The sequence below is a fragment of the Helicoverpa zea genome, chromosome 18 (assembly GCF_022581195.2).
Source record: "Helicoverpa zea isolate HzStark_Cry1AcR chromosome 18, ilHelZeax1.1, whole genome shotgun sequence".
NCBI lineage: Eukaryota > Metazoa > Arthropoda > Insecta > Lepidoptera > Noctuidae > Helicoverpa > Helicoverpa zea.
The window spans coordinates 985620-1273977 of NC_061469.1; the positions used below are offsets into that span (position 1 = coordinate 985620).

Below are 288358 nucleotides of genomic sequence, written 5' to 3' on the forward strand. Positions count from 1 at the left end.
GGGGCTAACCGACCGTGTGTGAAAAGGTGTACCAGCATTGTCCCGATGTAGGTACATAATTGATTTTTCAAGATCTTGCTACATGTAACACAAAACTGTTTCAATTTAAACTTCTACAACAACCAAGATTACAACAGCCACCAATCTACAGAATGTACCTACATACATACTTACATTGTAGGTGTACATAGAGCGAACTCAGTACAACATGTAGTGTTTGAGTGCAAAATCAGATCATGTAATAGACAACGATTTTACACTTAGGTAAGTACGTTTACAGTTCATGAAATTCGCGTTCAGTTCGCTTTCGTCACCTACATTTCATAATTTGGTTATGTTCAGTAAATAATTTTCTATTTGAACACTACTAATGGGAATTTCCTAGAAATTGAAACGTGCTATGTAGATCTTTCGAATTATAATGTAGGCAAGCGTACTGAGCAAAATTATGGTATTGTTGGTTCAAACTTTTTGATTTTGAGTGTAATTGGTGGCTAGAAGCATTGCATACGAAAAGCATTTGAAACGGCATACAGTTGGTCTTATGGTCGCAAAGTGCTACTGTAGTAAACGGTGTCGTAAGGTCGAATCCTGTGTCCACTCAAATGCTTATTTGTTATTAATTTTGTAATACTGAATCCTTTCCTTTTTCCTTAATTTTTCACAACTCAAGGAACATTGAATAAGTGCCGCTAATAGGATTGGAGTATTTTTAAACATTTGATTATAATAACTTGACGGGGTTGAAGAATCTTGTTCTTATATAATACAAGAATATTAATATTATCTGTGTGGGTGGCCAGACGACTTCATAGATTATATTAAAAGAGGGAAAATAAATTAAAGAAGCCTCTTCAATTAAATTCAGCCTTTCATATTGTTTCTACAGACTTATTCGCCAGATTAATTGATAAATAGAACTTCCTAAAATGTTAAAAAGTCGGTGGCGAAATAAACTTAGCTATATCTAAAAGTGTACCCACATAGACACATTTTTTTTTAACGACGTCAAAAATGATCAAATGACTCCCGCTGTGGGTTAGCAGCGGTGAGGGAGTGTCAGACTCTTACTGACTAAAAACCGTGGTGTTCCGTCATAGGCCTTTTATGTACCAGGGCCGCGGTATCTCTTTCGAACAACCCGCAGCCCCGGCAGGCCTTGGCCCTGCTGGGCCCCGCTGGGGTTGCTGACATCTCTTTGAGGAGCGCGCCGTCGACACGGGTCTGTCGTCTAAGTAGACAGAGGGACGATGAGCCACCCGAACTCACCGCCCACAGACCCACGCCTACGGTGGCCGAGAGTCATCTCGCGACACCCGGCGCCCATGGTATCTATCTGGTCCAGCGCGGCGGCCGGGATGAGAGGTGCGAACTCTCTGGCGTTCCGCCTCCTCCTTCTCGAGCATGACCGCTTCGCAGAAGGAGGCGACGGTATCCCCTTCCCTCTCGCCCCGGACCATGGCCTGAACCAGGGCTGGACGCGAGAGGTCGCCGCCGCCCATAGCCTCGACGAGGACCCGGCGGTGCCCTTCCCATGCGGGGCACACCTGGACTGTGTGGTCCACCGTGTCCTCGGGGCTGTCCGCACAATGGTGACACCCGGGCGCCTCCTCACGACCGATTCGGTGCAGGTACCTACCAAAACAACCGTGTCCGGTGAGGACCTACGTCATGCGGTACGTGAGGGCGCCATGACTCCTCCCGAGCCACTCCTCAAAGAGGGGACTTACCGCCACGATGGTGGCGTGCCCTGCACTGGGTTGCGACAGTCGCTCCCTCCAGGCCACCGTGAGATCGCGCCGGAGCTCTGCCCGCTGCGCGACAACTTGCCGCGGCAGCGGGGTTTCCCCCCGGCGCTGAGCCTCCTCGCGCCAGTCGTACAGGCGCAAGAAGACCCTCGCCTCCAGATCCCACGGTGGCAGTCCGGCTAGTAGGCCAGCTGCTTCGCGGGAGATCGTGCGGTACCCCCGGATTAGCCTAATGGCTATCACCCTTTGGGGCACGTTCAGGTAGTGTACAGCCCGCGGCCGTACCGAACGTGCACATACCGGGGCCCCGTAAAAGGCCATGGACCGCATGACCCCCGCGTAGAGTTTACGGCAGGGGGACCCACATAGACACTGACTTCTAGACCGATGCACCTAAAAGTATTTTTTTTTCGCTTTAGATTGTTTTTAGAAGTCGTTTTTTATTTTGCAAAAAGTGTTTTTCATTTGTAAAAATGTGATGCTGGGATCTATGCTATGATTGGTTATCCGTGGGTCACCATTATAACATGACATATGATATCCTTGGGCACGAAGTAAATTGCTTGTAGTAGGTACAATAGAGCCTTTCAAGAATGAGAAAGGCGATATGGTGTCTTACACTTTAGATGAGTAGAGGTACATATAGACGTATTATTTCTCGAAAGCAGGTGAGCCATACCAAGGTATTGTGGAAATGTAGATGCATCATTTTTGTATGACTCGGCCACTCGGCCACTATTGAGCGCACCTGAGCTTACGCGTAAGTACAAAAACAATGTGCAATGTACACACTACTACGTACTGCATGTATGTTCATTTATACTCATAATATGGTATGGTATATGCTATCGTGAAATTAAATAAGTGTCTCATTTGACTAGCACCAAAATAAATCGTAAAAAAATCAAACAACAAAAAACATATTTGTCCTTTTTTTTATTAATATTATTTACAAATCTAATCACATCCTTTTGTTCATCTAAATTATACAATTAGTATGATAGAAGTGCTAAATAAAACTATCAATCACATGAGCAAAGTCACACTATGTCCAACATTTTTATATGTAGGGAATTAGGCCATAGTTTTCATGAAGAAATATCTGTCTGTACGTATGTCTTTACTTAGCTTAATAAAAAATTAACAATCTTTTTTTTCTGTAAGTAATGCAGTTTTTCGACAAAATAAAGACTGCGTTCTACTTATGCTACCACAAAAATAAATTGCTTTTGAAATTCGATTTTTTTTTCAAGGCGACAAATGGAATGGTCATCAATGAGATCATTTAATGAAAAATATTTTTAAAACGTACATAGTGTGATTTCCAAAAGTTCGTAAAATATTATTTTTTCAATATAAATTAGGTCATGCTCTACGTTTTATTAAAATACTTAGAAGTTTACAGTAAACGGAAACTTGTAATAATTTTCTTTCAATACGTTATTACAAAATAATCTTAACTGATATGGCAGAGCCAGTCCGAAAACTTTCTTTATAAGACTTGGAGATTTTTTTACAATTTATAAAAACATCCTAATTATTGTTTATTACAAAGATAGTTTCAGAATCACTTGTCAAAACTACTTTATTGTACACTACTGAGAAAAGTCTTTTTTTATCATCGATACATTTTTTTTACAATTTTGGGTACCTAACTAACCGGTCTGAAGTCCAAAAATGTAAAATATTTTTCATATTGTCCGGTTGCTTCGACTTTTCTCTTCACCTGTACAAATGACTACTGAACGTTAGTGTACACGTATATTTACACTAGATACAATTTACAGGTCAAACAGGTAACTAAACTATCACTAATTACTTCATATAACACTCGAAGGCACATCTTTGTTTATAGAATGACCTAATTTTATTCTGTCTTTGTTTGAAGCTGAAGTGATCTAGGACTTCTTCATGATGGCAATTTCTTTTCGCGTTCAAACAGTCTTTAGTCGATATATACAAACATTTATTTGCTTTTTAGATGTCTTTATACACAATTTTTGCTATTATTTTTACTGCTGAGCGCGTAAAAGAAATACCGTCATTATCACCAGCCAACGATAGTGTAAATCATTTCTATATTAACATGATTATAATCCACTTCGTTGGCAAGTATAAATATTTACATGAAATGACAAGAAGGTATGAGGTCTTCTCTTTTTGGTTAAAATCACAACAAGTACGATACTGAAAATATAATTACTTTTTTTATTTTATTTATTTATATTTTATTATCTACAGTCCGCTCCGCCACGTCAACTATTGAATCGTTCAGTAACACTACTGTTCAATGTACACGGTTTTGAATCACTCGCTCACTTTTTAGAACACCAAACATTTGATTTGTAACGGTTGTTTTAATACTGGCGCAGTATAATTTTGAATTTGGAATTTTATAACGAACCACTACAAAGGAAACTTACAAATCTAATGGTCCGAAATATCGTGTCGAAGTGATGAATTGGGATTCCTGTTGAATTTCTCCAGGCCCATTAAATATAATTATAAGAGTTTGGTCTCTTTAGATTCTTTGAAGTATAATTTAGTGTTTTGGCGCGTCATGTTTGTATGCCGTGACAGCAATGTTATCTTTCCTTGTGCATTGCGCTTCTTCTTTTCTCTCTTACATGTGCCTTGAGGGGCCTTGTTATTTATAATCAATCACGGCTTTCTTTTCATCCCTGTACAGGCTATCTTCATCTAGACCTTAAGATGTTTCAGGTCAGCCAAATCTTTTATGATCATCATAATATTTATTTCCACTAATTTCTGGGGAATCCTCACACAATTTAGAGGAAGTATTCACTTCGACACCCTGAAAACTTATCACTATTTAAAATTTTGATTTTTCGAGGGGGGGGGGGGGAAGAACATTTTTTTAACCAGTATTCACTACTAGAAGTCCATTTTTAACGAGTATTTGGTTGCAACTCGTGTGTGTTCAGTAGCGCGGCGCGACGCGGTGTCGGGGCGAGCGGCGCGGGGGCGCGGGCTATGGCTTGAGGCGCTTGAAGCCCGCGCCGTCCTGACCCAGCTTCAGCTCCTCGTATAGAGTCGGGTCTACCTGTGGGGGGAACAAGAGGTTTAGAGATTGTAGAGAAGCTAGAGTAGGTACACTAGTGACCTGTTTGCTTCGATAGGCTTTACGAAGCCTACAAGAAGTCAAGATAAACCGATGATGATATTTCAGATATTTTTGATTTTAGATTAAGATCAAGAGGACCTTGTGGCTAGATAACAGCCATGTGTGATCGATTGACACCCGGGTCAATCGATCACCCGGGTCGGTCCGTAAATGCACGACTATCTTATCATGACGAGTTCTTCCGTGTTTCGGAAGGTACGTTAAATATGCGGGTCATTTAATGGCAGGCGCTTTGGGTTGTTAGAAGACAGAGTCTTACAATTGTAACAATAGAGTTGTCTGTATAACTGGGTTAAGAAGGTTAGACAGGCAGTCGCTCCATATAGCCTTAGGTTAAACTGGAAGCTGACCCTGGAAGCCGACAAAAGACTAAAGGAGCTGATGTTAGATTCCCTTACCTCCCGAGCTGTAGGGACGGTGGTGCCAGGGTTGGTGAGCGTCTCCTGCCTCCAGGCGGCGGAGTTGGACACGCCGTTGGGGATGGGCGCGACACCATTCGTGCCGTTTGAGCCGTTGGCGCTGCCGTTTAGTATTGTACCCTGATGGTGGAAAATATTCACAATTTATTGAAGTAGTTATTCGCAAATCAGAAACTGAAAAATCACTTTATGTATGACGATTCCTCTCGAGCAAGGTTGGTGATTAACGCTCATTCTTTCTCTATATGAGAAGAGGCCTGTGCCCAGCAGTTGGACTATAAAAGGCTGATGATGATATGTATGGTTAATTGGAATAATGTAGCGACTTACGTTGACGGCAGTATCAGGATTTGGTTCCCTGAGGTAGCTCGGGTTTTCAAATGCTACACCTCCTTGTGCTTTAAGTCTAAGGTTCTGCAAGAAAAAAAAATTGTGTGGTGAGTAGAAAATAATGGCAAACCGACTTGGTGCAATCCGATCTGGGTCTAAAGTAGGACAACATTTAGTAGAAGAGTCCCAACAAACAAAAACGTCATATAAGTCTTAACTTATACGACATAAAGTTGGATAGCAGTCTTATAATGATAGTGAGATGACTACTAGGTCCTGTAGACGTCTTTAATTTAACTTATTAGTAGTGCGACGAATATGTCATAATAAGCTGGTCTTAGCAACGTTGATAAGACCAAACTAAACGACGTTATATTACAGTCTTAGCTAAAACGTTTTTACGACAACGCAATAGTCATACTAACGTTATAGTATATTAAACGTTTTGAACTGACCAAATTAGGTCTTTGAAAACCTTTATATGACATCTATGTAATGTAGCAGTTGTATAAACGTTTTCACAGTGACGTTTATATAACGATCACTATCCTGTTTTACAGGATACTCTTAAATCGGATTTGGAGACTCTTAAATGACTTGGTTGTTTATTTCATACTCAAATATAACATATATATTACATGATGTCCGTTTAATGTCATGCCCTGACTTTAATCAAACTTGTAGCACAGATTATATAATAGTTACTACGTAACAGATAAATCACTCCATACAAAAAAGTGCATACCTACTGTTATAAGCACCTACAAGTTCCCCGACTACCTACAAATTCATAGCTGCGTTAGAAAATGAACCTTAAAAGCTCCAGCGCTCGATTGTTATTTCAATGCGATAGCGCACAGTTCAGTGACCGCGACCGTGCCGACAGCGAGCGTAGGGTTGCCTCTTACAATTAAATAGGGAAGCAAAGTTCCGCTTATTTGTAACTGACTTCCCAAATCAATGGAGGTGCCCAACTACTTTTCGAGCACAGAGCACGCAAGTATCCTATACTTACCTATTACCCCTGGCACAACACCGCTGACCGCTGATACATACCTACTTAGGTACCCAAAATTGGTTTCTGCGCAGCGATATATGCAATGTTCCAAGCCACCATTTAGTTGGACTACACCTACTTATACTCGAAATGTTTTTAGCTACAAAACTCGGTAATCATTGCATGTATAACTAAGTGTAAGGTATAAGTATCTAAAGTAAGTCGCTTATTTTTAAAATGACAAAGAAGATAAGTATTTTTACTTTAAAAAATAGAAACCTATGTATATTCATACATAGGTATAAAATATTTCTAAATGCCCATACATATATAATAGGAAACCTTTATATTTTACGTTTTTACACAAATCAAAATAGTTCTTCAGTTTATTAGATAATTTTAAAAACCAAATAAAAAATTAACAATAACTGACCTGTCTACATCTATAGGTAAATGAAAAAACGTAAGCTTTATATTTTTTCTTTTACTTGATCTGCAACCAAGCACAGCACATAACTGGCCAGAGGTCGTCATGTTCACAAATAAAAATAATAAACATAAAACGCGCGCGTCGCGAGCGGCTGTTGAAAGCCCTGTGCCGCGTGGGGCTACCGGTAACCCAGCGAGCGGTAGGCATTTATCGCGCGCAAGTACGTCGAGTGACAGAGGCCTGCTTGTAGTCGCATTTAAGTCAGTTTTTGACTTTAAAACGGCTAGGCCGCTCTATTTACGGAATATTTGATTAAGTTTACTACGAAAAATGGAAGCAAAAAAATGTAGAGTAGACTTAAACGTAGTGGAACTTTCAAAAGGAAAGTAAATCGAGATTTCCTTAATGGATCCTTGGATAACTAGCTGTCATGGCGTATTGCATGGTCTTGAAATAACCTTAATACGACTTTATGTCTTTAAAACGTCGTAAAGAGATAATTGTGTGACAAAAGCAACAATGTCCTACATTTTTAGAAATAAAAATATTTTTATTAATAAAAATATAATCATTAAAACACAAAATTGCGAGGGGGCATGAAAATCTGAAATAAATACATATAGGTATAGTATCATAAAACTTTAATACCAAGTCAAACTAAACGCCATGAGAGACAGATACATTTATTAGCGAGATATATAAATATAAGTTAAATAACACTCATCACCTTTTATTTCCTTGTATTTTTTATTACAAAACCACAAACACCGCGTCACTATCAAGAAAAATGAATAAGTTTTACAGGTGTTGTTCCTTGACTCAAATAAAACGTTTTAATCATTCAAAAACGCCCTTATGACGACAATACAACAAACTAGCCGTTGTAAAGTTATGATGCGTACGTTCATACGACTTTTGAATGACTTAACGAAGTCAGCTTGTGACTTTTGTATGTCCGTTATACGACAATGTTGGTCATATAACTGGGGCCATTTTCGCGTTTAGTAAACGTTATTATAACGTAAGTGCGACTTAGGTATTACGATCGATGGAATTAAGATAACGTTTATTAAACTTTTAAACGACGTTAAATTGTTAGTTGGGGTGTCACCAACATAATTTTAACTGCTGTAAGTGTAGATACTGCACAGTAGATAACATTTCATGCCATAAACCAAGCAAAGGACATGTCCAGGCCCCTCTTCTCCACTGGGCACTATGGGCAAGTGCCCAGGGCCCCGCGATCGAATGGGGCCCCCTAGTTCCTGCCACCCCGGTCCGCCCCGGGTGCCACATCTCGGGGGGTGCCATCTTGGTCGGCACATATCTGCACGACCAGGATGGCGCGGGCAGAAGGGACAAGTCACTAAGGGTGTCATTCTAATCTGCGAAGCCTAGGTTGACCACCAATTTAAAAAAAACCTACAACAGTGCATGTGTGAGACATCGAGGCAGTCACCCCACTCAGTCCGACTGTCACCCTTCTCTTTGTATTTTTGCTTTTATCTGATTACTTTTAATGAATTCCTCAAAGTTAGAAAAAAAATGTCTCTTCTTCATTTCAATTTGTTCTGCGCTTATTTTTTGAGTCCTCAATCTAGCAAAAAGTTAAAGCACTGAAGTAGCAAAAACAATTGACGCTCGCTTAAAATTTTCGCCGCTTCTTTTAATTTGTGCTTAATTCTGAGGTAAATTAGAGAGTCCTCAAAATAACAATTAAAAAAAATTCACTTTACAGTGGATATTTCTAAGCTATTTAGGCGCTATTTGTAAGCGGAGGTGGAGAACTTTTGCGTCCCAAATGTTAAAAAATGTTGACCTCGCTACGCTCGCGCTTCTTCACTTTCTGGTCGCTTTTTTTTTTTAACTTGTTTGAGTACTTTTGTGTTCCAAAACTCAACAATTTCGCGCTCGCTGCGCTCGCGCCCTACACTTTACGGTGATTTTCTTTAATTTCTTTAGACATCTTTTTGCGTCCCAAATATCAAAAATTACGCGCTCGCTGCGCTCGCGCCTTCTTCACTTTACAGTGCTTTTTTCAAACTTGTTTGGGTACTTTTGTGTTAAAACTCTAAAAAATTTCGTTCGCTGCGCTCGCGCTTTACACTTTAGCAGTGGTTTTCTCTGAATTCTTTACATCAATACTTACTCAATAAGTACCTAGCCCGCCCCGGGTGCTACCCGACGCTACGCCGCCACTAGCGGAGAACCCTCCTTCTCCAAATTGAAACGAATAAAAAATGAATTAAGAAGTACAATGCTTCAAGAGAGATTAACTAGTTTGTCGCTGATGTCCATAGAATGTGATATTCTCAATACCTACCATAGATTTTGAAGAAGTGATTAACGATTTTGCTCATCTTGAATCTTGAAGGGTACCTTTGCAATCAACATAGAGTTAGTCTAAGGATTTTATGCAAAGCGAGTTACTTTTGTAGATTATTTTTTATGTATCCTATTTTTTAATAGTAACTAAATAAAAATAAATTTAGAACCTTGTTTGTCTATTTTCTTTATATATTATGACTAAATAGTGTTTTCTCAAGGTCATAGGGGCCCCATGATCCTAATGTGCCCAGGGCCTCAAATAGTTTAAAGACGGCCCTGGACATGTCTATGAAAACGTTCCTCTGTATGACAAGTACTCTTTGGCCTGCAGTATCACATTTAAGAGACCCCTAAAATTTTCCACCATTCCACAAAGTACTTACCTTCCTATATCTATAATAAAAGCCAGCAGCCAGCAGTATAGCGGCGACCAGCACGCAAGCCACTGCGACGCCGACGGCCGACGCGGCGCTGCTGCCGCTGACGGGCGCGGCGGCGGCGCCGGACTCCTGGCCGGCTGTCGTGAACATTATCGGCTGGCTGAGGGATGAGGTACCTGTGGGACGATGGTGGGTTTAGTAGACTGTTTGAGAATGGTGGATATGGTGATGATGATGGTGAAAAATTAGGCGATGATACTGAATGAATAACTATAAACTTCACGTTTATATTGATACCATAGTCTAATTGGTGTGCCATCTAAACGACACAATTATGTACCTATGGAAGTCAGTTAGTTATAGAAGATTTTCTGCTAAAAGTGTTCTTTTGAAGTGAGCTTATATGTATACTGCTGTTCCCATTTAAGATTAATGAAAAGTCATCTAAAATGGTCGTTTTGTTAGCTTTAAGTTAATGATGCTTTTATTGCTCTTAAAATTACCAATTATTATAAAATTACCATTAAAAAGACCAATCCACTGATTAAAATAAAATGGTTTTTCACGTTTCAGTAACACAATCTACTCACCAACATCATTAGCGGCCTTCACAACGCACTCGTATCTGACATCGTCCTGCAAGCCAGTGAGGACCACGCTGGTCTCGCTGGTGTCCAGCTTCTCCGGCACCTTGGCGCCGTATGCTCGCCAGAATACGCGGTACAGGTATACTGTTTGTGGGTTCTTGACAGGCGCTTCCCAGCTGTTGGGGTTAAAGTTGTGGTTGGAATTAATGCTGGGTTTGGTATGCTGGTTAATGTCATATGATAGAAACGTGACTGTCTCGGTGACCTCTTTCAGTCTTAGTCATAAAAAAATGTCTATTGGACGATAAGAGTCCTGCCTGTGCGTTGTTGCTGGGGAGTTTGTTGAGCCACTTCTTCCCACCAAAAACACATAGGAAGTGGTGAAGGGTGGGCGTTTTGTGGGCTGTCTTTTGTAAATTCCTGACATTCAAAAAGTGCTGTTTTGCAGCTAAGTTTGAATTAGACTTTGTTTTTGCCTTTTCTACCCGCGTGTTATGCGCAGAAACTATAGGTATTAGGGGCCGGCGGAGGTGATCTCAGACATTAGTTGTGAGACGCCATTAAGTTAGGCTCCGATTATATTATATACCTGAGCAGCACAGAGTTGGGCGTAGGCGCTCGGTGCGCAGTAAGGCGGCGCGGCGGGCCGGGCAGGCGCGCGCCGGCGTCGCGGAAGCACGCCAGCGCGCGCCGCGCGTGCTGCAGCGCGCACGTGCGCGACACCGCGCCGCCGCGGCACAGCTCCAGGCAGTTGCGGGGCACGCCCCATGAGGCGCAGCAGCTGCGGTGATCTGCGAGAGAAAGCTCTAGTTAAGGCTTGAGACCAAAACATGTAAGAACCTAAGTTATTGCTACAAATTGAACTCCTTTTCTTTTCTTTTTTCTATGAGAAATCATCAAATGACTCCTCCTACCGTGGTGAGAGAGTGTCAGACTCTTACTGACTAAAACCCATCACGTTCCTTCGTAGGCCTTTTATGTACCAGGGCCGCGGTAACTCTTTCGAACATTCGCGCAGCCCCGGCAAGCATTGCCATCAAAACATATGGAATATACATTACGCAACTGAATAATGGGACCACCTCGGAAATATACGCTATCAAACAAAAAAAGAATCATCAAAATCGATTAATAAATGGCTGAGTAATAAATAAAAAAAAAACGGTTGAATTGAGAACCTCCGCTTTTTGGGAAGTCGGTTAAAAAAATAGACCAGCACAAATAAAAAAAAGTGTAAGGTTGATCTTACCGGAGCCATCGGCAGCACACTTCATGAGCTTCTCGAAGTCATTCATGCACTCAGGACGGTCCATGATGTTGTCCATGTCTAAGTGGAAGCTGCACGCGTCGATGCACGATGATGACACGTTCATCTATACGAATAACAAAGGAAACATGTTTTCATAAATATAGATATTTTTTGAAGATGGACGAATCAAAATCAAGAATGATTCATAAAATATTCAACATCAAAATGAAAATCAGGGTCCCATTAACTTCTGACATCTTAAATCAGCTTACAAAAACTCACTGGAAAGTTACAGCTCCCATTGTTTCCAGCCTTTGACCCCAAATATTGTCAAACAATACCCCTTGAATAAACAACTGGCAAATAAGCCGAACTTCGTTACCGAAGTCCCAAAGACATCAAATAATCGGCAGCCTTCCGAAATTAATGTTTTCCAAGAACGCGGTGCGGTTAGAGTCTCCCATAGTTTATATTTAGATGGCAAGACAGCAGACGGGTGGTTTTGGTTGAAATGGACCCTCTAATTTAAGACTTGACACGTCACAGTATTTGCTTTGGGTGTTCAAATTAGAAATTGTCTTCAAAGTTGTTTTTGTGGCGTTTGATTCGAGTCGGACGGGCTTTTGTTTGTTGGTTTTGTGATAGCGTGGGTGAGGAGAGTTATATTAAGACTTAGTTTTCAGGACTAAAATTGCTAAAGAAACAGAAAATAGTTACAAAAATATAAACAGTTTTCTTCTGAGAACAAAAAATAATGAACCAAACCTGAATTAAAGCTTTGGCTGTCTAAATGAATCTTCTGATCAGAATTAGATAGTTTGAGCTATAAAGCCTCAATCTTTACTTAATATTATAAACGCAAAGTAACTTAATTTCCATCTGTCGCGGAATCGTGTGAATCGATAAAAATTAAAGGTAAAATCTAGAACATGAGAAAGGACATAGGTTTCTTATCCGGGTGTGGAAAGTAGTTCCCTCATAGAAAGCTTAATTATAAAAAGGGCCAACTAAATAGGTACATCAAATATTGGGTCAACTTACCTGTGTACAGCACTCCGTAACATTATGATGAGGAGTGGAAGGTCGTAGCCTGACGGACACGGGCCGCAGAGTCTTGCCGAAAGCGTTCTCGGCGTGACAGAAGTAGTCCCCTTCGTCGGCTTCAGCTATCTTCTTTATTATCAGACGCATTGTGTATTTTGTTTGTTCCTGGGAGAGAGAAAAAATATTTTAGGTTAATTTTTGTTTTAAGCCTCTAGACATCTCGACTTTGACTCAACTCCATTTTGTGGATTTGAAACTATAGCTCGTTTAACCAGATAATAAGAAAACAATGGAATCGTGATGTATAAACATGATGAACAAAACGTGGAAAGACTATTCTATATTTGTAGGCTTAGTTTTAATCATGATTTTTGAATGATCATTAATATAAGATTGCGGATAATGTCCCATAAATGTATGACAAAAAGGGCTCTAGCTTAGTTGTCTTGCGAGAAATTATATTGCTAAAAGTATTGCTATAAACACATCCTGCCAAAAGCAAACATTTCTATACCAAAAAGACAGCTTCCAGCAAATAACTGAAGTACAAAATATCTCGCATTCTGTCCAAACCACAAACCACTTCGAGAATCGTGTACATAGAGTGGAAACTTTAAATGCAAGAAGTTTCGTCACAGAGCCGTATGTTAGATCATTTTATGGAGCGCACAGAAACCTTATTGGAAACTTGGTGACATAAACTGGTAACAAGGATCCGTATGGCTTTCGTATGCACCTTATCGCAGATTTTGTGGATCAAGTTTGGGAAAGTTGCAAATTCTCGGGTGGGCGTCGGTTGCATCAAAATTCAGGGATTTTATATTTTTGTGCATATCGTGGAAAATATAATCAATGAAGTATATAAATACGAAAAGCATCAAATATTAAATTGTTAAACCAACTTTCCGAAAAGGAAGGAAAAGGAAAAAAAACTTTTGAAATGGCTCGAGAAGTCGGTGGCACAATCTGCAATTTTATTAAGTTTTTTGCATTACAGCAGCATTTTCCCTCCGTTTCATATTTAATCATTGTAATGGCACAAATCACAATTCCGATTGAACAATGGATACCTTATCTAGAGCCTGTCAAGATAGTCTACAACTTTAATAAGATGACGAGAGCAAATTGTTCACAAAGGCTTAGAGACCCAACTATGGTAGATAATATTACAGGCTAGGTATCTTGAGGTAAAATCAGTTGTAGTTTCGGGCCCTGGGTCTGGTCGTGACAATTGACAGCGATGTTCGCGTTTTAGGGTCCAATTTAATGGTTCCGGTTACGTTATTAGGGAATTATAGCTATTGTGGATTGAACGAGATTCAAATTGAGATAACACTTCAAAGAGTTGAGTTTTTATTCGAAGTACCTTCCTACGGTTCTAATTGCTCAATAGAAGAACCATATGCATGCAGAACTATATCTTGCGATTTAATGTTATGCGGTAATGTTTAACGAAGATCAAGAATTACTAAGTTACAATAAATTAAATCGTGTACCCTGTGTAATTTACAAATACCTAGCTATATGTTTCTTATTTCTTCTCGCGCAAACGGCTCAACGGATTTTGTCGAACCTTGGAATGAACAGAATAACATAAAGGCCGTTTTTTATCCGGTTGCGGGAAGTAGGTCCTACAAGTAGCGAGTGAAACCACTGGCGAAAACTACTTAGTAAAAGCTACTTACCTCAGGATCAGCCAACAACTGTATAGTGTAGTTAGGGCCGTCAATAACAGCGGTTCTCCCGTTGGGGTCTCTCCAGAAGGCGATGGTGGGTTTGGGGAGCGCTTCGACCCTGCACTCGAGGATCACGGCGTCTCCTGCTGCTGCCATTGTGATGCCTGAGGCTTGGATTGTGGGTACGTCTAAGGAGAGAAGGGAACATAGATGTGCTTAAAGTTATGTAAGTGTTCCTTTGTAGTTTACTCCGGAATTTTTGCAGCAAGATTTAGAACATTGTCAATGTTGCTTTGAAATACATACTTTGCTTTGAAATCAATTTTGGATCATTCCTTTCCAAAATTGGGACTGCTTTGTCTTTAAAATATGTAAAGTTATATTTTTCCATTTCGCAATAAGTACACAATATATTTAATTCTATGTAATGTACATAACTTAGCTTTTATCGTAACATCGTAACTTTCAGGTGCTGTAAAGCCTGAAACCAATGGTAGCAACCTATTAAAAACTTACGTGAAATATTGATCTTCCTGGAAGCCTGCATGGGGGTTCCGTAGCCGTTGTCAGCGTAGCAAGAGATCTGGTCCATGTCGCGCGTCACGTTGTGTATCACTGTTACCATGTGGCGAGTTACTTCTTGACGGACGAGACGGCCTGGGAGAGGCAAAAGAAAATAGTGATTAATAAGAGATAATGCCAGATAGAAGGGTTCAAATAATATAAGGGGATAAGGGGTGGGGAGGGAGGAGGATGATGATGACGTTGGTGACGTCGTTATTCTTATTTTCACGAAGTTGTGATATAAAGCCCAATTTTATAAATGGTGTTTTAATTCAGATTTTTAACTAGATAAGTCGTTGAAATTGTACTTTTGTTTCCTTAAAGTAATTTTGGTAGCTGAAATAGAGCCTAAAAACTTTTATTGAATATAACTGAAATAGGTTTACTTCTTGTTTTTTCTAAATTCTTACCAAGTATCTATCTACCAACCATCTATCTATTTCTTTCCAAATACTAAATCTACAGAAAACAAACAAATAATCAGCTTTATTAAAACTTGTGACAAGAACAATTGTTTTAGAAATCAATAATCTATGGTTTAGACGAAGCCAATCAACATAAAGCGACGTTGTATTGGAAAACGATTGCTTCCAGTCCCAGAGGCAGACCCAGTTGTATAGCAGAAAACGTGCAGAAGTATTGCAACATGAAAGATGCAATTTAACTGCTTCTATATCGCATTTTGAAACAATAGAAAATCAATTGTGTTACGCGTGTATCTGCACTCTGACATACAATGCGTAAAACGAGCGAATGAGTTATATTAGTCGAGTAAAATTTACTGTTGCGTCGAGGTAATTATAACTTTCCAATTTGAAAAAAACTGTTGGATACCAATTTTATCTAGGAAGGCAATTTTCAATTAGAGTGTTTTATATAGTTCTAACGGCAAGCCAGTGAAAATTACAATTTTTTTTTATTTTACTTATTAAAAGGTACATTTTATATTATATAATCTAACAATTGATCGACCCTTGTGGCTTTTAGTTGGTCACGAGCTTTTCCTACATCAATTTTGTCAAATGTGTAACTTCTGCGCATTCCTGTCGTATGGCCTGATATTACTCAAGTCTCATAGTATCCTTATTACTGGTCTGGCTAGCGTCTTTTATTTTCTGTTCATACAATATTCAATTAAGGTTCAAAAGTTAAATACAGATTAGTTATATTAAAGCTCCAATTTAAGAATTTTCTTTCTAGTGTTTACTTAAGTTTAAAACTGTATGTTTTTAGTGAACGAAGCTTTTCTTTTCGTTTTTCATATCTAAACATTAATGTTAAGAATATGGCGCCCACGTGGGACCAAGATAGTGTAACAATATAAAAAAAATCTTTTAGTAGTTAGGTGATAGTGGTAGGAGGTAAATGTATACCCAAAAGATTCAAATAGTTGTGTGTGGTACGTAAATAAACCTACCTGTGTGGGTCGTAAATGCAGGGTATGAAAAATGCCCTGAAATGGCACCCACGTGGGACTCGGTTGACGTGAGTGAGTGTAAAATGCACCACCTACGCTTAGAAATGTTGTAGGCGTGAAATATTTTAGCACCGAAGTGGGTTAGAGTCAATAGTAAACTATTTGTAAAATATCATTCACGTGGAAGGAATGTTATTTCACACGACCCTTTTTAGAAATATTTTTCTATTTTTAAGTTTCAGAGTTAGTTGAAGTCCAATATTTAATTTTAAAAGAAACTTAATAATGAGAGTTAAATATAGTCAGATTTGAAATAGCACCCAACCGGGACTCACAGCGAAGTTTTGCTAATCTTTAACAAAATATGATTTCTAAACAAAAAGAAAACACTGAAAATACTCACTGCTATTAGTACCAGAATTTAAAAAGTTAGTATTTAAACTTACCAGAAATATACAGCGATATAGTAGGCGTGGGTGTTCCCATAGCGATGCAAAGGATTGTCATACTGGACCCTTCTACCACCAAGTTCACGGGGTTCACTGATGGTGGCTGAGGACAAAAAACATAGTTATAGACAATTATTTATGAGTTTGTGACTCAGTCAACATAGCACAGCTCAATCTATCGAAGTCAAAGTCAAAAACGTTTATTGAAACTAGGCTAGTTTTTAGCACTTTTTCACGTCAAATTTACAAAAGGAGGACCCCCAAAACTGACTGCAGAATTAACTGACGGCCGATAGTTATTTTGAATTTGAATCCAATCATGACCCGGCCGGATACTTCATCATTGTAATTAGCACACAACCATTCATCTTCATACTGATTTATCAGTTCGTCAAACTATCGGCCGACTAAAAGTTTGCAGCATACGTCGGGGCACTTAATAATGTCGGGGTACTTTTTCACATACGGTCGGTTAGCCCCATGGTAAGTTATGAATTAACTTGTGTTATGGGTGCTAACACAACTGATGAACTACATAAAGCTACATATATACATATTTATAACACCCAGACCACGGACAACAAGCATGCTCATCGACCAAACCGGAATCGAACCCGGGACCTCAGGTTCGGCGTAGGTTCTACAACTCTAGATTAGATAGAACCTGACCAAATGACAGTTCAGAAAAGGCTAAGCAGCTATTATGACCATTTCAGAAAACGTAAACACATTAACTAAAGTGTTTGAAATATTCATAATGAAAGACCCTTTAAAGACAGACAAACTTTGAAGTGGACCCGTCTTCGTTTCGCATTGAATTGTACACATTTTAATTGGGTTCGGGTTAATTAAAGTTGCAGATAGTTTTATGAGTTCCACCATTAATTTGTTTTGAAAATAAGGTCTTAGACCCGGCGCTCATTGACGGTACGTATTTATGTGAAGAGTAAACATGAAACTTTTTGATGACAATTTAGTTTTCATCGGTTTATGTTTTTGTAATAATAACCGTTAATATCGGGTGTTATATGAACATCTTGGGCAGTCGGTAATCAAAAACCGAGAGTCTGACCACCAGTCTTATTTAGGGATATCTATCGGGTTGCTCGTGTAACTAGTTTGAGGAGATCAGATAGGCAGACCCTCCATGTAAAACACTGGTTCTCAGTTGCATCTGGTTAAACTGGAAGCCAAACCCAACGTAATTGGGAAAAGGCTAGACAAATGATGAACCGTTAACATTGATATTTCAATTTTATTGCCATACTTTTAAGTTAGTTTTTCACAAGTCTAAAAATACAGTACCGTCAATCAACACCAGGCCTTATTGCCAACGAGTTTATTCACTCTACTGTATAAATGTATAAACGCAATTCTACATTGCATTTCTGTTTGTCTTTGAGAGTTTTATTTTCATACATTTTCTTATAACACTTCAAAAGGGACAATTTGCATTTAAAATAATCTCCAACGGAGTTGGAGCAAGCCTGTAATGGCAAAAGATATTGAATTCAATAGCACCTCTGTATATTTATTTTATTTTTGAGAATATTTTTAAGTGGCGAATGTTTATGCAGATGGTTATTTTTAGAAGGTTTTGTTTCTAGGAATTTATATGTAAACTTAGTTATTTATTCAAATAGCTAGTTTTGTGATCTGATCAGTTTTTATAAGATAGGTAGTCTGTTTTGTGGTAGTTGGCGACATTTAGTTTTTTTCATTATTTTTTTTAATCAATTTAATTCAATTACTGTTAAGTGTGATGGAATTTCTATTGTATTTTAATTTTAAGTTGTATTTGGTAAATATCGACATTAAAAAGATATTTTTTTAACTAATTTTTTTTGAACCGATGAATTGATAATAAAGTCTTCCTAAAAATGCCCAAGAAAAAACCAAATAAATACACAACAATTATTACTTAACAATTACATATTAATTTTTATATTTTTTCTACATACCTCAACATAAGCCGGGTAAGCCGGATCAGTCCAGGCCAACAGCGTCTCCGAAGGCTGCGAGTCCCCGGCAGCCGCATGAGCCTTCACCCAGATGACGTACTGTGTGTTAGGAGACAACTTCTCCAGGGTATGTCCTGGGACTGTCGTGGTGATGTTTGTCACGTTCGTCTGGCTGAGTTGGGCTGGTGATTTGAAGAATAACCTGGAAGAATGAAGGTTCGTTAGGATATTTATAGGGAGAAAAGTTATTCAATTATGTAGGGGATAACTTTGAAATCTCGTCACTTGACTGATTAGTGCTTCGTTGGGGTAAAACAAAGACTAGGGAAAACGGCAGTAACTCGTCGGAAAATTAAGTATTTTAGAATGTTCGTACGAGCTACCACGACCTTGGTACATGAACGACTCCAGAAGAAACATGATGTGTTTTAAGTCAGTCCGTTTGACATCTACGCTGCACCCAACAAAAAATAAATATTATAAGAAAGCTTTTACAACAAAAAAGAAATATTTCCTGCAAGCTTGCAAGGCTTTTCAAAACCATTATAGTTCATAAACTGCATTTAGTGCGACAATTCTGAACTTACTATTTACTTTTATTCAGTAAAACTCTCATAATGGTCCCCTTGTGGTACAAGCCAGGACAACAATTAAAAAAATTCACAGTTTCATTAAAAAAGTTTGCTTGTAGTTCTCGCACAATTTCTGGTTAAAATTTCACGGTAGTTGTAACCAAACGGGTTACGGAATAGTTTGGGGATCGGGAAATAGCCTCGAGGTTATTTTTGTGAACGCTCGAGTAATATTTTGATTTGAAAGGTGGCTATTATTGGGGAACTGACCGTTTGTTTCGGTATTTTGTTTATTTTGTTCTGTGATATGTATTTAAAAATAGTAAATTATTCAATGCACAAATACGGTCTTTATTACCCGGGTATGAAAAAAGAGTAATTTGTAGTTTATAGACCCCGCACATTAATTTTTAGTCGGTCGATATTTAGATCGGGCTCAAGAATTACTATGGAGATGAATGGGAATGCGTACATTACAACAATTAGGGACCACACCAGACTGACTAAATAGTTTGATTGGATTCACAATAACCTATTACAATACAGATAGTAAACTGTCGGCACTGTGCGGAGACTTAGAGTAAATCGATTTTAGGCCAATGTTTGGCAAAAAGTATGGTTTTCTTCGAAGGAAAAAAACATGTACAAATTATCCCACATTAATCCAGAGCAGCGGAAAGACAACCAAAGCGATACTATCACCAAATTGCTACGCGACCAAACAGAAATTATTTCTAAATTATCTACAGACATAGGAGAAATAAAAACTCAAAATTCACAAATACATTCATCTAACGTGGAATTACGTAAATCCAACGAGGAGATAGTGAAATCGATGGTGTTTATAAATAAACAATTTGAAGACCTTAAAAAAGAGGTCGAAGACCTTAGGAAGGAGAGGCAAGAACAAAAGCAATACATAGAACAGTTAGAAAGCAAAGTACTTGATCTCCAGTATAAATCTAGATCATCTGGTATCGAAATCCGAAATATCCCACTATTAAGCAAGGAATCCAGTGCCAGTCTCCTAAATACAGTATGCAGTATTGGTGAAACTGTTGGAATAGATATATCGGAAACTGAGGTGCGGGATATATACCGCATTCCCGGGAAACCCTCTGCCCATGACACCATACGCCCCATCATAGCGGAATTTTCTTCAGTTCAGAAAAAGGAAGTCTTTGTATCTGCTGTTCGGTCGTTTAACAAGAATAAAAATAAAGATGAGAAATTAAACACCTCGATCATCGGTATTCCAGGAGAGAGTCAACCAGTATACGTCGCGGAACAACTTCCTCCAAACACCAAGAAGCTCTTCTACATGGCTAGAAATTTTGCCAAAAATAATGCATACAAATATTGCTGGATCTCTAATGGCAACATCTTCCTGCGTAAACTGGAAGGTGACAAACAAATACTAATTCGTACAGAAAAATGTTTAAATGATGTCAAGAATTTACAGATCTGACTATTAGATTTAGTTATTACTACTGTTACGTTAACCCTAAAATATAATATTACCATTTTAATTAACTCACACACACATACTCTTGCAGACATCAAATTCGCTCCAGAGCTTGCCAAAAACAACACACATATTGACAAAAGCCACCCATACTTAATTATTCAACAGGTATTGTTATCACTTATACAACAAATAATCACTAGTCTTCTCCGTTTCTCTCACTTCGTCCGCGCAACCCTCTTATTCTACTCACATAATCTAGCCATATATAGGAATATACATTACATTTAAATGGCTGCAATAAACAATATAAATACAGAACTGGACTCGCTTAACGTAGGCAACTCACATACCTGTAGTCCTGAAGACTGTTTGACATATATAAACAACTTAGATAGTAATGTAAAGCTCTTACACTTAAATATACGCAGCATAAATAAAAATTTTGATCAGCTACAAGCACTGTTACAACTCACTGAAATGTACTTTGATGTCATAATCCTTACTGAATGTTGGCTCAGCAAGGTTACAAATGTCCCTGTGCTACAGGGATTTCAATCTTATTCCACCAAAGTAAACTCAAACCAAAATGACGGGATCGTAATCTACATAAAACTAGGTCTTCAAGCGACTGTGTGGGAACCTAACTTCTTAGGGGGTAACTGTCTTGTTTGTCAAATAGACAAGCAACAATTTACATTTATAGGGATATACCGCTCCCCATCGTATTCTTCGAAGGAGTATTTCGATAAGTTTCTAGACAGTTTAAATAGCGTCTACTCCAATATCTCACCGTGTCGAAACATCGCCTTAGTTGGGGATATGAACATAGACATAAGACTTTGTAATAGAAATGATCGGAGTCTCAATTACCTTGTGCTTAATACCTCACACGGACTGCTTCCATCTCATCTCTTCCCGACTCGGCTTGAAAACTGTTTAGATCATGCGTTCGTAAAAACAAACCTACCCGTTATTACTCTGGTCCTAGATTCGCATATTACGGACCACAAACCTGTCCTTGTCACTATTAATAATGCAAATCCTAAGCGTAAATCCGGCTTCCTGTCTTCGACCATAGATTACGATGCTGTCAAATTGCAGATTGATAACACTGATTTTTCAATCATACACAAAATAGTTGACCCAAATACAGCGCTGAATACTTTTATATCAATGGTAACGTCTGCTATTACCGTACACACAAAAACTACTCAAATCCCTCGGAAATTAAGAACTATCAAGCCCTGGATAACACCAGGACTTCTGAAGTGCATCAAAAATCGTGACAGATTACACAGTCGCTCAAAAAAAGACCCGCACAATATTATACTTAAGACTACATACACGCGGTATCGTAATTTCTGTAATTCTCTACTTCGGAAACTAAAAATTGCTTACGAAAAAAATGAACTCGAAAAAGCCAGAAACAACCCAAAAGCCCTTTGGAACACTATAAAAAATATTACTAACACAAATAAAGCCATAACAAGCCCTGTTGAACTCCTGAAAATTCACGAAAGCCCCAAATCTTCAATAAATGAGGTGTGCAAATTCTTTACTAATGTAGGAAAAACATTAGCGAATAATATTTTATCACAAAGTCACATAGTGTCTCCTAGCCAGGCACGTACGCATATTGACCATTCCAAATCTTTTTCCCCCATTAACTCGCTTGCACTACTTGAGGTAGACGAGTCTGAAGTCGAATCGCTTATAGTGCAACTGCGCAACGACTGTGCAATCGGCTGGGATGGTATACCTCCCAAGGTGCTAAAACAATGCCGACAGACACTTACACGACCGTTAACTTACATATTTAACGGCTGTCTACGAAACGGTATTTTTCCAGCTGCACTGAAGAAGGCTATCCTTCATCCAATCCACAAAGGTGGGAGCAGAAGCTGTGTCAATAACTATAGACCAATCTCGGTTCTAACCGCACTCTCCAAGGTCTTGGAAAGGATCCTAAGTAGTCGTCTTAAGAAATTCCTGGACAGACATCACATCATATCGGATAATCAGTACGGTTTCCGTACTGGTGTATCAACTGAAGACGCAGTGCTCGATATGACACAGCTGGTCGCCAGGAACCTTGACAATAATATCAAAAGCCTGGGGATCTTTCTCGATCTTTCTAAGGCATTCGACACAGTTTCTGTTCCCTTACTTCTTGCCAAAATGGAACTACTAGGAATTAGAGGAATCGCTCTTCAGATCTTCAAAGACTATCTGAATGAGCGTACCCAAAGAACCAAAATTGACAGGTACCTAAGTGACGAAGAATCCGTATCTTACGGAGTACCCCAGGGAAGCATCTTGGGTCCCATTCTTTTTCAGATTTATGTTAACGACCTTTGTCATATGTCGCTTCCTAATTCCAAGATTTTCGCATATGCTGATGACACGGCGATTATCGTAAGTGGTTCGACTTGGGATGATATTAAAACCAGTGCAGAATCAGCCCTGTCAATGGTGATAAAATGGCTCAAATCAAATCTGCTAACCTTAAATTTTGACAAAACTGCCTACATCCCCTTCCATATCCGCCAAAACTCGGCTCCTCACAAGACCTTCTCCATTACAGCACACACTTGCTTTTCTTTAACTTCCCCCTGCTCCTGTCCATCCCTGACAAGAGCTGATAATATCAAGTATCTTGGGGTGCAAATTGACACGGGTCTACGGTGGGATAAACAAATTAACGCCCTAACAAACCGAATTTTGAGACTGATACACGTATTTAAATCGCTTAGGGAGTCGGCAGATACAGACACCCTTAAAATGGTCTTTTATGCTCTCTGCCAATCAGTAATTGGCTATTGTATTACTGTTTGGGGAGGCGCATCTAAAACCAGTCTGATTAGAGTTGAAAGGGCTCAAAGAGCTATCCTAAAGGTGATGTTACGGAGGCCTTTTCGATATGAAACTACACAACTCTATGCAGACTGTCAAATTCTAACAGTCCGACAACTGTTTGTTCTCCGGACTATTCTCAGAAGACACACAAGTATTTTACCGTCAAATACTAAGACTCGTACCACTATTATATCAGGCGCTCGACATAAAACTTCGTTTGCTAGACACCACTATTACACATTAAGTACACACATCTACAAAAAAGCAAATAAATATCTTAATATTATCGACCTGAACAAACATAACGTAAAAGCTAAGCTTACTGAATGGCTTCTTCTACAAGATTATTCCCAAACGGAGGCACTGCTCACATATATTAACTAACAATATCTTATTAGTAATCACACATACATAACTAACAACCCAAACACACCCACCCACACACCCTCACACACTCTCTCTCACACACACACACACACACATAACACTCACACACAACACGCACAGACACATAAGGAGCTCTATTTTGTTTTATTTAATTTTTTTTATTTTTATTTTTTTTTTTTTTTATGTACTCATCTCTTTTTGTTATATCAAAAAAAAAAAAAAAAAAACTCAATTTAATTACATACATTCTGCTGTTTTTCGCTATACAATAAGACGATTAGCTACAATTGTCAACCAATATCAGTTACGCTGTATAAATCTGAATTTGTATAAATGTTCCGCTGAAAACTGCCTCCTAAGATACAGGTGACCCTAGTTTAGGAGGCAGGGTTCTTATATTTTGGTACACAGATTTTCTTCTGATGTTTTGCATAATAAGTGTACTATGTCTCTGCTTAACTCTACAATGATTCTTATTTAGCTAAGGCCGAATCTGTAAACTTTTGAATAAATAAAATTTATTATTTATTATTATCTTGTATGTCTCTGACCGACCACGGGACTACAGAGTCCCGGATTTTTGAAAGGCGAACGTGGGGCCGAAGCCAACACGCTGAAGCCCTTTTGAGACAACTTTAATGAAATGGCGACACAAAACCGACGATTATCCCTGTATACACTATAGAAATGTACCCAAGGACAATCCCCGGTTCTGTGCTAAACTATTGCTAACTATGGATGAAAACTACTTGGGCTATTGTGATGGGATGCTAATGGACTAGGAATGGGGAAACTACGGGAACTATGGCACCTGCCGATGACAATGTATTAAATACATGTTAAAATGGCAGGTGGAGACTCGCCAACTCACTTACTGGGCCCCCGGGAATCAGTCACTGAAAAGCAACAAGAGGGCAACAGGGACATGAGCGGCTGAGAAGGGTGAGGATACCTCGGCGGACTTTAAACGCAGATCACGCGCTCCCTGTGGGTCCAGCATCACCGGCCCACTCGCCACTTACCACGAGGCACCTACCCTCCGAGCAGGACTAACCTTGCTCTAGCGACTCCACTCTGACCGGCCGATGAAGGCAAGCCAAGAGGCGGGAGACCTATCCCCCGTCATGCTTCACTCCGGCAGGCCGGAGGTGGGGGACAGTATACTCTCCCTGGAGCACTCGGATATATAGCCCCGCGGGGTCGCTACTCCCCGTCATCCGCCTCAGATGCCCTGCGGGGCTTATTATTATTATTATTATCTAGAATCGATTCAATCGCCGATTCTGAAAAGTACTTTTAGGTGCACTGACCATATCGCGCCGTATTGAGTAAAATGCCTTTTGACCTATTTTATATTCTTTTATACTGTTACGCAACAGTTGTTCATTGGAAAAAGGGATATTTCCCGGAAAGGTTTTACTAAGGGATATTCTGGGGAATCGATGTTTAAAATCTGGTAAACATTTTTGTGCAATGGATGTGTTGAAACGGACTATGGCACACTACCTAAGTACATAAGGACACATACATATGTAAGTTATTTGTTTTATACAGGGTGTGTCGTTCACAATCACATTAAATCCTATCGCATATATACTTTATGATATTCTATGGCGAATTGTAAAAAAATAACCTGATCCATTCAGTGATTTAACCACAGGAGTCATTTTTCGTTTTTATAATTTACAACATCATGTGTAAAGCAGAGATAAAGTTAGGAGTATCAGTGTTTTGATCAGTTGTCAGCTGTCAGTTTTCAAGGGAGAATTTCAGTTGTTTGTAATGATTGACTTTTATATGGTGTTCTAAATTTCGCACATTTTTATTCTATTTACTTTGTTTGAAAAATTATTTTCTTTTATTTTTACGTATTTTTCTTTTTTCTTTGTGTTAATCGATATATATTAACCAGTATATTAACGTATTTCATTTAATGTGATTATGAACGACACACCCGATATAACTTTGACATGCTTACAGTGTTTAGACTTTTTATCATTCCACTGCAGGGCACAGGTTTCTTCTCATACAGAGAAGGAATAAGCGGTAATCACCACGCTTGCGCAAGTTAGATTGGTGACTAGAGACTGATTTGAGAATTTAAAGACCAAGTTTCCTATAGATGTTTTCCTTCGCCATTACTCTGTCATTGGTGTCATGATACCTATATTTACGGCTGTTCTCAATATTCTATCTAGGTATTTGTTTAAATTATTTTTTACAGTAAGCAAGTCAAGAAATGGATAGAATATTGGGAAAGGTCATTGGAAATGACCTGGAATGAAACCCTTACGAGTGTACAATTGAGAGGTCAGTACTTTAACTTCTACCCTACTTGCAGTACATAGGTATGTAGTAATAAATAACTTACGTGTACGTAATCTTCTCGTCGGGCTGCGAGAACTGAGGAGGCTGCCATGTGAGGGTCAGCCATGTTGCCGAGTGAGAAGAGACGGACAGCGAGTGTGGCGGTGACGGTATTCCTGCTACTTCTTTCTCTTCTGTTGAGGAGAAGACGATTATTTAGATAATAATTATAATCCTGATTTTACAAGACAAATATGCGAAAAACTTTAAACAATGTTTAAGTCTCCTGTATTATGTTTTAGCGTATCGATTTTAGATAGCATCACTGCGGTAAAATAATGGTAAGTATCGTAATCATGGAGATCAAAGGGGGAGGCCTATGTTCAGCAGTGGACGTCCTATGGCTGAGATGATGATGATGATGATGATGATCGTAATCATAACTTATTCTTATAGACGTTTTCGCATCATTATCAAATTACTCTAGCATTCGTTGCCTAAGGCGGAGGTCCAGTCTCCAACAAAGCAGAGTGGAGAAGTTTTTGATCAAGCAATAGATTTTTTCCACTCAGAGGTAACAAGAAGAAACGAGCAGCGAAATTTTCAACTTCTCTATTCCTCTCTTGTGGAGTGTGTCCCAAAAGCACTATTAGACAACCATAACCGTCAGAGGCAACAAGAGCACCACAGATCATCTGCATAAAACCATCATTAAAATGACACCCAGTATATCCTCACCAGTATCAGAGACGTTGAACAGTAGCATGCTGGAAGGCAGAGACTCGCCGAAGCTGTTCGCAGCCACCACGAACACGTGGTACGTACTGTTCACTTCTAGATTCTCTAAGTGCGTCATTGTGTCTGTGGTGTTGATTTTCTGTTGGAAGAATTTAAGAAAATTAATAAATACCTATGGTAAGGTCAACTGATGGAATTGTTTGGGTTGGTGATCATATTACTACGATTTTCTGCGTGTTACGGAAGGCACGTTTGAAAGCATTCAAGCATCTTTGGCAGTCGTTTTGGACAATCAGAAGGCAGAAAGTCTGACAACTCATCTCAAAAAGGATATCGGGGTTGCCCAGGTAACTGGTTTAAGGTGGTTAGATACCCAGTTTGGGAAATGTCTGGGCTTGATTCGTTTCAGTAATAAAGTTCTCTAATTCAAAAGTGTATGATAATGTAATACAAGCTGTTGATTTGCATCCGTGCCATATTCAAGGACGTAATTATGCTAATGATTCTCGACCCAAATCAACAAAAAAATTGGTACCTATGTATTTTTTTTAAATTTTTTTTTTCGTAATTCCGTCAATGACATCTAGCCGTATTTAAACTTGGCGTGTGTGTTACTGGCCTTAAAACCGTGCTGTGCCTTCACACAAACGCAAACACAAAGCATACGCAACGATCATTCATAATTTTCATTCATAAAATTGGATTACTTGTGAAATACTACGACATAACAATGACAAAAAAGCAGTGCACATTAGCTATTTCCCGTCTACTGTAATTCCAATCGATAATTTACGTATTTTATGACCTCCTGGAATATGGCACAAACGCAAATCAACACCTTGTATAATAAGATATATAATAATTTATTGGTATATTATATGTATATATGTATGTATTTATTTATATAATTGTTATTGTGTGTATTAGCATTAATATTGATGTACTAGCTGACCCGGCGAACTTCGTACCTTCGTATTATAGGAGGCATATTTAGTAAATCACAAACACACGACACAATACTTTTTTATTTTTTTTCCTTATTTGCTCACCGTTTAGACCTACCCTGGACTACGACAAACATTTTAAAACCAAAATCAGCTCAATCGGCCCACTCGTTCTCGAGTTTTAATCAGACTAACGAACAACAATTTATTTTTATTTATGTAGATTTAATTAGTATTTAGTGTTTCATTCATTATTAAGTTTTCGTCTTATTGGCTAATATGCACCTACCATGTTTTTCTCTGCATCACCCTAAGGTTGACTGGAAAGAATGCCTATGGCATTAAGTCCGCCTATGTAATATTTTTGTTGCATAAAGTTTAAATAAATAAATAAATACATAGTATCAGGACAATCTCTCAATCGATTTTTATACATAAAGTCTGGCTGATAAACTATGCGCTCGGTGACCGACATTTGATTGGTTCAACTAGAAATAAGGATCCAACAAAGGCTTACTTAATTAAATATCCAATCGCAATCTACAGATTACTCCTAACTCCTACCTTCTCGGTAGGTTCCTATTGCATAGTTTGCTAGCGCAAGAAATCCATTGTACTAGTACACAGGGTGTATTCGAATGCATACCGAGTTCTATTTAAATGGGTAATGCTTAGTGGCTCAGAACAGTTTAATGGGAAAATGTTAGGAACTATAACTTACACTACGAAAATGGGTCTATTTTATAGAGGGTAGTGTTTGTAGTTAGTGTGTATTGTTGGAAATCAATAAATGTATTAACGGCAGGATTACTTAAAAAAACTTTGGGACATAAATCCTTAATTGACAGCACTCTGAGTATAGCATTTACAGATATGTACAAAATTCAAGATTTGATAGGGTTTTAACACTGGCGGATTATCTGCTCGATTTTTCCAAGCAACAACGCTGGGCTCGTTCCGCAAGTAATTGACAGCAGCCTAAAAATGACGTAAAAACTTGTGACAGATTTTTGCCGCTCAGATTGTGTCACACTCAGTTTTGCGACGTTCAGAAAAACCGATAGGAAAGTATGATAGTGTGAAAGCGCTGTAACTCTGTAGCTCTTATTAGCCAACCTATAGGTTTTTAAATATAAAAACAAACTCACATTGTAAGTACTCTGCATAGTATTATAGCTGTAGGGCTGCGAGTTATTATCTATCTTCTGCCAGTGGACGACATACGAGGTGACGTTAGCGCCATCTTGCGGCGGCGCCCAGTCCAGGAACACTTTAGTTGTGGACACTACTGCGTGCAGCTCTCGGGGTGGACCGGGGAGGAGACCGGTTCCTAGGGAGAGAGGAATAGGTAAATACTATTGTAGGTACTATTAATTTGAATTGTAAAATTGAAAATTAAACATGGATTATATTAAGAAACTTCACCTGCATCCCGATGGAACAACTTCCCAATCTAGTCAAGAAGTATGTCTTTCCTCAGACCGAATCATTTAAAGTCCTGAAGAAGTACTGGCGTTAAAGAACGGCAGACATGATAGTAACTTTCACATTAAACTAAATAAGCATAATCCAATCAAATCAAAATAGTTGATGACTCCTCCCGCTGTGGCAGCGTGAGGGAGTGTCAGATTTTTACTGACTAAAACACACCCTGTTCCTTCTTTCTTTTTGTACCAGAGCCGTTTTAACTTTCTCGAACAATTCCGCAGCGCCAACAGGCCTTGGCCCTGGTGGGTCTCGCTGGCCCCTTAAAGACCGAGCTTGTAAGTAAATAAGTATAGCGTACCCTCCTCGAAGCACTGCACGATGTTGCCGATGTAGGGCACGCAGGAGTTGAGCGCTTGTGGCGCCGCCAGCAGCACTGCTCGTGGTTACGTACCCTCCTCGAAGCACTGCACGATGTTGCCGATGTAGGGCACGCAGGAGTTGAGCGCTTGTGGCGCCGCCAGCAGCACTGCTCGTGGTTACGTACCCTCCTCGAAGCACTGCACGATGTTGCCGATGTAGGGCACGCAGGAGTTGAGCGCTTGTGGCGCCGCCAGCAGCACTGCTCGTGGTTACGTACCCTCCTCGAAGCACTGCACGATGTTGCCGATGTAGGGCACGCAGGAGTTGAGCGCTTGTGGCGCCGCCAGCAGCACTGCTCGTGGTTACGTACCCTCCTCGAAGCACTGCACGATGTTGCCGATGTAGGGCACGCAGGAGTTGAGCGCTTGTGGCGCCGCCAGCAGCACTGCTCGTGGTTACGTACCCTCCTCGAAGCACTGCACGATGTTGCCGATGTAGGGCACGCAGGAGTTGAGCGCTTGTGGCGCCGCCAGCAGCACTGCTCGTGGTTACGTACCCTCCTCGAAGCACTGCACGATGTTGCCGATGTAGGGCACGCAGGAGTTGAGCGCTTGTGGCGCCGCCAGCAGCACTGCTCGTGGTTACGTACCCTCCTCGAAGCACTGCACGATGTTGCCGATGTAGGGCACGCAGGAGTTGAGCGCTTGTGGCGCCGCCAGCAGCACTGCTCGTGGTTACGTACCCTCCTCGAAGCACTGCACGATGTTGCCGATGTAGGGCACGCAGGAGTTGAGCGCTTGTGGCGCCGCCAGCAGCACTGCTCGTGGTTACGTACCCTCCTCGAAGCACTGCACGATGTTGCCGATGTAGGGCACGCAGGAGTTGAGCGCTTGTGGCGCCGCCAGCAGCACTGCTCGTGGTTACGTACCCTCCTCGAAGCACTGCACGATGTTGCCGATGTAGGGCACGCAGGAGTTGAGCGCTTGTGGCGCCGCCAGCAGCACTGCTCGTGGTTACGTACCCTCCTCGAAGCACTGCACGATGTTGCCGATGTAGGGCACGCAGGAGTTGAGCGCTTGTGGCGCGGCGCCCGCGCACACGCCGCCGCACGCGCCCGGCACGCCGCGACGCCAGCAACACTGCTCGTGGTTACGGCCTACAGACACATACGGTGATATTACAACAAGTTTACGCAGGTTTAAACTCATAGAAGAAGCAGCTGGGCAGATTTTGATAAAGCAAGTCCAACCACCGCTGGAACACCAGCTTTCATAAGTGCTACAATGCTAGAGACAAACTCACAGACACACACATAGCGGTCAAACATATGAGACCCGTCTTTGTACGTCAGGGGTACAAAATAGGGTAAATTGCTGCTTATTTCTAAAGAAATGTATTTCAATACTCATTATACATACAACGTCACAAAGTTTTACCACTTCGTAATCGGAGTTACAAGTATAGCAGTGCAGATATATCAGGCCTTACCTCCAGCACCACAACGCAGTAACTTATGGAAGTCCTGAGCACACAGCGGCGCCAACATCCTCAGGTCTGACATCTTGGCATCATATGAACACAAAGGCATGCACACTCCTGCCAGCTGCACACGCTCGCAGCAAGCCGTCACGTTGTAGGCGTTCGATGCTTCTTCTTCTTCTTCTATTACCTGGGGTAGAAGAGGTCTAAGTTGTAGAGAAGAAGGCAAAATGGGATGTAAAGTTTCAAAATGCGAGAAGAGGACCCACTAGTGACATATTAAGTAGCTGGAAGCTGCTGAAGTTCATAATGCTGATTTACTAGCAAGCTCTTGAATCCCGATGATAATTTGTCTGTCGTGAGAGACGTATTAATTTCTGATGCTATATTGAAAGACATGTTAAGATTTTTACTGTAAAGATAGCTAGAGAAACAAGCAAGTAATTTTGTTATGGTCCTATTAAATATTGTAGGTACATATTTTGGATGCACTCACTTGACTCTGTGTCCTGAAGATAAGTCTGGGTGAGGCGTCACCAACTCCATGTTCGTTGACTGCTTCTAAGAAAATTTCATAGTCCATGTTGGACTCCAAGTCTTCTAAGATGTAAGGAGAATGCACCTGCAAGGAATGGGAAAAGTTAGACTATCATTTTTAGGGACGAGGGACTCCTGGTGAGAGAATTGCTATAAATATCAAGGTAATTTTAAGGTAAGCCATTATGGTCCTCTATTTTATTATTTCAGTTCTAGGACCAAGGTTTCAGTGAGGCTGATTTTGACAGGTTCTCCATAACAGAATTTTAAAATATTTGTGATCAAACCGAGGATACTTCCTTTTGCCTCTATTTTTCTTTAATTTTGACATATTCAATACATTTCGAAGTGTATATTGGAATTCAAAACAAAATCGCAAACATGACATACCTTCTCAAGAATCCTGTACTCATCTCCGGTCTGCAGACTCTTGTAATGCAAGTTATAATACTGGACAGTATCAGCCAGTACTGTGGGAGGAGACCAGTGGACTACTGCATAGTCTGTATCGATGTTCGTGAGGTACAGCCGGGAGGGAGCTCCTGGAAGGACCCCGTAGCCGCGAAGGAGACAGTTGGTGTAGGAGTTCATGTAGCGGAGGCACCTGGTGGAGAAATGGTGGGTTAGAAAGGGGGTTTCTGAGTCTGAAATTGTAATATTTTGATCGCGGAATGCACTTGAATTTAGACCGTTTGCACACTAGTACATTTTTCACAACAATAAGCTATTGATATACTACCGACACAAACGATCATATTTACAATCGGCTGATTGATTTTTTCCCCGGAATGTATCGCGCGTAGAAAAACCGTGCAAACCCGAGTAAACAATAACACCCAAGCAGCCTTTGATTCCAATTTCGAAGATAATTATTATGAAACAAGATTGATTCCTGGATATTTCCGTCTGCATTGCTCTTTTAGAACCACACGAAATCTATTTGAGTTAAAATGAATTCAATCTCAAACACATTGTGTCAGAACCCCGTGGTAAAAATAAATAAATGGTTGTATAAAATTCACTGAAACGAACGGTGTCTCCCAAGAATCCTTGTGGACTGTTTCTCGTATAATTTGAGGGTACTTTAATGACTTCGCAAGATATTTTAAGAATACTTTTAAACAATACTCTCGGAGTTGATTTTAAGTCATTGTATTTACGTACAGGTGTGGGTAGTATAGGCTTTTCGCGTTTGTGATTGGATTTATTTTATTTTAGGACAGACTGATGCTATATTGAATAAATTCTTAATAAAAGGGTACTACTTACCTTAACCGGTAAAAAAGTATTCGTATTTATTATATTAGTAAGGATTAGTAGGTTTTTTGATAAAGGATGAGAAGGTATTTATAATAATTGAAGATAACCTACAAGTGAAAGTTTCATCAATTTTATGATCTAAACTTTTGTACAGAATTTCAGCAGATTCATATCTATGAAATCGCATTAGTTAGGGATTGTTCACACCAAACGTATTGTCCGCCGCTGACTGTGAGTATACTCACTGTCTGCCCCAGTGTGAACGTCGACTCAATCTGCAGTACGCGTACTCACCAAGCCGACAATAGGCTATAGCGTACGATGCGCTACATGTGTGAACAAAAGAATAGGCTCTTGTAGGTTCACACTAGATGCGTACGCTGAGCGGCTGACTATTCTACACATAAAAGGGCTCAGTATTTGAAGTTGCACTTAGTATTTTATAAACGATAAAACTAGCGTAATTTATTTTTTCAAATCAGACGTTTTACTGATATTTCAATTAAATGATGCGCATTCAGATAGTTGCCATTTGCGAAGCTCTAGAGGAAGACGAAAATAATAAAAAGAAGAGATTGTGGGTACATCCCTTAAATTTGAAGAGATGTTTTCTTGGTCAATTTCATACTTTATATTTCAAATATAGACTTTATCCAAATAAGTTCAAGAAATATTTTCGTATGACAGTAAAACATTCGATGAGTTACTATCTTTATATAATACGTTTAAGTTTATATAAAAATCGGTAAAAAAACTTTTAAGTTAAACGGTTTTATCTTATGCGCACTGAAAACTAGAAAATAAATTAAAAAAAAACTGTTACTTACCTTAAACCTACGTAGGTGGTCCCGGTCATATTAGACTAAAATAAAAACGTGGGGCCTATTACCTAACTATTGCTGTAATACTTTCTTCTAGCTAGAGGTGTAATAGGTGTGGATTGCATCGACGTACTATCATCGAAACTGGAGATTTTGACAATCAATAATCAGCCGTAGCGGCTTCACCAGCGAACGCCGAGCTCACGATCTACCAAAGTATAAAGATATGCTTTGCCATAGGTAGGATTTCAGAGGGCCCCACGTTTTTATTTTAGTCTAATATGACCGGGACCACCTACGTAGGTTTAAGGTAAGTAACAGTTTTTTTTTAATTTATTTTCTAGTTTTCAGTGCGCATAAGATAAAACCGTTTAACTTAAAAGTTTTTTTACCGATTTTTTATTTTCTAGTTTTTAGTATTTAATGAAAATACCGAATATTCCTCATTCTATATATGGGTCAGCAGATGTGAGGGAGTGCCAAACTCTTACTGACTAAAAAACCCTTGTTTCGTCGTAGGCCTTTTATATACCAAGACCACGGTAACTCTTTCGAACAATCCCCCAGCCCAGGCAGGCCTTGGCGCTGTTGGGCCCCGCTGGGGTTGCTGACAGTATTCTACTTGACTAGCCCTTTTATTTGATACCCATATTGAGGGGGTTGTGGAAAAAATCCGCCATTTTGTACCGGCGGCCATCTTGGATTTACAATGTTATTAATATTACTATATTGTATTGTCATCGGAATTCAAGGTGTGTACCAAATTTCAGATCAATCTGACAACAAGAAGATACTTAAATTTGAATTATTAAATTTGACCCAAGAAAAAATAAATAAAACAAACAGGGTGAGCTAAATAAAACCGTTTAATAAAAAGGGACACTAATTATCGACGTGCTGTACCGAGGCGCGGCGGTGCGTACGCGGCGGAGCGGCGCTATTCGGCAACTGCGTCCGCGTAGCCAATCCGCGTCCGCCGTGCATAGTCGCGTAGTAAAATAATCGGCCACTGAGAGTCAGCTACAACAGACGACGTAACAGCGTATAGTCGGTTCGGTGTGAACGACAATTTCAATATATATGGAAAAGCAATAAACTGCGTAACGCGCGCTCACAGTCAGCGGCCGACAATACGTTTGGTCTGAACGATGCCTTAAGGTCTTAGAAATCAATGGAATACCAGCTTTGAAGTATATATGTACGTTCCTACATATCTCAAAGTTAGCGGGAAACTGGGATACGGGCAGAATACTTGCAAATAAACTTAAGTCAGATAGCCAAGTTCTAGATTCGGAAACTTTCCTAACTTAGCATAGATATTTAGTTCAAAAATCATATTTAAAAGTTGTGAAGTTAAACTTGAAAGAATGTTCTGAAATAAAACTGAATATAGCACAGTTAAAATGTTTAGAAGTTAAACAAAATGAATGTGTAGGAGTTTGCGAAATAACATCTTTGTTGAAAAATAACGCAGGTCTTAACTGATGTTTTTGAAGTAGTTAGAGTTTTAGAGAATTTTCTTACATATTTTCTTCTTGAATTTTTGTTTTCTTTTCGTTTCGTTGATAAATTAAGTTTGAAGGTTAATCTCGCTTATTTGCATAGAAAACACATTGAAAATACGAATTCATGAATGGGGAATATAGACTATAGTAAACATGAGAATATGAGAAGGGATATAAGGAAGTATTGTAGAGGTAATACATAAGAGAAATGGGGAGTTCACAAGGGAATACATGCGGTACATATCATATAGATAAGAGATGGTATATAAAAGAGAACACAAAGAAATCTGTAAGGGAGTATAGGAGGGAATTAAATAGAACAGGAGAAGTCATAGAATTAAGTAGTACAGTAGTGCAGATAAAAAATTTGGACCGCCTAAAGAGAAAAATATAACGCAACAATAAACTCACTTGAAATGATTGAAGTCAAGCGTCGTAATATTGCCGCTGCACAACGGCAAACACGACTCCGGGAGCCCCTTGGACCTGCAGCACGGAGTATGGTCCATGCCGTTGGCGAGGCAGCCGAAGGTCACGCCGGCCCAGGGCGCGCAGATCATCAGATCTGTCACCTGCAGCTGAGGGTTAAACACGGCTCCAGTGGGTGATCGTGCGTTAGTCACAAATGATGTGGCAGGGTTGGTTAGTGGTGATGATGAAGTTATGTGGTATGGTGGTCTTTAAGTAATAGCTTTTGAGTGATGAATTTTCATGTTTTTTCGATGAGATTTTTTGGTAGTCATACATGTCTTCGTAGGTCTAGAAAGATTAGAAACTACTGTTGAAGTTTAGATACTATTTTTAGATTGGATGAATTCCGTTTTTTTCTAAAATTTATTGTATTCAAGGTTGGGTGAATGATATCAGGTTAATCTAGACTTTTATCGCATGGCTTTAGTGAAGGTACTAATTTGTGATGATGTATGCAGATGCCAGAATGTTTTTTTGCTGTGTCAATTTATTGATTTTAAGAAACTCATTCTTTCATGTGCTGTTCATGGTTTCACAGCTATCCACAAAAAATGCGAACCCTTATTTGACTTCAACAATGATTCAATGACAATGAACTCACTACCAACACACAGATATCCAATGTGTCCACTTACTGCAATCTCGAAGGTCTTGGTGGGATCACAGAGCTTATCAACACAACCATAGTGGTTGACCCCGGCGGAGACACAGCAACCGCGAACGTCGGGCAGTTTGGGCGCCGCTGCTACTTCTGTTGACTTCATCTTCCCAGGAGTCAGGGTGAGGGACCTAGGGTTGATAGAGGATGGTGGTGAATCTGAGCTTCGAGTACCTACAGTTGGTGTGAGATTTTGGCCGTGTAAGACATCTAAATATATCTAAATTTATAAAGGCTTTTTTAGAATGGATATTTGTGTGACACTATGGAGATCAATCGGGGAACAGCAGTGTACGTTCTACGATTGAGATGATGATAAACAAAAACCTGCCCCATTCGTTTTTATAGTTTATCTTCGTTGATTGTGGAAAAATTGAGAAACAACATTTTGACTATACAAAAAAAAAATACAATTAAAAAAAAATACTGCAGCACTTACCTGATTGCATAACTCGGCAAACTTGACCCGTGAATATTATACGAAGTAACTGTGATCTCATACATGGTAAAAGGCAGCAAATCGTTCAGAACAAAGTAAGTCTTATTCGGAGGCACTTTGTAAGTCATAGGCAGAATACTCTTCATAGTTCCATTGTTTTTAATGGAACTCTCTGAGGGATCGATGAGGTGGGCATCGAATGAGCGCAGTGTGGTCACGTTGACCACATACTCTATAACCGAGTCGGTGTTTTCTACTGGTGGACTCCATGATACGTTTAGTTGCTTCTCGTTTAGTGGTTCCACTTCCACGTCTTCTGGGGGACTTGGGAGGAGTTCTGTAAAGGAAGTTATAGGTAAGAATATTGGGCTAGCTACTGTTAATATTATCAAGCTTACAACGAAGAATTGGTAAGAAGAGAAAATATGACACATGCCGTCATGACTTTAGCACAAGAGCAGTGCCTGCAGTAAAGTTTGATGACACGTTAGGTACATTCGAAATGATGTATTCTATTGCACACCTTGCATACAAAAGATCATTGGCTAGCTAGCGTCAATGTTGTCAAAGAATCATCCCATTCGATCATATGCCAGAATAAAGCACGTCATTTCTCAAAAACACACAAAATGAACGTTTTCAAGACTCAAGAAAGTAGAAATAACATAGAAACTCACCGATCCCCTCCACAATACAAGCCAGCGTCTTCTCCATATAAGAAGCGCAGGAGTAGTGGGTCTTGATATTATCCGTGACCGGCGTGAACTCTCCCCGGCAGACATCCTGGCATATGTCGGGCACTCGCTCCTGCACGCAGCAGGGGACGTGATTACGCCCGTCTGCCATGCATCTGGTGGTGGAAGATTAGGGTTTGAGGCTTCAAGATTAGACATAGCTTTTGAGCTATCTATATTTGTTTGGGTAGATTTTGGTCCAATTGTGGTAACTTCTTCTTCTTCTTTCTCCTGCCCTGTTCCCAAATTTTACTTGGGGTCGGCGCAATATGTAATTTTCTTCCATTTTCCCCTGTCACTCGTCATACTGACACTCACTCCCTTCCTATTCATATCATCTTTCAGGCAATCCATCCATCTTTTCTTAGGTCTTCCTCTTCCTCTCCATCCATCTACATTCATACTTAGCACACACTTTGTTGCATGCATATCATCCCTCCTCATTACATGCCCATACCACGACAATCTTCTACTTCTCATCTTTTCTGTAACTGGCGCTACTTTCAGACTTCCTCTAATGTAGTCATTCCTCACTTTATCCATTCTTGTAACACCACACATCCATCTCAGCATTCTCATTTCTGCTACATGCACTCTCTTCTCATCCCTCTTTTTCAATGCCCAACACTCCGATTGTGGTACCTAGTCGATAGTAATATCATGGAGAGGAAACCTTATTCTATAGTTGTACTTGTAGACTGATGGTTCCGAAACTTAGGGATTAGAAAAATTATTTCACTCTTCGGAAGCTACACTATACATAGTCATAGTCTATATTTTATCTAGATACGGGAAGTAATTTCCACGACACGTAGGTGAAACCGCGGCAAACAGCTAGTGCTTTATACATGGTGTATTTTGAGGGGCATCCTGTGTACATTTATTTAATGAAAAAACACATTAACCTTTCCCTAACTGATTGATCTACGTTTGATTGAAAAGGTTTTAATTTAGAGAAGATCACAGGAACATGGAAGTATATACATGAATGACCTTTAATTACCGAATTCAAATTATATGTTCAGTTAATTGCATATAATGAGTCGATAATCGAATCGATCTTACTTTATTTGCGTTTGTTATATAAATGCAAACATACCTTATAAAACCTTATACTAAACTTCAGTTTCTTAAACTAAATGTAGTATTTTTTGAACTGTGCTCGACTATTTATAAGCTCCTCTCGTAAGTGACAACGGCAATTTGTCAAGAACCCACTTGTTAATAGATTGCCTTTAAAACTAAAGTACCTACAGACTGCAGACTAAACAGTTGGCCGAAATTAGACATTTTTTTTAAATCTTCATTCCAATCAAAGTATTCAGTCTTCGATCTAATACCGGCAAAATACGTGATCTCTGTAATGTGCGTACTACCATTCATCTTCATACCGATTTATGGGCCCAAACTATCGGTCGACTAAAAGTTTGCAGTGTGTGGGTAAAGGCCAGCTCACACGACGCAGATACGATCTAATTTAGCAATATATTATATAAAGTGATTGATTACTGACGCGAAGGCCGGCCCGCCATTGTACTTAGACAATACTTAACTGGCTTTTAGAGTATCTAGAGCTAATATTTTTAAAAGTTATTTTCTGTTAAAAGATTCTGGTTTTTGGGGTAAGTGAATTTTGTTCTTGACGTTAATGTAATTTAGTTTACATTAGTTGTTTTTTTTCGTTAATACAAATTATTGACTTTTTCAATCTGTATTAAATCTTCTTTGATTAATTATACTTATCCACGTCTGGTTTTTAATAAAATGTTAAAGGTTTGAGACGAGCGTGAAGTTTGTAAAGTTTTGTAAATACCTGTTATAACAAACTTTGATTAAACGCCTACTCTTAGTATATGCCTTTGGTCTTATTCTTAGGAAACCTGGAGTAAAATTGAACTTATAATAGACTGAAGTTATCAATCCACTCGAAGACAGCACGTACCAAAACAAAATAGCTGAACAATACAGATAAAGCAAAAATAATATTATTCAAATGAATATGAATTTTAAATAATGGTTTGTAGACATACATACTTTTCATTGGCAAGATCGACTGTCATATTACCGATGTAAAATATACCTAAAGAGCCACATTTAAAGTCCATATTTGAATGACACCATTTTAGCCGTGTTGGATGCTATGACCAAATCTCCAAAGTAAACTTCACTCACTTGACAATAGCAGGGAAGTCAGGCTGGCAAGTCTCCGGGTCCTGGCCTGTACCCTCCAGTATGGTCTGTATGCTGCAGAAGCCGAGGCAGGTCTTCGTCACATTGGCAGCGATGCAGCAGTCCGTATAGTTGTGGGAGAGTGCGAGGGATGAGAGTGTAGGAATGTTTGCTGAGTAGCTGTCCGTTACGTTCTGATTTTCTGGTGGTGTTAGGCCTCGGGAGATAACTGCCGACAAAAAAGGAAAGAGTGTTTAAAAGTATACTAGAATAACTTGAGGTGATAATCTGAGAAAAGTGACAGTAGAAATAAGATACGACAAACTGAGAATCAAGTGAAACAGGAAAAAAAATCGTCCAAAGGTGGAAAAATACTAAATTGACATTATATAAATATTAAATTGGTATGTCGTTCAAAGATGAGTAGGTAAATAGTAATAAATATAGGTAGTCGGTTCATTATAATTATGATGATAAAAAACTAAAAGCTGGAAGAACAAATGCGAAACTTGACACACAATTACAAACACCTTTTTTTTTTATTTTTTTTCTTTTTTTTAGCGACGTAAAATCATCAAATGACCCCTCCCGCTGTGGGTTAGCAGCAGTGAGGGAGTGTCAGACTCTTACTGACTAAAATCGTCGTGTTCCGTCATAGGCCTTTTATGTACCAGGGCCGCGGTATCTCTTTCGAACAACCCGCAGCCCCGGCAGGCCTTGGCCCTGCTGGGCCCCGCTGGGGTTGCTGACATCTCTTTGAGGAGCGCGTGGAACAACGCGCGCCGTCGACACGGGTCTGTCGTCTAGAAAGACAGAGGGACGATGAGCCACCCGAACTCACCGCCCACAGACCCACGCCTACGGTGGCCGGGAGTCATCTCGCGACACCCGGCGCCCATGGTGTCTACCTGGTCCAGCGCGGCGGCCGGGATGAGAGGTGCGAACTCTCTGGCGTTCCGCCTCCTCCTTCTCGAGCATGACCGCTTCGCAGAAGGAGGCGACGGCATCCCATTCCCTCTCGCCCCGGACCATGGCCTGAACCAGGGCCGGACGCGAGAGGTCGCCGCCGCCCAAAGCCTCGACGAGGACCCGGCGGTGCCCCTCCCATGCGGGGCACACCTGGACTGTGTGGTCCACCGTGTCCTCGAGGCTGTCCGCACAATGGTGACACCCGGGCGCCTCCTCACGACCGATGCGGTGCAGGTACCTCCCGAAACAACCGTGTCCGGTGAGGACCTGCGTCATGCGGTACGTGAGGGCGCCGTGACTCCTCCCGAGCCACTCCTCAAAGAGGGGACTTACCGCCACGATGGTGGCGTGCCCTGCACTGGGTTGCGACAGTCGCTCCCTCCAGGCCACCATGAGATCGCGCCGGAGCTCCGTCCGCTGCGCGACAACTTGCCGCGGCAACGGGGTTTCTCCCCGGCGCTGAGCCTCCTCGCGCCAGTCGTACAGGCGCAAGAAGACCCTCGCCTCCAGATCCCACGGTGGCAGTCCAGCAAGTAGGCCAGCTGCTTCGCGGGAAATCGTGCGGTACCCCCGGATTAGCCTAATGGCTATCACCCTTTGGGGCACGTTCAGGTAGTGTACAGCCCGCGGCCGTACCGAACGTGCCCATACCGGGGCCCCGTAAAGGGCCATGGACCGCATGACCCCCGCGTAGAGTCTGCGGCAGGGGCGTTTGGGCCGCCCAGGTTGGGCAGGAGCCGCTTGAATGCAGCACCTGCCTTCTCCAGTTTGGGGCCCAAACGTCGGAAATGCTCGACGAAGTTCCACCGGCCGTCGAGGACGAGTCCCAGGTATTTCATCGCCCTCTCGACGCCGATGGTAACCCCCCCACCGTGACCTGGGAGCCTGAAGGTGGCGCGTTCCGAAGCCCATGAAAGCACATGGCCTCGGATTTGTGCAAGGCCACCTCCAGGCCCAGCAGCTGGATCCTCTCGATGACTGTCGCAACCCCGCGCGTCATTCTGTCGGCCGCCTCCTGGTGCGACCTCCCTTGTGCCAGAACCAGCGTGTCGTCAGCGTAGCAGACCACGCTGACGCCGCTAGGGAGGTCGGCGCGCAGCACCCAGTCGTAGCCGATGTTCCACAAGAGCGGCCCCAGTACCGACCCCTGCGGAACACCGCACGACATCTCTCGCCGGTTCCATTCCCCGTTGTGACCAGGGTAAATGATGGACCTATCCGACAGATAGGCCTCGACCACGCGACGAAGGTAGGTCGGCACCCGGTGATACCGGAGTGCCTCCCTGATGCAACTCCAGGGAAGGGTGTTGAAGGCGTTGGCGATGTCAAGAGACATCGCCAAGACGACCCCCCCCCGGGACACAGCATCCCCCGTCGTGAGAGCTCTCACGCGCATGATGGCGTCCACCGTTGAGCGCCCCTTGCGGAAACCGAACTGGTGGTCCGCAAGGTCCGGCCCTATCCCCCCAAGGTGCGCGACGAGGCGGTGTGCGACAACTCGCTCAAAGAGCTTGCCCACCTCGTCGAGCAACACGATAGGCCGGTATGCGGACGGAGAGTCCGCAGGGCGCCCCGGCTTCCGTATGAGGACCAGTTTCCCTGTCTTCCAACGAAGTGGGAACTGGCCCCTCTCCAAGCATGCGCTGAGAAGCCCCCTAAGTCGAGGCCCGAGAGCCTCAAGGGCCAGGACCCAGGCCTTGCCAGGCAGGCCATCAGGCCCTGGGGCGGTGTTTTTGGCTTTCAGCCTAGCCACCGCCACTCTCAGGTCCAGTCCCCAGTCACCTCGGGGACATCGTCGTCGTCGGAAGTGTGGTCCGTACTTGACACCGCGGGTTGCAGAGCCATGGGCGGGGGAGAATGTTCCCCGCGCGAAGGGAACAGAGCGCTCACCACCTCCTCCACCAGCTGAGGCCGGAGACTCTGGGTCAGCGGGGGGGCCCATGGGCGGAGCTTGCCCCGCACCATTTTGTACGGGCGCCCCCACGGGTTGTACGGGCGCCCCCACGGGTAAACACCTGGTATTAAACTTAGTGCACGTTTCTTGTGCTTTATCTAGAATACTTTCAGCCATGCGAAGCTTATCAGTTTAAATCACCTATTTACGGTACAAACCTGTAAGCTTATGGAAGCTCCTGACAGGCGGTTCTGTGTTCAGCTCACACATGTACAGGCCAGCATCTGAAGCCTTCACTGACTTGATGACCAGCGCCCATACGTCGCCTCCTTTCGCGATACCTGGGCCCGGCAGAGGCTCGTCGGCTGTGGAAAAGGTTCTTATTAGTATTGGTGATTGTGATGAAGGATCAAGTTTTATGTAGGAGCTGTGAAGATAGTCGAAATGATACGAATTACGTGATCTTTGATGAGGATTAGAGAAAGCTTTGTGAAAAACAAAACATCAATAACAGATGGTATTGTAGATTTTGAAAGACTTCAATTGATGAGAATTCTTGGAAAAGCCCTTGGTTAGAGTTTTCAGACAACTTAAATAATTATAATTGAAATCTTTCCAAATTATCCTCATTTTCAGTATTATCTGTTTAAATCATTAACATTCAAGCTGCACCTCTCATAACAAACAAAAGCATACCAAAACACTAGGTACACTCAAAATTTTAATTAGGTTAATAGTGTTTCATAATGAGTATTCTGTTCCTGAACCTTATTCATTTTATGCTGAAGAGCACTGAAAGTAAACTCCGTATATCTTGCTGAAGCCATTATAATTGCAAATTCAGCGCTTCGTAACACGTAAATAATGTATTTGGTGCAAGGTCAGAAAGAGCCTGCTTATTACACGGTGTTTTTTTTAACTAGGAAAGTATGATGTTTTTGAAGTTAAATGTTTAAAATGATGAGAGTTTTGGTCATCATTTGCCTAATGTTTTCACAACCATGTTGGGGTCGGCTTCCAGTCTCAATGGATGCAGCTGAGTACCAGTGTTTTACAAGGAGTGACTAATATTACAAAGCTGAAGAGTTTGTTTGTGTGTACGCTTGAACGAGCAAATGGTATCTACTTTTGAAACACTGTCTCGGTGTCAAATAGTCCACTCATTGATGAAGGCATAATGTTACCTAAGTACTTTTTATTCGAGTGCGCAAAGTTCCAAAGGACGCGGGTGAAACCGTTGGAGCTCGCTAATTAATATATAAGCGTATTGACTGTAGCATATACATACGATTTCAATAATCAAACATCAACACAGAACAAATATGTGTTTCGGATGGCACGTTAAACTGTAGGTCCCGGCTGTCATTGAACATCCTTGGCAGTCGTTACGGGTAGTCAAAAGCCAGTAAGTCTGACACCAGTCTAACCAAGGGGTATCGGGTTGCCCGGGTAACTGGGTTGAGGAGGTCAGATAGGCAGTCGCTTCTTGTAAAGCACTGGTACTCAGCTGAATCCGGTTAGACTGGAAGCCGACTCCAACATAGTTTGGGAAAAGGCTCGGAGGATGGATGAACACAGAACAAATATCAAAATTGTTTTATTTATTTACATTACGATGCAGGGCATAAAAAACCAGTGAACTTTAGGTATCCATTTTAATAGAAAGCTTGAATTTGCGAAAACGTATTTTTTTTCTGTATTCCAAAATATACGAGTATCGTGATAAATGTTGTATATCCCTAGGGCATGCGTTTCCAATTCAAAAATATATTTCACTATCAAGTTATGTACCTATCAATATAAAAAAAACACACACACAAATAATCTGGAATCGCCAACTTCGACCAATCGTGGTAATTAACGCTCATTACTTCTCTGTATGAGAAGAGGCCTGTGCTTCACACTCGGCCAATTAAATGTCTAACTATTATTACTATTGAAAAAGCAGTACTCACTATCATCATGTAGAACATCGACCCTATCATCTCTGGTAACCCTGACGCCTCCAGCAGTCAGGAGCTGAAGATCCTTCGCCCGCCTCCAAAGGACCGGTCGTCCTTTAGCTCCTAAAACCACGCAGGTGAGCAGAGCGTCTTCCCCACTCCTGACTGCTACTCCACCAACTGCTGGTGTCCTCATGAAGGCTTTGGGTTCCTCAGTCTCTTCTTGGGAGCTGCCTGTTGATGTGCTCGCGCTCTCCACTGATTCTCCTCTTACTAGTTCTGGGGACAAAGATATGGATTGTGGTTAGATCCTTGCTAATGCAATAAATGGGAAAGTTACTCTGTATGTCTGGTACGTCCAACTACTGAGCCGACTGAAATGTTTGGAACATAGGCTAGAACCTGAGAAACGACATAGGCTACTTTTGAACGCGTCGTGGAAAGCTTTTCACCCAGGACTTGGGTGAAACCGCAAAGAACAGCTCGTAGTATACACGTAAGCATATTTAGAAATTTCCCTTAAGGGACGGTACGGATTAGGACCATACAATATGAGTTTGAACCAGTCCTAACTTACACTCACATGTAAACATTCACATTCAAAACAACTAAAAGCCCCATTCACTTTCATGTGGCTAATAACTAATAGCAAAAAGACCCATATAAAATCCAACCCATTACCTTAAAATGTTTGAAGCATTGAAACAAACTAAATGGTCATAAAAGAGGGTGAAATGCGTTAAAACAAACCACTTGAAACATCCCTAAGTACCGAACTACACTGTCATACTGGCGAAGCCCTTTGAGGGATTTAAAAGGCAATTCGGAGGTTGAGCTCGAACTTCGATAAAAAGGTCATCTATACTCCCGGTTGGGCTGTGCGAATATAAATGCCGAAAAGAGACGTTTGTGGTTGGGTGTCAGTGAGAGAGGGTATGGTTATTAGGATAATTAAAGATGTTTTGAATATCATTTTGGTATTGAAAGATATGATTTCTGTAGTGTATGGTGATTATTATTACTTTGTAAGAGCAAAATTATGTTCGTACATATTTTATACTTCCTTTACGAGCTATATTACAAACAACTGCTGAATTATATAACTATTTATATTTCGTATAACGTCAATAGGGTTTTATAATAATACGTCCCATTTACAACAGTTTATATTTATTTAAACAAGCGTAATTTATTTTATTATATTTGAAATAACAACCGATTGTCCAGCCTCATAATATTTTAAAATAAATACCTATTATTCATTTTGCCTTATCGAATACCTATATTATTTGTAAGTTTAAACTTATTGACGATAGTAACAATAGCCTCACTTTATTAGTCCTAAGTTTCTTTTTTGTTGTAAATATAGATTTAGTTTACTTAGAAATAATCTTCAGTTTATGTAAATAACGAAAATAAATATTTCTCCATTTAAAGATTAATTCATCGTCTTCTCGCTTTCACTGTAACCGCACCAACCTTCTCATTTAGATTCATCGCGGATGGGTCACGTCCGACCGGCCTCGGATAAAGAAATCAACGCAAATTGGCCGTACACGGTCCAATTTACCACATATTTTGGGAAAACGAAACAATCTCTATGGTAACCACGTGGAGTGAAGAGTATAAGGTGAGCAGGTGGATGAGAGCTGAATAATTTCATCTTTTTTGGGTCCGAAGTGGTGGATTATGATGATAAGGTTAAGAATGGATTATGGTGTATGAAGGTGTGTGGCGAATATTGGTATTGGAGTATGTTGGTCGATAATGTTTGGATTGAATTAGTTTTATATGAATTTTGAGAAGGAATGTTGTTTTTAAGCTACCTTGTTTCATAAATTAAAATTATGTTTGTACACTTCAAGATTCGAAGCTACTGAACTGATTCGAAAACTTTTTTCAGTTTTGGGTAGTTCTGTTTCTCCGAGTGACAAAGGCTATCGAGGTACGAGAAGAAGTTGGAATAAAAGTAAGTATTCAATTATTGTGCATTACAATGCTTCCATCTCAGATAATATATCTCTCATCTCAGAGAATAATCACGCTGAGTCATTTAAAATTATATCTTTCTCAAACACCTCCTCATGTTAGATATACTCGATACTCGTAATATTAACTTGTATAAAAAATGCTAAACTATGCAGCGTTGAGTACTATAATAGTTAGCGCTAATGAAAATAGTAGCTCAAACTTCAGGAAGCTCCATTCTTTCCGTCCATTTGCATAAATTACAAACTGCAGTACAACTGGTTTGAAATGCGGGGATTTTTAATTCTCCTGCACTTACATCGATCGCGACTGAAAGTGTTTGGCGATGCGTACGACTGTTAATGGAAGGTAGTTTTATGAACAGAGGCTTTTATGACACAGAAAAATAGGCATTATATGTAAAATTCATAAAAAATATACGTATAAATGAAATCTTCGTATGCTATTTGATTTTTTTTGTTTCAATTAGACATAATCCTTACCGCATTTATAATATTAGCAGATGGAAGAAGAGAAACAAAATGGTATAAGATTCAGTGAGCAGCCTATGATAATACACGCTAGGACGGCAGACAACCATTATATGATATTGTTAGTTCAAAAACCACTGCACAATTTTGCTTACATGACCACTAATTAGCGAATGAATTACCAAAATGTGTACTTCAAAACACACAACCATTCTTTTAACGCAATTTCAACTCTCACCTCTCCCAATAAGGTTAGTTTTCCATCGTGCACCACTTCTAAAGAACTGCGTACTTTACCTGTACCTAGTTATATGCAACCAGTGATTAAACAATAGACAATCGTTATTTAATACATACTTTTGTCTATTTGCACACTTATTACCAAAATCTATAGACTGAAAAACACAGCCCTTTCAACACAATTTCAACCTTGACCCCTTACAATAAAGTTAGTTTTCCATCGTGCACGATTTCTAATTGTGTAGTTTACCTGTAGGTACGTAGTTATATGTAACCAGTGATTATGTGTACTACGCTAAGAAATTGCACGTACAATGCAGGCAAAGTGGAGTGCAGTACAATGACGTCATGGCAAGCACTCGACGAGGTAAGGTGAATGATGTGTGGGAGGGATGGGACTGTTTTTACTGTATGTGCGTTGCAAAGATTTCAGCCTGGTTACTGTTCTAGCATGTTTATTTTTTGTGAGTATTATTGAATTCCGCGTTTTTGTAGGACTTTTATTAATGCAGCAACTTCTGTTTAGTCAAGCTGGTTTCTAAGATTTATATTTTCATGATTCTAGACATCTATGGGGTTGGGGTATGGTAAATGGTCAGCGCCTAGTCAAAATAAAAAGTTTTTATTCCAGGTAGGGCTTTCCGGGCTTTTATGAAAAGTCACACTTTGCACTTTCAAATATTTCATAAGTTACATAAGCTTGATTTAGTAAAAGTACACATGAAAAGAAACCATTTATTACCTTACATATTTATCAACACGTAATAACTCCAACAATGTACATGAGTCCTTAATTTGTACCTGCAATGTACTCACTTTGCGTTGTCCTTATATGATGTTACAGTGGCACTCGAGATCCTTCCAGCGATGGCGTCGGCCCTTCCTTTGCAAGTTTTAACTTTTGTTACAAAGTACTGCTCTGTATTTTTAATGAGTTTTGTGTTTTACTGAGAGGAATCTTTAAAGTGTGCTTGCTAATATTATAAAGGCGAAAGTTAGTCTGTTTGTCTTACTCGGCAAAACTACTGAAAAGATTTAAATATAAGGTATTTGGATTTGAAAGTATCCTTGTTAATATAATATAGGCGAAAGTAACTGCTGGTTTTCATTCTAAAACTACACATGATAGGCGGTCTAGTAGGAAGCCTGAGAAAAGACATGGCCTTAATTTTTACCCAGTTGCTGAAAGTGGTTGTCCTGGGACTTGTGAGAAAAACAGTAGGGGACATTTAATTTTCATTAAATTGGTGTATTTTTATATTGTTTCTTTTGATGACTGATTTTTAACGTAACACTAATATTTTGATAAGTCAAAGGTTTAGAAGCCTCCTCAATAAATCAGGAAAAAATATTTCAATAGCAAACACAAAACTAGAACGTACTGAAATTCATGACCCAAGACCCCTCAAAGTTACCAAATAAAAATTGACTTTATAACTATTGACTTAAAGTTTAATATTGTTTGACACAAGTTTCGTTCCTTGTAAATATTTATATGAGGTTTTTTCGGTACATACGAGGGTTGGATTCCAGTTTAATGGAATCTGAAGGGTTGGATTTGAACCTGAAATTCATGAATAGTAATGGCGGCTCGCTACAGTATGGCTGAGAATTACTTTAGTTGATATAATGTATGGGGGGATGTTTCTATAATTTGTTCCTCGATGATGTTATTCAATGTTAGATATTTTTTTGTTACGTGGTTGCATGAAAGATGGAAATGGTTTTCGAGTTTCTTCTTGTTTAACTTTTACGAGGTTGGTATGATTGTGATTATAGTTATAAATAGGACAAAAATTGAAAACCCGAGCTGATCTAAGAAATAGACAGCACATTCCAAATCTTTTTAATGGATTTTTTAAGATTCAGTTAAGCCCCTCATCTTTGCTCCATCTATTTTGTTTCTAGCAGCTTTATTATATACATTTTTTCTATGAATTCGATTCACGACATATCCTTTAGTAACCGATAAAAAAACAAAGCAGTCAGTAAATTAAGAAAAAGGTGATCGTTTTATGCGACATAAAGTTGTATACGACACATAAAAGTGCAATAAAAAACCATGAAATACATGGAAGTTATGTAGGTACCAAAAAGTCCTACTTTGTATCCGTAGCACGTAACCTTAGATAATACAACTAACTGGAGACGCCATTGCCTTACCTTGCTTTTGGCCAGGAGTACAAAACCGCATATCTTTGAGCAATGCGATCAAAAAATTGTGTTTGATAGCGCTTTACTAGATGAGATATTCATATAGTAAGGTTGTAGATATTTAAATACCCTTGAATTTGTCTTTTGCAATCAGTTACTTATGGTTGGCATTCCTTGGGGGAGGCTTACGTTCAGCAGTAATAATGATTTGACGATTCAGTGACTGACTACAATAACAACATACCACATTTTAAGTCAGCACCCGATTAGTGATGTAAAATGAAAAAAAAAAAACAATTTGATTTTTCACTTTATTGAAAAAAAAACATGAGAAAAAACTTTGCATCGTTGTTTTTTTTCTAAATTTGTTTTTTTTTCTAGCCTACGTTTTAGTTCAATTTTCAAAATTTCCCTTTCGTTGAGTCATCAATGAATGTTGCCAATATTTTTATGAAATTTTGGTACTGTTTTATCAGAAAAGTACCGTAGATTCAAGAATAAACCTAGGACTCTATTATGTAATCTTAAGTATTGTATTAATCTTTAACAGTAAATGCCCTAACAATTTTAGAGTTATTATACTCTTGAAAAAAAAAGGCCCAGAAAAAAAACAGTTTTTTATCAGGTTTTTTTTCAAGGTTTTTTTTCACATTAGAAAAAAACTGTTTTTTTGCAACACTACACCCGATTCCCGCGACTGGCAGACTTTTTCGCTCCGGGTTTTGTGCTTATGGCGAATCCGGTTGGTGAAATGCTCCGAGCATGTAAACATCAAGTTATGTTTTTGTTTACGTCAATTGCCGACAGTTTTGTGCTTTTTATTTTGACATAACATAAACAATGTTTTGTGTGTTTTGCCGAAAGAGTTGAAAGCACATTTTCACAGTTATGTTGCAATTTTGTATAGAATGCGGGCCGCAGATTTGTATCTGCTACTGCTATAGACGGAACAGTAAATAAGTGTAGAGATTTAATAACACTCGAACCTGTTTTTGATAAATTACAAACTACCTAAATTTACAATTTGCATCAGAACATACTTAAAGTCACACATTCTCTATATTCTAAACGTGAAACTGTAGTCTTTCACGCTGCTATTTTGCCCTGGGTGCAAGAAGTTGATCCATCGGGCCGCAGGTAAAACTGTAGGTAACTAGTAATTTTATAAAAGTCTAATCTGGCTGAACAAGTCCTTTCACTTAATTTGTTTTAATTAGAAAATAGCAACCAAGTAGACTAGACTTTAATAACTATTAATTTAAGCTGGCATTCGAAATCGCATTTACATTATTTGTAATACAAGTAAATAATAGTTATAATATCTCAACTTCAGACTGTCTGTAAACAACGATTGTTTTTGTTTAGACTGGCTTCAGATATAGGCTATGATACAAATGTATGTTTGTCTAGAACAACGTAATAAATTGGAGGAATTTATATTAGTGAAACAAATATTAATCTCTACACATAAGACATAACTACTCTAAATCTTTGGCTAACTCTATGACTAATTACAAATGAACCACTTAGTAAATCAACTTTAAACTGATATTATCATCTGACTAGCCTTTCTGATATAAGTTGGGAATTCGCCGGCATCCTTACCTAACCGACTGAACCAATTATCAGTGTTTTACAGGGAGCGACTGTCTTTAAGAGGACGAATTGGAATTTTTGGCGCCAAGGATGTCAATTTTTCTCAGTAAATACAAAACGGATCAAAATACAACTTGGTTACCTGAAAGTTCATGATATAAGCCTTATTTTGTTAGTTGTAGAAACATGATTAGGTAACTTTTATAACAGAGAAAAATATATCAAACATACCTCTTTTTAAAAAGAGATTCACATATTATGGGCAAACGGGACCGATTTAAGCCTCTTAACTTTTTTGGTAGTTGAGTATATACATACTCTTTAAAATTGTAGTAGGAATTTTTATTAAATTATCATTTCTAAATATTAAAATTACAAAACCATTTTGTCGCTTACGACTTTTAGTTATAAGCTAGCGCGCGTATTGTTATCCTCGCCCCGCTCAGACGCTCCGACCCCTTTTGGCGCCTTAGATGCGCGTGCCGGTTATGGAATTATTGTTGACCAATTCCTCGCCTTAAGACTTCATCCTATGAGGACAACCTGGTAACATTATTAGTTAGACTTTAAATCTACTTCAAACTGTATCAACATAAAAACCACTTCGAATCTACTTTAGAATGTACTTCATAAAACAGTTAACAAAACAAGCTAACCCCAAACTACGTTATAAATCAAAATTCCAGTTAAAACCAGCACAAATCCAGCTCACTCCGGCACAAATAGCTGCATACTTTTCCGAATACATCGTGCACAATTCAGGCTTAATCCCGAAATAGCCAGAATATTCTGACGAAGCTTCAGGGGACAAAAAACTCGCCACAACATGATATCGTTATAAGCCGCATCAAAACAAATTAGTACAGGAGCTAAAGAACCAAAGTATTTCCCTTTTTCGATATCACAAGGCTCGGAGTAAGGAAAGAAAGGATATGTCCTAATGTAGGTAGGTCAGCTACCGTCTTCTAGGTCAAGTATGTAAAAAAATAATCAGTGAACCACCGAGTTCCGAGTGAACCAACGAGGTGTCGGGTTCTTTGGGACACTTGTCAACGATTTTTGGTGTTACAAAAACGGACGGGTTCCAAAGAAGGTGTAAAAAGGTGGAGATAGTAATGTTCCTCGTACCCCGCTCATCCGCATTTTGGCTGGCTACTTTCTTAGGAGAATTTCCGTTATGGCATCTCCGCTAGTCATTTTGTTCTCCATGGTAAGTTCTTCCAAGTTGAGGTACGAAGAGATTTCACAAATATTCGCGTTCGCTCTGTGATAATGAATTTGTGGCACTCTCAAGCTCCTCGCCTAGTCTCAAGAGCTCCGCTAACATGAAATCGCGTGTGCTCTAGGATATATTCGCTAGGAGACAGATCGTAAATTAAGGCCCGTTTGTTTAAACGGGGTTCAGCAATATTAATAGTGGGAGAGATTGGAGTCACACAGAAAATCTTGCTCGGAATTGAAAGCACGAATTCATGATCTGATATAAAAGTAAACTGGTTTAAGACTGGAAATAGGAGACGATGATGCTCTTATAGCCAAGATATTTTAGCTGAAGATAACCTGGCACATTGTGAATTATACCAGGACTCTTGTCGGGCGTACGCAAATATGCTTTAGCGATACACGAAGGTACACGAAGGCACAGGGTTTTGTCCAGCACACCCCTAAACCAACCCCAAGTGGAGGATAGTCTATAAGGATTCCATCCTGAACTAAAAAATCACAACCTAAAATTACCATGTACTAGTCACAATCATCATAAACCAATATGTAAATAATATATTGCACCCCAAATGACCTCAGTCAAATCACGTGATCAACATCTATCAATATTTTTACCCAAAACTCTGAACAAGCAAATCGTTTTTCAATGTAACACCGTCATGTACCTCTCCCCATACGTATATACGTACATACGTACACACGTATATATACGCAAAGAGCAGGTTAGAGAGGTTTCCGTGATGTATGTAGATCGGCTGACTTTACGTGGCTCAGTTAATCAATGTTTACGTGCTACTTGAACCGGCTTCGGTTAATACGTGTTCTGATACTTTCCAAATTTGGGAGGTTCGAGGATTGGTTGAGAGGAATTTTGGATAATGGAAGCTGTACTAAGTTATGAAGGTGAAGTTTGTTTGTTTGAACGCGGTAATTTTGAGAACCATTTTTAGGATATAGGCTACTTTTATGAAGGTGCAAAGTAGACTGTATATTTTTGACGTGAATACAGGTATTGATAGTTGTCTTTTTTTAATGAATAAATATTTTGATACGATAAATTAAGCTACAGTCTCATCAGCTCTAGCACTCTCTTGTTATTACAGATACCCACACTATTTACATAACAAATTAACTAACTCTATCCTACCTACCCTATAGATCTACCTGACAAACAGCGTATCTTCAAAAATAGTCCTACATAAAAATAAAAATCATCTGAACAAATACTTTTATAAAACGGACTCAAGCTCCCGGGCTATGAGTGACATAACGTCTTCACGTGCCGCCGAGTTAAATAATGTTTAGTTACGTGAAGCATCAGCGTTTTTTATTGCGCGTTGATTACTATTCTAGTTCAGTCTTTGTTTGGACTGAACATCTTGTGTGTGAAAAGCTTTGAATTTGTGGGGGTTTGTTACATGTGGGTAGGCTTTTGGCAATTATTTTGAAGAAAAATAAATTAAAAAAGTTTATACAAGACAGGCAATTTCACCTGCAAGATCAACAACAGTTTACTTTAAAATGGTGCGAAAAAATCATAGTAAACAGTTGTATTATAAACTAACGTTTATATTGTCGGTGAACCTGACCCTTAGGTGGGTTGAACCATTTCAAACAAATCGTTGGTTTAATAGCTTGTTATGGGTAAGTTATCGTTATAGTTAAATGTCGTAATCTTCACTCACTCTTAGTTTTCGAAGATGTAAGTAGAGTTAATATTTTAAGATTCAACTAAAGATGCTGCTGTCTTAGTTTTCGGCCTTAAATAATTCTAATTCGAAAGCTTCTGAGGAATTCCCCAAGCAGAATTATCTTATGATTACTTGCCACGTGAATAGAAAGGTCTTCCTGGTAATCAACATTTCCACTGATCTGCTTACCAAAACGTTTGTCATTCTGAGAAAAATATTCTACGCCAAAATGTCACGGTTCCACGTGCATACGTGCATACCAAAGGACTACTTCCTACACTCGAGTTAAAAAGTGGCCTATCTCCTTACCTATTTCCACATAAATCGGTTAAGCAGCTTTGGTGTGAAAGAGCAACAGACAGAGTTACTTTCTCATTTATACTAAGCAAGGACGGTTCCTTTTACACACAATTTTGATCATACCTTAACATTACGTAAAACTATAGCTATCGGCACGAATCTTGAGCTCTGACCTACAACTGCGCAGAAGTGATTTATTAGCAAAGAACCAATCCCGAGTGACGGCTATGACGCGATGCACTGCGGGCCAATCACCGCTTTAGCCCGCCCCCGCGCCTCACTTCATACCACAAAAGGGACCCAATAAATTATTTTTGCGCAGGTGAAGGTCAGAGCTCAAGATTCGTGCCGATAACTATACCCTCAAATGAACCATCCCCAATACCTTCAAGTTCAACCCCTTGCAATAATCACAAGTCATTAAGCTTGTAATTTACCCTCGAGATAAAGGTCCGTATCCATAAAATTGTAAACCCTTACCTGCAAGTGAAGATGTGGAGATAATCTAGAGGATCGTAAATCTTCCACGAGTGGAGCGCATTCCACACTTATTAACTTCCAGGACTTGTGTATGTGTGTGTGACTGAATTTGTGAGTTTATGTGTGTCTGTGTGTATGAGAAGAGGGAGTGCGTGTGTGGGTAATGTAGATAGAAGGAGTCAGGAGAATTTTTAGGATAGCTTGTTCGTTTAAAATAAGGTTCTACGTTGTGAATTCTTGAAAGAGATAATTCTGTTTAATTTTACAGTGTTTCTTGTATGGTCTTGTAATTATGTTTATTTGGAACGAAAGATGTAGTTAGGTTTGATTGCACGTAGACCATTGAAAAATATAGCAATTATGACCTCTGTCACTACACGATAAATTCAAAAATTACTGAACAGATCTTCATATTCAGTTTTCCCCAATAGTAGAGAACTCGCGCAAAGTCGGGGCATTTTGCTAGAGTTAATAATACACACCAGTAAACTAGGAAAATATATAGAGGTCGTATTTATCGCTGTTAAACGCCACACATAGTCTGTTTGTGTTCGTTATTTATACTTTCCAATTACATCGAGATTAATTGATTGTTATTTTTCCCTCAAATTGTTTACTGTCATGGTGGATAATTCACTTTGAGTTGCTCTCCCGAATTGTATTTTTTTGAACTGTTTTTATTACTTTGTTCACACGTTAATAGATTTACAGCCGATTACTCAACTGAGTGATAATATTTTCTGTGTAAACTTGCTCTTTAATATTATTGTTCTTATTTTTTTATCTATTTTGTTTTTAAAATTGGTACTTAGTTTGTGAGATAAGAGTTTGACATGAGATTTTAGAGTACAGCGTAATTTTTTAGGGAGTTAATTCCGTCACCTGTCTGCTAATTTTCATTTAAATCGGTTCCGTAGTTTTGGAGTGAAGGAAAACCCAGTATAATATATTATTTCAGACGTTACGGGTAGTCAGAAGCCAGTAAATCTGATTGAGGAGATCAGTTAGGCAGTCGCTCCTTGGTAACACTGGTACTCAGCTGCATCAGGTAAGACTGGAAGCCAACCTCAACATAGTTGGGAAAAGGCTAAGCAGATGGTGATAAATGATAAAACACTAGTTTCTCAATGAGAAATTAATTAGTATTCATTAATTAACGTGTGTCTTTTACTAAAGGAACATCTACCTATTAGTAACTGCAGTCTACATAGCGACGCCGCATGTAAATTATGGACTAAGCCCCGGTTTCATTACACGCTTTAATAAAACTCCCGTGGCCATGTTTGAGCGGGAGAATTTTCAAATGTTTGCACTGGCAACACCGGTCACGTACAATTTTTAGGTCTGGCCACTTTGCAATGCACTGTTTAGGATGTTGGTACTTTTGATTTTAGAATCATTATTACATATTTTATGTTACGTGTAAGGAGGTTCAGGAGTTGCGCTAGAAATGGAAGGAGTGCACCGACAAGAGCTGGGCTCTTTTAAATTAATGATGATGATTACATATTATACGGATACTATGTAGTCTTAAATAGAAAGTTATTATTTGTACACATTTATTAAGTGTATATAGAACAGTTTTTGTTTGTCTTAATGTGGTTGTCTGTTTTTACGTGCAGTATTTCTTAATTTCTATCTGTCTTTCGCAGCTGAACTTGTCATAATATAATTGAAAATAAATTACTTGCTTATGTATTTTATTATGTCTTAAGAGACATTGTTATGAAATATTTTATATAGAGGTAAATACGTGAAAGTAAAATTAATAAAACGTAATTAGTTTGGGTATTTTATTCTATAACGAAATGCCAAACATTTACACATTAATTACGAATAGGATTAAAAACAAATTTATTTTCATTTGAAATGAGCTTTCAGTAGAATCCCTGAGGGCATCGTCGAATTAATACAATTTTATGCAAATGAGTTATGATATTTGCAAGTTTCATGTAGGTACTAATCATAATTAGCTTTCGCCCACGGTTTAACCAGCGCCCCGATGTACTAATACTGCTCCGTGCACTCGGATAAAGTAGTGTATAAAACCTCTACCTAACAGTGAAAGAATTTTTCCAATCGGTTGAGTCTTTCCTGAGATAAGTACCTTCAAACAAACCAAATTGATTTGCGGAATAACTATTAATCTTGAATAATCAGAGATGTATTGTTCACGAAGAAGTTCCGAAGAAAATGTGTCGTATGGAGAAGACTGTGACTTATGGAGAATAATGTGACTTATGGAGAAGAATAAAAGGAACTACGAAGAGTAGCTCATATCGTACGGCTTTGATATTAGTGAGTGTTCGTGTCTGCGATAAGAAATGAAAGATTTTGACGGCGACGGCTTCCTGTGTTTTCCTTGTTTGTCTACACACGGGGAGAAAGATTGGCGAATATTGAAATAAAATGGGGAGTAAAAAAACTTAACAGAAGTTTATTTTTAAGATCAGTGTTTTCTTTTAATTTAATTAAAAGTAATATATACGTGGATTAAATAGTAAAAAATAAGTATGTGATACTGGAGGATTTTTTTTATTGCCAATGGGCTCGGGATTTTTTAATTATTTCACCTGATTGTAAGCGACGATGTGGTCGTACATGGAGCTCGCTGGTCTAGAAGTGGTAATTTGCACTCATAATGTACCTACTTTTTATAATAGAATCGATAAGATTTATCAAGTTTTCACAAAAAACCTCAACTCTTTCCGAAAATTATTTATTTATTTAACTTTATGCAATCAAACAATTACAAAAGCGGACTTAATGCCATGGGCATTCTCTCCAGTCAACCTTAAGGTGATGCAGAGATAACATGGTAGGTGCATTACTTACCTAGAAAGAATCATCATGCGCTAAAAAAAAAATATCATGCGGTTTTACTCCAAAACCAAAAAAAAGAAACAAAAAAGCGAAAAAAAATGCCATAACCACCATAAACAAAATGTTCACGTAACAAAGATTACAGCAATATTCCGCTACATTGAATTCCCAAGTGAAATGTACTAGACGTGATGTGATTTTATTATTAAGTGGCTTAACTTCGACGTGTGCGCGCGGCCTAAGTTGTTGAGTTGTCTTTAATAGCTGTTTATACGTACCCTTAGATAAGGAAATACTTAAACTAGCTTCTTGTCTATTTGTGACGTCACAAATAGACAAGAATTGTTGGGAATATTTTAGATTTGTGATAGTAAGATTAGAAGAAGATACGGAAAGCGGACCCCGTCACAAGACGGGATAAACGCTAAGAAGAAGAAGTAAGATTACCCTTTCTTGTTAGGTTAGGTTAGGTTATCATAATGATTTCTTCCGTGTTTCGGAAGGCACGATAGACTGTAGGTCTTTGACAGTTGTTACAGGTATCAGAAGCTAGTAAGTTTGACAACCAGTCTTACCTAGGGGTACCTATATAACTAACTAGATTGAGGAGGTCAGATAGGCAGTCGCTCCTTTTAAAACACTGGTACCTACTCAGCTGCATCCGGTTAGACTGGAAGCCCACGCCAACATATGTAGTTGGAAAAAGGCTGGACAGATGACGATGGGTTAGCAGTCAGGTTTAACATTATTGTGCACATTCCTTTGCTCGTTTGGTGGAAGCTAAACCCTGGTTAATGTGAAATTATGTTAATTTGAAATATAATTGCCTTCATAACAGCGTCAATTCTATGTGCAGTTGTTAAAATTTAATGTTTAATTCAGCAATGTGGGTAGTGGCTAGCACACCAGATTAAACATTTACCTGTAACACGCTGGATTATCCATACAAATTATATTTTTGTTCACGAATGAACGAAAAGCTGAGTATTAAATATCATCCATTCGATATTATATTAATTTAATATAAACTTCATTCATTAAATATTCATTTGAATGCTGTTGAGATATTTAATTTCAATTTGACAATTCGGGTAACTAATGCGCATATTTGAGTGGTTTGTAATTTATTCGAATTACGAAATCATGCAAATATAATTATTTTAATTGGCGCTTAACTTGTTTTGATAAATTAACTGTTGTAAACTTGCATAGTTAATGACTAACAAAATGGGAATGATGATTAAATTTTACTAGTGTTATCATATGTTATTATTTATTTCTGTTTTATATGCGTTATAGATTCTTGTTATTTAGTGTTTGGACATATGTGTTTTATATCAGGCACTTTATATATATATTTTTTTTACTTTCAATAGGCTTGCATTTGACCTCTGATCTCACCTGGATGGTAAGCGACAATTTGGTCGAAAATTAAGCACGCTTACCTTCAAGGCAATATAAAAAAAGTAAACTCACGAGTACAATTAAAACAAAAATCTAATATTAAAAAAAAACTCTAAAAAGACCCTTCTGAAGTTCAAGTTTAGCTACCCATTCTTTCGCGCAGTGTGTCACAACTGCACGGTAGATCCATTAAGTATATTTGCCGACATCCCCGAACTGAAAGAGGTCAGATATCGGCACATTGGAATGACGTATTGTGGCTAGATTTCATTTGCCGAATACCTTCTGAGAGCGTTTTGTCTTTTTCGTACTGTACACTGATGATTCTTAACGAGAACTTGAACAGTTATAGTTTTATTTAAGTGGTTTTATACTTTTGAGTAAAAGCATCGTCGATAAAGGAAAATATGTCTATCTATACGATTCGACTGCCAAAGTTGGTCAGTAACAGCCGGGACCTACAGTTTAACGTGCCATCCGAAACACAGTCATTGGTGTCCAAGATATACTCAAAAAGTACATATAAACTTAGAAAAGTTGCATTGGTACTTGCCTGACCTGGGATCGAACCCAAACCCTCATACTCGAGAGGTTGGTTCTTTACCCACTAGGCCACCACGATTCCAGATTTTTTATTTAACTGAAAGGTTTTAATTTTACGTAAAAAAACAGATAAGTAGTTTTGACACCCCAGCCAAACATCCAAAATGAACAATTTAATCAACATTAATAATTAAACGTGCAAAGTAAACTAAACGATGGATACATTCCTAACTTCCCTCATACCTCATAATTTATGCAACGTACATACATACCTTCATACCTACATACTTATATATATCCCTAACGTTTGCCGTATTGACTTACAAAAGGGTTGTTTAACTAAGCACCCGCTTACTAACGTAAGTAAAAGTTAAGCACACGTGTTTACATGAAAAATACAAACATTATAAAACTGGGTCAGGTCATAAAAGACTGGAAAATCAATAATGTGTTAACACCTGTGAAAGTGTCGGTCATGCATTTTTTGGTTATCTGATACAGTTTTAAAAGAAATAATGCATTGGTTTCTTGAATTGTTAATAATGTCCTTTTTCGTTTTGTTTATTCGTAAATTTTCGTTGCGTGTTACGAGGGCACTACTTCCAGCACCTGAAAATGTATGTCTTACTAAGAGTAGTATAGAATCGCTTTTCAATTATATTCAGGGAAAGAAAAACATTGGCGTGAAAGCGCAACAGACAGACAGAACTACCGTATAATATTATGGGTTTTATGAATTTTGATGGAAATTGGCAGTAACATAGTTCATATATCAGAATTACACATAGGCTACTTTTTACCCGAGAAAAGAAGCTAGAAATTCCTTCAGTGAAACCTATGGCAGAAGTAACAGTATCACATAAATGTGACTTCGTACACACACAATATTAACACAGAACTCTAATCTTCACACACCATAGGGTAACAGCACCAATAAGCGATCAAAAGAGATTAATTAAAACAAACACTGGCATTGTGGTGAGTGCACCAATTCGCGTCCCACTGATTGAGTTGGGCGTATGAATGGTGAAGATGATTAAATACCTACTACCCTTACTGTAATGGATTTTTTGTGATTTTTTTCCTGTTAATGCTGGTGGATTAACGGTCTACTGTTAAGTTTAACGAGATTTCTAAACGTTATTGTTGTATTTAGGTTACAAGGTTACCTTATTTTACTAGATACTTTTGTAGAACAATTTAATAAGACTTCAAAAAGTAAGGTAAGTAAAAAATTACTTACAGGCGCATTACAAAGTCAGGCTCTTACTTTACTAAAGTTTTGTTTGTATTTTTCTACGCTGTAACTATTAAATGGCAATAAGGGTTCTTTTCTAATAAATCTAAGACAGTAAAAATGCCCTGTACACCTTTTATACGAGCTTTATACAGCTTACGAACCACTTCAAGCAAAAACTTTTGTACGTACAATCAAGCTTTAATTACGCCGATCTTTAACTAAACTATCTAAACAAGCGGTCTAGCCACAATTCCAGCATAATAAACTAGTTTAGCGCTAAAACCTTTATCTGGTGACAAGCACGCTGGCGCCCTCTAGCGTAGGGACAAATTGTTTGTACTAGGCTAGGGGTGGCGAACCTATTTAGATGAGCAAGCTTCGCTCTGATCGCTTTTGAAAAGTTTATAAGGAGTATAGACGGAAACAGCACCTTACTCAGACACCTTAATCAAAATTGGTCTTAAAAATATTGTACATTCCCTAATCCATGCTTATGTAAAATGATTTGTTAAAATCTTTAAATTTTAGTTATTATTGAGTTTTGCGGTAATCAAATTGTTTTTTTGCTGCTTTAGATTTAAAGGTACACTGCTAATAAAGTTGTGTGGATATCTAGACATAATTACTAGACATTCAAGATGATATTGTAACTCCTTTTCAATACTGTATCGTAGGTACCTAAATACTTTTAATTTGTGTCAAAGGTTCACCATCCCTGCACTAGTCTATTATAGTTCGGCCATTCAGAGAATGCGTTCCTGACACGTCGCGATTGAACTGACGACGTAACTTTGCAATGGCGTTGCAGTTACGATAAAAATATTTTTGCTGGTTGTTTACCGTTTTAACAATTGAGGAGCATTAAAACAACATTATTATATCAATAATCAATGAATGTAGTTACGTCGTCAGTTCAATCGCGACGTGTCAGGAACGCATTCACTGAATGGCCGAACTATAGTATAAGTTTTGTCTAGTCAGCGTTACTAACTAGTAACTACATGTAACTAGAAAATATCTAGTAGGATTCACATTCTAGACGAGTGTCAATATTGTTTTGGTTTCATTTTAATTGGTTAAAGGCAATTGATGTTAGTTGATTAACTGCGGGTTTCTATAACATATCTACATGTGGTTTTACGATCAGAGATTGAAACACATTTCATCATCATCATCATCATCATCAGCCTATCGCAGTCCACTGCTGGACATAGGCCTCTCCAAGTGCACGCCACTGAGATCGATTTTCAGATACCTCTATGAGAAGCTGAAACACATTTACACCTACTATAATATTATACAGAGGAAAACTTTGTTTGTTGGTTTATACAGGATAAACTCAAAAAATATTGGACCGATTTTAAAAATTCTTTCGCCATTAGAAAGCTACATTATCTGCGAGTTCATAGGCTATATTTTATTCCGATACGGGCAGTAGTTCTCACGGGACAGGGGTAAAACGAAAACGGCTAGTAATTTAAATAGAGCTAATTTCAAAATACAATCTCTTTGTCTCGATTGTGAAACAACCGAAAGTGGTTAAGGATTGTCTGTGTGACAATTAGTATGAGGTAAGCCAAGAGTGTTTGAATATTCAATTGTTTCATAGGTTCTGCGAATTTGTGAGATGTCGGTTGTCTTAGAAGCAGTTAATTGATGAAATAGATACTTAGAAATTACAATAAACTTTATTAGTATTACCTATTATTTTTTAATTATGAGATTCAATGACATGATTATTTCAAATACCCATTATAAATCAAAAGCTTTAAAATCTAATATTATGAAACAGCTAATTAGAACAACATGATTAAGCAATCATTTATCGAATCCTTTTCAATACAGATAGTGGTTTTGCTCCTCTTTGAGATAATCAATGACACTGTGGTCACTATAAAACACGACTTCAATGCCATTCAATTAAATTCAATTCAATGATACCATGCAGTAATAAATCCGCTTCAAAATCTATTAACACTTAACAGGGAAGGGTACCGAAATAAGAATAGCTGAAAAATTAATGGATTTTCTGACGAGAGAGCTTTTTAATTTTCGTTTGATGCGAGTTTCTGTACACGGATTATATTTACTGCGGTTTTATCAACGTTTTTCGGGTAGTTTTTTGGCTTATGTAGCCGTGTATGGTTTTATTTCGGGTTTTGTTTAATGGTATGTGTACTTTTAATGGTTTTTAAATATGTAGGCTAAAGATAGATGTAACCTATTTGTTCCATGTTTAGGTTATACAATTGTGTATTTATATCCTTAAATAATTAAGGGTACAGAAATAGTTACCAACCGTGTAGAATAGTATATTTTTGATATAATGACATTTGTGAAGTCAATGTCGAATCAGCTGTGGACTAATTGTATTAACTTTTATATTGGTAATATTTATATGGACATTGATTACAAAAATAAATCAATCAATGACATGTCCTATCAACAACGTGATGAATTCCCAAAGTCTTTGATTCCAGTTATTTATTCTGGTAAGTATACACCAGTAAATCATATAATATTGCTTGGTAGCTACGTTGGCAAGCCACCAAAAGTAAGGTTTCCTACAACACGATTTATATACTCAGCAGAGGGTGAAATCGGGTAGATTAGACCACGAGCGACCGATATTTCATATTAGTTTACCTGGGTTTGAAGGAAATATCTGGGGATTTTGTAAAGTTTTGTTAGTATTTTTCGTGGTTTATATTTCTGACTCTGATAGCCTGATAGTAAATTTTGATACTCATATTTTAACGATAATGTTCATGGCGTATATTCTGTACTATGTCATCGAAAGTCTTACATAAAAAAACTCTTAAAATAAAATTAAGTCCATAACCCCAACAGGAAGCAAAACAACGATCAGCTCAGTTTACCAATAGATTTGATGAGACCAGCATATTCATTATTCAAACCTCATTATTATGCAAAAAACTATTACCACTCCAAAAAATTCAACCAAAAAAAGAACAGTTTATCCAAAGTGTGTATGAATAACATCGATATTTGAATCGAAAGTTATTTCTGGTAGCCGATATTCCGTTTAATAATGCATCGCTCGGTAGCCCCTTCCGAATCACTTCACACGTATGAAATGAAAATGCCGATATATCGATACTCGTATCTGTTATGATATTGCCATCATAACAGAAAATCGTTTCGATTCTCGAACTAATTCCGCGACAGGCGTTTGTTTCAATCGAGTTGGGTGAATCGATTTGAGTTGCTCGTTTGATTTTGGTAATGGTTGAGAGGAATTACGGTGGTACAAAGCAAGATTGATAGATTATGAAGATACACAATACCTCTATTACTTCACTAATACAATTTAATTATGGATACTGGATATTACCGAATCCAACTATAGTTATTATTTTGTAATAAAGGTAAAATAAGTAAAGGTTTTGTATAGCTGAAAGTTACAATGTAACATACCTTCAGTGGTTTCTGCGATAGTGGCGGCGAAAAGCGCAAAAAGCGCCACCCACCACGTCACCCGTCTCATCTAAAAAAAAACAAAATATTTTTATAAGAATACACAAAACAAACACAAACGGGATGGAATGAAATCAAGAACTCTGGAGATCCGTTGTACAAATAATGAATATGAATTATAACAATCTATTCAAAGAAACACATTATTTTGATCCAAGATCTATAAAACCCATGATAAACAAGACGATATCATAACAATATCGAATTCACGTACAATATCAATAAGCTTTTAAGGCTTATATTTCTGTTTAAACAACGCAATCTCTCCATTTCTCCCCCTGGGATACAGAAACATGGAATAAAAAGGCCAAAGAAGAACAAAGAACTCAAGTAAATATGCCTGTTCAAATGTCTTCGTAAAATTTAAATTGTAATAATATAGAGTTTCACTGTTCCCCAGCTTACCCCTCAATTAGTCCTGTTTACAAAGGTGGATTACCGTTATTCAATGTTTGACTACAGAAAGGTTCGTTTTATTTGTTTTACGTCTATTGTACACGAACTTCAATATTAGTAGTCCTAAAAACCCAATTCGCAGAAATACTACTAACGCAAACAAAATCAATCACAACGCTCGTACGTGTATTTGTTCGCCATATTTCATATTACTACAATACTTCAGTAGCAAATGATCCGATAAATCTTACTCACATAGCATTGGGCTTCCAAAGAATTTTCGAAGAAACGTAATAAGCCAATAACTCCGCAACCCTTTTGATAGTATCAAGGGGAAATTTTCTTTGGGCCACAAACTCGCTTTTCAAGTTCTCGACTCACAATTTTCTACAAGCATTTTATTCGAGCATTCGCAGAGAGCGCTACGAGACCGCTACGAGAGCGTAATTGCTACGAAGCTACGGGCTACGCCATGATTGCGCGTCGGACCGCGCTAGCGGTAAACCGACAGTTTTATATTAATTGACTTCTTTGTTTTATTTCACGGGAACACTAACTTTTGACTGTCGTTGGTTAAATTTTGATGACACGTTTCAATCTGCGGTTTTACTGACGCAATTAAAAAGTTTTCAGTGGAACGGACGATTGGTAAGTACTAGCCATTAGTGGGTAAGTATGAACATTAAAATTTGCAGTTGTAATGATATGAACGGGGGAACGAAGATTCATATTAATTAGAGACGTTCAGTAAGTGTTCGCGATGGTAATTAGTACGCCTGAAGAACTCGGTGTCCTCAGTTGAAAGTCGTGTCAAAGTTGTGTTTAATTTGCGTTTAAAAACTCAACTTTTGCAGGGAACCGTCGCAGTTTTGTTTTTGTGAGTTTTATTAATCATGATTAATTATAAATTATTGCGGGTGAGTTTGTGAGGTTGGTTTTGGGGGGATGATCAATGAGCATAATTTATTTCTAAATAAAGTAATTACCCCATTTGAAATGACTTATATACCAGGCTTATTTACATGCCAATATAACCACTATACAATACTGCATGGCGTGCAAGGTGCGTGCACAGCTGGCCACATGGTACTTGCGTTTCAGCCATTACAGGACGGTACGGTTTTATGAGCAACCACCCGGTGTGCTGTGTTGGTATACACTGGGTTGGTTTGTATCTCAGTTAATACTTTTTATCGACGCGAAAGTTTCATGCAAAAACCGAATGTATTTTCATGAAACTTGGCTGTAATATATCTTATAATAGGTATATAAGAAGAATATATTGGCTACCTTTCTTCCGAGTTCTGGAAGTAATTCCTTCGGGAAGCGTGTAAAACCGGTAGGAGAAGCAACCAAAATTGAAGAGAGAATATAAATGGTAAGATCAATTTATATTTTTGACGTTCATAAGTACTTGTAAAGGCCTAAATGGAATAAATGATTTGACTTTGACTGTTTGCTAAATCGAGTGGACCGGGGAGAAACATTACTGTATGTCACAGTGCCAGTGAATTTCGCCTTTACAGCTACAAACCGTTAACTTCCCGGTTGCGTTTAGTCGTCAAAACATTCCCCGTTGTGTTCCCCACGCAGGGTATAAGCGGCCTGATTACAGCCTCTCCTGTTTATACGTGAATAATTAACGCTGTACTGTACCCGTGGATCGTATCAAACGTGTGTACTTGTACGGAAGCTGGTTAAGCAAGGAATGATTTCGTTTTGTTGATGGATATATTACTTTGATCTTTCTATGAGGCTTGTGACAAAAAGCTAACAAAATTGAGGAAAGTAAATAAGTGCATAGTTACTTTTTAAGGCAACTTGGTATTGGAGGTGGACACTTTTTTACTGTTTTTTTTTATTATATAAGTATTAGGCAGCATATCATTTTGAGATTGGGGCAGGAGGATAATGATTCAGTGTTAGATAGCCCATTGATCGAAAAATGTTTACAGGTAACTTTTATCCGAGTGCACCGACTAGTTACCATGAAGTGCGGGTGAAACCGCTGGTGTAAGCTATTTCATACTAAAGTTATATCATTAGGCTAGCATTAGGGTCGAGTCTGATAATGTTAGTGACATTGTCAACGAGGATTTTCTTGCTAATAGACTCAAGTCCGACTTTGAGGCTTGTGGAAGCCATACGTTCGCTACTTATTATCGGGAACATTACATGACATAATAAAGTAAAATTTTATCACAAGTATGTTTACGTTTGTTAAATTCATGTCTGAACAATATTGGGTGACTAGTTTAATCCAGTGTTTCGATGTACGTGAGTCAGCTTAAAGCTACTTAAATTGGAGTATACACACGGTCACCTCTAAAAACACTATTCATGTTCTATTCTAAACAATTTGAAAAAAATAAACTTAAAATATTTTGAAACTTTTGTAAACTAATTTTTGAAGACCCTCTCAGCTCAATTTTCTTTATCAGAAAATAACCTATTATATTTTTTTCTATTTCTTTTGCCAAACACGTTAATTCACTCATGCATATTCAATGACAATCTTTCCATACCTTTTTGGTGAAACATACAGTAGTTATCTATATGTCTATGAGGCTTGTGGCTAAGGTACAATTACAGCATATACCAAAACAATAGAACAGAATACCCAATCTAGTCATACGATTACTAACATCAAATAATTTACCTACTGAAATTACCTCCTCGAATTCAGGCGTACAATTCAGTCTAGCCAGTAATAGATCCCGCACACTAGAAACTAAACAGTCGGCTGACATTTTACCCAATGCATCATCTCCCGAGCATTTTCCCAACTATGTTGCGGTCGGCTTCCAGTCTAACCGGGTGCAGCTGAGTACCAGTGTTTTACAAGGAGCTACTGTCTAACTGACCTCCTCAACCCAGATGCCCGGGCAGTCCAATACCCTGGGTTGGTAAGACTGGTTGTCAGACTTACTGGCTTCTAACGACAAGAGGACCCGATTGGCATTTTTTTAAAACAAAATGTTGATTCCAGTTAAATACCTGATCTTTGTAATGTGTGTACTAAACTACCATTCATCTTCATACTGATTTATGTGCCTAAATCTAAACAAACTATCAGCCGACTTAAAGTTTGCAGTGTGTGGGTATTCTAGTAGCGAGGGTTCAATGCAACGACGACCGTAGCCTATAAAGTCTATTTACTATGTCCTGGTGTATTGTGTTGTCTCTGGCTAGGGGAATACCCGTGACACTAGTGCACTGATTTCATTGGTTACGTTTAATCAGCTGGACGGCACGTTTGTTGTACATATGTGGGTGTGCATAGAAGTGTGTGTGCAAGTGAACGACACGTTTGAGGTATGTGTGTGTTTGTGAGTATGAGTGTGTGTGCAAGTCAGTACTTGGCCCTGTTACGAGTAATTGAGAGGAGCATTTTAGATTCAAAGTTTTAGATACTAATGCTATTCTTAACAGTACATAGTAACCATTCAGTAATCCTGTGAAAGCAGTAAAAAGCTCGTGATATGATAAGACTAACTTCTGCCGGTGATTTCACCTGCAACCTGTAGAAACTACTCAGTACACTCGGTAAAAAAACAAAAGAAAAGCCTTTGCTCATAGTCTTTCTCCATATATGGGCTATATAACAATAAAAGAATATTTTTAATCGAACCAGTAATGGTTTCTAAGATTAGAGTGTTCGAACAAAATCTTCAGCTTGATAATATTAATTAGTAGTAGATTATATTAGGCAAAGTTAATTAATGAGCGCTGAACCAATTTATCACTTGTGACGTATTTTTTGTGGCAACGTAGCTAGCTTGTCTTATCTTCTTGAATTAATTTCCAAAAAAGTAATTTGACATTAATTAGGGTAATGTAGTATTATGATAGTAGATATTTAAAAAGATCAGCACTTTTTTCAAATCAAGTTTAAAAAAGTCTCAAAAAAACGTGGGCACTATTTTCTGCAAACTATACCCATCTATCGTGGTATTCACAAAAAGGACAAAGTATAATTTTGACGTGAAAAACTTCCTTTCAATAAATGTCTCTGTCTTTGTTGTAAGTATACAAGGGTAGTATACATATAAGGGAGTATATAAGGGAGTATACAAGGGTAGTACATAAGGGAGTATACAAGGGTAGTACATAAGGGAGTATACAAGGGTAGTACATAAGGGAGTATACAAGGGTAGTACATAAGGGAGTATACAAGGGTAGTACATAAGGGAGTATACAAGGGTAGTACATAAGGAAGTATACAAGGGTAGTACATAAGGGAGTATACAAGGGTAGTACATAAGGGAGTATACAAGGGTAGTACATAAGGGAGTATACAAGGGTAGTACATAAGGAAGTATACAAGGGTAGTACATAAGGGAGTATACAAGGGTAGTACATAAGGAATTTTACAAGGGTAATACATATGGAAGTACATAAGGAAGTATACGAGGGTAGTACATAAGGAAGTATACGAGGGTAGTACATAAGGAAGTATACAAGGGTAGTACATAAGGGAGTATACAAGGGTAGTACATAAGGGAGTATACAAGGGTAGTACATAAGGAAGTATACAAGGGTAGTACATAAGGGAGTATACAAGGGTAGTACATAAGGAAGTATACAAGGGAAGTACATAAGGAAGTATACGAGGGTAGTACATAAGGAAGTATACGAGGGTAGTACATAAGGAAGTATACGAGGGTAGTACATAAGGAAGTATGCAAGGGTAGTACATAAGGAAGTATACAGGGGTAGTACATAAGGGAGTATACAGGGGTAGTACATAAGGGAGTATACAGGGGTAGTACATAAGGGAGTATACAAGGGTAGTACATAAGGCACTATACAGGGTAGTACATAAGGAAGTATACGAGGGTGATTAGGTTTTACACACCCGATATATTAGGCCAAGTCTGGTAGAAGCACTAGTTTAAACAGGCCTTTGTCACAGTACTGGGTAAATTGAATCGCCAATATCAGTGGCAATTTCAGCCGTATTGCTAATTAACTAAAGTTGTGTTCCAATTGTTATCGAATTAGTATCTACGCCGCCATTGTGTTCGTACATACTGAGTACAGTTGTGGGAATAGATGATCGTTCAATTTATTTACCTTCATATTGTAAAGTTTGTCCAGTCTAACCAAGGGGTATTGGGTTGCCCGGGTAACTGGGTTGAGGAGGTCAGATAGGGCAGTCGCTCCTTGTAAAGCAGTGGTACTCAGCTACATCCGGTTAGACTGGAAGCCGACCCCAACATAGTTGGGAAAAAGGCTCGAAGGATGATGATGATGATATTGTAGAGTTTGTATGTACATATTATATGGATGTTTTTTGAGACTCTTTCACACGGAAACTACTGAATGGATTTTGATGAAACTTGGCAGTAATTGGTAGTTTTAGAAAATACTTATGTAGTGTACATACATTTTATTGTACCAAAGCCTGGTAATGCTTTTCTTTATTTCTATGAAATTAATAAATAAGCTACATTCGTTGTATTTCTCCATATAAAGAAGTACTGAAAAATAATCTGTATACTACTGATGTAATAAAATAAAGCCTACATTATGAAAATAAACTTCATTGGAATATCAAAAGGAAAACAGAAAGAGAAAATAAAAGCTTGTAAATAGTAGTTTTATTTAATCCTAAAGCTCATTTTCTGTTTTTGCGGTTAGCCGACGCAGCCGAGTATCTCGACTCGCAAATGTGTATAAACCTTTATGCTTGTTACTTTTTTAATTAATCGGCATGACGACAGTAACCTACTTATGAATGAAATAATTAATGAGAACAAAATTGAATTTCATAACTCTTCACGTAATTAACACTAATATAATAAAGAAGAATCATTTTTGTTTGTTTGTAAAGGCTCCGAGACTATTGAATCGATTCTTTTATTGAAAAGCTACACTCTTCTGTATTCTATCCCGGTACGGGCAGAAGTTCCCAGATAGTAGAAACCACGAGAAAACGGCTAGCGAAAAAAATTAATAATGCTAAAAATGAATCCCTATATTCCTTGGTGACGGCATCACGCATGTACGGCTGAACCGAGAAAATTAGAGAGGAAGTAGCTTAGAACCTGGACAAGGACATAGTTGGTTACCATCCAGCTACGGGAACCAGTTATCTCGGCATGCGAGTGAAACCGAGGGAGATCGGCTAGGTATAATATTAATCAACTTTTGAGGTTTTACTTCGAGAATCCGCAAAACCATACTATCGCTTTACATGTAGGTACAACGAAAACGCATTTCGGATTACGAAATACCGATAATAGTTGGAAATCGGTTTCGGAATTAATTTTGGATGCTGGTTTGTCTCTCAATTATATTTCGAGTTAATTAAATTCATTGCAGATATTTAAAACATTATTAATTCGTAAATGATTGATGCGAGTCAAAAGTTTAATTACGCTAGAATAATTTGTTTATTTAAGATTACATTAATTTTTGTTTTGGATACATTTTTAGCCGAACATCTTTGGCAGTCGTTACGGGTAGTCACAAGTCAGTAAGTCTGACAACCAGTCTTACCAAGGGGTATTGAGTTGCTCGGGTTGAAAACGTCAGATAGGCAGTCACTCCTTGTGGCACACTGGTACTTAGCTGCATCCGGTTAGACTAGAAGCCGACCCCAACATAGTTGGGAAAAGGCTTGGCATATGATGATGTGTTATGTACCTACCTATTTATACCCATTTTGTTATTTTTCCCGTTTAATAGCGACTAGTTAATCGATGGTAATGCAGTTGCTTGCATAATTCATGTGCATAAAGAAACAATGGTAAAACCCCATGGTAAACTGACAGCATTTACATGCATGTCTGATGTGCCGTTGAATCACTTGGTGTTAAATTATAATGTTTTTTGTTTTACTGACAGTAAAATTTTACTTGAGAGGCTGACGAATTCTGTAGGGAAATTTTTGGTGATATGCTGCCAAAGAATGCTTTGATTTTTTGCTCACTTATCGGGTCTAAATGCTCTTTATGAAAAACGGAGCCATGTGCGAGTCGGACTCGATCACGAAGGGTTCCGTACCATAATTTATAAAATGTGCAAAAAAATCACGTTTGTTGTATGGGAGCTCCCCAAAATTTTGTTATTTTATTCTAGTTTTCAGTATTTGTTGTTATAGCGGCAACAGAAATATCATCTGTGAAAATTTCAACTCTCTAACTATCGCGGTTCATGAGATACAGCCTGGTGACAGACGGACAGACGGACGGACGGACAGAGGAGCGAAAACAATAGGGTCCTTTGGGTACGGAACCCTAAAAACGATTTATAAACAGCCTAAAATGAACCCCTATTTTATTCAAAATAATAACAAACAAACAAAACAACATCTGAATAAGGCCAGGAGGAGGACGATGAACGAACAATAACCTAGTCAATAACCAAATAAAATTATCAATCAGTGCATATCTCTTTATCAATCAGTATTATTCGGTGCGTTCATAACAAAAGACGCAATGTAATCGAAACGGCGGCCATCTTGGCTTATTTACCGGTACTGATTGAGTTTACGTTACATATCCGATAGCTTTACCGGTTTCAATCATAAACGATATTTATTGATGACGGTTTTTTGTGTAAAATATGGCTTATTGAATGTTTACTTACCTACACTACATGTATAAAGTTTGATGTTGTGTTATATTTTTATATGGATAGGCTTTTTTTTTAAATTGTGTGTGTGTGTGTGTTTTCTTGACATTTAAATCTGTGTAGCACGTAGAAAAGTAAAATTTACTGATGATTAAAACAAATATGATAAAACTATTTGATGGAACACAAACATTAAAAAATGCAGATTTTTAATAACTTGCTTTCCGAAAGCAAAGAATGATAAATTAAGTATGTTCACTATATCGGGTGTGTCGTTCATAATCACATTAAATGAAATGCGTTAATATACTGGTTAATATATGTCGATTAACACAAAGATAAAAGAAAAATACGTAAAAATAAAAAAATGTTTTTTTAAAACAAAGTAAATGGAATAAAAATGTGCAAAAATTAGAACACCATATAAAAGTCAGTCATTACAAACAACTGATTCTCCCTTGAAAACTGACAGCTGTCAACTGATCAAAACATACGATACTCCTAACTTTATCTCTGCTTTACACATGATGTTGTAAATTATAAAAACGAAAAATGACTCCTGTGGTTAAACCACTGAATGGATTAGGTTATTTTTTTATAATTCGCCATAGAATATCATAAAGTATATGCGATATGATTTAATGTGATTGTGAAGGACACACCCGATATATCAGCTTGATCACATAAATAAACCACTGGGATTAATCTCACCAAGGAGTTAATAACACAGCTTGTAATTTAACTAAAAGGCTCATTAATGTACCACTTCAATATAAATGAAACTAATTTATTTAGGAACGCACTTGTAGATACCAATCCCAAATAGTTTGTAATCCAATCACTGAAATATGCTGCAAATCATTTGCTATCCCAAATCCAATTCAGCTTAGTGTGATCTCTATTTTGAACCGTGTTCAGTGGTAACAGAGTTCAAGATCAATCGGTGAGTAGAGGCCAACAAAAAGTTCTGTATTACGTATTCCGAGGGCGTTGGGTTGAAGCTTAGAGCGTTTAACACACGGGACACGTTATTGAAATGCGTTTTCTTCTTTTTGCCAAAGGTGTATAAAACCGCCACTCATACATGTACGTATGTATAAGTGTGTCAAATTTATACTTGTGTTTAGTTGAAAAACGAAATAATTCTGATGCAATGTAATTCCACCTGTTTAGTTTTTTTTATATTCTTTATTAATTTTGGCAGCTTATCTGAGATTCTTCTGCACTTTTGACTGTCATTAATCTTTTCGTTGTACAATACAGATATTGAAATAAAACTAAGTTAAACTTGAAAACTACGTTCTTATTTATTTAATTTACATCATGTTTAACAATTTTTTGGTGCACGTTCGGGATGATGTGATCAAAAATGCATGAGTAAGCAATCACTGCCATGCCTAAATTGGCACAATTTTTTCATAGGTGTTTATGTCGGTTCCGGTTGATTAAATGATCTAAGGGTTGAACTAACGAAGAGGTGTGTAGAAGGTACTTGGATGACACGGAATCGGTCCCTACCCGATAAGTACGGTTTTAGGGAGTAAGTCTAATTCCGTTTTGTGATACCGATGAGAGTTTCGATAGGGAATTGATATGATTTTCTAAAATTCTGTTGATAAAGGTTTTTTGAATATTATTATTGATAAAAAAAAACATGTTGTGTTAACCATCATCATCTGCCAAGAATTTTCCCAACTATGTTGGGGTCGGCTTCCAGTCTAACTGGATGCAGCTGAGTACCAGTGTTTTACAAGGAGCCATTGCCTATCTGACCTCCTCAACCCAGTTACCCGAGCAACGAGCAACCCAATACCCCTTGGTAAGACTGGTTGTCAGACTTTCTGGCATCTTACTACCCGCAACGACTGTCAAGGATGTTCAAATGACAGCCGGCACCTACAGTTTATCGTATTTTCCGAAACGCAGTGTATAAGATTTTTCCTTGCATGATAGTTCATTTTAAAATTGGATATTTTATATCTGGTATCTGGTCTGAGGTATACAATCTGTAACACAGCTTTCTCAATAAATCAATTAATTAACCTGAACGACCCCTATAAATAATAATTTATTGGAGACTCTAATCTGGTAATCCAATCCCAAATTAAACAACTTATTTATGAAATATTGTTAATATTTTATCCCAAATCGGCTTTCATAATTAGTACTATCAATTTCTGTAATTAACGAATATTTTCAAAGTATTTCAAATCTAATTAGAAATAAAGAGGTTGATATTTACGAAGAATAAGATAAAACATTAATATTCTATTATTTATATAGCTCTTTTTAATTTTTTTGACATTGACTGATTCTGTTAGTCTATCACGCTTTTACAGTTAGTTATCATATTTTAGTCAATTATATAGTTTACTAGCCGTTTTCCCGCGGTTTCACCCGCGTCCTGTGGTAACTACTACTATGTTACTCGTGGATAATGTAGCTTTCGAACGGTGAAAGAATTTTGAAAAATGGTCCAGTAGTTTTTGAGCCTATTCATTACAACCAAACACACAAAGTTTTCCTCTTTATAATATTAGTATTGATAAACTGATCTTCTTACCCTCAAAGACTTTCCATGGACTTTCTTGGTGATTTTTCTCTATGAAAACTACTTTTTGACACCGTGCAAGAAGCTTTTTTTATTTACACGCAATCCTTTGACTTTACCCTACTACTTTGACAATTGCAATATTTCTAAAGATATTTTTGGGTACTAAAAATACGCAAATGACCATTTTACCTACCATCATAAGTAGGTAAAAGGACGAAGGTATTTTAGAAAATAAATGATGGCCTTCAAGGCTGACAGTATAACTAAATAAATATATTTCTATCACGATAGCATAAATAATTCAAGCCTTGTCCGCCATGAAATATGGTGGCCACGATTTCAGGGGGTGAATAAATAGAAATTGGTTTCACAGCTCATATTATTTCTGTACTTTTTCCTTTTTTACCGACTTCATAAAAAGAAGAGGTTCTCAATTCGGAAGTTTTTATTTTTCCAGTCCTTAGTTACTACATTACTTCGTTACTTCGTTATTACTTACGTGTACATAGGTAAAGTAAGTTATAAAGCTGCAGAGTTTGTTAGAACGCGCTCATCTCAGGAACTACTAGTCCAATTTGAAAGATTCTTTTAGAGTTAGAGTGCCCATTTATAAAGGCAGGTATACATATAATTTCTATTTGGATGCATGGAGTAGTTCCTACAGGATGCAAGTGAAACCGTTGGCGGAAGATATAGGTTCTTATAGTACCTAATCTCTATCTTGTTCCACTAGAAAAAGCTGCTTCCAAACCTTAACCATGCACTTAATTAATCAATTAATCTGATATTAACTAACATTATTGATAGTCTTACCTTTGGTTTGGGGTACGGAACCCTTTGGATTCTTATCAGCTAGCTTGCTGGTCGCATACGAAATCTGTAACAAGCATATAAAATACATTCAATTTTAATATGTTTAAAAATGGCTAATTAATAGTATCTTATAGCTTCCACCAGCGCTTTCACCCGATTCCAGTGAGAACCACTTTTCGCATCTGGATAATGAGTAGCTTAGACCTTCCTCGATAAATGGGCTATCTATAGATAGCTCTTGACAGATATTTCCAAGTTCAAATGAAGTAATAACTTAAATAACCTCTCTTCAGCTTTATAATATTCAGTAATATATCAGAATAATATAGCTAATATAGGTACTATCTATTTATAAGTAAACATCCAACATTGGTCAATTTCCTCCTAAAAACAACAAGAATTTCCATCACGTTTTTCACGTTGCAACTTCGAAAGTAAAAGCTGAAAAAAGCCAAAACTTCCTCGTACAAGTCCGTGAGCGATCGCCCGTCAAATATTTAGCCTTTGGGAGTACCCTGTCACCGGCCACCGGGCAACTTTGAGCTCACAGCGGAATACCAAACTAACTCCGAAAGTCCGACTTAAAGTATTGATGTAACCTGTTTGGGTCAACGGAGTGCGTTTCCGCACGAAACACAAACTGTCATGTTGCTGTCAGTAATATTTGACAGTGGTGTCTTCCCGCGCATTTTAGGGGCTTCCGGAACTATTTACAAGCATTGATAAAATGTTCGTTGAGTTTTTACACAGGTTGAAATAAATAACTTATTTTGCCCTAAGCATTTTTTAGATTTTATCAATCGTTGTACTATGAAAATGTAACTAATGTACCTATTAGTAAAACACAACATTCAAAATAAAGTAACGAAGAGATGGAAATTATTAGAAATCTAATCAAAATAATTTGACAGTGAAATGTAATTTTGCTCAGTAACACAATCTTCAGTAAAAAGACTTGTTACGGAATTATTTTGAACTTGTTTTAATGTAAAGTAAGAAAATATTCCGACGAATTGAGAACCTTTTTGTGAAGTCGGTTAAAATGATTTTTTTCAAGTTTTTTTACATGACAAATCGGGAACTGTTGAATATTCACTGAAATATTATTTTATTATCTAAATCTGTTTATTATGCGGTGGAGCGTTATAAACAGATAATGTTAAAATTCGGGAATTTCTGTTAAATGGAGTATGGTTTTGGGGTTGTAAATGCTATTTTTGGCTCAATATCTTATTATAACAATCTATTTATCTCAAACAGTGAAATAAAACAATAATATTAAAAACACTTAAAATAGCAACTTAAATTCTGACAAAGGGACCTTAACCTTAAAAATGACTCCAAAGAAACCATAACTTGTCAAAGCCATTTTCTTTTCCCGCCATTTTCCGTGTACCATAAACGGCGCGATCCGTTCCAAGCACAATATTTAACACGATATTGTGCCCCGGTTGCCTATACCGCCTGTTTACACATCCCTGGAGCAGTTCCGACTTGTTAGTGGACGTACTGTGGTTTCAATACGGTTTATTTCACGCTTTTTTATGTATTGAACATTCTTATAAATGTTTTATGTAATTTCTAGAAAAAATTAAGCGCGGAAAAATTGACAGGTAATTTTTTCATCTGTGGTTAGGTCATAGACAATTTGTTAAGATAGTGAACCTCTTTTTATGTTTTAATGAAATTGAATAGGTGAGGTTTTATGTTCTTCATAAAGTTTCTCCATAAACCCTTAATATTTTCGCTTTTCTGGCTTTCATAAGATATTTTTCTTAGGCTAAACCCTGTAATGCGGTTTTCGCTAGCAGTTTATGAGGTAAGTTTAATAAATAGTGACGGTGTTAACTTGCGACTACTTTGCATACCCCTTGAGTGCCGTGCTTGTTTCTAAATGTAAATCAGCCTCGAGATAACAGTTTTCTTGTGAAGTAAGTTATTTCGAAAATTGAGCATTTGTAAAGCTATTTTAGTGTCTTGGATAAATATTATACATTCTTAAAATTAGGGAAGAATTTAAGAGAATTATGAAATGATATTTTGAGGCTTATTAATTGTTTCCTATCTAAAAATATATTTTGATTTTTAAAGACTCTAACTCTTTTTCTTTTTACTGGATTTTTAAAGGTTAAGTGCGAGTATCAAGATAAAAGACCATAAACAACAGCCCATATTTTTTGTCTCCACCTAACTGAGGCATAAAATTAGCAACATAATACTTGGCAAAGTTCGACGAAGGCCGACATCACCGTCTAACTTTGCGTCACTAAGTTGAGCCCTTGTCTGAGAACTTAGTCTGCAAACTTAAAATATTTCATTTCTTGCCTTTTCGCGCCGACAATGACGGTCATAGTCATTTCTAAAAAAAAAAATCTTAGACTGGCGTTGAGAGCCGCGAAATTGAATTTGGAACACTTTGGTAAGTATTTCTTTCGCATATTCAATGTGAAAAACGAATGCTTACTTATGAATCTTGATTCAAGCAGACACATTTGATAAAATTCTCGATTCAAATCTAGTTACAGAACGAGAATGACAGCAATGTTCTACAGGATTTAAATTCATGTTCCAAATTTAAATTCAGGTGCGAGTGGGAGTTTGAAGCCATTCAAAAAAGGAACTCATGGCAACATGATTTCGAAACATTCGTGTTTCGTAAGTTAAAATAAAAGGGAATTTTGTAAGTATAGAATATTGTATTTAAATAAAACTTAGTGTTTCCACAAAAATATGAGGTTCTTTTAAAAATAATTTCGTTGTATAATGGCTTAAGAATGCTTCTCAACTTTGTTGTTTCTCTAAACCTTTTACGACTTTACTTTCAGCTTCTTTTTGTACAATTTCACACAACATACGCTCCCAAGTTGACAATAAGTTTCAATAAAATCCTTTACTTTGCGGAGTGGCGACAAATCGCAGATACATAAAACATACTTAGGTAAATGTATGTATATGTCAATAACTTGAAATATATGTTATTGGAGGCTTTCACGCGCCATCAATTTTCACGATACCGTAGAGGTTACGTAGAGGTACGGGGAGGTAGCTGTGACCTGCGGTTTTGTTCGTTCGTGACTGAAAATCGCAACATTTAAAAACTTTTTTAATACTACATGTGCTTATTTACTTCAAGTCGGCTTTACATGATGTTAAATAACGAATTTGCTTTAGTCGGCTTTTACTTCATTTGATGTTAAACAACTTATAAGTATACAGTTTTTTATATAATTGTGATCACACATAACTTCAGCAGTCAGTTTCTCGTCAAATATCTTTGCATTTCTGAAGTCAGCAATTTAAACACATGTCCAATAGTGATTTTAGAGTAATTTTAGCTAAAGTGAAGTTAATTTTAGTGCAGTAGGGAAAGTAATCATACTTGAACTATACTTTGATAAGTAAATATTTTTCAATACAGTAATACTAACTTTAGAAAATACTGGTCGCCATCTTGGATTTATACATGTTCGTGTACATTTACCGTAACTGGTAGATTCAAGTGGTTATGAATTATTTCGCGCTCTATTTCACTTGATTTCGTAATGGCTTGCCGTTCATAATACCAAAACATGTGTGCTAGCGTTTGTTGTGCCAATGAAGAGTTTTTTCTTGAAAATAAAATCATGCTATCGCCAGCAGTTTTGCTGAAATAATGGAAATAGTAAAATATTAAAATTAAATACGATTTGCTAATCATGTTTGTAGATAATATATATTAATCGGCGGATTGGCAGACGAACACGCGTTTTAATGCTAGTAAACTAGTATTTAATACGCAGTACACGTTGAAAGATTCACTAAACTACGCGTGAAAAATAATCTAAACTGAACATTCTATTTTGAAATTAACCCAAACTAAAATCTATCGACAACAAAACAAGGCTAACACTCATACACAACCACAATATTTATACCACTTAAAAAACAGCATAGGTAGAAACTTTTTTAAACGCAATTTTAACCCTATAAACATTCAATTGAGGGCAGCGAGAAAATGTAACAATTTGGTTCGAAGGCAAGTCCCGGGGGTCGAAGTGACCGCGTAGAAAGGGTTAGATACGGTGCCGATTTATTTCTATTACCATGTGACCGCGGTCTCAAGCGGGTCTCGAGCATGATTATTTTATCCCAACATATGGTTTTTGCCGGCCATTCGTTAAAAGGCGCTGATCCTACGCTTATTGGTAAGCTGGTATTCGTTTTAATGTTGATCCTTGTTTTCGGAAACTGTTAAGAAGGTTATATTTTGCGCAGATTTTCTGTTATGGATGACGTCACAAAATGACAGGGTAGCTTTTTATCAGTAATGCCACTAAACAGGTATAGTTGGTAATTGTTTTTTCCTATGTTTGGAAAAATAATTTATTTGAGTGTTTCTGAAGGGTTGGTCCCATTTTTTTTGCTTTTGCGTATCTCAAGGATCTTAACAATATTTAGATACACTTTTATCTTACTCATATTTACTAATGACATAAAGGCTTTACGTAAGACTTTATTACAAGAAGGGAAAAAATTAAAGACCATATTTGCTCCTAACTTCGACAAAGTCATACCCAGACCACGGTCTTTCTACATAAAAACCTTTTCCTGCACCAAAGACAACAATAGCGTATCCCACCAGTGTATTACATTCTTAACCTTTCCCATAGAATAACTTGCGGGTCAAGATGTACCGATTGGGTTTTTCCCGGATTAAATTTCAGGCACTTGGCTCGTGGAAGGGTTGACGCGGGGAGGATATATAGTGCGGCGCTGACAATAATTGCTCTGTCGCATGTCTGGCCGCGCCTTTAATAAAGAAGAGGATTTTATTCGAATTCGGATTTCGAATTTGAATAGAATTCTTGGGATTGCGGAAATGTATTTAAGTTAAATGTATTCTAGAAGGTTTTTTTGTTTTTATTCTGAATGTATTGTTTTTATGTATTACTCTAAATACATGTGTGTTAATTAGAATAAGTTAACTAACATAGATCTTAAGTATTACTATTTGTTTTACTAAAAAAATAAGTCTGAAATAAAGAAGTTGAATTCAAAAGATTGCATTTTAAATATTTTTTATTTAATTCGAGGATGATATTAAAAATTCTCAGTTTTCGCTATATGAATCTCTTTTAATCATATTTTTTTAACATGAAATACCTAGCTCTCACACCCAGTTACGGTAGAAACATTAAAATTATGCTTTTTCACAGTTATAACAATAGAAACACGAAAACACACGAGATCTAGCTTCCAAATCCCTATTCCAATTAATCCCAGATTTATCTATCTATTCCGCCATTTTACACTGCAGATTAATTTGAAAAAGCGCGGCAAATGTAAACAATAAATCGCTCTAAACCGTTGCTATGGTAACGACAAATATTGTAATTGAATTTTTGGGACTGTAGTAGTGTGCGCCACGGATTCGCCCGTGAGTCGTCGATCCGTGACTTTTTTCTTTATTTTAAGGATCATTTTTAATCCTTAATAGATTTTTATTATACCTTAACTGAAAGGGGCGCTGAAACAGATTTTTTTTAAAGGGTCGATCTGGCGATCGGAATGTTGTATCATTATTATTTTACTAGTTTCCGCCCGCGGTTTCGCCCGTGTTTCGAGATAACTACTTCCCGTAGCCGGATGGTGATACAAATCCTATGTTCTGCTTCAGGGTCTAAGCTACCTCCCCTCTAATTTTCAACTTAATGACGCGCGTGACGGCGTGATCAAGGAATATAGGGATTGATTTTTATATCGGGTGTGTCGTTCATAATCACATTAAATGAAATGCGTTAATATACTGGTTAATATATGTCGATTAACACAAAGATAAAAGAAAAATACGTAAAAATAAAAAAAATATATTTTTTTCAAACAAAGTAAATGGAATAAAAATGTGCAAAAATTAGAACACCATATAAAAGTCAGTCATTACAAACAACTGAAATTCTCCCTTGAAAACTGACAGCTGTCAACTGATCAAAACATACGATACTCCTAACTTTATCTCTGCTTTACACATGATGTTGTAAATTATAAAAACGAAAAATGACTCCTGTGGTTAAACCACTGAATGGATTGGGTTATTTTTTTTACAATTCGCCATAGAATATCATAAAGTATATGCGATATGATTTAATGTGATTGTGAACGACACACCCGATATATAATATATGTATGCACCTATACATGTATAGATTATGTGCTGACATTTAAGTAAAAAAAGCATTGCAACGAACAAACAAACAAGCTCTTCAGCTTTATGTATCTATAAGAATACCTAACAAGATACATACATATATGAAAGCTTGTTGAAATCGCATCCAAAATCTGTGTGTTTACTTTATTTGTAGTTGAAGTAAGCCCGTGACAAGGGTGTTGTCAGTTACACTCGAACTCAGTGTTGCCTGCTCAATCGATAAACCCCACGTTTCATGTTATGCACGTAATAATTTCGTTTTTAGCCGTGTTGCCTACAATTTTAATGAAGTTTTAAATTAATTTTAAATGTGCGGCTCTCTGTACGGTCGGTTTTACGGTTGCATTATATAGTGAAGGTAAGTAAATAAATGCTAGAATGAGGTGTTTTATGACCACTTTGAAAATAGGTCAATACTGTACATTTTTTTTAATTTTGTCACCAGTAGTAGGACAGTACCTATGTCCTACTACTGGTGATAAAATTATACACCAAATGTGAAGTAGGAAAGTATTATTTACATTAGAAAATATTTAGATGTCATTGTTAAAGATAATTTGGACATTAATGGTGAAGGAAAACATCTAGTGGAAACCTGGACTATTAAGTCTGAAATACCAACCCGCCTTGGGCAAGCGTGGTGATTAACGCTCAATACTTCTCCGTGTGAGAGGAAGCCTGTGCTCAGCAGTGGGATGCTAAAAAGGCTGATGATGATGAAACTTTTAAAATTAAAGCTCTATGAAGCGGTTCCACCCGTGAGCCATGAGTATGGCTAAAATCCTCACATATATATATACGACTGCTATTTTCCTGTTTACGTACCCGTCAAAACAGCACAAAAGCTGAAATTATAGTCCGAGCACCAAAGTGAGCCGTTAAAAGCTTTCAAAATAAACTGTCCTCAATGCAACATTGTACAATTGTCACTAGCATAAACTCTAAAAGCTAAACGTAAAGAAACGCGAACATAATAATATTTAACGGGTCCATTTTTCGCAACGTTGCGTCAATACGAAAATACTTGGACTATCGAACCGACTGCAGCTGCTATGAGCACAAATCTCAATCCCTCACAAATGAACATAGAGTATTTAGTTAATCCAAGCTTAAACCGATGAAAATGTATGGTTATTCCTTTCCCTTCCTTGTTGTAACTTTGACAAGTATTTATCAATAAGAGTGTATGTGAAAAAGTCTGCCAAAACAAATACCTAGTGATAATTCACTCTTATGCATTCTCGATCACATCCATTATTTTACAAAAAAAATGCCTTAACTACGCTGTTTTATCCCTAGCAAAAAAAAAAACAGCAACGGCGTATCCTGTTGGTTAAATTCTAGCGTGAGTACCAAAATAGAATATTGAACTGTTCTAGTGTTATGGCAGTTATAAAATTCTCAATTTGAAAGTATTCAAATGGAACTGTACGACACGGCTGCACGATGGCTGCATGCTATTTGACCGGGAAACTATAATAATGTTTTTTTTTCTTTGTTTTTAAAATTGGAATCGAATCATTATTGTGTTATTGAGCTTCATTTGAACAAGCTGTAATATTCAGTAATTTAATTAATCATCATCAGCCTTTTTATCGTCCCACAGCTGCTCACAGGCCTCCTCTCAAGCAACGAAAGGGCGTTAATCACCACTGTTGTTCAATGCCGGTTTCATACAGGTTTTCTCGAGATGTTTTTCGAAGAACATGAAAACACATTATACAGTTAAAATATAGAAACTCTACTTAACTAAGGTCTTAAGTTCGTATTTATTTTCATAACGAGTAGTGTGTCTATCTTTAGCCACATCTTAGCGAGCGACGAGTCTGTGGTCAAACGCAAACCCACATGGATAATTATGCTCTAGACTGCTCCATTTTGTAAAACAACGCCAATTAGTTTTATTTACAGTCGATTAAAATTATTTAAAGCTTTGACTGAGCAACTTTATGATAAAACTTTAACAACAAAAATCTCATCCATTATACAATTTAGCTGCATATCTAAGTGAGTCGGAATACCAGGCAACACTTTTTAATTTCGACGTTGCCAGCATCAAAAATAAAGCTCACCATTCGAGCTAGTGTGATTAAGTTTTTCCATTCTGCAACTCTTCTTTGATGAGTTATTTTCAGTGGCAACACGACGCGAATGGAATTTCAAATTTAAAAGTTTCCTTGTCATCGCCGAGCCGCGTTCGCTGAAAATCAGGAACTGATGCAATTTTAAGAGCAGTCCCGTTTTACTGAAATACATCTACCGTCCTAGTTTTCGCGCTCTTTTTGGTGTTCCATATTTGCCGTTGAATTAGTACCACCATGATTCTTTTTCACCAACGAGGTGCAACGTGAATTAGTTTTAATTTTAAAAGAAAACAATAGCGACTGGCCGTTTGCCAAGCCCTCGGGAATTCATAAAACTGAAATTTCGCGAACAATTTGCAATGTCAATTGTTATATGGTTAGTTGAGGGTTTAAATATGAATTTTAAATTGTGGTTACGAATTTTGGAGTCTAAAATGTTTCGTTCAAAACTGTGTTTTTCATTCCCCTTACTTCCTTTATAGCCTAGCGAGCTACTTTTTCAAAATCCTCGGTATTACACTACAATACTTAATTCCTTGTTTACACTCTGGATAATAATATCAAAGAAACGAATAAAACCTATTTGTTCCAAAAACACTTTAGGTAATATAAAAGCTTTAAACCTAACACCAAAAATGCAGAACTTACGTCTATCGGAACGCTGCACTCCAAATTTGAAATTCCGAATGGAACACCGAATCATGTCCGATAGAAAAGAGAAAAAAAAACGGGCGATGGAAAAAAAAACATCGCCATTGAAACGGAAAACAAAAGGATTGGAGGAATCCTTGCCGTAAATGGTCGTATCTATAAAAAGGTGCCAACAATGGCCGCCGACTGAAAAGAGATTTCAGAAATCACAGCTATCGCGGAAATCACAAAGATTTTCTACGCAAATCGTCTATAGTTTTATTTTTCACACGTATATAATAATATTCGGTTATCTCTAGCTTGTTTTTCATTCTAACGTGTTATTGTTACAGCGGCCATTTGCATTTTTGTCGTTTCCTTAGTTTTGCGCGGGAATGTTGTTTTCGGTTCCAGATTTCCGCAACTGGATTTAACATTTCTGCTGTTTGCTATGACTATCATAAAAGTTTATATATAGTTTCATATGACGCTTGTCATGAAAACTATTTGAATTATAGAAATCTCATTCGCGTACAGTTAAACGAGAAAGTTTTTATCAAAGAGTTTAGTTGTCTTTAAATCCAAGACAAACATGTTTGGTTTGATTCAAAATATTCGTTCCATACTTGAACTTTATTTCTTTCATTTTATTTTCCTAGTACGGTTTTCATTTATGAACTAAATTGTTTTTCATAAAAATGTTATTAGAAGTCAGTAGTTATTCTATAAATAACAAAAAAGGCTATTATTTTCCATTTAAATACCACAGTTAAAACAACTCAGTTTTTATTTATGTTTTTATTTTATGTAAATACTTATGTATACATTTGTTTATTGAATAAAAGTTTACAGACTTACATTATTGTTTTTGAAACTTATCTACCATGTAGGTAATACATAAGTAAGAAGGTAAGTATCCTCATCATAAATGATAACGACTGCTTTCCTTAGGTCTTTGGAATCCATTATGTCTGAAAGCTGATGGCAATTATATGAAATTAAGGACAGTTATCGCTTTTTGCCGGAACCATTTCCTGAAAGTGCTGTGGAGGGTTCCAAGGTGATCAACATGTGTTTTTATTTTAATCGACTGCGATAGGCTAAGGTGGGTAAAAACCCACCGTACTCAACTGCATCCTGACTAGAAGACGACCCCTACAAAGATGAAGTGATGGCAAATAGGAAGTGGTGAAGGGCGGGCGTTTTGGGGGCTGTCTTTTGTTTTTGACGTTCGAAAAGTGCTGATTAACTATTAGCCTAATTTGAATAAACGTGTTTGAGTTTGAGTTGAGTTTGATGGGAAAAAGCTCGGTAGTTGATGATGAAGTATAACAACATTGTAATGTTAATATTTGTCAAAAGCACACCTCTCACGTCTTGTCGGATAGTCGGATATTACTCAACCAAAGCCATACGTTTGACACAGTACGTTTGCACAGTGGGCCCGCGCGTGCGCTCCCAAGCGAGCAGTTGTGAAAACTGCGCAAGGTCAGCGTTGCAGCAATGTTGACATGTGTCAGGTTGTTATTGTATTTAGTAACAATGTTTAATGGGATCTTTGTCATGTGAGAAATGAGAGAAGAATTGAAGATGGTGTGCTAAAGTTAGCTTCGTAAAACGTAAATCAATTTTAGTCTTAGACAGAACAGAATAACAAAATCTAGCGCAAATGACATAGATAAGAACAGCTTGGTAAAAAGAGAAGATAGATTTGGGAAAATCCCATGGCAACCTGATTGCTGTTTTTATCATCTTAATACTTATGAATTTGTCAGCAAAAACTGAATGGTTTAAAAGAATAGTTAGCTAGGTTTTCGCGTGTCCCCAAGGAAAAACGCATAAAGGTGGCTTACAATTTTGTCAGGCTCTAGCTAGACTATTTTTGTACATAATTAGATTTTGGAGTAGGTATTAGCGCAACAGGTAAGACAGACTCATTTTCCCATTTATAATATTAGTAAGGATCAACAGTAAGAAGGAAAAAAAATAACAATGAAGTCAAGAAAATGTGTAATCGGAAACCACGTAAGGCGATTATCACACTGCCCCGCATGATGCAGCGTAGTGCGTGGATGCGTTTTTTTCCGTTGCTTGTAAATATCTCCGTTTGTATGGAAAACACGCATAGTCCAACACACTGAAAATGCATCCACGCGCGTTCATGCGGATCACGCACATACATGCGGAGAAACACTCTCCCCGCGCGTAGGTGCGGGGCGAGACGCAAGGTATGGCACACTGAATCCCGCAATGCCGCGCGTGATTTGAATGGGCGTGACGTGTATATTTGAAAATGGAACTCGCTGTGCGTGAATTTACAAAACGCACCTACGCGCGTGAGTGCGTGAAAAACCCGCACGATGATGCAGATCTGCACTCCCGCAGGAACGCGCGTAGGTGCGTCGACACGCAAGATGCAGCGTGATGCGGGGCAGTGTGAAGATCACCTAAACGAAAAACAAAACAATAAAAAGGCACTCCAAAATTATATTTATTTTGTCAAAGTATCTACAAAAATATACACAAACTCGCAAGAATTTTCTTTGATCGTTCAACAAAGCACCTAATTAGCCTCTTCATTGATTTTAATTAGTTCCTCTGTTCTGTGTTTTCAAATAAACAATAATGTGTTTCGGCCTTGTACAAATTGTTGACAAAAAGACGGACAAATTGTTCTGTCCATGTATAGTTGTCCTTGCTTCGTAAATGGGAGACTGACGGTGCGCGTCATCGCAGGGTTGCATACTAAGTTATAATAATGCCACTCATAAAATGATGACAATAGTGCATAGTTACCTATGTAGGTATAATTCTAATGCTGCGCAAAACATGACATATAGAGAGCCTACAACCCACATGAATAGCTGCCTATCGTCTTCCCAACTATGTTGAGGTCGGCTTCAAATCAGACTTCCAGATATTTTGATAAAATTGAGCTAGGGAAAAGGTGATGGAAATCCGGCCTTTACGGACACCTTACAGAAAACAAGTGCAGGGAAAATATTCTTTGTTTGTCTAGTTTTTACAGCAGGTGGTCTAATGAGGAGTATCATTTGCTTCTTATTCAGATGCGATAAGTCACTACCTACATCTCGGACATTAAAAACATCAACTCGACAGCCCTATTCCATGCGCACGCGCTCCGTCCCTACCACTATGTATGCAAGTCACAAGTATCAAGGCTAACCACGCTAAGTACTTAGTTATCTAAGAATTAATTGGTTAATTGTTATTTTACCGTCGCGACGGCTATGTGAGGAAAACCTTTAATGTTACTGTTTGATCATGACCTTATTTTAATGAGGCCTGATGATTATGATCATCTTCATTTGATTTTAAATCAATGTTTAATTAATAAATAATATGAAATATACCTGCGTGTCCAATATTTATGTTGAAAGCCAACTTTAGTACCTAACTTTTGAGTATTGAATCGGCACTCAAATTTAGAGAAAGCTCAAACACTTTTATTGTCTTTGCCACATCATAGTAGGTAAATTGCTGGGACAAAAATACTTTTAAGTACCTAAATCTTAAACTAAAGTGACGTGTGAGTAATGCGCTTATTTTTGATAGGAAATCATCAAATGAAGAGGGTCATTTGTGCCACCCACTGTGAGTGCAGTGTGAAGGAGAGTCTTACTGACTAAAACCCACCATGTTCCCACAAAAGCAATATATATAGATAAAAAAAAAGTTCATCTATCTACCCAAGTTTAAAATGCATTTAATTAAACTCAGACCGCAGACTCCAAACTTTTAGTCGGCCGATAGTTTGATCAGTCTCTCAATCAGTATATCCCTGAGAGGTATGGTAGTTCACACATCACAACGATCAGGTATCGACTAAGTAATTACTTTGATGGGATTCACGATGAGCAATAATTTAATCTGCATATCTATCGGGGTTCTGAGTTTCTGAAGGGTTCCTACTAATATTATGAAAGGGAAAGTTTGAATGTATGTATGGATGTTCCTTCTTCAAGCATAAACTGCTTAGTGGATTTTGAAAAAACTTGTTAATAATATATCTTATATGTCAGATTAACATATGTACTACTTTAGTACTAGTTCCTACTTTAGTTTCACGTAGTTTCCTCGAGAGACAGGTAAAACCCCCTGCCTGGGGGCCGCGGGATTGTTCGAAAGAGTTTCCGCGCTCTGGTATATAGGGATTTAGAAGGAACATTGTGGGTTTTAGTCAGTAAGAGTCTGACACTCCCTCACGCTGTACCAACAGCGGGAGAGGTCATTTGATGATTACCCATTAAAAAAAAGACTGAAACCGCTGGCAGAATGGCTAGTTCATGGTATCCCAGTATCCTTACTTCATGATGAAATATACCCATTAAAACGTGTAAAGAATATATGGACACTACAATTGGCAAGTTTAATAGTTCCCTAACACCTTATATACCTGACATTGCTCTTTGTAACATCATCCAAGGTTTATACAATGTTACCTAAGAACTTAATGTGTTAATTATATATTGTTATAGAAGATTATATGGCGGGAAGGTCAAGGAGGTTAGATGCAGGAAAATAGAGCTACGATTGATTTGTTTTATTGGGCCTTCGTTAAAAATTGTGAAGAAGGTTTATATATCGGGTGTGTCGTACCTAATCACTTTAATCCTATTTAACATATAGGTACTTTATGATATTCTATGGCGAATTGTAACAAAAAATAACCTAATCCATTCAGTGGTTTAACCACAGGAGTCATTCTTCGTTTTCATGATTTACAACATTATGTGTAAAGAAGAGATAAAGTTATGAGTAGCGAATGTTTGACCGTTTGACAGCAGTTTTCAAGGGAGAATTTCCGTTATTTGTAATGACTGACTCTTATATGGTATTCTAATTCTCGCACATTTTTTTTCTCCTTAATTTGTTTGAAAAAATCAAGAGACTACCCGCTCACAGAAAACTTTTAGTCTTCCGAGAGCTTGTTTGGGCTAGTGTAAATTAACTTCAAAGGTTTCACTATAACAAAATTCAATTAGTTTTCGATATATTTAATAGGTTTACGAAACGTCTAGCATTCTATCATTAGAATTAAGCAGCTACTTTCCACATTGGGATAAAAAAAAAACCTTTAAGATATCCTATAGCCCCAACGATAAATAAGCTTTCTTACACTAAAATGGTTTTTGAAATAAGAGCAATTCCTAAGATTAGTGCCTTCAAACAAACAAACAAACTCTCTTGCTTTATAAATATTGAGTAAGAATTATAATTGAAACTGCTAATTTAACATCAATTTCAATAATGAATGAGGCATAAAACTCAAAAAAATGCCAACGTCCATGGGAGCTTTATTGACAACTAATCATATTAATAATTCATTTAATTTAATTATCCTACTAGTTTCTTGCATGGAGAGAATCTTAATTGACCGTAATTACAGTTATTAATTTTAATTTTATTCTTCAGAAGTTGTTTCACAATTTTCTTATACCCTTTGACATATATTGTTCTTTTTTAATTATTGTTGAGAGTTTATCGTGTGATTTCAGACATTGTTGGTATTTCTAGTGTGTACAGGATCTTAAATATTTTTTTTTTGCTTCTAATGCTAGATGCTTTGCTAGTCAGTGTTCGGCCAGTCATTTGAGGTGTTTATAAAAAAAGAATACGAAACTGGGTTTCAATCCGTCAATCAATTTCACATACCAAAATATATTTCTATGGTATAAGTAATACCTAATTACAACTGCATAGAAATAAATTCTATGCATAGTAAAAATAAACTTCTTTATTTATTAGTGCGTATCAAACCCATACCCTAAATATAGCGTGACACAAAGACATCTAATTAACGAAGCCGGTAGTAATTAAAGCACTCTTTTGCAACGGAAAATTCGTTTAAATCATCACATTAGTACGAAAACATGAAAACCGGAACTTTGATAAAAAATACAACAAACACACTGCGGTAAAATTGGGGATTCCCAAAGGAATGGAGTAATTTACTAAAAGTAATTAAATTTACATTATAAAACTGCAGTCAATGTCAATCTTTGTATTGAACAAAGATGGCCGATTTGCACGAGTCAATGGCGATGTTACGACGCAATATTTTTATTGTTTATTTATTTATTATGGTTTCCCATAGCTCGTGCACCGTTTAACTTAAGTAACGTGATAGATTTATCACAAAAGTTATCTAAAGAAGTCTCTGTGTAAGCAATAACCATAATATTTAATTACAATGCGGGAGTAGACAACCAGTCAAAATCAATACTGTAATTATTGTACTATCAAAAACCATTCGACGATTTTTTAATGAAAATGCGCACAATGGCGTTACAGATTTTTCACATGAAACTCCTTTGCATTATCAATAAAAAATTTAAACTTTTGTAACTGTAACTATGTATGTAAGAAAATCTTGGAATCTTAATTTGACCCACTTCCCGGTCTTCGATTAAGATAAAATTTTGCACACGCTCCGAGTTCTGATGACATTACACAACAAGCGTGCTGTTTAGTTTTTTAAACATTTTTTAAAATTAAAACTACAAAATGAGAGCGTCATTATTTTAATGAAAATGATATAGGATTTATTTTTATACTAAACCAACTACCCAATTCACTCTAAAACTGCTTCAAAAACAGAAGAACCAACTAGCTACACACAGCAAATACGTACCAACCTAACAGTTTTTCCTATTTACCAACACAAGAGTAATTGTCCAATTAGAGTTAATTTCATTTGTTTTGTGACAACGAAGTTCGAACGTTGCGGTCACGTGGCGGACATGCGCAGTTGTCACGAAACATTTTTCATAATGTTGAATCTGTTATTATGAACTTAGTAAATAGTACTATCGTTAAGTATCATTTTTATCTGAATAAGTAACTGGTTTTGAAGGGGTAAGTAAATAGTGCTATAGTTTAGTGTCATTTTTATGTTATTTTCTTGTGATTTTAGCTGGGATTGTAATAAGACATAAATACATTTCTTACAACGTTATTTAGTCTAGTTCACTTGTGTGGGAAACGAATCCGCGGTCACGGGACTTGTAGTGATCTCTACATTTAGTGATAGGATAATTGATAGGAAGTCAAAGGTGATAGAAAATGTCGAGATGTAGGGGAAAAGGTATTGTCAATGAAAACGACCGATTCCGCCGAGTGGCTAATTTGCACTGTTTTATTAATTATAGTGTCGAAACATGATACGATGACTCGTACATCTTGCCCATTTAAAAGAAACAAACAAATAATAAAAAATAGGACATAATAACAATAAAGTTAAGGTTAAACATTAATAGTAGGCACTTTGAATCGTTGCGTAGTTATAGGAGAAGTTGATGTCCCTCGATCGATGCTGAACGTGCTGACTGCGTGAGGAATGGTTTCTTCTTCAATAGTCGGCGCAGGGAGGCCTTGTTTACGACGTCTCCAATAGTAAACAGCGCAACATGTAATAATCAGAATTGATGCTAGTAGGATGTAGGTAGCAGCATAGTGATGAATGTCATGAGCATTGATTTGTTCGGAAGATTTTTCCTTTAGCTGATCAATGTCCTTTTGCAACTGATTGTATATCAACTGGTGATCTTCGACAGGGATGGATGAGTCTATATAACTACTGTTGATGATGGTATTCAGTATAGATGTCTTCGGAACTTCCACAATGTCCATTTGCTGATGCATCTTGCTCAGGAATTGGTTGTGTGAACGAATAGTGAAGGTTTCGCCTTTAATCACGCAACCTTGACCTAGCGTTATAATTCCAGTTCCCTTTAAACTATGCACAGCTGTTCCCGTAGCACAGAATATGCGCACCATGCATTTGTCGCAACATGAGTACAACCAGCTGTTTTGCGGGTGTAACTTGATCCACTTGTCGGCTGTGCACGGCGCTACGAGTGATAAGCATGGTGATTCATTTGTAGTGACATCATTTACAATTAGTTTTATGTTGCAGATTGAACTCTTTATTTTCAAGTCATATAGTGGTTCATCCAAGGAGCAGAGAATAGTATCCCTTTGGGTAGAAATGCAAGTTTGTAAATGATGATCCGCCAAAAGGAAAGCAGTGTCTTTCTTGAGGTCGAATGCTATGTATTGATAAGGAGATATGACATAGCGCATCCTTCCTCGCTCCCTTACGGGCACAGTGATAATCTTGTTTAACTCGTATACTTCATTGCTTATGAGAGGAACTCTGACTTCGATGATAAGGTAGTTCTCAATGACTCTCGCGAATACCTTTAGAAGTTTGTATAGCTGTCTTATATCGTTTATGTCGGTCGGTAATGCGAGGTCTCCATGCAATTGTCCAGATATAATGTTAACTTGATGTTCTAGTTGTTCAGGCGAAAACAAGTGTATGTCTATGTAACCATGACTTATATCCGTGACTGTGTTAAGCAACACATCTTGCATACGTCGCAGGTTTGTCAGGATAATGCTTGCAGCTAAAGACGAGGAAATGAGGTAGTTGCTATTTTGATTGTCTAGTCGCACTTGACCAACTTCCCAGGTGACATTTTTAAGTGTGTCCTTAATAAAGCTAACTTGTTTGTTCATTATTTCTTCATTCCGTTTGATGATGTTGTATTCAGATTCAATCACAAGTGTCTGATTTTTTATCAGGGTTTGAAGGTGATTTTCATTGTGAGTGATCGCTTCTATGTCCCTTCTGTATTGATCAGCAAATCTTTCGTCAAGAACTCCAAATAATGAACTTGCCAAGTAGCCAACGCCATTCAAAAGGCCTCTTCGTACTCGTTTGTTTTTATAACGCAGTAAGTTGTTGTAGTGTTCGATTTCGTTGATCTCATGTTGCAGTTGCGTCACGGCACTATCGTGAGGTGTATTTACGTAGCACAATGACTTCACATGAGTGACGTACTGTTTTATCGCCGAGAGCCCTTGCCAATAAGATGTCATGTTGTAATATATGACTAACTTCCACTCGTCCTTGATGTGTCGTAAATCTGATATTTTATCAAAATATAAATTCTGGCTTTCATCGATGGCGGTGATTTTAAAGAGGTTTATATCCTGTTGCATACTTGGTGATAATATTGACATGAATGCAACAAGTGTTAGGAATATAAAGTTACTCATAGATGTCTTCTTGCTGCCGCCAACACGTCGATGCTGTCCTTGGTTCTGGTTCCCCTTTGGTATATGTTCTTGATCACGTTGTGAGTCGTTGTGGACAGGCAGCTTAACAAGTTTAGTGATAGGGCGCTTTATGACGTTGTGTTGTGTTTTCACACTTACGACTCGCACAAAGCCGTCTTTCCCGGGGTGAACTTCAATGATACGTCCAATAGCCCACTTCCCAGGTGGCATGTTGTCTTCTTTAATAACGACAATGTCATCGACCTTCATATTCTCACTAGGCTGTCTCCATTTTGATCTGGATTGTAGGTGTTGGAGGTACGTATTTGACCACTTTCTCCAAAACTGCTTGTTCATAGTCTGCACAAGGTGCCATCGAGCTGATAAGTTAATGTTATCAGGATCGGTTTGTGGCCTTATTAGCAGTGAGTCACCCACCAGAAAATGTCCAGGTGTGAGAACTTCGTCATCAGGATCTTCAGACAGCGGGCACAATGGTCGGGAGTTCATGCACGCCTCGATTTGATGTAACAATGTAATGAACTCCTCATATGTCAGTTTTTGGTGTCCCAGGACCCGCTTCAGGTGGAACTTCATGCTCTTTACGGCGCTTTCCCATAACCCGCCAGCGCTGGGCCAGGAAGGCGCATTGAAGTGCCAGGTGACGCCGAGCTCATTGATGCTTTTGATGAATGACGTGTCAATAGTGTCAAGGATTGCTTTGTATTCTTGTCTCAGTGTCTTGTCAGCTCCAACAAAGTTGGTACCGTTGTCCGAGTAAACATGCCGAGGAGTGCCACGGCGAGCGGCCATCCGTCGGAATGCCGCCAGGAACGCAGGTGTACTCAAGTCAGACACCAGCTCAAGATGCACTGCCTTTGTCGCAAGGCAAACGAATACAGCTATGTACCCTTTCGTCGTTTTAACCCCCCGTCCCTTGTTAGCCTTGACCTCTACATGTCCAGTGAAGTCCACTCCTGTATTTGTGAACGGTCGTGAAGGGTTGACTCTCGGTCGGGGTAGGTCCGCCATGATTTGCTTGCTGGTTTCTTGACTGAAGCGTCTACACTTGATGCACTGTCGGATGATTTTCTTTACAACGCGAATACCCCCAATAATCCAGAAATTTTGTCGGATAAATGATAATGTCAATCGGGGTCCGCCGTGTAATGTCGTGATATGTGCTTGGTTTATGATAAGTTCTGTCAGCCGGGTTTTACCCGGTATGATCACAGGATGTTTTGCAGAATGAGCGATGGATGATTGTTCTAGTCTCCCGCCAATCCTCAAGAGGCCAGTTTGGTCTAAGTAAGGATTGAGGCCTGAGATCTTGCTCGAGCTTCGAACGCGACCTTCTTTCTTCAAATGATAAATGTCGTCTGCAAATTCCAGGGATTGAATAGTTTTGATAATAATGTTTTGCCCAGTTTTTAACTCGATTGTTGTCAGAGTGTCAGCATTTTGTGTCGAAGTGCAATTCCGAAGTCGTGCGATGAAACGTGATATCCAGCCCACGATGCGATTTACTCGTGTCAATGAACTATTGTTTTGTAATAATTTAATAATGATATTTTCACTGTGGTGTAAGGCTGCGTTCACATTCGTTGATTTCTTGACTTCGATCAACGGGGTTTCAATTTTGATAGAGGGTGTGTCTTGACAAGAAGTCGGTGAATTAAGCCACAGCGGGCCTGCCCACCACAACTTGTGCTCTTGTAGCGATGTTGCCGATAGACCGCGCGTTGCACAGTCCGCGGCATTGTCTTCTGATCTCACGTGATGCCACTGAGATGGCGGGATGACTTCGGTGATTTGTCTTACTCGATTAGCTACAAATGCTTTCCACCTATTGACGTCTCCATTTAGCCAACCCAGCACCACCATTGAGTCTGTCCATGCATTGACCGTGGATACGGATATAATTTCTGAAATTTTTTTCAACAGTTGTGATAAAAGTAAGGCACCCAATAATTCCAATCTCGGAAGCGATATTTGTTTATTATGTGGGGCCAACTTAGTTTTTGCCATGACTAAGCGCGTTGTGTACTCGCCTTTACTGTCACATGTTGTAATGTACACGGCACATGCGTAGGCCTTTTCTGAGGCGTCGCAAAACCCGTGCAATTGATAAGTTTGTTTGTCACCCAGGTATCTGTCAATCTGAAATCTTTCTATGGTTTTCAGATCTTCTCTCAGGGAATGCCATCCTGTATGTATGTCGGTGGGTAGTTCGTCGTCCCACTGTAAGTTTGATAGCCATGTTTGTTGAAAAATAATTTTTGCCTTAATTGTTAGAGGTGATAACCAGCCTAAAGGATCGTAGATCTTTGATATGTCGGACAGAAGTTGTCTCTTAGTGTACTTCTGGTTGTCATTTGTCTTATGGTCAATTTTGTTATGAAAACTGAATGTGTCAGTTGATGGGTTCCACCTGAGTCCCAAGGTTTTACGGGATTCTACATCACGGAACTCGAGAGGAGAGCTGGTTTGATTGGACGGCAAATCGTTAATAATGTCAGGGCTATTACTCGACCATTTACGTAAGTTCATGCCGGCTCCTTGCAGAACTTTGATTAATTGTCGTTGTAGCTCTTTAACCTGGATTTTGTCGTCATTTCCGGCCAGGAGATCATCCATATAAAATGATGATTGTAGCGCAGCAGCGGCAAGAGGATACTCTTCGGAATGATCCAGAGCTATTTGGCGCAATGTCCTCATCGCAAGGAATGGCGCGGCCTTTGTGCCATACGTGACGGTATTTAGGCGATATTCACTTAGGGGTTCATCGGGAATCGACCTCCAGACGATAGTTTGTAGTGCCCTGTCTTGTTCTCTGATAATGATCTGCCTAAACATTTTCTCAACGTCTGACGTGATGACATATTTATGAGTTCTCCACAACAGAACAAGTCCCTGAAGGTCCTGCTGCAGGTTAGGACCACATTCCATTAGGTCGTTAAGGCTGTATCCAGTTGAAGTCTTGCTTGAGGCGTTAAAAACAGTTCTAAACTTCGTACTTGTAGAGTTCATATTCAAAACGCCGTGATGAGGTAAATAACACGTAGGCATTGACGTCACGTGGCTGCGCGACTCGCTCACGTTACTCATGTGGCCTAGTTGCAAATATTCGTCCATGAAATTGCGGTATGCAGTTGATAAGGTGTCATTTTTAGACATTCTTTTTTCTAACTGTTTAAACTGCATGATAGCTCTTGACCTTGACGTTCCAAGGAGATTTTCGAATCCCTGCTTCATAGGAAGGGCTACTTGATATCTTCCAGAGTCTAAACGTTGAGTGGTCGTTTGATAGAAATCTTCACAATATTGATCTTGTTCAGACAAGTTTGATGTGTTGTCTTGTATGCCCTCGACCTCCCAAAACTTAGATAAATCGTCCACTTCATTGATGACCACGTGACAGTTAAACGTTCTAACGTTGCCGGACAGTATCCATCCTAACCTTGTCTGTTGAGCGATGGGAGCCTGCAGTGGCCCCTTGATAAGTCCAGACATGATAATGTCGGAATAGACACTCGCATCCAGTAGTAGATCGATCGGTTTAGATACGTTATAGTGTGGGTCGGCGAGGTTGATGTTTTGTAAATGTGGCCATGATTGTTTGCAGAATGTGTTGTTTGGCAAGGGATTGATGACTCTTGATATGACGAGGGCTTGTGTCGTGAAGCTGTAGTCTTCATATATAGATTGACACTCGATAAAGACGATGCCTTTGCCACTTTTGGTGGTCGTGCCAATCCCCGAGACTGATGCATTAATATGTCGGCGCTGTAGTCCTAATGTCTGAGCTGCATTCTCTGAGATTAGAGATATTTGAGAGCCTTGATCCAAAAGTGCTCTAAGTGTCATAAAGTTGCCGTCAGCGGCCCTTACTCTCAGTGATACGGTTGTCAATAATATCTCTTCGTCATCCGCAGCAACGTGGTTAACACTAGGTGGCTTGTTGCTATGCGGTTTTGGTTGTCGATTGTCATTCGAGGTACTCGTAGAGGGCGAGGAAATAATTGCATTTTGTTGTGACCTAGATTGCAAAATGTCGTCGTGTATTATAGAATTATGATATTCATGGCAATATTTACATCGTTTCGTCGAATTACACGGCTTGCCATTATGCTTATACAAGCAATTTTGACATATGTCATTCTTAGCAATTGACGTCAGGCGTGTTTCCGGGCTCATGTTAAGGAACCGTTTACACTGGTACAAGTCGTGTTTGTCTTCACATAATGCGCACTTTGGTGTGAATGTAACCCCAGCTTGATGAGGCTTGAATGATGGTCTTTTTTGAAAACCAGGCTTGAATGTTGGTTTAGATGAAAACGAAGGCTTTGGTTCGGTGTCTTTCTTTGTCAAGGGTTCGAGCGCAGTAAACTTGCTTTCAATGAATTTCATGAGTTCTTCAAATGACGGAAGCTCGCGAGGAGACTTGCGAGATTGCTTATAATCGGAATAGGTCTCTGGATCTAACTTCTTGCAAATTAAATGCACAATCAGAGGATCCCATGATGTCGTATCGACCCCAAGATTATGGATCGCATGTATACTCTCCATAGTAGTGTCATACAGGCGTTTTAATTCGAATGAAGACTGTCGGTGCACAGAAGGTTGTGATAGGAATATTTCGACCTGATTTGTGAATAGGATTTGGGTGTTGTTATAGCGATGCATGAGAAGATCTCTTGCCGTCTCGTAGTTTTCCGCAGATATGGTAAGATGTTGGATGAGGCGCTCCGCCTCGCCGCGTAGTTTACCCTTTAAATATTGCATTTTCTGTGCATTGCTGATGCCATTATTGCTATGTATGGTCTCGTTAAAGAGATCGATAAATGTTGGCCACTGCCTATAATTCCCAGAAAATACCGGGATGTCGATCTTGGGTGTCGATTGTTGGAGATGTGAAGTTGAACTCAATTTGCGATTTAACTGTCGTTTAATTTTGTTGTACATATTTTCATATGTCATAAACTCGTCTTCGTAGTCGCGATCACTGCCTTCTAAGATGTTGTCGATGCGCATATGTAATTCGTCGATTATACGCCAACGATGCTGAAGGTCCTTTAGTAGGTCTTCAATTTCCCATTTTTCCTCGATGTTATTGATGTCTGGACGCTTTATAACACGAGATAAAGCTCTAAAATATGTCCTTTGTTGTGAAAGAAGTTCTTCTACGGGGCCGCCTGGGTTGGTGCCACGGTCTTCACGGGTAAAATTCTTGTCGAATGCTTTGCTAGAACCGGCACCGGTGGCAGCAAAAGGCGGTAATAACGGAGGGTAACTCGCGATCATTTTACGCTGTTTCTCGTAGAAGTCTTTAGTTTGTTGGAATATGTTATTGACGAAATACTCAGAATCGTCTTCCTGAGCCAATAGTTGTCTATGGTTCTGTTCAAACTCACCCCAAAATTGATCTAGGGCGGTAGTGCGTTTGTCGAGGTATTCCTTGGTTTTGCGGTTCGCGCTGTCCTTCGCGAAATTCAGCCCAACTCGATTGATGTCCTGAATCAACTCGTTTTGCCGCTGAAGAAGATGCTCCATGTCGAATGATAAATGTCAGGAATACTTTGAAGTACCGTGTCTGCTATCCTTATGCAGTATGTGCGCCCTTGTCTCAATTCAACCGGTGATTCTCGCTTGTGAGAGGCCAGTCAAACCGATTCGCTACTACACTTGGACAACGAAACACTGCAACCACACTTGAATGTCACTTTTCCGAAGGATTTGTCGATGTCGATGATAATGTCCAAAGTTGATAATGTCAAGTAACGCGACGCCTATTACACGAACAGGGTACGAGGGAATGATAAGCCGGGAAATCCGGCTCGAAGGACCATTAAATGTAGTGATCTCTACATTTAGTGATAGGATAATTGATAGGAAGTCAAAGGTGATAGAAAATGTCGAGATGTAGGGGAAAAGGTATTGTCAATGAAAACGACCGATTCCGCCGAGTGGCTAATTTGCACTGTTTTATTAATTATAGTGTCGAAACATGATACGATGACTCGTACAGGACTATCTGGTCTATAAAAAAATATATGATCTACCTGTATCGTTAACCATAATCTGGTATCTAACTAACTTCATCATTTAGTTTGTCTACATTATAAATATCTGGCGATGCATAGTTACAATGCTTATTGTGTTCCGGTCCTAATTACATTTTCGAGTTTGAAGGTCAGATTTTCATCATATTGGAGTCAGAATAGTGACCACAATAGTTTTGAAGGATTAGTTAGGTACTGTAAATAGATTTGTAATGTGTGGGCTTTTTAAACATACCTAAAATTATTAAGGTTTCTTAGGTGCTTAAACCACAAATAGAAAAAGGCTGTGTGGGCTTAATCCCCGAATGGAAAATTACCCAGACCACGTTGCTTATAGACAGAACATTTTATCCTCTACAAAGCTATTATTAAATAGATCCTTATTATTTGTTTTTTTTTTTTTTTAAATAACAAAACACTAAACGTTCTATAACCTCTGTAAACCAGTTTGAGACGGGATCTTAAAGGTCGCATTTTTTGTATTTATTATTGTAAGCAAATAGACTATTTTATATGGGTACATTGAACTTGAAATAGTTTTTTGAATGATCAACGAACTTTTAATGTAAAACGTGTTTTAGTTTTGTTGTAAAATAGAATTAGTTTGAGATAACTCTTTGGTAGATAACTCTAAGCTTTCTCGTTCTTTTTATTTTATAGGTACTAGTTGTTTCCCAGCGGTTTCACCCGTAACCCCTGGGATCTATTTCACCAATAAAATCAGCGGACTAAAACTGATATAACTATCCAAATCGGACCAGTAGTTCCTGAGAGTAGGCACATTGAAGAAAACAAACATACTCATACTCAGCTTAATAATCATATAAACATAGTTATAAATAATTTTTAGTCTTTTAACGTAAATACAGGTACCTAATATCATTTCTAATATTAAGCTATATTGTGTCCCGAAATGAATCAATTATATTATGACAACTGAGAATTTCCCAAGAGTAGAATTCGCTTAGTTAAGATTAAAGACATACTTAGGTACCTGAATAAAATAAAAATGAGTTTTAGATTTATTATAAAACTACAATCAAATAACTTTATTTATTTTAATCGAATTATTAATGTACACACTTTACATATATACAAACTTAAGCTACTTATCTTTATACAAAACTAAAAATAAAATACTATATACAAAATGCATATAAACATAAAACATAATATAAAAGAGCATCGATCAGGCGTCGAAGTATTCCTCCGCATCACTGTCCTCCGGAAACGTGCCCAGAAGACTGGCTGCATTGCCACGTTGAATGGCAATGCTAATTCTTTGTCCAAAGAATAAGCCAGCCCTCTGGTCACGCGAAGCGTCGACAAGCCTTTTCGCGATGTCCTTGTAAAGTAACCGCGAACTCGGGCCCCACGGTCCGAGCGTTTCGACCCCAAACGGCTCAAAACTATAATTTCCAATAAGGTTATTATATTTGCGCCGCTTGGTGGTCTCTGCAGAAGCTGCAGCCGCACCAGCACAGACTGCCGTGCTAGGAAGATGTGATGGCGCCAGGGTGTCGACGCATGTTGCGTCCCACACCAAGGGCCTACCCATCTTCCATGGCAACAACGTCATACCATCTGGCCTCTTTCCATCGTCACGTACCAGTCCATTAGGCTCTAAAACAGCTGGTACGCCGGCGGTGGAAAGAGCACGACGGATAATGTCGTTAATGCTGGCATGCCGTGCAATACGACCAGCACTTCTGCAGCACGACAGACCATGGTGCCCGAGGCTGTCGACAGCCTCACCGCAATGGCAGCGATGCGGAGCAACACAGGGAGCGCCTAATCGAAGGCATGTAGCTATCCGGAAGGTGTTGTCATCCAGCATAGTGCCTATGCTGGTTGACGGAATAACCTGCAACCATAGTCCGGATTCCCATACTCCCACAGCCAGCAGGCGAGCACGCTCGGCAGCACCATTACACGTATTAAGAAGATCATTCCGTGTGATGCTGCAGAGCGGCCCATCCCACTGTCTCTGAGAGGAGGGGTCACTGGGCATAACCGTATTTGGGCAAGTCATTTTCCAAGCATTCAACGCATCGGCCAAACACGGCACCCCAAAGTCCACCAGTGAGGAAGATAGAATTTTCCTAGTGAGACTTGCGGTGCTGTGGACCGAGGAGAGGAATGCCGGTAAACTAAGACTGGAAATTTTGCGGACGCCGAGGCCTCCCAAGCGAATAGGCAGTGAGGCCTGTTGCCAGGCTCGGTCGTCCAGGGCCACATTTAATATTAGAGAAAGGGTGTTTCTGATAATTTTGTCAACTTTATCTAATAGGTTCGGATGTTTCCACAAATGAGAAGAGCGAAGGATATAAGTAAATTTTGGTCCGAAACAACAATATCGAATAAGGGTATATGCCGAATGTACATTAATTTTAAGATACTTCATGTTTTAGATTATCCTTTTAATACCAGTGAAAGTTTTTTACAAGTCATTCTCCACTTTTGAAATACATGCGTACAGGTTATTTTACCGGAAAACATAACTTTACTGGGAAATTAATTACTTTTTGATGCATTTTAATTATTTCTGTTAAAAGAGGCTGCAAAATACCTTCCAGGAATTTATTAAACGTTGATTTTTCCTAGAAAACTACCTCCTCTTTCGCTTATAATTATAATTTTGGTGAAATTATAACAACCATTTTATGGAAGTTTTTCGTAATTCTACGAATAAATGAAATTGAACTGAAAGCCAGAGATTATTTTCCTAGCTACCTTAAAACTTCGGTTCAGAAGCTACAAAATAAAGCATGGAAGTACTCCAAAAATGTTTAACAAAAAAAAATCTTTTTAAAACACTCGCAATTCCGTAACGTTTTAATTAAAGAAACAATACGAGATACGGAAGGCATGAAAAAACTCATTAAACTGTTTTTACTGTTCAACGTAATTTCGACTCTATTGTGCACAGATTAAAGCTTATTTTTCTAGTTAATTGATGGGAATTGTAATAATTTGCTTCCGTATAAGTCGTTCGATAGAATGATGTGCATCTGTTAAGGTCAAAAATTTAATGTACCTATTGAAATAAATTGGTAATTAAAAAAATACTTGTGAGAAACGGATGTTAAAATCGATTGTAAATACTAACATTATTATAGTAATTAAGTATCGTTATTTCTTTGATTCAAGGTGTTTCTTTGAGATTAATAGGGATTTTTGTTTATTTGTGTTGAAAGATCACGTCAATCATCATCGAACTATTATTTTTGCTTGTTTGTAAAACCTATACTAATATGATAAAGATATTTTTTTGTTTGTTTGTACCCTAAAGGCTCTGAAACTACTGAAACGATTTGACAAATTCTTTCACTGTTGGAAAGTTACACTTTTCCCGAATAACATAGGCTATGTTTTATCCCGATACGGGCAGTAGTTTCCACGGGACGCGGGTGAAACCGGGGGAAAACAGCGAATTATTTAATAAACGTGTTGTAAACATTACATTGTAATCGATCCTTGGTACCTGAATAATCGATAAACCTTTATAATTTAAACATTATTCAATAATAACTAGTTCCATTGATCAGTATGCAAACGAATGTATTGATGCACAATGTCCTAACTGCGTGGACTCGAGGCCATAAAACATACCTATTACTAGTTCTAATTACGTAATTAAGCCGTGATTACACAACACGAGGATCCATTTACTAAACAATATAAACGTTGATTAACGAGCCAATTAACTGTCCGTGACATATCGATGTGTACGAGGTTTTATACACGGCCGTAAAGCAACCATCTTTACGTACTTCGTTTAATATTTTCGTGACTTTAAAAAACGCACCGTGTTCTAGCGTATGGACTGTACCTTCAAAATAAGGGAACATTAATAACACTTTTATGTAATAAGAAATAGGGTTCAATTTCCTGTAACGATAAACGAATTTCCATTATGCAGTGACCGCTACTTCATTGAATGATGTTATCAACCTTATTGCGTTGACTTAAGGTTTATTTTAGCTTACTCAGAAATTGCTTCAGAAATCAGATAGGTGAGTTTCCGATGTACGCTCGTTTATAACCATTATCTCATGAATGTTATGACTTTTGATACCGATGACGTCATGAACGCATTCAATCTATTTTCGCTTGATAGAGGACTGACAGGGGTTGAAAAATTATTATTTTCTCACCTATCTTGGTAAGTTAGGAAGATAAGGCAGTTAAGGTAACTGTTATAGATGACTGTTCGTTTTCTTTATTGTTTAAAGGGTTCTTAGGGGTCCGTAGCCAAAGGTTATTTGGTTTACATTTTATAGAATACAATGATCTCGACGAACCTCCTCCTTTTTGGGAAGTTATCTGTCTAATGTTTAGTTTCATCCATAATTAAAGGTTATTCATTTATTTACGATAACTTTTACGGCTATTTTTGTTATTTTTTCATAACCAAGTGACTGAGGTTTTCCAAACAAAAGTGCGTCGGCGAAGGTATAAATATCACTAAGTACTTCAAACTGTTTTAATGCTCCCCTTGTTGACAAAAATCTTATGACTCCCACTTCACCTTCAGTTTGGGGAAGCGAGAAACGGCACCCACAATTCCGCAGTCAATACACAAAATATCGTATACCCGAAAATCTACTATAGTGTGAGTACATATATTACTTAGGTAAATCCTTTTTTAATTTATTTCATTATCACAGATATCTACACATTTCCAAAAAAGTACAATAAAGAAGATATGGGATTGTTGGAAATACCGTCACTCTGGTACTTAAGAAGAAACATGGTGGGTTTTAGTCAGTAAGAGTCTGAAACTTAATAACACTGCATCCACAGCGGGAGGATTGCTTTAATGATTTCCCAACAAAAAGGGGTATGCAATGATTTCTCACATCCAAAACAAAAAGACACAATTATTTACATGATTATTAAATTAACCAGTGGAAACTCATCAATTATCACATATATTAAATCTAAATAATATCCTAATTACAGTCTTATCCTACAGATTACACCGATCACGATTTGCTATACCAGACCCTTATTAAATTACCTGAACACAGCAATATTAATATCCCTTTATATAACGATGACTTTGCAAATGGCTGCCGTGAAGGTCAAAGTTGGCTTTTAAGCTAATTATTAGTATTACGACGGTTAATTAACGGCTATTTGCCGTTTTGGCTGTAATTAACTGTTTGTTTTGTATGTTATGTTTTGGATTTGTGTTTTAATTGATCAGTAACTTACTAGATGTAGATATATGTTTCAGAGGGCATAATAAACTGTAGGTCGCGGCTGTCATTGAATATCTTTGGCAGTTGTCACGGGTAGGCAGAAGCCAGTAAGTCTGACAACTAGTCTTACCCAGGAGTAATAGGTTGCCCGAGTAACTGGGTTGAGAAGATCAGATAGGCAGAAGTTGCTCCTGGTGAAACTCTGGTACTCAGCAGCATCCGGAAAGACTGAAAGCCGACTCCAAAATAGTTGGGAAACGGCTAGGCAGATGATGATGTAGATATGTAGATAAGAGCTATGCCATCCAAATTAATGTTTTTTTATTGACAATTGTGCCATAATGTATAAGAATAACAGAGAGATACCTATGTTTTCCAGTTCTCTTTTAAATCAAAAGTATTATCTTTGAAGAGATTAATCTGTCAAGATTTTCTTTCTGTCTACTTCAAAAAATATAAAAAAATGCAATTAAAACTTATTATCACATAGAAAAATAGGCCCTCAAACACACAAAAACATTACTTTACTCAAAATAAACTATTCAAACCACCTACAAATCCAGTTTATCAAAAATAGATGACACCGTACGTACTTGAGGTCAAAATAAATGACAGCAAGGTCAATGACATCTCAGAGGTTATGTCATATACGACCTTATGAGATACATCAGCTTGTTATAGTTATAAAATAAGAAAAGAGTATATAACTGCATTCATGTTCGTACAATATGAAAGCAATTTATTAGAACAATTTTTATTGGTGGGATGTGTTGAATATTATTTGGGTTTTTTGGAGGATACTTTAGAATGATTTTAAAGCTTGCTTGGATATTTGGTTGGTTAATGGTTGGTTAATAAATGGTTTTGTAATCTATACTAATATAATTAAGAGGAAATATTCTTTTGTTTGTTTGTTTGAACCCCTTAAGGCTCCGAAACTACTGAATAGATTTCAAAAATTATTTAACTGTTGTAAAGCTTACGGTCTTCTCGTGTAACATAGGCTACATTTTATCCCGGTACAGGCAGTATTTCTAGCGGAACGTTTTTTCAGTTTAAACCGTGTGTATAAACGTATGTGCGCAATTATCTCACTTTTGGCTGAATCGATTTTGATGCGCTTTTTAACATAGTATTAATTAGTATTGGAGGTGCTTAGGAGATGGTTTTATATATATTTTAAACTGACTCACACTCTCTACAATCTAGCACTAAACTACTAATACCTATAACTTAAACACAACATTAACACGAATACCTAATTTCATACATACATACTCAGCTATTTACATGCAGATTGTTCGTAAGTTTATCGGTGTGAAGGTTAGCCGCTCGTCTTCAAACACCGGTCGACCCTCATCCGTAGTCCGCATCTCATTAAATCGGTTAAATATGGGTAAAGATGCGTTCATAAGAAATTATATATATCTTTGGAAAAAGAAGTTATAAAAATAGTAAGAAACAGTGTGATAGAACGTGGTTTAAAGTAAGATTTAGGAGCAATTTTGTAAATATTTACGAAAGAAACTGCTACACATTAAGTTAAAAATATATATAAGACCCTCGCAACTGGTGACCCCTGTAAGCGATTAAAAAATCCGGATAAAAACTCAAAGCCTTCCTCAATAAATGGCCTATCTAACACTGCCTCTAAATCGCACCGGTAGTTCCTAAGATTGATCAAGCAATCAAACAAGCAAACCGTTCAGCTCTATCATGAATAGTATGAATTACGTTATATTAATTTATCAAATTTAAAGAAAAAAAAGTGGAGTCAAACAATCACCCGACTGGTACACAGTGCACCTAAACGCATCAGTAAGTAGGTTCACTAGAAATATAACTCATGATGGGCACTGCGCAGTCGCACGCATGAACTATTGAATAGCATATCATTTGAAATGTCATTGTCTCGCTCAGAATGTCATGACTATTATAATACTTATCGCTAACTACGGTGTTCTATAACTAGGTGTCATTCTTACTTATCTAGTCAAGACACACATACCAACCTGCTAGTATAAACGAAAGGGTTTTTCATCAATTTATTGTAAATACCGTAGTTGAAATATTGTTGTCCTCATCTCGTATGACCACGTAAAAATTCCACCAGACTACGTGGGAAACTAGGCGGTGGAACTTCCATGGCCGGTCTAGATCTAGAGGTTGCCCCTGAACCAGATGGAGGAATGTCTTGGTGTCTTGGTGAAGGGTATGAAGCAGTGCCAGGGTCCTGAAAACGACGTTGAAGATAGAGTGAAGAAGAAAAGTTAGGAAAGCTGACCCCAACACACTGTAAGATACATAGCAGGAAGGACAGAGAGTTGGGGTGTGGGTAACGATATGATCAAAAATACATGAGTGTTATGTTGTTGCCTTGTCCTCACATAAATAGGCAGACTTTTCTACATAGAGATTTGTGCTCTAAACGGTACCAGTTGGTTCAATTCTCTTAGCCATTATTTCCCAATGCAATACGCTACGTTACACTTAAGATGTAGGTACAAAATAATATGGTAATTTTAAAGGAAATTGTAATTGTTTGACCATAACAGCATCTGTCATTACCAATGACTGATGGATTAATTACTCGTCACATTCGATTGATTAAGGTATAGATGAGCTAGAATTTACCTTAACTTTTGTACTGGAATTGAGGAAAAGACCTAATAGGTAACGTCGTATGTTTTCATTGACGTTAGGTACAGATTTTTTGTACTTTTATGATGGCTCAACGGATGTACAAGATATTTGATATTGAGATAGATTAGAGCGAGTTTTTCTTTAGTTACATGAATTAAATTCCTTTCTGCTTGAAGGTTGGATTTTTTGAAGTCTGCTTCATATAATATTTGAAGTTTGAAAACCCCTGTTTTTCAGCCTATTTTGATTATATGCTTTTGGATTGATTGGTTGTAAGAAGCGTGGTGCGAGAAAACCCAACCCTTTTTTTTCAAATTTTGACAAAATATTGGGTTGATGGGGTTTCAAACCAGAACCTTAGCGTACTTTTAACCGCTATACTGACTAGGAAAAAACGTGAACTATTTTATTTGGTTCCTAGTGGTTAAACCTCTGGTATGTTATCGTTAAGTTAAATTGTTTTGAACGACAGTAATTAGACCGAAAACATTATCGATATGTAATTTTGTTATTAATTCTTGCATTCGTTCTGGTTATGCTACGGATTTAAATATATTTTTACTTGAAAATATTTATAATGTCACGCTTATAAAGATTATTTTTATATTTTATTTTTCTTGAATGTGCGAATAGAAAATATTTGTACAGGAGAATTTTTAATCCAAATTATAACTATGAAAGTAATTTAATGATTTTTTCCTAGCAGCCGTTAAGATTGGAACGAACTATTACACCGCATTCCGTAGTATAGACTGAATTCTTTGTGCAATTGACACCTGACAATTTTCAAGGGAAATATCGTTTTTTATGGACTGATGACCAAAAATTGGACAGACTGTAGGTACATTCATATTGTACTTATACAAATCCAAAAATGGAACATCAAAAAAGGACCAAGGTGTTACCAGTCGAAATAAACACGTAAAATTTTCTTCACCAACAATGCGTGGCCTCCACAAATTATGTCATAAGCTTGACATATTGTCAATGTCGGCTTTAAGGCCTCACATTGTCTAATAACTTGGCTGTATATAAACACTGTTTATTTATATACGAAGTATTTATTGTAAATACAAGGTTTATGTTTATTTCAATAAAATATCTTGTCTTGTTTTGGTAAGGAATGTGGCTTGTGAATCTTTTGTTAAGTTCTCAGTGTTGTGAGTGTAAAATAATGTGTTGATGTTGTTTATGGTATTTGTGTAAGACCGTAGAAAAAAGAATAGCAGATGCCATTTTATTGAATACAACCTTTTTATCATTCCGTTTATAATTCACTACCTACCGCCAACGGTTTCAACTGCGTAGCGTAGGAAGTACTTTAAAAATTCGAATAAAATAGCCTTCTTCGTTAAATGGGCTATCATCTAACACTGAGAGATTTTTGAAACCATATGTTGAAATCTTCAGCATTATAATAATATTAATAAAGATCTTGGATGTTACTTCTTCAATGGAATCCCGATAGAATCCTTTCTAAAAGTCTTTATTTTAATTCCTTACTACCTATTTATTAAACAAATTAATTACAATTAATTGGACCAATTAACCACACTAAAGACAATACACATATTGACATAACAACCGCGACCTAAGTAAATCGCGGTCCGTCAACCATAGAGGTTGTTTATTGTCTCTGGCCACTAATCCATGTGCCGACCGCGACGACCGCAGCTTAACCTCATGAATCAGACTTGTCAGTAAGCCCTTCTCACGTGGATAATCGCCTCTGGTTTGATTAGTGGGTTTATGGAATATTAGGCTTGTTTAACCAGAAGGTACTTTGGTATGGTATGGTACTTTTGAATAGAGGCTGACGATTGACTAATAAAAAGTAACACCAGAACGACACTTAAATGTTGTCATAGAAAAATGACAACTTGATACTATTCTTGTTTTTTTTTTTTTAATTGCCTATCTTTTCTGGAGCCACACTGCTTTAGTCAGATTCTATAAGTAGGTACTCATTTTTCATCTCCTTGATCAAGTCTTTTGCCTTCCAATATCTTTTGTATTCCAAGCTATCAGAGGAATTTGAGAAAATCTTGAAATAGGGGTTTGTTTGCAGCTCACTATATAAGAAGGAGATGTTCGCCTGTTCTTTTGATATTCATATACCTATTCCTTTATGTAAACTTCATTCTTTGCACATTCTTTGTAACATAGTGTTACCATACCATAATCAAATAGATAATTCAAATTAACGCGGATACTAATTAATTCAACGCCTATTCCTTCCCACCTGCAATCTATCAACTAAGAAACAAATTAACATAAATATTTTAAATACTCACAGTCTTAACTTAGTTGATTCACAGCCAATCTGTAATGAAAACAAAACGTGTATTAATATTCATATATACTGTATATAGTAGATATATAAGTAAGTTGTTGCATAAGGTTGTATTCATGCTAATGTCATCGTTTATGGTAATGCTTGGAACTACACCGTGGAACGGAAAACTGCAGTCTTAGGGTATGTACAGGCGGGTCTTATAACCATTCGAGAAGAAACTTTTGAAAACGTAGCATTAAAAACAGACTAAACATTAAGAAGTACCCGCTTTAGTAATAGCTTTAGTCCACTGATTTTTTCGGGACGGTGGTTTAAACGTGGTACAAAAGCTGGTACTTTTTTTAAACCACGTTTTATAAAAAGGTGGTAAGACCTCCCTACAAACTTTTAGTCGGCCAATAGTTAGTTAGGGCGCATAAATTAATATGAAGATGAACTGTAGTCACATTACAAAGATCAAGTATTTAGCCTGTATCAGAGCGACTGAAAACTTTGATTGAAAGAAAAATCTTTAATAAAGTACAACCATCGAGTTGACTGTCAGGCGACTGTTTGGTCGGCAATGGGTATGCTAACTACATAAATATGTTTTCATTATTTCACTTAGGTTTTGCACTTTTATAAGTAAATGCCTTCATCATTTAGTGTGTCAATGTGCAAACACCCTTACACCATGCACACGTGTCAATCATTTCCTAGCCTTTGTTTCAGTAAATACTGTTTTTATATTGCGCCTCTTGATCACAAAGAGCATCATAATATAACCGCCTATTACGTCAAAACAAGTGACAATCGTTTTGTAATCATAGAATTTCTTCATGGGATAGAATACAAGTGGGGACTACTGAGATTGTTTGTATATATGTACTCGTGTTATCCTATTGGGTCCCTATTGTGCTATGATAATTACTTATGTCATACGTTCTATCACTTTACATAAATGTTTATTTTTCTTTAAAAAAATACTGATAACCATCTAGGCAAATGAACAAAAATAATGTCAGTTTCAGATCTTATCTGCCTAGCTCTTTTCCAAACTAAATTGTAGCCGGCTTCCAGTCTAACCATATACAGTTGAGCACCAGTATTTTACACGAAGCGAACCCTTGATCGATCCTTGCTAGTGATTAGAATCAAATCCAACATACGCGATAAGTTTTTTATCTTCCCACCATAAAATTCAATAACTCCCATAAATAACAACAAGAAAATAAAAGAAACAGTTATATATAAATAACTTGAGAAGGTCCACTTTTATCTTCACTAGATACAAATAAAACGAAAAGACATAAAAATAAATACAATAAATAATGTATATAAGCTCGTTAGGGCGCCGTTTCACCCCAAATTGCTAGGAACAACACGTAATACTTTATTGACGTCATAAAATATACTTTGACAGTTTTATGTACTGACAGTGAAACCTGACTTTTTTATTTAGGGATATAAATCTAGGATTTCAGATTATTGTTGTTTTTATAGAGATACAGATCTCTTGTAATTTGGCATTTATATAGCTGCATACATTTTTACGTTTCTTCATCATCATTATATGCTCCTGCCTTATCCCAATTTTATATGGTGTCGGCGCAACATGTTTTCTTCTTCCATACTCTTCTATCTGCCGTCATCTCACAATTAACATTCCCTCTAGCCTTGTCGACTCTACACACAATCCGTCCATAGTTTCTTTGGTCCCCTTCTACTACATCCATCCACATTAATGCTCTTTACATTTTGACGTTTATTTTGCTGAAATAATCAACCAAGCAATGATTCTTATTTAAGTGACAACATAAAAAAAATGGCTATTAATGCGCATTGTTAAGACAACTATCTATTTAAATTATTGTTTTCCTATTTTCCTTATTCCACTGCCACATGATTGAATTTCTATTATATTCAAAAGAACGTAATTGAAAAACAATATATCAAAATAATTTATTGTTAAATATGCATTGTATAAGACAGTTTAATGGAGTTAGACAATACTGAAGACATTTACTTGTCTCCGAAACAAAAAGAACTTTCTTAATTTACACTACCAATACAATAAAATTAGTAATTAGTTTCACTTGCACAATAGTACCAGTTAATTAATTATCCATAATACATAAACAATAAACTAATATACACACAGAAACCTTTATATGACACGTGTATACAATATATGTCGTAATAACTAATCAAATTCACACGTCTAGCAAATAATATTAATATTATATTGTAGAACATGATTGTAACATTATTGTATATATAGAAAATACAAAAGCACGTTTATCAGTTAGTGGATGAATTAATTAAGATTGAAACGCCTGTAGTGACAAGACGTGTACCCGAATTACTGACACAAACACTGTTGTAATGTTTAATGGAATACTAAACAGGGTTGTTGTGTCTCGAAGGAGTAGCAAGAAATTTATAAGTTATAGAAAAACTAAAAATAAGCTGTAGGCAGGTCTATTCTATGCTAAAAAAATATCTACGCCATTGAATCAGTCCAGCATCATAGTCCAGCAGATAAGCATGTTGAAGTGGCTGTGAACCGGGCCGAATGGTCCTCAAGTAGAGGCCACAGTCTGATACTTCCAGCGTAGGATGGCCACCGAGGTAGTCAGACGATCTGACAAAGGCGACTTGCAACCATATTAATCGGATTCAGAAATCAAAGGGAAGCTTATGGTCAGCAGTTTACCTAACGTATCTAAATAATATCTCGTCAAGTAACTATGCTAATTTGAAGTTACCATTCAAATTGTGAAAACAAAACACTTCTGCGAATACACAAGGCATCAACTAGCTAACTTCAGAGCACCGAACTTACATTCCGACAATCGCACATTCCTCAACCAAGATGATCCTAGCTCCAAAAGGCTAGCATCCAAAGTACACAAACCACCTGTATAAGGCATTAGCGACCTCCAGCCCTTGCATGGCTATGAGTAATTTTCTAACAACTTATTACGCGGTACCCGCTGCGAAGCTTATAACAAAGAACCTCACTATAAAATATTGCTACACTCTGTTTTTGGTATAAGTTATAAGCGATTTTATGGCATTTAGAACACATTGAAACATTCACAAATGACTCACACCTTTAAAACTACCTACCTGTGTATTTATTAGACTTCCAAAAATGAAGTCAGTCTTTGAGATGGGAAACCAGCAGATAATTTGGACCCACAGCGAGAGAGAATGTCAGACTTTTACTAACTAAAATACATAGTTGTTCTTTCTGGAGCCCTTTATGTACCAGTCCCGCGGTAGCTCTTTCAAAAAATCTTGCAGCCCGGGCAGGCTTTGGCCCTGTAACCCTTGAATTTGTAATTTTAATAAAAATTAACTAAACCAATTATTTTTCATATATTCAAGCTAAAACTATCAACATCAGTATTTGAGGCCCAAAAACTTTCATCTCCCCAAAACACTCAATCAACCCACTACCTCTTCCATTTGGACCAAGCCCTCAAGAATGGCAGAACACAGCCGCGGCATCTCCGCTGGCTTGGCATTGGCCTGGCATTGACTACCGCTGGCAACGTGCCAACCGATTGGCAATGCCATAATTGCTTTGTACGCCAGTTAACGTCGATACTGTGTTTATGACAGAAAAATCGTCGCCAATTATTGGTTTGTTAACGTGAGTGGGTTTTAGTAACGATGTGTTGTTTTCCGCTTCAAGTGTTTTGAAGGAGTTTGTTTTGATAATATACCTATGTGCACAGTATGAGGACTTTTTTTTAACGACGTAAAAAATCATCAAATGACCCCTCCCGCTGTGGGTTAGCAACGGTGAGGGAGTGTCAGACTCTTACTGACTAAAAACCGTCAACGAACAATCCCGCAGCCCCGGAAGACAGTATGAGGTCATAGGTTCAGTTTCCATGCAGGGCTCTTATTGGTTTGTGTACAGATCACAGCTAGCACTCTGGACTTATACGTAACCTCTACGGTATCGTGAAAATTGATGGCGCGTGAAAGCCTCCAATAACATATATTTCAAGTTATTGACATCTACATACATATAACATAATAAGTATGTTGTATGTATCTGCGATTTGTCGCCACTCCGCAAAGTAAAGGATTTTATTGAAACTTATTGTCAACTTGGGAGCGTATGTTACATGAATTTTGCAAAAAGAAGCTGAAAGAATGGCCAAAAAAGTTTAGTAAGAGAAACAACAGAGTTGAAAAGCTTACATCTATAGAATCTTAACTAATATAATAAAGAAGAAATAGTGTTTGTGTTCGAAAGCCTTCGAAAATGCTGAACCGATTTAAAAAATTATTTCACAGTTGTAAAGCTACACTCTTTCCTCCGAGTAACAAGCGATATTTTGTCCAGGTACGGGCAGTAATAACACACGGTATGCAATTGAAAACTATGGAAAATGCCTAGTCTTTTATATTCAAAAATATACTAGCAAGAAATAGTCAATATCATGATCATGCAATTATTGAAGAAGGATTTGTCACAATTAATTCGTAATTTAAAAGTATTTCACTCAAAAAGCAAAGACAATACTCATTCAGCCAGTCCTGTCACTACTTAAACATACCAACGTTCGACATTCAAACCACTTTCCCGCCAAATGGTCTTAACGATCATTCTAGATAGCTGTCATTAAGTACAGGTGCCAACGATTAAATTAGACGCTCCTAAACTTAGATTGTCTTTTAAACCGAGAGTAAAAATAGTTTTAAACTGGAATTAACGAGGGTTGGAAGTTTAGGGTGAAATGTGAATCAGGGGTTGCTATTTTAGGGGAATTTAATTACATAGTTCCTTTGTTTTACGGATTCTTTATTTCTTTAAAGGTTCCGTTCAGAAGTTATATGATGAAAAAAATGAACTGACAACTTAACTATTTGTATGTCGGAGCGCTGATATACGCAAACCAATTGATTTTCTGTTGTTCTATAAATCAGCGACGTACAAGCAGTGAAACTGTTAACATTACTTTGATTGACTAAAAAACATTTATTATAATGAATATTTATTATGTTTGCATATTTATTCCCCTTCGATTGAACCTTCTTACTATAAACTTATTCTTGATCTAATTACCTACTTCTAAAAATAACCCAAAAACCAACCAGTTACGTATCCTTTTATTCTCAAGCAATGGTAACGTGATTTTGTTCAGCAATTACCCATTGTCTGTAATCCAAGTCTTCAGGTGGATTAATACCCGGTTCTCAGATTACCCGGTGACGAAGGTTTGACGGCGCGACGGCTCGAAACGGCCCCCGGATAAAAACGGTTAAAACAAATTCGATGTTACACTAAACGCGGTGATTGCTATGACAAGTTTGTGATTTATGTCTGGTTTGGTTTGCTGCTTAATTATTATTATAGATATTTTAAAGTAATTGTGGATTGATTGATGATTATGGAAATAGTGTAAAAAAGAGTTGTAAGGAAGATTTTGTATGTTTTGTGTATGTACCCTTAAAGATCCGAAACTACAGAAGCGATTTAAAAAAAATACTTCTCTGTTGGAAAACTATACTCTTCCTGAGTAACATAGGCTACATATTGTCCCGGTACGGGCAGTATTTCCCCCGGGACGCGAGTGAAACCGCGGGAAATCGGCTAGTGTGCAATAAAAGTTAGGTACAACCATATGTAAAACCAAAAATAAGCATAACCTACAGATAATCACTTTTAATTTATAAAAAAATAAACATCCTTATACCGCATCACGTTTTTGTATCTCAAATAAGTAGGTATTCTCTCTTCCGACATAACTGACTTCCCGAACACGACCGTACAGCATAGTGCACATTGCACAACGGTGCATTGGTATTCACGATGAGCCATGAACGTTGGCAGAGATGCCAGGAACAGCTTGCTGATCTGTTCCGGCAGATGAACTGCGGTTAAGAGCATTTTGAGAGCGAAGGTCGTGGGTTTGTTTCTCTAGATATGCAAGTCATTGTGCGTGTGTTTGTGCTTGAAATCCTCTTAAAAATATGTCTATTAAATTATTTTAAAAATGAATCAGTTATAAAGGATTTATTTATTTAAAAGATTGATAGATTTTGAGTATTCTTTGGTTCATGTATATACCTACAGCTGAATTAGATGCGACACGAAAATTAACATCAAGCTGCATGTACTTATGTTTAAGTTGGTTTGCACAGTCATAATTGAATGATTCGATGGCTACTAAGCCATTAAATAGGTAATCTTAAAATAAAGGTTTTTTAACAATACTACCTAACGATCACGCTTAATTGTAGGAATTTTCTAAAGATACCAAAAATCGTTTTCTCACCTGTACAGTATGCCTATGTTCCTTTCGATAACCTTTATTTATTTCGTAGGTATTTCAAAGTTATTGTTGCCTCGTGTCTTAGTAAGTAGGCACTTAATGTCGTTCGTGTTACAGTAAATTTAACTTAGAAGTGCTAAATAATTCAGCCGCCACTTCTCCTAACTACGCCGGTCGATAAGTTGAACCATTATTTAGACTAGGAATATTTTGTGAGAAAATACAGTACCTATATAAAAAAAATCTTGATAAAGAAACCTATATAAATTGATACACCCGTGCATCGGTGAGTACGTAAATGACGGTCCTGCGCCTGATCTCTCTCCGGTCATGTTGGATTGCCGTCCCATCGGGCTAAGAGAGAGAAGGAATAGAGAGTGCACCTGTGTCTGCGCATATGCTTGTGCACTATAATATGCCCTGCGTAGTTGACTGATTTCCGAGGCCGCCGTGCTGATCGGCCTAGAAGTGCGTAAGTAAGCCTACAGTCCCCACATTATGTTTAACATTCGAGGAAATAGGTCATGAGATATAAAGGTACAACACACTTCGACAACATAACATTGAGTGTCAAAAGCCAAAACATCTCACATGATTTGGGATCATTCTCACAGCAGATCTTATCATTGTTTACATAACAAAGATTTTATTTCCCGATATGATCGGTCCACCTGTGCTGTCGAATGTAAACTAAGATGGTGCGAGCAATAACATTGGTTTGTTTTAACTAAACATATTTTTAAAAACTATGTAGGTCATAAGAGAAAGAGGTGACCAAATGACCAAACCAAAACACATCCCATCTGTTGTGTGAAAGATGAGATGGCTGGAACGAATGTATCTTGTGAGATGACAGGCAGAGAAGTATAGAAGAAGAAAATATGCTGCACCGGCCCCATATAAAATTGGATAGAGGCAGGAGGAGGATGATGATAATTCCGCCTATACATTGCATGTAGGTGAAATTCGTTCCACAAATACGGAATATAAAATAAAATTGCTGATGTCTACAATAACTATAAAAAAATTGGAAACGGAACCTCACTAATAGGTAATTAAAAATCTTCAAAAACTCAACAAAAAACATCCTATAATTACTTGAACCATCAATTTTTTTATCGATTACAACCAACCGATTCGGTTACGAGAAGAAACAATCGTTACTATCGATTAATCGCTAACCTTGACATTAAGTGGTCATACGTACCGACCGGAAGTGGTCATCACTGGAACAATGGCCGACAAACCGGATGTCGGTCATCTAGTGGCTATGGTACTAATGACATGCTCAATTTCAGCTCTATGCATAGATAGATATTTTTTTCTGATATTTACTAATAATGTAGATCGTTTGTCCATTTTCGGAAAATGTGACCAATTTTTCAGTCACGTTTTTGTGATTAAATAGACGTTTGGGTAAACTATAATATTGCTAGGTCATTATTATGCTGTTATCTATAATTTTAACTTCATCTGGATACATCACTCAGATACCTAGGCACCATTTATTCCTGTGAAAAGTCTCATCAGCTTTTTAGATCAAAACGCCGAAAACACTCGATTTAATTTTTTATGAAAACAGACCCATACCCGAACATAGAAAGTATTATTTTAACAATGAATTTTCAAAAAAATACAGGCAACATTTTGAAAACAAACAGTAATACTTTCATTAAGTTAAAGTTAAATATAAAGTGTCAGTCAGTCAGCGTTGGACATTAAGCTCACGTGCGCCTAAGTTTTATCTCCACGTAAAGTGTGCACCTGTTGTGCCAACTTCACGACACACTTAAGTGGAATGAGGAGTAACTTAATGAGACTGAGTGGAGATAATTTTTAATAAACTTATCTTATAAAGCTGTATACTTTTGTATTATCAATGGCCTTTGCTTTTTCATATAGATGATATAGATAGATCCATACTAATATTATAAAGCTGAAGAGTTTGTTTGTTGGCTTGAACGCGCTAATCTCAGGAACTACTGGTCAGATTTGAAAAAATGTACCAAAGGACTCTTTGAGTGTTGATTATATGTACATTTTATTCGTTTAGAAAGGTTTTTAATAATAGTTTAAGGTTGTTCATTGTATGCTGAATAGTTCCTGCGAGTGGTTAAATCCATTGATGAAAGCTAGAGTCTATCTGTTTGTAAACTGAAAAACTGAACAGATTTACACGCAGTTTTCAAAATTAGCTAGAGTGATTTATGGGGAAGGTTTTACTTCCTATTTTTACTTATAACCGAGCGAAGCTCAGCTACTGAGTCGCTTATACCGAATAAAGTTTAGTTGTTGCCCTAATTAAAATTACACGGCGCAGTAGGTCTAGTTTCAAACGCGTAGGAATGGAGCGATTTTTTAAAAGCCTGCAAACAGGTCAAGGCTATCGGCTGCCAATGTCACAGCATTGTTAAAAAAATGCTAAAAAACCGAATTGATTATTTTCATGAATTTCACAGCCATTTTCGTGTACAGTAATCATGGTTATTCAATATTATCGAAATATATTTTGTAGTTTTCAAGGCGTTTTTAAGTTGTTTTTTTTACAAACTTCTACTGTTTTTAACTTTGTGTATTGTAAAAGTCTATAAGAGATATATGCAAGCAAGTATATACCTATACCTACAATAGCACAAAAGAAGTTTCACCAAAATGCCCAGCAGTACAATCACCACTGGTCCACGAATAAACACAAAAAAGCATTAAACCCTCTATCCCACTGGGTACATCGTGTAACAACCAATAAAAGTAGCCGCCATAAGGCTATAAACACCGATACCAGTGTGGCAACACAATAAAATTATTTTCTCCCACCCTCCCCCGTTTTACGATAGCCACCCGGAAATTGGGAGGAACTCTGTCGTCATAACCTGGCAACACTAGTTTTATTATCTGTGCACCGTTTTATGGTCGATTTGCGAAGTCTGTGGCCGATTGTCGATGTTTATTTATGAAATACGTGTAAGATATTAAGTAGCTGGGAAAACCCCAGTACTTACTATGAATCTTCTGTACTGATAAAGAATTATAGGTAAGAGGCGATTTTATGTCAGAAATATTGTAAATATATAAGATAATAACTAAAGGAATTCGTGTTCACGAAAAGTTTCTAGCTGTGTACTTTTCCTACTAGTTATAGATTTTTAGGTCAAAAAAATCACCCTCATCGTAATCTGCTATCGATTTTTTGGCTTCGATTAAAAACGGGGATATTACCCTTAAGATCACTACTGCCATTCATAGTATCATTTCGAACACGAAACTTCTATTAAAAAGCTAATCTACGTCATTTAAACTTAAAACCAATTCAACACCTAAGATTCAGTCTAAAGCTGAAAACTAAATTTAACGCTCGCTTCATTTCAGAATAGGCAAAGTATTATAAGCCTTTAATATATGAAAACGTTAGGCTATTTCAAGCCTCAGTGATACTCAGTGGTACTTCGAAGATATAGTCGATTGAGATAATCGTTAGTTTTCATATGAAGTTAATTCTAGGTTAGTATGGTAGCGTAATTTTCATGGCTCACTATAGTTCGGCCATTCAGAGAATGCGTTCCTGACACGTCGCGATTGAACTGACGACGTAACTTTGCAATGGCGTTGCAGTTACGATAAAAATATTTTTGCTGGTTGTTTACCGTTTTAACAATTGAGGAGCATTAAAACAACATTATTATATCAATAATCAATGAATGTTATAATTCAGTCAGTTCAATCGCGACGTGTCAGGAACGCATTCTCTGAATGGCCGAACTATAGTTGATATTAAATAGTTCGGTTATATCTACCTAACCTTAATTTTCAGGAATGCAGGGGAAATACAATAGACATAAAAGACTTTTTCATAGTTCACCCATGTCTCGCGAGAACCACTTTTCGCAACGGGGTAAAAACCTCTACCATTTTCAGGCTGTGGACTATCTGTGTGTTAAACAGTTATATCAGTTAAGTAGTGTGGCGTTAAGGTGCGACAGACATATAGAGTTACTCGCAATTATGTATAATATTAGAACTTAAATACACATATAGCTTGCGTCATACAGTACAGACTTCACTAATCTAGATAAAACTACAATACCTTCAGATTTTAGGCTACTTTCATCACAAATTCCGCCATAACTAGTTCACCCCGTTTTCCCTAAAACTATAACATATAGAAAGAACTTCTTAAGTTCTAGAATAAGACCCAGTTCAACAAACCTCTTCACACACTATGTACTCCTGGTACAAAGTACACTCGTGGCCATAAATAAAGGATCACTGATAAAGATGCCAATTTAGCGGCCAAACGTGAGGGATAACCGATTGTTTCCTGTGCATCACGAGGACCAATCAGCGGCTCCGGATGACAACTGGTAGACTTTGATGATTTTGAACTCTTGTCTTCGTAATAATAATATAACTAGGAGGAAAAAGTTTGAAAAAAAACAGCACATAGTACGAAAATTCTGTGAATTGAGAACTTCCTCCTTTTTGTGAAGTATGTGAACAAGTACAAGGAAAACAAATATTTAATATTCTTTCTTTTCACATAAAGGAAAAAGTGACATTAATATGGTTACCATTAATGGATGGCAAGCTTAGAAAATAATTAGATTTCCTATAAACGATACAGATCTTTAAGTCAGTATAAAATAAATAGACTGTCCCACTGCTGAAAAATGGAAATGAATAAATTATACCGAATCTTTTTTTTACGAAAAAAGAAATTTTCCCTTGAAATTGACAGCAGTTGATAGCTGTCAATTTAAATAGCATTTTTGGACTGACAGACTAAATTATTAAGTGAACCAAAAAACGGACAGACCATATATTGGTTTCGCATGTATGTTGTTAGTTTTGTACTTATTACGCCAAAAAGCCCCTAATTTTCAAGTTTTATGATAATAAATCAGTTTCAATACAATTTTTCAGTTATAAATTAGAAACCCCTATATGTTTTTTTCTAGCATTATTTTTACTACCTTTATTTCCTCATAATATTCACAATAACAAACACAGCAGCAATTAAACTAGTAATTTGTTCAGTGTAATATTGTGTTAACAGAAACTTGCTAATGGAAATCAATGTACCGGGACTCGTCCAACTTAGGGATAAGAACAAACTTGCTTGACTTATTATGTCATATCATATTTGTGACATTTTGTCGTAATATAGTCTATTTTTTTTTCAAACTAAAATAAAAAATGTTTATTTACTTGTTATAGTTAGTAATAATGTTAAGGTACAGCTTAAAGGCCTCTTTCAGGCGTTGCTTTGAGTGCTTATAACATACCTATTACTATTTATAATATGTTATTCTTTACATAGATATACTTATTACATATTTAATTTACACTTACTCATGCGCACGTTACATTTATTCCTTGTAGCATACTGGTACTCAGCTACATCCGATTAGATTGGAAGCCGACCCCAACATAGTTGGGAAAAAGGGCTCGGAGGATGATTACTCATTCGCCAGTAGTAGTAGTCTGAGTTAATATATTATTTTTTCACATATTACAGTTGCATTATTATTTTTCAAACGATTTCAAAAAAGGAAACTCTTATTTTCAGTTTGATTTCAACTATCCCTACATAGTTTACTGCCATAAGTCTGTAAACACGCTATTACACTTAAGTGCCGTCAAGCGGGAACATTTGGCAACGACTCGGTCAACAGCTGCGCGCGATGTCGCGACTGCCCGGCGGTGATAGGGTTAAGCTGTGTCTTGACAACCTGTCTACTGCGGTTATACTGGCACGCATTCAATTGTACCACGTTGGGTCAAGCATTTACGGGTAAACGATTTATTTTTTATTTTTCAGTTAAGTACTTACTCAATGTTAAGTTTTCAGTGTAAAGAATACTAAGAATACTAGCTTTAAGGCAATAAAGGGCTTCTTATCTATCGTAATATAATCGCTAATCCAGATACAATTTTGGCTTCTGTCATACAGAAAATGAAATGATTCAGACTGTGTATGCGTGTATTGGTCAAATCTGATCTATACTAGTTCATACTAATATTATAAAACTGAAGAGTTTGTTGGTTTGTTAGCTTGCTTACTTGAACGCGCTAATCTCAGGAACTACTGGTTGAATTGAATTTTACATTAATTTGATCTTTCAGTGTTAGATAGCCCATTTATCAACGAAGGCTATGGGCTACTTTTTATAATAGTTCATGCAGAGGTTGCCACAGGATGCGGGTAAAACCGCTGGTAGAAGCAAGTCTTACCATAAAAATAGCTGAACTAACAACGACTTAATAATTATTTTTTCCTCCACATCTGACCCTCGTCTTGATTACACTCGCATTGAGTAACTGACACCCAGAGCAAAGATACATTCGTATCAACTTGAAATCGATTCTCGGTTTCTCTTTCATTCGATACAAGATCGATCATTTCTAATATCTAGAGGGCATTGAAAAGAGACCTTTTGTCTATGGTCGGGAATTATTTTGGTACAAAAGTCTTGTGCGATTAATATAGATCAGTATTTTTTTTATATTGGGTTATCATTCAAGTGTTTATTTGGTATTTATAAGCATTAATATTGCATCCATCAACATTTCACGCTTATTATTTTTTATTAATAATACCTTGGCTCAAGGCTTATAAAGCAAATAGTTTTCTTTGTATTTATGAATGTATTTTATAAATAATATCACTCAAAAATAGTTTAAAATAATTGCTACATGTACCTCGTAAAAATCCGGCTACTAAAAAATACTGATTAGATAGCTTGATTTTATTTTATATATCTATAAAAATTTGCCATTAGCCCCAACAACTAATATCAATTCCCATCTCTAACAACAGTTAGATAGAATGTTGGGAAGGGCCATAAGGGCCATAACATGTTTCTATGGGATGCAAGTGAAACTGGAAGAAGCTAGTTGATATTAGTTGCAACTCAATTCAATTTGGTTCATTAATTCATTATTAAAACCATATATTTAATTCCCAAACCTCTTGCAATATATTCAAGCATACAGACACACGCATTTATCCCCAATATCCATTAACTGGAGTTTACAGCATCCGCGTTATTTGCTAAAACGTTGTGTTAAATGTAACGGTTATTTTCGCAAGCGTTATTTCGCACATACGTTATTTAATAAAACGGTATTGGTACGAATTGAGGGTTATTGAGAAGCGTACTTTCTGTTATATTGACAAAGAAAGGGTTATATGTATCTTGGGAGTTATTTTTTGGTTTAAAATTATGGCTTAACCATTTACCATAGTTCTTATTCATACCCCTACTCTTCTATAAACACACCAGTCGTTTTCACGCGGTTTCACACGCGTCCCGTGGGAACTTCTTCCCGTACCCGGGCCTCTTCTCAATAAAGTACCTACACTTATTATCTGCCAAACCTGTCTCTAACCATGTTGTGGTCGGCCTCAGTCTAACCGGATGTAGCTTAGTACCAGTGCTTCACAAGGAGCGACTGCCCTATCTGACCTCCTCAAGACTGATGGTCAGATAGTTTGTCTATCTTCAAAATACAACAAACGCCCTTCTTTTACAATCAGTCTTGAAGTCAGAAACCTCCCTCAATACCTATAGGTATATAACACAATAATATGTGTACATACATCAGCCCACAACACCGAAGTCGGAAATTGGAGAAGTGTGTACGTTCACCGGCAGGAAATAGAAGCTATTTCTTGTTATCTCATGTTGTACTTCTTGCTAGAAAACTTTGTCATGTCACTATTATAGTGGTATTTTTGTGATCGAATGTATGTGTGTATGTCAACTTGAGTTAGGTACGACTACAACACATGATAAGTAAATAAAGTATTGTACATTGTACAATTCCATCTAGTTATTGTGGAAGTGACAAGGGAGATTTTTTTTTTCATAACAATATGTTGTACCCCACAGGTGAAAAAAATACAATTGTAAATTTTCTGTTTCAATTTTTGTTTGTGGGGACACAGTTTTTTTGTTTGTTTATTTGTAAAAAACTACTACTTTTTTTAGCAACTAGGTATTTCGATTTGAAAAATTCTTTCAGTATTGTATTGTTACACTATCCCTGGGTGACATAGTATAGAGGTAGGTACCCGGCTGAAGCACAAAAATAAATCACGACTAGGCATATACCTTTTCCTTCCAAAAAGACGAGTAGCAAATATTCTGCACAGACATGATCAAAACAGCAATAGAAATATAAAATGAAATCGTTTCGTGATTCACAAATAGAGCAAGAAATCATAATGGCTGCCTCTGATGGAATGTTTCTTTAAAACGATTGGATAACTGGGAGCCGCACGAAGGTTATTGTGTAACTTATTTATTGTAGGTAGTTACTGCTATTGTTTTTTGGTAGTTTCACTTGTATTTTGTATGGGAATAAAATTAGACAAGAAAAAAGCCAACAATTATTTCGGTGTTATGCGATTATCACACTGCCCCGCATGATGCAGCGTAGTGCGTGGATGCGTTTTTTTCGTTGTATGGAAATATCTCCGTTTGTATGGAAAACACGCATAGTCCAACACACTGAAAATGCATCCACGCGCGTTCATGCGGATCACGCACATACATGCGGAGAAACACGCACCCCCGCGCGTAGGTGCGGGGCGAGACGCAAGGTATGACACACTGAATCCCGCAATGCCGCGCGTGATTTTGAATGGGCGTGACGTGTATATTTGAAAATGGAACTCGCTGTGCGTGAATTTACGAAACGCACCTACGCGCGTGAGTGCGTGAAAAACCCGCACGATGATGCAGATCTGCACTCCCGCAGGAACGCGCGTAGGTGCGTCGACACGCAAGATGCAGCGTGATGCGGGGCAGTGTGAAGAGCACCTTAGATAGCCCATTTATCGAGGAAGGGTACTTCTTAACTGGGTTCGTGCAGAGGTTCCCACAGGATGCGGGTGAAACCGCTAGCAGAAATTAGTACCTAATAAAAGATTTACACAGCTTTTATCTCAAGAATTCTTCAAATAGGTTCAGCAGTTCTTGAGATTAGCACGAACAAACAAGCTCTTCTTAGCTTTGTAATATTAGTACCTACAGATATGGTTTTATGTAGTCCAAATTGAACAATTAAAAATAAATTTATATATACAACTTAAAACTAATACATTGCATCAAAAAATTGCTCCTCATCGCTGTCACTGGGTAATGTACCCAGAAGGCTGGCAGCATTGCCACGTTGGATGGCAATGCTCAACCTCTGTGCGAAATAAAAGCCAGCCCTTGGGTCACGAGAAGTGTCAACAAGGGCATTTTAATTGAGCAATATTAGCGATCGCATCACTCATTAGTTTCCTTCATTCACTAATTACCGCTTAATAGCTGTGTCGTGTGTAATGGCAGGTTTTTTTTTCGTCAATTTCCTGGCTACTAATTAATTCATCAGCTGTTTCTGTTGATTATCATTTGATTAGCTATGGAAATCAATGCGTGTAAAAAACGACATTGCCTAAATAGTTTAGAAGGAGTATCAATAAACTTCATGCCGTACCCGGATAAAACAAAGCCCATGTCCAGCGCAGATAGTGTAGCTTCCTAACGGCTAAAGAATGATTCAGGTCAGTTTAGTAAATCCAGAGCCTACTCGTGACAAACAAACAAATCATTCTTCTTTATACTTTAGTATAGATTACACTGGTCAACATTTTTTTTTTTTTGGTGCAAATGTGAAATATACAATTTCTTGTAGAATATTTGATACGTAATCGATATCCAGAACATAAAGTTGCACTAGCACGTCGGGATTTAGAGATATACCCCTCTTAAAGTACAAAGAACGCGTTTTTTTATGAAAGATGAATTTTTTTGGGGACAGTAGAATTTTCTAGTAATTTCTAACTAAAACATTATAAAGTACTACTTTCCCCGAATTAACCCCATTGTAATTTATATTTTTGCGAGTTTTCTTTCTCAATATATACCATTTTATGTCTAAAGTGGAGTTTTTTCATACTAACAGGCCAAATAAAATGTAGGGAAGATCTCACTATCGTAGCTGTATACATATTTCAGAAAAGTTTAAACTCTTAGCGTTCGAAATAAAAAAGCATTTCAATCGGGAAGAGTAGTACTGTATAATGGTATAGACAGAAACTAAAAAACAATTTTGCTGTCCTTAAAAAAAAAATCGTCAAATATCGTTAAAAAACGCGCTTTTGGTACTTTAGGAGGGGTATATCTCTAAAACCCGACGTGCTAGTGCAACTTTATGTTCTGGACTTCGATTACGTATACATTTTTCTGTAAGAAATGATATATTTCACTTTTGCACCAAAATTGCTGTTGACCAGTGTTATATTATATTATACATAACGATTTTCATAAAATACATGCAACGCTGGAAGCTTAGCCAATTTCACACACAGCTAATCTATAACCAAACTATTCACACTAAAACATTAAAGAATTCGCTCACTAACAAAATCAATGCTTGCAAACAATTTACGATGTCTCCCGTCGCCATGATGAATGTGACAATAAATTTTACGATCCCCAATATCTCAGGGTTCCGTAATACGAGTCTTATATATTATCCATGGAGTAAGGAAAGAGCAGAGATGCCATATGCTATTAGGTCAGGTCTTCTTCTAGGTCAAATACGTAAGCAAAAAGGATCAGTTACGACTAAACTAATCAGACGTTTGGATTCTTTGAGACAGCTATCAACGATTTTTGGTATTTAAAAAATGGTCGGGTCCAAAAAAGGCGTATTAGTGCGAAGACACTAACGTTCCTCATCCCCCGCACACCCGCATTTTGGCGCGCTACTTTCTTAGGAGATTTTCCGTTATGGCACCTCCGCTAGTCATTTTGTTTTCCATGATATTATCTGTTACTTCAATTGTTATCGTAATGCTCCTGATTCAGTTTTATGGAAGCTGTCGTTTCTCATGGGAGGTGTAATATAACAAGAATATGAGAAGAACATTCGAGAACTATTGTTACCGATGTTCGTTTTATTTTTGGAATTGATGGAAATATAGTGTATATTTTGTGTTACAGGTTTTACTAGCTACGTCAGATAGGAATATATGGAAGAAAAATACAAGCTACGCTGTCACCAATTTTCGATAAGGACAATAATGAGGCCATTAGTGATTGACAAAGCACGTCTCTCTAAGCATCAATAATTAAAGTCTCTAATATTTTTGGTTAAAAAGTTCACTAAAAATGTAGAGATGGCCAGCCAATCCAAACCAAAAATTTTGGTGATACCATACACAATGTTGGATAATTCAAAAGACTTATAGCAACATACTCCGTTACAAACTTTTGCATACGATTTCATATATTTCCACAATATTTCTTTCTTATGCAAGATCATAATCATAATTTTACAAGTTTCGTTACCACCTTCCGACACAATACTAATCACGTTTGTCAGTCGGCAGGCGCTCGTTACGGTAAAGTTTTACGGAATAAGTATTCGTAGCGGGCATTTCTTCTGGTTATGCAACGTCGCGTGTGGCAAGCAGTTACTAGCATTAGTTGATACTACTGATTGAAGATGTGGGACAAGATGTAGGTGATAGCGGGATGGTAAAAAATAAATAAAATAAAATAGTGTTTATTGCCAGAAAGTTTATATTAAAAAGTTATTATTAGTCACAAAGTAATTTCTACCGTGGGAAAAATTAGGATGCATACTTTAAAATCCGACAGAATACAATCTTTGGGAATTCCGAATAAAATTCTGTAAAGGTTAAAATAAAGCCTTCTTATGTTAAGCAATAGACATTCAGCATTAGCTTAGCAGTTTTGGTAGCATCAAAACCTAAATTAGTATGCTATACGCGGATTGAAGTGTGTAGTTGTGTTTTGACATGTCTGATGTCCTATTTAGGTATGTCCGTGGTTGTTAACACTTTCGCTCATGTTTTCCTCTTGCAACTCAAAAGACACAATATTTCATTTTTTATTAACATACCATAAGTATATTATTCAAGTGGTACATTTTATAATCTAGAATCAATATGTACCCTATAAGGATAAGGGCAGGAGGATGATGATAGGGCACAGCTTAAAGAAGCTATAGAGAGCTGGCGTCAACAAAACTATTACGTCAATACGAGCAATAATCCTATAAACTACTCAAAAAAAAACCAACATCAATCCGTGAGTTTGGGTGTAACCAAAAAGTTAACCCGCTACCGCTCACGCCTTACTCCAGCCCAGTGATTACAAGTCCAAAGAAAGTGTTCCAGTTGGTCGGCGTGTCACACGTGGTGCTTCATATTCTATTGCCGACACGCCGCGTGCATTCATAAAACGTTATTACACGTTACGTCACGATGTTTCGAACACCTATTGGCACGGTCAGCGTTTTAGGGTTTGCAATTGGGCGAAATTGGATAGGTTTTAAAGAAGGATCCTTACAAGTCTCTCTTTTTGGTTCCAAGTTTAAAAATTGTCATAATGTTAAAGCTTGTTTACTAATATGATAAATGCTAAAATGACTCTGTCTGCTTGTCTGCTTGTCCGGCCTTTTAATGAAGCTTAGATATACTCGGACTTGGCTGTTAGATTTTCCGTCTTTGTGATCGAAAGATATGATGAGTGGTCTAGAACACAGCATAAATATAGGTTACGAGCTAGTTACAACACATTTTGTATCTAATTTCATCTAAAACTAGTCATATGGTAGACTAACTGCAGGGTATAGTCGACAAATAGAAAGAATAGACTCTATTTTAAATACGTATGGGACACTGTTTAAAGAAAGTAAAATAAACCATTACATACATAATACAGGAGATATTTTCTGATTCAGTTTCTCCGTGTGAATAAAAATTGTTGACACGTGCTTGACGTAACTGATTCAATTACACAATATTCTCCCGACCGTGGGAATAAATCTTTAACTAACATTAATAATAACATTCAGTTCTTCTACTACCTACCCGCGCACTGAAGACTAAACAGTCGACCGATAGTTTATTTGATGGTACGCAAAAAAAAATTTAAAGAAAATCCTGATTTCACTCAACTGATATGGGTCAAATACCTGATCTTTGTAATGTGCGTTCTAACATTCATCTTCATACATATTTATGAACCCAAACTATCGGCCGACTAAAAGTTTGTAGTGTGCGGGCAACTCTAAGAATGCCTATGAACAGACACAGATACAAATGTATAGGAATATGTATACATAAAAAGTATAATTAAAATAGTAAACATACCGATGCGATTGTTAGAACTGCTAGGAGAGAAACAATGGTAAAAGAAATTATGTGCAAAAAATGTCAGCTTCAGTCACGGAAAAGAATTTTATCCTTTCATAAAAAAATACCTAGTATTCTTGTTTTTTATTGTTGAAATAGCTTCCGCTAGCAGTTTTACCCCGAGTCTTGTAGGAACTACTTCGAGCACGCGGATAAGCAGTACTTCACGTCAAAACTATACCATCAATTTAAATACTCGTAAATCCATGTTCATAATTCGGGTTTGAAAACCCGTCAAACTGATAGATAGAATTATTTTCGCCAATATTAGTAAAGATAAGAGGACTCCTCGTGTCGTTAAGACCAGCTACAGTGTGAGTTCTCTTTTTCTTGCTCTATTCCCTGACCCCAAATAAAATTGGGATGACATGATGTAGGAATTACAAGCTCGTGACAATTAAAGTCTTGTGTCAAGATTAGTATTAAGGAAACAAGTAGGAAACAGTCAATTACAGTGTAATGAACTCTTCATTATCTAAGCGGTGAAAATGTACAAGCAAATAAAACTCAACATGCGTAAACACAGATTTCATTTTTTCTAATGTATGGACACAATGTTTTAGTATAGGAAGACAAGTGTATACTTACTGTTATATAAAATGGTAAAGTTTTAAAGTTCGCATGTCGTAATTTCTGAATTTACAGAATGGATCTATACCTAAATAATTTTAAAATTATTTGGCAGTCATCATGGTGGTTAGAAGCCAGTATGTCTGGCAAGTGACAACCAGTGACTGGATTGAGTTGGTCAGATAGGAAGCCGCTCCTTGGAAGTACCAAGGAGCGGCTATTATATAGCTGCATTCGGTTAGACCCGAAGCAGACTCCAACATAGTTGGAAAAAACGCTCGGGAGATGTTTTTTTTTGTATTAATTTAATTGATCCCCTTGGAACCTCTCCCTAAATTCCTGCTCCAACAAAAACCAGCATGACAATGTAACACCAGGTACCATCAACGCTTGAAGTTCGTTCGGCGTTCAAACTCTCTCTATCTGAACATTTGGAAGAAACTTCAATCGCGCCATATCATTGTGGGGATACAAAGGGTCGCTATAGGGTCGCTATGGAGTTGATACGGGGTGGGACTCCAAATTACTATGTCGTATTGATCCTATGGTTTTTGAATTATTTGGATTGGGTTTTGGGATAGTGTCGTTGTTTGTACTTCCATACTAAATTTTATAAAGGGGTGAAGTTTTCGAGTTTGTTAGGTTGTGAACTACTGGACAGATTTGCATATTTTTGCGAATAGAAAACTGCATTACTTGAGCGTATTATCCTACTACTTAATATTATAAATAATAATGTAACTATTTCTATCTGTCGAACTTTCATCCCAAAACTACGGAACCAATTTAAATGAAATTAGGTATACTGATATGATATGAGATTCAAGGGTGACCTACAATCGGTCTGGACGCCATATTATTAAGCAAAATTACAAAATGCTGAATATCCTTGCTGTTAATCTAACATTTTAAAATGTCGAAATCGGTATCTTAGTCCATTGTTACGGGCCTTAGGTAAAAGTAAAGTAGGTAACAGATTAATGTTCTTTAGACCTTCACCCCCACTTAGACCCACAGAAAGAGAATTCGTACCACCTCATGTATCATTAAAAAACCTTTTCAAAGGGTTGGGTGCTATCCTTTTAAAGGCCCTTTTCCACGAATTGTGAATTGCTCTTAGATTTTTTATACCCATGTGTACTTTTTGGTATTGACCTCGATTTCTCAATTGATTGTGAATAATTTGGCTTCGTGTGTTGTTTTTGTATACTTACACACACGTGAAGTGCTGTGTGAGGAAAAGGTGGTATTAAATTGATCGTAGGTATTTGTTTATTGATACTATAATGTATTTTTTATATATAAGTAGTTTTTTCGCTGTTATATTACCTACACTATCATTAACACGGTGAAGTGACTAACACTGATAACCAACAACAGATTAAAAAACCTAATATATATTTAACTGTTTACAATAAATTCCTTTATTGCCTATAATTTGGTATATTCTTGAGACAGATTTAGGTATCTACTCCGGGTGCAACCAGGGCGGGCCCCTAATTAGCACTAACTTAGAAGTTCTATATACACAAAACGAATGAAGTCTACCAGTGTTAAGTTTCTGCGTCATTAAACTTGTCCCTTTAAAGTCTAGTTTCATGGTCACGCTAGTCGTGTGCGAGGACGTTAATTAACTTAAATTGTTCACTGACTCTAAATATATTAGCAGCGTTTTGTTAAAAGGACTTACTAAAGGACCATAGTTCTGAATTTCCTTGTAGGCAAATGAAGCCATGTTATAATTATATATCTACCTTATTCTGACACTAGTTTTTGAATAAAATATTTACAGTAACCAAAAAAAAGGTCTTTTAGGTTTTAAAATTAAAGAAAATAGAACTCATGAAAATAAAACATGCATTGAAGTCATATTTCCAATGCATCCAATCCTAATTTTCATTCACACCAAAACTACAGCAATGAATTTTCCCTTGACACACAAAAAATACACTCAAACGAATCCTACCTCGTACATTGCGCGATTCGAACGCCAGCATCGCTTAAACGTCAAAACAAAACCATCAATGGTTTTCTCACACACCGAACGTGCCATACGTCAAAATTTCAGCCCTCGCTATAAAGCCGTCACCAGACCAACGGGGCCGTGTCACAGCGTAATTGGGCTTTGATACAACAGCCACTTACTTTGACAAAAAGCAGGCAAATCCGAGCTTGATACAGTAACGGAATAGACATGTAGAGAAGGAATTGCTTGGGTCCCTGTGAGTAAGGGGCCCGCGGAGATCTAAATCAGCTTAAGCAGAGGCTCAAGATATAACAATGGAGGATAAGGGATGCAAGATTTTTAACGAAAATAATTATTGTTACCTACAAGTGAATAATTTTTGCTATTGCTATGACTTAAAATAAGTTTTGATGTATATGGAGGCTCTTTGCCTACAACCAACAGTTGTCATGTCATCAGTAAATTAGCACTGAAAAGTATTTTTTTTAACTTTCAAAAAAATCGTGTGACAAACAGCGTATTTTTATAAATACCTCCCAAGTATAAGGTACTTTTGCACCCCTCACGCCGTCTTCAAAGGGGCCCAGTCACTCCCCGATCCGGCCCTGTTCAGATGTTTACCTGAAACAGAAAAAAGAGCTCAATCGATGTTTGGCATTCGTTAGGTTGTTTGTGTAGGTTTTATGTCGTTACGTAAAGGATAATGGCGCACCCTCACATCGGGGTTGCGTGAACACTTATGATAAAGAGGGGTTTTTGATGGTACTTCGTGCTTTTTTCATTAACACTGTCTGTGTTGTGCTTTGAGTATTTTTAGAATTAAATGCTTGCTTCTTTATTTATATGGGAGATGGAGGGAAGATTTAATAATTTGAGGGGCACGTACGTGTGTTATAATTAAAACAAATACATATTCTAAAAGTTATTTGGTTACATAAAAAATATAAAATATTGCCAGCATTTTGCGGATTGTCGCATTAATTTAATTACAAGTCAGAATTTTTTTTTTATATAAAAAATACTTAATCATAAATGCAAAAATGTCATCAAAATTGACATTCAACCTAGAATTTTTTGCAACTTCTCACGCACATAGAAATTCCATTAATAGCATCTATAACATCAATCGAAAAATATACCTAAACGATATTCGAGTGCAATGACCTTTTAACTAGTTGAACACCCCTACACAAATCAACATAATTAAACAATAATCCAGTTCATAGACCTATCTGTTCAATATCAAGATCTGGTAACTCGTTATAGACCAAGAGCCAGAGACCGCCAGTACTGCGTTATTTTATAAAGGCTGAAACTTTGTGTGTGCATCTACCTATCTATGAACGATAGACTACTACAGTACATATAACTTGGCAAGGATTTGGGTCCTTTAAGTCCAATAAGTGTGAGCTTGCACATAGTGCACTAAGTGATTCCAAAAAGTGGTCCCTGTTATTGCTTGTGCATTATTCTATGTTTATTGACATCATTTATTGGCAATTATGTCTGCTTGAAAAAAATAGGTCCTGTTTTCATCTCACGATTCTTGCCAAGTTACGTGCCGGGAACTGTACGAAGTTTGACTGACGGTGGCTTTGGAAAATATGTAAAAAAATACTTTACCTAACTCAATATTATTTTTTTGACAGTCCAGTCATAATCATTATTTCTAATATTAAGGAAGATACGACTGTCAAAAAATTATATTGAGTTAGGTAAAGTATAAGGCAAACTTTGCAATATTTCATCGTTCATACCCACTGTAAGGTAGATGCACACACAAAGTTTCAACCTTTATAAAATGATGGAGGTCTGGCGTTCCCTGGCTCTTGGCCTATGACAAGAGTTGCGCAAGAGTGGCTCGTCGTAAACCGGTAACGCAACTATGTGTTGCCCGCGATTTCGCGCTGGTATTTTGGTGTCAAACGTTATGCGTGCGCGCATAATAGGACGTTGTGAATTTTAAATAGATTTTAGTATGTATTAGGCTTGTTGATAGATTGATGATATTTACTTTTTTTTGGATTCGATAAAGTTGATATGTTGCTTGTATATTTGCCCTTCTTCTCTCTGGCCGTTAAAGATTGGCCATAGTATTTAGTATTTTTATCTTTGTATTAATAAGTGACTATTTCCCGCGGCTCCACTCGCATCCTGAGGCAACTGCTTCCCACATCTAGATAATTATAGCAGCCTATATCCTTTATTCGCCTCTACTACACTATTTATGCACCAAATTAAATCAGTTCAGTAGTTTTAGCGTGATAACGAGAGACAGACAGAGTTACTATAATTTTTAAATCGCATTTTTAGAAATCGCATTTCTAGTAAAGATTTACTAGATCTATACCTGTAATTTTTCAGCCCACATTACTGTCTAGACCCCTAAAATAATTCACAGCCTAGTATTAGGCAGAACTCTTCCGCAGCACGCGAACATGCCTACTTTAATTAACATGCTAATTCCATTCCATTTCCATATAAACTAGATCTGGTTATTCTGACTAGTAAATTGCTTACATACATGCTTTAATCTGAGGGGATTTTGAAGGCTGAACTCCTGTTATTTGGTGGTACCAGCTTAGTGTAATTGGTAATGTGTTATTTGGATGATTGCTTGTTTTGTTAATTATGGGTACTATTGCAGTTACATTTACAAAAACAATCGCTTTTGTAGGAATATAATGGTTCATGGGGCACGGAATGAGTACCTTTACCTAAGTGTACACAATATGGTCAGTACCACGGCTACCGATAGTCTCCGATAGCCCATCAGAAACTTATCTGACAAATAAACTATAACTTTTGGATTAAGAAGTCTTGTATAGAAATATATCTGGCTGAAATTATAAACAGCCTTTATCAAGCAGATAACTAACTGACACTCGCTCCTGGTAAAAAAGAATAAAAAAAAAAAAAAAAAACCATTTTTTTATATACCCACAATTTAAATAAAGACTATACATTGTAATTAATTCATCCACTATTTTAATTGTTTACAAATAAATTAATTCATATTAGTAGGTATCTTAAATTCGACTCCTGAGCAATTAACTAAGTTTTACGATCAAATTCTAGTCTTCAAAAGTTTTAATAGGTCATTCACCCTCATAAATCTTAATATTCTGAAACCTTTTAAAATCTAGATTATATTCCCCAGGCCATTCAACTTTGACATTCAAGAAAAATAGCCGATTCTTTCCTGTTTTAAAACTTAAGGAAGGTAAATAGATAAAATATCCAATTTAAAAAATCAACGCTAGAGAATACTACCTAATCGGTTAAATTATAAAAAATTAGTCTTGATTATGTTAACTACATCAAGATACTACTTAAACATTAACCTATGATTTTATAATAAAACCCAGATTGATTGGAATAGATTATATTTATTTACCTTGGTACACTATACAACACGTCCGTCCTCGATGCTGAGCCCGAGCAAATAGGCCGAGTTGACAACCGAAAAATCCCAACTGACATTTGTTCGAAAATCGCGATGGTCATCTGACCAGTGTTGACATCTCACAAAATCGATACTCGACTAAAATAATACTATGGTTCTTTAATATAATTTCGAAACCTAACACTCGACCATCCTGACGTCGTGCATGTCCCCATGCACGCAGTCGAAATAACTGCTATATATAACCTAACACTCGGCTAGCATCGAATTCGGACTCACAATTCATTGCACATTAACATCAAAATATAATTATCATCCACTCAAGGTTCTTACAAACAAACAAATAGAAATGGAAAAAAAAAGTGAAATTAAATAAATTGCAATCCGCTTAAACTTTTTCTCAAAACATTGAACATTAGATAACATCGTATCAAAGTAACGGAAGTAGTGAGCCATCCTTCTCACAAACAAAAAATAAATACATATAAAATCATAATCAGGTCACGGAAGCAGTGAGACCTCCTTCTCACATACCGAGGTGCCTGTGTTTGTGAACCATCCTTCTCACAAACGATACATAAATACATATACAATCACAACCAGGTCACGGAAGCAGTGAACCCTCCTTCTCACATACCGAGGTGCCTGTGTTTGTGAAACATCCTTCTCAAAAACAATACATAAATACATATACAATCACAACCAGGACACGGAAGCAGTGAACCCTCCTTCTCACATACCGAGGTGCCTGTGTTTGTGAAACATCCTTCTCAAAAACGATACATAAATACATATTCAATCACAACCAGGTCACGGAAGCAGTGAACCCTCCTTCTCACATACCGAGGTGCCTGTGTTTGTGAAACATCCTTCTCAAAAACAATACATATATACATATTCAATCACAACCAGGTCACGGAAGCAGTGAACCCTCCTTCTCACATACCGAGGTGCCTGTGTTTGTGAAACATCCTTCTCAAAAACAATACATAAATACATATACAATCACAACCAGGACACGGAAGTAGTGAACCCTCCTTCTCACATACCGAGGTGCCTGTGTTTGTGAAACATCCTTCTCAAAAACAATAAATAAACACACACATATAAAATCATAACAAAACACATACATATAAAATCTTAAAATAACACAAGAAGATTATTTCACTTATAATCATAACATAACGGTATCACATATCATTGAAGTTACAAATTAGTCTTCAGTATTTTGTATTTATACAACAATAACGTAATTATCTTATACTTAATGTACATTGTATATAGATTTCAACAATTGTAAATAAAATGTTCAAAATACCCCAACGGAAATAAAATAAACAAAATCAATAAAATATCCAAAAATACCTACTAATCAAATGTATAAATTACTATATGAATTCATTTAATAATACCGTGTTTATAAATCACAAATATTTCATTCATCTATTTCCTCGTCATCAAAACTACTAGCATCATCGTTATCACTATCCTTATTGACATCTAAGGCGGCTACATGAACCCATGGCAACATGCGATCAGCAGCTACAGTGGTCTTGCGTTTATTTTTGGTACTACTCAAACCAGGTATTGCAGCCAGTCTGTAGCGGTCGTTACCTAGCACTTCTATTACACGGTAAGGTCCGACATAAGGGGGAACCAGTTTCTTGCTTTTGCCATCATTTGCGAAAGAAGTTCTTGTAATCTTTACAAGATCACCCTCTCCGTAAACACGCGCAGGGCGCCGGTTGTCGTCATGAGCGGATTTCTGTTTTTCTTGTTCTGTATCAATTCTATCCTTGACAGATTCTCTCAATAGTTCTGTGTCTAATTCTTCGTTACTTTCTCTAACTAGTTCATTAAGCATAGGTCTGATTTCTGAGTTCATTTTCAATCCGAACATGACTTCTGCCGGCGTTCTGCCCGTCGTCTTTTGGCGAGTATTATTCATTCCCCATTGTACCTTGCCTACCTTATCATCCCAATTCCTCTCATCAAAGTTTAGGTTTTGGGCGGTCAGAGAATTCAGTACTGTTCGGTTGTAACGTTCTACCTGACCGTTGGCTCTCGGGCTAGCAACCGCATTCAAAATATGTTTAATGCCTCTATCTATGCAATAACGCTTAAATGCATGGGACGTAAAGCAGGTGCCTCGATCACTAATCACACGATCGGGTATTCTAAATGTACAGAAAATATCTTCCAAAATTTTAACGGCTGTTTGGGTTTTAGTGTTTCGCACCGGTTTAACAAAAACAAATTTGGTAAAAGCGTCCACTATCACTAACAGGTAGGAATTCCCGGATTTCGAACGAACAAAGGGTCCAAGGTGGTCAACATGGAGCGTATGGAAAGGCACTTCTACTTTAGTGATGGGGTGCAGATGGCCCTCAGCAACCGTGGTTTTCTTTGAGTAGGCGCATTCGAGACATGCCTGTACATATTTCTTAATGAAACGAGACATCTTGGGGAACCAATAAGTTTTCTTAATGCGTTCTAATGTCTTTTCTACGCCAAAATGCCCAATGTCATCGTGATTCATGCGACAAATTTGCCACCTTGCACCCTTTGGTACTACCCAGCGTAAATTATTTTTATCGCCATTCAAACATTTATACAGTCTATTGTCCTTAATCAAAAAGTTTTCTTTTATATGTTTTAAACTATCCGCGTCTATATCGTTAGTAAGTATATCCCGTGTTCGTCGAAGTTCCGAATCTCCCATTTGCAATGTATGAAGCCAGTCATCGCTACTAATCTGCATAACACATGGATATTGCTCAAGCTCGTCTGTGTCACCGATCAAATTGCCCGGATTCCGCGACAGGGCATCTACATGTGCCATTTTGGTGCCGGCCCGGTACTCTACTGTACATTGAAATTCCTGTAACAGTAGCCACCAACGAGCTATACGTGGGATCATATCACGTTTTGAGAACGTTGAACGCAAGGCGCTACAGTCTGTAACTATCTTAAAGTTTTGGCCTAATAGATAAACCCGAAATTTCTTAAGAGAGCATACTACGGCCAGTGTCTCAAGCTCAAAGGCGTGGAAATTTTTCTCTTCCGGAGAAGTCTGCCTACTATAAAATGCTACAGGCCTGAAAGGGTCAGAAGCGCCTGTACGCTGAAGTAATATCCCACCTATTCCTATTCTGCTTGCGTCGGTGTGTAATTCTGTATCTGCAGCTGAATCGTAAATCGCTAGAATCGGTCTGTCAACTAGTGTACCTTTTAGTGCCCTAAAAGCCTCGTCCTGATCCTTGGACCAGACCCATTCAACATTCTTTCTAAGTAATTTATTCAAAGGGTGTGCTATGGACGCGAAATTTCTGATGAATTTTCTGAAGTACCCTACTAATCCGAGAAATTGGCGAACTGAATGTACATTAGTGGGGCATGGAAAATCTACAACAGACTGGACTTTCTTATCACCGGGTCGAACACCAGCGGTGCTTATTTCGTATCCTAAATAAACAATTTTATCCTGGAGAAATTCGCACTTCGCTAAGTTAAGGGATAAATTTGCCTTCTCTATTAGCTGCATCACTCTCTCAAACCGTTCCAAACATTCTTCCACACTTTTCCCGTAAATTAAGACATCATCGATGTAGACCATAGCCTCGGTAAACCTAGCAGACCCTAGAACTCTATTCATCATCCGCTGAAAAACAGCGGGCGCATTTGCCAACCCGAATGGCATACGATTAAACTCATATTGGCCATCTGGGGTTACAAACGACGTAAACGATTTGGAACATTCAGAAATAGGGACCTGGTAGTATCCTGAAAAAAGGTCCAAAGTTATGAAGTAACCCTGGCCAGAAAGACGAGCAATCTCGTCCTCTATAATCGGCATCGGATATCGTTCTTTGACCGTAATGGAATTTAGAAGCCTATAATCAACACACAATCTCTGTCCCCCATCCTTTTTACGTACTAATATAATAGGGCTCGCAAAATCCGAGACCGATTCCCTTATTATTCCGGACTCTAACATCTCTCCTATCATCTCTCTCACCTGTCCGCGTTCCTTATGCGCTAATCTATAGGGGCGATAAACAACCGGACGTTTACTATTTAGTTCAATTTTCATCTCAGCTATGGTCGTGCATCCTAATTCCTTCAGGTTTGTGGCAAAACAATGTTTGTACTTAGAGAGTAAGCTCATCAACTGTCGTCGTTGTGATTCATTGACTGTATTGCCTACTTTCACTTGCCTCTCGTCAATAATACTGGGTTCGTCTACAGGCGCATTCATTGATGTGCTTAATATTTGTCTAACTATCTGGATCTTGGTAGCTCTTCCTATGGTAAGTCCCTCTCGCAATTGGCAGAACTCTGATAATGGTGTTATGTATATGTAAGATAAACTGTTTGTAACCCGATATACCCCTCCATTAACAATAAATTGCTGATTCGGTTTCCCGATAACCTTACCACTTATCAAAATATCTCCATTCGTAACGGTATCTACGTGAGCCTTAACTAAAACGGGGCCATAAATGTCAACATCGAAAGGGACTACTACGGTGACAGGTTTATTATCATCGAAATCAAGTCTGGGAAATTCAAACTCATAATTGTCATTAAAGAACTTCAGTTTCAGCGCATTTTTGTAAATAATAACGTGGGGTTGTTCTGTGAACGTCTGTCCTATCAGCAAGGGTAAGTCAAGAAAACTATCATCGACTACCTGACAATTCACGCGTCCTCTCACACCATCTACACTCAACTCTACATCCACACCTCCCGAAGAGTGCACTATGTCATTACCAAATCCCCTCAAAGGCAGGGGCGGGCTATTGTATTTTAGATTTAAGGTGGCAGCTAAAGACTGAGTAAGAAGCGTGACTTCACTACCCAAGTCTACAAAAGATTTTACCGGTAAATCATTTATTATACAATCTTTCAAGAACTTCGAATTTGGCGACGATGTTAAAATGCACATTGTTTTCTGAACGTTATCAGTCTTGTTATTGTTTCCTAAATTGATCACGCAATTTTCGGTTTTGTGACCAACCCTACGGCATTTCGTACATTGAATCAACGGTTTGGGGCACTTCATATAGGGATGTCCTTTCTCCTTGCAGTTGAAACAAAACAGTTCATATTGAGAATTATTATTGTTATTGTTAACTTTTGATGATCGGCTAAATGAGCTTTTATTAGTTAAAGACTCTGACGTAGAAGAATATTGACCTTTAAAATTGCCGCGATCTAAAGATTGTGACGGGTCCTTATTGCTCATAAGAAATTGTAATAGCTGGTCAGGTTGAGTACAACGTAACGCATTGGCGCTAGACTTCATTGTCTTATCGCTCAAACCATGGATAATGCATTCCACTGCACGCTTGCCTTCGATATCGCATCGGTTCAAGAGAGCCAGTTTTTCATAATAATACACTTCAAGGGGTTCACTAAATTTGCTCCTTCTCCTAAGCATGTCTTCCAAAGATTGGCCATAATTTTGTTCAAAAGGAAACGCACTCAACAACTTGCCTTGCCACTCATCCCAACTAAATAGAATGGAGTTCAAACTTTCATACCACGTTTTGGCCAATCCTTGTAGTTTTTGCATAGCAAAGTGAATGATAGTTCTCTCATCCCATCCGTAAACAGTTGCACACTCGTTGACCTTTTTGAGCCAAATGTCTATGCGCTGACTCTTTGAAGAAGGGTCAAAATCGGGTAGGATATTTTTGTGATTAATATTACTGGCACTTGGCATTGGAGATGCCACTGTTTGCGGGTGGGATTGAGATTTCATATTACTAATTGAATTAATAAAGTTCATAATATCCTTAGAAGTAAAAGTTGGACTGTCTGACCTTCTACTCCGCGGTGTGGGGCTGCGTTCTCGAGGTAAACTTCGATCTCGAACACGCGACCTCTCGCCGCTCGCCGCTTGATGCTGGACTTCAGAGCGACGGGTAGACTGCTGCCGCATGCTGCGCTCCCGGCTCAATTGTCTTTCCAACACACGTAGTCTGGCACGCTGGTGATCCAACTCGGCTTCCAATTTTCGGGCGCTGTCACGCCTGTGCACGTGTTCCGGAGTGCGCACGTGACTGCGGCTGCGGTGCTCGTTGTCGTCGCGGCGCGTGCGGCTGCGACTTCTCCTACTAGACTCCACACTCCGTTCTACTTCTCCGCGGGTAGGCGTTCTCAAACACCGCCGCGGGGAGGTTTCACTTGCACGTGGCATCGTTGTTCTGGAACTTGTAAACGTAGACATGTAGCTATTCGACTAAACAAAACAAGAAACTAGCTTTTGATGATAAACTATAATAAAATAAGCGGTCGGTATTTCTAATTTATATCGGTGAGGTTAGAAAATATTCTTTTTAAGGTTATGGAAACTAGTTCACTTGCACTGTTCATAAAATAAGCTTGTTAATACAGATGAAGAAGAAAGCCTGACCCTGTGGTATGAGGCTATTTCTATCAACTTATTCTAAACAAGCAGTTACTATTTTATAAGACTATTATTAAGAAAATATTAACAGTAAGCAGGTAGATCCCACTTCTGAAATATAATAAAACCCAGATTGATTGGAATAGATTATATTTATTTACCTTGGTACACTATACAACACGTCCGTCCTCGATGCTGAGCCCGAGCAAATAGGCCGAGTTGACAACCGAAAAATCCCAACTGACATTTGTTCGAAAATCGCGATGGTCATCTGACCAGTGTTGACATCTCACAAAATCGATACTCGACTAAAATAATACTATGGTTCTTTAATATAATTTCGAAACCTAACAATTTTTTTTCATAAAGTTACTTATTTAAAGAACGTTTTGAGGCATCTGCAAGACTTTCTCACACTCAGATAAAAAATACTTTAATCGGATCCCGATATCAAATTAGTTGATAGCGAAAAGCGAAACAATTAACGCACCATATTTTCATTTAATTATAGTTCGGCCATTCAGAGAATGCGTTCCTGACACGTCGCGATTGAACTGACGACGTATAATAATAACATTCATTGATTATTGATATAATAATGTTGTTTTAATGCTCCTCAATTGTTAAAACGGTAAACAACCAGCAAAAATATTTTTATCGTAACTGCAACGCCATTGCAAAGTTACGTCGTCAGTTCAATCGCGACGTGTCAGGAACGCATTCTCTGAATGGCCGAACTATAGCTTCCTAACCAACCTACAACATGCCAAAAAATCCCTCTACTATGCACTTTGGCAAAGCATAACCCTTTCCATGACACCTACTCAACCCTTCGTCTCCACAAATTCAGTATCGTAGGCAACCCTGTATTACTCGCGCACAACCTCGTTACTACTGATCTAGATAACGCACGAACTGCAAGTATTTGTTTAACTGTTCTACAGCAGTGGAAGTGTTAGATAATGTGACCAACAGGAGACGCTATTGTCGGGCCTTCATCATCATATCAACTAATTGAAGTCCACTGCTGAATGTAATGCCTTCTCCTTTGTCAAAAATACGGGAGTCTAGCTCATAAATATTAATCTGTAAAATCTTATTTTTGTATACCTATGTTTTATAAAAATATTAATTATTTTGACTTTGACATACTCGTATATTAAACCTGGCTGGAGGCCTTAACTTCTTGGCATCCATAAGGAAGCAGCCTCCTAGGCCGAATTGCAAGATGCCATCGAAAATATGCGTGATCAAAAACACATTGCAAGTGACTTTCACTATATTTTGTCTGCTTTTCTTGGCTCTGGGAGTAAATAGGCAGAATTCTTCACTGTTTGGTGCCGATGGTGGTTCCAGTCAGTTAACTGCTCTAAGAATGGAAGGGTTGACAGTTTGACAGCACAGATAATGTTGACAGCTAAGTTGAAGGTCGTCTGTGGTGAGTGAATCTTGTCGAGTGTGTGGGAGAATTTAATGTTTAAGGTATTATGTTCTCTCAGTTTGTGGTTAGACAATCTAAACATTCGAATATATACGGTATACCCGTATATAATAGTACGGTACAGAATATTAATAGTACCTACTTTAAGTTAACTTGCGTCTTTGTAGTCTTAAATTGGCTTTAATGTCCACTATGTATGTCATATGATTTTCATGAAATGCAATAATTGCCAGGGTTAACTTGGTTATTCAATATTACTATCACTTTGCTAACTAATAAAAAAAACAAAATATAGATACTGAAACTGGTTTTAATAATACAAATGTTGAGAAATCTCCCAAAAAATTGCATCAAACATAAAGGTCTCTGCACACAGCGGGCGCGGCGCGACGGGACGCGGCGTGGCGGGGCGGCGACGCGGCGCTGGCGCGACGGGAGCGGTCACACTGCGGGCGCGATCACGTCCCGCACCGCCTGTATTCGTGTGCGTTGTATACGTGACTTGTATTCCCGCTCGGCGCGACGGCGGCGTGGCGCGACAGTTACCGTCGCGCCGAGCGGGACGGCTCTGTGTGACGTCGTCCGTAATATCTAGTACATTACAACTGCTCAGCGTCGCGTCGCCGTCCCGTCCCGTCGCGCCCCGCCCGCTGTGTGCAGCGACCATAACCATAGCCATTTAATTCAAGTACTATAATATCCTATCTTAGTACCCAGGAAGTACTTGAAGTTTAAAAACCTTTTCTTCACAAAACCCTACCTAATATTACCCGTACCGATCCTAACAAAACATACGCACGACACACAGATCTACAGTGATCTCCGACCTCATTGTAGGCTAACCATTTCATTTAATTGAGGATGCGATCACGTCGGCTGCAGAGGCGGATCATCAGCTTCATTGTGTGATATTGCAACTTGGAGATTATCTCCTTATGTGTGTCTGTGTGTGTAGTGTGTGTGACTGTAGGATAAGTTGTGTGTGTGTGTTGTAGAGTGTTCTGGATGGTTTTAAAGGTTGGCTTGGTTAATCTATACTATGATAAATATACATAATAAAGAGAAAACATGTTTTTGTTTGTTTGTACCCTAGAGACTTCGAAACTACTGAACTATCATCATCTCCCGAGCCTTTTCCTAAGTATGGTGGGGTACGCTTCCCAAGTAACATATTTACCGGTAGTAGTTTTGAGTGTTAGTAGTGTTGTGAGTTAGTGAAACTGTGTGAAAACGGTTAGTGATTAATACAAGTCTCTACGTTTTGGTATCTCAATACTATATCAAACTTTAATAGTGTTGAAACAAGAAAGTCAAACAGACATTTGACGCGTGTTTAAAGAAAGTCCGAATATAAAACAGATATAGGAAATGACACTCTTTAATATTAAACAATGACTAAGACGCGTTTAGACATATTTGATTCAATTTGTAAACATATTAAATGAAAAATCAAGAGTCAAAGTGAAAACATCTCAATATTCGAGTAAATAGTTGCAGTTTTGCTCAACGGCAGACATATCTTATGGCACTGTTAAGGTAAGTGGTAACCGTCAAATTTAAATTAACCCACCACTCTCACCGGTAACAATATCATTGGTATTCACAAACCGTCCCCCCGACTAACGTGACGCAAAGACAGCGTGACGTAAAGTAAGCGTGACGTTTACGTCGCGTCAGAGTTACGCCAGTGATGTGACGTGGAAGGTGACGTCAGAATTAGAGTATGTTATATTTTGGTAATATACTTAGAATTACCTTAAGTATGTACATATGTAGATTAGATGTGTGTGAAGAAGTGGGTGGCGCCTTTTTGCAGATTAGAAGTTGAAGATGGCAAGTAATTTTTACACGCTTTTTATTAGCTTCACCTGTATGTTTGTAGGTTTGTAACCGACTTCTTTGGGCGCGATTTTGACCCACTTTAAACGGCCAGATTTCGTTCAAACTTTGTAGATTTATTGAGGACCGATGACAATACACTAATTTGATAAAATTATTCCATTTTTAACCGACTTCCCAAAAAGGAGGAGGTTACACATACACATCGATTACTCCGAGGTTTATAAACCGATTTACGTGATTCTTTTTTTGTTCGACTCGGAATAGCTGCCAGTTGGTCCTATAGTCATCAGATCAGGATCTGATGATGGAAACCCTGAGAAATCGAGGGCAACCTTCGAAAGTTGTAGGCATACATAGGATAAAAACTTGACACTCAGGTGTACGCCTAAAAGCACTATTCAACTGTGAAGATTTGGAGCTGACCTGATGATGGAGACCAGAGAGGGTCGAGGGAACTCGACAACTGAATATGTAAACTACCTCGTGTTTGGGCTTAAATTATTTGTATTGACAAGACCTTTGCAACAGTGAAGGTTTGGAGCTGACCTGATGATGGAGACCAGAGAAAGTCGAGGGAACTCGACAACTGAATATGTAAACTACCTCGTGTTTGGGCTTAAATTATTTGTATTGACAAGACCTTTGCAACAGTGAAGGTTTGGAGCTGACCTGATGATGGAGACCAGAGAAAGTCGAGGGAACTCGACAACTGAATATGGAAACTACCTCGTGTTTGGGCTTAAATTATTTGTATTGACAAGACCTATGCAACAGTGAAGGTTGGGAGCTGACCTGATGATGGAGACCAGAGAAAGTCGAGGGAACTCGACAACTGAATATGTAAAATACCTCGTTTGGACTTATATTCTTTGTATTGATGAGAACTTCCCACTTGTATGGATAGTGACAACTATTCGTATCACTGAAAAGCTTTAAATAAAAAACTTTTTTACAAAAAAATTAAACCGGCTTCCCAAAACACTAAAAAGCAAAAAAAATACTAATTTTAGGTACATCGGCCTAAAAGTCGGTGGCAAAATTAACTTAGTAACATCCATTAGACACCGACTTGTAGGCTTTTCAATTTGCAAAATATGATTTTTGCTAATTTATATAATTTTTATCTATAAGGTAAGAAAATTAATTAAAATTTTCTATAATTTTTCTCTACAGTCGATAAGGCAGGACTCGATGTTAATTTTTATTTCCAATAATTATCTTTAGCCGTTTTCTCTAATATTGACAAATTTTATACTAAAGAGAATTTTAATTCTACAAAACAAATAATAGTTTTAAAACAAACTAAAAACTAGAAAATAAATAATAGTTTAAAAAAACTAAAAAACACGCTTTTTATAGAAAACCGAACTAAAAAATAGAAAATAAATTTTAGTGAATTTAAATTAAGAAAATAGTGTTAAAAATTTCAATGAATATAAATTAATAATAGAGTGAATACAAAAAAAAATATTTAAAAAAAGCGTGGGGTGCTTTTTAAGGTACCTATTATCGAAATGAAAATCACTCTACTCATATCTGTCAATAAAATATTTATAACTATTGACACCATGCACCCCACGCTTTTTTTAAATATTTTTTTTTGTATTCACTCTATTATTAATTTATATTCATTGAAATTTTTAACACTATTTTCTTAATTTAAATTCATTAAAATTTATTTTCTATTTTTTAGTTCGGTTTTCTATAAAAAGCGTGTTTTTTAGTTTTTTTAATTTACTGGGATGTATGTTATAGAAAAAGTAACTACAAAAATGATTTTGAGACTTCTTCTTAACCGAATAGCAAAGAAGGAGGACACACTAACGATTCTAGAAGTCGTTTAATCTTTACCTTAAAATAAAACTCTATTTCTATTTTGACACTAGCAATAACTCCTTAGCTTAAACCTTTTACTACGAAATAAATTTTTCATGTTCGCATTTTTCTCCAAAAAAGTATCGTGAAATAAGAGGTTTTAACTTGGGGCAATAATTTAAACCGTCGAAAATACTACGTTATAAAAAGCTTAGTAGTAAAACGGTATGTTAAGAGCCGTGTTAAAATTGGTAACACGTAAGAGTACAAACCCACTGCAGACTTTTAGTCGGCCGATAGTTTGTTTGGGCTCATAAATCAGTATGAAGATGAATGGTAGTAAGCACACATGTATGATACAAAGATCTGGTATTTAGCCGGTATCAGACCGACTGAACACTTTGATTGGAGTCAAGACTTTCCTTAAAAAAATCTTTTTGCCATGACGACCTCGGTGGTGCAATGGTCACCACGACGGACTGCCGAACCTGAGGTTCCGGGTTGGATTCTCGATTTGTTCGACATTTGTGTGATGAGCGCAGCCAATAAGCATGGCTGTGGTCTAGGTGTCATAATATGAATATGTACCTATATGTAAGTAGTTCATCAGTTATGGGGCTACCCGACCGTGTGTGAAAAGGTGTCCCAACATTTAAAAAAATATCGGGGCAACTGTCGGCCGACTATTCAGTCTACAGTTTGCTTGTACACGTAAGGGAAAATACCGTGACATAACACAAATGGGTAAAATTTTATGTTCTACGTGATAGAATTTGCAATTTTTTCGTATGCTTTCTAACCGCAGTTTTAACCATGACTCGCGATATTTGTGAATATCATCAGAATGACTATTGTTTTATTGTGTGAAGGAGATTTTTGCAAATTATATGATTTATATTTATGAGTATCAAGGTAAAAATATTACTTCTTTGTGTATAGACGGTTGGTTTTTACAGCAATATGAAGGAATCAAAATCATAAAACAATGCTTTATCTTTTTCCAGATGTTTCCTTACGTTTTTACAATTGATATAGGTAGAAGTAGGTAGGGTTCTGAGCAAAAATAGCATTCCTTTTTCACAAATAAAATTATGTACGTACCTACCTATTTATTAATTCAGTTATTTAATTTTCTACCAGATTGGTTTAGATGTATAAAAAAATGTAAACTTGTGTACATAATGAAATAAAGTTTCATATGAAATAAAAGAAATCCATAAAAATACCACAGAAATTCAGTTTCGTTATTTACGTGGTACACAAATAAAACCTCTTGAGGTCAGTACACGTGATTTCTTCTATTGAAACAGGGGAGCAAGGAATTCGGTGCGGTCGCCACGTTTTCTATTTGTCGAGTTGAAAGGGGTGTGACCTGCTCACAATATTTGCTGTGTAGATTGAAATAAGTAAGGGTTTTTGGATTTTGTAATGCAATGGTTACGTTGAATTTTAGATTACCTATATATTTATATAATAGGTATTACAAATCAGAACAGCATGTTCGTTTGAACGCGCTTGTCTCAAAAACCAACATAGATTTGAAAACTATATCAGTGTCAAACAGCCTATTTAGGTTTGAGAATTCTAAGGGGTACTGTATAATGATGGATATGGGCCTTTTTATCTAGTAGTTTCCACAGCATGTGGGGAAGCTAGTAAAGTTTGAATTTATGTATAATTAAAGGTTAATAGGCTTTTCATTCGGGTGCGAGAAATAGTTTTGTTGATACGTAAGTGGAACCGCAGTGAACAGCTAGTTCTCAATATTTTTTTTTTGGAATCTTGACTACTTCACAGCTATATAAACTTTTAGATATATTTTTACCGTAAGTGTAGGGGTGTACCGTGCTCCCTATATATTTTCCTGTCAGAGGCAGAAAGTACACTGAGTACTTTCCCATGTCTGCACATTTTTTATACAGAGATCAAAACTTTTTTTCACTCAATTCGGTTTCGGTTCTAAAAATAGGTTTCTTTTTACTCAATTGCAAAAAAGGGCTGCTTTTCTATGCTCTCATATATTTCAGTAGAGGATCTTTTAGTTAGATAAACAAGTATTTCATAGATAAGTCCAGAAATTGTGCAGTCTTTATGTTGACCTATGTGATCATCAACTCTAGTTAAACGTTAGAATATCTTCCTTACTATAATACAACCTTCAATACCTACATCAGATACCAGTCCCTCACACAGTTGGAATCTAGACCTAGATTATTCAATTCTTCTTCCCAGCAAAAACACATAGGAAGTGATGAAGGGCGGGCGTTTTGGGGACTGTCTTGTCTAATTTGAAGAACGCTTTTGAGTTTGAGTTTTGAGTTTAATTTTAAGTATTTTTAAGGCACCAATTGTGTAGAGAAAATTAATGAAGTTATTATTGAAAAAAAAAAATAACATTGTAATGGATAAACTCAAAAACTACTTGACCGATTTTAAATATTCTTTCACCATTAGGAAGCTATATTATCTGCGAGTAACATAGGCTATATTTTATCCCGGTCCGGGCAGTAGTTCCCACGGGACGCGGGTGAAACCGCGGGAAAACGGCTAGTATTGGATAAAAGGTGTTTCATAGATCAATCCCTCACTGTCTTTTTAGACTTATTTTAATATCTTCAGCTTAGTTTGGATTTTTATCCACCACCAGTTGCAACACATCTACTGACTCCTTTTTAAAAGACACCACCAATTTTCTCAACACTAAACCAACTTCAAAAACAGGCCGTTATCTCAAACACACTAACAATTTGTGGGGAACCTTGGCATTCCTGCGCCGATGCGCCTGCGCCTATTATGTGGTCGCTCCACTTGCGCTGTGGTAACATAATTATTAGTAATTATTTTATAGTCAACTGTTGAGGTGAATGAACTGATGCTGTTTTATTTTTGCCAAAGGATTTTGTATGTAGTTAACTTATATTTCTGTAGTGACTAGCTCTCGTCAAAGGTTTCGCGTGTCGTAGGAACTACTCCGCATACTAGGATAAAGAATCGCCTACAGCCCTCCTTGATAAAGGAGCTACAGGACATAGAAATGAAATTATCTATATTAATTCTAAGACACCAGTCTTACCAAGGGGTATTGGGTTGCCCGGGTAACTGGGTTGAGGAGATCAGATAGGGCAGTCGCTCCTTGTAAAGCTCTGGTACTCAGCTACATCCGCTTTGACTGGAAGCCGACCCCAACATAGTTGGGAAAAAGGCCGAGGATGGGAAATTGGGAAATTATAATCAAATCGATATCTAGTACTTCATAAGATTAACGCTCTTAAGCAATCAACCTTTCTGTTTACTTAATTTTACTATACTTACATATAGATGATGTAAGAAGTTTGTTTTAGAAATGGCATACGTCCCGGTTTTCTGACAATGATGTTTTTACACTAGATAGAGTACTAATGATAATAGGCATGTACTTTTATGTTATTGCCATATAATAGTACTATATACCGTGGGTGTTGGTATACAGGTAAGCGTGCTGGCATTAAATAATATCATACCGTAATGATCTATTGTGTGGTCCTTGTGTTGACCTATGAGATCATTTACTAGAAACCATACCTTAGAATACCTTCCATACTATTGTGGTCACAGTCACAATCTTTATTAAAAGAAAACTCTTCTTAATGGAATCTTCACTTGTCACTGTTTTAATACATTTGTGAGTCAAAACGCCTAGGCATGATTTCGATGGGAAATATCACGCTTACAGACAAGTGAGAGAGCTATGATAGTGAAATAAGGCCAAATATTACATTGTCATCGAAATAGTTTACTGGAAGATATATGGCTAAAGAATACCGGTAGTTTTAACAAAATATTGACTTAAGTATTCCTAGTTTTCATCATCATCAGACTAGCCTTTTCCCAACTATGTTGGGGACGGATTCCAGTCCAACGAGAATGCAGCTGAGTACCAGTGTTTGACAAGAAGCGACTTAAGTGTTCCATCAACAAATCACCCAATACCAAACTTACACAAACATTCTTCCCACCCATATATTTCCCATACAATCACAATTTCTCTAACAATTGACGACGGTACATCAACATCGTTGTCCGCCATTTATTGCCCAAAGGTAATTGAATTGGTTCCAATTTGATGGCCACAGACGCAGCAACGAACAGACACACGGAGTAAGGAAAGATAAGAGATGCCATAACGCAGGTAGGTCAGACGCATTCTTCTAGGTCAAAAACAAACATGAGAAAAATGAGTGAACTGACGAGGCGTTCGGGTTCTTTGAGTCATCTGTCAACGATTTCTGGAAACAGTACCTAACGTTCCTCGTCCCCCGAACACCCGCATTTTGGCGCGCTATTTTCTTAGGAGATTTTCCATTATGGCACCTCCGCTAGTCATTTTGTTCTCCATAAACAGACCTGACATCAAAACGACATAAAATGGCGTCCACGTATTAGTTTTAGTACGCAATAAAGCAGACACAATGATCATCGATTGTTTACTAGCAGAAACATGAAACAAAGATATGTATAGGTAATGAAGATTATTCTATGAAGAAAAAAGTATTGTTGTCGCTGATGTAATGGCGGATACAATGGAGAATGAAGCTTATTTTTGTAATCATCAAGAAAGATATTAGTAGTCATTAAGGCAGATTATGAAGCATTTAGAAGCACTATTGTACACCATTAGGATCCTAAAATATATCGAAACAGTTAGCTTCCACATCAAGGCTATCGATGAAACCACGCAATCAGACAGACAATAAAAAAATGCATATCTTTTAGTTACCATTAATTTGTCAGTACTCTTAAGGACGCAGAGTGGTACTTCTATATTATTATTCCTCTACACTACGTCATAATGTCTAGTTTACAACACAAAGTCACATCTAAATAGGTAAATACATTACATCCTGAATGTCCTCTTCATAAAACCGGTTCTAACCGGATTGAGCTGGCGAGCACTGATTCTATTGTTTCACCATCGCTTTTGAATATTGTCATGAAACATGGAAGCTTGGAATATTAAGGTACGTTTTGTAAACGAGCTAGCGAATGCACAAAATCGGTCGATATCCGAGGGCGGCTGAACGTGCTGCTGCCGCTTCAATCCAAAACGATTCTTAAAAACTAGTGATGTCCTCCTAGCCGTTTATCGGCTACGGCGGCTGTTCTCATATAAGAAGATTAGCCAACTGCGCAGGATATATTATAGTGCATAAGCATTTGCATTTACACAGAACACTCACTACTCCTTCACTCTCATAGCCCTATTGGACGGCAATCCGACACGACCAGAGAGAGACGCAGGACCGACATTTACGTCCTCTCCGAAGCACGAGTGTAAAAACTAGTATTCCAGCGCGGCACGTGCGGTCGCCAGCTCGCTTCCAAAACGTACCTTTATACTAGGTTTGCGTAGTCTAGAGATACGAGAACAACCTGAGCTTTTGTAAAATGATAAGCTAGTTAGCTAGGAGTGCTCTATCAATTATTCAGGATTTTATCTCTGTTTTCCTTCTACAAATTAGTCGAAAATGTACAAATGAATACGGGAATCAACGTTCGAAAAGTTCTGCAAAGCATTAAAGCTAGCTAGAATGATTTTCTGTACCATGGTGCTATGTAGATTACAGACAAAACTACCGATAATTTCGTTTCATTTTATTTACATTACTTATGTGCATAACTGTAACTTAAAAACAAGCCTTACACACAGACACTTACAGCTATTAAGTATAAGATACTTATTTACAAGCAATAACAAAACAAATATCTAATCTGCAAGATCCACACAGCAATCCATCATAATTCAGGAATACTCAACAATTTGCCAAAACTTTTCCTCACCCTCTTTCACAAATAGCTTTTGAATGCAACCCCTATTTTAATAACGACCCCTAAAATGTCTTCACGTGCCAAAAAATTCCTTTCACCAAAGAATTTTAAATTCTAGACCGTGTTTTTAATTACATAAAAGAATTTTGAGAAGGGCTCGTTACGTCAGATAGGTGACACCCTTTTGAAAGCGCGCATACTGCAAACTTTTAGTCGGCCGATAGTTGTTTTGGGGTCTTAAATCAGTATGAAAATGAATGGAAATACACGTAACAACGATCAGGTATTTGTCCAATATCAGACCGACTAGAAACTATGATTAAATTAACAAACTTAAAAAAAAAAAAATCCTACCACCGGACTTTAGTTGGCCGACTGAAAAGTCTACAGTATGCGCGCTTAACCACCCTTTTTTGGGGGTGTTAGGCTAGAGTCATAAATCAAAAGTGGTTTATGAGAATTTTTGATAACGTCAAACATTGGCACTTTGACACGGGTGCTGTGACGTCACGGTAAAAAATTAGGTACCCATCTATCTGTTCTTAGGTCTACGCATATTTTTAGGTCTTCGATGTTTTGTGAAAATGTGAAAAGTGGTTACATGAGTGATGGCTGTCAATAATTATTAACATAGGATAGATATCGGCCTTTTTCTCGTGTAAAAATATCCTGATGATTTTTTGTCGATAGGTATTCAGCTTATAATGAATCTACTAATCTAAAAATAGTCAATAAATAAACGCAGGTTAGAAAATTTGAAGGAATCCTCATCTTACTTCAATTTTACCCTAATATCGGTGTTTTTAATTTACATTTTCTTTCTCATGTATGTACGTAAAATTTGTTTTCAATTGGTATCACTAATAAATTATAATTGAAACACGTTAATTACGATTTAATTTTTACTGAGAGAAATCTATGTTGTTACGACTACGTTCGCCCAATAGTCACCATACTTAGTGACGAACTGGTCCTGGGTTCGATTCAGCATGCTTGTTGGCTGTGGTCGGGGTGTTATTATATGCATTTATAAGCATATAGATATTTGTGAAGTACATGTAGTTTATCAGTTGTGTTAGCACCCATAATTCAAGCTGATAAATAGCTTACAATGTGTGGCGACATTTATGTAAAAACAAGTACTTAACTTTAATATTAGGTACTAACCTTTTTTAATACTCCAAGAGTTATGCCTCCGGAATGTTGCTTAGGTACTGTTCTGAAACAAAAATAAATTAATATTAGCTATCATAATTATATAAATCATTAAGGTACCTACTAGTGTCTAAGTAGGTAACAGCCGCACGATTGACATAAGGTTAAGCAACGCTTGGCGCGGTCAGTCCGTGGACGGGTGACCATATCGTCATGACGAGTTCCTCCTTGCTTCGAAAAGTACGTCCTTGTTAATAAAATATTAATAAGATTCTTTTGATTTCCAAATAATTTAGCATAATTGTTCCTGATCTTCATATACAGCGTGTTCCTTGTGAACCTTTGTAGCGTAAAGACGTGCCTACAGGGTGTTACTGCAACAAAGGCTGACTAACGTTGTAAACTGCATTGTTGATGAATATTCAGGTGAGCTACTCAACCTTAGAATATTTCCTAGTACTCAGACAAATAGCAAGAGTAACAAACATACATTTCATTACATACCTAATATTATTTTGACAATCATAGGATAAATCTGATCTGATTCACGAATAAACTTTGTAATTTACACTAAAACGAAGCATATTATTTATTCCAGAATCTAGGTATACAATCAGAGTTAACAACGAACTATACAATACTTGATATTTTCTACCCGCGTCCCCGTGGAACTTCTTCCCGTAATCGGGTAAAATATTGCAAAAAATAAAAATTTTCGAATTGATTCAGTAGTTTCGAAGCTTTCATGGAAAACCAAAAAATTATTCCGTTTGTATTGGTATAGAAGTACAGATAGACGACTATGATATCCTTTTACTCAATCCACATTGTTCCCTAGCCGAACATCCAAAAGGGAAGATTTAAGGGCGTGATGGTATTTAATAAATACGGATTGCAGTACCAAATTGAAATCTATTACAGTTATATGGCGCCCCGAGGATAAAATATTGGTCGTACGGATTCGTGTGTCAGGCTACCGTAATGTTAAAGGCGAGGTTACACCGGTGCGTAGCACGGTGAAGCACACAAATGTTTTGGTCTACTCGTAGAAATGAATTGCGTGCAAACATTTTTTGAATGGCCATGAAATTGCAACTGTGTGTGTACCCTTGTAATGGATATTGGTGGATTCTAGCCTTATGCGAATGGACTATATAAATTAATAGTTCTTACTGGTAACACACAGCTATGGTTGTCCATAGAGATGTAGGAAAAGCTTCGATCAAATACAGGATTAGTTTGATTCTCGAGTTAAGCAAAAAGTGTGATATTATTTCATTGATTTTGACGTTGTCACAACACTTTGAAGTAACTATTTATTGTCTCTACATAATGATTTTAAAGTACTCAATTCACATCCATTTTAATGACGATAAAAACTTAATCAATTGCTCAATTTGAGAATTCATCAATTTCATCTTTCAAACAATAAAACAATTCCTAAAATAAGAACAAAAAGCCTTAGAATCGAAAATAACGCGACAGTCGATTCGGTTACAACAAACTTCGAAGACTTACTGTAAATTCTCTGAAAGGAAAGTTTCATAAGCCGTGAACTTTCAAAATGAAACATTCCCCAACGTTTTAATAGACATTCAAATTTCCTTTTCAACGATAATTATTATATAGCTTCGGGAACATAGATATAAATAGCTATTGCCCGTGGTTTTGGTCGTGTCCCGAGATAAATAAAATTCTCGCTGAGAATACCTAATTTTATATACCTATACGATATATGCAATTGCAAAGTTGCATCATAATTCATTAGGTAGTTTTTGCGTGAACAAATATAAAAATTTGCACATCTTTTCACGGTTATAGTATTTAGTGTATTATAGTATTTTAAGTCGAACAAAAGCTTAAAAATCACCTTGCCACTTTATGTGTTAGTTCTGCAAAATTTTAACCAATAACTTGAAAGCCAAATATAGAAGCTACCGTACCAACCTACTGCAATTTCTGATAATGATCAAAAAGCAATTCAAAATGAAACTAGCAATAAATTAACATAATCATTCCAAAAGCAAAACAGTCAAAAACGGATTCATTTGCATTCCAAAAATAAAGTCTAGAATTTACTATAGTCCATATTCTTTATTTTCGTCTCTCACCGAAACGTTCCATTCATAAAATATTACAACCTCATTTGGACCAATTAAAAATTTTACGTGAATAAAAAAGTTTTATAATTTGTTTCCAATTATTTAGGTGCTCTGAACACTATGAATATCAAAATTAATATCTCGAAGCTTTTTATTGCTTTGGAAATTTAAAAGGTCTCTTGCTTTCCTTTTAATCATTGAAAAGATATTTTCTTTTGACTCTCTCAACTGCGCGCTGATAACTTTTTTGGAAATTAAAATCTTCATTAGTTCTTTTGATTTACACGTTTCTTCTTCAGTGTGAAATAAATAACTTTTGGTATTTTTGTTTTACATTAAATGTAAGCTAGTTCCTAAATTATACTCAAGAAATCCCCAACGGAAAAATTCCAAATATCTTTGTTGAATCTGTAAATAACTCAATAAGAGTGATAACTATATTTAAGTACCAATTCCTGCAAACGGATAACTTGTAGCCTATTTTATTTCTCAAGCTCTCTACTATCAGTGTACCCATTTAAATGGGTCCAGCAGTTTTCACGTGAAAGCGCGACAAACACACAGACCTACCTATGTATCGACGAAAATATATCTCAAGCCTACATTACAATTTGAGCACGTAATAATACGTTGAAGTGCTACCATCATCATCATCCTCCGAGCCTTTTCCCAAACTATGTTGGGGTCGGCTTCCAGTCTAACCGGATTCAGCTGAGTACCAGTGCTTTACAAGAAGCGACTGCCTATCTGACCTCCTCAACCCAGTTACCCGGGCAACCCGATACCCCTGGCTAGACTGGTGTCAGACTTACTGGCTTCTGACTACCTGTAACGAAGTGCTACCAGATTCTCAAAATTAAATAAATCACAAATCCATTCGTCAATTTCGTGACGTCACAACTGTGACGTGTTATATCGCGTCTAATTACGAAATCGATCATTTGATAAGGCTTTTCATATTATTATTATATTTTGGTATATCTTGCGTTTTCAATATCTTTTTGCCTTGAAGTTTATTATTAAAACGTTACTGACAGATTTGTTTTTAATATTAAATGGCGGATGTATAGAAATGTGATGTTGAAAGTAAAGCTTGTAATAAGAAAATATGTGATATGTAAAACATTATTTAGGTAAATAGGAAATTCATCTAGAGACTTATGAATTTTAACCTAAAGTAAATATTTATATACAACTCATACTTGTATTATACATAAATACGACAATTTGTATGTATAGATAGATGTTCGTTCCTTATTTACACAATAACTACTGGATAGATTTTTAAAGAAACTGGGCAGGTACAAGAAGTCGATTCCTAGACCATTCTTCTCGCTGTGGCTGTCGGAAGGGACTATCAGCCTTTGACTGACAAAAACCCACCATGTTCCTTCTGGAGCCCTTTGTGTACCAGAGCCTCGGTAACTCTTTCGAACAATTTCGCAACCCACAGCTACTGGGCACCACCAAGTAGCCGATAAAACTTGGTTAAATCAGACCGCAGCCCTGTTACAACGGGCAGTACCTACCAAGTTCCAAATAAAAGTTGGTTTTATCTGCTCCCAAAGCTACCATAACAGCCTATTTAGATTATCATCACAGTAAAGAACACAATAAATCAACAAAAGGTCTCATAATACCCTATCACTAAGTATTATGGTCGTTTCTTTCTGTCCAGTAATGGGTAAGTGAGATGGGCATCACAATGGACGAAGGATTGGTGAGCTAAGAACATAAAGGAGCTTGTAGCAATGGACATATCCTGTGGGAGCGGTGTGAGCAATTTAAGAGTGCTGGATGGGACAAGCGAAGGACGAAAGCGGTTTGCGTAACTGGTTTGTACTGGCTGATCTAGATAATATAATGAGTAGGTGTTGTTAAAATATTTTCGAAAATTTACAAAATACCTATGTCGTTCTTAAATCGTCAAAACCCGTCCAACATATGTTCGCATTTTATCAGTAAAATGATTTCCATAATCGTAACTTGATCATTACTTACATTGATTTTTGGGTGGAAGAATTAATCACAGTGACAAAATAAAAACAGTTAACAGACCTGCAGACACCAACTTCTAGAGCGGTTCAAAAGTTTTATTTTTAGTTGTTTGTAAAGCCGGAATATTATTTTTGTTAAAAGTTTTCTAATGGCAGTTCTAGTTCGTGGATCGCTGGTCTTATACCTCAAATATATAATATTACGCCTAAAACATAGCTATTACCACATTTCCAACCATCCCTGAGCACCTATCTCCTATTCCAAGCAATGTTACAATCTACAGGTAACATAACCAATTACAGCTATATCTTAATCTGACACCAAACCAAGGAATGCGAGCTATCATTGTAATATGGAGCCGATCTCAATTGAGCACCCAATATGTACAATATGGTACAATCCATTATAAGGGGTAGGGTTACCATCGATTTGCGGGTGGTAGGAATTCTTGATTACTTGATATATTGAGACTTGGTTATTTTAGTAGGTACGTATATTATGTGTTATATAGAAACATCTATATGAAATAAAGTAATTATATTGAAAAGCTGAAGAGATTGTTGTTTGAAACCACGAGAGATTTAATACTTTTTACCCGGGTGTGTGGAAAAAAATACATTGATATTGTATCCTAACGCTAGCCCAAAAATCATTCTAGTTTTTGAACGACATTTTAGTAAAAGCGTAGCAATTATATATATGGAAAATATATAGTTTGCAACATCGAAAAAACATTTTCACAGCAAAAACCTAAACCAGCTCATATTATATCGAGAACCGTGTGAAAACTAAATTTACTGGAAACACGGGCCAGTGTAGAAAAAAACTATTTGAAACTTCGATACTAAAAAGTCGCACTACAACGCCACTATTTTTTGAAACTTTTTTATTTTGAATTGAAGCTGCATGTTGCATAAAAATAGATAAATTAAATTAATGGATCCGGGAACAAAATCAGACATTTAAATAAGCCGAAAACAAAATTAAATAAAAGCTATCGGATTTCCTACTGCATATTTTTAATTATTTACATAACACATTATTAAAAAATAAAAAAATACAAAAACATACCATTGTATTTTGCATGTTTTTGTACATTCCACAAAAAAAAAAACAATATGGCGAACGACTTTCAAAGCAAATTATTAGAAAAACCCACTCCATAAAAAAACATTTACACCTCTCCGCATGTAGTAAAAAAGTGTTGGAATAAATTGTACGGAGCCCAACTATTTGTCACCCTAAATGGGTATCCCGATTGCTAACCTAGGCAAATTGTTTTATCTTTACTTACAAAGTGCGAATATCATCTGAATTCGTTAGATTTTTTGTGAGTTGTAACTTAATAATACGCTTGTGTTTGAAAAATATTTTACCTAATATTAAGGAGAATATGTTTCATAGTATATTACATATATTAAAATATGCTAGTTTTAAGGTATTTATCTATGGGCCATTGATGCCTGAAAATAAAGTTTTAATTAAATTAAAATAGTCCAAATATGTATTGTAATGATAGACCCAATAAAATTAATACAAAAATACTGGGTGGTAATACAAAAATACCTACCTATTTATAGAAGCTTACTTTTCGAGGGTAAGTTCACAGATTTAGGATATTATTTATTTTTCTAGCCATTTATGTACACAGTAAAAAAATAACATAAAAAAAGTAAAAAGTACTTACTACTTATTTCAAATGAAATCTCTTTCAGTAGACCCACTACACTCATATCCCAAAAATATCTCAAAACCTAGTCACCCTACTAAATCAAAATCCCGTATCCTCGGCAATACAATACAGTAGTCATATACAAATATACATTTAGTATCAGACAATTTGATTTGGCCAATCCTCAGCCGAAACTAATAACGAACCATACCGACAGATTTGCATACTAAAATCATGTATTTTGAATATGCACAATGTCATGCTACGTTTTATTTGAAAAGCTTTTTTATTGTTTTTTGTAAAATATGATTAGTGTGTTAACGAACTTTAATGTTATTTGTGAATTTTAAAAAGAATATGTATTTTTTTATATCAGATAGGTATACGCTCTATGTAAAATACTGGCAGGTACTCAGCTATAACAGATCAGAATGGAAGCCAAAAATAGTTTCGTAAATGCTTGGCAGATTATTATTGATTACCTTCCATAAGTTGATGCAAATCTAACTATGTATAATTTGCTAGACAACATTTATTTTTATTCGGATATAGTGTTAATTTCATGATATTTTTTTTTTTTCCTCACCGCTGCCCATGTGGTGAAGCTGTCAGCAGCCTTGGACACCACGGCTTGTCATGTAGCCGCAGCGCCGGCCGTTTTGCACGGCATGCGAATATCAATGACATAATCCGTCGCGCTCTTGTTGCCGTCGGCGTTCCAGCCATATTAGAACCCAATGGTCTGGCACGCGACGATGGCAAGAGACCAGACGGTATGTCGTTGTTCCCGTGGAAGATGGGTAGGTCTTTAGTATGGGACGCGACCTGTGTCGATACTCTTGCACCATCTCACCTTCCTAGCTCGGCGCGATGTGCTGGTTCCGCTGCTGCGGCTGCAGAGGACCTCAAACGGCGCAAATATAGTACCCTGGTGGGTAACTATACCTTTGAGCCGTTTGGGGTTGAAACCCTCGGGCCGTGGGGTCTAGGGCATGCAATTTCGGTAAAACAAAAATTACCGGTAAAAATTCGGTAATAAAAATATTTTTACCGGTAAAACGGTAATTTTTGTAATTTTTTTAAAATGTGATATTATAACAATAAGATTGGGTAGTCTTAAAGCAAAAACTAAATAAATATGCAAAGTATAAGGTGGTAAACGTTTTTTGTGTCGTGGGCCGTAACAAAAAACATGTCAGTACCATCCGTACGCGATGTCGCCAACAAAATGCAAGAAAAACGGCTGCGATGGTACGGACATGTAAAAAGGAGTGACACCTGAGGACAACGGCAGTGTGAATGTGATACTCAATCTCAATATACCCGGTCAAAGGCGCAAAGGCAGGCCGAAACCGTGGTGGTTGAGTGTCGTAATGAATGACATGAAAATCTGCGAACTCGAAGAGGAAGACGTCTATTCAGGAGGATAGAGCGAAGTGGAAGAAGGAAGATACGGAAAGCCACAAGACGGGATAAACGCTAAGAATTATCGTAAAAAATATATTTTTCATTGAAGGGAAAGCCCTTTTTTATGGTAAATCATCAAATGACAGACTCTTTCTGTCTAAAACCCATGTTTTTTAGTAGGTGTTTTATGGACCATCGTAGCGGGAACTCTTTCGAACAATCCCGCGGCCCCGGCTGGCCTTGGCCCTGCTGGGCCCCACTGGGTTTGCTGACATCTCTCTGAGGAGCCTGTGGAACAACGCGCGCCGCTGACACGGGTCTGTTGTCTATGCAGACGGTGGAACGATGAGCCACCCGAACTCACCGCCCACAGACCGACGCCTACGGTGGCCGGGAGTCGTCTCTCGACCCTTGGCGCCCGTGGTGTCTTCCTGGTCCACTACAGCGGCCGGGATGAGAGGTGCTACTCGCAGTCGCTCCGCCGTCTCCTTCTCGAGCATGACTGCTTCGCAGAAGGGGCGACGGCTTCCCATTCCCTCTAGCTCCGGACCATGGCTTGAACCAGGGAAGGACGCGAAAGGTCGCCGCTGCCTATTGCCTCGACGACAACACCGCGGTACCCTTCCCAGGCAGTGCACACCTGGACTGTGTGCTCCACCGTGTCCTCAGAGCTGTCCGCATGGTGGTGAAGTAAAAGCCCTTGCTCAGTAAGGTCATAGAGTAGGTAAAATAAGCAATAAGCATTTGTACCTTGTATGAGCTGACAGCTATGAGGAAAAACAGAATAACCGAATGAATACAATTTGTTTAGATTTTATAAATTAAGATGAGAAAGAAGATTTGTATCTAACCTAGAGATAGTTAAGGACACACAAGTTTACTTCTCTAAAAAACAGCAACTTTAACACTCTTACAATACGTAATGTATGCAACATTACATTATATTCAGGCTACATAACAAAGATTTGACGTTAAATGAACAATTGCTATATTTTATCAGAAAAACGTAAAAACCGGTAAATTACCGGTTTCATATTATTTTTACCGGTAATTTAAAACTCGCAAAAATGGGCGATTTACCGGTAAAAACGAAACCGGTTAACCGGTATTGCATGCTCTAGTGGGGTCCAAGTGCTCATCTCCTATATAAGGATATCGCTAAGCGACTTGCTGACACTTCAGGTGACCCAAGGGCTGGTTTTTATTTTGGCCAAAAAGTAAGCATTGCCATCCAACGTGGCAATGCTGCCAGCCTCTTGGGTACACTCCCGGTGGGCAGCGAGGAGGAGTTTTTTGATGCAATTTTTTAAATATTTTTATTTATAGTAAGTGTATATATTAGGTAATAAGTTAGTTGTATGTTGTATATATATTTATTATTAAGTTATTGTAAAAAGTTATTTGTAAATAAAAATATTTCATGATTGTGTTGTAAATATTCTTATGCTGAATATAACATGCATTTGCCCCATGAGTAAGAGAAGTTATATCGGGTGTGTCGTTCATAATCACATTAAATGAAATGCGTTAATATACTGGTTAATATATGTCGATTAACACAAAGATAAAATAAAAATACGTAAAAATAAAAAAAATGTTTCTTTCAAACAAAGTAAATGGAATAAAAATGTGCAAAAATTAGAACACCATATAAATGTCAGTCATTACAAACAACTGAAATTCTCCCTTGAAAACTGACAGCTGTCAACTGATCAAAACATACGATACTCCTAACTTTATCTCTGCTTTACACATGATGTTGTAAATTATAAAAACGAAAAATGACTCCTGTGACTAAACTACTGAATGGATTAGGTTATTTTTTTTACAATTCGCCATAGAATATCATAAAGTATATGTGATATGATTTAATGTGATTGTGAACGACACACCCGATATATCAGTGCAATTTTTTCACAAAAAACACAAGCAAATTAAACCAGCCAATCTTTCCACGTCATGGTAATTCTCCCATCGATTCAGACGTTCACCACAGACGATGGTGTCACGGCGTCATTATCCCATCAGGGGTAAACATAAGATATGCCATGCGATATGTCCCATGTCTATCCATCTCCGGGTAATCTGTCCCTAATCGGGAACGATAGGAAACCTCTTATGTAGGGGAACGTCAATTTATTAGGGGATACCTTTTTTGGAGCGAATTTCTGTGGTGGTTTGGTTTCTATGTTTGCTGAAGATAAGATATAATTCACATTCTTTTCGCATCTTTTTCAAATTGGTACAGTTGTTGCTGATAGTAGTTCAAAAAAATATACTCTACAGATTTATAATAATAGAGATTTAAATGTTAACAGAGTATAAAACTTTTTATAAAAAAATAAAACCGACTCCCAAAAACACTGAAAAGCAAAAAAAAAAATATTCTTAGGTGCATCGGCCTAGAAGTCAGTGTCTAATGGATGTTCCTGAGTTTATACGCCACCGACTTCTAGGCCTATGCACCTAAGAATAGTTTTTTTTTGCTTTTCAGTGTTTTTGGGAGTCGGTTTTATTTTTTTGTAAAAAGTTTTTTATTTTAAGCTTTTCAGTGACAAGCATAGTTGTCACTATCCGCATAAGTGGAAGGTTCTCATCAATACGAATAATATAAGCCCAAACACGAGGTAGTTTACGTATTCAGTTGCCGAGTTCCCTCGACCTTCTCTGGTCTCCATCATCAGGTCAGCTCCAAACCTTCACTGATGCAAAGGTCTCGTCAATACGAATAATATAAACCCAAACACGAGGCAGTTCACACATTCAGTTGTCGAGTTCCCTCGACCTTCTTTGGTCTCCATCATCAGGTCAGCTTCAAACCTTCACCATTGCAAAGTGTTATCAGACATACGCCTTATTATCAAGTTTTTATCAAGTTTTACGTATGCCTACAATTTTCGAAAGTTGCCCTCGAATCATCAGATACTGACAAAAAAAAAAAGAAGTTCTCAAATTGAGAACCTCCTCCTTTTTGGGAAGTCGGTTAAAAATGATTTCAACCCATCTCTGCGTTTTCAAGGGTAGATTTTTGGATTCTCTATTTGGATTGGCTTTTGTATACATTTGACGTCAGGAAGAACAGTGAAACGAATAAAATATGGACCGTCCGGCTTCCACGCGGAAACATGTCTAAAACCTCAGAAAAGACATGGGTTACTTTTCATCCAAGTACCTAAAGTAGTTCCCACTGGATGCGAGTGAAGCGATAAATACCTAATATATAATAAAATATTGGTATAAAATCTACCCAAATCTCAAGGTCGTCTTTGATTTTTCTTATCCCCAAACTACAGACGTAAAGCTAAGTGGTACAGGCGTCCTGAGTGCGTACGTACGAGCGTTATTAACTGACGGTCGCACTTAACGGCTTAGTCGCGTGACGGTTTTGGTAATACGCCCACTAGAGGTTAGGGTGTGAACATAGAAGAGGTGAGCTAGTTTGGTTACCTAAATAGTTATTGGTTGAGATGATACAGAGGGAGTTCGGTGTGAATGTGGATGAATGGAGAGGTAGAGGTAGACCAAGGACTATGGATTGAATTATTTTTTGCCTGAACTATAGATAGATAGTTTTACTTTATAAGGCATATCTACTTTAATTTCACGTATTTAGATCTTAAAACAAATTAAAGTAGGGGAAATAATAGGCCGTCTTATTGCTAAAAGCGAATTCTTCCAAATAACCTTAGACAATGATGACAAGAAAAAGATAAGAGTGAAGTGAAGGGAACGAGGGCTGACAAAGAGGAATGGCAGAGGAAAATATAGTGCGTTCACCCCAAATAACTTGGAAGTAGAAAGTAGTTCCCTCGGGACACAAGTGAATCCAAAATAAACAAAACTTGATTTTGAAAATCTTTTCTTTTCCTGTATAAATAACAGCTTTATTACGTACAAAATCTAATAAACAGACACTTCAATTACCACCGCTGCAATTTAGTAATTCAATAAATCAATTACTGCCCTCCGCTCCGCTGATTACCGTACCCTCACCTTAAATTTAAGCCCTGACGGGTTAAATAGATGCGAATTCTGTATTAAAACGTATTTTCTTGTAATGTCCTTAACACTTGTGGATAATGCGATTAAATGAGGGGGGTTAGGAGGGTCTAGGGGGGTATATCTGTGATCATTGGGCCCCTTTGTGAAGACCTCGCGTCTTATTTATAGCGAATCTTGGAGTTTATAAGCGTTTGTATATTGTTTAAGTTTTTGTTTCTTTTGTGATGAACTGGCTGTGTTTATTTAATTGTATTATAGGTAAATTGATTGTATGGACAATGGTGGTACTCGTTAATGTTTCAAATTATTGATTTGTTCGCTCAGCTTTGTGTTAATTATTTATAGAACAGTTAGTGTGTTGTTAATACGATTTTAGACGGGCCGTGTTACTAACTGGCATTATAAACCCGTTTAAGGTTTATAATTTCAAAATTACCTGCCTGATATACTTATTTATAGTAATGTTTTTCATTATCATCATTACGAGTAACTTGCTTCTTTTCCATTCCAATCTCTAGCTATCTCACAACTGACATTCTTTTCAACCACACAATCCATCATAGCTTGCTGTTTCTATTCTTCTATTTATATAAAACGCTCTACCTATTCAACAGCTACTATTTCTAAAAACATAGATATAAACTGATCTACCAGTCACTTCCTTTGACTTCCTAACCCGCATACACTCATATCTAACCGCAGTTAAGACAAAGCTCCAACGATTACCGCTCGAATTAAATATAATAGTTCTTTGTGAGGGTGCGAAGACAATGCATAATGGTTAAGACGTGACAATAGGCACGTAGGTTGCCCTAGAAGATTATATCAATGATAAGGTTTAGACAATATTGGTAGCCGTGTTTCTTGAAGTGTAGCTTAGTATAGTAAGTTCAACTCAGTCTTGCGCGCGGCCTTATGTGTGGGTAACCCTTGTACATATACAGTGACTTTGTGTGCGTGACAAGAGGTACAGTCGGGTACAAATACAGTTATTTAGGGGTTACAGCTGTTTAAAGAAAACAGTTATTACGTAATTTAATGTTTATTTATTTATAATGATTCTAAATCGCTCCTTGAAAAATCAAATGATGAATTTTGCATTTTTAGTCCACACTTTTATTTATTGTCCTCGTACCCCGAGCTAGAAAATATGTAAGAAGTATTTAATTCATCTTAGATATTTCACCTCATTTATTTCTTAGGTACTGTCAATGTCAATTTGAAAAAACGTATGAGAAAATAATGAAAAACTGTAAAATGTAATAATAAAAAGCTTTGAATGTTGTTTCATTTTTTGAAACGCTACCTGACTCCTTAAACATTTTCTCCGTGAAGAACTAGACATTTTTGTAAACGACTGTACCCATAAGAAAAAGCGATAAGAACACGTCATGCTCGGACGACGTCACTGTCACACGAATGAAAGTTGTATATTTACAAGCCGACGCACACATAGGGCCGCGCGCAAATCTGAGTTGAACTATCTATAGTTCAAATGTGTTAAAAACTCTGAAGAGACGGATTTGATTTTCGAATGGTTGGATGAAACAAATGAACGAACAAATACAAATGGTTTTCTAGCTAGTTCTCTTGAAGTAAGTAGAGTTAGAATCTTAACGGTTGGGCTGTCAAATGTTCAGCTTTGCATGTGTCCATTTAAAAGAATATGATAGGGAAAGATCAATAAATTGCTGATGAAAAATTATCTTGTTCTAACTGTAATATTATATGGGAACAAGCAAAAAAGCCGAACACTAGTGTAACTATAAATAATATCACGCCTATTTTGGTTCATCACATCTATATTTTGCCACAATCTGAAGTCGCAAACTGAGGTATTCCCTACGGACCATGGCAAAAATAAGGTGAAAGCAAAACCAGGAAGGTAGTTACTATAGTAAGTATTACTTACATATTTACAAGCTAAGCTACCACCATAAATAAGAATCACCAAATACGCACGATAAAGTGTTAATAAAATTGCAAGCCATACGATAATAATTAACAAAATTAATCCCTAAAATAATCATGAACCATCACTTAATGTTACAACCAGCCCTACCATAATCGTTACAACCGACCCCCATACCACTGACTATATGTACATTTTAGGGCACATAAAACTGGTTGTACCACAAATATCTGTCAGTGTAGTGTTAATACACAGCTTAAATATATTCTCTTGTAAACAGTTGTGAAGCTACGTACGAACGTGCGTAACAATGTCACTCACACATGCATGTGCTCGATGCATGACACTCAGTACTGACAGCACCGATAGCTCCGATAAAAGCACGTCGTAGAACGTTAGTAGGGAGCTTCACAACTGTACATATTTATTCTGTGATATATGTGTATGTACATTTTAGGGTCCACAAAACTGGTTGTACCACACATATCTGTCAGTCTAATGTCACTGTAGTGTTAATATCCTCTGACACTTCATTACGGGCCACTAAAATGGAGTCTGAAGGCGTCAATTTTGGGGCTATTTTCGTGATGGCCCGATGATCGTGTGGCCTTATCTTTAGCCCCAGGCCTTTGTCGGTGGATCGCATAAATTTGCAAAATGATCGATTGAGGGCAGGCGCGTTTTTGTTATGTATTTGGGGGTAGGAGTTTATTTAATGTCTTAAAGTGAAATGGGAGATTTTTGATTGATGCCTCAAGTGTGTTTGGGAAAGGTAAACGTATTAGGTATTTTTAGAAAAACAGGTATGTTTACAAAGTTGTTAATGGAATATTGATTTCTGTTTACTTTTAGTACTATATTTTTTATTAAATTCGAACGAAGTTTAATCAATTCGAACTTTGTTTACAAATTGAAACAACAATGAAAAAAAATGGCTTCAGGGCTATTATATAAAAGAATAAACAAAATGTACGCATATGTTACAAAGCTTTAAAAACATTTACTTTTGATACAATGAATGTGACTTTGACAACGTTTTATAACAATTTAGTTGGTATTGTTCATTTTCCATTTTGTTTCATCGTCAAATTCAAAATATCCTGGCTCTAAATAGCTAGTTAAAATAAAAATATACGCCTCAAACTCAAACTCAAATTTTTTTATTTCAAATAGGCCTATTAAAGCTCTTTCGAAACGTCAAAGTTAGGTGCACGGTTCCAAAGAGTTGGTCTCATGGAGAAGAACCGGCAAGAAACTCCATGGACACTCTTTTTAAAAGAAATAAAAATAATTACAAACATACAGTTTTCTATCTAGTCCTGAGAATGTTATACAATACAAATTGAGCCTGGAAATAAGGCTGGGCCTAGACGTCTAAGGCTAGACATAAATCAAGTACAAAAGCTCACTCACAAATCCTCTTGAGGACAAATTAAAATGAATATGTTTTTTGCATCTTTGACGGATGGTCCAAGTTGTACAAATTGTTTATAATAATGATGTAAAAGTACCTACTTTGTACTGACAAGGTGATAATAAAATCAGTTTTGTAGGCACTAGACAGGATATATTATTCATAGGCACTATAGTCTGTTTTTTAATCTCGTAGACTAAATTGACACTTGCAAAATGTCAAACTTCCAAATAATGTTGCTCTTTGCTGCAGTGTTGTACTTACGATACCGGTTCGTTGAATCGTAACTTTTATCTATAATAGACGAATTCAATATTCATTCAAAGTTTTATATTTAAAATTCACGTACGTACACACGGCTGCACGACGTGCTACAAACTGCCAGGGATATCTGACCACGCAAAGCCATGCGTAATCATCAAGGATAAGCCCATTATTTCAGGATGACTTATTGTAAAAAAACGATACTTGATTTTATTAACGGAAAATTTCGGTCGCGCCACATCACTATTTAAGAATTTGCAATAAACTGACAATACTCGTAATGTCAGTTTAGTCTACGAGATTAAAAAACAGACTATAGATGACACCAATGTGACTTTGACTTAAAGTTTGTTTGAATTGTAATCTTGGGTTTAATGTGTCAAACCTTATATGGTCTAGTGAGCTTATCTTTACGGTACTGCAGTCAAGAAAAAATGTCAAAGGTTTCCCTTCGACTTAGTACTACTCTAGTTTGGAGCATATTTCTATAAATTTTTGAATTATGAATCCATCTTACCGTCGTCTTTCTGAGTCTACTCCATTTACTTCTAATAAAAATTCTCGAAATCAAAATCATTCATTCAACCTGGCTTCAAAACAGCACTTTTTGAACGACAAAAACAGCCCCCAAGCGCCCACCGTTCACCACTTCCTATGTGTTTTTGCTGAGAAGAAGACTTGACACAGTCTGCTTTAGGATCTCAACCGCTCATGATTTGTACCAGACCCTATTATAACTCCGGTTCTCTCCGTTAACAGCACAATACGAAATGAAAAACGTCCGCATCGCTACACGCCGTCGCTCCAACAAATACTACGCTTGCATTAAATGCGTATTCTTACAAATGCAAGATATTAATGAGCTAGATATGATGTTACTGTTTTTCTGTCAGGTTGAGGATAAATTAGTGGTCGACTATATAATTAGATAGTATTTTGTTTTAAACTAAGGTGACGCGTCAAAATTGTGTTCATAACGGACTAACAGCGTTTTTATACTAGACTAGCAAATTTTTCCGACAGCATTCGTACCAATAGAGAGTAACAAAATGGAAAATTTGATAGTGTGAAAATGAAAAACGTCCGCATCCGCAAGATATTGCAATGGTTTTTGGGAAATTTCTGACTAACTAAACAAAACCCTTTTTGCTTTGTGGTGAAGTAGTAAAAGGGTTTTTAAAACAATCAAAAGAACTAAACAATAAATTAGTGTTATGGCTATTATAGAAAGACCGATAAAGAAAGAGAGGTAAAGCCCTTGCACTTCAAAATAGATATGGTGTAATTGAAGAATTAGCATTTACCGGGTTCTTTATACTCTATTATTTACCATACAGCTTTTAGATCTCATCAACATAGACTTTAGGCACACGCCATACACATTTCTTAATTTCCTAGCCCATAAGACAGTACCTCGAGGACAGTAGTCGCGTGTGACCCAACAGTAGCTGCGCATACGACTGTGTTGACGCAACCGCTCCACTTGTGTTTAGCAATTATGCGCCGGAGCACCAGTGCTGGATACCAACCAGTCTATACGATGGATTTTTTAGATCAAATGATAGTTTTAGAAGGATTTTTGAAGATTGAAGGCAAAATTATAAGCTTTATTGGAAAATTAATGACCAATAGTTACGATGAATGATTGTATCGTCAGAGTTCCTTGATGCTTTACGGAAGTTACTGTACCCTACCTACAATGCAATGTCGGCCGGACCCGGGAATCAGGACACCGTGCATAATTGTCACTCTTCGCAACCAATAGACAAATGGAATAAACAGTCAAATATCGCACCAGTTTTTAACTACCCAACTATAGATATAGATCATTTAAATAAAATTATTTACAGTTTATCCCAATAATAAACCACAGCTCCACACTGGATTCTACACCGTATATAAATACTAACTTCTCTGCAACCATTTTACGAAACACTCAGTCAGTTCGCGTCACACCTGCAACCGCGTAATTAGTTCAACCTTGCCCGTTTTTCAGGCCAGTAAGTGTAATGGTCTATCTTTTGTTTGCGACACGAAAATTGGATAAACTGCCATTTTGTTTTGAAGGCCGAATTTATTTACGGAAACTGTTTGGCTGTAGTTTAGTTTATTTTGTAGGTTTGATCGTGAAAATTGCGTAGTATTAATATTTATTTTTTGTAAATCTACTTTTAATGTCTACACATGTAAAGGATCGAATTGGCTATCCATTAAGTATGGCGCTTAATTGTCACTAGTATTATAAATACGAAATTAAATCTGTCTATCTGTCGCGCTTTTACACCAAAACTACAGTTATGTAAACGGATTTAGAACGACATTTATTGAGGTTGTCTAGAGCCTCAGAAAGAACACTTTCTACCCTGGTGACGGAAATATCTCCCTCGAGACACGGCTAGACCAGCAAGTTGTACATTTAGAGCTCCAAACAAAATTACAAGAACACCATAGCGTCTCTATTTAAAAATTCATCACAGACTGTACAACTCATTATTTCAACATAATTATGGAGTAGCACGCGTATGGGACCACCTTAATCCCGGCTGTCAACCTTCTCAGGGTTGCGTTAACCATTGCTTGGGTTAGCAGGAAGATTAGATGATTATTATAGTAAGTAATTGCAATGAGAGTTTTTTATTTACCTACTTTTAAAAAAAGATTGTAATGAAGGAGTTAATCGTTAAGATGGTTATTGAAATACTGGGTACTTACTCCGCACTTCAGGATAAAAAGTATATTATATTGCCTTTAATAGCTTCCAGTGGCGAAGGGTGGTTTAATGAAATAGGGAAGCCGCAGCAAAAAAAAAAACTGGGGGGGAGTACTCAGGGATGGGGGGGGGGGAGAGGTAATGGAGGTAATTTCTCAGTCCACCTTTTATAACTGACTGAGAGACTGATAGTTTGAACATGTTTTCTCGAGGAATTCGGCAGATTATTAATATCTATAAAACTTTATTATCTTTAGTTAGGTATATTAACTAGGTACTAGAATCTGAGAAAACTTGGCACTAGAAACAATACATTTTAAGTATTTAATTTACAACGGCCTGTTAGCCATTGATATTTATCGTAGGTATTTATCCGTCAGGACGTTAGTAATTTTAATATAGACGTAATATTGGTAGGTAATTCACCCGAGCGGCGTGCCCGAGTTTTATAACACGTTTTTATTTTCAAAACTTAACCTTGAAAAATAAGTTCCTTCCTAAAGTAAACAATCTGTCGGATCGGAAAACAGTCTAATGCGATAAATGCTATAGGTACATTAAAAAGAAACCTGATGCCAACTGTCTACGTATCAAAATACATCATTTCAACGTAGATATCTCTATTTTCACTAGGTACACACACTGTGACTGTAGTACTGTACTTGTACTGAGTACCCAGGTCACACAGTGCGATCGCGGGAATTAGTAGGGAGTAATGATACTGCCAACTATTTAATCAAAATTATCAAAATTATATACTTGGTGAATTCTTAAAAATAAATAAATTCCCAACTAGGGTCATTAAATCGCGGAGAATCTTAACACCGCGATTCAGGATTTGCATAAAAATGCACAACGCCATCTATGTTGACATAATGTAACTAAAACACACACACACGAACTATGTTATTTCCAAATGATACACACACTAATAAATTCAATTAAGTAATACAAAGAACAAATTGTTAATGGTATTATCTAAAACAAAATAAGAACAATGAGAGTGAATTTGTCTGATTTGTTTGTTTACATATTTGAGAAAGCGCTGTCACTCGCGCGTAGACAGATATAGCTACTCTACTCTTGACGCGTTCTTTCTCGTTCACTCGCGAGTTTTGATTGGTGGAAGCCGCTCCGTGAGCCGGCTTACCGCTCGCCCTTATTTTGCGAACATCGCGCGGCGCGGCGTGGATGACGTCACGCAAGTGTAGTTTTGTATGGAGGAGGAAGCCGCGGCTTATTTAGTAGGAGCAAAATGTTTCAAGTAATTTATAGACAATTTTTTTTACGGTGGTAGGCGTTTTGTTATTATACCTACATATTTAAATTGTGTGGTTTAAATGATTATATTAATTATACCTGTAGTGTATGCAGGTACATGTGCATCATTGTATAGGTTATGTCATTATTATGACGCCTCGTGCGCATACGTCACTCGGTTATAAATACCGGATCGAGCGGTGGGGAGTCAGTCGTTGTCAGACTGTCGACCTGTGTGGTGGTGCGTTGGCGAGTCGATTAACATAATAAAATGAGCGTACAATACATTGGCGACGAGGATAAAACCGTGAGTGTTTGGACCAACAGTTACCTATTATCTAATTTTTATAATTTTGAACTACCTATTAGTTCTGTGATCCAGAAAAATATTTGATATACAAGGTTATACTAAATAATTTGTCCTATTCATGCCTATACCAAATTAATGTATGCTAAATAAGCTTTGACAACAAGTAACCTCTGACCGATGTTAATATTCAATCATATTAAAAAGAGCAAAAGGAAAGAAGGAAGGGAAGAGAGTAGAATGACAAAGTATACATAACTTTTATGTTCATGTATGTATCACCCGAATTGCAAACAAATTTTAACCTTTTTACGTAATTCTTTGTTTAAGTTTACCTTGTTACAATTCTAATGGAAGTAGCAATATTTATTGCAGGTGTTAATATTTATCAAATGAGTAATTTATAATACAAAATCATTACTTGGTGATCAGTTTACTCATTCTTAAACCTGCATCAAAGTTTATTCAATAATAGGCATTTATTGGAAGCAATATAAAGTTGCTGGTTGTTGAATTGTCGTCAAGACGACTTTAGCAGTGGTGGGATTTCCTAGAGGATATAATACAATAACCTATTTGCCTTATAATCAATTGTGTTTAATAATTGTTGTGCTTGCATGCCAACAAGGCGGAATGTACACGGATCTTATTATGTTGTTTACAATCCTATTTTGTAAGTGCCTGCATTCTAAGCAAATAAAGACCTATTCTATTCCAAAAATCTGCTGGTCATTAAATTGACAGCTTGACGGTTAGCAGTAGTGTATATCTACTGGTCATTAGATTGACAGCTTGGCAGTTGGCAGTAGTGTGTATCTACTGGTCATTAAATTGACAGCCTGATTGTTGGCAGTAGTCTATATCTACTGGTCATTGAATTGACAGCTTGATGGTTGGCAGTAGTGTGTATCTACTGGTCATTAAATTGACAACCTGATTGTTGGCAGTAGTCTATATCTACTGGTCATTGAATTGACAGCTTGATGGTTGGCAGTAGTGTGTATCTACTGGTCATTAAATTGACAGCCTGATTGTTGGCAGTAGTCTATATCTACTGGTCATTGAATTGACAGCTTGATGGTTGGCAGTAGTGTGTATCTACTGGTCATTAAATTGACAACCTGATTGTTGGCAGTAGTCTATATCTACTGGTCATTGAATTGACAGCTTGATGGTTGGCAGTAGTGTATATCTACTGGTCATTAAATTGACAGCCTGATTGTTGGCAGTAGTCTATATCTACTGGTCATTGAATTGACAGCTTGATGGTTGGCAGTAGTGTATATCTACTGGTCATTAAATTGACAGCTTGGCAGTTGGCAGTAGTCTATATCTACTGGTCATTAAATTGACAGCTTGACAGTTGGCAGTAGTCTATATCTACTGGTCATTCAATTGACTGTACACGCATAAATTATCTGGCGATAGTTGTCAACTACTGCAACAACTAAATAGTAAATCTTGATAATTTTTATATTTTCTGTGCCCGGTGATTTGGATCATAAAAAGCTTCCAAACTTAACTTCTCAGAGTCTAGTCAACAACTTATACCTGCTATATTGTTCTGGTACTTAACTAACTTAATTCAAGTGCTTGCAATATAGAGGATATTACAAGAACAAACTGGTGGGTTATATACTCAACGGTTCTACAAATGACAAACATGTGCTAGGTATCTAGTTAAACAAACAGCACATTGAGGGACCGTAGTAGGTTGGCCATGTATGTTGAAGAACTCGCCCAGCTATACTGGTATGTATTCACCTATGCACAACATCCAAGTCCATCAACACCTCTAGTGGGTTGCCTACCCATAATAGTGTTAATTATAACAGTTGCTCAGTCACCCCAGGTATAATTTCAATACTTTTACTTTATTTTGCTGTATTAAAGAGGTTGTTATACAACAGAGATATTCCAGAAGATACAGAACAGTAGAACAGCATACAAGCAGCAATACTAGCTGGAAAATATGGATCAAAATTTTGGTATTCAATAGATAGAATCTTTGGTAAACATGCTAGCTCACAATTGTAATTTCAGTACTTTAGGTTGATATAAAACTCTTAGATCAAAAGAATATGGAACTAAGCATTGGAGCAATCTGTGATTTATTTGACAATGCTACTTTATCTACCCAACTGCCTCGTTGGTCTAGCTGTCGCAAGCGCGGCTGCTGAGCACGAGGTCTCGGGTTCGATTCCCGGGTCGGGCCTGGAAGTTGGTGATTGATACACCCGTGCATCGGAAAGCACGTAAATGTCGGTCCTGCGCCTGATCTCTTTCCGGTCGTGTCGGATTGCCGTCCCATCGGGTTATGAGAGTGAAGGAACAGTGAGTGCACCTGTGTCTGCGCAAATGCTTGTGCACTATAATATGTCCTGTGCAGTTGGCTAATCCCCTTACGTGAGTACAGCCGCCGCCCGTAGCCGATAATCGGCTAGGAGGACATCATCATCATTTACCCAACTGGGCCGTCTCATCTGTGACAAAAAATCTTTTAAGGATGATACCTGGAAGGAGTTCCAATGTAGATACTTACTCTGGGAACTGTCTAATGATGATTAGCTCATGGATGATTGTTGCAATCAAGTTCTCAAAAGTTGATGATTGCGTGTGCTTTTAAAACCTTCAAGATTCAGGCTTGAATGAATTTTAATTGGTATCTTAGCCTCTTTTTTATTGATTTACATTGGTGTTTACAAATAGTTTAACAAAGTGGCCCTCATTATAATATTGTTATTTGCAAATTATGTTTTACAGTATTGCAGTACCAATAAGCAGTATAAGTACATTGAGAGTTGTGGAAGAATATGCTTCCATAGGGGCGAATAACATAACCATATATGAACATATATGAAATAGAATCCATTTATTGATCTCAAGTTAATAAATCATCACATTAATATATTCTTGAAGTGCACACCTACTTGTAATATAAAGTTGTGTAATTTCCTCAACCCATCCCATAAGATAAGATCCATATGGGTGGTGGGATGGATATCTATTAACAAAATAATGTCCTGTGTCCATAGCGTTAGGGTTAATAATAATTGATCTTAGAACACCAATCTTAGGTTACCGTAAGACAATTGGAATCGCACGAGAGGTAAAGAACTTTATCACTATTTACATTTATCGACATTTATTACTCTTTTGTGCTAATTAAACTACACAGTTGCGTCGACATTTGGTTAATAATAACTAAAATATTATTAAGTTCCTAAGTCCTACTGCAAAATATAATCTGAGTAAGTGTTCCTTAAAGTATAGGAAGTAAAATTGCCCTTAGTCACCAAATCGTTTAAAAATTTACTGGGGTGCTGTCCCTATAAAAGATAATAATATTTTTATATTCTGGTTGTCTAACTAAAACAACGTAGATAAAGTCAGCTGCAATAAAGGGTAAGCGCTTTTGAACGAAACAATAAACATACTTATGCAGCCAACTATACTTACATAAAAAAAAAAAAAAATATTACGTTACCTATACGTGGTCATGAAATTGGAAAAGCGTAAAATATTAAAAATGGAAGCAGCACAAAGCTGATCATCAAATTGATGAGGTCAAGTATGACATGAGAGCAGCATAGCTGCTCATGAAATTGAGATATAGAATTAGAATCCCACATTTATCTATGTGTAGACAGATGTTTTAGAAAGGTTAGCGGTTGTTTTGCAAAAGGAAAATTGCATCGACTAGAAAACTGTTTATGAGCTGCTGTCACCTTGTTGAAAGGAAGAAGAGCATGAGTTGAGGGTCAGGGACTCTTCTATTTTATGGTGATGCAGAATGTCACAGCTTCAAAATATATAGTGCAAAGTTAGTGACACCTGTTAAAGTGCGTTCGTTGCATAATATGGTTCTAATTAGTTAAAATCTGATTCGTAATGTTACTTTACACCTTCGTTATAATCAATATGTAACCATGACACTAAAAAGCTTACCATCAAAGCATAATAATTCTTTGACTACTTAAATTTTTGAAAACCACATTAGGAAAAGCAAACAAACATTACAGAACGCAATGTCCGGTGATAATAGTGTTCTTGGATGCCTAACCGAAATATAAGTATCCCTATCGCACTATTATATGCAGTAAGGTATTCATATGTTGGGTGTTGAATGCTAAGAAGCTTACAGTTTCTTGACTAGATATTGGACATACATTGATGTAGGGTATTTAAAGCCTATATCAGAATTTCAGCGAGTGTACTAGCAGAAACGTGCAAAGTACCAGCGCTGATCAATAGGGTTGAAGACCAGATTGTTTGTTACATTGCTGAGATAATGATAGGCTTTGATATTCCACTCTCAAATTAAAAACTACATATTACCAAAATTAGTTGAGTTAGCATTCTCTTGCTTACAAGGCACACAAAGTACTTAACTCGTACATAGAACTACAATTTAAACCATTAAATTGGTGACAAAATATGTGGTCGCCATTAAATTGGAGACAAAGTATGTGGTCACCATTAAATGGGTGACAAAGTATGGAGTCACCATTAAATTGGAGACAAAGTATGTGGTCACCATTAAATGGGTGACAAAGTATGGAGTCACCATTAAATTGGAGACAAAGTATGTGGTCACCATTAAATGGGTGACAAAGTATATGGTCATCATCAAATTGGAAACAGTCCATCTAGGTCACCATTCAATTGGGACGATCTTATGTGATTACTTTCCTCGTACGGCTCGTACGGTTTTGAATGAGTGAAAAGCATTGATGAGGTACCCTAATGCCGATCTTTTACCTTGGAACAATGCATTCTGTATCAGTTTTAAGTGAAGTCGAACCAAGCAAGATGAGTGCTCATTATCTGAAGGTACAGCAATATTTGAGACTTGCTTGATTTCACATGGACTGATTGGCGGGATGTCTGCCAAATGGACGGATCATCTCTAGTGTAGATATAATACAGGGCCGGAACAGCGGCTACAAAACCTGAAGTTAAACTTGCCGGCCTGATATCACTGCTACGAATTTGTCTTGTTGAGCCTGAAGCAGATGCTGGTATGTTACCGTCTGCAAAGGGACGGATTTTTATTTATGTTTATTTCACAAGGGAAGGGATGTAGTGTCCTGCAGTATCACCGATATCTGTCGTCTCCTTAAATGGAAAGGGAAATGAAATGGAAACGGAACAAAGTAAATCAGTTTGATGGCAGTGTGATCGGTGGACTGATCTGATAGCGTGGTTTTGTTGTGCTGCAGGTGTTTGATAGATCTTTAAGAAATGAGTTTGATTGTTGGACTTTTTGAAACAAGGTTAAAATCAAAACAACAAGGGAGAGATGTAGTGTATGCAGGTACATGTGCATCATTGTATAGGTTATGTCATTATTATGACGCCTCGTGCGCATACGTCACTCGGTTATAAATACCGGATCGAGCGGTGGGGAGTCAGTCGTTGTCAGACTGTCGACCTGTGTGGTGGTGCGTTGGCGAGTCGATTAACATAATAAAATGAGCGTACAATACAATACCTATACCTATATTATAACGTATACCTATGCTTCTTTCTTGAAATTCGAAAGGGAAGCCGATGGGAATCGGCTTATAAGGACGCCTCGCCACTGATAGCTTCCCTCGATAAATAAGCTATCTAACACCGATTTTTTGTCTATGCAATGAAAATTAAAAAACCAGTTCTATCGTTGCCAAATCGCCAACGATATTATATCTATACTAATATTATAAAGAGGAAAACTTTGTTTGTTTGTTTGGTTGTAATGAATAATCTCAAAAACTACTGGTCAGTTTTTAAAAATTCTTTCACCATTCGAAAGCTACATTATCCACGAGTAACATAGGCTATATTTTATCTCGGTACGGGCAGTAGTTACCACGGGACGCGGGTGAAACCGCGGAAAAACGGCTAGTTAATAATATTTATGTAAAGTTACGCGTTTAAAGAGAAAATTATGATAACTAACACTTGAATTACATAACTATAAACGCATTTTGATCAAAATAACCGCGAAAGTTACGTAAATAATATTTACAAGTATTGTTTCTATCCTTCATTTTATTAAAAGAACAATTATGTGAAAGTTAGTCTATGCCACGTGCCTCGTTTAGACGCACTCGTCAATTGTACTCGACTGTCTTGTTTCACGGTACAGTAAGCTAGATGCGGGAAAAGTCTATTGTTTGTAAAAGTAGTACTGGTACTATGTCGATCGTTAATAGTTCATAGTGTCTTATTGTGATCGAGTAGGAAATCGGCGTGATTTCACTTAGTTTTGCCGTGTTAGTTTAACTAACATAGCGCCTACAGTGCTGTCTTATATGCAGTTGACAGCTGTCAGTTTTTAAGCGATGTTGCTATTGTTCTGATTGACAGCAACTGTCAACTGCACCAAAAAATGGTTAAACTGTAGCATTTCTTTGTAAGTAAGAAAGAAGAAAGTAAAATCATTTATTTTGTGCATTGCGTTATGAGTTTTTGCGACTAGATTTTTGACGGACTAGAATCGGTTCAATAGTTTTTGCTTTACTATAATGTCGGTCAATATTTCTTTAAGCTTCAAGCTGTTTTTTTTGTAAAATCCTTGCAGCGAACAGTGAGTAATACACAAATGTCAAGTTAAGATACCACTCCTGTTAATAATGACGTCAGCCTAACCTCTCAAAATTAATATAAAGTCAGATGCATTTAATTCTAATAATATATTCATACTTCTCACATAATAATTTAGTAAATCGTTTTCAATGATTTATATGCTAAAATTATTTAGAACTCATCTATTATATTATAGAATACTTATTATTCTTATGATGTAATCATTTGAAATATCACAGATCTATGTAGTTTTTTGTATTCAACTAAAACCAGTTTCGTTGCAATGACGTGACTCTCTGACTCAGATAGCATCAACTTATCATCATTTGCCTAGCCTTTTCCTATGTTAGGGTCGGCTTCCAGTCTAACCGGATGCACCTGAGTGCCAGTGTTTTACATGGAGCTACTGCTTGTCTGAACTCCTCAACCCAATTACCCGGGTAATCCGATACCCCATTTACAGCTCAACTGGTATCAACTGCTCGTATGTTTACTATCTACTTACTTCTGTCGCAACTAAAGGGAGCATCAAACATGAAGGGTTGGCCTTTACCGTATCGAGAGCCATTAGCCGAGCAAACAGAAATGGCCGCTGCCCGGCTCGTCGAGAAATCTAATTATTATGATTGTCTTTCTTGTAATACGATTATAATAACATCAATTGTATTGCGATAGGATCAACTTGACCTTTGAGGGCATAAAAATCAGTTTATTCTTGATATAAATAGACTATTTCAAAATATACCGCTCTTGTTGCATTAGAAAACAAACAATCACAAAGTACAGTTTAAAAATAAACTAATAAGAAGACACAGTAAATAAAACTTTGTTGTCTCGTTAAAACGCGATGTTTTTACGATTTTACTAAATAACAACCAGGCTTCCTATGAAACTGACACAAAGCAAGCTTTTCTTTTACGTTTACACTATTTTTAGTGATGTCATTTTGAACAGACCACTAAATATTTAAAAATAATAATACATCCATCAAAAAAGCCTGAGAAAAGATAGGCTATATTTTTACCCGGTTGTGGGAAGTGATCCTCCCGACCCAGACAGCTAGTATAATATTGACTAATTCAATCACCAACATTTTACCTCTTGAAACCATATAAAATTACTTACCACGGCCTCCCATACCTACATTTACCAAAACTTCAATGTTGTCAGTAACAAATTAATTTATAATAAGTACACATTGTACGCCTAAATAACTTTTAATGGTCTATAAATCAATACCGTTTGGCCGCGCTTCCTCTGTAAGTTCAAAGGAGGGTTTACTCAAAGTAAAATAAGGTTCGCTTTAAATGACGTCAGAACTCATGAAAGACTGAAAGACCAACGGCCATAAGATTACGTGACGAGTCGCAATTAGTCAATGATGGACTTTGTGAATGTGGAATCAGAAGTTCCACTTTGTAAGCAAAACATTGAAGTTTTAACCACGTCAAAACTCTTGTATCTTCCATTCAAAAATTATATATTTGAAATTCAATATCATTTATTTATATTGAATATTTGGCTCTTTAAAAAAATAACAGAAAACTTTTAATTTGAAAAGGAATGAGTGATAATCACCACTCTTCCTCAATGTGTTTTGGCGATTTCAGACTTCTGTGAAGTCCCTGAGTTCCTCAAGACGATTTTGCTTCAACCTCAGAAGCTTTTTTTTCATTCATTGGTGTTCAAGATATCGTTACTTACAACATATGTACATTAATAGCTTAAAAGTTTAGTGTCCAAATAAAATAAAATTATAAGGTAGTTAAGGTACATAATTAGGTAGTACCTACATACAAGAACATAACTATTATTCACATACTTTTCTTTATATGTAACTTCTGCGTTACATTGCATAGGGACAGCTGCAACTCAACGCATTTAGGTTAACGAGATAGATGCACATCTTTTAGTCAGCGCCCATTCTCATTCTTTGGGCTGCTGCAGAAATATGTGTCATCTTTCACTGCACTTATGACGCCTGCAATTTTATGAATGAAAACTGGCTGTTTTTAATATGTTGATAGGTATGTCAGTGGGGGTTATAAGATATATTTGAGGGTTCCGTAGCTAGTTCCTTAGTTCCATACATAAAATGGATTTTAGACGAAGATATTACTATTAAGATTTTGTTGTCCGTCTGTAACTAGGCCGTATCTCAAGAACAGTGATGGTTAGACGGTTGAAATTATTGAAAATATGTAAGTACATTATTCAGTATTATTAAATAATAATATTTACTACTAGCTTCTGCCAGCGGTTTCACCCGCATCCCGTGGAAGCCTCTGCACGAACCCGGATAAAAGTAGCCTATAGCCTTCCTCGATAAATGGGCTATCTAACACTGAAAGAATTTTTCAAATCGGACCAGTAGTTCCTGAGATTAGCGCGTTCAAACAAACAAACAAACAAACTCTTCAGCTTTATAATATTAGTATAGATGTGCCTAATAGCCGAAACACCTTAAATGACTTTCGAAAAGTACAAGTAAGATACTTAGGTACTTGGTATCTCAACGGAAATGTCCACTTAACAATTGTTTAATGAGTAAATAATTAGTGACAAACATGACAATTGCTTAAGGGTCAAGTTAAAAATATGTTCTTGGACATTTCATTGCTAAGAGCAGGTTAAGTGTAACTTATAACTACATAAACATTATCTAGGAACTACTTTGCAGACCAGGATAAAAAGTAAGTATCCATCCTCAATAAATGGGCAATGCAGCAGATAATACAGCAGTTCCTGAGATTAACGCATCAATACACAAAAAAAAAGAACTCTTCAGCCTTATAAGGCTCCCAGACCTACAAAACATTGTTCAACGATTGCGCAGTCTTTAATAATCTAATTTCTTTAATAAACTTCTATTTTGTACAATATCTTAAAAAATACACGATTAAACTGACCGTCTAGTCTAAATAGCACCTAATATTAGCATCTTAGTACAGCTTATATCTTAAAACCTCGATTACGCTACCAAGTTCAAACTAAATAACAAATACATGAACTCACGAACCTTACTTATTTCACTAAGTTAAACTTGTCCCTAGGATAATTACCTCTATACATAATTAAGGGTTTCTTAAACGACTGTTTACGCTTGACATTAGTCGTGTAGTTTGTGTTAGAATTTAAATTATTAGGGGACCCTTTTTAGTTTAGTTAGCTTATGTAAAGGTATAGTTTAAGGTTTGGTCTTAACCGTTATACATATTAGAGAGAGTTACACGTAGGTACATGTTTACTAACTAACCCTAGAAATGTGTAGGGTTTAATTTACTTGCAGAAAAAAATATAATATAGATCTCCACTAATAGTTCATTAAACATTTTGCAATTAATGTTAAGTTTTATTTAAGTCGTGGTGGCCTAGTGGGTAAAGGACCAATCTCTCAAGTATGAGGGCGCGGGTTCGATCCCAGGTCAGGCAAGTACCAATGCAACTTTTCTAAGTCTGTATGTACTTTCTAAGTATATCTTAGACACCATTGGCTGTGTTTCGGATGGCACGTTAAACTGTAGGTAGGTAAACATCCTTGGCAGTCGTTACGGGTAGTCAGAAGCCAGTAAGTCTGACACCAGTCTAACCAAGGGGTATCGGGTTGCCCGGGTAACTGGGTTGAGGAGGTCAGATAGGCAGTCGCTTCTTGTAAAGCACTGGTACTCAGCTGAATCCGGTTAGACTGGAAGCCGACCCCAACATGATTGGGAAAAAGGCTCGGAGGATGATGTTAAGTTTTATTTAGTAGAAGATGTGGTCGCCTATTTATGGGAGCGCACAATGGACCTGATTTATATGAAATGATTTCACTCATTTAATTGTGTTCATTCTGTTGACAATACTAAATAAAAAAATAAACATTTCAGCTTTATATACCGAGGAAACTATATTTGAACTATATACTAGGATAAAAAGTAGCCTATGTCCTTGTCCTGGCTCTAGATAGACTAAGTATCTGAGAAGAAAATAACATAAAAATCAAAAAACGATTTCCAATAGGATTCCTTAACATTGGCTTTTTTCATAAATTTTTAAGTTTAAAAAAAGTTAGAGTTAAATTAATTTTGCCTCCAACCGTAACCAAAGATAAATCAAGAATCCATTGATAAATAAATAAATAAGCTTTTGTTGCAACTGTACATAACTATGCATATTTATTGCATTACGAATTTAAAATGCATCAGAAACCCGGTGACCTCGGGTGCAGCCAGCTAATAGAAACCTTGACTGGACAATATTTATACATTTATACTGCATTGTGATAAAATCCAAGGCTAATCGAGTAAACAAAAGGTATTACAATTTAAGCCGTATAGTTAACTAATAATAAAGATAGTATCAGTGACTGCCTAAAAAGAAGATTATCTTTCAAGCCTTTTTAACCGACTTCAAAAAGGAGGTTCTCAGTTTCACGTGTGTGTATGTATGTTTGTGCACAAATATCTCACATCTACCTGAACCGACTTTGATGTGGTTATCAGCATAGTATCTGTCAGACTTAGGAGAAGGTTTAAGATATATTATCGAAGTCGTTTTTTGGTAAAAATGTTTTTACTGTCTAAATAGAAGAAACGACACCAAAGACCACGATTAGGTGAAATTAAAATAAATGAGTTATTCATCATAATAATAACAACATTTTTAACATATTTAAGTAAGCATTAAATACTTAAAACTCGTTTAACAGAACGTCCATTGCCAACACTTCAATGCCAAGCTAATGAGTAGCGCAACAAAAAGTACAGTCGGCACAAAAAATATATCGACTGCGGTTTTTACGGAGAAGGTCAGACGTCAGCAAAAAGGCGTAACGAAAGAACGTTCTCGTTGTTTGCACCAGTTTTAGGTTATTTTTAAAATTTATATTGTGTGTTAAATGTTAAGTGAAACTTAGAAATGTGTGGTCTACAAGCTGTATCTTATGTCTCTTAAAATTACTACTGAAGAGCAACAAAAGTAACTAAAATAAAATGATTTATTTTTAAAATGTATGGGTCATTTTCACAGCAAAAAAAACATTTCCATTTACAGTTTCAATAAGTCATAACTGCGTAAAAGTTAAAACAAAAAATTCCAAACACTTTCCCAGCCAATTCAACCCGGAAACAATACCTTTCATGAGAAAAATAATAAAAAAAACACACCATAACGCGGAAATAAACAAAAGCGATCGCGATATTATATTGGAAACTAAAATCAATGGCTGGGACAATGCTTCGCACATTTAATAAACCGTATGAGTCATTCTACGTCAAAAATGACACCGTCATTACGTAAAATGTTCGGTGCATCGGGCTGGACAATAGCCACGGACAATAGGTATTGATATTATATTTATGCGGCCTACTGTACAAACACATAACCAACGTTTGTAAATACTGATAATTTTTGTTCCTTGTTTTTCTGTTTGTAAATAAGAGTCTGATTTCTCGTTTCGATTGCTTTTTTTTAATTTTCTCACCGTAAAGTGTGATTATGAGTTTTAATTACAGATTAATAATGTGTTTTTGCTTTATATGCGGGCTAATTAATGCACGTATTATAGATTAATTTACATTTTTTTTTCAATTACTTATTCCCCGCCGTTCCAAGTGCATTATGAGGGACCTACTTCCCACCACCAAATAAAAAGTAGCCTATGAACTTTTCAGGCGCTAGACTATTATCTCAGATTTCTTTAATAGTTACTACATAATGCTATTATCCTATTATATTATATCGCTGCTTCAATTCAAAACTACCATATATAAAAATTACACTTTTTTACAGAAGAGCTCATTTACAGACTTACGATTGCATTTTTGCGATAAAAATACTTTTGTATTTTTTTTATTTGTGGTACTTTTGAATTGAAGCAGCGATATGTTATGCGCCTGATCTCCCTCCGGTCGTGTCAGAATGCTGTCCCATCGGGCTATGAGAGTGAAGGAATAGGGAGTGCATCTGTGTCTACGTAAATGCTACATATACATGAGAACAGCCGCCGTAGCCGATAATCGGCTAGGAGGACATCATCAATGCTATTATAGGAAAACGAAAACATACAGACAGAAAGACATACTTTAGCATTTATAATAACTACTATTGTTAACGATTTTGTAGCTGTTCAGATGAAAATTCTTTCATTCATTCATTCTTTCTGAAATAATACATTATCCTACGTTTCTCAGATCTAGAAATACATAACTAGCCAACACAATTCAATAGACATACCTACATAACTTAAGATTATGTGTATGCGGTCATAGTTATGTTAACAATGCATTAAGAAACTGGTTTTTAGAGGGCACACCAGTATAAAACAATATTGACAGATTTTTGGGAAAATCCGATTGCGTAGCAGCAAATTACTTGTTTAGTTAATGACAAAATATTAAGAAAATAAAGAAGCTCACGTCATACTTTTTGTAGGACAGAGAATCGGACCGATTTTTCGTAGGACGATCTTGGATTTTCTGAGCGACTTTTTGTACGGTAGATCGCACATCAGTGGCAACTATCATGCATCTTAACTCAATAGTAATAAGTACGATTTTCCTATAACACTGTTACCACTGACCTAAAGTTGACTGTACGTGTGCGATGCACTATTGCTATCGTGTTCTACTTTTCTTCTACTAAAAATCGGTCACCGATTATCGGACGTGGGCAGTCTTAAACAGCTATTTTGAGGATCCGTCTACGAAAACTTATTTGCATCGTTTTAGGTGACTCTACATAAAGCTCTTAATTTAAGAAATATACTTTTTACCCGACTGCCAAAGAAGGAGGGTAATGTTTTTCGAGTGTATGTAAGTATGTATGTATGTCTGTTCCTTTGTGACCTCCTGTAGCCTAAACGGCTTGATGGATTTTGATGTATGAGGTATCGTTAGATTTGTCTTGATTACGGGAGGGAGTGTCATAGGATACATTTTATCCTAAAAGTCCCACGGGATATTTTTTCTAAATTTCCCTTTAAAAAAATATGTATGCGGTATCATTAGATTCATTTCAATCACGGGAGTAATAATTAATATAGGATACGTTTTTTCTCAAAATTCCCACGGGAACATGTTAATTCTGCGTCAACGCAAAGCAACTCATGCGTTAGCAAGCAAAAAGATAGGGCGTGGCCTGGCATGCGGCGCGCGGCGCGGTGCGGAGGGGGATATGCTCGAGTATACAGCCCGAATGCGGGCACACGCATAAGGGCACACGTCGTTGACGGTCTTCAGCAGTAATGACTCACCTAATTCTTTTTCTTCTTCACTACCAACAGTCCAGATTGGCGGTAAATTTATGTTGCGGAGTAACATCACTCGTAATCTAAAGCCAAATGTCGTCGAAATAATTTAAAATGGTACTTACATATACATAGTCTTCTACATCTACAACATTTTCGTTAAATAAAAACAGCTAAAAAGTTATAAATAAAAGAATTATTATTAAAAAAACAAAATACCCGACTGCACACTAAAAAAAGAGTAAAACAAGCCCCACAATAATATTTAATTTATAAATATTGATGGAAAGCATCGCAGGCGGGGACCACCTTGACCGCCACCAACGAAAATTCTGCTAAATGGTGCACAACCGAAATGACTATAAATAAGCCTCTGTTGGTCCCCGCCTGCGATGCTTTCCATCAATATTTATAAATTAAATATTATTGTGGGGCTTGTTTTACTCTTTTTTTAGTGTGCAGTCGGGTATTTTGTTTTTTTAATAATAATTCTTTTTTTAGACTCGTAAATAAAAGTGCAATATTTGGCGAAGGTCTATAGATGTTTTTTTCATTTATCTAACAGTGCTTAGGTACATACCAAATGCATTTTGTCGCGCGTATACATATACATACACTCAGTTTTTCCACGCATGATAAATTCAGGTTTCAGGTGTCGTATGTACTTATGGTTACGGTTATTACAAGTCGTGGTGGCATAGTGGTTAAAGAACCAACCTCTCGAGTATAAGGGTGTGGGTTCGATTCCAGTTCAGGCAAGTACCAATGCAACTTCTCTAAGTTTGTATGTACTTTCTAAAGTATATACAATCTTAGAACCAATGAAATAAAATAAATGAAAATAAAATTTAGACACCAATGGCTGATAAAAAGCTGACCCATTGAGCAAGCGTGGTGATTAAGGCTCCATCCTTCTCCGTGTGAGAGCAGGCCTGAGCCCAACAATGGGACGATAAAAAGGCTGTAGTTGTAATAATAAAAAGGCTGTAACAGTACTTATGTGTTGAACTTAATGACAAAGATATCATAACATTTTTAACGTAATAGACCATCTTGGAAGTCGGGTGAAAAACAGTAAATATGGAAACAAAATACAATCATGTGAAAAAATAACTTAATTTATATTTACATACAATTGTACTTAATTCAAATTCATACAATATTAAAACATTGCAATCAAAGATTTTTAATTTGATATTATTACAAGGAAAAATGCTCACCTTCCGTGAGAATATTTTAATAATGTATGTGAAAATTAACATAACAAGAAAAAAACAGTAAACAAATTATACGATTTTTGTATCTTTATTACTAAAATGATTCGTCAAAAACTTCTGTTTTAGAAAAATCCTTCTCCGTGTGAGAGGAGGCCAGTGCCCAGCAGTGGGGCGATAAAAAGGCTGTAACAGATTACCCACGTCCTATAAAAACTATGTACTTCGCACACCTAGATAAAAGGGTCGACTGAACATTTAAACATTTTTTCAATAGTAATTCCTGAGATTAAGTATTTCATTCAAACAAATAAACAATAACAGTTATACAACCATGGTAATGAATAAACAAATACCTTAGATTGCCAGGTAATGATATAACTAATTGAAAAATTCCAGCTAAATAGTTCAGTTGAGTTAATATAGTAAATGAATAGGAGTAAATAACAATAAAATAGTTTCATCTTTCTAGGAAAATATGGAACTTTACTACGAAGGCTGTAGTAATTAAATTAACTTATCTCAATAATGAAATAGTGCTTTATTATCCTTTATTACTGGCGGTTCCAGACGTGTTCCCAGTAGCAGTCAGTCGGATAAAAAGTAGCCTATGTAGTTTCTTAACTTCTAGAGTATTTGTGTATTTATTAAATACTAGCCGTTTTCCTGTGGTTTCACCCGCGTCCCGTGGGAGCTACTGCCCGCACCGGGATAAAATATAGCCTATGTTACTCGCAGATAATATAGCTTTCTAATGGTGAAAGAATATTTAAAATCGGTCCAGTAGTTTTTGAGTTTATCCATTACAACCACACAAACAAACAAAGTTTTCCTCTTTATTTAAATATATCATATATAATAATTTAAATTGGTTCAGTGGTTTTGGTGCGATAGACAGATGGCGGTACCTACTACCGCATTACGTAATAGCCGTTTTCCCGCGGTTTCACCTGTGTTCCCTTGGAACTATTGTCCATACCGGGATAAAATATAGCATATGTTACGCGAGAAGAGTGTATCTTTTGCAACAATGAAATAATTTTTCAAATCGCTTACGTAGTTTTGGAGCTTTTAGGGTAAAAACAAATAATATACTACTCAACCACTCAATTTGAACTACAAACTAGCACCTATTCTATTAACTAAGATTGAACAGTTTTTATCATCACAATTGAACTTGAAACTTGAACTATAAAAACGGACAATAGGCGTGACGTCACGAGACGCCTCCAATCATTTAATAAAAACTAGTTTTGTAGCGTACATACTGGGAGTTTATCTTGGTTTTGTTCGCGTCCCGAAGGAACTACTTTAAACATCTGGATACAAAGTAGCTATGTTTTAACTTATCACTATCATCATCATCCTCCGAGCCTTTTTCCCAACTATGTTGGGGTCGGCTTCCAGTCTAACCGGATTCAGCTGAGTACCACTGCTTTACAAGAAGCGACTGCCTGTCTGACCTCCTCAACCCAGTTACCCGGGCAACCCAATACCCCTTGGTTAGAATGGTGTCAGACTTACTGGCTTCTGACTACCCGTAACGACTGCCAAGGATGTTCAATAACAGCAGGCACCTACAGTTTGACGTGCCATTAGAAACTCAGTCATTGGTGTCTAAGATATACTTAGAAAGTACATACAAACTTAGAAAAGTTGCAAGATGTAGGAAACATTTATTGATTGTTTATTAGCGCCCTAACGACTTCGAAAGTGCTGCACGATTTGGAAAATGTTTTCACGTTTAGGAAGTTACACTATCCCCGAGCAACATAGGCTATATTTTATCCAGATAGTTAAATAGAAGTTTCTCTGTGACGCGAGGGAAAACACGGGAAAATAACTAGTCGTGAAAACATACAAATTGAGTATTACTTAGGGTCAGGTATTGCTAAGTATTTCTACAGTGGCTAAACGACTAATCTCTTATCTTATTTAGGTACGTATCATCATTTATATGGTTTCCTCAAAAGATTAGGTAGAAATGTAACTAAGAATAGTAAATACCAATACATAGAGGTATGTTTTTTCAAGTTGAAGAGTGGTATAGCTTAATACCAACAAAGCCGGATCCCGGTCGAAAATCTACGTGCAAGACTCACCCACACATTTTTTCATGACCACGTTCATTGGTTTACTAAAAATCAATATCAAATGTAAATACAATAAAAACATAAGTTTGTTATGCTCCGCGAAATAAACTCAAAGTCTGATATTTTTATTTTAAATAGGCCTTTGTAAGGCTTTATGAAGCATCACACTAGTTGCACGGTTCTAAAAAGTTTAATTGGATAGCCCATTTACAGAAAAAGGTATTATGCTATAGTAAGTTATATACCAAGTTTTAACTGGGCAAAACCACAGGCGTAAGCTAGTATTATTAAAAATCTAAAGTTTCACAACTATGTATAGGTAAGTGTGTTTTCCGATGTTTCATATGAAATCATTTCAAGCATATAACAATCGTCCAAATTATTTCAACCGTGAATGTTGAATTTCAGCATTTTAAATGTAAGTACATTATGTATTTTTGCTGAAAATATTATATTATGTTTATGATAAAATCTCTACACGTAATATTCGGAATTTTCAGCCTTGTAAATAACAATTGAAAGTCAAAATAATAGCACACTATCTAACCTATTTTCGTAACCAAAATAAACAAATAATTTTATTTTAATATGTATTTTTAAAATCTAATTAAATTACGTTACATAAATAAACATTACAAGATAAAAACACGGTTGGTAGAATAATGTAGTAAAACTTTACCCAACGTTATAGGCTACATTTTACCCGCGTGCACGAAATAAATCCCACGGGACGCGGGTGAAACCGCTGGGACCAGCTAGTAGTATTGTCCTTACCCCGACTTTTCACTTTTGTAAGTTGCTGCGAATTGTAAATACTGAAAGGGGAAAGGAAGGGTGAAAGGGGGGCGTTTTGGGGATGCTGTCCTTTGAAAGTGCTAAAAACTAGCCTACTTTCAATAAACGTTTTTGACTTGACTTACTTTCGACATGCACAAATAAAACCTCCGTTTGTTACTTTTACATATAGAAGCTTAAAACTTTGTCATAAGGACAGACAGACAATGAATAAGTGCCAAGATTTTATCCCATTAACTGGAACTAAGGCTACGCTTTACATATTATTAACTTTCAAAGACAAAGGGGTTGACTTCTAAGTTATTAACGTTTAGTTACATCCTTTTTCTGGACCACCTCACTTTTTAGAACCTGTAGAACTTTCTATACTTTATTTTGGAAAGCTGAAGAGTTTGTTTGTTTGAAGCTGCTAATCTCAGGAATTGCTAAAAGTCTTACGTAAAAAGCCTACATATTTTGCGATGGAGCCTACAGGGTAGTTTTCATCGAGTGCGTTAAGTATTTCCCACTACATATGATAGAATAGAAGCTAGTTTGAAAATAATATAAAATGATCGGAGGCTATTATGTCTACAGGTTGGTATAAAAACAACTGGACTATTATCTGATCAAAAAACGAAGATAAGCCACTTTGATCACTAATGTACGCTAAAATCTTAAACTTAGATAATATTAGATTTTATTTGTAGTAGATTTGTTGACCGTTTAACATCTCGTGACCTGGTGAAGGTCAGATCTATTGTATGCACGTCACTAAGACGAAGCCACTTGATGACCATCAAAGATAGTATATTAAATAAACATACATAATGCATCTTTTTTCTTTATCTTTATAATCGTAAAAATAGTAAAATAATGCTAAATAATATTCGTGCTTTAGTCATCAACATCATCTGCCGAGCCATTTCCCAACTATGTTGGGGTTGGCTTCCAGTCTAACCAGATGCAGCTGAGTACCAGTGTTTTAAGGAGCGACTGCATATCAGACCTCCTCAACCCAGCGAAAACCTAGGTATATCAAGATTGTTGTAAACAAATTCTGTAAGGCGGTTTTATTTCAGCACTATTCCAATATTTATTTAAATTGATAGAAAATATTATTTTTACGTAGATGTTGTATAGTTCGGTTACACACAATTTTATATTTATTATGTTGTTAATTGTTGAAACATATTATTTTTGCAAATAGTCATTTTGTCGGTCTGATAATAGCAAACAATTTTTTTACAAATTTCAATTACAGTAAATTACTGAAATAATAATTAAATATTTGTAAAGCACAAGCAAATATTATACCAAGTATTTTCAAACGTGTTTTCAAACCAACGCTAGTGGTATGTTTTTCATTTTCCCGAGTAAAATGTAGGTTGAATTCCAGGAAAAACAGTTAACCGTCCGCCTGTCTATTCATGAAAATGTTATTTTGTAATATTCTGTACTATAATTAAAATATGTTCAGTTCTTTATGAGTCAAAAAAGTAATTAAATCTGATGAAAATAAAACAAAACCAATCTGTTTGTTTGATTACAACAATTTACAAAACTGGTTTCTATAACGCATCTATTTGACCTTATATAAAAATATAAATATTTGGTCTATCTCAAAATTAAATTCAATGCTAATGTCAAAACATAAAAATAGTTTCAAAATATTTAAAATGTTGCGACATATTTTTGGTCAAAAAATAAAAAAAAATTCTTTCTTTTTTGTAGTTAATGCAGGAAAAACTAAGATAATAAATGCTTAATATCCTATTAGCTGTATTATAAAGCAAAGATATTTTTTTTTCAAATTGTTTTGCCTGTCTCAACATTCAATGTCACCTGAATACCTGTTACCTAAGAAAACAATTTCGCATCCATTGAAATATTCAATAATAACACATAATTAGACACCAATACAATCTATTGTATTCGAACAACAATAGAAAAATACATAACCACAACATGACATCACCAAAAAAATACCAACCTGTTTAGTGAAAAAAAATCCTGACACAGAATCACAGATAAAAAATATTAATAAAATTAAAAAAAACACAGGTACACACGCGACGTGTTACTAGCGAGCGTTTGTCAACCGCGAGATACCGGTCCGCGCCGTTCGGCCGACGCGTCTCGACTGACGCCCAGTGGTTGCATTACCTCTCTCACACACGAAACAATGATTGTTTATACATTTATACATAATTAATATAAGTTTATTTACAGTATTTTAGCTAAGTTACATCCCAAGGTCATGCTTCGAACACTTTTCGCTAATTGGTTTCGTTTGAGTTCAATGTCAGTGGGCATAAGAGGGTTATTTTGGTTAGAAGCGAGTAAGTGGGAAATGTCGAGTGGTACGGTTTTGTTATTTGGAATCCGTTTTAATGACTTGCGGCACGTTTAAAAGGTGAATTTGGGGGTTGAAAACAGAGGGAGTTACACTTTGTTTCGTGTTTTGACCTTTTGGGAACCTGCTGGTCCTGCAAAGACTACTACTCTTCGTGAGGTTCGATTTAAAAAAATCTTTATGAATTTTCTGTTAGATTCAGAGCAAGGGTCACACATTATTTGTATTAACTTAACCACAACTCGAAATGCAATAATAGGTAGGTTAATTCATCCCTATCTTTAGCAAACAAATTCACAGATTAATAAATAATTGGGAACGGACCATATAGGTGACTATAGAACGCATACTGCTTTGCTCTTTCATCAAAAACAACTTCATGTTTTCACACACTTTAAAGTATTCAACAAAGGAAAATGTAAGGAAAAACCTATTACTACGTTACCTATCGCACTATTCATGAAGTTGTGAACACATTTTGTCGATACGTACGCCCCGCGGAGTAAGGAAAGATGGTGGAGATGCCATAATGCAGGTAGGTCAGGTGCTCGTTTCTAGGTCAAATAAGAACAACAAAATGATCAGTTACGAGTGAACTAACAAGGACAGTTACGATTTTTAGTATTAAAAAACATGTTCGGGTTCAAAGAAGGTGTATAAAGACGGAAACAGTACCTAACATTCATCGTCCCCAGAGCACCCGCATTTTGTCGTGCTACTTTCTTAGGGGATTTGCGTCATAGCACCTTTTTTTAATAGGAAATCATCAAATGATCCCTGCCGCTGTAGCTTAGCAGCGTGAGGGAGTATCAGTCTCTTACTGACTAAAACCCATCATGTTCCTTCTTAAGCCCTTTATGTACCAGGGCGGCAGTAACTCTTTCGAACAATATCGCAGCCCCGGCAGGTCTTGACTCTGGTGGGAATCACTGGAGTACTTTGAGACACCTGTCAACGATTTCAAAGTCAAATTCAAAGTCAAAGTCAAATCATTTATTTCATTTAGGCCTTTACAAGCACTTATGAACGTCAAAATTATAACTAAGTTTGATTCTAGTTGCCCATTCCAAAAGTAGCTTCCTATGGAGAAGAACGGGCAAGAAACTCCATGGTTACTCTTTTTAAAAATAATATGGTATTACAGTTTGTATGTATTGATACATACAGTAACAGCATGCGAAGATCATGTAGAATCGCAAAGACAAATGAGGATAAAATGACAATTAAAATGCTACATGGTGTTCACATTTACAAATTGGTTTATATTTTGGTACAAAGTTACAAACAAATAATCAAAAGATGAATACAATTTTACTTGCTGGTGTAATTTTAATTTGCTAATTAATTAGATATTGTCAGTATGTCCTATGGAGCAGGACCAGCATGTTTCCAAGCATTTTTATCTTGAATGTAATCTTCTAATTTATAATATGCTTTCTTACAAAGTGTGGATTTTATATGAGTTTTAAACCGCATGTCATTCAGTTCCAGAACGTTGTCTGGTATTTTATTATAACATTTGACACAATATCCCATGAAAGATGTATGTATTTTAGATAATCTAAACTGCAGGATAGGTATCTTATTTTTATTTCTAGTGTTATAATTATGTCTATCACATATTTTATCAAACAAATGTAGGTTTTTCCTAACATACATGATATTTTCATAAATAAATTGGCAAAGTACGGTCATGATATTATTTTTTTTAAACAGTTCCCTATTTTTGGAATAAGACCGATAAGGGCGGAAGCGGTAGCGTTCCTTGTCCCCCGAACACCCGCATTTTGGCGCGCTACTTGCATAGGAGATTTTGCGTTATGGCATCTCTGTTAGACATTTAGTTCTCCATGATACTCCCTTTGATGCATTTTATTTGGTTTCCATCGTATCGTTGCAGCGCTATCAATTGTTTGTATTCTGTTTCTCATTTTCTTGTTACAAAGTCGATAAAGCCTTCTATTTTTACTGAAGAAAAAGGTATTGCTAGTGATTAACCTAGTTTTTTATCGACTCTGTATGCGAACATTTCGTTTGTCCAAATGTCATTGTAAGTGTCCTCCGTTTATTTAGACTATATTTCTTTTCTCAAAAAAGTACTATACTTATTTTGTACGTATCTTCAAATAACTATTGTGACTCTCATACTTGTTAGAAGCATTAGTCGTTTATAATCTATACTAACACAATAGAGGTTTTTTTCTGTTTGTAGACTTCGAAACTATTGGAACGATTTAAGCAATTATTTTACTGTTAGGAAGCTAGATACAGCTACATAGGCTATATTTCATCAAGGTACAGGAAGAAGTTCTCCCGGGATGCGAGTGAAACCGCGGCAAAACAGCTAGTCTATTTATAATCAATAACCCCATTCCTCGCTAAATTAGTTCATATCAAGTACCGTATAAAACTGCAATCGCCAAAAAACTCAAAATGCCCTCTTTCTCCTCTCAACATATTTGGGGAAAACATATCGGATTAACACGCCCCTCTCTTTGCCCCTTAAGGGGTTATTTGAGCCCCTAACTCCATTCGGGGGGTGACTTGAACCCCTTATATGTTGGTAATATAGATTTGGGGGAAAATTGCAATTTCGGGTATTAATACACCGAAATAATATTGGAGTGTCATTTGGTATTGGTAATTTATGGTAATTTATAAGCATATTTATTTTTTCCTTGAAATATCTGTGATTAAATGATTATTTTTGGCATAAAAAGTTGACTAAACAAAATATCTTATCCCTTTGGCAATATTTGACACTTACAACACGCGGTGAGGATAATATAGGTTCTAGATATCTTCATAAACTCATTAAAACCTGGAGTTCAGCTATTTTTAAGCATCAATAAATATTTTTTTGCAAACATTGATTTTAATTTTGTCTGCGCCATTATCCACTAATTAATGGGTTCTGGGTTGCCCGGGTAACTTGGTTGAGGAGGTCAAATAGGCAGTCGCTCCTTGTAAAATATTTACTGGTACTCACCTGAATATGGTTAGACTGGAAGCTGACCCCAACATAGTTGGGAAAAGGCTAGGGAGATGATGATCATACATTAGTTCTTTCCGAATTCCGTACCAGGAATGTAGATCGTTTAAACACACACACACACATTATTATACATAGTTAATATTCCCAGTAATAACAGTATAGTAGTTTGGTTTCCACTAACTATAATCACTCGCTTCCCCTTACAGGGAACTACAATATTGGTGATTGACAGCAGAATTATATTCAATTTGAGCAGTTCACGGAATTATTCGCACATTCTCAGAGTAATCATGTTTCTCGGGAAATTAATATAACTTCATAAGTATAGTTTAATAGCCGTGATGATGTTGGATCATTAAAATAAATGGGTATATTTAAAACTAGCCGTTACCCCGCGGTTTCCTCCGCCTCCCGGGGAAATTTTTGCCCTAACCCGGATAAAATATAGCCTGTGTTACTGTAGGTTTCCAACAGTGAAAGAATTTTTTAAATTGGTCCAGTAATTTCGGAGCCTTTAGGGGTACAAACAAACAAATAAACAAAGAAATGTTTGCTCTTTATTCTAGTAGAATTATAGGTTTAGAAACCCTTTATTAGACTTGCATTCATTAAACCTGCTTTACAGGCAATTTTTTACACAAGTAAGTGTGTTCCCACCAATCAAAAGTATAAGAATGAGGATTACTTAAAGTGGAAGCGTCTAGTACTCTCAAGATGAGTACTTTTAGGACTCTTTCGAGGTAAAAAATGTACCTAATTTCAAGTAATCTCTCACAACTGATGTTTATAGTAAACTAGCTGTTCCCTGCGGTTCTACCTGCGTAGGTACTACTTCACGCACTATAAGTAAGATAAATAAGTAACCTCTATGTTATTTTGATAGATAAGCTATACTTCCGCTAAGTTTGATCAAAATCAAACCAGCAGTTTAGGGTGAAAGAGTAATAAACATTCGGACCCGCTTATTGTATCGTTTCGTCCAACTTAACCATTACAATATCTATACATATTATATTGTATCGACATACATACATCCTTGCAAACTTTCGCATTTAACATTTTAGCAGGAATTGTATACAATGAGCTGAATAATTTTAAGGCTGAGTATTTTATTAAAGGTTGAAAAAGTTCTTGAATGTAAAGTAGCAAGATTTTGTACTGAGCTTTTCATCTCCTGGTTACATTTTTGTTTTCGTGCAATTGTACTGTTAAATATTATTAGTTATAGTTATTAGGGTGTTTTATTGTGTTATTTTGTTGTAAATTTAGTGTACATTTTTTATGATTTTTGTATAGTTATTTTGATTTCTAGTTTTGTTTTGTTTTGTTTTTGTATTAGATTTAAGTTAAATATTATTTTTGTATGTGTAGCTATTGTGGACACCTCTATCGAATTGGTTTGTAAACTGTAATGATAGTGTGTATGTTTTTAAATAAATAAATATTTTTTTTTACTTATTGAAACTTTATACCTACTTATTTCAGTAAAGCGGATGTGTCAAACTTGTGTGTGTAAACGTGGATACACACATATACGTACCCTTGGAAACGATGAACTGCCTGTACCGGATAAAATAAAGCCTATGTTACTCGGTAAAAATTTAGCTTTCCAACAGTAAAATAATTTTTCAAATAGGTTTAGTATTTACGGAGCTTTCAGGGTACAAACAAATAGGCATGTACTACTCATTTGTTTACACACACAACTATGGCAAAACTGCGTTTGTTAAATCATCATCCTCCTCCATCCTCCGAGCCTTTTCCCAATCATGTTGGGGTCGGCTTCCAGTCTAATCGGATTCAGCTGAGTACCAGTGCTTTACAAGAAGCGACTGCCTATCTGACCTCCTCAACCCAGTTACCCGGGCAACCCGATACCCCTTGGTTAGACTGGTGTCAGACTTACTGGCTTCTGACTACCCGTAACGACTGCCAAGGATGTTCAATGACAGCCGGGACCTACAGTTTAACGTGCCATCCGAAACACAGTCCATGGTGTCTAAGATATACTTAGAAAGTACATACAAACTTAGAAAAGTTGCATTGGTACTTGCCTGACCTGGGATCGAACCCGTGCCCTCATACTTGAGAGGTTGGTCCTTTACCCACTAGGCCACCACGACTTTTGTTAAATAAAACATTTAAATCTACGAATTAGGTCTTTTAACAGTAATCTTTTAGTAACAGTTTAACTCGTAGACCTTGAACCTAGCATTGAAAGGTAACTGATACCGACTGCAATAGCGTTGTTGGAGAAAACCAGGTTAGGGAATTTAGATCCGTCATTGATATACACTATTGATATTTGATATAGATTATAGAAACTAGTGGGATTTCTATTTATTTATTAGATAGTTCTGCAGCATCCACGTTTTATGATTTAGATCCAACGTAGTTGTTTAACACGCTTTTGTTAGCTTCACTTGTAACTATGAAGAGGTACCTAAGTAAGAAAATCTAAGAGTCTTATTAAAAAAAAAATGAATCCTAATTTGGAAGCTAATTTGGCTCTATTGATTTAGACGAACATTGATCTAGAGAAAACTTAAAGCCCTGGAAAGGTACTGAAAACGGTACTAATGGTATACTTTAAAAAAAAAACCTGGGTGCATCCGGAAGTTTCTTTGGCGAGGGTATAATCTGAATAAACATTATATAGCTTTATTCATGCATAAAATGTAAGAGAATAGATATAAATAAATCATAGTACAAAAATAGCCAAACTGTTATATTCAATGCCCTCACACGATCTTCCTGTAGATAATGCCAAAGTATTTGACATTTTGACGCGTAACCATGAATTCGTTACAGTAACAATTATCACACATCCAAGTTTATTGTCAATCTTTATAATATAAATATAAAAGAAGATAGCAGAAATTCCACTTACCACAAATATTCCGTAAGTTAGCCTTTCAAAAACGCTGTGAATATAGTCAGCTTAACTTGACTATTGATTGATAAAAAGTTTCAATACACTACATTTTTAAGTCAATTTAATAATTAGTCTTTTAATTGTCCCTCTGCAGGACACGGGCCTCTTCTCATACAGAAAAAGAATGAGTGTCAATCACTCAACTCGTTTAAGACAGCTTGGCGATTTCAGACTTTAAAGTCCATATTTCTCAAGAAGTTTTTCTTCACTTTTACTCATTATTATCCGAAATAAACCTATAAAAATTACATCGATACTATATAATAGCCAGACCTAGAATCGAACCCGCACAGTCATAATTGAGCTGCTCGACTTTTAACCACTTATTTTTCTTATCAAGTCAGCTGCTAGTTTAATACCCAAGAAGACCTATTTCATCTTCCGGACCATTTCTTTACAAGCCCTATTTATGTGTTTATATTCTTTTACCACTAAGCAGGCTGTTTTAAGTGAATCTTCTGATATACCTGTCCAATGATCTAGTATTTGGTCACAATTTACACTTCTGTGTCAACAATACTTATTGATAATGACCTTATGTAAAGGTTATTTGACACTTTTATATTGAAGCCACAAGGTTTTATATGATTTCACAATATTTTTATCGGTACACACTATTGGGTCATTAGATTTTCTTTTATTTGTTTTTATTACTACTTTGTGAGAGAATGGCTGATAGAAGAGTATGGAAGGAGAGATGCGTCGACGTCAAAAATGTTTTAAATAAGGACAGGAGGATGATAATGATGATAGGTACTATTTACTGAAATACAGTCGGTGTACCTAATAAAAATGTAGTCTACTATTAAAAGTTACAGAATTCAGGACCATTTTGCGGCAATTCTAACCATCTTTACATATTGAGAAGCACAACACTTGATCAAATCACTCTCATCGGTCTAGCCTTTGCCCAACTACGTTTGGATCTACTTCATCAAATAGCCTTTAAAAACGCCCCACATATCTTCAAGCAAATTACTTCAAAACATACCAATTACCACTAAAAGGGTCTACACTCTACAGTCTACAGTCTACACTAATTGCTCAGCGTAACAACCTAACAACACAGCCATTGTTCATTCCGCAACATCACCGACTCTTGCGCAGCCTGCAACTGTTTACTTGGCAATGACTGAGTGAAATTGATATAGTGACGTCACAGTGTTGCACGCACATCTGTTATGCGGTTCATGGCGTTTCTATGGTATTGAAAGTATTATTTATAGGTATTTGTTCTAAGCATTGGAAGGAGATTTACAAGAATAAGTGCGATTTTTTCGTAAGTGTCATCAATAGCCTGAAAGTGAGTGAGGTAAATGGCGACTTTTTGATCTTTTTAATTTTTACTCAACTGCTTCAAAAGTCGGGTTGTTTTCGAGCTTACCTGTCATATGCGATACACATCGATTGTTTAACTATTGTGTCTGCATCGTGGACAGTGAAGTGGTTAACTTAGAGGTCTAAGCACGACTTTGATTTTAGTTGATTACAAAAGAGCTACGTTCTTAAAAAAAAAATGAATTTCTCAAAAGCCAAGTCACCTTCGTATACAAGCATTTTTCATATATCCATACATATACATGTAAATAACTTGTGCCAAAAATGCCTCTACTAAAATCCATTACCATTTACGCGAAAATATTCGTGTCTACTCTAAATTCAATCCAAACTAATGTAAAGGAACACTATGAATTGCCAAACTTCGCAATAACATAACTCGAAGTATTTTGGATAGATATTGATAGATCTCAAAAAGGTAAGTTACCAAAATCGTATCCTTTTGCCAATTTTATGACCAATGTTTGCGCTCACTTTGGTAATGTTACACTAGGAAAGTAAATTGCAGAAAGTCAGCTTTACGCTCTTGCGTACATACATACTAATATAACCTGCTAGTTTTTAATTTCAGTTTTTACTACTAAAATATTTTAGCTTCTCTACTATAGCCAGTAGTTATCGTCACTATAAAATGATCGATCGAACACCTCAAAAATCAAAAGACCATTTAACTCAATTATAACGCAAAGTTTTAACATCACCCTTTTACCCAAAAAGTACCCATCGGATTTTCATAAAACTTGTCGATAATATTTCTTATATATCATTATAACACTAAGGCAACTTTTTACGCGGCTGCGGGAAGTAGATTTCTTGGAACATGAGTGAGCCCGCGAGGAATAGCCAGTGCCAGTCTAATATTGACTGGAACTTCTGCTATTTAACTTATCAAGACCAAGGAATGAGGCACGCCAAACGTAGTGTAAGCAAGTGATGCGTGAACACAAACTCATTGAGCAATGCCGATGTACTTCGTTTGTTTAGCATGTCATAATTGTGTTAATGTGGAAAATATGCTGAGTGTGTGAAACTAAATAAGGTCTGATTATTTAGTTTAAATCGGTTTTAATTATTTCAGTCTAGGATATCCACTTCTGAACATAAGCCCCCATTCGTTTCCATAAGGATTGGTTGAAAACGTCCAGAAGTGGGCTCGCTTATCGACATATTCCATCCCACACCAGCAAAGCCTTTCTTGCCTTGCTTTCATGCAGTGGCGGATTAACCCTATAAGCACAACAAGCACGTGCTTGGGGCCCCTGTTCTCCAGGGGCCTCCATCCTCTGCTGGCGTTTCATTTTATACCTACATTTTATCGAGATTCATCCACAATATATCCGAAATCACAAGGCGCGAGCAGTTCGGGAGTGACCCTTCATACACCCCCGCCTCTAAACTTGATTGGTCGCAGTGCTGTAGATTGTTGTACGATCGCAGTGATTTTTTTTTTCAATTGTGCAGTTGTTATACAATTTTTTTTCGGCTTCTACTCATCGTTGGGCAAAGAATTAATAGGCAACGATAGCGTTCCGAAGTCGCTATCGTACAGTCGTTGGGAAGCTCACGCTGTAACTACGAGTGCAATATAACAAACATATCCGAAAATTTTGGATGCTTTAGATCAGTGGTCCTGGTGGTGGTGGGCTGGTGGTGCCTGGAGGCATTCCAAGTGGTCCGCGGACCACCGGTTAAGTCCGCGGACGTTGTTATCGATCTTACGTTATCCATCTTACTTGTCCAACAGAAAGAAATGAAGGTTTGAAATGTAGCCCTTTTACGAAATTTTAGTTCTGAGTCTTAAAACATAATCAAGATTTCCCGCTCGCTTCGCTCGCGTTTTCAAAAACTATATGTCCTCGTTTTTACATTTGTCAACAAATTAAAAGTTAAGTACGTTTGGGCTACATTGTACGTAATTTTGGTTCTGAGTTTATAATAAAAATAATTAAAATTTCGCGCTCGCTTCGCTCGCGTATTCAGAAACTATGTGCCTTCGTTTTTGCATTTGTCAACAAACAAAAAATTAAGTACGTTTGGGATAAATTTTACCTCCGTACGAGTCCGAAAAAAATTTCGCGGTCGCTTCGCTCGCGCATTTGAAACTACATGTGCATCACTCTCGCTTTGCTCGGTCAATTTCTTCAACCTTCTATTTCCATTTAAGTAATAGGGGGTCTACACAGGCTCTGTGCTTAGGGCCTCGGATACTCTTAATCCGCCACTGCTTTCATGTAATGTCAAAAAGGATAGACCGACATCGGCAGATTATGGTATTGAGAAACATAAACTGGAACATAGTTTTGGAGTTTAAAAAACCTTAAATCCGGTTACACACAATAAGTAGCTCTCCTAGGAAGTCAAGTCATGTCGAAAAACAAGTCATAAAAAAGTGAAAATAATTCATTTTTCCAAACATATTTTCGTCTATTTCACTATTCAAACCAACACTACACATAGGTGCATACTTTACCAGCGAGCTCATTACGTATGAGAAAGAAAAACTCGTTCCGTTTCACCAAATATAGGAACTAAATATCGATTGAATAACACAACTTCATACTTCATAGTTTCCTTTGTACAGTCAGCATTACATATTGCTTGAATTTCCTTAATTAAAAAAATAATAACATGTGCGAAAATATCGTGGATATCGTGGCTATGAAAGCTTGAAGCTATAAAAAAGCATGAAATTCATTCGACAATTATCTTAACTATTCAAAAATTAGTAGCAAACCCATATTCAGGTCATTTATTTTGTTGTCCTGCAATACAGCATGTAACTAAACTTAAACTTCACCTGTATTGTGACAAATCATCAAATTACCCCTCCGGCTACGGGTGCAGCGTGAGGGAGTGTCAGACTCGTACTGACTAAAACCCACCATGTTCTTTCTTAAGCCCTTTATGTACAAGAGTCGTGGTAACTCTTTCGAACCTTCCCGCAGCCCTCCTCCTAATTTCTACTTCTATTCTAACAGATTACCAGATTTAAAAGGCAATGCCCCTTGGGAAGACAATCTACAATCTTTTCTGTTTATCACGCACAGCTAACAGTCCAAAATAATTTACTTTCACACACCAAAGACATATCAAAACTAACAGCAATAATAACAAAGAGCCTTTCTATACAAAGTTACAAAACATTACCTAATGTTTTCTTTAGTAAACAGTTGATACTTTATATATAGGTAACGAATACAAACAATGATTGTTTGTGGTCGACTGTACTCGCGTGAGGCTATCGTATGAGTTAAACAGCTGTCATGCGAGGCATTATAAATTCATCGATGGATTTGGTAGCTGTAGTATGGAATAGATAGTAGAATCCTAACTTAATATAATAAATGTGAAAGTAACTCTGTCTGTCTGTCTTTCTGTCTGTCTGTCTTTCTGTCTGTCTGTCTTTTCTTCACGCCTAAACTAATGGACTGATTTGTGTGAAATTTGGTACAGACATAGTCTGGAACTTGAGAAAGGACATAGGATAGTTTTTATTACAAAGAAATACAAAAATAAAAATAAAATTTATTCCGGACATATACCGCCATCTATTGGTCAAACCATAAATCTGCCGCAAGTCACTATTCCACGCGAACGAAGTCGCGGGCAAAAGCTAGTAGTTTATATCGGGCACTAAGCTAATATAGAACATTTTCTTCATATTGTGAACTTATTGCAATCTAAACTACCCTAAAGGCCCCGAAACCGCTGAACCGATTTGACAAATTCCTTAACAATTTGACAGCCGCACGATTTCTGAGTAACATCCTACTTCCTACTTATATTATAAATGTGAAAGTTTGTGAGAATGTATGGATGTATGTTTGTTATTAAATCAAGCAAAAACGGCTGGACCGATTTGATTGAAATTTGGTATGTAGATAGGTGATACCCTGGATTAAGACATAGGATACTTTTTATGAACACACCACGCGGGCGCAGCCGCTGGCGGAAGCTAGTATATTATAAATGTGAAAGTTTGTGAGAATGTATGGATGTATGTTTGTTATTAAATCACGCAAAAACGGCTGGACCGATTTGATTGAAATTTGGTATGTAGATAGGTGATACCCTGGATTAACACATAGGCTACTTTTTATCAACACACCACGCGGGCGAAGCCGCTGGCGGAAGCTAGTAAGCTATATTTTGTCAAAGTATGGAAAGAAGATTTCTTGGGACAAGGGTAAAACTACTCGAAAACGGCTAGTTAGTTATATAATTTATAAGTATGCATGGATTTTATGCAATATTTAGTTATTCCTAAATTTGGCTTAAAGTCTTAACTGTGACTATTAAAGTTATTTTTTCGTCACTTATTTTTATCAATTACTATCGCATCGCCAACAATATAAAACTCTTCTCCTGACTCATTATTTTCAAGGTTAATTAGATGTAAATTAATTAATACCATGATTATTCTGATTGTTACACCAAAAACAAACAATGGCTAACTACCAAAATATTTGTGTTTAGCTGCAGTTTTTTAATCACCTACAGATAGATTCGCGTCACTTCAAACTTCTTAATCGATTACGTTAACGATTGTAATCGATTCTTTGTCATTTCCACTATTATTAAATTTAAATAAATCATCATCATCCTCCGAGCCTTTTCCCGACTATGTATTACCAGTGCTTTACAAGGAGCGACTGCCTATTTGACCTCCTCAACCCAGTTACCCAGGCAACTCAATACCCCTTTTTTTTTTTTTTTTTTTTATCGACGTAAAATCATCAAATGACCCCTCCCGCTGTGGGTTAGCAGCGGTGAGGGAGTGTCAGACTCTTACTGACTAAAATCGTCGTGTTCCGTCATAGGCCTTTTATGTACCAGGGCCGCGGTATCTCTTTCGAACAACCCGCAGCCCCGGCAGGCCTTGGCCCTGCTGGGCCCCGCTGGGGTTGCTGACATCTCTTTGAGGAGCGCGTGGAACAACGCGCGCCGTCGACACGGGTCTGTCGTCTAGAAAGACAGAGGGACGATGAGCCACCCGAACTCACCGCCCACAGACCCACGCCTACGGTGGCCGGGAGTCATCTCGCGACACCCGGCGCCCATGGTGTCTACCTGGTCCAGCGCGGCGGCCGGGATGAGAGGTGCGAACTCTCTGGCGTTCCGCCTCCTCCTTCTCGAGCAACTCAATACCCCTTGGTTAGACTGGTAAATAAAAATAAATAAGAAGTTATATATAAAAGACCAATGGAAATCTCATACTAACCCAATCTATTGTAATATTAAATAATTACTTAGGATTTAATAAATTCCTGATATCAATCAAAAATACGTTCATTTGTTCTACGACAAGAAAGTACGAGAAAATTAAAAAATACATAAACCTAAATTTTTCAGCAGTTTTAAATGCGAAATGTACTTTATTTTACAGGCATTCGCTAAACTTATAATAAATAAATAAACTTCATATTTACCCGACAATATTCACGGCGCGTTCGCCCGATTGTACGGAACTGAGTGCCTTATCGAACGCATTGGTATTCGAAACTCGGAGCGAACGTAAGCAAATAATCGAATGAACTTATATTTCGATTCATTCGAATATGAAAAGCTGTGGGAATGATTCATTGTGTTATTCAGCTGTCTTGAATATTTTTAACCGACTTCCCAAAAATTATTCAGATACTTTTTTTAAACGCCTTTTCCCAACTATGTTGGATTCGTTTTCCAGTCTAACCGGATGCAACTGAGTACCATTGTTTTACAAGGAGAAACTGTCTATACCCCTGGCTAAGACTGGTAATCAGACTCTGCCTTCTAAAATAACGACTTCCAAAGATATTAAAACGACAGCCAAGAAACAAGGAAGAACTCATCATGACAAGATTATCACCCATCCACAAAAAGACAGCGCCGAGCGTTGCTTAACCTTATGATCAATCCAATTTTAAAATGTAAATAATTTTCAGATCAATAAAGAACTTAAAACTCCTTAATTGGCGCTTTAGTTAGAATAAAAACCATTAATTGTTTTCAAACAAAATAAAAGTTAAAACTGCACTCCGCTAGGTGGAAAGTTTTCAATTAATCCCTCGAATAAATTCTTTATTGAACGGTTCAGATTCAAATGCGATGAACTAAAAGTTTCTATTTCATCGGTTCTGTAGTGAAAAAGTCGTGGTGGCCTAGTGGGTAAAGAACCAACCTCTCGAGTATAAGGGTGTGGGTTCGATTCCAGGTCAGGCAAGTACCAATGCAACTTTTCTAAGCTTGTATGTACTTTCTAAGTATTATCTTAGAAACCAATGGCTGATAAAAAGGTGAAGGATAACATCTTGAGGAAACCTGGACTATAAAGTCTGAAATCACCAACCCGCATTGAGCAAGCGTGGTGATTAATGCTCAATCCTTCTCCGTGTGAGAGGAGGCCGCAGCCCAGCAGTGGGGCGATAAAAAAGGCTGTAACAGTAACAGTGACAGTATAGGGAAAATAGGGCTAAGCTATACTGCCCATCCATCCTCCGAGCCTTATTCCCAACTATGTTGGGGTCGGCTTCCAGTCTAACCGGATTCAGCTGAGTACCAGTGCTTTACAAGAAGCGACTGCCTATCTGACCTCCTTAACCCAGTTACCCGGGCAACCCGATACTCCTTGGTTAGACTGGTGTCAGCTATACTGCCCACGGTCAGTTAATGGATTGGTGACCGTTGTGCTCTTTAAAGTCTCTTGTAGCTGTTCACCGCCGTTTTGCTTGTTTCCCGTGGAATATAAAACTACTACAAGGTACCATTTATATCTTTGAGCCTTTCATCCAAACTAGTTTCGCCGTTTTAAGTAAAAGTATAACATAGTATTGGAAGGGCAAGCAAACCAATCGTGAGGCACAAGTAGTACCCACAATAATTTAAACTTAAAAATATCATGTTATCATTATAAAAAATAACATTAATAGCTACATCAACAACTAATTGAGTAATTAACTTAATAATTTACACCTCACTTAACTTCCTCTTAGTAAATTGTGTTATGGTCTGTGTTGACCTTAACACATACATGTACTGGGCACTTGATATCGAGGACAATTACCTATATGATGACAATGAGTGTACCGTCAATAGTACATCGTCATCAGCTTTTTTATTGTCCCACTGCAGGGCGCAGGCCTCTTCTCATACAGAGGAGGAATGAGCGTTAATTAGCTACCGGATTAGCCATTTCAAACTATGAAATCCAGGTTTCCTCGAGACGATTTGATCTACATTTTAATCAGTGATTGGTGTCCAAGATACACTTAGAAAGTACATATATCTACATTCTTAACTTAGAATTAGTAAAGCTGAAGATATTTTTTGTATGTTTGCTTGAACGCTCTATATAAACATCAGAAATTAATACTCCGAGTTGAAAAAATATTTTAATGTTACATAGCCTATTTATCGAAGAATGATTCAGGCCTTTCAGTGTCGTGGTGGCCTAGTGGGTAAAGGACCAACCTCTCAAGTATGAAGGCGCGGGTTCGATCCCAGGTCAGGCAAGTACCAATGCAACTTTTCTAAGTTTGTATGTACTTTCTAAGTATATCTTAGACACCATTGACTGTGTTTCGGATGGCACGTTAAACTGTAGGTCCCGGCTGTCATTGAACATCCTTGGCAGTCGTTACGGGTAGTCAGAAGCCAGTAAGTCTGACGCCAGTCTAACCAAGGGGTATCGGGTTGCCCGGGTAACTGGGTTGAGGAGGTCAGATAGGCAGTCGCTTCTTGTAAAGCACTGGTACTCAGCTGAATCCGGTTAGACTGGAAGCCGACCCCAACAAGATTGGGAAAAAGGCTCGGAGGATGATGATGATTCAGGCCTTTCAGATCTATAAAATCAAAATCAAAATCAAAATCAAAAGTCATTTATTCAAAGTAGGCTGAAAATCAGCACTTTTCGAACGTCAATACAAAAGACAGCCCCCAAAACGCCCGCCCTTCACCACTTCCTATGTGTTTTTGCTGGGAAGAAGAAGTGGTGGAACAAACTCCCCAGCAACACAATTCTGTCTGTATGGTTTGAAGAACCGTATACAGTTTCCAAGAAACGCATGTGGAACCGTTTGTGGAAACTAACTTTAGCTTATGCACTGTCATTCCCTTTGAGAAGTGACCAGTCTTGAAATACAACATAGTAAATAAACACTATGATCATGAACTTTGTAACATTACATAACAATAACCGTTAACACTTAACTCGTCAATATTATTACTTAGTATACATAGTGAAACCTTTACCTACTAACACAGTGACACACTGGCGTAGGACGTAGTTATAATGTGTACAAAGTTGACAGTCAATAACTTGAGTTTATGGCGTGTTTTTGTTGTAAACTGATGTAAAATTTGTAATAATGTGTATTCTATGTGTGACCGGACTTTTAGACATTACATTATGATGAACTTCTTTTTTAGAGGTAATTAAAAATAAGGGTTATATGACGAATGTGGCTTCTGTAAGTTTAAGTTTATATCCTGTTTTTCCATTATTATACCTAGTACAAGAGCAGTTCTAATATATGAGTTTTTTTTTTTTTTAACGACGTCAAAAATCATCAAATAACCCCTCCCGCTGTGGGTTAGCAGCGGTGAGGGAGTGTCAGACTCTTACTGACTAAAAACCGTCGTGTTCCGTCGTAGGCCTTTTATGTACCAGGGCCGCGGTATCTCTTTCGAACAACCCGCAGCCCCGCAAGCCTTAGCCCTGCTGGGCCCCGCTGGCTAATATATGGATCAATATGAATTAAATTTTGTAAGGGGCTGAAATCTACGGAAGGCTTAGTTAGTTTCTCGTGTTGATGAATATACATAGGTTTCTTCAAGTCTATATAAAATCTCAGGAAACAGATTACCTATAATATGTGTGGGCGAACTAGTAACAATACATAATTCATATTTTACCTTGATAACTCCTATCAACAAACATAATGATGAATATTTATTACATTCAACAAGTACATAATAGCATAGTTCTATATAAAAAAAAACCTTATATTACAAGTAACAAGTACTAGTAAAAAACGATGGTAACTCTAACCGAGGACGCCTAGTTTTTTCAACGAATCACTCGTAATAATGCTACGGTCAAATTGAGATTTAGGGCACTCTGTGTTCGGTCGAGTTTCGAAATTTTCTAAAATCTTAATAAAACACAAAAAAATATAAGGTTATTACTGAACAACTATTTACGAAGACGTAGTATTTTTATTTTTATTATGTTGTGAGGTCATAATTAAAATATATTCTACTACCCGTTTTCCCGCGGTTTCACCCGCGTCCCGTGGGAACTACTGCTCATACCGGAATAAAACATAGCCTACGTTACTCGAAAAGAGTGTAGTTTTCTAACAATTTTCGAAATCGGTTCAGTAGTTCCGGTGCCTTTAACAAACAAACGAAAAAAATCCTCTTGTATTGTATATCTTATATTAGTAAACATAGTTTGGAAGATGAAAAAAAAATATTATCCTGTTGTAAGGTCGTGTTTAAAATATTCTCTATTAATTTAATTACAGATTTATTTTTCATAAGCCCGTTAATTAATTCAGAAACACAATTGTGGTAGAAACTGAAAGATATTCAAATCTTAGTTTTAATTTTATATGATTTTTGCGTTCACCCTTTGACTTACAAAAAAGGTTTTATTAAATTTTAATCTCTGTACCTTCAACTTAGAGTACCCGCACACTGCAAACTTTTAGTCGACCGATGTTTTTTTTGGACTCATAATCCAGTATAGTTACCGGCACGGATATTGAGCTCGCGGCGGAAGAGTGGGGATCGCTTTGCGCACTGTACACATAAAGCAATAAACCAATAAATCGCTTCTGCGCAGGTGAAGGTCAGGGCTCAATATCCGTGCCGATAACTATATATCCGTAGACGAACTAAAGTCACCGATATAGCCCACCGAATTAGCAAGTTGAAGTGGCAATGTGCAGGCCATATTGCTCGCAGAGCAGACGGATTTGCAAGCGCAGCGTAAGACGTCCACCAATAAGGTGGACAGACGACCTTATAAAGGTCGCCGGAAGACGCTGTATGCAGGTCGCCTCCGACAGGTATCTGTGGAGATCAAAGGGGGAGGCCTATGTTCAGCAGTGGACGTCCTATGGCTGAGATGATGATGATGAATCGGTATAAAGATGGATGGTAGTACGCACATTACAGATATCAGGGATTTACAAGGTATCAGACCGACTTTACATTAGGATTGAAACCAAGAGTTTCTTTTAAAAAAATTGCCAGCCCTCGGGTCAACTGTCGGCCGACTGTTTCGTCTTCAGTATGAAGGTATTCTTAATCTTTGTACCTTTAATTTAAGCTACCTAATCCCCATAGGTCTTATATCAAAAAGAATTTAATAAATGAGCTTTTCATAATTCACGGAGTCTTGTTACGTAAGTATTTTCATAACTAAAGCCTTGTTTTGGGGTTAAAAGAAAATATTATTTATTAAATATATATGGCCTTACTACAAAAACTTGAACACCTGTTTTACACTTGTCTAAAAAAATTGAGGCTGCAAAATGAACCATATGTCAACGTCATAATCTGACATTTTTTTAGACAAGTCTTAAACTGACGTTTAAAAGTTTTTGTGGTAAGACGGTTGATGTTTAAGCTCATTTTGATTGAATGTTTTAAGATTACTGTTTGACTCTCTGTGTTTTTGGTGAAATAATTGTATTTTGAATTTTGAGAAGATTTAAAATTATTAATAAGTAATATGGTATTCTTTGGTGCCTTTTAGGGTTCCGTACCCAAAGGGTAAAACGGGACCCTATTGTTTTCGCTCCTCTGTCCGTCCGTCTGTTACCAGGCTGTATCTCATGAACCGTGATAGTTAGTGAGCTGAAATTTTCACAGATGATGTATTTCTGTTGCCGCTATAACAACAAATACTGAAAACTAGAATAAAATACATATTTTGCTGGACTCCCATACAACAAACGTGATTTTTTTGTCCGTTTTATAAAGATTGGTACGGAACCTTTCGTGCGCGAGTCCGACTCGCAGTCGGCCGGTTTTTTAACTTAATTAAGTGTAGTTTTAAATAAGATGCTTTGCAAAAGTGTCAACTTTTATTTATTTTTTATGTCAATTAATTTACGTAGCTTAATTACAAATCTTGGCTTTGTCGATCATAGCACTCATTTTCTTCTTTACATTTCAAGTTTATTATGAGCTAAAGCTATTATTTTATACGTTTTTTCCGCTGCAAGTTAATATTCAAGTCAATATTAAATCTTCCGTAGGCACTGATTGCCGTTTCTCGTAGTATAGTTATGCTAAACGGCATAACATTGTAATTTTACTCTAGTACTGCGTTAAACTGCGTTTTAATTGATATCGAAGTGTTGTATTGACGTAACAGATGGATTTTACAACCTGCTCCAATAACTATTCAATGATATGCAACATTCCGAAGTAAACCGTGTGAAAATTACAATATCTAACGTATTACTAATTGTTTCGACGCTTAGAGCTCCCACACACTGCAAACTTTAAGTCGGCGATAGTTTTTGAGCTCATAAATTAGTATGAAGATGAATGGTAGTAAGTACATTACAAAGATCACAAATTTAATCGACCGACTGAAAACTTCAATTGGAATCAAGATTTTTTTTTTAATTACCAACTGTCGGCCTACTGACAGGTATAATGATCGGAATGAATAGCACATTTATTTGTAGTGATATTTAATAACAATGCTTGAAAAGAATTTAATAGAATCCAATATCCAATAATAAACCTCACGTTTTCTGGATAATTCTAGAAGCCATTATAACTTTTCTGCTTCAATAATTAAAATAGGTAAACACGTGTAACCTTTTCAAGCCAAATATTCAAAAACATGGCCCAATTTGTTATTGAATTTCCCGTAAAAAGTATTACCACAGATTAAATATTAAGATTGACATACAATATGTAAGTCAATATTCTCGTTCGTCTCCCTGAGGCAAAGGTCACAATCACAAAAAGGGCCTTCGCAGACGAGGCAACAAAAATATTTTATACAGGGGAATAAAGCAAGATATACGGTAGGTCCATGCTGTCATTTGAACGTCTTTGGGCAGCCGTTACGAGTAGTCAGAAGCCAGAAAGTCTGACTACTAGTCTTACCAAGGCAAGGGTTTGCCCGGGAAACTTGGCTGAGAATGTCAGATAGGCAGTCGCTCCTTGTAAAACAATGGTACTCAGCTGCATCCGGCTAGACCAGAAGCCGATCGACGCGACGTAGTTGGGAAAAGGCTAGACAAATGATGATGATATTTGTTTCTTGATATCACAAAACTGAAGAGTTTGTTATGTTGCATTGTCTACAAAAGACGTAAAGTCTCGTAATAGATTCTATAAAAAACTCCTTCGAGGAGCTCGATTATATTATAACTTGGCGATCGATACCTTTTAAAATATCTTCACAAACAAAACGAAGCACTCAATGCCTGCGGTTCGTTTGTTTATTAAGAGGCTTCATTTGTTTTGAAGTTCATTTTTGATTTTGAAATGGCGTTTTGTGAAGAATTTTGTGGTTTTGTTTCTAAGGGAATGCTGACTTTGACCAAATTATGTCTAAACTAGCCCTTTTTAATACTTTTACTATTACTGCCCGAACCGGAAAGAAATAGATTCTATGTTACTCGGGAAGAGTTGAATTTTCCAACTGTTATAGAATTTTTCATGTCAGTTCCGTATTTTCGGACCTTTAGGACCTTTGGACAAACGAAAAAATGTTAACTCTTTATTATATTAGTACCTAAAGATAAACCTATAAATAACTTTCCTCTGGACCAACCCTATACCTATTTAACTGTTGACATGTTCTAAGCGCTCAAACTTTTTGTTTTTTCCACAATGTGAATACTTATGTATATTAGACGTTATGATTTCCTGCACACCTGTTTCCAATACTAAACTAATGAATACAGCACATTAATTCACAATAACAAAACATTATGCAGATTTGTCCTTGACCTTCGAACTCCGGACATTTTACAAATGTCAGATTTCACACATTACCCGCAACAAATTCGTGAGACGATCAGTCTACTCGTGTTCATATTATTATTATTGAATACGATTTTTTTACAGTAGGTTCGCTGACTCTTAAACTTACATGACATTTTTCAGAGCAAAATGAACCTTATGCTTATAGAAATAAGGACGTGATGAGCTATGAAGGAAGTAGCGTATGCTATAAAAATATTTTTTATTTCTTACATAAGTAGGTACGTTCTATAGGTTAGTAGTTTTGTATGTCTTCAATAGTTTTTTGGAAGGTCAGTACATTATAAATATGTACGGGATGGATTCTATTCTTTTGTCTCCTTAGTTTTAATTACTGCAAGAATCCTTATTTCCCTACTTACATACTTAATACTAATGCAAAAGTAAGTCTGTGTATCTTTCAGTCCAGCTGAAAAAAAGCTTTCAAAAAAATCAAAAATCATTTATTCAAACTTGGCTGCTAGACAGCACTTTTTGAACGTCAGGAATTTACATAAGACAGCCCCCAAAACGCCCACCCTTCCTATGTGTTTTTGCTGGGAAGAAGAAATGAAATGAAATGAAATGAAATTTATTTATTTGCCAGAATATAGGTACAATATGATGGTCGATACAATAAAAAAAAAATATGGTCTCACTATATTCGACTTATAATTAGTCATGCAAATATTTAAAGTTCTATAATCTTATAGCTAAAAAAGTACCTACAATCATTTTACATTAAAACTCTTTCTCCTCTAGGTACTCTTTGACTGTATAAAAACATTTATCAATAAGCCAATTTCTGAGGGACCTCTTAAATTTACTCATTGGTAGGTCTTTAATGCGAGATGGTAGCTTATTGTATATTCGAATGCACATTGGGTAACCGAGTTTCCCCACATTAAAATGCCATATCTTAATACTGATGCGACATATGCATGGTAGGCTTGCATAGTCGCCTGTTTTGTGGAAACATTACCTAATCGCCACAAAGCATATGCAAATCTGTCGATTTTTCCGCACACTTTTTCCACATGACCGCTCCACGAACATCGTTCATCAAGAACCATTCCTAGAAAGGTGGTTTTGTCCGTTTTATTTAATGATTTGTTATTTAGTTTTAAGTTTAGGCTCGTTTTAGTTGCATCTTTATTGTAAAATTGTATGTAATTTGTTTTGTCTACATTAGGTTTTAAATTATTATTTTCCATCCACTTGGCTATTTCATTTATTGTACAGTGAATAGAAGTGGCGCAACAAACTCCCCAGCAATACATGTTAATGCTTAAACTGCTGAACTGATTTCAATGGGTACACAGATAATATAGAGCCTCAAAAAGAACAAAATGGCCTCGAAACGTAGGTGAAACCGCAGGGAATAGCTATAGTATATGATAAGAAAATATATCATGTTTTTTCCTTGACTTGTGAATGTCAAAAACATTTCTGTGGTATTATCCAAAATAAAATTTAACTAAAATAACTTGCACGCCAACAGGAAAATCCATACAACGCAAGAAAACGTGATAATTATAAGTTTACTTAGAGTTTACCTACTGGTTTCAGATTATTACGATTTCCAAGATTTATTTTATGTCTAAGTTTTTTCTTGCCATTCAAGCAACTGAAATAGATAGTGTAAGGAAGTTTTAATACACTGAATCTTTCCTGTTTCAGCTAACAGCGGTTTTCCCGGATCCTCAAGGAGATTCTTACCGCACTTAGATAAAAAAAAGTATCTTATATCCATTCTCATGCTCTGTGCACCTATTTCAATAGGTTTCGTTATTTTGGCGTGAATGTGCAACCGACTCCCATATCACAAACAACTTGGTTTTCTATTGGCAAAATATTTTTCAAAATGGATTATCCTTTCCACCGTAAAAAATCACAAACTTTTCCTCTTTATAAACATATAAAAGTATCTTTATATACATTAAGGAAATACACCCTCAATACAATCCAATTAGAAAAAAACATAATACTTCTATACCTACCTCATAACTTTAATAGAATCATCTCATCATTAGACACTTAATGACTGAAGGATGCGCCGTGGTACTGCCAGGCACTGGCCAGCAAAAACTGGTGACGTCACATCTTTTGTTTTTATCTAGTTGTATGTAAGTACCTACGTCAGGTATATTGTAGGTGATGCAGTGAGACAAGTTGGTGTGGTACTTGAAATAATATGGAATTCAAAATATTTCTGTAGCTGTGTTTGTAATGACAGGTTTAGTGAAGTCGATTGGCGGTAATATTTGTCTACAGTTTCATTAATATGCACTGAAATTATTTTGTTTATCGTATAGGCTGCAGGCTTAAACAATTAACAAACCTTATTAAATGTCGGAGTTTTCTCAAATCTGCTCCATAGACTCTCTATAATAATCGGGAACATCGGCTTTATTTCCAGGGATGACAGCTTTATTTCCCTTTCCAATGGGCACTGAAATTAAGATCACAACTGCGAGTGATAAGATTAATAATTAAAAAAAGAAGCATATACATTTTTAACATATTATAATCCTGCCCACGATTTGGGTTTTTTAATTAAACGTCTTAATACGAATCTATGAAGTCAAAGTTAAAGTTAAGCCTTTTTGTTGCTCCCATTTTTTTGTGACAAAAAACTCATCTCCAGAATAAACTGAAATAAATTCTAAAGGCACCTGTCATGCGCAGACGCGTGACTACTAAACTAGGCGTCCTGTCGCAACTCTAGCGCTAAATCATTGAAGATTACCTATCCACTCAGCTCATGAATATTCCTAAGGTTAAACACGATTTGTGTTAGTTTTGCATTCTCGAAGCAAGACTTTATTTTACAGTATTAGTACCATAGAAGTTATATTTTACATACGTAATGCAAATACACTGTAAACTTTTAGTCGGCTGGTGCTTATAAATCAGTATGGAGATGAAAGATATTGCGTACCTACACAGAGATCAGATATTCGATTGTTATAATCATCGGCACGAAACTTGAGCGCTGACCTCCACCTGCGCAGAAGTAATTTATTGGGTCCCTTTTGTGGTATGAAGTGAGGCGCGGGGCGGGCTGCGGCGGCGGTGATTGGCCCGCAGTGCATCGCGTCATAGCCGTCACTCGGGATTGATTCTTTGCTAATAAATCACTTCTGCGCAGGTGAAGGTCAGCGTTCAAGATTCGTGCCGATAATTCTATCAGACCGACTAAAAGGTTTGGTTCCGAGATTTGGAGCCTAGATCACTTTTAATATATACTGTCAGCCAACTATTGGTCGACAATTTAGTCTTTAGTGTGTGTGCCTCTTCTTCTAATCCTACATAATATTTGCTATTAGTATCTTTCTCCATATCCAATAACATACAGACTATATAAAGTAAACGAGAGATATTTTAATCCGACATATTTACCAAATATGTTTGTGTATATAATATGTCCAGGAATTCCAATAAATACAAAAAGTTAAGCTGCTTATTGCACTCTGTTAATGGATGGTTATTTTCTCGTGAAATGACTGAAAAACAACACTTAATCCTTCATATTTATACAACGTTATAAATATGAAAATAACTCTGCCTGCCATTCTATCGCGATATCACAACAATTTTTTTACTCAGGTAGGTACAACTGTGCAAAAACTGTAAAAAACTAAACCTTTTATAAGAAAACTGTTTTTTTACCGCCATTCATGTGATTTTGTGAATGGCTGGGAAAACCGTAGGAGGTAATGAAAATAACATATCTAATATTTATATTCTCTAACTAAAAATACAATTTGACCTAAACACATAAAAAAAAGTTGAACTACTGTAAATCTTGTACTGTGACTACACTTACCACTACATGTTAAAACGAAACCAATCATCCTTTCAGCCTTATTTCCCTAGACTTAGATATCACTTTAGCTTAGCAAAACTGCATAACTAATCTTGCCAAGTAAACAATGAGATAAATTAAAAAAAATACCTGCAATTTTCTTTGGATTACATTCTGCATGTCATTTCAGATTATAAGTGAAAAATAACAATAAAAGGGCTTAGGACCAGTCAAGTAGTTAAAACACCACCTTTTCAAGTAAGAGTGTGAGGGTTCGATTCTAGGTCAGGCAAAGTACCAACGTAACTATTGTAAATTAAATGTACTTTCCAAGTGCCTCTTGGACACCATCGGCTGAGTTAAGGTGAAGGAAAACATCTTGAGGAAACTTGGACAATAAAGTCTGAAATCAACATCTCACATTGAGCAAGCAGGATGATATTCCCAAAGCAGAGACTATTAGTAATACTTATATCAGACTATATAGGTACTGATAATTAGTAATTTCCCTCAAATAACAAAAATATCAAATCAATTCAAAAACCTTTATTTTCAGGCTGCATTGGCCAACATGCATTACAACTATGTTAGTAGCACTTCACTAAGCACTATGTCAATGCGCGACCCTGTTGTAGGTACTTGTCCGCGGAAGCGACGGAACACCACGTCCTGCAAAACTATGACTATTTAATTTTAATTATGACTCGCAAAAGGTAGTATGTAGATATTTCTCCAGATCGATAATCTTACAAAACACTCTTCTTTCAATAAATCATCAAGATTTGATGTATATATAATATTCTCACTCATTTCTTTTTACATAACAAGATGAAATGAGCCCACGAGTGTCGTCTGTCGTAAAAACATTGATTTGTTTTCAAAACCATCTGCGTTGATGACCGAATCTTAGGCTGAGAGTGAAATAAAATACTTTAAAATTGTAACGATGTAGAATAGGAATAAGTGTGTTAATTGATAGCTGTCGTTTTAACACCTTTGGCAGTCGTTACGGGTAGTCAGAAGCCAGAACTCAGCTGCATCCGGTTAGTCTAGAAGCCAACGACAACATAGCTGGGAAAAGGCTAGGCAGATGATGATATTGTTAATAGATACGGATAGAACGGGACGCCTTGCACACACAGTATTGCCTAGCTCGTGTTATGGGTGTTAACACACTACATACAAGTACTGAAATGATATGTATGTATTTATAAATACACATTATAACACGCAGACCACAGCCAACGAACATGCTCATCACACATAATATGTTGACCATAAGGGAATCAAACTCGGGACATAAGGGAATCAAGATACGAGAATTTCATCTCCTAGAAAACAGTGTATTTATATCCTAAAATGATTTTACTCAAAAGCAATTTAAACTTGTTATAAGTCATCAAAAACTTTAAAGGAAGATTTATAGCCGTTTGTCTGTCCTCAGGCCGTGTCTTACGAACTATGATAGCTAGACAGTTGTCATAAAATGTTCGTGAAAATTGCTCGATATTAATAACTAGCCAATTTACCGCGGTTCCATCCGCGTCCCGTGGAAGCTACTGCCCGTACCGGAATGAAATATAGCCTATCTATGTTACTCGGGATGTGTACATTTCCAACAAAAACAAAAGAATCTTCAAAATCGGTCCTGAAGTTTTTGAGTTTATCCATTACAAACAAAAATACATTATTTTTCCTCTTTATAATATTAGAATAGAGCGCGAACCCATTTGACACTTGACCGGTTTTTAGATGTAAATTCGACAAACAATATCAGAACATGACACAGCCTACAAAACAGTCTAGACTGTAATGTTAGACATTTAGAAAGGCGTACAAAGCTAGGCTGAAACTTGCACCCGTCACTTTTTAGTGCACGATCATTAGACCTCGCCTCGATTACAATACCTGCGTCTGCGCAGACGGAAACGGATTGTACTAAGTAGTTCTTACCTAAAAACTTCATAAGCAATATGTAGTTTTTACTGTTAATAGTACTTTACCAATGGCTGATAAAAAGGTGAACGAAAACATCTCGAGGAAACCTGGACTATAAAGTCTGAAATCACCATCCCGCATTGAGCAAGCTTAACGATTAACGCTCAATCCTTCTCCGTGTGAGAGGAGGCCTGTACCCAGCATGAAAACCAGGCTGTAACGATTCTTGAATAGTATAAATATCTGGTATAGTGTTTTCTTAATTACAAGCAGGTATGGAGGAATCAAGTTCATAAAAATATTGCAAAAAATCCACGGTCAATGTCCTATTCTTAGAAACATGTATCTAGCTTTTAATGTTTCATAATATAGGTACCTGTCAGTGTACGTAAAGCAAAAGCCTAGACGTTGATACTAGATCTTACATCGATTATTTCGGTAACTACAAGACTAAAATATTAAAAAAACTGTATTACTTACCTTTCAAGATAGCAATGCTGCTTGATTATTAGGCACAGTATCATATCATCAGCCTTTTTATCGTCCCACTGACCACAAGCCTTCTCAGATGGAGATGGAACGAACATTAATCACCACGCTTGCTCACATTCGCGATTTCCAATTCAAGATTCCAATGTTCGTTATTCATTTGCCTGACCTGGAATCGAATCCACACACCTATACTTCCCTACACACCTACTACTAGGCTGATATCACTCATGTTATTTGATTGATTGGCCAGTACTTACAGGCTAGAACAACAGCTAACATCAATTCACTGAATTCACGGATTACTTGAATAGTTTCCGAAATCAGAATACCAGTTTCCATAACCACGGATAAGCGAGAATGTTTGTACATCTATCAATCAACTAGCCATCAATAGGCATGATGACAAATTTTTAAATTCCTTTGTATGATGTAGGTATACGTCTATTTTATATGAAAAATTATTAATTTTAAGAAAATGCGAAGTTTTTTTATCAAATAGCAGCGTTTTACCTGAAATAAAACGCATATTAAATACTTACCTTATTTGAAGCTTACTAGTTTGAGATAGGCACCTACGTGTTTTCCGCTTTTATCTCCGTCCTTTTCTACCCCATATCTTGCATCTCTCTCGCACATCGACCAGTTTCACTCCCCACCAGGCAGGAGGCGACGAGTGTTCTCGGCAGCCACAGTTCGTCATTGAGTCGAAAACACCAGGCAGAAATTAAAATGTAAGCTTCAAATAAGGTAAGTATTTAATATGCGTTTTATTTCAGGTAAAACGCTGCTATTAAATTCTTGACCGTTATTTGAAGCTTACTAGTTTGAGACGTGTTTGTTATCGCCTGGTGGAAGTGGACGCCAATGTGAGCAAAAGCACAATGAAATTGTGTATGTAAATAGGTACTTAGGTACACGAGTAATCACATGTAAGTATGTGTATTGCGTCCTGGAATACTAATGTAATAAAAGTTAACTGGTACTGGTACTCAGCTACATCCTGTTAGACTGGAAGCCGACCCCAACATAGTTGGGAAAGGGGCTCGGAGGATGAGTAATAAAAATTAAAAGAGAGATGCAAGAACAAAAGCAAAATTGATTTCATTTTCTAATAGTAATTAACAAAAATATTGCGATACTTCTTAATAACAATAGTAACAAAAATATAGACATTAATCAGCTGGATTAATTAAATAATCGAGATAATTTGCTACTTCCATTTAGTGGGTATCTTTCTCTTCTGTAAAAATGGGCAAATGTATTGCCTGATCGCCAATTACCCTTGGCTAATATATCGTCCAAAGGTATATTGTCAACACAGATTTTGACGCTACCGCCGAGTGGAAGCTTCCTGGGGTTGTAGTTATTCCTGCCTCTTTTAACAATGTCTTAATCCACCCGCAATCATCGTTCGGGTGCCTGCCTTTGGTTGGCCTCTAACGGATATAAATAAATTTAAGGAATTAGCCGATGTCCGTCTATCTTCTAACAAGGCTTTAGTCTTTCTGACCCAATACACTGGACTTAGATTTATATTTTCCTGATTATCCATCAAACAACAACCCGACTGCCTATGACTAGAACTGTCGGTTTTAGAGCCAAAGACTGGCCATAAGATTAAATTATCTTTGTTGTTTTTGAAATGTTCTGGGTCTATTGCAAGCAAGGAAAGATCATGGACTCGCCTTTCCGAAACAAGCTAGCAAAAGAAAGAGCAGCAGTGTGCCTGGAAGTTGCAAAAGGATTATTCTTGTCTACGTTTACTGCACTTAAGTAGGTTACCAATTGGTCAATATTCCAGATGGACGGCTTCCCGGGGAACAGGTTTGCTCAGCGCTATTGATTTTAAAATGTGTCCGACTAGAACGTGTGAACCTAGCTCTCCAGTGGTTTCTGCATTGCATAGTGTAGCTATAACTGACTTGTGTAATAAAATAGTATTGTATGCTAGTTTATTTACTATGTGTAAGTCCGCAAAAAAAATTGGGTAAGTATAGGTCCAAATAGGGATTCAAGGATTCATAGGATCCAATTTCATACTTTTCGCCCCAGTTTAACCATCGACTCCAAGCTGATTGATAAGTCTTGCGTGTGGACTGAAGAAGACTTCAGTCGGAGAGACTCCTTGTCCCTCCCCCCCCCCTCCCCATTTCCTTGACCTTGGCAGGGGGTATCCCCGTTGCTATGTCTATCGGTTTCTGCTCGAGGTTCATCAGTGTGTAGGGTACTGCTAATGATCGGGACTTCAAATCTGCTCGCCAAAATACCTGGTGCCACCGAAGGAACTACTATGAGATTAACTCCCGTTCCTGAATTGAGATGACTGAGGACCTACGGTATAAGGTAAGGTGGCGGTAATACCCATGCTAGCGGGTAAGTCCAAACTTGAGAAAAAGGGCATCGTGGAACCCCACTTTCGGGTCCTTCAGATCTAGGGGCACGTAGTACACAACTATGTATCCCTGGGCTCGCTTCGAGGCAAATAGGTCCACTGCTGATACAAGATGCCCCTCCGGTGGAGGTTTGTGTCGGGAGAGATGGTCTGCATGACTGTTGAATAGGGCTGGTATATGATTCACGACGTGATAGATTTGATACAGCTCGAGATAACTGAATACTTTGTACGTCAAGTTCGGTAGGCTCCTTGATCGGGTGCCACCTTGATTTCTTAGATATGACACTACAGTCCCATTTTTGCATTGAAAAATGGCTGTTGATCTCCTTAGCAACTCGCCGTGATTATCCAGTTAATACTGCAAGCATCTCTTTCAGATCGCAGTGAAAGCCTTTTTCTCTCTTGTTCCATGAACCCATTACGGGAGTTCCGTTCAGTTGTGCCCCCATCCTACATCGGAGGCGTCCGTGGTTATAAGGTGACAGGGAAGTGGCGTATGAATATCCAAGGTTTGGTGGCAGCTGACCAGCCACCACTTTAGATCTGCTAAGGCATCTGCTGGTAGGTTCAGCATTGCTATACTCCATTCACCGAGCCGTGAGCCCACAATGTAACCAAAGAATGACACTTTTCAAAATGGTGGGTATAACCCGACCGATGACAAAAACGTCACATTTTTATGTAAAATGTTCTTAGTATCTGTGGTCTTCAATTAAGTAGGGTTCTATGTATGACAGTCAAGACTTCTAGGTTCCTTTTACATGTAAACGATTTACTACTTTCTTTCTCCTGCCCTGTTCCCAAATATTACTTGGGGTCGGCGCAATATGTCATTTTCTTCCATTTTCCCCTGTCACTCGTCATACTGACACTCACTCCCTTCCTATTCATATCATCTTTCAGGCAATCCATCCATCTTTAAACGATTTACTACATATTTAATTAAAATTAAGAAAACAATTTACGGCATTTATTATATTTGATTTCAAATAAGTTTGAAAAGATTGCATAAGTTCCACAGACATCGTTCTAAAATATAATTTCTAATGTTGTCAGTATATTACTTTCGTAGTTATTTTTATAAAATATGATCATTACTTCAATCGTGACTTATAAGAACCCTTTTTATGGTTTGTTCACCGTTTGGCTCACGGTTCCATGAATAGGGTAGGTATAGATTGCTGTTCAACACTGCATTGAGGAAAATGAGGAGAGCCCGGTAATGCAGTCTGCCGTATGGGACAACAAAAACTTGCGAAGTTTAAAAGTCCTATCAAGCTATGCAGGTCTTCTAAGTTTGTCGTGCTGTTTGTCACGTAGTGAGTTTTGTCATTATCTTGTTGATAATGCTTGCGATTTATTCACTTGCCATCCAAAACGTGGTGCAAATGATCCCAAAGTAGGCGAATATATCTTGGTGAGCCACCAGAAAATCGAGATACACAATTATAAGTAACCCTTGAGTTTTCAAAGTTTGAGCCACCCAATTGGTCACTGTGGCGAAGGTCTTGGGTGCCGTGCTTAAGCCAAATGGTAGGCACGTAATCTGAAGCAGTCTTATTCTGTATACTAGTCGAAGAACATGTCTGTGACCTTCGGCTAACGGAAGGTAGAAGTAAGCCTGGGCGAGATCCACTTGCACAGGCATTCGTCTTTCTGAAGAAACTCTAGCACCCGAAAAACATTTATTAAACTGAAGGGTTCCGTAATTATGAACTTGTTGAGAACCTTGAGATTGAGTATTGGACGGTTCTTTCCGTCGCCTTCCGGGCACAAGAAACATATTGGAAAGAATGCTGGCAGAATTTGCAGCTATCAATAGAACTTTTTGTTTTATCATTTGGGATATGACGACATCCATCTCTTTGGACTCTGGTCAAATCTGGCATTATCTATCAAAGGTGGCTTTTGGCCAATGGTATCCGATACCCAGTTATTATTTTTGACAAGAAAGGCGGAGCTCCCATTTCTTTCCATTGGTCTTGATATAATGTTAGGCAACCCGCCTCGAAAGTCATAACTTACGTGCCTTGTTGGACGCATCAAAGTCCGCCTGCGGTCCTGGACGCTTTGTTTCGTCTGTTGGACATGGTTCCTATTGTAATTTACTCGTGATGTCCCAAGGGAGCCTTTAGAGTTTTGCGTCACACGCCATTCAGCGTGAGTGTGATTACCATTTCCCTTCGAGGGAAGGTTATAATGGCGACTCTTCGAAAGTCGATCCAAATAGCCACCCTGCGAGGGTAGATTGCAATGATGATACGACCCGCAAAATGCATGATTGGTACCCTGCGAGGGTCCGTGATAATGAGCCGACCTCTGCGGGGGGTGGCTAGTATACTTACTGGTCCCTGCTTTGTAATAATGCTGCGACTCGCAAAATGCAAGATTGGTACCCTGCGCGGGTCCGTGATAATGAAACGACCCCTGTGGGGGGTGGCTAGTATACTTACTGGTCCCCACTTTGTAATGATGCTGCGTCTCGCAACATGCAAGATTGGTACCCTGCGCGGGTCCGTGAAAATGAGCCAACCCCTGCGGGGGGTGACTAACATACTTACTGGCAGTCCTAGGCGGAGCGTACCAAGTCTTTCAAGGCCGAAAAGCATCACACGCCGAGATAATGAGCCGACCCCTACGGGGGGTGGCTAACAGACTTACTGGCAGTCCGAGGGGAGCGTACCAAGTCTTTCAAGGCCGAAAAGCATCACACGCCGAGATAATGAGCCGACCCCTACGGGGGGTGGCTAACAGACTTACTGGCAGTCCGAGGGGAGCGTACCAAGTCTTTCAAGGCCGAAAACCATCACACGCCGTGATAATGAGCCGACCCCCATGGGGGGTGGCTAACAGACTTACTGGCAGTCCGAGGGGAGCGTACCAAGTCTTTCAAGGCCGAAAAGCTTTCTTGACACCATCAGCCCTCTTCAAGTGCGGTAGTGATCAGTCCGAACTAAGGAGATGCTGGTTGGACCGCACCTCACACCATTCTTTTTTGTCAAACCGTTGAACGCCTTGCAGGATTGAACTAGGGCCACAGGTGCCTTAGGAACTTCGGGCTTGCTTTCTTTTCCATAGTCACGTGCACGGGCTGTGGTAGCTTTATTATTTACCGCATCTGTATTTGCTTTATAAGTCACTCATTCTGAAAACAAATTACTGAAAAAAAAAAAAGTACACGGAAGAAACTCGTGACAAAAAAGGGGTAGATGTACAAAATATTAACACTTGATTTCGCAAAATCGAATATCGAACGGTAAAACCGTTAACAAATTGTATAAAATATTATAAACTCACCTGTGTTCTGCGAGAGCACTGAGTTTATTTTTCAACGAAATACTACAGCGGTTGGTTAGACCAACCTTCTCGGGCGGAAAACAAGACGCCAATGACGAACTGTGGCTGCCGAGAACACTCGTCGCCTCCTGCCTGGTGGGGAGTGAAACTGGTCGATGTGCGAGAGAGATGCAAGATATGGGGTAGAAAAGGACGGAGATAAAAGCGGAAAACACGTAGGTGCCTATCTCAAACTAGTAAGCTTCAAATAACGGTCAAGAATTTAATAATTGCATTTTTCTCTGTCCACTTTGAATCCGGCGCGAAAACGCTTGTCAGTGTCATGTCGTCACTTGTGACGTCACGACTGAAATTACAAGACGCAAGTAAACAACGCTCGTGCAATAATTAAGTTTTTTGTGTTATTAAATATGAATTCGAAAGGGCATAGGTGTTGTGGGGTCCCCCAGTGTAAGAACACATCCAAAACAACTCCGGATAAGTTATTTGTGTACGTTCCTCACAATAAAAAAATACGAAACAAGTGGCTTAAACTTGCAAGGCGAGATTCAAAAGCAATATTGCCCAGGGTACAACTTTATTTTTGTGAAGATCACCTTGATGTAAGTTATTACATAGTTCTCTAGATTCTAGCATAGTTTATAATGTAAATAACTATTTCGAGGTTAGGTATCATCTCTCATTGTTTTTTAATTAAACTAGTATACTTACATGGAAGTTTTAACATTTCTAAATTCAGCTGAACAAAAATCTTTATTTGATGCCAAAAACTTTCCCAGCATTATGATATCAATTCTAGGCAAATTAGCGCTGTTTGCCTTGATAAATCCGGGCTCCATAACTCGTGTTATACACAATTAATTAAATAAAAACAAAGATCGCAGTGGAAGTTCACAATAACGAAATGTGACGTTCGCGCGCTTTCGCGCGAGTTGTTTTGAGAAATGACGTCACGAGCTCTGATTGGTGTTCAAGATATCATGGCGGATTGCCTTATTTCGTAATTTTATTTTATAAAAATACATATAAATCACATTATTAATAAAGAAAACAATGCGCGTTTTATATTCCAAGCTTCAAGTTTAATTTAATAAATATATTATTTTAATGATTTTTGATTACTGTCATCATGCCTATTGTTTGTCTATTCATGATTTGTGTATTGTTTGTGTAATAAATTAATAGAAACACACAACTGTACGTAAGTAGCTGGTTAATATTGTAATAGTTACTTTGTATGTTCGTCGTTGTCATAGAAATCGTTAAAATTATACCTATAGGTATCTTAGAGCACTTTAAAATGAGTATGTATGTATCGAAAATATCGACAGATGTAGGTACAAGATAAACTTCTAAATCTATACTAATTTTATGAAGCTGAAGAGTTTATTTGATTGAATAAACTAATTTCAGGAGCGACTGGTTCGATTTGAAGAATTATTTCAGTGTGAGCCATTTTTCGAGGGCGGCTATATTTTAATTTCTATCCGGGTGTAGATATACACCCCTAGAAGGGAGAAGCCTATGTGACGTCTTCAACCCAGTTAAACGAGCAACCCAATAGGTACCCCTTGGTAAGACTGGTTTACAGACTTCCTAGCTTAATGAAACGAATGTCAAAGATGTTCAAATGACAGCCGAGACTCAATTCAACGTGCCTTCCGAAACACGGAATACGTATAATGATGATATAACCCAACACAGCCGAAACGTAAACAAAGATAGCTTTGCACTTACATAAGCGGGCGACTGTACTTGACATCTAACTTACATAGCGATCCGACCGGTACTGTCGCGGGTACAAGTGCTTGCTTTTTAGTTTATTGTTTACGAAAAGAACTTTATAGAGTCTAAATACTGATGTGTTGTCATATGATGAATTAATAAAAAGACATTATTAATACAAGAATAGTTTTTTTAGACCCTTGAGCCTTTTTGATCCTTGTAAAGTGGCGAACTTCGAGAGAGGCCTTTGTCCAGCAGTGGACGTTATTCGGCGTAAACGACGATTAGCACAACATGGTCCAAAAATAGCGTCAGGGATGTCTACGAAGCCTTATCCATTAAATTGTAAATCAATTAACTAAGTATCACCTGGATCCTTAAATAAAGAACTAATCTAGTATGGAAAAGTAAGTTGAACTATGTTATGCAATAAAAGATTTACAGTAGGTACATACAAGTTTATTTGTAAACCTATAGGTACCTAAGACTATACTCACACACACAAGTATACAATGTTTCGGAAATCGGTTCGTACAGCGCTTTCGACTTGAACACAAGTTATACAAAATTAAACACACGATAGCTTCACTATACCAATGTCCTACATAGGAGACTATATAATAACTATATAAAGCTACGCTAATCTAAATGAAAAAGGCTTCTTTTGAAAATTAATTCCAGATTATATACAAGTTCTATCAATGAGCAATCAACATATGTGTGCAGTAGTTACTGAGTTCTTAATATGTTTTTCTTAGGCTGTACTGGTGACTGTTGGGCAAAGGCCTCCCCATCTCGTCTCCAACCCTCTCAATTTTTCGAGTGTTCATGTATTTCTGGGTGATAATATTGAATTCCTTGTGTAGAGTCCAAGTTTTGATGCCATATTGTTAACTAAACCAATCCCCAAACAATACAGAAATTACTTGCCCTTGTACTATCACACAGACATAGAAAATTCTAGAACAAACTAGACTTCAGAAAACGGTATCCACAATAAAGCAGTAACTACTTCATTGACCGCGTACGTAAAGCACGATTATTTAATGGTATAACAACAATTATTTAATTCCGCCAATCGGGTTCAATCTCGCGAGATTACATGCATGCCATCATTTACGTACAATCTTCAACAGAGTCTGAAGATTCTTAGGTATTCTAACATATTCCAAAAACATTTTACGAGAAAATTAAACCAACGAAGTACATTTTAATTCAACCCTGAATTCCCAAGTCTGATAAATACTATGTTGAAAACTGCATCAAAATTGATTCAACCAAACGTGAGAAGCTCAAAATGAGAACCTACTTTTTTTTAGGCGGTTAAAAATTACATAAATACAAAGTTTTGAAAAGGCTGGCTGCATAAAACGTCTATTTAATTCTTAAAAAATAATTATCGCAATTATCTTGATCGCATCGCATAGCTACCACGTAGGACATACCCTCTTACGTATGAACTTCAAAAGTTCTTAACCATGAGAGCTCTACAAAGTTTGTCAGTTAAGTTACTATTAAGTAGAATCAAAACTTGTAACTTTAATGGAATATTGTAATGTCTGAAGCTTGCCTTGATAACTTAATTGACAAGTCATTTTCGTTATTTAAGTTTTTCTATTCGGCTCGAAAAGTTTTAATTTGAATATGAAATTAAGTACTTTTAGGGCTCTCGGTAAAATATGATGAATTTATTAAATTATTAGGTTTTAAAAAGTTGAGATAAAAATAAATGATACCAACTTAGGCTCCCAAGGTGGACTTATTTTTGTCAAAAAAATATGATTCAAAAAAGCTAGGCGTTAAAAAAAATACAAACATCCGAATTGAGAACCTCATCCTTTTTGGGATGTCGGTTAAAAATACTCTCAAAATACCTTTTACAGGAGAGATTTAATTCTTAATAAGTCTCTCTCTCTTTCAAGCTATTTATCCCACTTGGTGGTGGGGTCAGCTTTCCTAATTTTTCTTCTCCACTTCACTCTATCTACGACATCGTTCTTGGATACCTGGCACTCCTCCATATCTTTCCAAACCACGTCCCGCCATCTGGTCTTGGGGCGGCCTCGTGATCTTCGACCGGGGACAGAAAGTTGCAGCGCCTCCCACGTAGTCTGGTGGTCTTCTCTTTACGTGGCCATACCACCGTTATCGGCTCTCCTGCAACTTATCCGCTACATCACGCACCCCTAAGAATAAGTAATCAAAAAAAAAAAAGATTTCTTTCTTCGAACATTTTTGCAGGTAATTGTACTAACTGCGCGTGAGTGTTTGAAGGTCATCTCGAACTGTGCAATGCAGCACGATCACGAACCAATCACTCCACAACTATGAAATGACATAACCGCACCACTGACGTATACCGTACAATTTCAACCTTATCACTTAAGACTTAAGGTATATAATCGTGTGTGAGCTCAGAGATGTACTAAGATAACTTGAAATTATAATATTATAGGGTTCCACGGTCTAATTACGTATCGTTTGTTGTCTTTTGTCCAGTTTTGTTAATGTTTCTGTCAACGGTTTCCATAATTATTGGTTCTGAGCTGTAGCTAACTATTTTTATTGACGACTTCGTTACGAATTTTGTAGACTAGAAAAACTAGGATCATAATTTTTGCCCTTTCCTTTGTACCCTGAGGAAATTTGAACGATTTTGACTTATAGACGGTGAGTGTTCACGTTTCGACTCCGTAGATCAATATAGGTACTGATTAAAGACCCTGGTCTGAAGGGATTTCGGGATGGAAGAACCACATATTTTTCAAATTTTTGTACATAGTGGAAAAGTAATGAAAACAATACACACTTGGTACAGAACCCAAACATATTAACCAACACTCACGCCTCCTATGTTTTTTCAAGTGATATGGAAGTAAATACCCATTAATTCATGTATCGATGTAATAATAGCTATATTCTCTAACTATATAAAATCATGTTCATCATGATGTTCAAGATGTTCATCTGCCTTATATAATGTATATAATCAATGGAAAACTTTTTCATGGGTTACTAGTAGTATTCCCGCGGTTTCACCCGCGTCCTGTAGGAACTACTGCCCGTGTCGGGATAAAATATAATCTATGTTACTCGGGAAAAGTGAAACTTTGCAACAGTGAAAGAATTTTTCAAATCTGCTCAGTAGTTTCGGAAGGTTTTAGTTACAAACAAACAAAAAAAATGTTTCCTGTTTATTATTTTAAGTAAAGAAACTATATAGCACCATTTTATCACCAGGTGTTCATCTGCCTTATGTAATATGTAATGTATGTAATTAATGGAAAACTTCTTCATGGTTTATGACGCAGGTTTTATGGTACTTATCTTAATATTATAATGCGCAGATGTTGCTAGACTTAATCATAGATTTACGCAAAATTATTCCTGAACTGGGATTAAAAATAGTTTATAGTATATCGGATACATTAGGACATTTAATTTGTTATTTCTTATATCTTTGTAATAAAATAAGCAGCTGCTGGAATTATTTAATGATTTTTAAAATGTATGTGCGTACGTAAGTTTTTTTTATTAGTCAATTCGCTATTTTCTAGCTGAACTTTCTCGAAAAAAATTGTCAATTAATTATATATGGGAAGTAATTCGGATACTTAATTGTGCTTTAAAAATATCGCAAAAAATACCTACAGTATTTACAATTCAAGCTGAAAAATATAATTTTAAAAAAGATTTCCTCTTTTTCCGACTGAAGATCCAAATGAAAACAAGTCCAATAAAGTTTCCTTTATGAAGCATTTTTCCGAAATTAAAAGCGAAACACTGATAATGTGAACAAGTATGTATTTACAATTTAATTACAGCCTCGAGGCGTATTTAATAACTTTTTTGATTATTTTTTCTTCAAATTTTTTATTGTTTCAAATTGATCTTTCTGCTAACTTTTACAAGAGGTACCGCGTCCCGAGGGAATTACTGCCTGCACCCGGATAAAAAGCAGCCTATGTCAAAAATCATAATGTCGTATATCAAAAATTTTAATCGGCTCAGTAGTGTTGTAAATTTTATTTCGATATATTTTTTGCTTGAAAGAGAAACAAGCATCCTCCCATATATTTTCATATTTATAATAGGTCTTAGTAAGATGTTTTTTACAGAAAAAATAATGGTTGCAAAGACGATTAACAGTAAATAGCTGGCATTGAAAACCGATGACTATAATTATGGCTTAATTTTCTACACCGATCGGTCGGACGTGTGGAAAGAATGATGGAAGGAAACTATGACGAAAACTATTCGATTATCTACCTCAGTACGTTGGTAATTTATAGGTAATGTGCCATTTTTTCCACTCGGTTGCTCGACTGCGATTATCCGAAATAATCTTTACTTAATATAATATTAAGTTGCTCTGTTTGTATGTTACCCAATTACTGTAAAACACCTTCACGCTGACCCATTGAGGTGTCATTTTTAAAAAGATAGGTACCTTCTTGGGTACCTATCTTCATGTAAACATGAAAATGTCTTCTTAAGACATTTTCATAGTAGTACTAGGTTGACGCGAGTGATACCTCGTGCGGAAGTCAGTATCTACTAGGCACAACTTAACGTAGGCACGGCTTCGCAGGAATGAACTATAGCAGTCTTTGTAGTATGTGAATGTCTCTATGCGACATTATAGGAGAAAACCTACTATCCACACACAATTTTCGTCGGGGTAATTATCCTACTGCGATAAAGTCAAAAACGAGGAAAAGAATTCTCGTTAAACAAGTAACACGAAGCTACCATTTCAACTGAGTATGCTTAGGAACGCAAGCGACTAATGAAAGAACATGATGGGATTTAATTAATAAGAATTGGATAATTTCCTTCTCTTTTCCCCTCGTATCTATACTGTTACTGTTACAGCCTTTTTGTCGTCCCACTGCTGGGCACAGGCCTCCTCTCACACGGAGAAGGATTGAGCATTAATCACCACGCTTGCTCAATGCGGGTTGGTGATTTCAAACTTTATAGTCCAGGTTTCCTCAAGATTTTTTCCTTCACCTTTTTATCAGTCATTGGTGTCCAAGATATACTTATAAAGTACATACATACAAACTTAGAAAAGTTGCATTGGTACTTGTCGGACCTGGAATCGAACCCACACGCTCGTACCTTTGCTTTATTTCTTTACCATTCTCCTCCTCTATTGTTTTAGATGCCTAGTACTATCTCTCTTTATCATATTTTATGCTATCCCCTAGTTCTCCAGCCGAGGGTGGACAGTTGCAACGCGAAATTACATCCCACGAAGGTAATCTGACTGCCAATTTATACGAATCTCTCTGAATCTTTTCCATGACAATCCGCATACCAAAATTACCTCCTACACATACTTGGGAATTTCAATTGCTTATACACTACTAAATCACTAACAGCCTTACTACAAAAAAATTAAACATCTGTTGGACACGTGTCTTAAAAAAAGTGTGGCTGCAAAACGGACCTTATTTCAACGTCATAATCTGTCATTATTTTAGACAAGTGTCCAACAGACGTTTAAAAGTTTTTGTGGTTCAACGGCAGAACTACCGATTGCTTATTTTACAAAACTAAGTAACTTAACTATCTTCTGTATAACTCTTCAATTTATATATGTCAGCTTCTTGCATATATGCAGCCGTCTCCAGTCAGTCTGAAAGCCGACCCTAACCTACTTGAGAAACACTACTGATCATCATATTTAAATAATTATAATTACATCTCAGATATTAAGTTTTAGTAGAATATTTTCGTCAAGGTCAGAGAAATCTACTGCAATTACCCTTAATGCTGAATCTTGTACGGTCAGCATACTAATGAGGTCCATTAACTGGCGTTCCCATATTCTATCTATCTATTATTTTCATTACTAGAGTTTCATTTGACGTGACTTGTATGGGGCTGTCAAAATTCGGGTCGTGGTGATCTAGTGGGTAAAACACCAATCTTTCAAGTGTGAGTGTGTGGGATCGATTCCAAGAGAGACAAATATCGATGCAACTTTTCTAAGTTTGTATGTACTAAGTATATCTTAGACACCAAAGGCTGATTAAAGAGGAAGGAAAACATCCCGAGGAAACCTGGACTATATAGTCTGAAATCAGCAACCCGCATTGAGCAAGCGTGGTGATTAATGCTCAATCCTTCTCCGTGTGAAAGGAGGCCGCAGCCCAGCAGTGGGACGATCAAAAGGCTGATGGTGAATGTCAAAATTCTATCTCTGGTTGACAAATCAAGAGAGACAGAATATTGGGATCGGCCGTATATAATGAGACAATAGAATTAGGTACTTGTGTACTTGTGAGTCTGTGTCTATCGTGCCTTGGGGATGAATTAGTTGACACTAACGAAGAAATATAGGTAGTCAGACCATAGTTATGAAGATAATAAGAAAATGAAAACAACTCTGATACGAACAGGCAATTTCAAAAAAATGTTATAGAAGATTATAGGATGGTATGTAAAATCTCTATTGAACCTAAAAAGCGCTGCGATATTTTGATTGAATTTAAAAGACTACGATTAAACCAGCTTTTTAATTCTCAATCCTTATGTGAGCTAAAATAAATATAGAAGCTAGTTAGTTTCTTACTCTTTCGCCTTAAACCGACTGAAGCGGACAAAATCGCGGACTAAATAAAGTTTCAACAGTAACCCCATACTTCAGTCTTAACCAATTTCACATTTTCCATTACAAAGAACACTTACAACTGATTATTCTGCGGACGGTAACCACAGAGCTATGCACGCGATCACGTGACCTCTAGCGTTGCATAATACATCTTATAATGAGTGCCCTTGACCGGGCCTCGTCTGAATCTGTCTGAATTCTGCACCCGAAATATAGGAGATCACGCTAGGTTAGGTAGTATGTGATACCTACGGGTTTACCCGAATTTAAAAGAAAAATCTGTAGTAAGTATCTTCTATAAAACATAACGTAGCAGGTATTTCTCAGTCTATCTCATCATCCCCATCCTCCTACCCTTACTACCCTTATCCCAATATTATTTGTGGTCGGTGCAACATATTTTCCCCTTCCATACTCTTCATCTGCCGTCATCTCACAAGTAACATTAATTAAATCTATACTATAATAAATCTGTGGAGAGGTCAATTCTGTACATTATATCAAATACCTATCAAGATATTTTGGAAATATATTTGGGGGTGATTAGTGATCGACTAATGCCAAAAATGCAATCAGTAAAAATTTTGTCTGTCTGTCTGTCTGTCTGTCTTTCTGTCTGTCTGTCTGTCTGTCTGTATGTTCGTTTTTCAAACTTGGCACAAATATTCTTCATACTCCTGGGCAGGTTATAGGATACTTTTCATCACGCTACGATCAATAGGAGCAGAGCAGTGATAGGAAATGTTGGGAAAACGGGAAAAGTTACTCCATTTTTTAAGCTTTCGTCGCGTGTGCAGCAGCAGCAGTTAGTGGTTAAAGCTAAGTAGTAATAGGCTAGGTACGCATAGATTTAGATAATTGGATAGGCTGGTGATTATTATTATTACCTCTCTTTGCACAAAGTCCGAATCTAACACGGACGAAGTCGCTGGCAGAAGCTTATCATAAATTAAAACTGAAACCAGGTACCTGGGTAGTGCATCTTTTGGGAAGCACCTTGGAACACCCTGCTTGCACCCTGGAAATCTTTTGGGAAGGCATCATTCTTTGTCATGTCAGACCGAAGTTGTTCAAACCACAGCCATGAGACACCAATTTAACATTTAATTCAAAAGCACCACTATTTCAAGACCCCAAAAACACGCAGAAAAATTCACAATCTTTGATTGATTCCCTCAACATGACAAACACAATTTTGAACAAAGATTAAAAAGTAATTTTCTGAAATAAGGCCAAAGGTACTGCATTAGGTCAACGGCCAACAAAAATCGATGGCCCAAGAAATGTAATTAGCCCGTTACCATGGCAACGAAGGTGTAAACAGCGCCTTGGTTCGTGATGTAAAAACTGTAATTGCATAAAGCTGAGATTAATATGACGTGGTAAGTAGAAAATTAAAACGAGGTTAGGTCATTTTAGCGTAAAAAAATTGTATGATGAACCTTAATAAACTAGAACCTATGTTATATACTTAGGTACTTTATAGACATTTCGGAGCTACAATCTCGCCGTATTTAAATTAGGTACTTTAGGTTCTATGATGAATCGATTCTATAATTCCATAGAAATATAGCCGCTTTATCTCTCAAATACAAATATTAATTAATCTGCTTACCCATGTCTGATCCAACCCGAACCGAAAATTGAGTATACAAAAATAATATTACAGTCACTCTTTGTGGTTACAAATACTCGATAAACAAACTCAGAACACAAAATATTCCATTTTAAAAATCAAATCAAGCAAACGTTTGACCAACAAATCAACAATCACAATTCTGAAATCAATTTCAGTGAAAAAAAAAAACAATATCAAAACGCGGGTAGTCGAATAATAATCCTCGACGCAAAGAATTGGAATTGAATTAAATGTTTATTCTGTGGCGGAACGTCGTACGGTGCGGACGTGTTTTATAGCATATTGATAGGATTGAGTGTAATCTTGCGGTCCTGACCGTTTTGAGAAATGGTTTAGATATTACGGAGTTAGTTTAGCATACTGTATTATTTATGTATGATTGAGAATCAGATATTTGCTTCGGTTAGCAGATTTGATGGTTTTATGAGTCTGTATGTGAAAGCAGTTTGTCTTCGTACATTTCTAAAGCTGTGTCTACGCTAGACGAACCGAGCACGAGCCGAACACAATTCGTCTAGTGTGGACCAACTTACGAGCCTCTAACGAGCGCGCTGCGAGCATTTCGTACGTGCTCGGCTGCGTTCCGTCTGTTGTCGGTGTTGCCCTTGTGACGCGCTTTATAAAAAGGGCTTGGTTGGCTGCAACAGCAGCGGCTACTGCGGACAACTACGTTCGAGAACAGTGATCGTTGTGGGTTCGTTGTACGTCCACACTTGACGCCGCGAACGACGGCTCCGCTTGTGCTTCGCTCGTGCTCGGTTCGTCTAGCGTAGACACAGCTGCACGCACAGTTTAGTTGCTTATTATCATCTTCTTCACTCGTATCAAGAGACGATTAAAGAAATTGTTTTACTGCTACCGCTTAATAGAACCAAAAGGGACGATTTCAAAAATACTTTACAAATCGAATCCTCAAAAGCATCATTAACCCTCCAACCCAATACTGATAGAAAATACAGCATCCCCTCAATGATCAGACGGACAGTCAGACATACAAAACATCAGACCATTAGCCCACGTGTGGCGGGTACAATTTATTTGTCATTTTTTACACAGCCTGCTGTAGCTCTGCGTTTGATCCCGAATTTCACCCCTGAGGCTGGAGTGAGGTTTGTCACTTTGAGAGAGGGAAGCAGAAGTTTCAGTTAGAAATATTATCAAAACTGTGTTTTTGGCCATAGAAATAAATTATTATGATGATAACTGAATGGTAGACCAACAGCTTAAAGTTCGCGGGCAGTGGATGGATTTGAAGGCCCTAGGTGGTTAGTTAGCTAGACTATAGTTCGGCCATTCAGAGAATGCGTTCCTGACACGTCGCGATTGAACTGACGACGTAACTTTGCAATGGCGTTGCAGTTACGATAAAAATATTTTTGCTGGTTGTTTACCGTTTTAACAATTGAGGAGCATTAAAACAACATTATTATATCAATAATCAATGAATGTTATTACGTCGTCAGTTCAATCGCGACGTGTCAGGAACGCATTCTCTGAATGGCCGAACTATAGTTGATTAGAGGATGGTTGGTGACAAATATCAAATGGTCAGTGTAAATGGCACGGCTGATTTGATGAAAACCAAACAGTGTCATAATTGAAAATGTAGCTTGATTGAAGTGGATGTAGTTAATCTAATTTTGAGACTATTATAAAAGTTCAAGTTACGCACAGAATTAACGCAGGATGGATGAAATGGCGGCAGGTAACGGGAACAACTTGTGACCCTCGTATTCCCCTTAAACTTAAGGGGAAATTTACAAGAGCATGGTCAGGCCTGCTGTCTTGTCTGGATCAGAGTGCTGGCCCACAAAAACGATGAATGAAAGACAATTGCATGCGGCAGAGATGAGAATGTTAAGAGGTATGTGTGGAGTTACGCGAATGGATAGAGTGAGGAATGAGTATATAAGAGGAAGTTTGAAAGTAGCGCCGGTATCAGAAAAACTGCGTGGAAACCGGCTGTCGTGGTATGGGCATGTGATGCGGAGGAATGAGAGTCATGTTGTGAGGAAGGTGATGAGTATGAACGTGGACGGATATAGTGGAAGAGGAAGACCAAAGAAACGATGGATGGATTGTGTGAAAGTAGATATGGTAAGAAAGAATGTTACTTGTGAGATGACGGCAGATAGAAGAGTATGGAAGAAGAAAACATGCTGCGCCGACCCCAAATAAAATTGGGATAAGGGCAGGAGGATGATGATATAAAAGTTCACTCTGAATCACTTCTGAATCCAAAAACTGTAATTTCAAAAACAGATCAAAATCGAGTCATCCAATCATACCAAAATTTGTATAGAACCAAAAAATTCTAAATACTAAACTTCTGAAATATCTGTAGTACCAAAATAAAATCTTTTATTGTTAAACGCGACGGACATCCGGGCGCTCGGTCGCATCCAGTTTGTTCCCGAACGATTGTGCTCCTCCTAATGTGAATTCCGACTTTCCTTTTGAATATTATGCTTTTTTCAAAAGCTCCCCTTTTGTGTAGCTATGTAAACTTGGGAGATTTCGTTTGGTGTTGTTAAATGTAAAGATTTTCGTTTGGTTATGTAAAGCTTTTGGTGAAATCTTGATCAACATGGTATTATCATCTGCATTGACTAAAATTGTACATGGAGTGACTGCCTATCTTCCGACTGCCTATAACCGGGATGGTTGGCGTTCCTTGAGGGAAGCCTATGTTCAGAAGTAGACGGCAAATGTTTGCTATAATGTTGACGACTGCCTATTCGACCTCCTCACCCCGGGCAATCACACATTCCTTGGTGGTGGTTGTCAGACTTTCTAGCTGCTGACTACTCGTAACGACTACCAACGTTGAACAACCTTGTTTTTCAACCTTCTACGTAAAATACTAACTTGTTAGAACTATAGGTATTCTATTGTCTGTCTATCAAACAGTAGTATGAATGTGATTGACAGACAGGTTCGAAAATGATGGTCTAGACATGTGAAATGTTCGCATTTAGTTCTTGAGTGACATAGGAAAAGAATTCCAGAATATTGTACACAATAGAAAAATATGGGAATGCAAAGTATTTAGGGACTGGTAGAAAACTATTTACGTCAGGAACTTAAAGTCTATAACAATCCTTACACCTTATATTAGATAATGGTTAATGAACAAATCTACTATTAATAATATAGTAAACTATTGAAAATACATCCTACATACGATAAAGTAATTAAAGAAAAGATAAAATAAATATACTTTATATGTACAGATACGACAATATCAATCCCGAAATCCGGAATTGAGAATTATCGAGCATTACTCAGATAATTGAAATGAAGGAAAATTCCATGTTAAGAAAGAAACGTATTATGTTCGAAGGATCGAATATATTTAACGCCTGACAGATTTTATAAGCAACACGTAAAACGTGAACCAAAGTATATGTTTGTGTAAAAGTGTAATAATATGTCTATACTTAGCTGTGTCTCGCAGTTTCATTGATGTCCCATGGTAACTACTTCCAGTGCCCTGATAAAATATAGCCATGATAATGTATCTTTCATGTCATTATAATGTTTCTTTTCAAAAGTGATATAATATATTAATTATGTTCAGTAGTTTGCGGTGTGCGGGGACATTTATACAAAATAATATTAATATCATATTACTTTTCAAGTCTCACATTTCATCATCATCTGCCATGCCTTTTCCCAACTATATTGGGGTCGGCCTCCAGTCCTCCTATCCGGATGGTTTTACAAGCCTCACATACTACATTAGAAATCACTACCTTCTGCCAGCAGTTTCAAACGCATCCTGTGGGACATTCTGCACGAACCCGGAAAAAACTCTTTAGCCTATATATAGCCTTCGTCGATAAATAGGCTATCTTATTCTGAAAGATTTTTTCAAATCGGACCAGTAGTTCCTGAGATTAGCGCGTTCAAACAAAAAACTCTTCAACTTTATAATATTAGCATAGTTTAATAGCAATATAACTAACACAAATACTAAATCCGAATAGACTATAAGCAACTCCTAACAAAGACTATCAAATACTCCAGAAAGTTCTAGTAACCTGACCTGACCTGTATATCCCCATAAATCACCGTGACACTACAAAACAAGTTAAGTTTCAACCTCTGTCAAACGCGTGACGTTTGTCCAACAGCTCTAGTGTACGTGACTCCCTGGGATGTTAGATTTGTTGAATACCAGACGCCAAGGTTTGGGGCAAAAGTTGGATGAACATTTGTGATCAAAATCTGTAGCCCAGTTACTCCTTATATGCTGGGAAGTGTAAATTTCTACCATCAGGAATCCAAAACTCCTTCAAAAACATTTTGACATGTAGACGGGTGGATACAGGCAAAGGATTCCACAGGACGCGAGTGAAACCGCGCAAAACAACATATTTTGAAAGGTACCAGAGCAGAGAGAGACAGAAACCGGGGCTTTAAACATCAATGTTAATAGTGTTATTGGCACCAAAATTAACGAATCATATTATATTCTAAAGACAGGTGCATGCATATATAACACAAAACTATCTTCGCCCACCTCCGCCACCCGCTGATACCTAAAAATTGAACCTACGCAGCAACTTGCACGACAAGTTGTTATTAACTTTGGCACAAACTATACCAACAGCACCGCCAACATTGGAAGTTGGCTGCTGAAGCTGGCATTGGTATCTTTACTCATGTTTGCCATCCGTCTAGAATTCGTACGCAATTCCTCGAGGACTGTATGAGTTATGGAAATGTTTCAAATTGCATTTACAAGTTACTACAATATTGTAGAGGCCAATCTAAGATTGGTTGGAACAACCAATATCGGCTGACCTTTTATACCTAACTAACAAATAGTTTTATACGGGTTTTTGAAGACCCGTATAAAAATAATTCTTGATCATTCTCTAAACTTTGTCAAATTAGTAAAGAGAAATGCTAGGCACGACGAGCGTTGTTAAGATTGGGAACTGATAATAATTCTCTGGCTAACATGATTTTTTGAAAGGATTTAGGTAATCAATAGGCTAAAGATCTTTTATTTCATGAAAATGGATGAAGCATGCATTCGTGTGTGAATAGGTATACCTACGTTAGCTTGGTCAACAATTTTAATGCGTCATACATTTTCACACACAAGTCTGCCACATCCGCTTTCGTTACAAAAACATCTACAACCAAAAATAAACACCCTTCTATCACACCCTTCAAACAACACAGGCGTGATATCATATAAAACATTACAACTACCCACAGCGGGTAAATTTCCCCGTCCGTAATATTTGTCCGAAGATTACTCGGCACCATTATGGACGGTATTCGGGCCGTGTAATACACAACGCAGGGTGATCTCTTACGCACAATGTTTGTATCATTCATAACTCATGTAAAAAGGTTGCCTCGACAGCCGGCGATAGGCTGGTGACAGACTAACGACTTTGGAAGAGGCGGTTATTTTTGCGATTTTTTTTTTCATGACACATGCCTACTTCGTTATATTGCGTACAACATTACATTCCAAAAAAAGTTCTGATATTCATGACTTCATTTTTTCTTAAGACATTATTACCTATGTTTAGACAAAGCCTTGATTAAAACAAATCTAAAAATCGACAGATGTCTCATAAAATTTACGATCGCAAATGCGATTAAAAAATCATTTAAGAACTTATTCGATGCAAAGTTTTCTCAATGACCTGATCTCGTTAATGGGGCAATATTATAACAAAGCTACAATTTTATAAAGTCCAAACATAAGACAAAAAAAACGCATAATTTTGACAATCACGACAAATCGCAGCTTTATAACCAGCCTACCCGTTATATGACCTAAAGATGCCGTAACGTACTTTAATATGAGTTTTTTATACGCAAATATCTTTTGAATTTCTCCAAATGTGTTCGGTACACAAAAGAAAAGTTTCTCCAAGTGGAAAAGTATGGGGGCTGCTTATTGTTACTTTTCGTTAAAATTTTAGGGGCTCATGTCTATTTCGGGTATCTTTATGATTAACGTAATTTTTGTTTTTATATCTTGCTTGTTAAAATTAGGTCTTGCGTTTGTTTTTTCTTGTTGTTTCGATGTAATGGAGTGCTTTATTCACTGTCAATTGTTTAGTGATTGGTGTTATATTATTGTATCCATTGGAACCATGGAACAAACGATACCTATTAGGAATGAGGAACGTTTTTTGGTGGGGAAACATCAAATGACCACTCCCGCTGTAGGAGCATCGTGCATCGTGAGGGAGTGTTAGACTCTTACTGACTGAAACCAGCGAGCTATTTGTGCTTGGGCCTCGGAAACTCATTCGAACAATTCCGCAGAAAATTAGGTCCAGGGTCTAATTCAACTATCACAGAATGTCCAAATCTTCCATAGTATCTAATCCTGTACAAATATCATAAACCTAAAATGGTTGATTGTTTGCTTGATCGCAAAAATCTCAGGAACTTCTAGACCAATATTAAGAAAATCTTCAGTCTGAGATACTGTACCGTTAATTGAAAAAGGCAATGGAATACTTTTCATCCAGGCGCGAAGTAGTCCCTCCGAGATTCAGTGTAATTGCAGGCGGAAGCTAGTCCACAATAAAAGATCCCTCTTCCTTATAAAAGATATTCACAAATACCTCCAAAGATTAAGAACAAAAGAAGCTGAGTGATCTTACCTTTTATTTAGCCAATCATAAATTATTGGAATCCGAGAGATTTTGCTAAATCCGCAATAAGATCCTTTCCTTATTTCCCTAAAGACTAGTATTTGATTTATGAAGAAATTGGATATTAAATAGAAATAGGTATTATCATACAATTTATTATACAGTATTTCTATGTATAGCTAGTTGATACCGAGAAATCCAAAAAAAATATATGAAAAAGAACCTAGGTTTTTCGCAACATTGATCCAGAACCAGAAGACATCAGCAAAATTTTGAAAATATCAATTACTGAAATAAAAATAAATCTCTTTAGGATCTAATAACTTTTCCATGAAACAATGTATTATACGAGTATTGTATGTAGTAACAAGCCTCTCGCCCTCTGTCCTTGAGGTCAAGGGCGTTTCATGACCTTGACCTTCCGAGGAGTATGCCCTTCGTAACGATACAAAACGACCTATATTTTGTAATCTTTTCTCAAAAATATACCAATGAAGTGGAATTTATTTTTGAATAGAACATGGATCCCTATTAAATTATACTCAATACTCAATACTCAATCCTTTATTAGCATTCCATATGTTACATTATAGGTGGTACATTATAGTTTTAGATACAATATGGACCCAATAGGGCACAGCTTAAAGTAGTTGGAGAAGTTTAACAGTAGCTTAATACTAAATTATAATTATACTTAATAACATAATATTAATTAGTGTACATGTGAGTGTCGGTGTGAGTGGGTGTGTGAGTTTGTGTGTATGTGTGTGTGTGTGTTTATGTTGTGTCTTATATGCGTGTACTTTTTATATAGTTTTTATTTTTTAAAGGATTTGTCTTCCATGTATTCTTTTATTGTATAGTAACATTTGTCATTGAGGAATTGCTTTAATTTCTTTATAAATATTGTGGTTTTAGGTTCATCTTTTATGTTCTTTGGTAGATTGTTATATACTTTGATGGAGCTTACTAACGGACCGGAAGAGTGTATTTTAAGTCTGGATGTAGGTAAATTTAATCTATTTTTATGCCTTAAGTTATGTTTACTTTGGATTTCTTCGCGAGTTTTATAAAATTCTGGATATTTTCGGACAAATTTGCAAATTTCTAAAATATATAGACAAGGAAGTGTTAATATTTTGTGTTTCTGAAAATGAGGTTTACAGCTGTCTAATTGATCTATATTTGTTAATATACGGATGAGTTTCTTTTGTAGGGTAAATATGGTATGTGAATAATGAAGGTTTGGGCTTTTGTTAACTAAAATAGATCGGATTACCGAATAGTATTACTTCAATAGATTTTACAAAGGATTAGGTTAAAGTCTGTCTTAATGTTTTGTTATATAAAGATTCCTAAAACTATTTTATCCTAATTAATGTCTAGTTTCAGATTTTTTAGTTTGTAGAGACTTAAATGAAAAATATGTATTTTATTTAATGAGTAGAGCTACTTTCTACGCATACTTACAGAGAAAACGTAACAGAAAATCCTCGAATTTTATATGCGCCGCCTATCAGTACGCACAGCTTTTCAGTAATACATAATATATTATTTTTGTGCCAAATTTAATAAACTAACAAACCATAGTGTTAGAGTTTTCACAAATCCGCCTAAAGGCCTCTGACGAGCAATTGTGGATACAACGGCTATTGTATAGCATTTTGGTAGCACCGACAACTTCATGACTCGGAGCTGCTTTGTGAAACTTTCTAATACCCACAAACAAGTTTCAGCCCGATTCAGGAATCGAACCTATTACCCCGTGCACTTCGACCAACAAGACTACTAACAGTAGCCACTGTTAATTTAATTACTAGACAAAACGACCAACCACACATTTTTATTTTTGTTATTTACACAAACTGTACATTATTTAAACGAAAACTAACTATATTTACATAACAAAAAAAAACTTAGAATAATAAAGGCCGTAAAAAAATTGGTCCTCATTGGTTGTCACACTATTTTAAATATACCTACGGGGACTGTAAGCCTACTATTGCCTGTAGGCCCCCGCCACCGAATAGCTCATTTGGTGGTTAGATAATTTTTAAATCTCAAGAGTTGAAAATGTAAAAGTTTATTTTAATACATGTTTAAACTAACAGTCACTATTGGACAAAATTGCCAACCGCACTAATTTAAATATACCTATTTATTTATTTATTTAATAGTTCATGTACACAGATACACACACAGAATACAGAAAAGAAGAAAGATAGAACATATAGTACATAGGCACAGCTTATTTCAAGAGAAATTTCTTCCAGCTGGCCCGTTATGGGAGAGTTAGAATAAGAAGAGATGCAGATAGTGTGTAAAAAAGAAAGAAGCTATAACTAAAAATAAATACTAACATTAACCTAATTACATATGTAATATATATATATAAAAATACACTAAATACTATATGCGTCTATGATGATAAGGACAAATAATGTTCCTTCAACTTCCGTTTAAATAAAGCAACAGTTTGGCAGCTCCTCAGCTCAGGCGGCAAATTGTTCCATAACCGTACAGCGTGCACGGTGAAGGAGTAAGAGTAGAAATCAGTGGAGTGGGAAGGGATTTTAAGTAAGGATTTGAGATGAGTCCTGCAGGACGCATCAGGTGAGCGGAGAAAGGAGAAACGTTCCCGCAGGTACGAAGGAGATTTAGGATTGAAAAGGATATTAAATAAAAGACACAGAATGCGAGTGTTCCTGCGAAGACGAATAGGGAGCCACTTGAGATCCTTGCGAAATTGTGAAACATGATCATACTTTTTAAGATTAAAGACAAAACGAATACAAAGATTTTGCAAGCGCTCAAGTTTATTTAAAAGCTCCTCGGTGGCATCCAAATAACAGGCATCAGCGTAATCTATAATGGGTTGGATGAGAGTCTGAGCAAGTGAAATCTTGGTTTTCAAGGGCAAAAACTGTTGAAGACATTTCAGCGTATGAAAAGTATAGTGAACTTTGCGACTAACTTCATTGACCTGAGCTGACCACGATAAGTAGGTATCAAGAGTAACACCCAAGTTTTTCGCTGAATTAGCGTAGTCAATCTGAACCCCATTCAAACACAGTGGTGGTAGTGACGCAACATCTAGCCTGCTACGCATGTATCTGCTGCCAATAATCATGGCCTGAGACTTCCTGGGATTAATTTGCAGTCCAAAGGACTGCGCCCAATCACAAATCGCATCCAGGTCACGATTCATGGCAGCAACGGCAGCTTCTGCATCAGCACAGGGAAAATGTCTGTAAAGCTGCAAGTCGTCTGCATAGAGATGGAAGTGGGAAGAAATGACCTTTGTGACAGAGTCAATGAAAATAGAAAACAGGAGAGGAGAGAGAACGCCACCTTGAGGTACACCAGCAGAGAGATTGCACCAGCCAGAGGTAAGGTTACCAAGGCGGACACATTGTGAACGGCCTTTTAAATACGAATCAAACCAACTTAGGGTGGAAGGGGAAAAGTTTAAAGATTTTAGAATGCCGAGAAGAATATCAAAATCAACAGAGTTGAATGCACTGCTAAAGTCAAGAAGAACTAGTAAGGTGAGAGATTTGTTTTCCATCGCAAGGCGAATATCATCGGTGACCTTCAGCAGTGCTGTTGATGTACTGTGACCAGGCCGAAAGCCAGATTGAAAAGGACTCAGCAGGTCCATTCTGGATATATACGCAGACAACTGACGATGAACTAAATGCTCGAGAACTTTGGAAAGGAAAGGGAGGATTGAGATGGGTCTAAAATCGGTTAAAGCAGCAGGATGTACAATTTTGGGTAAAGGAATGACAATCGCTGCTTTCCACAGATCAGGGAAGGAACCGGAGAATAAGGAAAAATTTAAAATATGAGTCAAAACAGGAAGGACAGAGGAAAGAGTAAGGGATATCATTCTAGAGCATATATCGTCATTACCTACCGCATTAGATGAAATCGCCAGAATAGACTTCTTCACATCATCGGAGGTCACAGCACACCACTCGTATGGAGGACAATCAGGCAACGGCAGACTGGCCAGCTGACTCAATGTACTGGCTCTGACGTGTGCAGCCAAACGAACTGGAGGAGAAGAGAAGTCTACTACTCTAACTTCATCAGTTCGTTCGCCAGCTAATGGAAATGGAGTAATGTAAGGGGCAGGCTAGCGGTCGGGGGACTGTAAGCCTACAATTTCCTGCAGGGCCCCGCCACCGAATAGCTCATTTGGAAGTAAGGTAGTTTTTAAATCTCAAGAGTTAACATAGGTGTATTAGAAGTTTATAGAGATACATATTTATACTACCAGTCACTACTAGACAAAATTCACATTAATTTAAATGTATCTACCTACTGAAATATCAGTAAGTTCGCCAGCTAATGTAAATGGAGTAATGTAAGGGGCAGGCTAGCGGTCGGGGGACTGTAAGCCTACAATTTCCTGCAGGGCCCCGCCACCGAATAGCTCATTTCCGAGCCGTTCTGCCGATGTGAGCGATCGACTGTGATGTGACTATGACGGTTGATTGATTTCGGATTGTCGTGTCACGTTTGGTTGCTGGAATATATAGTTTTTGGTGGTAAGATTGTTTTTTTTTTATCTTAAATTTATAATAGAAGTATATTTTAACATAATTTTTATTTAGAATTAAATAAGCTCAAACCGGAAAGAATGTTCGAAAGAGTTACCTCGGCCCTGGATAAAAGGCTTAAGAAGGAATATGGTGGGTTTTCAACGGGAGGAAGGGCAAAGGGGTTACGAAAAATGTGCCTCGGTATAATAGTGCCAGTCTTATTTATAGGATTTTTTAGAACTTTTTTACGTTTTGCAATGTAACTTTCTTTATCTGCTTTACACATGTTTATTCTCAGTTAATTATAAGATCAAAATCATCATTGACAACTTCAATCATCTTTTCACAGGTAAATAACACAATACCCCCAAAAAAACTATCTTCTTCAATAAAAAGCATTCGATCGACTGTATCACGGAATCTCGAAGTTCAAAATGCCGAAGTACTGAAGCCATAAAGTACACAAGATCGATGCACGTGACTTAGAATGTACGCTACATCGAAGTACTGAATTGCGAATGTTCATGATACCGATGTACGGAATATCGAAAGTTTGTGACACCGAAGTACCTAATATCGAAGGGTTTAAAATCACGGTATCTGCGGTAATTGGTAATATCAACCGGAAATGCTTTAAATATCGTATTTTGATCAATTCCAGTAAAAAATGCATTGCTTTAATGTACTTGTGTTAAATCTACGAGATCTTATGTTGTTATTCCACGACTTTGTTTTCGATTTCTGTGGTGGTTCACATTTATTCATCATTATTTGCCGAGCCTTTCCCAACAACCACCCACCCACCTAACATTGTATTGAGGTCTGCATTATATTGAGCCTAGCCTATGCTAATGCTGAAAACAAAAAGTGTATATAATATATAATGCAGACCTCAATACAATGTTAGGTGGGTGGGTGGTTGTTGGGAAAGGCTCGGCAAATAATGATGAATAAATGTGAACCACGACAGAAATCGAAAACAAAGTCGTGGAATAACAACATAAGATCTCGTAGATTTAACACAAGTACATTAAAGCAATGCATTTTTTACTGGAAATTGATCAAAATACGATATTTAAAGCATTTCTGGTTGATATTACCAATTACCGCAGATACCGTGATTTTAAACCCTTCGATATTAAGTACTTCGGTGTCACAAACTTTCGATATTCCGTACATCGGGATTCAGAACAATCGCAATCACGTACTTCGCTATAACAAACTTTCGATATTCCGTACATCGGTATCATGAACATTCGCAATTCAGTACTTCGATGTAGCGTACATTCTAAGTCACGTGCATCGATCTTGTGTACTTTATGGCTTCAGTACTTCGGCATTTTGAACTTCGACATTCCGTGATACAGTCCATTCGATCGCCACATAATACTATCCCAATTTGATCACAAACGCTGGTCCCCCTACTCGGCGACGCCGTGATCTCATATTGGGGGACAATAGGCAATTTATTGCTTCGAAAGTAGCGTGTATTTTACTAGCGGAAAAAGCTTTTCTGCAGGATTATTTTGTTTGTAAGTAGTTACTACCAGTTTTCAGCTTTGATATATTAAGTGCTAATATCGATTTTCGTTTTTTTTTCGGGGTCGTAATGTGTTTTTTTTTTTGTAGATTAAACAACAATGTACCTGGGCTATGAGAATGCTTAGCTTTAGTTTTTCTTTATGCTTAGTTTTAACTGTTTTACGACTACAATTTCTTCGACTCCAAAATGGTTAGGGAAAGGCTAGTCAGATGATGATGTTCCTACATTTTATCTCCGTTTATCTATCTATCTATTACACTTTCACAACAAGAGATTATTCTCTATAGAGCATTTAATAAACAGCTAAAACCGAAGAAAACCACAGATATTCAAGAACGTGTCTAATAAAACTCCAAACTTTTATTTCAACAATAAGCTGCGTTTATTTTTTCACAGGCGTTTACTTTTAAACCGTACCACAGAGGAAGATAAGGACAGATATTGGAGGTGCCATTAGGAAGGTAGGTCAGGCGCCTTCTCAGTAGGTCATGGTAACGTAGGGTAGACGTAATCAGTTACTAGAACTAAGGAGACGTTCGGGTTCCTTGTCAAATCACGACCATTCTGTCAAGGATTTGTCTTGATGGGTTGGTGACAATTGGTGATTATTTCTTGAAAAATTTTCGCGCGTTCTAAAATGGTGCATAAGAGCGGAGACAGTAACATTCCTCGTCCCCCAAACATCCGCACTTTGGCGCTCTACTTTTTTAAGATTCTCCGTTATGATATCTCCGGTAGTCATTTTCTTCTCCATGGTACAGATATACGATTTACGCTTTCCGTCGCTCACGGTCCGCGACTCAACCCTACAATGCAGCAATAAAGTGTTAGCGCAAAGCTAACCCCCGTCGCGTGGGATATTAAATTCCTAGTTGACCCGTCACGTTGCTAACCATATTGCTAGGGCATACGGTTAGTTCTACAAACTGGGTACCTACTACATTTTTTGTTTATAGGAGCTGGGAATTTGGGATCAGGTAAATAATTAAGGTTTGTGTAGCGGCACTACAACTGTTAACACCGCCATCTAAACAGTCGCCGACGCAACTCTCAGACAAGAATCCTGCATCGCACATGCAGTGTTCGCGCGCACATTAATACGCGTAGATCACCCCGACAACAACTGTCGGGCAGTAACCCGCCGGGCAATATCACCTGTCCGGTCGGAGGATCCTCCCTTTAGTGCGATCCTCCCTTTAGTGCTGAGCTTTACTCTCTGCTCTCATACCTCCACAGTGGTGACCCCGACGTGATATGAACACGCAACTTTCGAGCTACGTGACGTCATCAGCAAGACCTTCCTCAAGCTCTCGAGCGACGAGTCCTTCAGCCAGCCAGCTTCAAATGGGTATCCCTGGCCACCAGCATGTTGCGGATACCTGGTCAGCACCCGCAGCCACATCCAGCGACCTTGGCTCCAGCTCACTGCACTTCGGCCGGTCGAGTATCTCCCTCGCCGAAGCAGTCGCTAGCCTCTAGCGCGGCGCTGTGCAACTCTCGCAGCGCCGGTCCCGACTCACTGGGATTCGCAGCACCGCCGTAGCAGCCAGTTCCGACTCACCGAGAACCTCGCGGCAACACATTGGCAACAAGACCAGCTAGCACTTCAAGAACTTGTACCATCGACCTCCGGTCTCCGGAGGGGAGTGATGTAGCGGCACTACAACTGTTAACACCGCCATCTACACAGTCGCCGACGCAACTCTCAGACAAGAATCCTGCATCGCACATGCAGTGTTCGCGCGCACAATACGCGTAGATCACCCCGACAACAACTGTCGGGCAGTAGCCCGCCGGGCAATATCACCTGTCCGGTCGGAGGATCCTCCCTTTAGTGCGAGGTATGATGAGCTTTACTCTCTGCTCTCATACCTCCACAGTTTGTAATAAAAATAATCTAATTAGCCTCTATTGTTATAAGAAAGCTAAAATTTTAGGCTCAGTTTTACTGGTTATTGATAAAGTGTCAGTTAGTTATCTGATAGTTAATGCTATATGCCTGATAAAGGCTCCATATAGTTTCTACCACATATTGCTATCGGAGTCCTGTAAAACCAAAAATTATAGTTTATCTGTCAGATAAGTTCCTGATAGAATATTAGAGACTAGCCCTATCCGATGAAACTGACCATTAATCAATTGTTCTTTAACATAGGTTGAAAACATTCAATTGTTGAAAAATTCAACTGTGGTTGAGCAGGACATTTGTCGCTTCAGGCTTAATATAGAATAATAATTCAGAATATATCTTACACGAATCTGTCCAATAAACGGCACAAAAACCATCAAACACTTCATAAATTAACCCTTAAATGCCGCCCAAAGTTACCCCGATAACGTCTGAACAAATTCTCCCCGAGTCTGACCCTGTCAGTCTGACAAAACGTTTGTACGTTTGCCAAATAGTTATTATCGGGAACATCGAGTTAACTGATAGCAATTCTCATTTATTTCGGCTTGGGACACAATGACGAATAGCTGTCAACCTTAGGCAGAGTTTGCAAGATATTAAGCTGAGGGCAGACAAGACAACAAATTCAAACAGCTACTGCTGAATACACACACCAGACTAAATCAGTCGAAAGTGGACCCAATGGTTGGCAATTTTTTTTCAAAGAAAATCTTGGTTCCTATCAATCTTTCAGTCGGTCTGAAGAAAAATCTAAGTAGAAATGTTGCATTGGTACTTGCTTGACCTGTAATCGAACCCACAGGCTCATATTTGAGAGCTTGGTTCTTTACCCACCAGGTCACCAGGAGTTTTTAAGTTTTCGTCTGCGCAGGTTTAGTATTTCGAACAATATGTTTACAAATTGTAGTCTATGTGTTATTCTGATGTATAAGCTATATCATTGTAAAGTTTCATTAAAATCCATTCAGTAGTTTTTACGTGAAAGAGTAACAAACATCCATACATCCATACATACAAACTTTCGCATTTATAATATTAGTAGGATATACTACTTGTCCCTTTAAATTCATCGAGTACCTACAACGATGATTGCCACAAAATTCGTGTACAAGGCTAATAGGAAAATTATATTATTATCCATGTTGTACCTTTATATTACCCAATTTAACCACCTACTTTTACATAATAACATTATTATTTCATTTATTTTCTATAATAGTCATAATTTTACTTACAACTTTTATCATTCTGTATAAATGACTAGCCATTTATTTTTTTAATGAAAAATTTACTAGGCAAAAAAGACTATATCTATTTACTTGTATTTCAACAATGTAACTCGAATCATCTGTAAAAAATTGAAAAAATGGATTTAAAATACTTTTTCCTCGGTATATTATTATATTTGGATTCTCAAATAAAAACTTCTGAAATGGCCATAGTAAGAACGTTTTTACACATATTTTAAAACGTAAAAATATATTTTACCCGCTTATTAAAGACATCCAACAATTTATCTAAGTATATAAACCATTTTTACATAATTTTGTTTTTTTTTATGTTAATCTAATTAAAGTTTTTAGTCGTTCTGATGCCGCATGATCGTTATAATTTGCTTACTAATATTAAATTACCTGTTGATTTATGAGTCCAACCAAACTACAGGCTGACTAAAAGTTTTCAGTGTGCCGGCTCTAAAAATTTTATGTAACTAAGGAAATTAAAATCTTTTTTCTTTTCCAGATAACATATATGAATACCGAGCGGCCCAAAATTATTGAATATAACAAGAAGTATGTAAGGGATCTTAGTTTAGCCAGTAGACGCGTAAGCCGGCGGGACGAGAGACATTATGTTGAGTTATATATAGAAACACTATTCACTATCACTAATAATTTCAAGGTAAGATAATGTAGAAAGTACTGTTATCAAGTAGTAAGACCTGGTAGCTTAGTGGGCAGAGAATTAACCTGTAAAGTATGGAATTAACGCTCTACATATTTTTCCCAACATTTTATATAAAACAAGCAAGGCAAAGTAACGATTATTCGATAATTTATCTCTTATAAGTAATGAGTGTGTGGGTTTGGGTCCAGGTCAGGCATGATTTTTTTTAAACAAATAATAAAAATCGTTTTAGCCTATTAATATCATAAACGCAAAAGTTAGTATGTATAGATGTTTGTTCCTCTTTCAAGCAAAAATTACAGTACAGATTTTGATGACAAAGCATAAATGTTGCATATATACCAGAATAATATATAGGCTACTTTTTAAACATTTTTTAGAATTAGTTCCCTAGTTTATCTAGATAAACGAGTAAAGACTGTATAAATGTATGAATTAAGTAATTCATTTTAAAAATTACAGGTGGACTTCTACTTCTACCAGTTTCTGACAAACCGATACCAGCCCAGTTTTGTGGAGCTCCACTTTAAGTTTTGTGAGTTACTGGAGAAGGACCGACTGTTCTTTGGACCCGCACTTAAGAAAGCTATGGGCAATCACACATGTCCTATCCCGCCGGTGAGTGTATCAACAATACATATTTATTTATTACTCTTTGTTATACAGAATGTGTCGTATCTAATCACATTAAATCAAATACGTTAATATACTGGGTAATATATGTCGATTAGCACAAAGAAAAAAAATAAAATACGAATTTTTCAACAATTAGAACACCATATAAGTGACAGTCATTACAAACAACGGAAATTCTCCCTTGAAAACTGACAGCTGTCAGCTGGTCAAAACATTCGATACTCCTAAGTTTATCTCTGCTTTATACATGATGTTGTAAATTATGAAAACGAAAAATGACTCCTGTGGCCAAACCACTGAATGAACTAGGTTAATTTTTTTTTACAAACTATTATATTTTCTAGGGCAACTACGACCTCAGAAATATGTCAATATTAGATACACCGAATGGTTTCCCATTTACAAAAGGACGCATATATTGCAACGGATCAGTTACTGAAAACGGAGTGTCGCACTTTGTGCTCTACGGCAGTATAGATATGGAATTAAAAACTATTCGCATTTAAAATGTATTTAAAACAGTACTTTTGACAAATAAAAAATAATGTTTGTGAACGGGTAATAAAAATTTTAAAAACTTATGCAGTGTATTTTTGTGTTACTTTGAGATATTTTTGTTTGTGAAATTGTAATAAAATTATAAACAACTTTTACAGTTTGTTTTTATTGTTATTTCATTATTTTTTATACATTTCTCTAGCTCAACTCTCTGATTGAGATTTACTAGGACTTTATGAAAATTGTGTAGTCATGTATTTGTGTATTGTACAATCAATAATAATAGATAAATTAAACATATAAAAAAACTAATGGTTTTGTTTAACAAAATAGTCTACTTTTTTTTCTTAGCCCTTATTGTCCCACTGCTGGGCAAAGTCTACGTTAACATAATTTATTTAATTTATATCATATCTTTTTTATCAAGGAAAAAGTTTTTCTTATGTCAAAACACGACTAGTCTCATTGTTCATAAAACAAAACCGTTAAATCGTGCAGGTGAACAATCCAACTCATTCAGAACATTTCGTAACTCTAAACTACTTCACAAAACAGGAACGTACCACTGAAGTTTCAGCTAAATGGACGAAACCTTACAATTTACTGCATGAATTGCAAGTACTGACAATTTAAAAATATTATGAACAGGTTGTAGGTATTTACAGCATAGTTTAGTAGTAAATTCAATATTCATATACCTATCCTAACTAATATTATAAATGTGAAAGTAACTCTGTCTGTCTGTCTTTTCTTCACGCCTAAACTACTGAACCGATTTGTGTGAAATTTGGTACAGACATAGTTTGGAACTTGAGAAAGGACATAGGATAGTTTTTATTTCAAAAAAAAAAAAAAAATATATTCCGGACATATAGCGCCATCTATTGGTCAAACCAAAAATATGCCGGAAGTCACTATTCCATGCGAACGAAGTCGCGGGCAAAAGCTAGTAATATTATAAAGAGAAACAAATTGTTGTTTGTTTGCTTGTAAAGGATAAACTCAAAAAGTACTAAACCTATTTTAAAAATTCTTTTACTGTTGAAAAGCTACCCTCTTCCCGAGTAACATAGGCTATTTTTTATCCCGACACGGGTAGTACGGTAGTACGGGTTATCACCGGAAGCTAGCGAAACCACGGGAAAACAGCTAGTTTAACATATAATTACATTTTTAAATATTAATAATAAAAGAAACATTTACCACCTCAGGAGGCTCTCGTTGGGCGGCTGGATCAAGGGACTGATTCAGAAGGCAGTACTCCTTGATACGGCACGTATTGTGAGGAGGTTTCTGTCTCTGGGACCCTAACCACCGGTACCTTGGACCCTGTGCCCGATATCGGTGGCAACCTATTTTTTATATTTTTAAATGTTTTTTATTTTTATATTTAATATTTAAAAATGTAATAAATATGTGCAAGAATAAAAAAGAAACATTTGAATATATAAAAATATTGTCCCACTGGCATCGGGAACATAGTCCAAAGCTACCTGGTCATTGCTGCATAGAGAGAAACGTAAAATAAAATTAAACTAGTAAATTATATCTAGTAATTACTAGTATATTATTACCATCCTATTATACTCGTATATTGTTATATTGTCAACGTGTTTTGAAAACTAATCATTTGGTCGATTTAGTACGTTTAGCTTGAATTATTAAATATGTGTAATTATTACGGTTCGTTAATTTCGGATAATATTATATTGTGTTATTACTTTTTTTTTTCTCGCCGACCGTACCTACTCATCGACACAGTTCCATTTGAATGAAATTGTTTATTTTAACGTCTTTATGTAAAACTATGGTCACGACTAATCTTGACATTATAAATTGAGATTTTGGAAATCTATTCAATTTTGGTGGAAGACTCATAATTATTTCACAGTACACAGTATTTAAATCTAAATATTTAGTACATAATGAAAAGGTAACATTAAAATATAGTTACATTTGTTTGAAGTATACATAAAATATTATAAAAAAGTAAAGTGAAATATTATGAAAAAAAAAATATTATAAAAAAGTATTTCACGCACAAAGTACATCCCGCACCTATTTCAAATTCCATCATGATCGGTTCAGCCGTGAAACCGTAACAAACATACAAGCAAACTTTTGCTTCTATAATATAAAGATCGCCGTCATAAAAATAACAAAATAGCACAAGTATCAAATCGTGTTAGTCGCACTATGTAATCTGAGTAAAAAGTGCGGGCGAAGTGACCAAACTTATATTGTTGTACAAGTTGCAAGATAAATCGCGCGCCGCCACGCAGCGGGTAAATTATACTTGATATACATGGTGATGCTAAAATTTACTGTCTAATCTAAAAAAAATACAAAATACAAAAATGTTTATTTCGTTACCAAAAATACAAAAATATTGTGATTGGAGCCTTCTTTTAGGCAGATAAGAGCCTGTAGTAGAAGACTCCGCTCTTCCACAACTAAGAAAAACGAAAACATTAGACATAGAAATTTAAATTTTATATTTACATGATTTTCAAACAGAGCTTAATCTACGTTATTATTTGTGTACATGCAATGAGTGTGTGTATAGATGTGGGTGTGTGTGTGTTTGAGTGTGTGTGTGTGTGCGTGTTGGTGTGGTGTGAATGTGTTTGTATGATGTGTTGAGCTGGTTATCTTATAAACATTTCAGTTTCGTCATAGAAGAGATTTTTAATCCATTCAACTACAGATTTTTTGCAGTCAGCGAAGTTTTTGCCATGAACAAACACTTGTTTATTTATTTTATTGTATAACTGTGCTGATTTTGTGTTGTATTGAATGGATGCAAAGCAGGTTTTAGTGCGGGGGATTTTTGCTATGGCACGTTTTCTTCTTTTGGAAAGTTTAGTTGCATCATAAGGCAGGGTTTTATGTTTTTTTAGTATTGTCTGTATAATATATAATTTTCTTACAGAGAGTAGTCCACTTATTTGGTATAAGTTTTCTGTAGAGCATTTTTGTAAGTAGCTATTGGAGTTGGCTTAAAGTCTAACTTAATGCAGCTTAAATGCATAAAACTTACATAGAGCATCTGTCTAGCTGACCTCTTGAACCCAGTTATTAAGACCACACGATAACCAATAGGTCTTTTTTTGGAGAGAAGTCAAAATGTCTGAGATAAAAGTCCATTTATAATATTGGAATACTGTAGTAGTAATGTCAAAAAACATGTTTTTTTTCATTTATGTGTAAAATAGATAATTATCAAATGAAAGAATGTACTTTAATTTAACATGTGTAATTATGTAGATTTGATTTATAATTTACTGTCTTATGTAAATATCTATGTAAGTAAAATGAATAAGTTTAATGTCAAAAATATACTATTACGTAATATCCAGAAAACGACACAGATACATAAGTATCCAGAAATATCTAAGATTTTTCAAAGTTCTTTTGAAACACCATGTATAAACGATGGTACTTTGTCTATTATTCTATTAATTTACCCCCGATTCTTCTGGGGATAGGCTAAGGTTTGTTTGTGTCCAATTCCGCCGATGTGGGTACTATGTAATTAAAACCGCAATTGGAATTTGTGGGCCTTAGACCTTGATATATGGTGGGGTTCCGTTCGATTTTCGAAATTGATTGTCACCACGTGGTACTATTGTTGAGTGGTAGTGCTATAGGAGTATATGAAGACTATGTAGAATGGTGGGGTGATGATGGAAAGCTGATGATGATTTGACCGAACCTTTGTGTAAAAATATCCTTGGAATTTCTTGCGGGTTCTTCTCACTAAGACCTATTTTTTACCTATTTTGCCATTGTGTCGAAAATCAAAATCAAAATCAAAAGTCATTTATTCAAAGTAGGCTGAAAATCAGCACTTTTTGAACGTCAAATCTACAAGAGACAGACCCCAAAACGCCCGCCCTTCACCACTTCCTATGTGTTTTTGCTGGGAAGAAGAAGTGGTGGAACAAACTCCCCAGCAACACAATTCTGTCTGTATGGTTTGAAGAACCGTATACAAAAAAAAAAAATATATCACTCAAAATTATACACACGTCTAAATTATACAGTCGTTTAATTAGAACCTTAACCGTCAAATCCGTAGCGGACCCCAATCGGGGTCTGAACATCAATGTCACCGTAAGCTCGGTTTAGACCCCAATTGGGGTCTGCGAATCAGTCATACACTTTCCTAATTATTTACGCTCATATTTATTTTCTTTCCAATCAAACCACATTTGTGAGTACTAAATAAAATAACTAAATAAATTTAAATTATTATTACGCATTCAAACCTTTCATATTTAGCATCCCGTTAGAAATATACCTTTTTAAAATCCAATCGTAATTACCGGGAATTCTGATCGAACTCGCCATGTTTGTTTACATTAGTTGTTTTTTTAAATTTGAAGACGCATAGACAAGATGGCGACGGTGATAGAAGTTTTGCATCGAATGATCCGATTCGTTAAAATAAAGAATCGATTTAATAATTTTATATTATTTGATATTATAATATTACTAAATTGCACTTTTGTATACTTACCATAATCTGAAAATAAATTAGGAAAAGTAAAATGACTTAATTTATTTTGAAAAAAATGCTAGAAAATCAGTGGTAGAAAATACGTTGTAGCCGGAATAAAAAAAATCTTCGGTTTTTAGGGTTTCTGAAGACGGCAAATGACTTATTCTTCGGGTGTTTTATGTGCAGGATTCCTGTAGATCTGCCATACTTAATGGCGATTCGTTACTTCCAACTTTTTAACTGAGCGGCAAAGCTATTTGACGAGAGCCGTAGTTAGGTGTAGTTATCGCAAAATTTTATGACGATTTTATTGTTTGAAGGGGCAAATAGTTCGCTGTTCATCGAAAGCTGGTCCAAGATGGAAAGATGGCCGCCGCCGACTTATTTTTAACCGACTTCCCAAAAAGCGGAGGTTCTCAATTCGACCGTTTTTTTTTGTATGTTTGTTACGCGATTACTCAGCCATTTATTTATCGATTTTGATGATTCTTTTTTTGTTTGATAGCGTGTACTTCCGAGGTGGTCCCATTATCATTAGGTCAGGATCTGATGATGGAACCTTGAGAAATCGAGGGCGACTTTCGAAAGTTGCAGAAATACATAGGTTGAAATCTTATCACTCAGGTGTTTGCCTGGTAGCACTATTCAACAGTGAAGGCTTTGAGCTGACCTGATGATGGAGACCAGTGAAGGTCGAGGGAACTCGACAACTGAATATTTAAACTTTCTCGTGTTTGTGCTTATATTATTCGTATTTACGAGGCCTCTGCAACAGTGAAGGAGATGGAGACGAGAGAAGTACGGTTGTCGAGTTCCCTCGACCTTCTCTGGTCTCCATCATCAGGTCAGCTCCAAACCTTTACTGTCTCATAGTGTTATCAGATATACATCTGAGTGTCAAGTTATAACCTTATCTATGCTTACAATTTTCGAGAGCTGCCCTCGATTTCTCAAGGTTTCCATCATCAGATCCTGGACCTAATAACAAATATGGGGAATATACCCTTTCGACCAAAAACAAACATCCAAATTGAGAACCACCTCCTTTTTGGGATTCGGTTAAAAATATTTGGTGACTTTAAAATCAATCAATTATTATGTCTCTAACCGACCACGGGACTACAGAGTCCCGGATTTTTGGAAGGCGAACGTGGGGCCGAAGCCAACACGCTGAAGCCCTTTTGAGACAACTTTAATGAAATGGTGACACAAAACCGACGATTATCCCTGTATACACTATAGAAATGTACCCAAGGACAATGCCCGGTTCTGTGCTAAACTATTGCTAACTATGGATGAAAACTACTTGGGCTATTGTGATGGGATGCTAGTGGACTAGGAATGGGGAAACTACGGGAACTATGGCACCTGCCGATAACAATGTAATAAATACACGTAAAAATGGCAGGTGGAGACTCGCCAACTCACTTACTGGGCCCCCGGGAATCAGTCGCTAAATCGCAACAAGAGGGCAACAGGTACATGAGCGGCTGAAGGGTGAGGATAGCTCGGCGGACTTTAAACGCAGATCACGCGCTCCCTGTGGGTCCAGCATCACCGGCCCACTCGCCACTTACCACGAGGCACCTACCCTCCGAGCGGGCTGCTAACCCTACTCTAGCGACTCCACTCTGACCGGCCGGTGAAGGCAAGCCAAGAGGCGGGAGACCTCTCCCCCGTCATGCTTCACTCCGGCAAGCCGGAGATGGGGGACAGTATACTCTCCCTGGAGCACTCGGATATATAGCCCCGCGGGGTCGCTACTCCCCATCATCCGCCTCAGATGCCCTGCGGGGCAAATCAATCAATTATTATTATTGTTTCTCATCATCAAATAAGTACATACCTTTGGTAGTTACAAATTGCATTATATTTCAGAACACCCGCATACCCTCCGCCGAAACAAAAATGTTAGAATTGTTGAGAAATAATATAAGAATAAATTAAAATTCCGTAATAGGTAATAAAAATTCAATTAAAGTTAAAAATTATTACGAATGACGCAACACCAAAATAAATAATACATATAAAAATTTAATGCTAAAAACTTAAATATCTTTTTTCTTAACAACAAAAACAAATTGAACCTATAATTTAAAATTAATAAATAAAATTGAAATAAGTTGCTATTAAAAAATAGGTATATATAAAATTGGTATTCGATTATTTATAATAAATTTCCGATTTAGGTATCGAATGCACACCGCTGATTGAAAAAAAAAAAATACTCCATTCCAAACTCTACTTGTCTGTGACTTGACTGATCTTGTAAATTGTTCATTTTTATTGTGTATTTTATGTGCTGATTTTTTAGTTATTGAACATAAATAAGTGCACGAAATGTATTGCAACGGATTGAAAATGTTATAAATATGACGTTTGTGTTGTGTTTGAGAAAGTGATGCGATTACTTATTGGTAAGTTTTCACCAAATTTGAAATGCCTAACTTTTCGATAGACTTAAAAACACCGTAATTATTATCTTTTTCTGAATTAACTGACCCCATTTGACCTTTGCACGTTGTTGTCAAATAAGTGAGCTCTAAAGTTATAGTTAAAATACTTCTGATCAGGCATTACGGACTTAGAATTCATGTGTTGAAAGTTAGTACAAATTTTTGACTTCGATGTCGCGATTCAAAATATCCCGCCGAATCAACGGTAAAGTCATATGTCAAAATCTTGTCGAGCAGAGGGGTTAAAGTGCATACAGCCTATTTAAAATTAAAGCATTTTTGGCTTTAATAGTTATCACAGTAAATTCTTAACTCATTCAAAAACTATGAAAGTAGCTTTGGGTAGTTTATAGTTAGTTATGTGTGTATGTAATAGTCTATCAATGTGCATTATTTATCTATTCTAAAATTATGCAACTGTAGAAGCCTAATTTAGTTAAAGTAACAAAGTCTGTAGCCTACACCATGAAACAAAAACAGTTCACAAAAGCGACCGTCCAAACACTCGTAGCAGCGTAGCAGCGTAGCATTCGTAGCACGCTCGTAGCACTCAACCGCGCGCCCCGGCGTCGCTCGTGCCAATACAAACAATCTTGTTTGAGTAAACTTTCAGAGTAGCCGCAGAGTGAAGACTAAACAGTCGGCTGACAGTTAACCGATTTTTTTAAAGGAAGTAGGTAGTTGCAACAATGATTTTTTCACACTTACCAATATTTACAACCACTTTTTCTCGCAGTTTCACCCGTTACGTACCGTAGGAACTACTGCCCGTACCGGGATAAAATATAGCCTATGTTAATCGTAGATAATGTAGCTTTTTAAGGGTGCGTCCACATCTGGCGAATGCGCCGCGAATGCGCAGCACGCGAGCCGATCGCGAGCTGTCCGCGAGCTGCGCGCGTGCAGTCACTGCAATAGTTCGGTGCGCCTCTTTAGCGCAACTCACGCAAGGCTCGTATAGTGCGCGCGAGCGGCGCGCGATCTGCGCGCAATCAGTTCTCGCCCTTACAGTTCCGTATATTGGCTCAGTACTATCGAAGATGGCAGACGTCGCGCGCCGCCTGCGCGCCGCTCGCGTGCGGCGCTTAGGTCGCGCGCGAGCTGCGCGCGGGCGGCGCAGAAGCGGCGCACGAACAAAAATGCACGCGCGCAGCTCGCGGACAGCTCGCGATCGGCTCGCGTGCTGCGCATTCGCGGCGCATTCGCCAGATGTGGACGCACCCTAACAGTGAAAGAGTTTTTAAAGTCGGTCCAGTAGTTTTTGAGCTTATCCACTACAAACAAACAAATATAGCTTTCCTCTTTATAATATTAATACTAGCCGTTTTCCCGCGGTTTCACCCGTGTCCCATGGGAGCTAACTCGCAGATAATATAGCTTTCTAATAGTAAAAGTTTTAGAAGTTTTATAGTCTGTTTTTTTAATCTCGTAGACTAAATTGACACTTGCAAAATGTCAAACTTTCTAATAATTTTGCTAGCTCTGTGGTGCAGTGTTGTACTTACGATACCGGTTCGTTGAATCGTAACTTTTTACAATAAGTCATCCTGAAATAATGGGCTTATCCTTGATGATTACGCATGGCTTTGCGTGGTCAGATATCCCTGGCAGTTTGTAGCACGTCGTACAGCCATGTGTACGTACGTGAATTTTAAATATAAAACTTTGAATGAATATTAAATTCGTCTATTATAGATAAAAAGTTACGATTCAACGAACCGGTATCGTAAGTACAACACTGCACCACAGAGCTAGCAAAATTATTAGAAAGTTTGACATTTTGCAAGTGTCAATTTAGTCTACGAGATTAAAAAACAGACTATAGAAGAATTTATCCATTACAAACAAACCAAGTTTTCTTCTTTATAATATTAGTATAGTATAGATAGATAAAAATTAAAAACTGTCCTAGTAAAAAACCTTGATTCCAGTCAAAGTTTTCAGTCGATCTGACACCGGCTAAAATACCTGATCTTTGTAGTGTGCATACTACCATTCATCTTCATACTGATTTATGAGCCTAAACAAACTATCGGCCGACTAAAAGTTTGCAGTCTGCCACTCTAACTGAATTTGTATACTTATTGTATTGCTTCGACAAAGTTATGTTTTGTCTGGAAAGTTTGCGTATTATAAGTATCTGGTCGAATCTGACTGCAATAAGTATTGGATAAGATGTTTATTTTATAAACTCACAGACAGTTAGATAATTGATATTGATAACTGTTTTAACACGCTTTTGCTAAGTCGGTTTGTATGTAACTATGTATCACAATTTAAGGTAACTTATTTAACCATATGATATAGCGTCATGAAATTGACAGCTGTATGTAGTTCGTGGGTCTGTGGGCGGTGTCCGTGGGTCTGTGGGCGGTGTCCGTGGGTCTGTGGGCGGTGAGTTCGGGTGGCTCATCGTCCCTCTGTCTGCTTAGACGACAGACCCGTGTCGACGGCGCGCGTTGTTCCACGCGCTCCTTAAAGAGATGTCAGCAACCCCAGCGGGGCCCAGCAGGGCCAAGGCCTGCCGGGGCTGCGGGTTGTTCGAAAGAGATACCGCGGCCCTGGTACATAAAAGGCCTATGACGGAACACGACGGTTTTTAGTCAGTAAGAGTCTGACACTCCCTCATCGCTGCTAACCCACAGCGGGAGGGGTCATTTGATGATTTTTGACGTCGGAAAAAAAAAAGCTGTATGTAGTTCTGATGACCATACAATATGTCGAACTGATCTGATCATGGGGCCGTAAGATATGAACTGGAACTTCATGACTGAACACTATGTAGTTTTTATTTACTTAATATTTTACTGCATCTGAATTATATTATATTGCATTAAAGAATTGAGTATTGAGTATATCCTTCTATGTTTAACCTGCAACTTACGTACACATTGCGTTGATTACATACCTATACGGAGGACATAAGACTAGTTATTTTCAAGTACCAAGGTTTGAACCTGCGCATAGTCTCCAAAAAGTCTAAAACTCAATCTCTGCGCCACTGCCACCATCAAAAAGCTAACATAAATAGACTTTGCAAGTCAGTCACCTTCTGCGAATAATTTAGTTGAGTGACTCGCAACGACCTGTATTTCATGAATAAATATAAAACGAAAAGCTTACTGCTACTTGAAAAATTATATCCTACTTTTATTCAAATATGTTTATTTTAGATATATTATTTCTTAGTAACCATCATCTCGATATGAGTAGGTAAGTAATCCAACTTTTTAGTCAGAATTTTTCTTTGCAATATCCAATCATCGTTTATTTAATTATTTTTTTAATCGACCTACCAGATTATAATTACTTTTCAAAATCTTAAGTTTTTTCTGTAAACGTGTGTACATACAATTGTTAATATAATTATCATTTAAGATATTACTTAAATAAAATAGTCCAGTCATGCTTAGCCAATCATTTTAATGATATCTTCCATAGATTTTTTCTAAACTATCTATACCTTTTAACCAACTCCCCATAAAAGAGAAGGTTCTCAATTAGTTTTTATTATCAAAGATTAAATATTCGCCTAAATAAAATAAAATAATATATTTGCTAAAACTTTGTAAACAAGCAAGCAACAAATATCAGCTCTATTTCATTACTTTCTTCAATACCATCGACAATAGCTCACCACTCTAGTGAAGTCCAATTCTTCCTCAATATTCTCCAGGCTTTGACAAAACACCTGTGTTCAATATCGGTCTGAACTCACCGGTATAGAAAGATGATCCGAATCTTATATCATCTCGGTGGGTACCGCTGTCGTTTTCTATCTTAAGTTAGACAGAACTACCATTTGTTGTCTGCCTATCAAATTAGTAATATTGAAATGGGAATGTTTGTCAGTCTTATCGACAAAATGAGAAAAATGGATGAAATGGTAAATGAAAAAAGTAATTAGTGTTTTAGACAACTGAAATAATGGACGCGTAGTCTTTCTTTTCTCCCTCAATTAAATAACTACAAAGATACAAAACGAATGATTTTGTGTAACATTACTTTTAGGTAGTAAGCACTGGTACTCAGCTGAATCCGGTTAGACTGGAAGCCGACCCCAACATAGTTTGGGAAAAGGCTCGGAGGATGATGATTACTTTTAGGTACAAAATCTTTAATGTAACGTTAAAAACTCCGACTGCTAACTTTTAATACGTTAGGCAGAAGATATGTCTGCAGACTTTTTGCTAAAATTACTGGACTGATTTTTCGCATATTTTTCACCAAAACATAGTTTTGGTTGTGGAGAAACGCAGGGAAAGTCAGGAGTAAAAACTGCAAAACTGCTAAACAAATAAGCAAAGTATAGCAAAACAAAGACTTTAGTAAGACAGATGGCTCCCCGCGACATCCCCTGTATTTATTACAAACGCGTCGAGAAATGATAAGTTGTTCCTATTTCTTTGGATAGGCACTACTAACTTTACATTACACCTACAATATTTTAAAATCAACCTTAAATTCTAGGTGATAAGGTACATGGTATAGTTTTTAAAGTGCATATTTAAAGTGGTGTTGCACGTTTTGAAGCCCAGATATTGTCGGTAGGAATATTTCTTGTTGATGCCACTGGTTTCAAATATGCAAGGATTTAAATGTTTTTCTATTATCGTTATGTTTGTTAAATAAATTGCTTGAAATTCCAGTTTAAGTTATTGGATACTAGCTGCCTCTTTCAGAGAAGATTTTAGAAATGACTCTTGCTTATGTATCTAAGCTATCCCGAGGGTACTATTTCCCTCACCCGGGTATAAGAAGATTTGTTCTTTTCAGACTACCTGTGCACTCATACAAACTGGTTTGGTTGTTTTGGCATTGAATTGAAAGCTGGACGGACAGAAAGAGTTATTTCCGCATTTATGATATTAATATAAGTAGATGAATAATTGTCAAAAGATTGTTTGCATGCCACTTTGTTTCTAGGACAAGTGACAAACACACGATCACGCAAATTAGCTCGTATATGCGTGGCGAAGCAAAAACGGTGGACTTAAACCCAACTTGTATTTATCCAACCACCGTTGTTTGCTCTGTATTCCTCGAAAAAGCATTGACTTATCTTTTAAAACAAGATTTACATGGTATTTTCGTTCGCTTCGACACTTACTGATTCATGGCTCCCTTGTTCCGCTTCGATGCTCGGCTAGCGGACAATGACATGTTTACACAATTTTAGGTTTTTTTGTGTTACTGAAAAGAGCAATAGAAGATTTATTTTTGGGTAAGTGTGTGTGTGTGTGTAAGAGTGTGTTTATTGAGTTCTCTAGTATTATAATTGGACTTAAAATAAAGTAAAAGATTGCTTGATTGAGAAGTTTGCATTAGAATATTAATGGAGAATATAAACAGTAAGTTTTTGATTGATTTGATTTTAAGGCGTTCATACGTGTGGGATTGCTCATAATGAAGTACAGAAACAAGCAAATGACTTCACAACAATTTAGACTAATTTAGAGAAAGGAGAGTCGGTTGCATTAATGCACATTAATTAACGAAACAGAAACAATACAAACATATACCAGTCTTACATAGATCGTTCTTTAATACCCCAGGACTCGAGTGCTCACCACAACGACGTGGTAACCAACATTAAAAGGCCGCCATTTTTTTCAACAACCAGTAGGTATTGTCAGGGATTAGTTTTCATGTGACATGACAAACGGGTCGTATTGTGAAACTGTGAGATGTTGTGACAATGTCACACGAGTGCCACCGGTAGATATGAAACGTATCCCTCATGGACAGGGGTGCATAACTTTTGGGGAACTTGAAAAAAAATGTTTAGAAGAAATACTCAAAACTGAAATTGCAATTTGCAACACATTGGACTCGATTATTGTATGAAATCGCACTAAATAAGTAGTTAACTACTGTATCTGTAATTTTAAATTCTGGATCCAAGTTGGGCAGTTGAAAGAACTGAAAATACTCGATCGACACACAGGTATAACAAAACTAAATAAAATAAGGAAACACATACAAGACAAACACATAAAATATTTACGATATGATCTGCCAACAATGTAACAGTAGGAGGTCAGTATTACCTATTGATATTTTTTACCATTCACAAGCTTACACTTCACTTTCTCACAACAAAAAGAACAAAAGCTACAAAATTTTATTACTAAAATAACACTTTATTATTATCAAATCAAAATCCATAAAAAATATACAATTTTAACCACCAAACGTTGGCAACACCCAGTCGCGACGCGATTCACGGTACGCCGACTCCAAATAATGAGCGCGTAACATATAGGTGACGTACTCGCAGACACGAGACAAAGCCGGGAGTCGTCTTATGTCTACAGAAACACGTCGTTATTATAAGAGACTTGGAAGGGACCCACTTTCGAGATATTACGTATGTGAGAAGTTGTTTCTTAAGTTTTTGTATTTTTCTTTAAATATATGTCTTGAAATTGCTTTAAAAATGCTTCTTCTGTTCTGTTACAACCTTTTTATCGTCCCACTGCTGAGCACAGGCCTGCTCTCACACGGAGAAGGATTGAGCGTTAATCACTACGCTTGCTCGATGCGGGTTGGTGATTTCAGATTACATACAAACTTAGAAAAGTTGTATTGGTACTTGCCTGACCTGGAATCGAACCCACACACTCATCCATGAGAGGTTGGTGCTTTACCCACTAGGCCACCACGAATGATGATAAAAATGCTAAGTTTTGATATAATAATGAGCGCGTAACATATAGGTGACGTACTCGCAGACACGAGACAAAGCCGGGAGTCGTCTTATGTCTACAGAAACACGTCGTTATTATAAGAGACTTGGAAGGGACCCATTTTCGAGATATTACGTACTTGAGAAGATGTTTTTTAAAACTGTTTTCGGCAGGTCATCATCTCCCGAGACTTTTCCCAACTATGTTGGGGTCAGCTTCCAGTCTAACCGGATTTAGCTGAGTACCAGTGTTTTACAAGGAGCAACTGCCTATCTGACCTTTTCAACCCAGTCACACGGGTAACCCAATACCCCTTGGTTAGACTGGCGTCAGACTTACCTGTACCATAGACTACCTGTACTGTGTAAACTGTTTAGGTAGGTATTTTGCTTTAAAAAGATATCTTTCAATTGCTTTTAATCTGCTTAGTTTTAAATATAATAATGAGCGCGTAACATATAGGTGACGTACTCGCAGACACGAGACAAAGCCGGGAGTCGTCTTATGTCTACAGAAACACGTCGTTATTATAAGAGACTTGGAGAACTGTTTCGGGTAGAAAGAGATATTTTTCAATTTCATTTTTTTTTTTTTGTTTTGAGAGGTACCTAAATCGGGTTGTTGAGCTCATAAATAGCTGTTGATTTGACGAAGATGGATGCTCGCGTCATCGTGTGCTAAGTGACTGAACAGGTCCACTCAAATCAACAAACATAAATGATTACATTTCTAAGTAAGGTACAAATTACATCTTGACGTTACTCTTGAATTTGTTTCGGTATTTTAGCTAACAATAAAGAATGGGCCCCGAATGTGTGTTCAATTGATGGCAACATGCATTCTCAAACGATAGCACCGATTTTGATCCATGAATTATCTTCCTTTCCATGACACAAAACAAAAATATAATACCTACTTCGATTTTTGGATCCCTCCATGCTCTACTTTATGTTCAAATTCTACCACCTTTTACAGGAAAACATAATTAACTGTAGCGTGACGTCACAATATGGCCGCTAGTTAAAATATGCGCGCAAATAAGTGGAGACGCGGCGCATCTCAATTCTTCAATAATATTACATTTAATTTTAATTCACGCCCACTCCAAGCTTTGTACAGTCAGGCACAAATAGCCACGAAAATTAATATTTTTTTAAATATTACTCTCAGAATATAAAATATACTTTTAATGTTAATTAGTGAAGCTATACGAGTGTACTTTATATGAAAGAGCACTTACCCGAACTATATAGTTCGGGTAAGTTTATAAGACTTAAAACCAGGTGAAACGAATGTCCTTGTTATTCGTCACAAGATTGATGGCCAAATAATTAAATAATTATATTAAGAGATTAACACACTAGTACATAAAAGACTACATACGTACACATGTACAGACTTCATAGATAGATAGTACTTGTACAGATATACAGACTTCATAGACAGAAAACACTTGTCATCAAAGAATAACACAGTAATAATCTGAGTCCACTAAATTAGTTCGGCGACTGTACCAGATAGTTTTCAATAGAAAATTGAACCAGTCGTGGTGCCCAGGGCTGGCACCGCCGGGGGATTTTAAAATTAATTAAAACTGATCGTTGGATTGATTAAAAGCTGGTTTAATTAATTTTTTCAGGCGATGCCTCAAGCTTTTTAGTGCAATGCGAAATTTTGTGGATACAGCTCGTACAGCTGCTCTTAATTTATGACAGGTTTTCTGTAACTGGAATTGGCCAAAATAACATGGTCGAATCTTTTGCCATTTAAGGTTTATCATATCGATAAAATAATACATTAAGAAAGTACCTCTAAATTAGCATACTTACTAAATTAATTCCGTTTGTTTTCTTGAACGCGTGAATCTCAGGAACATTTGAAACAATTTGAAAATTTCTCCCAGTTTTTGATATTCTATTAATCTAGGAAGTCTACTTATTATTCGGGTGCGCGGAGTAATCTCCTCGAGACAAAGCTAAAATCTCTAGTCCGCTAATCCTTAATAGAACTGCGAATTTCAAACACCTTAGAAAAACCACACTTAAAAAAACTACTTATTTGGTAGTTCCTAACTTTACTGGCAGCCCTAACTCGGAGATGTCGGCAAACACTCGCCCTTTGATACCGCTATTACGAATCTGAATAACAAAGTCTGCAAATTTGGCGAGCCCCGCAGTCTTGACGAGGAGACCATGTTTTATACATTATGTCTCTGTTGTAGCTACGGTATGAATATCATCAGTTGCCCACTGCTGGGAATAGGGTATTTTGAGGAAATATTGGGCGCAGTGACCACTACATGTAGATTTTTCTTGAGGCGAGATTCCGGTGAGCGGCACTGTGATGAACAAATGGTTCGTCAGGCTCTAGAAATAGTAAGAAATAGCATGCAAAATTTTCTAAAATGTATGCGAAATTACAACTTCTGTAGTAGAATCAGTATTGGAATTTCGCCTAAATGATTGCAGGTAAATAATCAATAAATAAGCCCACAAAAGCAAACCTCAATCTTTTTTCAAAATGCATTCTATATTCTATAATCCATATTTAAAATAAGAATTGGTCATCGCACAAGACAAAATGGCGGCAGCATTCAAACTTAGAACACCAAATTCAACCGTCTGTCCTCCATTAAAAGAATTTAGGACATCTAAAGCATTTCGAGAAAAATATTAAGTGTACTAAATTGTACGAAGACAGTTCGCAAGGGAATGTGGATTCGTAAAGAAATAACGTAGATAGGGTTTCTTGTATCGTTCACGTCAGCTAAACGCCTCGGTATAAGAAATTTAGGGCCCGGTTTAAAAAAAAAATATCGATATCTGGCACAATAAAATTGAACGAAATATTCTTAAGAAAGGAAGGTTGTTCTATCGAATTGTTCAAAACTGTAAAACCTGTCATCTTTCTAACTACATTACTTATTCCTAATTATTACACGATAAATGGTCCGTTCTAATAAATATAATAGATGCGAAAATAGCTCAGTATGTTTATCTGTATCGCTTCCATGACAAAACCTCTGAACCGATTCACATGTGACACACAGTTGATCGAGACTCTAGAAACTGAGAAAGGACATATGTCTCTATTTATCCGGGTGATGGATGTAGTTCACCCGGGACACTCGTGAAACCTAGATTAGAAGCTTCTTAGTAATATAAAGAAATTGTAAATTTTACGAATAAACCCACTCACCAATCTTAATTACTTACAAAAATGCCTCAAAAAGTACTTAAGCACATAAATATCGTATTTAAGTTCAAGTAATCCCATTTTTTAGGATGGCAACAACTAATTAAATTGGGGAAAAGTAATTAATGAGAAGGTTTTATAGTGGATAATTAATTGTAGCTAAGTTTCTGGTGAAGACAGGCCGGGATAATTTGTAGCTATAAAGATTTTAGTTAACAACTTTTATTACTTTGAATAAAGGCCTTGTGTATTTTTAACCGACTTCAAAAAGGAGGTTCTCAATTCTTTCCCATAAACTTTTTGTTACCTTAACATTTTTTCTAGTAATGATGGAATTGCACTTTATGGCTATGTAACAAAAACTGATCACTTTAAGTAGATGTTGTCAACCTTTGGTATTGCCAAAACCTAGCTATTACTTTCCCGCGGATTCACCCATGTGAAGCGAACAATCAACGATACAAAAAAGTTAAATACGCCTTTTAATTATAATCTTAATAAGTGCAGCATTACGAAAGAAACCTATTAAAACAAAGACACATTACATATTAAACTAGTTACGTTCTATAAACCCTTTGCAAAATCTCTCAAATACTTAATGCAATACGTTTTACATATTTTACGAGTAGATTTAAACTGTAATAAGTCTTTGTTCTGCAGTTATCACGTATTTTCACCCACGGAGTAAGGAAACATAAGCGGATATACCATAATGTAGGTAGGTCGGGCGCCTTCTTCTAGGTCAAATACGTACGGTGGGCATGACCAAACCGATCAGTAATGAGTAAACTTACAAAGCGTTCGGGATCTTTTAGACATTTTGGTATTACAAAAGAATGTCGGGTCCAAAGACGGCGTATAAGGGCAAAAACAGTAACGTTCCTCGTCCCCCGCTCACCCGCATTTTGGCGCGCTACTTTCTTAGACGATTTTCCGTTTTGGCACCTCCGCTAGTCATTTTGTTTTCCATGTTTCGCCCGCAGCAGAAACGCTTGAAGGGCACTCGGGCTTCAGCTCGTATGAACGACGCCGCAGGGCAATACGTGTTTAATATTGAAGCTTTCATAAAAAGAATATTGTTATTTTTACTATGTGTTATGAATTTAATATGGTTTTAGGGTGATTGAATAGTGACCGTCCTTGCCATAGTTGGAGGTCCGAAAGTTGGAACAAAACAACATCGGCCTATCCATGCTTAAGAATATGCATGTTTGCTTGAATGGACTTATCTCAGGAACTTTAAGTCCGAGTAGAAAAAATATTTCAGTGTTAGTTAGCTAACCCGCATTGAGCAAACGTAGTGATTAACGCTTAATCATTCTCCGTGTAACTTGAGGCTTGTGCCCAGCAGTGGGACGATAAAAAGGCTCATGATGGAGAAAATTAAAGGGAGTACCAAAATACAGCCTTTTCCTTACTTGATAACTTATAGACATATAAATTAAGCCCCAGCTTCTTTTTGGCGCAACAAATGCTCACTAGAGACAATAAATACATCAGGTCTTACTATAAATACAAGCGGCAATAAACTAGGGTAAGCAGAGATTATCAGTTCTAACATTAGTCCGGAAACCAAAACCCATTAGATTCCGCGAAAAAGGGTAATTTCCCGGCAATTTAGTGCGATGCCCAATGGTTTTATTGTGACTATAAAACGGTTGCCGTACTGTAAATATTTATATTGAATTGACTGGGTTGTAGGCTAGTTACGTATAGAGGTTTTGGGAAAAAGTAATGGGTATTTTTAAGGGTGAGCATGACGAAAAATTTTACTTACAATGGTTTTCTTCCACTTTAGTAGATCAAACATGTAGGTTTTGCTTCTTAAAACATTGAACAAAATAGATATTTACTTACTAGTGAGTGTGACAAAGCATGGTCATCCTGATTCATTATTTAATTAGTATCATAAATATATGAGTGATAATATGAATAGTATACGCACTGTGGTTTAAGTAAGTAGGGCAAGGCGCTAATATAATTAAATAACAAAAATAAATCAACATTATACCGTTGCAATACAGTTTTAAAAGTAGCTACCCAAAAAATAATTTTCAGCCATTAATACCAACAGTTTTATATATAAAACAGTATAAAATGACCGCTCCATCCATTATCCTTAGCACATAACAGGTTATCGCTCTCCGTCACTTAGTACTACATAGCTATATAGCTATTAATTTATCCAATTGATGATGCATCGCAATTACTGAAAAACGCTCTAAAATATGTTTTATTTATTGGTCTGAAACTGGATAACGTGAACTGTTTTGTTGAAAATTATAAAACATATCTGTGGTAATAACTGTCACCGATTAATTTCTGCGGCTGAATAGTGTTATTTATTTATTACTAGCTTCCGCCAGCGGCTTCGCCCGCGTGGTGTGTTGATAAATAGCCTATGTGTTAATCCAGGGTATCACCTATCTGCATACCAAATTTCAATCAAATCGGTCCAGCCGCTTTTGCGTGATTGAATAACAAACATACATCCATACATTCTCACAAACTTTCACATTTATAATATAAGTAGGATTTTAAATTTTTCGATTTATCGGGGAAGGCTGTAAGACATCTGGTTCCAGGTTTCCTGAAGACGCGAGCGAAACCACAGCACAGGCGGAATTTAGTTGTATAATATAATTATAATTCAATCGAAAACTATCTTACAAATGTAAAGGTATACCTAAAACTAAATCGTTCAGTCTCTGAACTGTAGAACTAATCTTCGCACAAAAGGATAAGCATTGCTCCCATACCGGGGTATTTTTATCACCTTCAGTAATGCGCTGGGAAAATTTATATGAAACCGACTTGCGGCCCGGCCGGGGCCCGAGCGGCTCGCTTGCGGCCCAGACAGGGACCCGGCAGTTTTATTACATAACTACTTTTATATTTTAGCGAATGAAATGGAATTTAAAATCCATAGAGATTTGGTTAAAAGATAAATGAGAATAGATTCGGAATTGAATTTAGGTCACGAATAGAGAAGGTTTACGGTGTCATTCTGTACTTATATTAGTTATTCTTTTTAGATTTTTTTAATACGTACCGCGGCCCTGGTACATAAAAGGCCTACGACGAAACACGACGGTTTTTAGTCAGTAAGAGTCTGACACTCCCTCACCGCTGCTAACCCACAGCGGGAGGGGTCATTTGATGATTTTTGACGTCGGGAAAAAAAAAAAAAGGTACCTATTTAAAAGTAAGGCGACAACAGTATGACAAAAAATAAAGTTTTTTTTTTATATATTTAACTAGATTTCGCCCGCGGTTTCACCCGCGTCCCGTAGCCGGATGGTGACAAACCTTTTCCCGGGTCTAAGTTACCTCCCCCCTAATTTTCAGCCAAATCCGTCAAGCTGTTTTCATGTTATGTCGTGACAACGGTAAGCGAGATTCATTTTTATATATAGATAAAGTTAAAGGAGAATTGAAAAAAAATCAATCATCCGAATTGAGAACCTTCTCCCTTTTTCAGAAGTCGGGTAATAAAAACGGATAATCTAATATTTGATCTAAAGGAACATCAAAATCTATGATAAAGTGATTAACTAACTAGAAAATATAATATATCGATATATATCCATCCATAAATAAAAATATCAACGAAAGGTTTCACAAACCACTTCCAAAATTCTTCGAAAATACAAAAGCTATTAATATTGTTGTTTTGACTTAACTATAGTCCCCTTGTTTACGTTTTAATGGATTCCAGGAACACGCTTTAAAAATAAATGACGATGCTGAAAATAACTGAAAATAACTTCACAAAAATAAACACATATTTTTCCTGATAGGCTTCGAAATTATTGGACCGATTAAACTTTAAATGGCATAAATATACCGCCTAGTATTTTCCCAACTATGTAGGTTGGCTTCCAGTCTAATCAGATGCAGCAGTATGTATCAGTGCATTACAAGGAGCAACTGCCTATCTGATCTCCTCAACCCATTGGTAACTCCTAGAAGAATAACATATCTTTAAGAGAGTCCCACAAAACGCCTTACAGCCCTTTCACACGGCAGTCCAATTTTGCGGGACCGGCATTTTACTGTAACCTGCAAAACTGAACTACGTGTGAACACAGCGTCCGTTTTTGCAAGATTCCCGCTATTTACTGGACGAACGATCCAGTTTCAAGTGACAAAACCGAATCGCAAAAATCTACGGGAACAGCATTTTGCAGGATCCTGCATGCGGTTTGCTCATGTGAACACTAGCATATAATATCTTTTGCGATCAAACGGGATCCTGCTAAAAACGGTATCCTGCTAAAAACTGGACTGTCGGTCGTGTGAAAGGGCCGTTAGGTACACCTTTATTTCATACTGATAATATTTAACTGCGAAATTGAATTCTTCATTTAACCAATTGAGCTGAAATTGCACAAATTCGCATGGAGACAGATATACATAGTAAGATACTTTACAAGACAAATGGAATAACAATACAAAAGCGGAATATTACTTATGTTCTCTACCTCACATTTTAATAATGATAACTTAATATTTGTGTTGAAATTAGCCAAATTATTTAAGTTGTCATCGCGACGCTGTCTCGGGAATTAAGTCTGTGACAACGACTTCCAAAGTCGTCGTAATATAGAGAGAAAGACTAATATACATTAGTATGAAAAGGAGCTTTGAAATTGTTTTATTAGTATTAATATGCATTGTAAGAACGAAGTTATTATGTATGAAGACGTATTTGCATAAGAAAAAATCCAATATGGAGGCACTTTTGAATCTGTCAAATGGTCAGTGACCTTTGTGTTTGTAACCTTTGTGGTTCCACAGCTGAAAAATCCATGGGTAGGTATTGTAGAATTGCAGTTTTTTGATGGTTTTACTAATGGTGTTCAATATCTTGATAAGTAAATACACAGCTATAAGGAAGTGTGATTAAAATTAATATCTACATATTTGTTTCAATAATGTGAAGAGCGCTTCTTATTTTAATTTCTTTACCCAATAGCACTTCTTCTTATAGTTAAAGTACAACTTTTTATTGTCCTCCTAAAACTTAGTTCCATAATTGCATAGGTATTCTCTTATTTCTAGGTACCAGTAACATTTAACAAAATCTTTTCCGAATTTAGTCCTAAATTAAATAAAGTTAGTCTTTCAGTCCGCAAAAATCTCTCAAAGCAAATCCCTCTAAATTGAATTCTCGAAAATATTATTCCCAAAAAAGTTCATAATGTTTTTTTCTATGCAAATTCTTTGAATCTAAGTTTAGACTTTCCAGTTAAATCCTCGATTATTATAACTTAGAATTTTGAAAGCCGTTACGATTTACGCTGGGATTAAAGCATTGGATTTCAGAAGCGTGACGATTAAAATGAAAGTTATCTTAGCGTGAAATGAAGCGCAATTCGATGGTTATGAAAGGGTGTAAGCTGCTAAATGTATTTGACAACATTTATATTACGAGAAAGTTGTAATACTTGTGAGATAATGTCAAACGGAGAAGTATAGGAAAGAAAATGCTGCGCTGAAAATTTAGAATAGAGCAGGAGGATGATGATGATGATGATCACAGTACAACAGTTACCATGTAAAATGGATGAGTAAGTGAAATTTTAGCTATTACCTAAACACAGTCGAACGTTTTGTTGGCTTTATATATCAAGGATAGTGATAATCGTCTAAGAACCGGTGCAGTTTTAGGGATCTGATAACGTTTTTGGGATTATTTTATGCGGATTTTTTTTCATAAGATGCGAAAAATATTTTTATAAGACTGACTAGTAACTATTGATGTATTTTAGCGTAGTTCTAGATATAATAAAATACATACTTTCTAACACAAAAGCTCCTTAAATATAAGGCCATGAATTGTAGATATTGTTTGCGAATTCCCAATTGATACCGTCTGGCCGATCTGTTTGCGGAGCGATGACCGCGATTCAATACAAAGCTAATATTAGGTGCGGAACCCTATCGAGATCATTCAGAATAAACGATTGGTTGATCAATAAGTTTGTGGTCAATGATCTTGTCTGTGTAGGTTGATTGTTTGACTGTTTGTTGTAATCTGTGGGTGCCGTAATTAGGACAGTGTAGATATACATGTATAATGGAGCTTGCATACATATTACCTTCACTCTTATTGTCGAACGAAGAAAATGCGTATGCGTCTAGCGTTCGTAAAAACGAGTTATCTGAACTGACAACTAACTCGGTAGGAAACCAAAGAGCTACATAGCGGGGGAAAAAACAAGATATTGTGTTAACTAAAAACTAGTTCTAAAACTTATGAATTATATGCTTTTAGTCACTGAAGATTGAAGAAAGTGGTGAACTTAGAGGTGCTTATCATAAAAGACATTTAACCCTATCTGTTTACCGGCTGCTTTTACGCCAAAACTACTGAACCTTTGGTACACTAGATTCTAAGATCTGGATCTTGTGTAAGATCTGGGTTTCGGATGGCACGTTAAACTGTAAGTCCCGGCTGTCATTGAACATCCTTGGCAGTCGTTACCGGTAGTCAGAAGCCAGTAAGTCTGACACCAGTCTAACCAAGGGGTATCGGGTTGCCCGGGTAACTGGGTTGAGGAGGTCAGATAGGCAGTCGCTTCTTGTAAAGCACTGGTACTCAGCTGAATCCGGTTAGACTGGAAGCCGACCCCAACATAGTTTGGGAAAAAGGCTCGGAGGAAGAAGAAGAATTCTTAGATCTGGATCTAGATCTGGGTGCGTAAGTACAGTTATCCCGGGACCCAGGAGCAGTCGCAAGGAACAGCCACTATTTCTATGAAAACATTGACAAAGCTATATAATATGTAGGAACCTATATAAAGTAATAACCTATGTGTGCTCGTACATTACATATTCAGTTGTACAAACTAACGTGCAAGTAATTGTTCGAAAAATATTTGCAACGAACTATTGTGTAGCGTCGGTCAAATATTCAATGGATACTATTACGTATGGAACTTTGATTGGCGATAGAAATTTGTATTGGTGACGATTTCAAAGGGTGACCCTCGAAATATGGATGGGTAATACAGGGTCATTTACCAACTTTTGACGTCTGAAAGTGGGTAAAATTTTTCACGGGTGAAACTTTAGCAATTTTCAACAATAGCATTGTAGTTCAAGGGAAAATTAATTGAAAAACGATCGACAATCAATTTAAACTGTTCTTATTATTGGAGATAAGAGGTTCTAAAAAACTTTTCAGCTTTATATAGCTGTAGCTTTATTTAAAATAAATTCATTTTCTAACATTCATCGTCATCATCATCATCATCATCAGCCTCCTTTTCCCACTGCAAGGCACAGGCCTCTTTTCATACAAAGAAGGAATAAGCATTAAACACCACACTTTCTCAACGACAATTGGCTATTCAACAGCCTTTTCAAACTAAAACAATCCACCAGTTCCCATGGTGACACAACACTGACTGCACTATTGACCACAACCGTTTGCCGTTAAGCGGAGCGCATTGATTGTAGACACCACATTTTAGATATTTCGCATAGAATTCACCATCAATTTGTATTGACTAATGAATCGAATTTATTGCTTTGGAATGTCATAATGGTGTTGGTTTATTGGTTATGTTATGATAGATAATTGCCTGGATTCTCTAATTGGTTATTACTATATGTCTAACGTTTAATAAATGCATAGTTTGTTTAATTTTAATTTTGTAGGAGTCGATGTTAGTATGACGGCTGACAGAGAAGAATGGAAGCGGCAAACTTATTGCGCTGATCCCAAATTACTCTCTCTCGGGGACAGGGTACAAAGAAGATCACCAATTAACTTCCTCTATTACTGTGTAGAAAGAAAATATAAATAAGACTTGCTTCATCCGCGTCCTTGAACCATATAGGTATAAAGTTCCTCTATTAATGAATGGGCTATCTTACACTGAAAGCATTTTTCAAATTGGACCCGGAGGTAGTTCTTGAGCTTAACACGTTCAAAGAAATTATTTTCAGCTTTATAATAAGTGTAAATAAAAAGAAGTACATGGTACATATCTCTGGTGGCCTAGTGGGTAAAGAACCAACCTCTCGAATATGAGGGTGTAAGTTCGATTCCAGGTCAGGCAAATACCAATGCAACTTTTCTAAGTTTGTATGTACTCTCTAAGTATATCTTGGACACCAATGGCTGATAAAAAGGTGAAGGAAAACATCTTGAGGAAACCTGGACTATAAAGTCTGAAATCACCAACCCGCATTAAGCAAGCGTGGTGATTAACGCTCAAACTATCTCCGTGTGGGAGGAGGCCTGTGCCCAGCAGTGGGTCGATACAAAAGGCTGTAACAAACTAACAAACATATCTCTGCACTAACCTTTATAAATACATAGCTGCTATTTTCATATCAAGCTAAGACTCCATTTGTGATCTCTTTAAGCGAGTTTTTACTAAACGTTCTCGCAATATCCGCTGTGAAGCAATTAAGTAGCTTTGTCGCTGTGAAGGCGCCAGCTACGTCGCTATCTCAGGATATTAACGGCTTGACATGTGACAAATGAGCGATTTGTAAGCTGTATGGGGGGGAATTGGTATTGGATCATTTGTGGGACTTGCTGTCTAATTAGGTGCGATTTCTTTAACTATTTTTTTTAGTAAAAAGTAGAAAACAATCATATATTTTCGGAAATTCGACTCGATCATCTACGTCCCATGAAACTAGTCCGCACACCCAGACAAAAACATTATAAGCCTTTCTCGGTAGATAAAGCTATAAACTTACATATAGTTCAAGCAAAGAAAAAGCTCCTCAGCTTTATAATATTAGTAGAGATAAGATGATAAAAAAACAAACTCATTAACAAGACAGTTCGCGATTCTCTACTAACATAACAATGTACCAAATAATTTAGTATACCTATTAACTTCTGTAAGTTATAATGATCTCGCTATAGTTTGTCAACTGTTTCAGTCATAATTATCTTAACAACACATTAAGAGCCCCAACACACTGCAGCGAAATAAATAGTTTATTTTGAAGGTTATGGTCAATCCGATCTAACATTTTAGTCGGGCTGATACTAGCCGGATGCCTGATCGTTGTAATGTGCGATATTTTACAATCTGCAAGAAGTCTCAGCCCACTTCTGCAATACAAAGCTTTATTATAACCAAGAGGTCGCTAACCAATATACAATTTTGTCCTAAACAAAAGCGCGTTATTTTCCATCTTCTAGCATTAAAACATCTAAGGCGATTAAATGCAGAAATTATCCTAATTCTCTTCGTCTCCGGCCACCGCTCATCTGCATTTAAATTATGGATTTAAATAAAACTGCTAGTAAAAACGACGGACGGGAAGAAAATGCTAAGATTAGTATGGCTAAGTGGCTAATGGTTCCGTACAATGTTGGTGCTACCATTGTAAAAGTCGGCAGTTGCAGTCGGCAGCTAGCATTCAAAACGTATGTTAAAGCTCAATCCTTCTTTGTGTGAGAGGGACTGTGTCCAGTAGTGGGACGATTATAAAAAGGTGATGATGACGATGATGGAGACCCATTGTAAAAGGTGCTCCTAATGCCTTTCTAGGTACACCTCATTCATCATCTGCCTTTCATTTAAGGATTTCCAATTACGGTGAAACTCTTTTTGCCAGCTCAGAAGCTAGCCATTTTTATAGGCTAATTCCCTCCTGAAACCTGAACCCTACAGCGAAACAATAAAAAAAGACGATGGACCAAAAACTAAGATGCAGTAATGGTATAAATCTTTAAAAGGGGGAACCAATTGAGTATTTTTGGAGCTCTTGAGAATATATCCCCATCTCTCAAGGACCCCTAAAAAGTGTGTATAAATAAAATAAACGCGGAGTGTTCCAATCCTGTTTATGGGGTACTAACCAAAATCCCGACACGTGGTCTTTATTCATAGCTAGCTGTGCCTCGCGGTTTCACCCTACTTTCCCTACCTAACCTATCTTTCAGTTGCTTTGCTATCAGAGATATAATTTTGACAACAACAACGGTATATAGGATATGGAAATCTGCAGCTACATTATTATTGTAATTTTCATTCAATTTTTTAAATTCCTTTAGTTATGTATGTTATGTTAAGTTATTGAATCCTGAATATAGGTAATATTAATTAAGCTTAATCTTAACTTATAAATACTTTTATAAGTTTGTACGTTGGTAATGTAAAAACTGTTAAACTGATTGAGACATAATTTCAATTAATTTATATTTTTATATTAATTTATAATTAGTTTGTAAAAATTACTTTTGCATTAGACGCTTGAAACTGTTTGATATTATAGGTACCGAAAAACTGTTGTTTATTTCAAACAAACAGACAAGACACCAAATTCCTCAGCTTTACACATCAATATTTATATACCTACGTAATTATATAACTGAATACTTTATCCATTGTTTATCTCGAGTTGATCCTTACGTATTGCCTATTGGGAAGATAGGTATTTAGAGTTTTATGTACTTTTCCCGATGGTATTTGCTTAATGTGTATTTATTGGCAGATTTGGAAAGAGATTTTATTTGATTTAGATCACATTTAGGAGAGAATTTGTTATTTGAAGAAGTAATTTTCACTTAGTATTTTGAGTATTTTACGATGTATAAATAGACACCTTCCTATTCGTACGGCGTGTCGTCTGGTAACATCTATATCGGTTTACCCCTTATGCGAATCAAAAAAATTAAAAAGGAAATAATTGTCCATTTATAAATAAATGTCCATAAAAAGTTCTAAGGCCAGTTAAAGCGCTCCAACACAAAACTTGCGACACGATTTTGTGAGGCAAACCATGTTGTGTGGAAGCCCTTATAGTTCATACAAGTATTTTTTGTAATAAATCTTTTTAAAATTAAAATGTACACTTCGCTCTCATTTAATAGTTCTACACTGTTTTTCCCAGTCAAAAAGAAAAAAAAATACTGAACTACTATAAGAACATAACCACCCGATATTCCATTACATATAATCCTTTATGACCTTAACAATAACTATCGTATCCAAAGGTTACAACTAGATAAGAAACTAATAGTTATAGTTTAATTAGCCGACCGCTACCATTGTTATGCTCACTATCATCACAATCTATGAAGAGAAATTCGCTTTCTTTCAGCACAGATGCTTGTTTTACTGGATGTGTCCTGTGTGTGTTTTATCTTGATTTCTGACACTTACGCGAATATCAGACATTCAAATAAAACTAGTTTTACGGATTTTATCACGGGTACAGTATAGATGCTGTAAGGGATCCGAAACCTCGGCATTAAATAATATTAATATAACCGCGAAAATCCATAAAAAGTAGTTTTATTTAGCTGTCCTTTTTAGTCTGTGAAAAAAACTACTATGTAGCTTTATTTTCACTTTACAATACTTCTACTTTCATTTTTTTTTTGGGAAATAATAAGTGTAGCCACAAAATTATTTATTGGACACATCATTAAACTTCTAATTTTATAACTAAGCAACGAGGAAATGACATAGCCTCTAATAAACTAATTCGTCTTTTTTACAACGCCATCTACTAGAAAGCTTCAATAAAAGATCATCAATTATTGTAACTTGTCCTTCTTATTTATACACTAGCTTTCCGCCCGCGGCTTCGCCCGCGTGGAATTCGGTTATATTGCGGTATAAATCACAACTATGAGAAAACTTCTCATTCCCACGGAAAAATCTAAGAAGCGCGATGTAACGCTGGATACGATTAGTTGTTAAACCAAAACTGAATGGTACACTATATTATACGTTTTCCCTTGTGGAGCAAAAACATGCAGATTTTGGGCACTGGAAACCCGGGAACACGCTACATAGAGCTGACCATGCGAAAAACAATGTTTTTCTAAGTGTACTCCAGCAACCCTTAGAGTTTGGCCTTGTACTTTATTAATGGTCATTGCAAATGAAACCCTTATAGGAAATTGTAGTCTTTTAAATTGAAATGGGAGGTCTGTTGGAATAATCGGAATCCGAGGAATGAGTACACTTTCACCCTTTGCTGCGCCAGTTAAAATAGTGGCTGTAATAATGTTCCGCCCAAGCTGAGTGACACGCAGCCTGGTACCATTACACAGTCTAGGGGCATCGAGATTACGCATGAGCATCACCGGAACACCTACTTTTAGTTTTAATTTATTCTATTTATTATTATTATGAGGATTCATTATCGTATCATTTAGCTTCTAAATTTATATGTTCATATTCGTTTGCAATATATAAGTAGATGTAAAAAAAAACAGTTTAGACGATTAAACAAATTGTACATCATCCCTCGGGAATTCCTCATTTTCGGAGATTCATTATCGTATCATTTAGCTTCTAAAGGACAATGGGCGATTCCGGTCCAAATGTCCACCACGAACGAGACCTACATGGCTAGATAGCCCGTTAAATATAGAACATTTTTTGTTATGAAAGTAAAAAAAAATATAGTGCCAGAAAAAAGTTATAGCAAAATCAAATAAAATATTTTATAGATTTTTTCAATTTCATTTTTTCAATTACTTTCCGTGATGTTCGATTTTCGTACCTTCTGTTACTTCTGACAAAATAGAATTGTTCATTATTAGAGAGAAGACACCACCAGTAACATCGAACTTTCTTAGATCCAGGAACAGCTGAGTATATTCAAGCACTTCTGGCGCCTCAATTGGTTAGTGATTCGTACATCCATCGGGCAAACAAATATGGGCTGTTTATATTCAAATGTGTCTTACTCATCTTAGTTTTAGATAAAGTGCGGAAATGGAAGTGGAATAAAATAAAAAATAATAATGATAACATACAAAAACTACCGAAAATTAAGAATACATTTTTGGCTATAACTTTTTTTTGGCATTGTTTTTTTTTTACTTTCTTAGTAAAAGTTACTCTAAATTAAGTGGACTATTTAATTATATAGGTCTCTTTCGTGGTGGACATTTGGACCAAACTTCATACATTCTTGCCCAATCTCCTTTACATGTTTATATTCGTTTGCAATATATTACCTTGTTTTAAACGACACACAGCGCCATCTACAATCCATCCATCAAGCAAACAATATTTTTGTTTTCCCTCGGGAATATCTATTTTTTTTTCGGGATAAAAAGTACCCTATTATTTAATCCGGACTTCTAACTTTACGTCTGCAAAATTTCAAAGCAATCGGTTCAGTAGTTACGGCGTGAAAGCGGAACAAACAAACAAACAAACAAACAAACTCACTTTCCGATTTATAATATTAGTAAGGATTGTCATCTACTTTACTAACTCGGCCTCATTTTTCCAAAAACGAGCCAAGAAAAACGAGATCAACGTTTTTTTTGGTTCGTTTTTTTTTTTTTGATGGTAGAATTTAATTTGGATTAATTTTATTTAGCATATTGCCATTTATAATCTTCAATTAAAAAACATTGTATTAAAAATTGAAGTTAGTGACGAAAACGAATCGCTGCAAAACCGACTCCACGTAGTCTTGTCTGCCCTACCCCTAGAGTGCAATTCAAAACCGCGTAGGCGCGGAGGGGCGAGGCGGCCTGCGAGCTGAGGCGCAGGTAATTTCAGCGCTCGCCGCCGCGGCTGAGGCTGGCCCGGCCCGCCGGCCAGCAAGCCGAAGCTGCGGTGGTGAGCGTGAAAACCATCTGCGACGATAAGCTCGCATGGGACCGCCGGAGCCCCGCAGCGCCGGAGCCGTGACAGAAGCCATGCTTGTTGCATGTTGCATGCTTACTTCCATGCTGGGTCAATTAATATGGGATGTGTTATATTTTAAACAAAAAACGCAGTAGGTACGAGTTAAAAAATTAGAAGCTAAATAAATATTTTTATGACGTCACTTAATAGTATTTAAGAAGTTTACTGTTAGAATGCATGCTACAAATTTAGATGCAAAAAAATAACCATCATGCTGAGTTGTATTTAGAGTGGAAGATAACTCGTGGCTAAGATAGTATTATTTAGATGCTCGACGCTTTATTAATTGTGGCTGACTTAGTAATTTAGAAGGCAACATACATTTTTGGGGGCGAATTTAAAAAGAAGCCTGTTTAATTAGCACCCATTTTTTTTAATTGTGTCTGTTCCTCCATCATGCTTTAATGGCTGAACGAAATAAACTGAAATACATATATGTACAAAAGTCTTTAACTGGCGATTGCACGAATTACAAACCGCAACGTTGATTTTCAGCTGTAGGCAATGAGTATAATAATAAAATATTATGCTTATTACGAAATATTGCACCAATACCTTCGTTATTTTCGAAGAAATTACTTTCGACGTGCTCTTACAAAACGTGAAGATGAAGTGTTTTTCATCATTTATTTTGGCAAAATCATAAATTAATCGTTAAAATAATAATGAACTCGTTAAAAACATATATATTTCCTTGAAAAAATATGCATTTTATTTTAATCCGTATCAAACATTTTTACAAATTGCCATATCCAGTACATCCCACACCACATCTTTGTAATCCACCCCACTACGCCGGCCATACAATACTACGCCGTCCATATAATACGCAATTCAATAGAACAGTACGCGGCCCATAAATAAGGCGATGGACACATCCAATCTTACCGCAAGGACTGGCCCACTCGTCTTCTGGAACGACGCCAGTGAAATACAGCCTTATTCGTGGCCCTTTCCGCGTATCTATTGAATCTTACAATTGTTTGTTTTTTGGCCCTTTTTTTTGGGAGAAATCGAAATTTTATTTGGTTGGGTTATATTTATTTGGAGGTTCAGGTAATTTTTTAGTAAATCTTTGATAGTTTTTTGTAAGTGTAAGAAAAGTTGTAAGTGCAAAAAGCACGTATATCCAAATAAAATCTAATGATTTATTAAAGTAAAATATTCGTAGAACAAATGTACCGAAAAGTGAGGGAATAGAGAGTGCACCTTAGTCTGTGCAAATCTCCTTCGAGTGAACAGTCGCCGTAGCCGTATACCATTAATAATAATGTCATCCTGGGCCATCGTCACTGGAAATTAATGAAAAGACAATTATATTCCTACAAAAACGTCTGCCTATCTGTCAATCTAACCAAAAAGTTCATCACAAAAAATCCACTACGAACCTCCTTAGTGAGAATCAAATTTCGAACAGTAAGAAAAAAAAAATCTAATCTGTCTCTATTGGCAGCAGTTGTTTCAATCTTGCCTGCCCGTGGAATACGATTTACATTGAAATGCGGGCTCTTGGCCGAAGATCTCGTAAAATTTGCTCCGCGACTCCTCCCTAAGAAATCAAGGGACGTTTGAGGGCTTTTCCAATCAGAATTCAAACTTCAATGTAATAATACGAAGGATTTTGGAGATTTTCAATATCAATACTCAGGGTCTTTCGTGCGGTGTTCGGTAAGTCAGGGTGGAAATCATTTTGAATTGAAAAAGCTGGTGCTTACATTATTTTGAGTTATTTTTGCTGAAATTCATAGATAAAAAAATCTAAATAAGCATGAGCCCCCTTGTCAGAAATGTCTCATTAACTAATTTTGTGCTTCTAACAATACTTAAGGCTGTCAGTTTTTTGAATCCTAAAGACAATATCTGACAGACTGAAAAAAAACTGAGTATTTTAAAGTTTTTCCATGATATTTATTAATGTCTAAACCAAATTAAATATGATATTACCAAAAATAGAGAAAAATTCTGCAGATTTTCACATCTTTTTTTACAACATGTTCATCAACACTACACATTACCATAAACAAATCAACTTCATCTTACCATAAACAACTTCTACTACTAGGTACACTATAACATTATTATTCAGTGATTGTTTCCAAAAGCGAGTTAATGTGCGAGTTCGGTTTAATTAAACCGGACATGGGGTGGGCCGGCCCGGCGACTGGCGACGGACCGGACCGGACCAATGTTTGCTATCTGCCTCACCGAATACGTTTCATTTATGAAGGTGTACTTTCATATTATGTTTAAGTTTCGTGAGAGTACTGTTTAATGATGGTAGACTACTGAATTTTGTTTGAAAGTTTATATTTGTATTTATCTGGCGAGCACATTCATTTTGAAAATGAAATAAAGTCTATCACTACGTGTTGAAAAATGCTTGGAAAATATGTAAATGTATAGCGGCTTGCCCTGACCCTGCCGTTTTTATTTTTCCTAAATCACTCAATCCTGTGAAAACTTTATGAAAATACGATCAGTGAGCTATGAGTTTATCGCGTTCCAACAGAATGATCGTTATCAATACATAGCATAATATTTACTTTTTGTTTACCAAAATAATTTTAAACAAAAACTTTGTACAACATAAATGTATAATAAGAAACAATTATCAACCATTATTACTGACAATGTCTGGTTATTAGCAGTGACAAAACGTAGACTAACGTCGTGGCTTGTTACGGAAAATAAAACGCTATTTTGTGCTCAAAACATTGTTTTTCTTTGCAACTGTTAAATGAAACAGTTACTGAAGGAAACGTTCAACTTTACTGTTAGGCTGCGTACACATGAGCGGGTTACTATATCGTTTAGTTAGAAGTTACAACTTTATTGTGGTCGTGACGTCGTTATTTTTTAGACAAGTACACAATAGTTTTTTAAGTAAGGTTTTTTGGGAAATAGTCTGAAACATTTTAATTTTGTTCGAACACAAAGGAAAACGATTTTTGAAAATTATATCATCACTGTACAATTTTCTAATATCAAAAATACCATGTCACGTATCATGATTTTATTTCTAGCTCAACACATTGTAACGTTACACGTTAATGTCAACGTTTAAAATTACTTGCCTTTTGTTTTTAATCAAAAGATTAATGCAAGGTGGGTAGAAAAAAAGAAATAAATAAATGTAATGTCTACCTACGGTTACGTTTAGAAACGCGTACAATTATTTGTTTAGTTAATTAAGTATTATTTATTTCTTTTACTAAACTGATTAACGTATTTTCAAATTTATATTTACTATAATAACTATAACAACTCTAGAAATAAAAAATTGTAACTTAGTTTAAAACTTAAAAAGAAACAGTGCGTAGTCATTATCTGTATCGGTGCAACGGCAAGTTGAGCCAAATTGGACTTCACGTCATTGTGATATGGTTTCGATTCTTTTACCTGGACTGCTGTACCAATGCAAATCGGATTCGTGCGCTACTCATTCACGGACGTGTTCCGTGAGTTTGGTTCGTTGCTTTAGCGAACCGACCACTTTTAAAATATCATCACGGAAGACACGTTCACGCGCTCCTTACAAGTACTCACTTTTGCCAGTCCTTAGTGCGTGACGTTAATCGTGGTCTTAACGTATTTTTTTAGACGGTTTTATTTTATAATTTTGAGAACATATTTTTCAAATTTCGTTTAACTTATTCTCTTGTAGAATCAGTGCATCTCCCCGTATTGGGTAAGTGTTGAACAATTCGTGTAATTGCTACCACCCACCTATTGGGTGACCGTTGGCAAATGACTTGCAGATTTCATCTTTTCTTGCTTTTCACATTTGTAGCATCATTCGTAGCCTTTTTCATCATCATAAGCAGTCAGGTTATTCTTATCATTTACTTATCCCTGTATCTTATTTTTTTATACGTTTTATACATTTTATATAAAATTCCATTTCAGCTGTTCTCTGTAAACTCCGATTCTGACTGTGAATTTGCACACATTCGCCTTAAGCGCACTAAGCTTCTGCTTCCTGCTTCCGCGGCAAACACAGTCAAAGGAGGACAATCAGAAATGGATATTTATTTGAATGGACGTGAATTCCAGGGTCCAAAGTTCGGGTTCAAAGTTCGGCTTAAACTCCGGGCCACGGCTGATCCGTTGGCCGAACGTCGACAGGCACCGAGAGGCACCGTGCACCGATTACCCTCTACCAGACTGCATCACCATCTGCGGGTCGTCCACCCTGAAGCGCCTCCTCGGCTGAGCGTCATCAACGGACATCTCTCCACGTGAAGCCAGGACAGTGCTAGCGCGCTTTACCTCCATATAGCAAAATTAATTTTGCTGACGGGCATTTGAATCGCGACCTTGGAAATAAATTTTTATGTTCACAATGTGGGGTTTAATTTAAAATCTAAACCTTCCACACTACATACGCGACAATATGTATGAAAAAGAAGTAATCCTTATGTACTATTGCTTAATACTTCCTTAGTACTAAGCGATTGAAATTGAAATCATGGATAGGATACCCTGCAGACATAGAATTGCTACTTTTCATCCCGGTTCAAGTTTTCGTGATCACGGAGATGAAGACGCCAGCGGGGTAATACATATTTACACTGTATAACATTAGACAGTTTGTTTGTTTGAACGCGCTAATCTCAGGAACTACTGGTCAGATTTGAAAAAACATTTCAGTGTTAGATAGCCATTTTATCGAGGAAGACTATAGGTTTTTTATCCTGGTATGTGCAGATGTTCCCACGGGATGTGGGTGAGACCGCTGGCAACAGCAAGTAAATAATATTAATTAATATAAAAAGCCGCAGGTCTGTAGCAAGCCTTATTTGTTCGCGTCGCGTTCCAGTCTCATAATTGTCAACTAATTTCAAAATTAAGTCGGGTCTCCACTGTTAATATTGTCTTCTCCTTCTTATTATTAAATTGCTACGATTTTATGAAGGCACTCATTAAAATATTCCAGAAAGCTTTTATTGTTTTTTACTTTTATTTTGT

General features: G+C 37.1%; 1 protein-coding gene across 2 annotated transcripts; it reads right to left on the reverse strand.

The window, feature by feature from the left end:
- Positions 1-2665: 2665 nt before the first annotated feature.
- On the reverse strand, positions 2666-192831 carry LOC124638952 (Ig-like and fibronectin type-III domain-containing protein 2). Of its 2 annotated transcripts, none has more exons than XM_047176130.1 (31): positions 192688-192831; positions 153777-153828; positions 109851-109879; positions 75660-75723; positions 64256-64325; positions 44676-44942; positions 42939-43085; positions 39861-40086; positions 37632-37804; positions 36955-37291; positions 36493-36646; positions 35798-35958; positions 32191-32404; positions 31760-31885; positions 31273-31453; positions 30806-30940; positions 29145-29326; positions 27053-27191; positions 26379-26508; positions 18725-18926; positions 16761-16866; positions 14850-14990; positions 14343-14521; positions 12655-12822; positions 11614-11737; positions 10954-11155; positions 10368-10540; positions 9781-9953; positions 5643-5726; positions 5292-5432; positions 2666-4812 (listed from the first exon to the last, which is right to left on the reverse strand). In XM_047176130.1, the coding sequence occupies exons 5-31, from the start codon at positions 64323-64325 to the stop codon at positions 4741-4743; spliced, it is 4407 nt and encodes a 1468-aa protein (XP_047032086.1). In that variant the 5' UTR covers positions 75660-75723; positions 109851-109879; positions 153777-153828; positions 192688-192831; the 3' UTR covers positions 2666-4740. The 2 variants fall into 2 exon arrangements, with proteins under 2 accessions (XP_047032086.1, XP_047032085.1); XM_047176129.1 differs by having other exon boundaries at positions 35798-35964.
- Between the last annotated feature and the right edge of the window lie 95527 nt (positions 192832-288358).

Bases quoted from the DNA above. Each gene is read 5' to 3' on its own strand.
- LOC124638952 (XM_047176129.1), bottom strand. From the start codon at position 64,325: ATGAGACGGGTGACGTGGTGGGTGGCGCTTTTTGCGCTTTTCGCCGCC. The intron at 30,941-31,272 runs GTAAGGCCTGAT...ATGTGTCTGTAG, and splicing joins ACTGCGTTGTGGTGCTGGAG to GCCGTAACCACGAGCAGTGT. The intron at 11,738-12,654 runs GTAAGTTGACCC...TTATTCGTATAG, and splicing joins TTACGGAGTGCTGTACACAG to ATGAACGTGTCATCATCGTG.